Raw genomic sequence first — 215,968 nt, 5'->3', positions numbered from 1 at the left:
GGTTTTGTTCTATAGTCATTGGCATGAGGTTAAATATTATTTGGATTTTTTAATGAGACAAGTTAATTTTTTTGTCTGGCTTGCACTACTGCTGCCCTATTTCTTTAAAGATGTGAGTTTACTCGAAGGGGAAAACGTGATTTTAGTGCAGGTTTTTCAGCATTTAAAAATGACTCAGGATCCCTGGGGGGAGGGGATGGGGATTATGATGAATTTGTGCTTGAAATTAAGCCTCACTTCATTAAACTAGATTAAACCTTTTCCTGATTTCTTATTATAATGAAATACCTGTATTAATCAGGATAGACTAAGTTATGCTGCAGTAGCAAATTAATCCTAAAATCCAGTGGTTTAGGGGCGCCTGGGTGGCTCAGTTGTTAAGCATCTGCCTTCAGCTCCGGTCATGATCCCAGGGTCCTGGGATCGAGTCCGCACATCGGGCTCCCTGCTCTGCGGGAAGCCTGCTTCTCCCTCTCCCACTCCCCCTGCTTGTGTTCCTGCTCTCACTGTGTCTCTCTCTGTCAAATAAATAAACAAAATCTTTAAAATAAATAAATAAATAAATAAATAAATAAATAAATAAAATCCGGTGGTTTAACACAAGGGTCTATTTCTCACTTACCTGCGAGCAGGTAGCTCTGTTCCACATTGTTACTCAGAATCCCAGGCTGACAGATGCTCTTAACATCGCTCTACGGTGGCCATTTGGGGGGGGGCGGGGAGGAACCTAAAGAACATGCACCCGTTCTGCTTTGCTTTGCCCAGAAGTGACTCTGTTAATTCTATCCATAGCCCCTTGACTAGGACTAGTTACATGGACCATCTAATGACAAAGGGGGCAGGGAAGTGTGAAGAGCACAAGGATATTCAGTTAACGCTAAATATCTCTGCCACAACCGCCAAGCCTCCAGTCAGTAAGATGCTGTCAATCACATTCCAGTATCTTTACCTCTGTCCCCCTGCCCCAGGAGGGTGCAGTGTAGGGAAGGAGCATGGACTGTGAGGTCATGCGAGATCAGTGAACCCCAGCTCCACCCCATGCCAATTGTGGGAGTCGGAGCAAGTTATTTTGTTTCTCTAATCCTCAATTTCCTCATCTATAAAATGAGGATTCCAACACCTACCTTTTAGGGTTGCTGCAATATTAAGAAATTATCTAGGCAAACCCTTTGGCAAAGAGTAATACTTGTTGATTATGATCGTCAGAAGGACAAGCAAATATCTAGGACAGCAATTCTCAGCTCCCATACTGCAACATTGCAGGACATCTCGAATGAGATCAGGGAGTGTTGTAACATCTTCAAAGATTGTTGTAAATCTTAGAGCTACCCATGCTCTAAGTTGTTTGCTCTGGAATAACCTTGATGTTGCAGAGATAGGCTCTTGAGGTAAGATTACCTGAGTGTTAAAGAATTTGTGATTAATTATGGGTTTTGTTCTATAGTCACTGGTATGAGGTTAAATATTGTTTGGATTTTTTTAATGAGACAAGTTAATTTTTTTTTATGATCTCAAAATAAATGATCTATAGGTCACTAAAGTAGGATTGGACATCTTTCTTGGCAATATATGAGAGAAGTGAAGTTTGTCTTTATTATTCAAACTTTGCCCCTTCTGTGATATCCTCTCCCCTGCTCCAGGCCCCAGGCTTTGGATCAGGCCAATATGAATCCCAGCTTAGTCACTCTCTATAAGTGAGTGAAGCATTCTGAGCCCAAGTGTCTCCATCATCAAAGTTGGGACAGTCATGAGTACTTCATAAGGGTTGTTGACAGGATCGAATAACACAGGTAAAGTCCTCAGCACAATATAACTGCCCTCTGACTTACTTCTTCATGATCATGCCTAAGCTTTGGAGGAGAGGAGGACAGGGGTGAAAATTACAAGAGCTGTTTCATAAAAATCTCCACGAGATAATGAAAGCCCAAGGCAATGCTGGGTTGTAACTTAACTAACAGAGATTAGCAGGTATTGGGGTGAGAGGATTCATCTACTTCTAGACATCAGGATTAAAAAAAAATTTTTTTAAGATTTTATTTATTTATTTAAGAGAGAGTGAGAGAGGGAGCAAGAGTGGGGAGGGAGCTGAGGGAGAGGGACAAGCAGACTACCCGCTGAGCGCAGAGCCAGACATGAGGCTTGATCCCACAACCACAAGATCATGACCTGAGCCAAAACCAAGAATCGGATGCTTAACTGACTGAGTCACCCAGGCGCCCCCCCAAGTTTTTTTAATTAAGAAAATTACACATAAAAATTCAGAGTTCTGACTTCTCTTAAAGAATCAGAAGATCTGTCCCCAATGGCAGCTATTCACCCTCTTATAGACAAAGCTGTGTTCTCTATTTGCCTCTGTCCCCACCGCTCCCTAATGTTTAACAACTTGCCTTTTTCACTGATCTGCTTGACCCCTGTAAGAATTTGACTTTATGACCCATGGCCAGTAGGTTCAGGTGATGGTGGTGATAACAGGGGTAAAATTGGTGAGCAAAGGAGTTTGTAAGCTATTTTCAGTGATTCAAAAAACCTAACGGCAGTGATTATATTGTTAACCTATAAAAGATTGCCCAGGTTAAGTAAAGCACCAGATTTCTTTGCTCTGAAATGGAATTTCATCAACTGGGTAATTGCGCCATCATGAAAGAAGTTCAGATTGGCAAGTAGAAATCACTGATGTTTTATTTATTTATGTATTTATTTATTTATTTATTTTTGTTTAAGTAGGCTCCATACCCCATGTGGAGCCCAATGCAGGAATTGAACTCACCACCCTGAGATCAAGACCTGAGCTGAGATTAAGAGTTGAATGCTTAACTCACTGAGCCACCCAGGTGCCCCAGTATCACTGATGTTTTGAAAATTGGGAAAGCAGATTATTATTACTCAATAAATACAGGTTTCTTGATAGACGAGTTTTTTTTTTTTTTCAAAAAATGGGGCCCAAAAAGGAGAAAAATGATAATTACAAAAGGTGTTCCTATTGGTAGAAAGGTTGAGAAGATAGCAACTGGCTTTGTCTGTCACTTCTTCACTGGTATTTGCAGTCCAAAGTGTCAAAAACAGACTATTAATGTTGGAATTTCAAGTATTTCATAGTAGATAGAGAAGATATTTAGGGAAAGGCCATGGGGGCTTCTTTTAAGTTCTGGAATTTTGTCCTTTTAAGTCAGGTTCTAGGCTGAACTTCTAATTTTAAATAAAAGATACTGTTTTGGAGAGATTGGGTGGCTCAGTCGGTTAAGCACCCAGCTCTTGATTTTGGCTCAGGTCATGATCTCAGGGTTGTAAGATCCAGTCCCACCTTGGGCTCTGTGCTGGTCATGGAGCCTGCTTAAGATTCTGTCTCTTCCTCTCCCTCTCCCTCTGCCCCTCCCCCCTCAAAAAAAAAATAATAACAGACACAGTTTTTAATAAAGGCTCTGGTTTTTTTTCAAAACTAAGGCAAAATGAAATGCTGTGACCATTTGTGATATTGCTATGCTCTGTTAAAACTAATGTTCCTTGTCTGTGCTAATGTACAAGGTCACTGGAGTTTGTAAGGGTGAAGAAAGTCCCTACTGATGACCCGTAATACTCAAGGATTGCCATATGTCCTAGAACAAAGCTGATTCATAATTCTGCTAGGTAGGGCAAAGGTATTAAGTGTTCAGTATTTCTTGCCAACTCCTTCCAGCATTTAACTAAACTATTTGGGAATCTTTTGAGAATCACATGAGTTAACATGAAATTTAACATGAAAATTAGTTCTTCCTCCAATCCAACCTCCTCGTATTCCAAAGGCCCAAGAGAGCTTAAAGGACTTGCCCAAGGTAACACAGCCAAGACTGGAATTCGGGTCTCCCGATTCCAAGTCCAATTAGATAGGTAAGTTTTTCCCATTTTCCCTTCTACTTTAAACTATCCCAACCCCCCATTGCCTGAGGTGTGTGTGTTTTTTTCCATAGAGTCTCCAGGCTTCTCCTTCATTGTCTAAACTTCCAGATTTTCACAGTCCTCCTACCTTGTCCTTCACAGCGCTTCCAAATTCTACTTTGAGAAATCCTGAATGAGGAACAAGATTTGAAGACTTCCCCACACAATCCTGCTGGGGCCTCCAAGAAGACAAAGAAATCTGAAAATCACAGTCTTTAATGGTCTCTTTCTGCATTCCATGCAGAAGTTTCCAAAGAAGCAGAGAGAAGCCTCACAGGAGGATGTGTCTGGGTCCCCTTTACACACAAGACCGTTGGGATTTCTTACAATCTGCTCGTTTCTTCTCTTTGCCTCCATTATCAGTAAGAAGCTTTGAACCACCAGGCTGATAGTCGATCTCTCTTTCTTGCTGTGACACCTTCAGCTACTGCAATATTAAGCCAAAAAATTGTCGTTGTTGTTGTTTTCTAAGAGGGTGAGCAGAGCAGAGACATCAAAGGTGATTCTGGCCAGGACGACCTCTCTCCCTAACCCATCCCACCTGTGTGGGGCAGCGAAGCAGAGACTCTCAGGGGAAAAAATGAAGAAAGAATGGGAGTGGGGAAGGTCGATGATAAATCACAAGAGCCAAAATTTAAAATGAAGGTATATGAGAAGAGTACAGGCTGATTCATAATAAATGGAGAAGGGTGAAGGTCGCCTGTGAGCAGAGCCACTGGCTTGCCCGTGCCCCCTGCAGTTTTCGTCTCCAACCCCACGTAAATCTCACAAAGTCTGCAACTGTGTCACCAAACCAGGATGAGATGAGAAAAATAAGGACATATGCTGACTTTTTCACAATGCTAAATTTATTCTGTTGAAAGGAATGCCTTATATTCTGAGATTATATCCGTCCTTTTTTTAGTCCTAAAACACTTCTTTTATGAGACAACAGTGAATATGGATGATAATTGACATTATTTATGTGCTTCCTTGGCAACTTAGAAATTGATCACTCTAGGTTCAGCTCCCCTTTTCATTTTGGTATGGCACTGATTCGTGAAACCCAAATATCTGTTCATCTCCTACCTAGAAAAAGACTCAATGGTAAACGGTGACCAACCTTTTTGGAGCAAACCTCCATTAATTAACATACCCTTCAAGGAGAAGACTTAACAGAATCTTACTTTTCCTTCTTAATAGTGTTCTCCATAAAAATGTTCTGCAAGGATATCAAATTAGTCATAACAACTACTGTTCAGTGCTTAATGAAACACTTCTTCATAACCTCTGACAACTTGACAGGAGTGAATTTAATAATAGCAATAAATACAGATGGGACTACATAAATCAAGGAAGTCCTGATGCAAAACTCTTGGTGTGTGAGATGGCATCTCAGCTTGCTCATCTGAAATGAACCAAGAAATCAATTATAATGATGATCATGGCAATAAGAAAAAAAATCAAAACAAAATTCACGCTCTTGGAAAGAACACCTTTGCTCTTTTTACCCACTGCTTACTTCTCTGAGGCTGGAGCCGACAGACTAAAGGAAGTTCCACAGAGAAGGCAGTGTTCAGAATGAGGGCTGTGGCTACAGACCCCATTGTGAAGGAGAAAGGAGAAGGCAACGTGGCTCCCCACCCCCCCACCCCCCCCCCGCCCCCCCGGGGTAAGCCCTCTCAGCCATTTACGAATGTGGCAATACAATGCAGGCAATTTAGCATTTAGCCCAAAACTTCCTAAGTGGAGAGCAGGCTTAAGACCAACGATAGTGGGACGCCTGGTTGGTTCAGTCAGTTGAGCGTCTGCCTTTGGCTCAGGTCATGATCCCAGGGTCCTTGCTCCGCAGGGAGTCTGCTTCTCCCTCTGCCTGCCGCTCCCCCCTGCTTGTGCGCACTCTCTCTCTCTCTGACAAATAAGTAAATAAAACCTTAAAAAAAAAAACCCAACGGTAGTATTCTCAGTCCTAGGCAACCTTCCAACCTAGCCTCACCTGTCTTCCTCTAAAGTGGAGGCAGATTCTCCGCCACCCTCCATTCTTGTCTGAACCTCTTCACCTCCCAGCACCTCCCACCTCAGGAGGAGTTTGCCCAGTATGACACACACCACAGCTACCCATCTGCTTCTGGGAAATCACTGGCCCCAGCCCAGAGTACTTACAAAGCTGTGTCTCTTTGAGGATCTTCATCCTTTATGCACAGCTAAAAGCAAACACAAGGGCAATGAGTTTGCCTGCTTTTCTAAGGCTGTAGATAAACATTCTGAATGCACCAATGTGGCTCAAGGGATAGGAAACCCAAATGTCTGTTAATCTCCTACAGAAAAATACTCATCAATACAGAGGTGGCTGGAAATACAGATACTTCTGCGCTGGTGTCTGTCTTTGGCCATATTAATTATTTCTATTGAACCTACAGAGATGTAATTCTTAAATCAAAATGCTTCCAGGATTCTTAGGTAGTTGAATATTTCTTTTTCCTTTCCTTTTCTTTCTTTCTTCCTTTTTTTCCCCAGGCAAAAATTTGCTTTGGATTGGCACCAGGGGGTGGGTGAATTTCTTCTTGGGAGACGTTGTTGCCCTGAATCATACCCAGGTACCATATGGTTCAAGAAGACGCCTCTTGCTGCATAACTAACAAGCCTAGACCATACTGGCCTTTTCTTAGAGGCTTCCTGCCACATTTGCCTCCCTTTGGCACTGGAATAACCGGCGAAGCCAAATGCATGGCATTAACAGAGAAACACGCACTCTGCACCAAGCTAACCACCAAGGGGAGCCATTCAACAGTTCAAACTCCAGCCCACGGCCACCAGGGCCTGGGGCTGTACTCACAAGGTGAGCAGCAAGGGCCACTTTTTTTTCATGCAGATCTCTGAACCCACAGCAGATGTTTCTCTGTATATTTATTTATTGTCCCGAAGGTACCATAGCAACAATAAAGGGCAATTTAAAAGGAAGAAAAATCAGCCCCCAATCCCCTACTCCTAACACCACAGCTATTTTCACCCAGGTTTTCTCCCGATGCCTTCCCAGTCTTCGTTAAAGCTGTACTCATAGTTTTTGTACGATTTTTATTTCTTTGAGCAACTTCCATTTTAGATCTTTAGAGAGACCAGAGTGTCCAAGTGTGGTTCCCAACTCCAGAGTCACTTAGACAGCCAGTTCTCTGCCTGTATTTAGGTGACTTTTTACCTAAATAGCTTAGAATACTTAGATACCTTCATTATTCTTTTTCTTCTAGCAATCAGGCCAAAGCACACCGTCAGAAAGACCACAATACACGCAGCAATAATGGGTTCTATTGGTACAGCCACAGTTCTATCTGTTGGAAATGCAAACACAAGGAACAAGAGCTAACATTTATACGAGTCTCGTTTATATACTTCTACTAGATCATTCTCTTAATTAAAGCCTCCAAACAACCCAAGAAGGTAGGAATTATTCCCTCATTTTACGGGTGAGGAACCACTGATCCAAAGTCACAGAACTAGTAACTAGCAGAGATAGGCTTTGGATCCATTCCTTTGTGGAAGGATAATTTATTGTAATATGAATAACTCTCCCAAAGCAGGTAGTCAGACCATTTTGTGCTTTCTTCATCCAAAATTTTTGCCACACAGAAAGCAGAAATAGGCTGAAATCAATGTTTTTTTTCTGCACTTTGAAAAGCCCCAAAGATATTCGGAGGTATCTCCAAGGGAGAAAAAAGAGGAAGGACTTAAAGGCAAGAAGAGAAAAATTGAGGGGTGTCTGGCTGGCTCAGTCGGAAGAGCATGCAACTCTCGATCTCAGGGTTGTGAGTTCGAGCCCCACGTTGGGTATAGAGACTGCTTAAAAATAAAATCTTAAAAAAAAAAAAAAAGAAGAAGAGAAAAGTGGAAGAGCCTGCTGGACTAAGGGGAGAGAGGCCTCTGGGCCCGACGAGTAGCACTGTGATAGTGCCCCAAGCAGGTGACAAGACATTATACAAGGTGGCTGCGTGGTCCCCCTAGGGAAGCAGGACAAAGCACCAGCCTTCCCAACCTTGGCAAAGATGTTCATACCTTTCTAAATGACATGGAAGAACAAGGTCACTTCTAATTTGGGCTAGAAAGAGATCAGCAGGGGCGCCTGGGTGGCTCAGTCATTAAGCGTCTGCCTTCGGCTCAGGTCATGATCCCAGGGTCCTGGGATCGAGCCCCGCATCAGGCTCCCTGCTCAGTGGGAAGCCTGTTTCTCCCTCTCCCACTCCCCCTGCTTGTGTTCCCTCTCTCGCTGTGTCTCTCTCTCTCAAATAAATAAATAAAATCTTTAAAAATATATATATATAGGTTCCAAAATATGAAAATAAAGTGGCAAAATTAATAAATGTTCAAACATCTATAAAATGTAACTTTGTGTCAACTGTAACCCAACTGTTACATAATAATAATAATATTTAAACTTTAAGAACCAAATTAATAACTTATTTATAATAAAATCCAAAATGTATGCAAGTTACAAACATCCTTTCAAAATTTTTACAGCAAAAAAGTATACTTAATGTGCTTCATTTTAATGTTTGATATGATATGGGATGAAACTTTTTTTAAAAACATTTTATTTATTTATTCATGAGAGACAGAGAGAGAGAGGCAGAGGCAGAGGGAGAAGCAGACTCCCTGCTGAGCAGGGAGCCCGATGCAGGACTCGATCCCAGGACCCTGGGATCATGACCTGGGCCGAAGGCAGACACCTAACCAAATGAGCCACCCAGGGGCCCAGGATGAAACTTTCAAAGAGTGCTTAATTAAGATCAACAAAGACATTTAAATGACCCAGTCTAAGCCCCTGAATTCAGCCTAGAAAAGGGGCAGGGCTCCAATCTTGGATAAGATAATATTTAAGGAATTTATAGGAAATAAAAAGTGTGCTGCATCTCTCCTGCTGTCCTGTTTTACTCTCTTATTTGTAACCAGACTTGGTTATTTTTTCCCCTCCGTATTTATTAGGCAAGATAATCCCAACACACAGGCTACACTCTTGTGTGCTCAAGATCCATGCTTTCACTTCTAGCTTTGCGTGGCCTCATTTTGAAACTACCCCACTGAGGGGCGAAGCTGGGAGAGGCTCACGGCAAACATATTTAGCCTGAGCACCAGCAGCAGAGCACTTAATGCTGTGAAGGCAGCCCACAGCCAAGGAAATAATAGAGCAGGAAGAAATCAGAAAAACAAGTTGGTTTGGAAGAGCTCCACCCAAAACAGGATCCTGCCCACCTAAAACCCAAGTTGCCAAGCTAGCATTCTGCTTGCCACACGAGTTGTATGTTTTATTTTGTTTTGTTTTGTTTTATGGCACAGAGCACTCGTGATTCCTTCTTAACCAAGAGGGATGATATAATTCCCTAATCTCTGCGCATAATTTTCACAGCCGATTGGAATGGCGTGGCTGGAGGTCCCCACCACCCATGCTTCGGAGAGGAGGTGAACAGGCACGGCTTCAATAGGGTGCCTCCTCCATCACTTCTAGATCCCATGAGTACTTGGGTTATTTGTGGGTTTGGTTTTGAAAGCAAGCAGCCCCTGGGCATACCGTCACTGCTCCGTAGGACAAATTACTGAACACGCCAGTAATCACAGTAATGGGCATTCAACTGGGTTGGTATCCCAGACCTCTCCTCGAGGGGGAGGAAATAAGCCCTGTGGTCACATGGTCCAACACTTCTGGCAGGGGTTCCTGGCTTCCCAGGAACTAGCAAGAAAGGCAATGTGTGGGCACAGGGAAGCAAATGATGAAGTGAATAATGTTCTAACAAGAAATAGGAGCCTCAGCTTGTTTGGCTGTTCTTAGCGTATTGGCCTCGGACCAGGAAATGTGTGCATGAGCATTTTCTGCATCTGTTACCCCAGGTATCTTGCCTTTCTCTTTTTCTTTCTTTCTTTTTTTTTTTTCCAGAAAACTTAAATTTTATTTCAACGGATCCACATTATCCAATTAGAAAGAGAAGGGACTTATTAAAATGTACCCAAACTAAGGCTTTCCAACCAGAACATTAACTTAGCTTGCCCAAGTTTGCAGATGACATGATCTGATATGTCTCTCAACTTCATAAATGCAGTTTTAACATGAAAGCAAACTTCAAAGATTTTTTTAGTATGTTTTTCCTGTATACTCAGCAACTAAGATTGACAATTAAGGGTCTTAATAAATGGTTGTTTCAAATTAAAGAGATGTTATCTAAGAAAACTATGTTAACCAAACTTTCGGAATCTGTTATCAGAAAGGAAGTTATTTTTGAACTTGGATTCAGTTAATAGCAGCAAAGAATGATTGACAGGCTTGGTTGCTGCCAATTTCCATCTCATACTGTCCTGCTTCAACATCCAAAAATTTCCAGGGCTTGGGCATTGTCTACAGAAGCCCTCAAGACTCAACATCCTCTACAGGTCTTTTCTGCTGTGCTTAGACGGTGGCTTTCTTTATCCTGCTACCAAGATCATTCCTATTCCAGTTATCACAGTTGTGTTCTTAAAAATTTCTTTTTGTGCTGCTCACCTCAAGGTCAGTTTTTGCCACAATCACCCGTGGTAAGTGGAGGTGTGGAAATATTGGTCTGCATTCCATTCGTTCCCTGACCTCATTTCTTTCTACTGTCTTCCTTGCTTTCTCTGCTCAGGTCCCCATTCTCTTCTTGTATGAATGAGAAGTATGAGGGAAGAACACTTGGAACTTCATTTGTTCCCTGTTATTTACTGCAGGGATGAAAAATCTGGGTAGGTGAAGCATGAAGCCAAGAGAAAGACCTTTTTGCACCATCTACCCCCTCCCTCACTACTGCTTAGCCTATAGATTACAATTTCAGAGTTAGGAATGATTTAAGAGACTCGTTTTCTTATCTATCTTTCGTTCTCTCTGTGTTTCTGACTTCTTTTTCTGATTGTCATTAGGGCTGTAAACTCAGAAGTCCAGCTCCTATGAACCTTGTTGCCCAAGAGGATTCATGAAAGGTACTCCTCCCTAAAAGCCACCTGGAATTGTCTTCCACCCCTTGGTTCTAAAAAGGACCTTTGCCCAAAAAGCGGTGTTTTATATGGAATGGGATCCTAAATGGAAGAATTGAAATTCCTTGGATAGGGATGACTCTCCAAAGAAAATCATAGCCACTAATCATAACTGTCATCATCATTTGTTGCCACAGAAATATTTAGGAAAACCTATTCTGACCTTTTGCTTACTATTACTTAAGAAGAGAGTTACCTTTGACAATGAGATGAAAGTCCTTGGTCTCCACTTGCAGAGATGAATTTGCAACACAGCTGTAGGTTCCATTGTCAGATTTCTTGACTTTGGTGATTGACAGTTGAAGAGACTCGCTTGTCTGATGGACTTGGTAAGTTTTCTCTAAATTCAGGATGTTGCTGTTTCTGTACCACATCATTTGAGCCTGGGGGTTGGATTTCACACCGCAAACCAACTTCACATCACTGCCTTCCTCAACTGCTTGGAAGTCATCTCCAGTTAGAATAGGGGGGACTGCAAGACTCAAGCATTTAGGTTGAATTAGCTGATAAGCAGTAATTTACTGTCAACGTTCAAGATCTTCCTTCAGTCTATCTCATGTTGTCATCCATTCATTTGACAAAAATTTATTGAGTATCTACTATGCCAAGCACTGGACTAGGACTCAGGGATCCAATGGTAAATAACATATATCCAGTTCCAAACCTCATAGAACTTCTATGTGGTAGAGAAGATGAACCGTGAAACAAACGTATATAATAACGAATCTGGGGCGCCTGGGTAGATCAGTCATTTAAGCGACCGACTCTTGGTTTCGGCTCAGGTCGTGATCTCATGGGTCGTGGGATCAAACCCCACATCTGGCTCTACTCTCAGGGAGGAGCTTCTGCTTGAAGATTGTCTCCCTCTGCCCTTCCCCCACTTGCAGGTATCAGCACTCTCTCTCTCAAATAAATAAATCTTTAAAAAAAATAATGGGGGGCACCTGGGTGGCTCAGTTGGTTACATGTCTGCCTTCGGCTCAGGTCATCCTCGCAGGGTCCTGGGATTGAGTCTCACATGGGGCTCCTTATGCAGTGGGGAGTCTGCTTCTCCCTCTCCCTCTGCCTCTCCCCCTGCTTGTACTCTCTCTCTCTCTTAAATAAATAAATAAATAAATAAATAAATAAAATCTTAAAAAGAGAAATCAGAAGCAACTATATGAAAAAAGAAATAATTAAAAATAATAAATAATAATGAATCGGGGCGCCTGGGTGGCTCAGTCAGTTAAGCGTCTGCCTTCGGCTCAGGTCGTGATCCCAGGGTCTTGGGATCGAGCCCCACATCAGGTTCCCTGCTCAGCGGGGAGTCTGCTTCTCCCTCTGCCTGCCGTTCCCCCTGCTTGGGCTCTCTCTCTCTGTCAAATAAATAAAATCTTTTTAAAAAATTTTAAAAATAAATAAAATAATGAATCTGTATCAAGTAGAAGATTTATAACACTCCATAAGAGCATAAGCCTTGAGTCTTTGCTCTCTGAAACCAATCTGCACTAATATGTTGGAGAAAACAGTATAATAGGGAGAAAGCAGGAATTGCAGTTGTCCCTAATTCCATCTACACCACTTACTGTGACCTTGAGAAAGTTACTTAACTGCTAAGTAACCGCTCCATTTCCTCATCTAAAAAGTGGGATGATACCTTTCCCTGCTGTAGACATTAAATGAGATAACGCCTATACAGCATTTACCTCGGTGCTAGTTACTATTATTGTGGTGGCGGCGGCCATGGTGGTTTTGAGGTGTCCTTACATCCTCTATTTTTGCATGTTATCGAACCACATTTGCCCTGGCCACATCTACAGTGCCTACTTGCATTTCCTCAGTGATCCTCTAGAAATAATGTCCTCCTCCCAGAAGGCGTTCCAATCATGGCAACTCTGACATCTATGGAAGGTATGACCTTCTGAGTCTCCCTCATCCCTCTGTGTGAGCAAGTCCTTACTGCCTCCATGATAAGGGCAGTCGTAGAGACATAGATACTTGAACACATTTATCTTCACCAAATAATTCCAACTCTCACCCCCACCGGGGCTTTCCAACATGTAGGAGGAGAAATGGCTGAGCTGACTCTTTTTCTTCTCCATGCCCCTTGCGTTTTAAGGTCAAGGTGCAGAAGTGTAATAAAGTGCTTGAAAAGTGGGCAGTAGGAAAGAGATAGAGGTGGAGAAGAGGAAAAAAGGAGCTTGTATAATCTGCACACTGAATAATTAGACTCTGAGTAGGCTGTGCTATTAATAACTCAGAAAAATGACATTTTGTTGCTCTTTGGAATGAGCTTGAAATTCTGTATCCATATCCAACGAGGATGTTATATGGTATTCAGATATGTAGGAAGCTGCTAGAATAGATAACATAATTACCATATATACCATAGGGCCTGTGGACATGTCCTATTAGTTGTTACTTCTTATTTAACTATTTAAAGTTAATTTTGAAGCCTGTCAGCTATACGTGAGTATTCCCTTTTGCAAAAATTAGTACATTTCGGATAAAGTTAAGATCCTCTTTGACTCCATCTTGTTCAGTTCCCGGCTCCCCAAAGATGCTCACTGCTATGAGTTTGATGTAAATCCTTGCAGATCTTTTTTTTAAAAACCAGTTTTTTATATACATATAATGTACCAATAGGAAATACATTGTATTGTTTTAGGAGGCTTATATAAAAGACTTTATTCTCTCAATAGCTTGCATGTTTTCGAGAGATATATCCACATTGAACTACAGAGATCTAGCTCATTGTTTTAGAGTGATACCGTGTAATATAGGACTTTTTAATCATTTTACTTGATGGGCATTCTTTTCTTTCTTCCTTCCTTCCTTCCTTCCTTCCTTCCTTCCTTCCTTCCTTTTCTTCTTCTTCTTCTTCTTCTTCTTCTTCTTCTTCTTCTTTTAGAGAGAGAGAGTGTGTGTGGGTGCAGGGCCAGAGGGAGAGGGAGAGAGAGAATCTTAAGCAGGCTCCAGACCCATCACAGAGCTCCACATGGGGTTCCACGCAGGGCTCGTCGGGGTGGGGTTGTGGGGGTTCAATCTCACAACCCTGAGATCATGACCTGAGCCAAAATCAAGAGTCAGTCACTTAACCAACTGAGTCACCCAGGCACCCCTAGCCAAACCAATTTTAAAAAGGCAAATAACCCAATACAGAAATGGGTAAAGGACATGAGCAGGCATTTCACAGAAAAGAAACATGAACAGCCAATACATTTATGAAAGGGTGGACACCCTCATTCTTAATTTAGAAAATGAAAATAAAATTCCACATCAGGCCGGCAAATTCTTAGAGTTTGAGGATACTCAGTGCTCATGAGGGTGTAGGGAAATAGGCACCCTCGTGCATTGTTGTGGGAGCATAAATAGGGCAATGAGGCAACACCAAGCAAATGTGAAAATGCATACACTCTTTAGTCCCAGGTTTCAAGTACCACTTAATATAGTGCAGACAACACAGACTAGCAGTTTCTTCCCCCTCACTCACAAATGACATTCAGCACCACCGAGACAGACACCGACTGGTCGCTCTGCAGCTTGCAAGTAAAGGTGACTCCGTTGTCATTTTCACTGATGGAAGAGACACAGACAGAGCTGGAGTTGATTTTGTTTCCAGATTTCAAGTCCACTGTCCCCTCTCCTCGGTACCAGAGAAGTTCTTCCTCTCTGGTGTGGTTTTGAACAGCACACTTCAGAGATTCTTCGGAGCCAAGCCAAGTGTCCAGAATATAGTTCTCAGTTCTATCATTCACAGTTAAAACAGAACCTGGGAGGGCAGGAAGAAACTATTAACCTAAAGTGAATGATCTAAACGGTATAATCAGGAGATAGGTTAAACAAATCACATTACACAAGTGCAATGAAATACTCTGTAATAATTAAAAATAGTCATATTGATCTATATGATTTTACAAGGGAAAAGTTCCATAATGTAACTAAAAGAAGCAAAATGTTAAAATGATGGTTACCAGATTTTGCTACACATTGGACTCACCTGGGGATCTTTAAAAACACTGATGCTTGCTCCCACCCCCAGACATTCTGATTAATTGATATGAGTGCAATCTGGGCATTGCATTTGCAAAAAGCCTTCAGGTGATTCTAATGTGCAGTGAAGTTTGAGAACTACTATGCACAGAATTACCCCATTTACACACAAACACACACATGCACACACACATGCACGCACACATGCATTTAAGAGGAAAAGTCTTGGGAAAAATCTCAGTGTGTACACTGAATAGGGTTGATAAAAATAGAGAAAAAAATAGAGAAATGCTTTCCAGACTTAAATTGTTTACTTCAAGGGGTTGAAAGTAGCAAAGGAAGGGGGTGGAATTGGGGAAATACAAACGAAAAAGGACAATAGCAAAATTGAAAAATACTTAAGACACATTAGGTGAATAGGCAGAATGTAAATTACATCTCTAGTAATTATTGTAAGTATATAAAAATTGAATATGCAATTGAGTATGGACAAAAGCTGATTTGAAAAGATTTCTGATTAGGTGATGGGATTGTGGAAAATTTGGTCTTGCATTTCTGATGTTTGAACAATAATTGATGTTTAAACAGCTGTGGTTTGTAGCATAGATGAGTTGTTGTAGAGTAGATGATTAGAATATATAGCAGTTGGTTTTCATCTCTGATTTTCAGAAATCCATTCACTGTAACATACCTGAATTTCAGTTCTTACTTCCCTGGTTCAGAAGCAAGTAACAGAAGCTAAAATTGCCTTTAGCTGCCACAGACTTGCCCCCGACATAACATTTGTTAATATAGTCTGTAAACATATGAACTTTTCCTTTAAAATGCATAAACTAGGGGCGCCTAGGTGGCTCAGTCGTTAAGCATCTGCCTTCGGCTCAGGTCATGATCTCAGGATCCTGGGATCGAGTCCTGTGTGGGGCTCCCTGCTCAGCGGGGAGTCTGCTTCTCCCTCTCCCACTGCCCCTGCTTGTGTTCCCTCTCTCGCTGTGTCTCTCTGTCAAATAAATAAATAAAATCTTTAAAAAAATTTTTAAAAATGCATAAACTACTGGTGAAAACAATGTGATTGCTGCCTAGTATTTTTTTAGAAATCTGGAAGAATATATATCAAAATGTTGAGTGGTTATCTCTGGATGATGAAATTTAGTTTTCTTTATTCTTTTTTTTATTAAATATTTTATTTATTTTGGGGGGGGGACAGAGGGAGAGAGAGAGAGAAGACGCTCACACGTGAGCAGGGTAGGGAAGGGCAGAGAGAGAGGGAGAGAGGGAATCCCGAGCAGACTTCCCAATGAGCCTGAGCCTGACACAGGCCGATCCCACAAAATCAAGAGTCAGCCGCTCAACTGACTGAGCCACCCAGGCACGCCTTCTTTATCCTTTTATATATTTCCTAATTTTGTTTTTTTACAAGGACTATGTATTACTTTTAAAATTGGGGTTTGTGGGGGAGGGGATCTACTTCCAGGTTGGGGGAGAGAACAAATGCAGGCAAGATTTTCCTGTAACTAGTATGCTCACATAAACAGAAGAGCTTATTTTGGATGTCATTACTAATGAAATGCATTAAAATGTAGAAAAACTCCGGCTGTGGCTCTGGAGAGAATAGAATATTTTACTCTGTCTTATAATATCAGAACCATAAAAATATTTTTCCATTTCATGTCTTATCATGTTGTCTGACTCCTCTACTCTGAGCCATACCAACTGTGTATTTGGAGATTTGGATTTTGGATTTTCCCAATGCCCATGGATTGTGTTTTAATCGGAAATGTTTATTTACAAAGAGACCAAAGGAATATCAACTTACTTGTCACCTCACAGGGCGAAAACAAAATCACTAAGAGAAGAAATCTGCACATTCTCATTAGGCCACTGATGTTCCAAGCCATCTTTAACAAATTTACGTCTGATCTGCTGGGGGAGAAAGGGTGTAGTTGGTTCTGTACTTTGGTCTGTACTGAGTTTATGAACCTTCCTCTTGTCTATTAGGCATTTAAAATAAAATCCCAGATGAGTCATCCCAACTGTAACAGTACTTTTCCTAGTTTTTAATTAAACAATCTTGTTCTGATTATTGAGTTCAAAGTACTTTTAGTATTAAGGATTTTTTTTTTTAAGGCAAGAAAAAGAAAACCACAAGGAAATAGGCTATAAGATATAGGGAAGCTATAGGGCAGCCCTGGGGAAAGTGGAGCCAGTCTTCCCTGGAGAAATTGATAGAATGTCATTTTAACAGAAAGAGAGAAGAAACTTGCTTCATTCACAGACAGTCTCTACTGAGCTGTAGTAATTCTGATTTTGAAAGCCTCTCTTGGGCAATTTTTGTAAAAGTTGCTCTCTGCTAAAGAGAGTTTTTGAGACTGCTCCAAATTCCATAGACTCAAATGGTTCATACCCTAGAAAAGACTCAACTGCAACATGGTCTCTGGTCTGAAATCATGTTAATCTCTCTGCTTTCCCCCCTATCCCACCACCACCCTCCCCCTTGGAATACACATTCTGCTTAACCCAGTATAGACTAAAAATAATGGATAATAAAGTCCTCCTTTTTTTCCTTCTATGCTTTTGCTGCTGCTATCCCTCTCCCTAGATTCTTTCCATTTTATCTGGAAAAAACATGTATTACCTCCTTTCAAGAGTACCACATGAATACAGTAGGAACACATGTTGAATGCTTTCTATGCAACAGGCACTGTGCTAAACACTCTACATATTTATTCCAATCTCAGTGAAGTCCCTAACAACCCTCTTGAGGTCATTTCTAAAGGTTTGGAGAGATTATATAATTTGCCCAAGATCCTGGAGACAGGAAATGTCAGGGCTAGGATTCGAACTCTGGACTCCCAAGGCCAGACTCTTAAGCACCCTACTGCATAGACTGATACTCTCCTCCTTTAAGAAGCTGCCATTAATCCCTTCTGAGCCCTCTCCACAGACATTAGGGACTTGAAGTCTTGTCCCCTTAATACAAATATTAACCTTCAAGAGCTGGAATATAATTCAGATATTAACCTGCCTAGGACTTCTGTAGGCAGGCTCTGCTCCTCCCCATCCCAGGCTGGTCCTGACAGGAGCAAGCTTCATTCCTGCCAGACTCACCCTTTCTGACTGGCAACCCTACATCAATACTTCAATAAGATACATTTAGTACTAACATCAATTCTTCTGGGAAGCCTCGGCGGCTCAGTTGGTTAAGCATCTGCCTTCGGCTCAGGTCATGATCTCAGGGTCCTGGGACTGAGCCCCGTATCGGGCTCCCTGCTCAGTGGGGAGCCTGCTTCTCCCTCTCCTCCCTGCCTGTGCTCTCTCTCGCTATCTCTGTCTCTGTCTCTCTCTCTCTCAAATAAATAAATAAAATCTTTTTTAAAAAAATCAATTCTTTTGTAATTTTAAAACCTTGCCAAACAGATTTCTATCTTAACACTATAACAGTGATGATTTCAGAATTTGGTCATTAATAGAGTTTTCTCAAGCACTGTCCACTGTAGGTGCCTAATAAGAACTGAGAGTGTGAGCTCCTTGGCAGACCCTACCCGGCCCTATTAATTAAGGAGGAGGATTAATGTCTCCCCTTCCCTTCCACCATACCAGACAGCATCCTTTCAAAATGAATTTCCTTTACTTGACTTGTTTTTAACTTTCTATACAAGACAAAGTTTTACTGCTTACCTGCTGAGCTCTGAAAAGCTGACTTCCTTGGCCAATTGTTCCTTCATCTGGAACCCTGAATCCTTCCCTATTACCATCTTTATACTACTTGAATTTAAACACTTTATGACAGTAGAATCAAGTCAGCAAAATAAATTGGGTTCAAAGTCTATTTCTTTTTATGGATTCGTAGAGAAGACACTAACTGGGAAAGACATCTTCAGATCTAAGTTTTCATGTGTCCCTAAATTACTAGGTGGGGCACACATTGCTAACAGGGATGTAATTATTCCAGGAAAACCTGACCTTATGCAAAAATATGTAACATATTTCACTGAACATTGCCATGTTCAAGTTAGATAATGCACCGGGCTTGGGTTACCAGTGGCAAGTAATACTTTTCCAGCATTATTTAAGTTGTGGAATCTTCCAATATTTCGGCTGCTGTGAAAACCAACCCTCTCCTCAGACTTACCCCCTTACCATTCTCAGGCTGTCAGATTATCAAAGTTATCTAACTTGAATATGGCGGCCAAATATTGGAAGATTCCATAACTTAAAACATGCTGGAAAAATATTATTTGCCACTGGTAACTCATGCTTGGTACATAAGCTGTACTAAGCCAAGCATGACAGGGAAAAGTTTTTTTTGTTTTTTGGGGGTTTTTTGTGGGGTTTTTTGTACAACACCTAGAAATGATTTATTTCTGGTGACTTTAGAACATAGTTCAGAGCCCTGCAAGGACAAAAAGAACTAAAAAGACATTTTAAATTTCATTCAGTCATTTTCTTGGTAATATTATTATTGGTTTTATTATTTGAAATTATTTTCCTTATAGTGAAGGATAAACACATTTTTGAGTTAATAACATTAAGAATCAAGAATTTTAGGGGCACCTGGGTGGCTCAGTTGGTTAAGCATCTGCCTTCGGCTCAGGTCGTGATCCCAGGGTCCTGGGATCGAGCCCCGCATTGGAGTCCCTGCTCAGCGGCGGGGGGGGGGGGGGGGGGGGGAGTCTGCTTCTCCCTCTCCCTCTACCCTTCCCCCTGGTTTGTGCTCTCTCTCACTCACTCTCTCTCTCTCAAATAAATAAATAAATCTTAAAAAAAAAATCAAGAATTTTAGTATAAGAGAGAAAAAAAGACCTAATCAGAAAATCAAAGAACAAAGTAAAACACTGTAATGGTAAACAGAATTGAAAACGATTTTTAAAAATGCAGTTTTTTTCTAGGTGTACAGCTTGGAATGGCTAGAAACACTGCCAATCCGGTAGAAAAGAACTCCTAGTACCTAGAATCTGGGCTTTAATATCATTCCTCACTACAATGAACTAGGACTCCTTGAAGAAACAGCTGATATCAGGTCTGGGGCAGGAGAAGTACAAGGTGAACCAGGGAGATCTCAAGCCAGAAAGGAAGGCAATTTTTGAAGATTAATGAGATCCTATAAGGCAGGGGAAAGTTTTATCCCCTTGAGATCCTCACATGTTTAGGGAATCCTTGTGTTACACTCTCAAGAATCAGCAACTGAAGAGAACTCTTTTTTTTTTTAAAGATTTTATTTATTTATTTTGATAGAGAGAGACACAGCGAGAGGGAACACAAGCAGGGGGAGTGGGAGAGGGAGAAGCAGGCTTTCCGCTGAGCAGGGAGCCCGATGCGGGACTCGATCCCAGGACCCCGGGATCATGACCTGAGCCGAAGGCACACGCTTAACGACTGAGCCACCCAGGCGCCCCTGAAGAGAACTCTTTTATTGGTTAAAAACCATGTACATTTATGGTGCTGTTACACTGTGCTATATAGTGTTATCTGGCCGGCACTACTGTTCTTATTTATACAAGAATAGAATAAAAGAAGATTTATGGTTATCTGCACGTTTTAACACAGTGGTGAAGCATACCAGAGATCTGCCTCTTGCTAGTCGTGTGACTTCAACAAGTTATTTAACCTCCATGAGCCTCAAGTTCTTTGTCAATAATATAATAATAATGCCTTCCCTACAAAGTCACTGTGAGGAGTAGGTGAAGTAAAGTATGTGAAGCACCCACACAGTAAGCTCGTAATTAGCAGTAGCTATCATTATATTACTAATACAGCCTGGGCAGGACATAATAAACACAGCCTCAGCATATAGCATTGTTCCAGTAAGAATCGTAGCTAAGAGTGGTTTCCGTGGCTGAGTTGCAAGCACCATCTAAGCAGGTTTGGAGTTTGCTTCTCTGTGGATCTAAGAACAGTGTGTTTTACTATCATCATTTGTAAGTGAATTTTGCAATGAACCAATGTCTTGGTTCTGGGTCCCTCCAGAACAGACTCTAAGACAGAAGCTTTGGCTGCAAGTAGTTATTTAAAGGTGATCTCAGGAAGCACAGTAAGGAAGTGAGGTAGGGAAGGAAGGACAACCAACAAAGGGTGTGTTAATGAGCAGGTTAGTGCTGTGGGCGACCATCACTGTAGACACTTTGGAGCACAACTCAGAGTCAACTCATGAGAGGAAGGAAGCTCAGGTGTTTACCCACCAACTTCTTTCCATCACTGGTTAAGGAACAACTGTTGGGGTATTGACTCCCCAGCATCTCTAGCCCAGCGTATGAGTGTGGAGTGCACTGTTTTGATCCAGCCATGAAGGTTCAGGGGGAGACACTCAGGAAGTCACCTGTTTGCTATACGGGAACTGTTGGCAGGTGACCTCTAGGCAGGCCAAGGGCATGTGGGCAGGCCACCAATACCAACTTCTGTTTCTAAATGATTTTAGGAAATAATGGTTAATTATTCTTAGGTGTGATGATAGAATTGCAGTTATGTAGGAGACTGTCCTAATTCTTAGGAGATGCCTGCTGAAATATTTATGGGTTAAGTGTCATGAGGATTGCAATTAACTTTCAAATGATTCAGCAAACACACACACACACACACACACACACACACACAAAGCAAATAATAAGCTAATATTCACACCTACTGAATCTAGAATCTAGATAGGGCTAAATAGTTGCCCAGTTTCAATTTTTCTGTATATTTGACATTTTCATAACTAAAATCTGAGGGAAAGTATTTAGCAGATATTTATCCCCTATGTGCTGAGTACTCTAAACATTGGGAGGGCCAGTGTCATCCAAGCCAATATGATGTCTTTATCATGCATAAATAAAAGACTTGGCTTCTCAAGTCATCTCCTGACATCTGTGGAAAATTGCTTTACTAACTACACAAATCTATGATGTCTACAAGATGGATGGTGCTCCCCGAATTCCACAAAATTAAGTGGGTACCCCGAGAGATACAAAGATTTGCAAAACAAAGCTCCTCGTCTTGAAGGGCCTTACGTTCTAGAAGGGAAAGTTAATAATGAGTAGGAGCCAGGTAGAGTGCACTCGGTGCTGGAGAGGGAGTTGAGATTTTTCAAAAATGATATCATGGCGCCCCTTCTGGAGAGTCAAAGAAGTGATGAGTTTTGTCCAAGGTCATAAAAGTCATTCCTGGAACATTTCTCTTTCCTAAAACTGACAGAAAGGGGAAACAATTCTGCCATAAATAGTGAAGCCTAGTAGTTAACCATTAAGCCTAAGTAGTCTAGGACTTGACATCTCCCCCAAGTAGGTCAGGTCCAGAGGGAGAGGAGAGAGGCAGCCTCGAATTTGGAAATTCCTGGGAGTGGAAACCAATCTGCTCCTCATCCGGCCCCGTGCACTTCTGGACAGAGAAGGGGGTCCAAGACCTGGCAGCCAGAGCCTGCTGGTTTTGGTGAGCATAAGAAACACCTGGGGAGGGGCGCCTGGGTGGCGTAGTCAGTTAAATCTCTGCCTTCAGCTTAGGTCATGATCCCAGGGTCCTGGGATAGAGCCCCGTGTTGGGCTCCCTGCTCACAGGGAATCTGCTTCTCCCTCTCCCTTTGCCCCTCCCCCTGCTCGTGTTCTCTCTTTCTCTCTCTGTCAAATAAAAAATCTTAAAAAAAAAAAAAGAAAAGAAACACCTGGGGAGTCTCTGGGCACCTTTCCTTCACCAGTTCTGATGAGACTCAGGATTTTCATCTTTAACAACCTACCAGGTGACGGACACAGTGTTTAGGATTCTCATTTTGGGAACCACAGACTATAGACCAAGTGCTGGTGAGAGTGATGGAGATGGAAGCTCCTCAGCTAAGGGGAATGTGCATAGAGCCTACTGCATGGCAGGTGCTCCAGAAACATCAGCAAAAGGAGGGAAGGGAGGGAGGGAGGAACGGAGGGAAGAGAAAGGAAGGGAGAAAGAGATGAGGAGGATACCCACTTGGAGATAAATTAGGGGTGCAAGCTGGGTGCTCCCCTGGAAGAGAATGTGTAACAGGGCCGTCTGTGGGAGATGGACTCTGCAGGTGCACGGGCCCCACAGTACGTCCTATGGAACGGGGATGAAGAACAGGAGAGGGAACCAAGCAACCAGCATGTAGGAAAGGCCTGAGAGGCACAGGTTTTAAGCCATTTTTTAACCAGGGCCATTCCCGAAGGTCTTCAAGCCATAGCCTTCACATCTGCTGTCACCAAGCTTTATGCAACAGAGGCAGCAGCTTGGCAAATGGCTGGAGGGTTGCAAGCCAGGAGGACCATCTAGCTGGTCACTGGGAATGCATTGAGGGTTTTAAAGTGACAGAAAAGCTGGAAATCTGGCAGTCACAGCCTAGCGACAATAGAGTGGTTCTTTGAGCAATGCAGGGACCCAGTGTGGTGACTTTTCCATCCAGAATTCAACACGGTGTCCACTCAACTGCTTAAGCTCAGGGGTGCCTGGCTGGCTCAGTCAGAAGAACATGTGAATCCTGATCTCGGGGTCGTGGGTTCAAGCCCCACGTTGGGTGTAGAGATTACTAAAAAAAAAAAAAAAGAAGTAATAATCTTTTAAAAATAAAAAAAATAAACTGCTTACACTCAGTCATGGGACTTCAGAATTTCTAGCTCAAACAGTGATTAATGATCCTCTAACTTCCCAGTCTCCTTTAGGATTCTTTCATCACTGAAAATCTTAGACCTTAAATCAAGACCTCAGAGGCCACCTGTCTAGGGTTGCCAGATTTAGCAAATAAAAATACAGGACCCCTGCTAAGTTTTAAATCCAGGTAAACAATGAACACTTTTTTAGTCTAAGTATGTCCTGTGCAACTACTATCTGTTAGTTCATAACAAAGCCAATATTTGGGATATAGTTGTACTAAAAAAAAAAAAAATCTGTATTTATTTGAAATTCAGATTTAACTAAGTATCCTGTCTTTTATCTGGAAATCCTACATCTATCTACCCTTCCTCTTTTTAACGGATGAGGAAATGAAGCTCAGAGAGGTAAGGAGACTTGTCCAAAGCGACACAGGGGTTAGAATCCATTCAAGATTCCTGGATGCTCCACTGCATTCTTATCCAAATGCCGTATTTCAGAGTTTGACTTGGCTTCTTGAACCACCATGGATGTGCCTTAGAGTATCAGTGAAATTCCTGAATTTCAGGCAAAAATGTATGTGCGGACGGTTATTTTTCTGAGGAGATGCTTTCTGGCTTTTAATTAGCTTCTCAAAGGAGTCAAGATTTTTAAAAAAGAGATTAAAACCCACTCTTTCACAGTAGTATGCCCCACCTTCAAAATGCAAAACATCTATCACTCTCGGCTGAGGTCCCATTTCTGCTTCCTCTCTATCCCTTCACTCCCCGGCACAACCCTGGGCCCGCTGTCCCTCGGAGATGAGTAGATTTTGTCTGCAAACATCCCCTCCGTCATCTGCACACCACACGGAGATGTCATCCGACCCTCCACAACCTGCCTATATCAAAACCAAAAATCCTTCTGATCTAGTCTACATTTTCCTCGTTCTACGTCTTGGAACGGACAACCCAGGGTTGACAGACCGGAACACCTTTCAGAGACGAGGGAGAACGTGGCAGGGATGTGACCTTTGCGATTGACCACCAGAGGTCCCTCTCATCTGCAGTGGTTTTGAAGTTAGACTGCTAGGGGTTCGAGAAGATGCTTCCCCGGGCGCGCGGGGAAGGTCGCGGCCGGTTACAGGCCTACTGCTGTATTCCGGGCGAGCAGGGGGTGGGGGGAGCAGCCACGTGATTCAGCGAGAGTGACGCAGCATGAAATGGCTTCCTTGGACGTTGGACCATGTCTTCCGGTATCAGGCTCAAAGGCAGAGTTTTTACTTATTTTTTTATTTTTATTTTTTATTTTTTTTAAAGATTTTATTTATTTATTTGAGAGAGAGAGAGAGTGAGAGAGAGAGCGCAAGAGGGGGTAGGGTTAGAGGGAGAAGCAGACTCCCCGCTGAGCAGGGAGCCCGATGTGGGACTCGATCCCGGGACTCCGGGATCATGACCTGAGCGGAAGGCAGTGGCTTAACCAACTGAGCCACCCAGGCGCCCTCAAAGGCAGAGTTTTTAAGCAGCACGGGTTTGGAGCTTCCTTCTCCTCCACAAAGAAAAAAAAAACCACACACACACGACGTTTCCCCGCTCACCGTCACCAGGCAAACGTCCAGCTCTCTTTAGAACACAGTCTGGCTACAGAGGCGCATTTACCGGAAGCGAGTGAAGCTTCCGCTGGAGACTCTCATTTGCCGGCTCTAAAGGCCCTGACCCTAGTAGCTTTATATTTATAAGGTTGGATTCTTTTCTTTAAAGAAGGTGATCCCCCAAGTCTGTAAACACCAGGCCTCCTAGGGCCTGGATGTAGCTCCTCTGGTTCCAGGATACCGGATTTCAGAGAGGAAAGGGGCCGGGGCCAGTGTCAGAGGGAGGCCGCCCTGGAGACTAATGAGGGAGAGTTTCCTGTGGGATGAGGAAGAGGTTCATACATGTGTCAAACAACGAGGCAGCCGCTTAATTGCTAAAGAACTGTAACTGTGGGGGCACCAGAAGTGAGGGAGCTCCCTCTTGCCTGCCTGGAGCTTTCCGTGGCCATCGGGAGCTTGCCAAACCTCGAGGGGCAGGGTGGTTCACTGATCCGCCTGGAGCATCCTGTTGGCTGCTTTCTGAGTAAACAAGTGGTCTTGCCAACCATTGTGTAGATTTAGGGTGGGGGGAAATACTTCAGTCCCAGAATTCCTACGAGCTGTGACAGGCCATGAAGTTTACAAAAGAGTAAATAATTAATCAGGGTTGAATGAACAATGCTGTTTGGGAGGTATAGATGGATTCTGGAATCCAAACTAAATCAAGATCCACAACTTTAGAAGCAGGTGAGTGTAAGGAGCTGGGAGTTTTTTCTGAAAGAGAACAGTGCTGGAAACCTGCAGCCCGCAATATGTTGGAACTGACTGGTACCCGCGGGTAGGAGCTGACTCTGCGCATTTCTTCTCCATTCTGCATTCAGCTACTGCAACCCGGTAGCTTGAAATCAGCCACGCTGGGAGTATTTACACCACTGAAATTGGCAACTGCTACAACTCAGGGCTCTGCCCGCCGGGACTGGTTGTTAGATATTTCCCAGCACATCACTGCCGTTACTTTACCCTTAAAACCATCCCTCACTGCCCCCCCCCCCCCCCCCACTGACAGACCACAGAACCTGAAAGCGTGCCACCCTGTGCATGTGTATTTGTGTATGGGTAAACACACAAAGGATCACATTTGTACACTTCCCCTTTGTAGCCAGCTGGGATGTCAGCAATCTTCCTGGTTCTGTGTTGACATTTTTAGTGTTTTTCTACTACTTAGATCCTGATCCCAGACAGTGATCTCTCTCTCTCTCTCTCTCTTGAATTCACAGTTGTTCTCTCCCTTATATCGTGAAGGCTTCATTACCTCAGGGATTAAGGAGCCAATTGTGAAAGCTTCTGAGGCCATAATATAGTCAGGACAGCAAATCACCTGAGCTGTCCGCAAGTGAGAAGTACAGACCGTATCAGCAACTTGCATGGTATTGTCCAAGTGGAAATCATGTTAATATTTGGTCAGTGTTCTTTCAAGATGCAGGTTCTCACCAATGCACATCCTGTTCCCCTAGCCCTCGGAGAAATTGGAGATGAGCATCTTTGTGTCAGATGGACAGAACCCAGGAACGTTATGTCACTTCCCAGCCTGAAAGTCTTGAACTGCAAAATATTATATGGGAGACATAAGGAGGGGACTGACATCTTCGTGTCTACTTTAGGCAGATATTCCTGTAACAAATAGTCTTTGAGGAGATCATTATTATCCCCAATTTCCAGACAAAAGAATGGAGGCCCAGGGAATTTAAGTCATGTATTCAAGGATATATAGCTAATAGGTAGTATAATTTTTTAGTAGTAACTTAACATATCTAATATATACATAATATGGCAGAACTTGCAGGAAAATCAATCCCTTGTCTTATTTCTCTCCACGCACAGCCTCTCCTAAATCTGCTCCCCAAGGCAACGCTTTTTGTTTTGTTTTTTTTTTAAAGATTTTATTTATTTATTTGAGAGAGAGAGTGAGTGAATGAGAGAGAACAAAGTGGGGAGGGGCAAAGGGAGAGGGAGAAGCAGACTCCCCGCTGAGCGGGGTGCGTGACATGGGGCTCCATCCCAGGACCCCGGGATCATGACCTGAGCTGAAGGCAGACACACTTAACCAACTGACTGAGCCACCCAGGTGCCCCAAGGCAACTCTTTTTAGACTTCTACTGTTCCTTCTTAATATCTCTATCTTTAACCAATAGGCTTATAAGTAGAATGAGTGTAGTGACTTTGTTTAGTTTGTTTTATGTCTGTATCCTCATTGCTTTAGGACATCATAAAAATTTGTTGAAAAAATACCATCATTTGATGTAACAGTTGGTTTCCTGCTATGTAAGATAAGGATCTGGTGTGCTAAAAACATTTCCCTTTCACCTCCCCCACTGCTTCCCATTAAGTCTTTATCAATATGTTTACTTCCTCAGCTAGTAACCTTTGTAACTCCAAGTCATGCACATACTCCTTTATTTCTTATTCCACAACTATAAATACTACCTTTGGACTCCAGCGTGAGGGTCCTGGTTTCACGGCGGGTCTGTCTGACTTGAGGACGCACAGCTTTTCCATCCCGCTGACCACTTCTGGGCCAGTGAGTGTCCCTCTGCCTCATTTTGGAAAATATATTTAAAAAATAATAGGCACTGGGTAATGGATTTTGAGCTAGAGGTATTCTTGGGCCAGCGTCTACCAACAGAGAACGGTCTGAAGATACTGGAGTGAAGTTTATGAAGCTAAAGGTAAGTGTAGTTCAGAAGCATTAAAAAATATGCACAGTCCAGAATTCTGATAGCAGGTTTGCTGAAATTCTCCTATTGCCTAAGGTGAATTCCTGCCCTTCCTATAAAACAGGACTTGCATTTTACATTAGGGAGGTGATGGACCCAAGAAACTGGTAGATACTCTGGGGTCTATCATCAGCACAAAATACCCCAGAAATGCCCCCCCCATGTGTGCCTGGAGCCAAGTTATTTCCTTGGCATGCGGTGAGAAAGAGAGTGGGAGCTGAGCATAGCCCTGGCATAAGCCTGGGTGTGGGTTCCATTAGAGAAAGTAATTGACACCGAGAAGCAGAGGCCATGAAAGGAAAACAGACGTGGCCTTTGTTTCCCAGGGCCCTCTGGCTGACATTACACACACAACGCAAACACTGTCCACGTTGGTGCTTGATACGGACTTTTGTGCCCAGTCCCTGCCTTCTTCCAGAATACAGCTTCACTTGTCTTTTATATGTACTTCCTTGTCCCTGGTAAGTCCCACTCCTTGTTCTTAAAGGTACCTGCTGGCTCTGCATAGCTGAGTTAGACAAGGGCTTGACCTACACATCTGGAACCTGCGCTTGGGCAACACCCAGGACAGATGGCAGGAGAGCTCAGTTCTGAGCCCCACAGGCACCTGCTGGTCCTGCTATCTAAAGAGAACCCCAAGGACCAGCCCCTGCCCTAACCTAGCCTCATCCCTACAGTTCAGCAGGAACGTCCCCCTCTCTGCAGATTGTGGGGTTGCCAGGGGGAACCTGGCAATGTTTGCTTGAACTCTTTGCCCTATATTTAGAGACAATACCTACCTACTAGAAGAATATCATAGGAAGTAGTGGGGGAGCGCAGGTCATGGCAAGACTAGATTTGAGTTGTATACACTGAGGGTCTGGACTTGAACAAAGCCACATCATCAGGACTAGAATCAGTTAGGAGTAACAGAAAAATCTAGAAATGACTTAAAAATGCAAATCTATTTCTCTTTCATATTTTAAGAAGTCCAGAGATAGTCATCCCAGGATTGGTAAGGTATGCCATGGTATCCTTCTTGCATATTGCTTTAGCCTGTTTGGCTTCTAATCCCGAGGTTATCTCAACAGGGCTGCTAGAGTTCTAGTCATGGCGTCCACATTATAGCCAACACAAAGGAAGAAAGGCAAAGCGGGGCTTTGCTTTCTTAAGGCTATTGCCTGGAAATAGCTCACACCAACTACTTATATTGCTCATACCAACTACTGCTTATATGTCATTGGCCAGAGCCTGGTCACGTGACCACATCTCACTGCAAGAAGACCGATCATTGTTGTTTTCACTCCAGGCGGTCATGTGCCCAGCTAATAATCTGGGATTTTGTTACTAAGTACAAAGGAAAATGGAGATTGAAGGACAACCAGTTGTCTCTAATCCTTGATGGAGCAGATCAATAAGAGATCTGCTTATTTGGGGTTGACTGGCCTAAACAAACATTACACATGTTGGAGAGCCAACTCCCAAGGACAAAGATGAAACATCCTCTCAGGTCACACCCACTCCACTGACCTCTCAGGTCAGGTCAGACCAACTCCATTTGAGGGATTGGGATAATTAGTATCCCAATGTATCCTGGCTAAGAAGGCATGCTATCTAAAGATAACCTTTGTCCCTGCCACGGGAAAGAAGAGCAATAGGCTTAGACCTGTCCCGACACACAACTGAAGGAAGCAGGGGGAAACATCTCTAATAGATATGTACCCAAGGGCATTGGACTCCAAATTAGGGTTTGATTTAGACCTTGCACCTATCTTCAATGACTAACATGGTTGGTCAAGGTATGCCTCCTGGATCACAGAGCACTGAGAATTCAGGCCATGCCAGATGGAGGAGTAGAGAGCTTCACTGACCAAGACCTGGTCAGTCATGTCAATCATGGGGCACCCCTGATCCAGGGAAAGCCACACCCATGGAAGTATATGGATACTGTGGCAGGCAGTCTCTGAGAGGACCTCAATGATCCCTCCTTCCTGTTATCCATACCTGTGTGTAGTCGCTTCTCCTTGTGTGTGGGCAGGACTCACTGCCTCATTTCTAACAAAGAGAATATGGCAGAAGCTGTGGGATGTCACTGCTGAGAATAGGTTACAAAAAGACTCTGGCTTCTGTCTTGCTCTCTGTTTGAGCACTCACTGAGGGAATCCAGTTGCCCTTGTGCGATGCCCTTGGGGAGGTCCACATGGCAATGAACTGCTGTCTCCAGCCGACAGCCAGGGATGATCTGAGGCCTGCCAACAGCCACCTGAGTAAGCTTGGAAATGGATCCTTCTCCAGTCAAGCCTTGAGATGACTGTAGCTCCCACCAGTAGCTTGACCACAATTTTGTGAGGAACCCTGAACCAGAGTCACCCAGCTAAGCTGCACCCAGATTCTTGCCTCGCAGAAACTGTGAGAGCATGTCTATTGTTGCAAACTGTGGAGTCTTGGGGTAATTATTTAGGCAGCAGTAAATAATGAATATAGGTTGTTTAAATCTTAGAAATTCTGTGAATTTATTCCCATTCTCAACTTTTAAAACCTGTTGCTATCTCAGCCTTGAAGCGCCAGGTTCAGGCCATGCAAGAATGTGATCACAGAGCTGAGATAATCCCCTTGAAATTAGAGAAATATCTCTGCAAGCAGTGTGAGTGTCACGAAGAAATACTATAAATCACTTTCTTTATTTAAAAAAATGTGTGGGAGCGCCTTTCCGCAGCAGACGACATGCCTCTGCTTAGAGAAGCAGAGTCCCGTTTCTTCTCACAACATGCTGAAAAGGCATTCACTCACTGGTCGCATTGCATATTTGCAATCTCCTCTCCTTCCTTCATCCCTGAGTCAAGGTCAGGGCACCTGTTGTTTGCTTTGTTCTCTGTGAGTGAAGCATTGTGTGGATTGGCATTCCGGTGCAACCTTTTATTCCTAGAATAACGCTCTTCTTTGCTAAGCATATGGCCAGGTTTCCATCAGTATCGACTCCAACATCTATTTTTTCACAAAATAATTATTATAGATGAAAACTCTCTTCTCCCGTAGCATGAATCTGTAGCGATGAATAGAATAAAATGTCATGGAGCATTTTTCCCTCCTATATTTAGCACACATATGCCAAGGGCTGTTTTGTACATAGAACATCAGCCTTTTCCTTCCTACGTGAAGGGAAATATCTTTTAGGATGCGCACACATAGTAATTGCTTTTTTACATTGTATGCTGTTGAATTTTTGCAACAGCCTAGAACATCACTAGATAAACAACTTTTGTTTGCTTTCCCTTCAAGCATAAAATGTGTCATTAGCTCCTTAATTGGATTTAGACCTTTTTGGCAATAGAATGATTTATAGCCTTGTTTTACTGCGGAAGTGTAGATTTCAATAATGTTGCTATAGTTATGATATTTTCTGTCTGCCTTTAGAAACAAAATTCATCAATTTGGAAAGCATTATTTGTTCTTATTCTAGAAAAAATTTTATTTCTTTATTGAGAGGTCACCATCTTTTGTTTGAAAAAGACAATAAAAAGTCCTGGGTGGCTTTATGTTCATATCTGAACAAGTTCATAATAATCAATAAACTGAGGAATAGAGATGAATAAATTGCTAGCCCAGGAATATCTAATTTTCAGATACCCACTATCCCTTTTACTATTTGCACTATTATTTTTTGCCTACTTGTGCAAAATAATTACATTTTCAGATGTCTATCCTATAACACACAGAGTCATGCTCTATATTTTCACTAGAGTCCTATTCACTAACTTTATAATGCTATTTTGATTTGTGGTATTCACGTTACTGTATTCGTGATTTTTATTTTATTTATTTTATTTTTATTTTTAGAGAGGGAGGGGGAGGGGGAGGGGGAGAGGGAGAGAGAGAATCTTAAGCCGTCTCCACGCATGGAGCCTGACATGGGGCTCGACCTCACAATGGTGAGATCATGACCTGAGTCGAAATCAAGAGTTGGACGCTTAATCGACTGAGCCACCCAGGCACCCCTATTCGTGATTTTTTAAAAAAGCTTTAATAACAGGTTGACTGAGATATAATTCACATAAAATTTGCCCTTTGAAAGTGTGCAACTCAGTGGCTTTCAGAATATTCGTAGAGTTGTGCAACCATCACTGTTATCAAATTTTAGAACATTTTCATCACCCCAAAAATAAACCCTCTCCCCCCATTAGTAGTCACTCCCTATTCCCCCCTTCCCTCCAGACCCTGAAAACCACTAATCTGCTTTCTGTCTCCACAGGTTTGCTTATTCTGGACATTTCCAATAAAAGTAATCACACAACATGTGGTTTTTTATGTCTGACTTCTTTCACTTAGCATGTTGTTTTCAAGATTCCTCCATGCTGTGGCATCTATCATGACTTCATTCCTTTTTATGGCCAAATATTTTTCCATTATATAGATATGACACATTTTGCTTATTTCTTCATCAGTTCATGGACAATTAGATTGTTTCCTCTTTCAGCTATCACGAATAACACTGCTACGGACATGCATGTACAGGTTTTTGTGCGGACGTGTGTTTTTGTTTCTCTCGTGTATATACAGAAGAGAGGAGCTGCTGGGTCTTATGGTAACTCTATGTCTAACGTTTTGAGAAATTTCTAAACTGGCTGCACCATTTTACAATCCCCCTAGCAATGTATGAGGGTTGCAATTTTTCTGCATATTCATCATCATTTGTTATTGTCTGTCTTTTCTATTTTAGCCATCCTAATAAGCTTAAAGTGGCAGCTCATTGTGAATTTTTTGATTAACAGCTTTATTGAGATATAATTCACCTCCATACAATTCATCCACTTAAAGAGTGGGCCCAGGGGCACCGGGCTGGCTCAGCCGGTGGAGCATGTGACTCTTGATCTCAGGGTGGTAGGTTGAAGCCCCACATTGGATGTAGAGATTACTTAAAAATAAGATTTTTTTTTTAAAGCGTACCATCCAGTGGTTTTTCATACATTCACAGTTGTGCAATCATCACCACAATCTGTTTTGGAACACTTTCATCATCCTCAAAAGACACTCCATGCCCTTTAGCAATCTCATTGTGGTTTTCATTTGCATTTCCCTTGTGAGTAATAATATTGAACATCTTTTCATGTGCTTATCGGACATTCGTACATCGTCTTTGGAAAAATGTCTGCTCAAATCTTTTGCCCATTTTTGTTTTTTTTAAGATTTTTTTATTTGAGAGAGAAAGAGAGAGAGAGAGAGGACATGGGGGGGGGGCCGAGGGAGAGAATCTTCAAGCAGACTCCCTGCTCCTGCTGAGCTCAGAGCCCAACATGGGGCGTGGGGCTCGATCCCACGACTCTGTGATCATGACCTGAGCCGAAACCAAGAGTCAGACACTCAACTGACTGAATCACCCAGGCACCCCTTGCCCATTTTCAATTGAGTTATTTTTCTTCTTATTGTTGAGTTATAAGATTCTTTATATATTCTAAATACAAATCCCTTATCAGGCATCTGGTTTGCACCTAGTTTCTCCCATTCTGTGGGTTGTCCTTCTACTTCCTTGATAGTGTCCTTTGAAGCACAAATGTTTTTAATTTTGAAGAAGTATAATTTACCAATTTTTTTCTGTCACTTATGTTTCTGATGTCATATCTAAGACAACATTGTCTAATCCAAGATCACAAAAATTCACTCCTATGTTTTCCTCTAAGAGTTTTATAGTTTTAGCTCTAACATTTAGGTCGAAGATCCATTCTGAGTTAATTTTTTACATATGGTATGAGATAGGAGTCCACATTCATTCGTTTGTGTATGGATATCTAGTTGCCTGGGCAGCATTTGTTGAAAAGACTAATTTTTCTTCATTGAATGATCTTGATACCCTTGCCAAAAATCAATTGACCCAAAACAGGAAGGTTTATTTCTGAATACTCAATTCCATTCCATTGATCTATATGTGTCTATACTTATGTTATTACCACACTGTTTTGATTACTTTTTTTTTTTTAAAGATTTTATTTATTGGGACGCGTGGGTCAGTTAAGTGTCTGCCTTTGGCTCAGGTCATGATCCTGGGGTCCTGGGATAGAGTCCCGTGTCGGGCTCCTTGCTCAGCGGGGAGCCTGCTTCTCCCTCGGCCTGCCGCTCCCCCTGCTTGTACTCCCTCTGACAAATGAATAAATAAAATCTTTTTTTAAAAAGGTGGAGAGAATAAGAGAGAGTGAGCACAAGCTGGGGGAGGGGCAGAAGGAGAGGGAGAAGCAGACTTCCCACTGAGCAGAAGGCCCCATGCGGGGCTCAATGCCAGGACCCTGGGATCACGACCCCAGATCATGACCCTAGATCATGACCCCAGCCGAAGGCAGATACTCAACCGACTGAGCCACCCAGGAGCCCGTTTTGATTACTTTTTACTAGGTTTTGAAATTAGGAAGTCTGAGTCCTTCAACTTTGTTCTTCTTTTTCAAGATGGTTTTGTCTATTCCAACTCCCTTTCATTTTCATATGAACATTAGGATCAACTTATCAATTTCTGCAGAAGAGAACACTGGTATTTTGATAGGAATTTCACTGAATCTGTGTAACAATTTAGAGTGTCATCATCTTAACAAAATCAAGTCTTTTGATTCATAAGCATGGGATGTTTTTCCAGTTATTTAGATATGCTTTAATGTCTTTCAATAATGTTTTGTAGTTTTTGGTGTACAAGTCTTACAGTCATTTTGTTAAATTGATTCCTAAGTATTTTAACTTTTTTGATGCCATTGTAAGTGAAATTGTTTTTTCTTTTTTTTTAAAGATTTTATTTATTTGAGAGAGAGCATGAAAAAGAGAGAGAAAGAGAGAGAGAGACAGAGGATGAGTAGGCAGAGGGGGAGGGACAAGCAGACTCCCTGCTGAACAGGGAGCCCGATGTAGGGCTCGATCCCGGGACCCCGAGATCACGACCTGAGCTGAAGGCAGCAGCTTAACTGACCGAGCCACCCAGGTGCCCCTGAAATTGTTTTCTTAATTTCATTTTCAAGTTGTTCATTACTAGTGTATAGAAATGCAGTTGACTTTTCCATGCTGATCATGTGTCCTACAACCTTGCTGAACTTGTTTATTAGTTCTAATAGTTATTAGTCTCCATTAAGGATATTGTGTATATAAGATCAAATTAAATCACCTAAAAATATAGTTTTACTTCTTCCTTTCCTATCTGAATACCTTTTATTTGTTTTTTCTTGTCTAATTGCCCCAAATGGAACATCCAGTATAATGTTGAATAGAAGTGGTGAAAGCAGACATCCTTGGCTTATTCCTGTTTTTAAGGAAAAGTTTTCAGTCTTTTACCATTAAGCATAATAGTAGATGGGTGTTGTATTCATATTTTAATGAACTACTTTTGAGCTGCTAGTTCTTTTTTTTATATAGTTTAATATATTTTAATAGCAAACTTACAGGAATAGCACAGAAGACAGACAATGTTAAAAACATGTACTTGCACGTAGGACAAGTCAGTTAGAAAAGTATAGTGAATGGATGTAATCTACTACTTATAAAAATGCTATAAACACCAGTTAGTTGCTGTCAATAAGAAATGTACTTGTTTATTATGCTAAGCGAAATAAGTCAATCAGAGAAAGACAATTATCATATGATCTCACTGATATGTGGAATTTGAGAAACAAGGCAGAGGATCATAGGGGAAGGGAGGGAAAAATGAAACAAGGTGAAACCAGAGAGGGAGACAAACCATAAGAGACTCTTAATCTCAGGAAACAAACTGAGGGTTGTTGGAGTGGAGGGGCGTGGGAGGGATGGGGTGTCTGGGTGATAGACATTGGGGAGAGTATGTGCTATGGTGAGCGCTGTGAATTGTGTAAGACTGATGAATCACAGACCTGCACCCCTGAAACAAATAATACATTATATGTTAATAAAAATAAAAAGAAGAAATTTACTTGTTTTGGGTGCCTGGGTGGTTCAGTTGGTTAAGTGTCTGCCTTTGGCTCAGGTCATGATCTCAGGGTCCTGGGATCCAGCCCTGTGTCAGGCTTCCTGCTCAGTGGGGAGCTACTTCTTCCTATCCCTCTGCTGCTCCCCCGGCTTATACTCTCACTCTCTCCTCTCTGTCAAATAAATAAATAAAATCTTTTTAAAAAAAGAAATTTACTTGTTTTTTAAAAAAATCCAAAATCCAAATACTGGCATTGTCCAGAAAAATTTAACAGGTTTATTTGTGTGGTTTTTTTTTTTAAGATTTTATTTATTTATTTTTAGAGAGAGAGAGAGCATGAGCAAGGGGGAGGGGTGGAGAGAGAGGGAGAAGCAGGCTCCCCACTGAGCAAGGAGACTGAACCAGGGCTCAATCCCAGGACCCCGGGACCACAACCCGAGCAGAAGGCAAACATTCAACCGACTGAGCCACCCAGCCACTGCTTAACAGGTTTATTTGTAATTGTTATAAAGTTGAACTGCTGAAACATGTTCACTGAAACATTCTGACTTGCGTTAATGCTTTATGTCCCTGCCTTTCTATTAAAAATTCACACACACACACACACACACAAATGGAAAAACTGCCAATACCTGATTTCTGCTCCCTACTTTTCCACTTGCAGTCATATACTTAGGTGCCTTTTAATCCCATGGGAAAAAAATATCTAACATTCAGAATTACCAATAACAGGAAGAAGAGAATTTTTTTTTTAAAAAGAATGAAATGTTTTCCATCATAGTGGATTCTTTTTTTTTTTTTAGATTTATTTATTTATTTATTTGAGAGAGAGAGAGAGAGCATGCAGGGAGGGGCAGAGGGAGAGAAGCTTCAAGCAGACTCCCCAACAAGCAACTGGAGCCTCACACCGGGCTCTATCCCACAACGCGTGAGATCATGACCCCAGCTGAAGCCAAGAGTAGGAAGCTTAATTGACTGAGCCACCCAGGCGCCCCCATCATAGTAGATTCTTTTTTTTTTTTAAGATTTTATTTATTTGTTTGAGAGAGAGGGAGCACAAGTGGGGGGAGGAGCAGAGGGAGAGGGACAAGCGGGCTCTGTGCTGAGAGCAGAGCCCGACGTGGGGCTTGATCCCACGACCCTGAAATCATGATCTGAGCTGAAATCAAGAGTAAGACGCTTAACTGACTGAGCCACCTGGTTGCCCCCCATCAGAGTGGATTCTTAAGCACGTTCTCCACATAGGCCAGGTGCTAGCTGGATGTCTTTTGGCATAATTGTTATATGTTTGGCATGGATAGCACACAGGCTGGTGTCTCCAAAGAGGCCCATCAGATAGACCTCGCTTGCCTCCTGCAAAGCACCAATAGCTACAATCTGGAAGTGCAGATCTGTTTTGAAGTCCTGAGCAATTTCTCACACCAGACTCTGGAAAGGAAGTTTGTGGATCAGAAGTTCAGTGGACTTATTTTTTTTAATTAACATATAATGTATTATTTATTTCAGGGGTACAGGTCTGTGGTTTGATGGACTTCTAATAACGTCTAATTTCAGAGTGCCATGGGACCAGGCCTGTAACGATGAGGTTTCTTCACCCGTCCAGTAGAGGGCGCACTCTTGCGAGCGGCTTTTGTAGCCACTGGCTTCCTCTGTGCTTTACCGCAGGTCCATTTGCAGGCAGTCTGCTTTGTACCAGCCATGGTACAAAGACCTCCTTAATTACCCCCCTTCTCCTTGGGCTGGGCTTGGCAAGCTCGAGGCGGCCCTGGCGTTAGTGAGTGACGAGTGACGGTGGCGAGGAGGCCTGAGCTACTAGTTCTTTTTAAAATCTTTTGGAAATATGGTGCCCTGGGATAGTGGCAATGAAAATGCAAATTTAAGCATTGTTCAGTCAGTGTTCTTAGTTGCAAGCAGCAGAAACTAACTCTAGGTGATTTAAGCATGAAAGAAAATTTCCTAAAGCGATCTTGCTGGGACTGATGGAGAAATAGGCTCTGAGAATCGTCAGAATGAGGGGTGTTCCAGCAGTAACCAGGACCACAGCCTAAATATTACTATAAATCAGTCCGGGAAGATCCTGTGGCTACAACTGTGGAACCACTGAATGCCACAGGTTGGATCGTGCTCCCCAGAGGCCCTGGACACTGCCTCACTGCTAAAACCGTAGCCCCTGCAAGTGGATATTTCTGCCACCACGGCGCCACCAGCCACCACAACCAGTTCCTGATTCTCCGTGTCACTTGTCCACAGTCCAAAGTTGGAGAAAGGACGGTGCAAGATCACGTCTACACTTGTGTCTCAGACCCGTTGACGCTTCCCAGCCCGCCTTTGGAATAAGACTGGGGCAGCTCAAGGGTGCAGCAATCTGGTTGGAAGGAGGTCTTGTGTTGAAATTGCATTTGCAGCATTAACAAATTGTGTTTCCTTAGACTGTGTATTTATTTAGGGTGGCTTTGGGCATATAATGGAAAGTAGGGAGAGGCTGGTGATGGTAGAACTCTTCCACAAGTCACCCTTCGGCATGTAATTCAGACATACCTAGGTTTAACTCCTAGCTGAACCACTTGATTTAGTTACGGAGCTTAGGAAAATCACGTGAGTTTTCTGAGTCTTGTTTCTTTCTTTCTTTTTTTTTTTTAAATAGATATTTTGTGGGTTTTTTTTTTTTAAAGATTGTATTTATTTCAGAGAGAGAGAAAGAGGGCACAGAGGGAGAGGGAGAAGCAGGCTCCCCACTGAGCAAGGAGCCCAACGCAGGACTCGATCCCAGAACTCCGGGATCATGACCTGAGCCGAAGCAGATGCTTAACCGACTGAGCCACCCAGGCGCCCTGAGCCTCGTTTTCTTTGTCTAGAAAATGAAAACATAATAGTACCTTTTTTACAGGGTCATTGTGGGAGTCAGAGGAGCAATGAACATAAAAATGAATAAGACAGTGTTTGGACATAGAAACGTTAAGAACTGGTGGCTGTTGTTTATATTCTTGGGTCAGTCTGTTTCTTGGCTACCAGGTCTTTTTTCTTGGAGTCAGCAACAGCCCGTTTTTCACTCTAGCTTTTGAACCATCTCTGGCTCCTAGACTTTTGTGTTCCAGCTCCCAACCAAAGCCAGTGTTTCTGAACTTGCGTATCTGACCTACTCAGAAGCAGCACTGCCTCATATTGAACTTGATATTGGACGTGTAGTCCTGGCCATGTTATCGGCAGAAAGCTGTCGGGCTTAGAAATGCCTCTCCACCCCTTCCACAATTAGCCAGGCACACTGGCAAGAGACAGAGCAGAGAAATCAGGTGTTGTAAGCACAGGCTTTGGAGTCAGACTGCGTAGACTCGAACCCACCCGTCTCCACCACTTATTAGGTATTAACTTTGGAGAAGTTATATCATCTCTCTGTTTCCTCTTCTGTAAAATGGGGGTAATGGTATTATTATTTCATGGAGTTATGATGATTAAATAAATATATTTTTTAGAACAGTACTAGGCCAGGAGGAAGCTCTGTAGTACTTGCTTTTATTTTATTTTATTATTTTATTTTATTTTTTAAGTCTGAGACTCAAACCTAAGCACCAAAGAATGAGGACACAAGGCAGGAAAATTATAACTGGGAGCTAAGACGCTAAGGTCAGATTGTGCCCAGCAGAAAGCCTGGCTCAGGCCGAACGGGGAGCTGCTGGTGCTGGCCTACTGGCAGAAGAACGACAGAATCAGAGCCATGCTTTGCAACAGGGGTCTCCAGAGGGGGTATGTGTGCTCATTCCTGGGGCTGTATTAGATGCTACCTGGGATACAGAAAAAAATATTACAATTTCTATTTATTTTTCTTTAAAAAAATAAAACTTTTCTGCAATCTACTGTATGGACTGATGCTGGCAGCCACACTTATCCATGAGAGAGGTCTCCTGAAAGGAACTTGTGGGCCCTAGGGTATCGTCGTTAAGGCCATTTTTATGAAAACAAAACCAAAAAACCCAAGACTTTTAAGTAGTAGAAACTTGGTGGTTGTTGTTGTTGCTGCTTAGTAAGTTCTGTGCCCGAGGTGGGGCTCAAACTCACGACCCCGAGATCAAGAGTCACATGCTCTACAGACTGAGCCAGCCAGGGGCCCCTAAGTAGTAGAATCTTTGTAATATTGTATAATGAGTTAGGGAGAGACGTAAAAATCAGTTGTATCAAACAGGCTCATAGGTCACTTTGGGGTAGAGGACTTAAAAGAATTGCCAATTTAAAGATAAATTACAGGGGCGCCTGGGTGGCTCAGTCGGTTAAGATCTGGGGTCCTGGGGTGGAACCCCACATCGGGCTCCCTGCTCAGCAGGGAGTCTGCGTCTCCCTCTGCCTCTCCCCCTGCTCATACTCACTCTATCTCTCAAATAGATAATTAAAATCTTTTTAAAAAAGTGAACACTATGCTACCTAGCAGATATTAAAAGAATAAATACGTTTAGACAGTATCTTTAAAGAAAAGGTGGTGCAATGTAAAAGTAACTGCTTTTGCAAAGAAACTCTTTATTGAGAGACCATTTTGAAAATGGATGCCTGGAGGGGTGCCTGGGTGGCTCAGTGGTTAAGTGTCTGCCTTCGCTCAGGTCATGATCCCAGGGTCCTGGGATCAAGCCCCGCATCGGGTTCCCTGCTCAGCAGGAAGCCTGCTTCTCCCTCTCCCGCTCCCCCTGCTTGTGTTCCCTCTCTCCCTGTGTCTCTCTCTGTCAAATAAATAAATAAAATCTTAAAAAAAGAAAGAAAGAAAGAAAGAAAGGAAAGAAAGAAAAAGAAAGAAAGAAAGAGAAAGAAAATGGATGCCTGGAAATGTTTCCATTGTTATTTTATCCCTGAAATTGATATAACTATATTATCACCTAGGAAACATTTGAATCTTCATGCTTAAAAAATTTTGGAAACAAAGTCCTCTGATCTATTCATATTCCAGACATAGGTTTACAATACCTTTCAATTGGCTTGCAAGAATAACTCTTTGACAGTACATTTATTGGCTGAATTTTGATAAAACTGCATAATTGGTGGATGGAAATGAGTATTAGGGCCTAGTAATGCATTTTTGGTGCATTTTAATACTACATTACTTTGTGAGACTCTTTTTTCAGCTATGGTGATGAATAAAACCTTTTTTCAAAATAAACCGAAGTTAGAAACATGTTTGTGAATCTCTGAGTCACAAATTATTAAACCAACATTAAAACAAAAACAGTGAAATTTATGCAAGTATAGAGAGAACAAAAATGTTTTGTATCTCTGACATGTCAAATAAAAATTTAAAAATATTCATTTCCTCTCTATTTCCTTTTAATTTATATTCTTCTGCACATTTTACAATGTTCATCTATGTTTAGTCGTATGCGTACATTACTTAGAAATAAATAAATATACTAGAGATTCATGCTCAAGCATTTTTGTTGAGAGGGAAGTCTGAGCCTGTGTAGGAGATAAAGGAAGAGGGAGGCAAAAAGATGTTAGGACCCAGACCAGTCCAGCACCTCTGCCTCACAACATCCCTGGTCAGTGGTAGTAAGAGAATGAATTAGGGTGGTGACATTTTGAATGGAAAGGGACAGTTTCAGGAAAATGAGGTGATGAGAAGACAGCAGAAAGGTTTGGTTACTAATGGCACTTAGAAAGCAAGGAGAGGGGCACCTGGGTGGCTCAGTTGGTTAAGCGTCTGCCTTCAGCTCAGGTCATGATCCCGGGGTCCTGGGATCGAGCCCCACGCCGGTCTCCCTGCTCAGCGGGGAGTCCGCTTCTCCCTCTGCCCCTCCTCCTGCTCCTGCTCTCTCTCTTAAATAAATAAAGTCTTTTTTAAAAAATCCACCATTTAAAAAAAATAGAGAGCAAGGGGAAGGAGGTATCAATAACTGAACTGAGGACAAAAAGTTTGGGGCATAAAACAATGAATTTCATTTTAAGCATGTTGAACTTGAGTGCCTTTTGGGACCTTAAGAGAGAAGATCAAAGGAGCAGTTGAAAAAAAGAGAGTGGGTGACAGTGGCTAAAAACGACTTTCCAGTCCATATGTTTTACAGTTCTAACATATTGCTGTAAAGATAATACACATTCATGGGAGACAACGGATTTGACTTCTTAAAATATGAGTACCCTTTAGAGGCACACATATCTCTCTTTCTCCTTTAAGGACTTCCCACTGTAGCAGAAGATGGGTGAGAGAGGGAATCCGGAGGCTTAAGGTAGAGACACTGCTCTGGGAAACTCAAATTCCAAACCCACTCTACCACTCACTGGTAAGGCAACTCTGGAGACTTACTTAATCCTCCTAAGACTTAGTCCCGCCATTATTAAATGATGGCCTAATAATAAGTATTTTATAATGCTATTGTGCTAATTGAATGAGCCACATAAAGTACTTATATCCTCGCCTTATACCGTTTTTAAGCATTATTTAAGCATTAAATAAATATTGGTTCTAATTATCGTCTGGTCTCCGTAGTTCTTGGCAAACAAATTGGCTGCTGTGGTATCTTTCATCTCAGGCCACTATATCAGAGACTACACATTCACATACTCATAAAGCCTGGACCTTGTGTTATATCTGTCCCCAAATAAGTGTTGTTTTCTCCCCTTCAATACTTCTATAAACAGTGGCACCACGCAGCACATTTGGGTTTTTTCTAATGTTTCATATAAAAACTATATACTCACATTCACACGCGCATGCACACACACACACACACACACACACACACACACACTCACACACATACTAAAGACTATCCACAAAGTTTTGAGACCTGAGCTGAGAAAGAACATTAAAATTCCCATATTTGTGGGGTTTTTTTTTAAAGATTTTTTATTTTTTATTTGTCAGAGACAGAGTACAAGCAGGGGGAGCAGCAGGCAGAGGGAGAGGGAGAAGCGGGCTCGATCCCAGGACCCCGGGATCATGACCTGAGCCGAAGGCAGACGCTCAACCATCTGAGCCACCCAGGTGCCGCAAAATTCCCATATTTGGATCATACCTATAATAATGATGATTATCCTTATGTTATAGACTGGATGTTTGCGTCTCCCCAAAATTCATATGTTGAAATCCTAACCCTCAATGTGATGGCATTAGGAGGTGGGGCCTTTGAGAGGTGATAAGGTCATGAGGACAGAGACCTCTTTTATAAAAGAGACCCCACAGAGTTCTCTTGCCCCTTCTGTCATGTGAGGACAGTGAGAAGACATTTATGAACCAGGAAGTGGACTTTCATCAGACACCGAATCTGCTGGCACCTTGATCTTGGACTTCCTAGCTTCCAGAACTAAGAGAAATAATTTTCTATTTGTAAGCCACCCAGTCCATGGTATTTTTGCTACAGCAGCTCAAACTTAGACATTTTACATCTATGTAGAATTTTGCAGTCACAGAAATGATACACATTGAGAAAAGACAACAGAAATCCACCACGTATATACGTGGTGTCCCTGAAGTAGAGAGCTGAACAAATTGAGAATAAAAATATTCGAAGAGAGGGCGCCTGGGTGGCTCAGACGGTTAAGTGTCTGCCTTCGGCTCAGGTCATGATCCCAGGGTCCTGGGATCGAGTCCCGCATTGGGCTCCCTGCTCCTTGGGAGCCTGCTTCTCTCTCTGCTTCTCTCTCTCTCTCTCTGTCTCTCATGAATAAATAAATAAAATCTTAAAAAAATATATATTCGAAGAGAAAAGTAGTTCCCTGAAATGAAAACCGAATCTACAAATTTAAATCATACACTGTGTTGTAGGAAAAATTAATATAAGAGGCATAAAAACATGACATAGTCACATGAAATGACTAAACTTCATGAACGAGTGAATAATCCTACATACATCTAGGCAAAAAACACAAGTCACTTGTAATAGGAAGAGGTAAAGCTGGATTCAAACTTATTTACAGCGATGGTCCATGCCAGAACATGATAGAGCAATGTAAGGAGAAATTAGTGTGACCCAGGAATTTTATACCCAGCCCAGTATCTACCTGTGTATGAAGGCAACCAACAAAGAGTCTGACACGTGGTTAGGCTTAGCTCAGGTAAGGCAATATAGAAATACTTTTTGTAAAAGCTACCTAATGATGAAATCCAGGCAATTAAGACATTTCAGAAGAAAAAACTAGGGAACGGGGGAAATGTGATATAACAGGACTAGTCATCTATGTAAATATAGAAATAAAGCAACACAATTACAGATCGTTACAAAATAGGTCCTCCATGTTTGAACAAAGAAGAGCCAGCATGCTAAGTGAGGACATCGAAGTGGTGGTGGTGGTCCATCCCAGGATATCAGAGCCTGAGTGGAGCAAGGAGGGCATCCATGCAGAGGAGCAGCCCCACACAGGGTAGGTGTCAGAGTCCATGCAAAGTACTGGTGTCGGAGGGCTTCTTGAGTACACGACGTTGGAGCCTGTGAGGGTGAGAAGGGTATCCACATTGGGTGGCGATGGCGGTGGCTGAGGGCAGGGTGTGAGAGTCTGAGCCAGATGGCAGAAGTGTCCATGCATGGAGGTGACCTGGCAAGGGTGTCAGATCTCCAAGCAGGGCGAGGAGGGCCTCTCTGTGGGAGCACAAACTGGTATAGAGTACGAGAGCTTGAGCATGGTAAAAGGGAATCTCCACTGTAGGGCGTAAAAAAGTGTCTTGTCCTTATTTGTGATCTTTCTGACCGTGTGTGACTGTTTTTTAAAATGTGCTTTAACATAGACTTTTTTTCTGACATTGCAGCTACTTACACGGGAGGAAACAACACAGAAAATGGTTTTAAAGTCTTATTTGGGGCGCCTGGGTGGCTCAGTCGTTAAGCGTCTGCCTTCGGCTCAGGTCATGATCCCAGGGTCGTGGGATCGAGTCCCACATCGGGCTCCCTGCTCGGCAAGAAGCCTGCTTCTCCCTCTCCCACTCCCCCTGCTTGTGTTCCTGCTCTCGCTATCTCTCTCTCTGTCAAATAAATAAATAAAATCTTTAAAAAATAAAAATAAAAAAATAAATAAAGTCTTATTTGATATGTATGTATACAAATGCTAGGAGTATGATATTAATCACATGGCATGGATTCCTTTCAACTGTGTCTTGCTTTTCTAATACATAAATCCTTTTGTCTATATCATTAAGGAATTTTGGTATGCTAATTTAAAAAGTATTTTAATGCTACTCAAAGAATACGAAGTGGGTAGACTATAGACCCTGAGACTTCCTAGACCACCTCACTTTGCAGTGCCCATTCACTTCTTTCCTTGGCAGGTGCATGAAGCTTAGTTAGTGTTCAGGCTCCCAGGATTTTCTGAGATTCTGCTGTAGAGGCTGAACCTCGAAACCAACTATGCATTTCCTTGTGGTTTCACACTTGTTATATATTTTTTCTCACCTTACCACCACCCAGACAAGCTCAGCCTCCCTAGCTACATCAACTTTGGGTTGATTCACTTCCTGGCTTCTGGGAAACCACAGCTGCCGGAGCTTTTGCTGGCTAAGCAGTGGCCCCGTTAAAAGCACGCAAATTAGAACGTAGGTGTAGGAGAATCACCAGTGTGGTATCCGATGGCGTCAGGGGGAGGAGAGCCCAGTTTCCCCAGCTGTCTTCACTGTCATCCTCTGGTCAAGAGGTCTCTCTGGTCTTCAGTCTTTCAGTAGCTGTCTCTGGGCCATTTTTGCATTAAATTCTTCCATATGAAAGAAAGTGTGCTTTCAGGACACTAGAAATGTCATATTGGCTCAGAATAATGGTTTGGGGGGCTCAGGATTTCTGCTGCTGGTGCTGCCATCAATCCCTACTTGGTAGATCTACCGGTCTCTGGTCTCCCAATTGGTGCTAATCTGGGAAGTTTTTTTTTTTTTTTTTTTTAATTCACCAGTAATGAAATAAAAAGAGTAAGAATAATATGGGAGAACATACCCAAATGTCATTTTGGGGAAAGAACTGTTTTTTATCCTGAGGCTATGTCCTTCTTACATTTCTTAACTTCAAAAACATACCTCCTTTTATGAAATGCATAATGCATATGAGATGGCAGGTTATAGTTCTTCAGGATGCTTACTTGGCAAAGCAAAAGGTAGACAACTTCATGTCAATTTGTGGGCAGCCTTTTCTCAATACTCTTTTTTTCAATTTGTGGTAAAATACATATAATTTAAAATTTATCATCTTAACAATTTTAAGTATACAGTTCAGTGATGTTAAATACATTCACACTGTTGTGCAGCCTTCACCACCGTACATCTTCAGAGCTCCTTTTGTTTTGCAAACTGAAATTCTGTCCCCATCAAAGAATAACTCCCCATTCTCTCCTCCCCTCACCCTCGGTAACCATCATTCTACTTCCTGTCTCGATGAATTTGACTCTAGGTACCTCATCTAAGTAGAATCATATAGTGTTTGTCCTTTTGTGACTGGCTTATTCCACTCAGCATGATGTCCTCAAGGTTCGTCCATGTTGTGGCATATGTCAGAATTTCCTTCCCTTATAGGGCTAGATAATCTTCCATTTTATGTATATACCATATTTTATTTATCCATTCTTCTGTCAATGGACACTTGGATGGCTTTTACCTTTTGGCTACTGTGAATAATGCTACTGTGAACAAAGGTATACAAACATTCTTTTAAAAAATCAAGATATCATTTACATGTAACAAAATGCACAGATTTGAAGTGAACCGTTTGATGAGCTTTGAAAAATATATTGATTAATGTAACTGCCACCCTAATCAAAATATAGAATATCTCTGTTACCTCAGAAAATTTCCTTGTGCCTCCTTTCAATCTCTTCTCCCCAACAAACACTGTTCTGACTTGTATCACCATAGGTTCATTTTGTCTATTCTAGAACTTAAAATAACTGAAATTATACAGTATGTACTCCTTTGTGTCTGGCTTCTTTTGCTCAGTATAATGTTTTTGAGATTTAGCCATGTTGTAATTCATTCCCCTCTATTGCTAAGTGTTAGGTCATTGTATGAACATACGCAATTTGTTTATTCATTCTTTTTTGGGTTGTTTCCAATTTGGGGCTCTCATAAAGCTGCTATGAAAAATCTTGTATATCTTTTTTGTGGACATATATTTTCCATTTCTCTTGGATAAATGCCTAGAAGTGGATTTGCTCTCATCGGAGAAGTGTATGTGTAACTTTATTAGAAAATGCCTAACAGCTTTCCAAAGTGTTTTATTTTTACCATTTTACCTTGTACTCCCCGGCAATGTATGAGAGTCCCAGTTTTTCCACAATTTTGCCTTTGGTATTGTCAGTTTAAAAAATTTTTAACCATTCTAGTTGGGGTGTGATGGTACTTATATAACTTTATATCAATTCCCCAGGCAATCAATTTCAAGGAGTATTCCAGATTAGCTTTCCTAGGATAGGACTCTTTGGATAGAGTTAAAGAAACACAGCTGAAGCTAGTTTAATTGGAAACCAGTCTTTATTGCCTCCTCAAGCTAACCATGGAGGGCAGAGGTGGAGCTGCCCTCAGGAATGACTGAAATTAACCTCAATTCACTCCTGTTCTCTCTATTCGCATGTTGGCTTCATTCTCAGAATTCATTTGTCCCCGCTAAATTGGAACTTTGTCTTCAGGCAAGTCTAGGCTTTCATCCATACAGTCTTCTAACTGAACAGAGAAGAAATCACCTTCCCATTAGTTCCGGTTAGAAACTGATCATTCTAGCTTGGGGTACACACCATCCCTGAACCAATCACCATATTAATGGCAGAGAGCAGCCTGGGTTGTGTGCCAGTCCTGTAGCTGGAGAACGGAGAAACTATGATTGGACTACCGCACCATAACTATGTTTGGAATGGGGAAGAGCAGTTTCCAAAGAGGTAGAGTACTCTTTGAGGCAGGTAAAACAATACATATCTATATATTCATCTTGATTTTTAAGAATGTTTATGGGGGCGCCTGGGTGGTTCAGTCGTTAAGCGTCTGCCTTCGGCTCAGGTCATGATCCCGAGGTCCTGGGATCGAGCCCCGCATCGGGCTCACTGCTCTGCGGCAAGCCTGCTTCTCCCTCTCCCACTCCCCCTGCTTGTGTTCCCTCTCTCGCTGTGTCTCTCTCTGTCAAATAAATAAATAAAATTAAAAAAAAAAAAGAATGTTTATGTTTCCATGAGATCCAAAAGTCTTGGGCCCTTGTTCTTCACTTGACTAACAACCACAAGTCAGAGATATAGCCCAGACACTTCTAATCTTACTTAACTCATTGTACATCTTTTAGCTCTGAGTTTATCTAACCATCCATGACTTAAGAACTGGGAGGGGACTGCCACTTGAACAACACTCTGTTGGGCCCAGTAGCCAAAACGCCATCTGGGCCTCCTAACAAACAACCTACCCCACCTTGCTAACATGTTGACATTCTCCCTTTGGCTACTTCATCTTGCTTGAGAACACAACTCTAGTTAGTAAATCATTGGCTTTTAACTTTGGAAACTTTCTTTTTCTGCAATTTCCAGGCTCCAATCCTAATTATTTTGGCTTGTAGAAGCCATCTCAGGAACTTGTTTTTCCTTCCTGGCCTTGACCCATTCCTATACTGCTTTTTGCTGGACCTGCTATCCACCACGTCCTGCCTGGTTTAACATTGTCCCCACACTTTCGTCTCTGGGCTCCACTGGTACCCGAGTTCAGCTTCAAGAAGTGACTTGTAATTCTAGTGCTCAAGGCTATGGTAAAGAAGGCCACATTTACTGAGGCCGTATCTTTATGATTGGGGTCATATAACCTCCCAGTTTCTATATTTCTAGATGGTGGTCAAGGTACAAAATGATTTAGAAGATGGAAGCCATTCCTTCTCCCTAATATCTTGGTGTTCTCTAAAACCATCTCCACACCTTAAAGCACAACTACCAAAAGCTCATTCAGCATCCTGATTCAGCATCCCACAATGATTTTGTGGAATTTTGTTAACAAGCAGGCTGGTTCTTTTTCCAGAATACCAATTTCTTCCTTGTTGCCACCCCATCTTCCTTTCACTCATTAACAACCATGACGACTACCAGAAATTGGGAAAGAGAAGGGCAGTCATGGCGGCCAGAAAAGCAAGAGTCGTCCTCCCATGAGCCTTTAAAGGGCATGGAAAGTGTCCACAGCTGGTCACCCCTTAAGGCACCAGCAGAGCAAGAACACCAAAGTGAAAGCAAGAGAAACATTCATCTTTAATTAACGTACCCAGAATTTTGTCATCCTTAAATCTAGAAGGAAGCTATTTTAATTTGAGCATATATGTAAGGTTTTGTGGCATTTTGAAAAATAAAATCTTATTTTGAATTTTCTTTTGGGAAGGGGACACCATAATCTCTTCAGTGCTTAAGGCCTGGGAGGGTTTTCTTAATCTGGTCTTAAATGTGTTTTTTTCACTTCTGTATGTCCAGAGCCTTGTCCTGGGTCTGGCATGGAGACCGTGCTTCGTCAAGGTCAGCTGGATGAACTAATAGATGGATGGAATATCTGCAGAGCAGAATGCAGTGCTGGGAAGGAGGCAAAGATGAGAGGGGGAGGGGTGTTGGGAAGCAGCATTTGAGAACCTGATGGAAACATCTGCTCTAGTTCCCTTAGAGATTGGCTATAATTTCCACTCATTCTGTCTTAGCTTTGGTTGCATCAGTTCACTCTATTTTATCTGGCTTCATTGTCTCTCGTTTCTTTCTTTGGATGCTGTGAAAAGTGTTTCCCTTGTCTAGTGAGCATATGAGCTAATAATTGCTTCTTACAAGGGTCATTTTGCAAACTCACTATCTTGTTCTGTGTCCCCAGCACTCAGGGTCTCCTGGGAGCGTTGGCTCCTGAGTGTGGGCTTGAGGCATTTCAGTAGCTGCTTTCTCCTTATAGCTCCTTCTATCCCTTGCACCATTTCCACCCAGACCTATAACAGCAAGATGACTGCAGATTGTTCCCATAAATAGCATCAATCTCTTCACCTTCTGGAGCTTTATCATGTACTCTTGAGTTGGAGTCCAGCTGGCTGGGTGTGAATGTGCGTTGTTTGTGCCAATTCAGTCTCGGCAAGTATTTTCATCAAAATTAGAGGCTGGAATTGCTGGCTGCAAGAGCATCCCTGGTAACTGACAACTTTTCTGGTTAAGGGGTGTGCGTTGTGCTCTGAGGTCTTTATGCAAGAGTGCATAGTCTCAGTTACTTGCTCTTTTTTTGGAGGGTGTCTTTGGATCTGGGCATTCCTTACAACATCTGGGCAAGAGAGCACTTGGTCCTGTTTGAATGTGTGGTAGAATCAAGGGTCTGCCTCGGGCAAACCTGTAAAATAGGTATAAGGTATTACCCAAATAAAACTAGGCTATATTTAGCCCTGTCTCAGCACAGAATCACATCCAAAAGAAATCCAAATCCAACTCCCATAAAAGCCTTAAAAAGTAAAGTATGGTTAACTTTACATTTTGCTTTATGATTTACCTTACCATTACAGAGCACACTTTCTCTCTCCTAAAGTCTCTCTTCTTAAGAGCTTCCTCCAATTTTCCTTTTTTCTCTGAGACTCTCCACCCTCATACATGCCCTTTTTTACCCTCTCCCCTCTTAGGGGATGCAAGGCGCTAGTATCTTTTTAAAATTTTAACTGAAGCACAATTCACATAACATAAAATTAATCATTTTGTTTTATTTCTTTTTAAGTAGGCTCCAGGACCAGCATGGAGCCCACTATAGGGCCTGAACTCATGACCCTGAGCTCAAGACCTGAGCTGAGATCAAGAGTCGGAGGCTTAACTGACTGAGTCATGCAGGCGCCCCTAAAATTAATCATTCAAAGTGCAGAATTCTTCTTTTTTTAAAAAAGATTTTATTTATTCGGGAGAGAGAGAGAGACAGAGACAGAGAGAGCACAATCAGGGGGAGAGGGAGAGGAGGAAGCAGACTCCCTGCTGAGTGGGGAGTCCAACGAGGGGCATTCTGAGACCCCAAAATCATGACCTGAGCCAAAGTCTGAGGCTTTGGCTAAGCCACCCAGGCGCCCCTAAAGTGCACAATTCAATGGCATTTAGTCCATTCACAATGTTGTGCTACCACCAGTTTTATCTAGTTCCACAATATTTTCATCACCCCAAAGGAAACCCTATCTCCGTCAAGCAGCCATCCCCCCTTCCCCTTACACTCGTGCTTTGTCTAAGTTCCCTAGGTGATTCTAAAGGGTAACCAGAGTTGAGAACCATCAGCATCAATCACTCCTGTGTTTCCTGGGGCTTCCTTTGCTGACATCTCCACTCTTTACCCCGGCAGACTAAACAGCCAGCCAAGCCAAAGATCCACAATAGCAATGTGGGGGCAAAGTCTGTTTTTGGCTCCAGTCCCATGGCAACCCTATTCTTTTTTTAGTATTTCTCTCCTTCTCCTGTCCCACCCACCTATATCCCAGCTCTCAAGCAGCTGTTAGCCAAGTCCTAAGATAAGAATCCCTACCTTTCCTGCTCCCATCCCTGGTCTCAGCTAAGATCGCAAGATCCCTGACATGCATGCCTATGAATTGAGAGAAAAGCCTTTCAGACTCCGAGAAACCCCTCTCTAATGGTACATTTCAGGCACTAGACATATGGGGAAAGGGAAGGACTGTTTGGGGATCAAAGGAACCTTTCCCACTTCCTCCATTATCTATGAATGAAGCGTGGAAGATCGTGTGGTCCTCGGCACCAGCTATTTAATCTCTCAGAGCCTGTATTCTCACCTGAAAAATGAGGATGATAAAACTGACCCCAGGAGGGGCACCTGGTGGCTCAGTCGGTTAAGCGTCTGCCTTCGGTTCAGGTCATGATCCCAGGACCCTGGGATCGAATCCTGCATTGGGCCCCTTGTTCAGCGGGGAACCTGCTTCTCCCTCTACCTGCTGCTCCCCCTGTTTGTGCTCTTTCTCTCTGACAAATAAATAAATAAATAAAATCTTAAAACAAAAACAAAAACAAACCCCAGGGATGCCTGGGTGGCTCAGTGGGTTAAGTGTCTGCTTTTGGCTCAGGTCATGATCCCAGGGTCCTGGGATCCAGCCCCACGTCGTCGTCGTCCTTCTCGTCCTGGGCTCCCTGCTCAGCGGGGAGCCTGCCTCTCCCTCTCCCTCTGCCCCTCCCCCCTGCTCGTGCTCTCCCTCTGTTGCTCTCTCAAATAAATAAAATCTTAAAAAAAAAAAAAAAAAAACTGATCCCAAAGTGTTGTATTTCAATAAGTTGCAGCCACAGAAACTGATTCTGGTTGAAGATGAATTTATTAAAAGGATATTGGTTGGTTTGTGGGATTGCTAGGAGGATTGGGAAACCTGAAATTCTCCCTGGAGAGTTACGATGCTCCAAAGCAAGCAGCAGAACTTGGGGAATTGCAAGTACCAGCTGCGGCAGCTTCCCCTGCCACTAGCCCTGGCACTCAGAGTGGGGTGTCCTGTTCGCTCCGTCACCTGGAAACCTATAGGTGGCTGGCACTCTCACTCCACTACAGCCAAAATGAATTTCCCACAGTCTCTGCCTCTTTGCGTCACAATTCAAAGCTGGTCGCAAGTTAATCTGCTTGGCCAAGTCCAGGCTGTGGGCCCAGGTCCCGGGAGAGCAAGCACCTGGCACGTTCAGCCTGTAGAGTAGGAGGAGGTCCGCCTCCCACCAAGACTCGTAAGGTGGGACGATTCCCTAAAAGAAGGGAGGGGGTCTGGATCCTGGACAGCCAGAAATGAGGACAAATGTTCCTCTTCAAATTGTGGGGATGAGCAAGACAGACTGTATGGGAAGCACACTGTAAAAGCTCTAACGCCCACACGGGTATTAGTTATGAGCACTGCCTACATCCACAGTTACTTCTTCACGTATTTCTTACTTCTTCCACTGTGTTGCTTAATTCACTGCATTGCAGCACTTTCTCTTCCTTCTTCCTTTCTTCTTCCTTCTGTCTCATACACAGTTACGTGCCCCCACACACACACCCACCTTCCCCCCCACCCCGCCCCGCCCAGGACAGGGCACAGAAATATACCTCATAAATGTTGAGTGAATAGAATGTTCCGGTGTTAGTATGGTGAGGCAGGTTGGTATAGATTGGTTGTCTTCCCAGCTTCCATTCACCACCTACTTTTTGCCATAGGCTCTGATTTCCATTTGGGATTCCTGGGATCAGATTCCGTGCAATTCCTGGGATTGGATTGCATTTGGGGCCCCAGCCATGGAGTTCATATCCTAAGCCAAGTCAGTGAGTATACTCCATCTCGCCTGTAGTGATTGGTTCAGGGGTGGGCATGTGACCTAAGCCGATCCAATCTAAGTGAAACTCAGCACTATTAATAGGATAAGGGCATCCTCTGTTTCTTGCTGAGTATGAATGAGAAAGCATGTGGTTTTGGGAGCTTCGGGCAGCCCCCTTGGGACCACAAAGGGAGACAAACTTAGAATAAAGTGAACATTGTAGAAAGCAGGTGCTTGGTGACCATTTAGTCACAGGGTAAAGCTATGCCTCAATCCAGACTTCTCCTTCGGACTTCTCAGTTACATGAGCCAATAAATTCCATTTATTATTCAAGTTAGAATGAGTCAGGTTTTCTGACAGGTGTAACTGAAAGTATTTGATACTTGCTTCCCTCCCTCTCTGCCTCATGAGAATAGAACTGCTGTCCATTTGGTGCTGGCTGATAGTGAATTTTTTGGAAATAAAGATCAAAATCACTATAGTGGTGAGGGCTCCTGGGTGGCTGTCGTTAAGCGTCTGCCTTCGGCTCACGTCATGATCCCAGGGTCCTGGGATCGAGCCCCGCATCGGGCTCCCTGCTCCGTGGGAAGCCTGCTTCTCCCTCTCCCACTCCCCCTGCTTGTGTTCCCTCTCTCGCTGTGTCTCTCTCTGTCAAATAAATAAATAAAATCTTTAAAAAAAAAAGAATTTATAAAAAAAAATCACTATAGTGGCATCATGATTGGGCAACAGCATTTCTATGCCCTAGAAACAGGCCTAACTAAAATTTAACGAACAGGCTTACCTAACCAAGGTAAATTTTTTTTTTTAAGATTTTATTTATTTATTTGACAGAGAGAGACACAGCGAGAGAGGGAAGACAAGCAGGGGGAGCGGGAAAGGGAAAAGCAGGCTTCCCGCTGATCAGGGAGCCTGATGCAGGGCTCGATCCCAGGACGCTGGGGTCATGACCTGAGCCGAAGGCAGACGTCCAACGACTGAGCCACCCAGGCGCCCCTAACCAAGGTAAATTTTGAGAGATTTCGATCAACATCTTTCATTTCTCTTTGGTCTGGAAAGATGCAGACTCCAAGGAAGTAAGAGCAAACTCTATGAAAACAAAAACAAAAAAACGACAAACAACAACAAAAACATAAAGCAAAATGTATTCCATCTAACTCATAGAGAGAAGTACTATGGGGTTACACCCTATCTGGCTGTCTTAAAGCAGGATTTCTAGAAGCACAGTCTGAGACAGGGATTCTTGGATGAATGATTTATTGAGGAAGCACCCTCAGGAGAAACCTGTAAGAGATTAAAGGAAGCAACATAGGGGAAGAAGCTAAGTAAAGATGAAAGAACTCTAGCCTGATTCCACAGAAAGCTCTGGGACATAAGTTGCTCCTAAGTTTGTCCCATCCAGAGGCAAGGGACCCTGCATCTGTGAGACGGTAGGACGACCCTGGTGGGATGGTGGAGCGAGGAGCGGGGAGGCGCATACAGGCAGTGTGTGTAACTTGACAGGGATTTCTGGGCAAAGCATCTCCTGTCAGCTAAGGAAAATCTTCCAGAAAAGAGTGCAGGTGTAATAGCAGCTGGGGGATGGGTATGCTGGTTTGGTAAAGAGAATCTGGGCAGGGAACCAACAGCACCTGCAAGAACTGATACGGTCAAATCTTCCCTCGAAAATTTCCTTACTTCGCCCATCTTGAGGCTTCATTCCCTTTTTAAAAATTCCTCTTCAGAAATGAAATCATTCTTGTGCTTTGCCACTTGGAACAACATCAGCAAATTTGTGAAAATTCTAATTGGATATCACTGCATGTTTTCATCATCCTTGTCCTCCTAGAGATAGCTTTTTTGTCAGTTTCTCTAATTTTTTAAGTGAATGTGTCTCCACAGCCCTCAGTTAATTCTTCAGTTTCTTTTTCCACAAGCACTAACCATGTGTCTGGTCACCTGAAAAGTGCATTTCATTTCTCTGTTAATGATCACTAACCCCTTTAAATTATCTCCACATTCTTTAAAGAGTTTTCACCAACATACACTTCTACTTCTGTTTTAGGCTTGGTTGCTTATTTCTTTCAGTCTTTCTCATTGTAAGTTAGATGTGCACAGCATGTACATACACTGCTCAGAGTGGGCTGAGTGCACTGAGCCTCAGGGTGTGACAGCAGGAGCTCTGGAAAGATTTTGCAGATAGGGCTGGAGTTCCCAGCTCCGCCTCGTGTCTAGCTCAGGGACTTGTCTGAGCTGGTTAGCAGTGGCTTAAAACTAGAACCTTTTTAGGCTGCCCTGCTACCCTTCAGAGTTGTTGTGAGCATGCGTAAGATAACATACATGAAATCACGTGTAAGGTGGTATTGTTACACAAACTGTGCATTGACATGATATCCTTCTTTCAGATCCCAAATTTGCTTTCAGATGGTTGCTTTGGGTCAGAATGAGATGACTTAATCTCTTACTAGTGTTTCTTGGGCTGCAAGCTGCTAGGATTGGACATTCTCTTGCAGAGGTAACCAAGAGCAAGTGGTCAACACTAGGGGAACCTGGGCATGGAGCAAAATTCAAAATGAAATGGAGAATTTAACTGTGATCCAATCTTTCCCTCATCTACGTTTATCTTCTCAGCCTTCAAGCTGGCTTTTCAGAACCTAAATTTTTGGACTCTGACTACACTTTTCAGGCTCCCAGACAATCTCCTCATCAAACAAACAAACAAACAAACAAACCCTTCTGTTCCATGTCCCATTAGCTTTCAGGTATAGAGGTGAGAAAAAAACAGGTTATAAAAAAACAGCTGGTCCTTATTAAGTATCAATGACTGGAAACTATTATTACTCTCTTTTTCTCTCTCCCAGTCTTTGAGATGATTATTTCACACCTTCCTCTCTTTTCTCAAACTTCTGACACCTACTATAACATCTTTACCCTTGGCTGATGGCCTTATTTCCCATTTCATTAAGAAAAGAGAAGCAATCAGAGAATATCCACCAGCTCTCCACACCTCGCCTACCCACTTATTTGTACCTACCTCCATGTATTCTGCGTGACTACAGATCAAGTGTCTGTGCTCCTACCTAAGGCCAGCCCTTCCACTGGTGGATTAGATTCTGTGGCCCCAGCCATTCTCCGCCCTCTCTATTGCATCAACTGATTTTCCCTCTTTACTAGATCATTCCCATCAGTACACAAACAACCTATAATTTCTCCCATCTTAAAAACGAAAAAACAAACTTAAACCCAAAAAACTGTTGGCTTTGTGCCCCCCTCCAGCTTAGTCCCAATTTTCTACTCTCCTCTATAACAGGACTCCTCAAAAGAATTACTTCACCAACTCCACTTCATTGTCTTCTAGTCTCTCTTGAACCCAGTCTATTCCAGTTTTTCCTGCACCACTCTGCCAAGACTGCTCTTATAAAGGTCACCAGGAACTTCTGCACTGCTAAATCCAATGGTCAATTCAATTCAGTCCTCATCTCAAAGAGATTTCTTCTGCCTTCCTTGTCTGGGATCATGGCAAGGCCATCTATCTGGTCACCCTCACTAGCTTGTGAAGTCGTCTTTTCCTTCTTCTTCTTCCCTCTTACCCATGCGGTTGTTAAATCTTGTCAATCCAACAACCCAAACATCTTCCTAATTTAGCCTCTCCTTTCTATCCTGGCAAAGTTTGCCAGACCGCTCTTGTCCGGATGGTAACTGCTCTTTAGCCCGCCCCACACGGCCCCTGCAATTCTCTTGCTAGAACAAAGATGTAATCCACGCCACTCCTCTCATAAGTGGCTCTGTAAGTTTCCCATTTGCTGTGCAATAAAGCAAAACCCCCTCAGCCTAGTACTGAAGTCCTTTTACCACCTGGCACCATCCCTCCTGCTCCTCTCAACACATCTTCGCGGCCATTCACAACCTGCCTCTGTCCCTCTACCCCTGCTGGCCCCTCTGCCTGGAGTGCCCCTTTCCCCATGTTTCTCCCCCTATGTGAGAATCCTTATTATTATTAAAAAAAAATAATGATTTCTGAAAGCTTGCAATATGCAAAGTATGACATAAATATTATACATGTATTATTTAATTATCAGAAAACGGAAATAACTTTCCCAAGTTAAAACAGCTAGGAAATGGTTGATCTAGGATTTCAACTTGATTCACGATCTGATGGTATTGGTGAAAATTTCTCTGACTCATCACAATTAGTTGCCTTTTCCTGTGTTCCAACAGCAGGGGTTTTGTTGTTGTTTGTTTTTAGTTCACTACACAAAAGCAGATTTATTACAGAGATTAAACATACAGACTCTGAAGCCAGATTCCTTGGGTTTGAGCCCTAGATCTGTGGCTTGCCAGCTGCGAGACCTTGTACCTCAGTCTTTTTATCTTTGAAATGGGAATGATAATAGTACTTACTTCAGGATGGTTGTGAGGATTAAATGCATCAGCCAACAGAAAGGGTTTAGCATAGCGTCTTTGCATAGCTCTGGCCCTAGGGACACATCCTGTCCTATGTTCTATCTCCCTCACTAGACTCTGGCCTCCTGGGAGAGGGGAATCTCTCATTCATCTTCCAATCCTCCTGCGCCCAGCGAGGCAGACCTTTCACTAGAGTGGGTGCTCCATAAACATCTATCAAACTGAATTTGTAAGTCTATGGGTGTTCACGCCAGACCATGTGACGTTTACAAGTTCATGGTCTATGCTGTGCTTCAGTTACCTCTATGTCTTTTAAAGAAAGTGGTTACCAAAGCAACAAGGCCATCCAACAGCTCTGCCTTGTTTTGAAAAGTCCGGGTCTTTACTGCTCTGCTTCTGTGAACAGGAAGCCTTTTCACCTTCAAGCTTTTCCTAAGTTCCTTCACCTGTGAGGCCAACACTTTCTTTGTGGGGGAGGAGGAAAGGGACACCTGTCACAAGGTTCAAGACTTCTCCGGGACAGCTAGAGGTATGTAGCTGGAGATTTCCCCTCCAGTGAGCAGTGACCGGGGTCAGGTTTCACTTCTAACCCCTGGCACCGCGTACATGCTTAGACCGGAGGCTCCAGACCTGAAAGAGGTCTGAGGATTCCTGGGAGACCTCTGGCTCGAGTTACATCACAGTGTTTCACTGCCCTCCAGCTTGTTTGTTTACATTTCAAGGCTGCCTCGCTAGGTGAGGCTGCGGGAGTGAGGTGGCAGGAAGAGGTTTCAAAGGAGTGTGAAAATGGTAGAAAAGGAAATATTTGATTAGAGGTTAACATGTCCCCTGGGGCTTCTTCGATTTGGATGATTGTAAAAGTGCATCGGGTAAAGATTAAGCACTCCCCAGGGGGCAGTGGTCTCTGCTCCGAGTGGGGACTTCTGCTCCTGATGAGTTGCAGCTGCTGTGTATGCTGTGGACTAAACCAAATGGGGCGTGGAGGAGAAAGAGGCATTCACAGCACCAATCACAGTGACTGTGCTAAACTCATCATCTTCACCTACGCCTGAGTTTCTTCTGTCTTGTATCTTGGTGAACACTTGCAAGTTGCTTAGGCTGTAACTTGGAATCAGCCTACAATCCTCTCTCTCTGCCGTCAGCTCCTGTATACTTTCTCTCCTGAAGGTCTTTCAAATCCATTTCCTTCTCTCCGCTTCCACTGGCATCACCTTTGAAGGTTAAGAGTTTCATCATGTTCTTGGATTATAGCTTCCTGATGGTTTTCTCGGTCTCAAGTCTTAGGCCTTCCACTCCATTCGCTATGTTACTGTCAAGGGGATTTTTCAAAATTAAAATCCATCCAGTTTAAAATCCATCAGTGGCTCTCCATGGTCTTCTGTATTAAATGCTCCCCAAAGCTGGGCTTGTGAGGCTTTTCGGGTTCTGGTCCTGCTTCTCTGGCTTGTGTCCTATCAGGTCACCTCCATATCTGTGAGTACCTTCACATCAGTAATCTTGATCTGCATGCAGTCCTCAGAACATGCAGTATTTGCTCTCAAGCCTGGCAGCTTGCTGTGCTTGCTCCTCCCTCTGCCCAGAATTCCTCCTCTCCCCTTCAGCTTCTCTTCTCCTTTTCTCCTCCTCAGGTTGAATGAGGTTTCCCACGCCTGAATATCTCTATCACAGACTGTATCTGATCTCTATCTTACCAGCATCTGGCTCTGACATACAGTAGTTGCTCAATAAATATTTGACAGAGAAATGAATTAACCCTTTACTAGTCATATTAGGGTTCAATCATAGTTCAAAGAAGGGGCCTTGAAATGCCTGGCTCTGAAAGAAGGAAATACCACAGTCATTACAATTATGTTGTTAGATGGGTAAAATTTCACACTTGATAAAAGAATTGTGAGGTTTTGTGTTTCTTCAAGCTAAAGTGACTGAAGCTTATTTTAAAAACCAGTTTAAAAGGCTTCATCTCTAGATTATAAAGACCGTATTTGCCAGCTTTGACACAACATTGAGGAGTTCAGGAATTATACTCACCAAGCAAGTGTTTCCAGAAATGTCATACCTGCTGCTTTAAGTATGTCATTTTAAGGCCACAGTTAAACAAATAACTCTTTCGGGAGAGTTGTGAGAGGTGAGAAAGTGAACATGAAATCTGCCGACAGAGGGCTGAGACCAGCACACACAAGAATTAGTGGCCGTGAAATAACATATATACAATATACATTATTATACAGCAACACAAAGAGAGCCTACTACATAGCAGATCTCTGCTAAACATAAAGGAGGCACCTTCTTTCAACACAGAAACTAAAAGCTGGAATGGACTGCCTTGTGAGGTGAGCTTCGAGTGCCCCAGTGTCCCACGGCCTTCGGTGGCTTGCGGGGCGCTGGGCTCAAGCCAAGTCAGGGCGGCTCCAGTGGAAAAGGCGTAGGGTGGAAAGGGCTAAGGCGTCCTTTGGCTCTTTCAAGGTAGATTCTTTCGAATCTTTGGATTTTTTTTTTTAATTTTATTGGAGTTCTTTGATTCTTTGGAACCTTTGGAACCTTTCGATTCTTTTGATTCTCGATTCTAAGCGTTAAAGAGCAGCGAGGAAAAGCTGCAACAAAGATGGGAAGGGAGTTGGTAAGAGTACTCAGAGAAAAGTGGGTGAGAATTAAACGGGTAAGCCATCGAGGAGAGATTGGGCGAGTAGAGAAAAAGCAGAGCAAACGCAGAAGAGGAAACGGGGAGGAGGGAAAGAGAGGGAGAGGAACCCTAGGGAAGGAAGAGAGTGACCAAACTCGTCCGGGACAGGAGGAAGGCACGCCCAGAGGGAGCTGTTTCTTTAAGGAGAGCCCCGCCCCCTGCGTGTCGCCGCAGCAGGCCCGTCCACGATTGGCTGCGGCCGGAAGGCGGGAGGGGGGTTGCTAGGTGCGGAGGGGATCCGGCGGGCCCCCTCCTCCCGGAGCGCGGAGCCGCGGGAGCGGAGCCGGGGTTAGCGGCGCTGCTGAAAGATGGCGAGTGGCCGCGACGCGCGGCCGCCCTGGCGGCCGGGGCGCCTCCCGCTTCTGCTGTGCCTGCTGCTGCTGTTGCTGCGGAACCCGGGCCGGGCAGCGCACATCAAGAAGGCGGAGGCGACGACAACGACGACGAGCGCAGGCGCCGAGGCGGACGAGGGCCAGTTCAATCGCTACTACCACGAAGAGGAGCTGGGCTCGGCGCTGAGGGAGGCTGCGGCCGCGGGGCCCCCGGGCCTGGCCCGCCTCTTCAGCATCGGCAGCTCGGTGGAGGGTCGGCCGCTGTGGGTGCTGCGCCTCACGGCCGGCCTGGGGCCGCCGTCTCCTGACAGCGACTCGGGGCCCGACGCGGAGGGGCCGCTCCTGCCCGGCCGACCGCAGGTGAAGCTAGTGGGCAACATGCACGGCGACGAGACCGTGTCGCGCCAGGTGCTGATCTACCTAGCCCGCGAGCTGGCTGCTGGCTACCGCCGCGGGGATCCGCGCATCGTCCGCCTGCTCAACACCACCGACGTGTACGTGCTGCCTAGCCTCAACCCCGACGGCTTTGAGCGCGCCCGGGAGGGCGACTGCGGCCTCAGCGATAGTGGCCCCCCCGGGACCAGCGGTCGCGACAACAGCCGCGGCCGTGACCTCAACCGCAGCTTCCCCGACCAGTTCAGCACTGGCGAGCCACCAGCCCTGGACGACGTGCCCGAGGTGCGTGCCCTCATGGACTGGATCCGCAGGAACAAGTGAGTGTCATAACCCCCCGCCCATCCACGTGAGCCTGCAGGGGCAGAGGCTGGGTCCGGCACTCAGTAGGCATTCAAACAGTGCTTGTTTGCAGGCCTAAGGGACCGGGGTAGTGAAGGTGGAAGGCGACACCCCATAACCGGGACAGGGCCCAGGCCGCTTAGTCTCTTGTCCCGCTAATAGCCCAAGAAGCACTGCCTAGAGGCTGTCATTTGTTCAACGGATGCAAAGAGCTGTTTGGCTAGAAGCGAGACTTCTTTCCGACATTCTCGTCCCTATTGTCACAGGACCATAGAACATGAGCAATAGAAGAGAACTTAAGGATAACTTAGGTCAGCTCACTCATTTTATAGATCAGCTGTCAATACTGCCATTATTACTGTAGGCACGGTGCTAAGTAAGCTCTTTCTCTGGACTGCATGACCTGTCTCACTTTATGTTGGCCACAACCTCATGAAACAGACATCATTAATATCCCTGTTTTGCATATAGGGGAAATTAAGGGTCAGAGTGGTTAAATAATGTACACAGTAGGGAGTGTAGCTGGGACTTAGATGCAGCAATCTGACTCTTTGTCAGTGCTCTTAACAGCTACAGAGGGAGGCTGTAACCCATTAATGATAAATGACACTCCCTGGGTCTTGGTTATTTGATGGAAACTGGTTCTCTTCCAGTCTTTATTCTGACTCAGCTAGGGAGCATATGGCTATGGCTGGAGAACTTGCACAGAGCTGGTACTTTCATCCCTGCTTCATTTTAGATTCTCTAAAAGGTTTCTGTTGCCATTTGTGCACTTTATTAGTGGGCCAGGGCTGAATGGCTAATTATCGCATTTAGTACACACCTTAAGTGTTATTAAGCATTATGTGGGATGTAAAAAATTAAAAGCAATAGGACCTCAAGAAATTGATGAATAACAAGAGAATATCATAAATATCTGTGAGGTGTGTTTATGTACCCAGTTAAACTTTACAGGAGTTGTTCCTACTGGCAAAATATGTGTGGGCTGCAATAATACAGATCATCTCTGTGGAAGAGGTAGAACTTGAACGGTGTTTCGAGAGATGAGTAGGATTTTCAGCGAAAAGGAGGAGGGGAGGAATAAAAGAACAGAGAACTTACTCCGGATGGAATAGTGTCTGAAGTGAGCATGTACTAGTTCCCTTTTCAAGCATCGGCTTTATCAGCGTATCCCCATTTTTGTGTCTTTCATAAGGCTTGCGAGGCAATAGTTAATCTTTCCATCTGGATTTGAAGATTTCTAAGTGACAGATACAATAAAAGTAATAATGAACAGAAGTTTCTCTGTGGGACTTGGGATCACCTCTTCTATAAGATTTCAATACATATAGCAGACCTAGAAAATTCATAGGCATTATGACAACCCTAGATTTTTTTTTATCTTCCACCTTTCACTTTACTCTTCCTTTTGAGATCCCTTGTAGATATTTAATTTCACATATATATTCTGGGAAGATTTTTTTTTTCTTGTAAAGATAACCATGTCATGATCTCTGAACATTTGTCTAAGAAACATGACTTTAATGTATATCTTGCTGTCAGAAGCTATGATGGCCAGGGCTTTTCTGAGATGATATATCGAATGCACTGTTTGCATTGCTTAAATGAAAATGCCCTGTCATGACCCTTGCAGGGATATAAATTCCGTGACTAGATTTTTCTCTTCAGTATTAGTTCTGTGGTGACCAGAAATGAAAATGAGCTTTGCCTTGGTGCAAGTCACCTTGAGGCTGCATCGAAAGCCTTAAACTTTAAATGTGGAACCAAAAATTTGCTCTCTGGTTAACATTTTCATATCACAGTATTTAATGATTATAAGTTTTGGTTTGGGCGGGTTAGTTCAATGATAGGAGCTTGTGACAATTTTAAAAGTTAATCTGGGTTTGTTGTCATTACACAAAAAGTCATTTTGTTCCGTGGCTGTGGACTATCCCAATCTGAACCAACCACGTTTCAAACATGTAATTCTAATAAGGGAAAGTAGGTGACTATATAGGGTGAAAAGTACATCCATCCATCCTCAGTTTTCACAAATTAACTCAAAATGCATATTCTTTAATGATAAATTAATAACAAAGGACACTGATATGTGAATAAAATGAGAAGCACAAGCATACACACAATTTGAGATTGATGCCTAGAGTCAGCTCCATGAATAGGAAATTTAAGAACTGAACACATTAGTCTGTATGGGAAAATTACCTTTTTCAGTGTATTTTCTGAAATCATTTGAGTAATTTCTAGATCTGCAGTTCACCCAGCTATATTAGAAATAGATTTTTGTTGCTATTTTGGGTAGGTAAGAATTTAAGACTTATTTCCTTCTGCTTAGGAAAGTGAATTTTATTTTCTTTGTTTCACTTTATACTTCATCCAGTGGGTGCCTCTGTATTATTGATAATTGACACATACTTAGGAAAATATACAAGATTTTAACCCCATCATTAAAATAAAGATTTTGGGGCGCCTGGGTGGCTCAGTCGTTAAGCGTCTGCCTTCGGCTCAGGTCATGATCCCGGGATCCTGGGATCGAGCCCCGCATCGGGCTCCCTGCTCTGCAGAAAGCCTGCTTCTCCCTCTCCACTCTCCCTGCTTGTGTTCTCTCTCTGTCTCTCTCTCTGTCAAATAAATAAATAAAATCTTAAAAAAAAAAAAAAAATTATAAAAAAAAATAAAGATTTTATAGTTTTCTTGGCCCCCATTTTTGGCACACTAGGCTTCTTTAATTAAATGTATCTGCTTAGACTTTAATAGGAGATTAGCATATAAATGATTTTTGGTATGTTGGTGAAAAGCATTACCATATTGCTGGGGGTGGGTACAAACTACTATTGAGGGGCTTATATTATATCTTTAGTTTCCTGAATCTTTAGAATTTAGTTTATCAGACTCAAGTTCTCATAATTTTTATTTATTTTTTATTTTTATTTATTTTTAAATTTATTTTAGAGAGAGAGAGAACATGGGAGGGGAGGGGCAGAGGGAGAGGGAGAGAGAGCTGGACGCGGGGCTCGATCCCATGACCCTGAGATCATGACCTGAGCCAAAATCAAGAGTCAGACACTTAACCCACCTAACCACCCAGGCGCCCCTCAAGTTCTCATAATTTTTAAAAGTTATTTATAGGGTTATCTGGAGAGCATAATAGAGTTAACTTAGAGATTAACTTTTTTATATCTATAAATCTTGTTTATAATATTTGTAATATATTTAGCAGGTACCTTAAATCTTATGCAAGGAATAATATATGATCCTGAAGTATGAGGAACATTTAAAAGAACTGATTTGAATGAAAACAATAAGGGGCACCTGGGTGGCTCAGTCGTTAAGTGTCTCCCTTCAGCTCAGGTCATGATCCCAGGGTCCTGGGATCGAGCCCCAAATCGGGCTCCCTGCTCGGCAGGGAGCCTGCTTCTCCCTCTCCCACTCCCCCTGCTTGTGTTCCCTCTCTCGCTGTGTCTCTCTCTGTCAAATAGATAAATAAAATCTTAAATAAAAAAAAGAAAACAATAAAATACCTTTCAAATAAAATTGGATTGACATGCAAAGTTGGTTTGATAAAGACTAAAAACGATAAACTTATAGCGACTGTAATAGGTATCACTTTGTCTTGAAATCCTTGTAAGAGTGGCATTCATACTTTTAACACTACATAAGTAAAGTAAGGAAAATCTAACAGTTGAATTTTATCACTCAAGTAGATTGCAAATATTTTGTTTTTCTAAAAGTATTTCATTAGGCCATTTTAATATTTCTGAGAAGCATGGCAAGCAATGCCAGACAAAGTGAAAACAGCATTTAGTCGAGAATCTCGGACTTTAAAGTTTTAATTGAAAATATACAATTAAAAAAAAAGAAAATACACAAAGTAGCATGCTTCACTTATTTAGAATATGCAGTTATCCATTTTTTTTTACTAGAATATGAGTGCCTGTGGGCATTTTTATGCTTGTTTGTTCCCTGGCGTATTCCTTAGTGCCTAGAACATTTGGCACATGGTTGACACTTAAGAAAATTTGTTGCTGAGTGGAACTAGGCTAGCCTTCTTGTAACTTTCCCAAAATCAGAGGGGGGAGAGAAAAGTACTTCAATTACTTTAGGCATACAAATCAGAAGTAAATTGATAATACCTTAGCAGTGAGGGCCAGATGGGTAGAATGGAGTTAGAATTTCTGTATCATTCTATCACCCAAGAGCTAGCACTGGTAGTGGGGAAAAAATGAAAGTCTGAAGGCAGTGATTCCCGAAGTAGGATGCTAGATATCTCCAAAGGAGTGGACATTTGTTGAGCAGAGGATATGCAGCGGTTGTTGTGCTGGAAGGTGTCGTACGTGTATTAATTTTTATAACAACCCTGGGAAGCAGGTAGCATTAATCCCCATTTTACAGATGAGAGAGAAACTGGGGTTCAATGAATTTAGAGGCAGTAACTTCTTCCTGATCGTATTTCATTACTGGCGATATCATACTTATTACTGAGCAATATCATATTTATTACTGGTGACATCATATTTATTACTGAGTGACAGCTCTGGGAGACTGAATGTTCTTGCCCATATTTGCCTGGCTCCAAAGCCTGAGCTATTGCTGCTCCACCAAATGGCATTCTCTGGTGTCTGGAAGATTGCTAATTATAATTATATATGTTAGTTTTTAACTAGTCTCTTTTCATACTCTATTCTAGTATTTAATCACTGTTTTTATTGGCTAAGTTCTATCTTCTGATGAACAGATTCTGTGTTACAAGTAATTTTCACTTTTTGATATTCCCTGGGATGGTACTGATCACACTTAAAATAACCTTTCAAATTAGACATACTACAGGTTTAAGTTTCTTTGAAGCATATAGAAAGAAACGTTATACATAACCCCCTTTAGAATTTCTGTAGGTCATTTCATTTCAGCCACAAAAAGGCAGAAGCAAGAAAATCCAATTTAGAGTGCAAAGAGGAAAGTGTTTAATCTGTAGTCACAGTAATAGTTTGAACTGTTCCGTGAGGGAAAGATGTATAAATAGGACTTCAGCATGTTTTTGCCTTTAGCTTTCACCATAAAAGGAGTTCTTCAGTATTTCTGTATCTATAAATTTCACCAAATTATAAATTGGTTCGCTTAGAAGTAGAAACATAAAAAAAAAAAAAAATGTTTCTTTTATGGGAGCGGGCCCTGTCTCCATGTCAGTTTATTTTTTAATGGACCAATCAGAAACCTTGGGCTTAGAAAGAGAGCTGCTTCTATGGTGATGCACTGAAGGACTAATCTTCTCTGTGCTATATTGTTTTTCTCTGAAAGCAGCTCACTGTATCAGGTTCTCCCCACCCCCAGTCTTGTCAACTGCGGCTTCTCTCTTGAAAATGTGAATTTAGTATATTGTGAAACTGGAGTCAGGCAAAACACATCCTGTTTTAAATTAGACTCCCTACCTTAAATATTTTGGAATAGTAAATATAAAAAATCATCGAAGTTATTAACCTAACTCACATATTCAACACATATTTATACAGGCCATGTTTTCTGCGATGTTAACATGTTATGAAATACAAGTATTAGGTTGAACTATATGAAATTGTCGCTTTTGTAGTTGAAATGTGACTGAACACTGGCAAGTTCGTATTGTTCAACCTAACACATATATTTGAATTCCCTGAATAAGATGTCTCCTGGAATGTTAATTCGTACTGTTATTCAGCTACTTTTTCAATGATGGGAAAATTCTTTAAAGTTACTTAAGGTTAACTTAAATTGCAAAAACTGTTTGCCTGAAATTTGTTCAACTGATGATGCTTTCTTTCCTTTTCTTTTGTTGTTGTTCTGCTTCCAGTAGCTGATAGTGTTGTCTTCTAAGTCTCTAAGAGATACCTGAGTTCATTTATGAAAGATGTAGAATTTTTAAATACATGGCATTTTCTGTGCTGCTTTTTTTTTTTTTTTTTTTTTAGTGATATGTGCTTTGGTTGTTTTCAAAGGTTTGTGCTTTCCGGAAATCTGCATGGTGGCTCCGTGGTAGCAAGCTATCCTTTTGATGACTCTCCAGAACATAAGGCCACTGGAATCTATAGCAAAACCTCAGATGATGAAGTCTTTAAATACTTGGCAAAAGCCTATGCATCAAACCATCCCATAATGAGAACTGGTGCCCCTCATTGTCCAGGAGATGAAGATGAGACTTTCAAAGATGGGATCACAAATGGCGCACATTGGTATGATGTGGAAGGTATGGAAAGCCCTGAATTTGCAATATTTTCCTCTTTGTTCATTTGGCTTTTCTTTTTTCTTTTCTTTTCTTTTCTTTTCTTTTCTTTCTCCCTTCCTCCCTTCCTCCCTTTCATTAGGTAAGCTCTGTGCCCAATGTGGGGCTTGAACTCACTACCCCCCACCCCCACTGAGGTAAAGAGTCACATGCTGTACTGACTGAGCCAGCCAGGTGCCTCTCATTTAGCTTTCTTATGAATACTCTGAGTGGAAAAGAGGAAACTTTGAGAAATCTAATTTTTAAAAATCTTTTTTTTATTTTGAAATTTTCAAACCCACAGTACAATTAAGACTACACAAAGGCCTATATATCCTTCATTTAAATTCACCAACTGTTATCTTACCCTAAATGCTCCACCTCTCCCGTCCCTTCCTCCCCACACATTCTCTTTTGCCAAACCATCCAAAAGTAGGTTGCAGATTCCTTAATACTTCACCTCTAAGTACCTCAGCATGTATTTTCCAAGTACAGGAACATTTTTGTGGACAACCATATACTGTTGCCCTAACTGAGAGATCAACAGTAATTCAGTACTACCATCCTACATTCTATTACTCAAATATCCTTTATTATTCCTCAGATTTCCTTTATAGCTCCTTTTCTTTCAGATCAGATCCAATCAAAGTTCAAGCATTGCATTTGGCCCTTGTGCTTTTGTGGTTTCCCCAATGTAGAACCGTCATATCAATACTCTCTTTTCTTAAGAGAGTAAGTGAACTCGTCAAAGTGAATCCTTTGATGAGTTCAGGCCAATTGTCCTACAGAACATCCCATATTCTGGATCCTGGTCAAATTTTCCAGCAAGACTCCTATAGAACACATCACATCACATCAGGACGCACATAAAGTGCTTGTGCCATGTGGCCATGGTGGACATCTTAGTTAATGGGATGACCATCAGTTCTCTCCCTTTTATATAATGGCATGGTTTCCTTTTATATTTTAATCTGTGGGGTGATCGTGGAATTTTTTTTTTTTAATTGGTTGAACACACACACACACACATATAACATGAAATTTGTTATTTTGACCCTTTTTAAGTATAGAATTAAGTGGCATTCATTTCATTCACGGTGTTGTGCACCCATGTCCCCACTGCCTACTTAGAAAACTTTTTCAGCATCCCAAACTTGGTAACCATTAAGCCATAATTCTCCATTCCCTTCCAATCTACTCTCTATCTCTGTGGATTTGCCTATTCTAGATATTTCATAGAACTGGAATCATATAATGTTTGTCCTGCGTCTGGCTTATTTCACTTAGCCTGATGTTTTTAAGGTTCATGCAATTTGTAGCATATATCAACACTTCATTGCTTTTTATGATGGAGAAATATTCCATTGTATGTATATACTGCATTTTGTTTATTCATTCACCTATTGATGGGCACTGGATTGTTTTCACTTTTTGGCTGTTGCAAGTAATGCTGCTATGAACATTGGTGTACAAATATCTGTTTAAGTCCTTGTTTTTGGGGCGCCTGGGTGGTGCAGTCGGTTGAACGGCTGACTCTTGGTTTGGGCTCAGATCATGATTTCAGGCTTGTCAGATTGACTCTGTGCTCAGTACAGTGGGCTTAGGACTCTCTCTCCCTTCCCCACTTCTCCTCCCCCCTCCATTCATGCTCTCTCTTTCTCTCTAAAATAAAGAAATCTTAAAAAAATAAAATCCTTGTTTTCATATCTTTTGGATATGTACTCAGGAGTGGCATTGTTGGATCATATGGTAATTTTCTATTTAGCTTTAAAGAACCACCAAATTGTTTACCCCAGTGGCTGTACCATTTTACATTCCCACCAGTAATACATAAGGGTTCTCATTTTCCACAGAATATTATTTTTAAAAGAGTCATTAAGTAGGTTTGTTTACCTTTTCTTTTTAAATGTTATATAAACAGCTGTTGTGCTTTTTAAACTTTTGATGTCCTTTTAATAATAACTTTTTTGATTTTATGCAGCCTTAGACTATTTAATTAAGACTAAGCAGAAGGAAGAAGTTAATTCATGGAAATGTCATCTGTATAAACTTGTTCTCCTGTTAGAATCTGCCGATGGTGAAATGCCTTAGCTCTTCCTTACTTTTTTACTGGCAGTTAATTACATTATAAAGTGTCTTATGACATTTCTTTTAATGTGCCTTTATTTACATCTTTGAATTATTCTTTGACTTTATGTGTCAAGCACTGTTTACCCAAAATGAGTCCTAAGTTTGAGGACTTGATACTTTTGAGAATTTTTTGATTCCCCTATAGCTTCTACCAATATTTCTTGTATGTAACAAACATCCACAAGAGGTTTAAAATAATTAGAAGCCATTTCTGCCCATAACAACTAGAGGTGATTTGAAAATCATTTATTTTCTTTTGTAGATAAGGGACATACTTTGATGTTTAATCCCATTTCAGTCTTCAGCAAACATATTTAATAAAACCTGACTTCATGAACTAATGGTTTTGTGATGTAGTCAAGTTGCTTCATTAATTGGAGATATTATTTAAGATAATGAGTTAAAAATAATTTACTTTTTTTGGAGAAAATTGTAAACAGAAAGTAATTTTTTGACGATTAAAGAAGGTAAATCTATGTTATACTATTAAAAAAATAGGGTGCTGCCTTCACAGTAAGTAAGATTATTTGGTTAAACCAGATACCAGATTTTTTGATTCTTCAAACATCTGAAGAAGCTACATTTTGCTGCTGCCATTATTATTGTTTTTATGAACATCAACTTTTCTCCTTTTCTAGCTGGATGGTCAGACATTTTCTGTTATTTCTACAACTAGCTTATATCTCTTCCTGCCCCAGCAATATTGAGCAGTTTTAAGAGTTTCAACAGGGCAGATTCACTTTGTTTATCTTATGTAGGACTGCAGTGAGTAACATATTGTGAAACCTTGTGACTAGGCATGTACTCAGACCCGGATGTCCTGGAGTAATTTGATGCTTTGTGTGATGTATTTACAAATTCTAGCTCAAAGTAGTATATACTTTTAGAGCTAAAAGTGAATATATTGATCTATTCCAACCCTTTTGCTTTATAGGAAATCAGGACCCCAGAGAGGAAATAACTTGTACAATATCATTTATTCCTTTAGCAAATATTTACTGAGCCTCTGCCACATCCCGTATACTGGGTTAGGTGATGGGAGCAAAAACGGTGGGAGCAAAATAGGAACGATTCCTGCTCTCAAGGATCAGACAGTGTATTAGAAGTATGGGATATGGAGTGATCTGGCCCCACCATGTTCATGTTGGTTACCAGGGTTGACTCAGCATATCTAGCTGCCTATGTGGGTGGGCCTTGCTTCTCTCAACATGTTTCTCAAACCTGCAGGATCCCTCTCGGGAATGACTCTCCTAATAAGGCCTCTGAATGAATAGTCATGCTCTGCTACTAAAGCCTCCTTATTGTGAGAGCCTAAGCTGAACTTATTCATGGAGCAGGCCTTCTTCTTTTTTAACCACAATGTACTGATTTGTATGCCTTTTGTCTACCATTCTTTTTTTCTTTCTTCACAGTTAAGGAGACATAATAATCATCTGATGGTTTAATATGTTTACTCCAAAGCAAATTTAATGAAACTGAGTGGTAGTTTTAGGTCAACTTTTAAGAATTGCCTTCTTTTAACTTACAAAATACTAAAAAGGGCAAGTAACCCCACGCCACCTATAATTGAAATTATATGATCAAAAGTCACAATTTGATATAATTTTTAGAAGCTTACTTAGGCAGAATGCTGTTATATTTTTTTCTTGCAGATAGAAGAACTCTGGAAGGCAGTGTAGTAGAGTGCCTAAGGGCAGAGCTTTGGAATCCTGCTGCCTTGAGTTTGAATCCCCGCTCTGCTGTTGACTAGACGCATGTGTGTGGGTGTGTGTGTGAGAGAGAGAGAGACAGAGACAGAGACAGAGAGGGAGAAAGAGAAGCTTGGGCAAGTGAAGTAATTTCTCTGGAACTCATTTCCCACATATAGAAAAGGAAGACAAATACTATCTACCTCATAGGATTGTGAGGCCCAGGTGAGAATGGATGTCAAGCACTTAGCCTAGCAGCTGACACCATGGCCACTTATCTGGTGGAATTTAAACTTGAGGAGGGGTGTGCCCGGGTGTCTCAGTTGTTAGTTGTCTGCCTTCTGCTCAGGTCATGATCCTGGGGTCCTGGGATCGAGCCCCACATTGGGCTCCCTGCTTAGCGGGAAGCCTGCTTCTCCCTCTCCCACTCCCCCTGCTTGTGTTCCTTCTCTTGCTGTGTCTCTCTCTGTCAAATAAATAAATAAAATCTTAAAAAAAAAAAAAAACTTCGGGAGGGCAAGAACTTGATTTATTCATTTTTCAGTTTTCTGTTTCTAGCATATAGAACTGTGCCTGGTCTATAGAAGGTAAACAATAAGCCTTTTTTGAATTTTGAATAAATGAATTGTTGCCATCTGAGAAATGAGTACATAGTTATTTAAAATCTTAGATGATCTTTAGACAAGATAATCTTACAAAAATTTATAAAAATATTCCTCCTAATTTTATTCACACTCTGAGAAAATAAGTTGTCTTACTGATAGATCTAAGATCAGTATTTTTCAAACTTTTTTTTTTTAAAGATTTATTTATTTATTTGAGAGAGAGAGAGAGCATGAGTGGGAGGGGCAAAGGGGGAGAGAGAGAGAGAGAATCCGAAGCAGACTTCACGCTTGGAGCATGGAGCCCCACAAGGGGATTGATCTCACCACCCCGAGATTACCACTTTAGCGGAAACCAAGAGTTGGACGCTTAACCAACTGTGCCATCCAGGCGTCCTGAAACTTCTTTTTTTTTATTGTAATCTACAATGTAAAATACCTTTCAGTCATTTAAATACATTTCGTATTTGTGTGTACATAAAACCGAAACAATTTCATGAAATAGTACTTTGTGATGTATTCTGGTATTTTTTTTTCTAGGCTCTACTAGTTCATTAAACAAAAAATGCTTATCTGAACCTACTTATATATCTCACAGTCCACTAATGGGTCATGACCTACAGTTTATTTATTTATTTTTTTAGATTTTATTTATTTGACAAAGAGAGACACAGCGAGAGAGGAAACACAAGCAGGGGGAGAGGGAGAAGCAGGCTTCCGGCAGAGCAGGGAGCCCCATGTGGGGCTCGATCCCAGGACCCCGAGATCATGAACTGAGCTGAAGGCAGATGCTTAACGACTGAGCCACCCAGGTGCCCCATGACCCACAGTTTAAAAGTACAGTTTTTGTTCACTATTGGTAAAATTGATTTATTTTCAAATTCTAAGTAAGAACAAAACACCTTATAAATTGTGTGTAGTAACTTACTATTTAGGCTTTTTATTTTGTCCTGTCTTGTTACGTCAGCCATTTCCAGTGAGGACTGAGCCATATGTATGTATCTGAGATGACCTACTTTTAGATTGTTTTCCTTGTATGAATGAGTACTGAGATAAGAAACTGGTCAGAAATATTGTCAGGCCTGTGTGTTGTTCATGTGAGTCTATGTGTCTCTAATTAGTTAGGTCAGCTGCCATAGGCTTAAACTTATATCTTTTTAAACCACTGCTAACTTGGGGCTGAGTCTTTTCAAACTGGTAATTATGAATTTTTTTTCTCCTCTGGAAGAAGAAAATTTTCTGTGAATTTATCAAACTTTCTTCCTTCTCCTTTTATACTTTATTTGAACCTTTTTCCCCTTCTCCTTTTATGGGCAAAGAGTTATGAAATGTGACCAGATAGCATATAATGTAACTAATTCAGTTTTTTTGTGAGAATAAACTTCTTTGATCACGTGGGCAGATATTCTCTGCATAAAGTGGAGGTCAGACTGAGCAGCACTAATGTGCTCTAAATATATTGAGGTGTATTTGGCTTGAGGTAGATTGTTGCCAGAAAGGGAAAAGCATGGGGAAAATAATTACCAAATTGTTTTGAACAGCATGAAAGGTTATATTTGGTCCAAGAATGAACTGAAAAGCTTATTCTTGAGGGGCATATTCTGTGTCATTGAATAGGGCATTATGGTGAGGACATGGAGAAAAAGGAGCCCTGGTACAGAGTTGGTGGGAATACAAGCTGGTGCAGCCATTGTTGACAACAGTATGGAGGTTCCTCAGAATATTAAAAATAGAAATACCATATGATCCAATAATTCCACTATTGGGTATTTACCCAAAGAAAATAAAAACACTAATTTGGAAAGATACATGATATGCATCCCTATGTTTATTGCAGTATTATTTACAAAAGCCAAGAGATGGAAGTAACCTAAGTATCCATCAATAGACAAATGGATAAGGAAGATGTGATGTGTATACACACACACACACGTATATACACATATATACGTATACACACACACAAATATGTGTGTATATGTATGCACACAATGGAATATTACACAGCGTTAAAAGGGATGCAGTTGTGTCATTTGAGACAACATGGATGGAGGGTATTGTACTCAGTGAAATAAGTCAGACTGAGAAAGACAAATAGCATATGATTTCACCCATAAGTAGAATCTAAGCAAACGAATGAATGAATAAAAAAATAAATAGCTGAATCAAACCTATAAGTACAGAGAACAAACTGATGTTTGCCAGAGGGGAGGGGGTGGAGGCTTGGGCAAAGTCGGTGAAGGGGAGTGGGCGATACAGGCTTCCAGTTATGGAATGAGGAAGTCAAGGGAGTAAAATACGCAGCATGAGGACTGCAGTCAATGATATCATAATAGTGATGTGTTGGGATAGGTGGCAGCTACACTTGCAGTGAACATGGCATAGTGTATGAACTTGATGAATCACTGTGTTGTACACCTGAAGCTAAGGTAACATTGTGTATTAACTATACTCAAATAAATAAAAAGCAAACAAATGCAGGGTATTATGGATTAATCATATGATGCCAGAAAATTGTAATCTATTTAAAACAAACAATCAAATGGACAGTGCAGAACTGAAAAAAATGCAATATCTGAAATTAAGAATAGACAAATCCATAAATACAGTAGGAGATTTTAAACACATCTCAGTATTTGGTAGATCACAAAGACAAAAATATCAGTAAGGACACAGTAGATTTAAATAACATAAATAAACCAACCTGACTAATGAACATATACAGAATATTGTCCTCGTATCTAATTTTCCTGCAGTCTTTAGTAATTTGAAGTAGAGAGGAAAGTATACTTATGGAAGATGTGTCTGGTTTTATTAGTGTTTGTATTACTTTGTTTTTAAAATTATATATTACAAGCAAAGTAGCAAACCTACAGAAACCTAAAGCATTCTTATACCTTTGCTTGTTTCACATTTTAATGGGATCAAGTCTAAACTTAATAGCATGACACTAAAGGTCGCAGAGTCTGACTCAACCCTACATTTCTGGTCTTCTCTCCTACTTCTCCCCTGTCATTAAACTACTTGTCCTTTCCCCAAAACGTGAACCTTGGGCTATTTTCTGGGATGCTTTTCTCCAGTTCCACGTAGTGGAAGCTCTAGGGTCACTGTCACTGTCTTACCTTCCTAGAGCTTTTTTTTTTTTTAAAGATTTTATTTATTTATTTGACCGAGAGAGACACAGCAAGAGAGGGAACACAAGCAGGGGGAGTGGGAGAGGGAGAAGCAGGCTTCCCACGGAGCAGGGAGCCCGATGCGGGGCTCGATCCCAGGACCCTGGGATCATGATGAGCCGAAGGCAGATGCTTAACGACTGAGCCACCCAGGCGCCCTCCTAGAGCTTTTTTTGATACCATCAATATGATGCTTGTCCAGTTAAGTTGTTCATAGTTTTTTGTGTTTCCTGCTAGAGTGTGAATTATTTGATCATAAGGACAGTGTGGTACTATTCATTTGGAGTTATCTTTATACAAAATGTATTGGCAGGGAAAGAGTGCTAGAGGAAGAGAGACTAGGGAGGTGTTTACAGTTCTTTGGAGCAAGGTTTTTTTTTTTTTTTTTGGAGATAAGGGCTTTATCTAGAGGGATGCTGTGGGAATAAAGAGGGAGTATGAGATATAAGAAATTGTGCAAAAAGAACTGCAGGATTGATCATCCATTAGATGGTAGAACAGAGTATCAAAAAGAGGACCCAAAGGTATAACTTGGAGATTTTGAGCCTGGAAAAGTGATTGAACCTGGGAAAACTAATTGGAGGAGTATGTGTGTGTGTTCGTGTTCTCTTCAGGTGATAGAGGAGTGAAGATCGGGGATGGTACTTGATGCACTAGTTACAAGTACCCAGTGGGCAGTTGGGAAATAGGCTCTGAAAATTGGGAGAGAAGTCAGGATGATAAAGAGATTTAGCAGTTTTGAGATGTGGAAAGCGTATGGCAGCGTATATGATTTTGAAAATTGAATTGATACTGTGTCCTGGCATAATTTAATTGCTTAGAGCTGGAGCCAGAAATTCAATTAGAATATATATGTATAATAGAATGCATAGGGTGCCTGGGTGACTCAGTCGGTTAAGCGTCCACCTTCGTCTCGGGTCGTGATCCCAGGGTCCTGGGATCGAGCCCCGCATCGGGCTCCCTGCTCAGCGGGGAGCCTGCTTCTCGTTCTCCTGCTCCCTCTGCTTGTGCGCGCACGTGCTCTCTCTCTCTCCCTCTGATAAATAAATAAATAAATAAATAAATAAATAAATAAATAAATAAAATCTTTTAAAAAAATAGAGTACATATATAAATGAACAGATGGGTGGGGTTTGGGTTTTTTTTTTTTTAACCTCTAAAGTGAATGTACTCCTGGCATTTTGCACCGGGATGTTTTCTTTAAGGAATGCTGGAAGTTCAGATATTAATTCTCGGTCCATAGTTCATGTTTAAGAATACTATTGATAATCAAATGTGCATTAGTAAAGTGCTTTGGTCTTATGTGATCTTGTATATTAAGGAGGTGCTTGGACCTCTTCCTTTTTTTCTCTCTGTTTTAATCTGAGTGCTGCCTAATTTGAAAGGAAAGCAAAAGGTAAAACGGTTCTCAAACAGAGTATTTGCTTCTACTCGAGTCATGAGTTTGCTTTAGTAAACTAAAATATAGCCTTTAGGAGCAGCGAAGTTGTATATTTTGTAATGTGATAGACTTACATGAAGGTTGAGAACCAACCATTAATCACTACTTTAGGCTTTGGTACCTTAAATCTTCAGATCTGAGGTCTAGATATTAGATGTGCTTTTTTTTCTTTTCTTTTTTCTTTTTTCTGTTTAACTCAGGTGGTAGAGAATGGGAAAGTACTTTAAAAAAAGGAAAATGCAGTTCAAAGAGCTGTGTGAGAGATCATGTTGACCAACTTAAACAAAACTGAAAATAGATGCAGGACTGTGTAATTTAGTTTAACTTTGTAGAACCATATCATTAGCAAATATATATTCAGTGGGAGTGGTAAAGGAAATAGATAAAGTTGCTGAGAATACAAAGACCAAGTTCAGTTAAGATTTGCTCAAAGTAAACTTGAATTTAAAGACCTGGAATATGGGGAATTTTTTTCAAGGGCAACCTCGGTTTTTTTCTATTCATTTGACCCAGATGTCCCACTTAAAATTTTTTATGAGCACTATGCTCATTAGCTTTTAAAAATATCTCAGGGAGGGCGCCTGGGTGGCTCAGTTGGTTAAGCGACTGCCTTCGGCTCAGGTCATGATCCTGGAGTCCCTGGATCGAGTCCCGCATCGGGCTCCCTGCTCGGCAGGGAGTCTGCTTCTGCCTCTGACCCTCCCCCCTCTCATGTGTTCTCTCTCATTCTCTCTCTCTCAAATAAATAAATAAAATCTTTAAAAAAAATAAAAATATCTCAGGGAGTACAAAATTATCACTTAAAACTCACTTATTATCTATAAATAAATTGTTCACAAATGTCAAAATTGTGAGAACTTCTCACTATTCCCTGTAGTTTTTTTTTTTTTTAAGATTTTATTTATTTATTTGTCAGAGGGAGAGAGAAAGAGCACAAGCAGGGGGAGTGGCAGACAGAGGGAGAAGCAGGCTCCCTGCTGAGCGAGGAGCCCCATGTGGGACTCAGTCCCAGGACTCTGGGATCATGACCTGAGCCGAAGGCAGACACTTAACCAACTGAGCCACCCAGATGTCCCTGAAGTAGTTTTGTTTTTGTTTTTGTTTTTTAAAGATTTACTTATCTGTCAGACAGAGAGAGCACACACAAGCAGGGGGAGTGGCAGGCAGAGGGAGAAGCGGGCTCCCTACTGAGCAAGGTGGGGACTCGATCCCAGAACCCTGGGATCATGACCTGAGCTGAAGGCAGACACTTAACAGACTGAACCACCCAGGAGTCCCTCCTTTGAAGTAGTTTTATTAAAGAAATAGCAGTAAGCTCCAAATTTGAATCTACAGTGGAAATTGCCTATCTATATTCCTATACTCCAAAATGTTTTTCCTATAAAATTTCCTAATATGTTGCGATTTTTTTCTGTAAAAAATTTATAGGGTTCTTATATAATATAGTTTGATACTTTATAGTTTGGCCTACTAAGGCAAGTTAAAATAAACTTGGTATGTTTAATTCTTAATACTGAAACATTGATTTTTTTTTTTTCTATTGAGTTTCTGCTTGAGACGTAAGAGTGAGTCATTCATTAGTTCTCTGTTTTTGAATGAAGGGTTCCTCTCCTCCCCTGACAAAGCTAGATCTCTATAGTGAAAACAGTAATAGGGACTGGTTCCATGATAAGGATGAATTGAGTGTCCTGAAGCATATGAAAATTTGTTGTTAGACAAGTGAAGGAGTTTAATGGGTATGAGTAGATCCTTTTATCAGAAGATTTAGCCACCCGTAACAATTACTGTTGATCACAATTTGTTGTACTACTGGACAGATTCCTAATGGTTACATTTTTAGTCTTGTTTTTTGATGCTGCTAAAGGAATGAAAGCATTATAGGTTTCATAGTACATTGCATTCAGTTTTTTCTGAACAAAGAAAACTTTGGATTGGTAGGTAGCATTTTTTTTTTAAGTTTTTTTTAGTTTAATCTCTACAACATGGGGCTCGAACTTACGACCCGAGATCAAGAGTTGTACACTTTTCTGACTGAGCCAGCCAGACACCCAGGTAGGTAGGTTTAAAAGCAAAATTTATACCATTTTTCTTTCTTTGTCAATTCTCCTTGTGAGTAGAGGAAATAATCTAAATCAGTGGTTTTCAAACTGAGGTATGTGTGCGGAGAAGGAAGAGACCTGTTTCGATAACTTTAAGGAAATAAATTTCCAGATCTTCCATACCTACTCTTTCCTAAAATTGGTTGGCCTGAGAGAGATGCTTACTGCGGGGGTTCGATCACATGTCCTCTTTGCCCACTTGACTGAAGATAGGCATAGTTTTCTACCCACCCGAAGCTCACTATGGTATGTTGACTCAGTTTTACAAAATTCCAGGGCACCAAAACAAAAGGGACAATTTTACTTTAACAGTATCATAAAATCATCACACCAAACTTCTCATTAAAAGGTATTTTTGGGGCACCTGGGTGGCTCAGTCAGTTGAGCTACGGACTCTTGATTTCGGCTCAGGTCATGATCTCAGGGTCATGAGATTAAGCCCCACATTGGCTCTGCATTCAGCGGGGTGTCTGCTTGGGATTCTCTCTCCTTCTCTCTCTGCCCCTCCCCCCCATAATAAATAAATAAATCTTTTTTAAAAAACATATTTTCAGGGGCGCCTGGTGGCTCAGTCTTTAAGCGTCTGGCTTCAGCTCAGGTCATGATCCCAGGGTCCTGGGATCAAGTCCCGCGTCAGGTTCACTGCTCACTGGGGAGTCTGCTTCTCCCTCTGCTTCTGCCCTCCCCCCCTGCTTGTGCTCTCTCTCTTATGCTCTCTCTCTCAAATAAATAAATAAAATCTTTAAAATAAATAAATATATTTTCAGTAACTATTACCTGTTTATTAAAATTTATAATTTTGCCTTTCTGATAAATTTTATGCCAGTAGTTATTGTAATAATTCAATCTAAAAGACAAAAATTAGTACTTAGGGCATTAGAAATTGAAAATTAAGGAAAATTTAAGTATGTATACATACATATTATAGTTTGAAGTGTTACAGGATGATCAGTGTAAGACTTTGGACCATATAAGTATATCACGTTCAAGTAACAATCTGTGGATGAAGCGGAATAGAAATATTAAGTTCAAGTAGAAAAAGGGAAGATATAAAATTCCTATTGTTAAAGAAGAGTATATGTTCACACAAGTTTTAAATAGATGATTCCAGGAATTAAATCTATATTTTTATTTATTTGGGTACATCTAAAATAATAATGTAAGAGTTTTATTTAAAAGTATAAAAATTATACCATCCAGGAAATTACACTGTTTGCAACTATTTAAACTTAAATGAAAACTTTTAGATACCAACTTAAAAATATGTAAAGCACTGCATAATTTTTCAAAAATTATTTTAGTATGAATAAACAAGTTTGAAGGTCATTGGCTTAGATAGCCCCCTGAGAGACTAATGGATAATAGAGGCTTGCTTATTTATGATTGTTAATAAGTCAGATAAATAACAGATCCTTTTATACTATTAATAAAGTGCTTTATTGCTTTGAGGCATGCCTGTAATGAATGTTCCACTCCCCAAATTTAAATTTTCTTTAATTGGATAAAGATACTGTTCTGAGGTCTGATATTTAATCCTTTAGTCTGTTTTGAGCCACATGACATCACCTTAAAAAAAGCAAACATATTAACTGAATCTGGAAGTAGCTCAGCTGCCAGTAACATCAGGCTTATCTACAGATTAATGGCTGTTCTGTTACAGGGAACTGTAGCTTTGTATAGGTAGGTTTTTTTGTTACTGAGGAAAAGTTCAAGACAACAAGATCTAAACCAGCTGCCTAGTTAAGATTACTCATTGACGGGCACCTGGGTGGCTCAGTCGGTTAAACGGCTGCCTTCGGCTCAGGTCATGATCCCGGGGTCCTGGGATCGAGTCCCGCATCGGGCTCCTTGCTCAGCGGAGAGCCTGCTTCTCCCCTGCCTGCCGTTCCCCCTGCCCCCTGCTTGTGCTTGCTCTCTGTCTCTCTCTCTTGCTCTCTCTGTGTCAAATAAATAAATAAATAAATAAAATCTTTAAAAAAAAAAAGATTACTCATTGACATTTAGTATTGGTAAAATAAATGTTAAGTTTAATACAGATAACAAATAATGCCTATTTGTAGCACCTCGCAAAAGAAAATTCTTAAGTTATTCATAACTCAGTTAATATCTTCATTTGCTTCTAGGTTTTTTTAGATGATTTAAAAAAAATAATTTCTTTTTTTTTTTTTTAAGATTTTATTTATTTGCGAGAGAGAGAATGAGAGACAGAGAGCATGAGAGGGAGGAGGGTCAGAGGGAGAAGCAGACTCCCTGCCGAGCAGGGAGCCCGATGTGGGACTCGATCCCAGGACTCCAGGATCATGACCTGAGCCGAAGGCAGTCGCTTAACCAACTGAGCCACCCAGGCGCCCGTAAAAAAAATAATTTCTAAAGTGAAACTTGAAGCTGGTGAATAAAAACTTTCTGATATTCTAGAGTTAGGATAGCTTTTTTATATTTTTTTTGTATTGCAATTAAAAGTTTAGTTTGCTACTATTCACATTGGTGGGTTCCTATGAGTTTAGAAATGTAGATTAGGTAGATACCACAACTCATAAGTTGCTTTCTGAGAATAGTTTATTATTATAGACTCAGAGGAAATTTGCTTTACTTTTTTGAGATTTCATTAAGAAAAGGATATTCTGTATATAGCTTTCTATTACTGATTTCTGTGTAATTCCATCATGTCAAAGAATATACCTTATATGATTTCAGTTCTTGTACATTTGTTCAGTTTGTTTTACAACCCAGCATATTGTCTGTCTTGATGAGTGTTCCATTTGTACTTGGAAAGAGTTGTGTATGCTGCTCTTGTTGGGTGGGATGTGCTATAAATGTCATTTAGATCTAGTTGATGGTAGACTTGAATTGTAATGTTTTCTTGGTCAATTGACCCTTTTATCATTATGTAATATCCCTCTTTAACCCTGGTACTTCCTTGTTCTCGAGTCTACTTTAGCTGATACTACTATAGCCCCTCCAATTTTGTTTTGTGTTCGCATAGTATATCTTTTTCTCTTCTTTTACTGTTAACTTACCTATACCATCATATTTAAAGGGAGTTTCTTGGGGCGCCTGGGTGGCTCAGTCGGTTAAGCATCTGCCTTCCGCTCGGGTCATGATCCCGGGGTCCTGGGATCAAGCCCCTCATTAGGCTCCCTGCTCAATGGAGAGCCTGCTTCTCCCTCTCCCTCTGCCTGCTGCTCTGCCTACTTGTGCTCTCTCTTTCTCTCTAAATAAAATCTTAAAAAAATTAAAGTGAGTTTCTTATAGACAGCATGTAATATGCAATAGTATGAATGAATCTCAGAAGCATTGTGCTGAGTGAAAGTAGCCTCATACAAAAGGCTTTACATTACATGATTTCATTTATATGACATTCTGGGAAAGCAAAAATATAGGCAATGGAATTAGATTAGTGGTTGCCCAGAGCCTGGGAGCTGGGGGAAAGGAACTTCCTGGGATGACACAAATGTTCTGTATCTTGATTGTGGTGGGGCTTATATGAATGTACACATTATACTATATACTTAAAAGGGGTGACTTTTACAGTATATAAACTATGACTCAATAAAACCGCATGTTGGTTAGAGAGATTGTCAGAATTGTTTTGAATCAGTTAACTCATACTTGAGTATAGGGGAACTGAGAAACTCTGTATGTTTCAAAGAAGAATAAAGTTTAAAGTATCATGCAAAAAGATATATCTTTATATGCTGTTTTATAACCTTTTTTGTTATTATATGGTAAATATCATGCCCATAAATGTGTGTCCACAATACCTTAAATAGTTGCACAGTAGCCCATTTTATATAATTATAAACTGATCCCCCATTTTTGGATAGTCAGGTTGTTTCCAGTTTTATTCTCCTTCAATTTAAACACTATAGTCCTTATCTTTGTAGCTATTATCTTGGAATAAATTCCTGGAAAAGAAATTTCTCTGTTAAGGTCATGCCAAAGATTTTATACCCATAATTATTAAATTATTACCCAGGAGTGTTCTATACTCCCTTATTTTATGTTTTTTTCCTTAGTCCCTTTTTAAAATTTTTAAGGTAGTTTTTTGATCAACAAATATTTTACAGTTGTTACTAGTTAAATCTATCATTTTTTTCCTTTTATGCTTTCATACTACTTTGCTGTCAAACTTAGAAAGGTTCTCCTCAAAAAAAAAAAAAAAAAAGAAAAAGAAAAAGAAAGAAAAAGAAAGATTCTCCTCATCCTGAGAGTACAAAAATATTTATGTTGGCTTCCAGTTTTGCTTACGGTTTCATTTTTACATCAAATTCCATATGGATTTAAGAGTTTATTTGGTATGAATGAGGTAAAGCTCACCTGTATTTTTTGTCGCATAGTTAACCAGTTGTTCATGTAACAATTACTGACTAATTCATTCCCCCTTGGTCTTAAATGTGTCTTTAATCATATTGCAAATGCTTTTATTTCTGTGCTTTCTACTTTGTTCTATTGGTCTGTTTATTTTGATATTAATTGCTCTGCTTTAGTAAGTAGAGTTTTAAGACATTTTAATATGTGGCAATGCAAGTCCCTGTTGTCATTCTTATTTTTTAATGTTTTCTTGGGTATTCTCACCCATTTGTTTTTCCAAATTCTAGATCATTCTGTCCAGTTCCAATAAAAATCTGTTTTTCTGAGTAGTATTTGTAAATTAATTTCAGGGAAATTTAATATTTTTATAAGCCTCCTATCTAGAGGCATGAAATCTATATCCCTCAGTAAAATTTAATAATGTTAATTTATATTAGGCATTTTATTACATTTAATCCTATATGTGTTATAGGTTTTGTTGCTGAGATCTTTTTTTCTGTTATGTTTTCTGATTATTGCTGAAATATGGGGAAGGAATTAGTTTTTGTATTTTTTTTTTTTTTTAATTTCATTTATTTATTTGACAGAGAGAGACACAGCTAGAGAGGGAACACAAGCAGGGGGAGTGGGAGAGGGAGAAGCAGGCTTCCTGCGGAGCAGGGAGCCCGATACGGGGCTCGATCCCAGGACCCTGAGATCATGATCCAGGCCAAAGGCAGCCGCCTAACAACTGAGCCACCCAGGCGCCCCGTATTGTTTTTCTGTAGTGTAGTCATCCTTTTATTTCCAATATTTACATGGTTTTCTGTTAAATAGGGTCTTATCAAAGGAAAATTTGGGGACTGTATGTCAAGATTTAATGAATATTTTGTATTTCCACTAGATTCTATGCTGTGAAGCTATAATTAACTCCACAAAGATGTGTTACAGTTAGGTACACTATTCACTGTAATATTTCCTCAAATCTATAGGACCTACAAAAAGAGTTTTGTCTCCATGAATCTGACTTTCAGTTTTAGATTGTTTCTAAAGTTATATGATAAAAAAAAAGTCGCTACAGTGAGTGATCTGTGGGACTAGAGGCCACTGAATGTGATTTCTTCTCTTAAAGTCTTATTTTCAAAGACTTCTTCCTCTCTACCCCCATCCTGGGAATATATTTCTATGTGTCATTGATTGGCACTGGCTAGTTACAGTACTATTAAAGTTAAGTCTAAAAAGTGAATTAGATAATATTCCAAAATATTACTGTAAACTTGGTCTTCTTGTTGCTCTTAGCTAGTGTTTCTTAAATTGCTACTGAAGTAAGACAATTAAGGGACAGACAAAAGAATGCCAGGACTCAAGCCTGGTGATTATAGTGTTGTAAGTAGTCTCCTTCACTGCCTTCTGGCATAATTAAAGTATGAGTTGGCCATGTTTGCAATTTAACACAGCTATTAAGTTTTACATATGCAAAAAAACATATTAGCTCATACTTGCATTGCTCTGAAATTATTATTTTTATGTGTTCTGTATTTTGCTTCCTAACCAAGACTCTAGACTATGAATGAAGGTATGTCTCTTATTTATAAATCCCTATAATCTTAGTATAATGTCTTAAACACAATGACCATTATACTATGACTAATACAGTAGTAAAAATTGGAAAAGACTAATAAATATTATATATGATGAACAGTATGTGTGTGTCCACATGTGTACATACAAGTGAGAGTTAACCAAAGATGATCATAGATGCCAGACCCAAAGTGAGTACCAAGATGCTGGACAATAAGAGAAAGCCAAAAGATGGATACCTTGCCTTCTAAGAAGAATGTTAAGACCAAGTTACTGGGCTTGTGGTGGTTATAAACATGCATGTATTCTGGGAAGACAAAGTCTTTGACATCTCTATATAGATGTTCAGTGGGCATCTCAAATTTAATACATTCAAAACAGAAATCTTAATTACCTACTTAGTTTCATTCTTTCAACAGATATTTACTGAAGGACTACTGTGTGCCAGATACTGTTCTGGTGCTTGGACTATCCATCAGTGGGTATAACAAATATCTCTGCCCCTGTGTTGCTTATAATCTAGCAGAGAGAAATAGGCAGTAAATAATAAACTTAGTAGGTAAATTGTTAAGTACTGTAGAAAAAAGAAAAAGTACAAAAGGGTGAGTGGAATTGTGAGTGTTGGTGGGATGGGCTTGAGGATAATGGTGGGGAGAAGCAAGTAGCAACTTTAAGTGGGGAAGTCAAGTTGAAATTGGAGCAAAGAGCTGGAGGTGAGGGAATTAGTCAAGCAGGGATATCTGGGAGAAGGGCATATGAGGCAAAGGAGTAGCTAGAGCAAAGATCCAAAGTCAGGAGGTACCCAGTGTATCCAGTGAACTGCAGGGAGGTCATGTGGCAGATGCAGAGCCAGTGATGGAGAGAGTATGAAAGAAGGTTAAAGGGGGGAGGGAAATGGTAGAAGACAAATCACGTAGGGCCTTAGGCCACTCTAAAGACTTTGGCTTTTAGTCTGAGTGAAAAAGAGAGTCATCATACAGAAGAGTAACATCTGACTTACATTTTAACAGAATTAATCTGGCATCTCTGTTGAGAAAAGAATATAGAAGGGCAAGGGCAGGTACAGGGAGAACTGTTAAGAGTGATTGAAGAGGGGCGCCTGGGTGGCTCAGTTGGTTAAGCAACTGCCTTCGGCTCAGGTCATGATCCTGGAGTCCCGGGATCGAGTCCCGCATCGGGCTCCCTGCTCGGCAGGGAGTCTGCTTCTCCCTCTGACCCTCCTCCCTCTCATGCTTTCTGTCTCTCATTCTCTCTCTCTCAAATAAATAAATAAAATCTTAAAAAAAAAAAAAAAAAAAAGAGTGATTGAAGAAATCCAGGCAGAGAAAGATGGTGGCTTGTACGAGGGCAGCGGCCATGGAGGTGAGGAGAAATCTTTGGATTCTGGATTTTGCAGTTAGAGCTACCATGATTTTCTGATGCTTTAGATTGGGATGTGACTCCAAAGGCTTTTGGCCTGAGCAGCTGTAAGGATGGAAGTGCCATCAGCCATGATAGGAGAGACTGCAGGTGGAGCAGGTTCAGAGAAGATGAAGATATGTTAAGTTTGTGATATTCAAGTAGAGATGTTGAATAGACAATTGGATGTACAAGTCTGGAGTCTGGGAAAGAGGTCTAGGCTAGAGATAGAAATTTGAGAGTTGTCAGCCTGTAGGTAATATTTAAACCACGAGACATCAAGGGAATAAGTAAGAGAAGAGGACCAAAGACAGAGCTTAGGCATGTCATAGCTTCTTCCTTTGTTCTCCTTTCAGATAGTTAATGGCACTATCTCCCTAGTTTCTCTAGCCAAAAATCTGGAAGTCATCCTTGGTTCTGTATAAACAAACCCTTTCTAAATCCAAATCTGCCTGCTTCATGTCCAATACTAACCTAGTCCAAGCCATCATTTTCTTCTAATTCTTCACTCTGCTTCACTTTTACCCCCCACCCCCAGTCATTCTCCACCCAGCAGTTAGAATGATCTTTTAAAAAGGCAATTCATGGGGCACCTGGGTGGCTCAGTTGGTTAAGTGTCCAACTTTTGATATCAGCTCAGGTCTTGATCTCAGGGTCATGAGTTCAAGCCCTGCATTGGGCTCCATGTTGGGCGTGGAGCCTACTTTTTTTTTTTTTTAAAGGCAATTCAGATCATATCACACTTTTGTTCAAAACCCTCCAATGTCCTGGGTAGCAAGGGAAGCAATCAACAGAGTAAAAAAGCAGTCTATGGAAAATATTTGTGAACCATATATCTGATAAAGGGTTAATATTTAGAATATATAAAAAACTCCTACAACTCAAAAAAAAAAAAAAAAAACCCACAAGTAATCTGATTAAAAATGGGCAAAGGACTTGACTAGACATTTCTTCAAAGAAAATATACAAATGGCCAACAAGTATATGAAAAGATACTCAATATCACTAATCACCAGTGAAAAGCAAATCATAACCTCAATGACTTATCACCTTGTACTCCTTTGGGATGGTCATTATCAAAAAACAAAACAAAACAAAATAGCAAGTGTTGGTAAGGATGTGGAGAATTTGCAACCCCTTGCCTGGTTGGTGGGAATATAAAAATAGTGCAGCTGCTATAGGAAACAGTATGGAGCTTCCTCATTAGAAATAGAATTACCATATGATTCAGCAATCCTGCTTCTAACTACATATACAAAAGAATTGAAGCAGGATCTTAAAAAGATATTTGCACACCCATGTTCACTGCAGCATTATTTACAGTTGCCAAGAGACAACCTAAATGTCCACTGACATCTGGATAAAGAAAATGTGGTACACATGTACAGTGGAATATTATTCTGCCCAAAAAAGGAAGAAACCACATCTGATAAAGGACTGTTATCTTAAATACATGAAGAACTCTTAATTAAAACTCCACAATAAAAAAAATAACCTGATTAAAAAGTGGGCCAGAGACCTTAACAGACACCTTACCAAGGAAGTTATACAGGTGGCAGGGGCGCCTGGGTGGCTCAGTCAGTTAAGCATCTGACTCCTGATTTTGGCTCAGGTCATGACCTCAGGGTTATGGGATTGAGCCCCACGTTGGGCTCTGTGCTCAGTGCAGAGTCTGCTTGTCCCTAGCCCTCTGCTCCTCCATCCACTTGATCTCTCTCTCTCTCAAATTAATAAATAAAATCTTTAAATAAAAAGAGTTATACAAGTGGCAAATAAACATGAAAAGATATGGGGAGCCTGGATGGCTCAGTCAGTTAAGCATCTGCCTTCCGTTTAGGTTGTGATCCAGGGTCCTGAATGGAGCCCTGCATTGCATCGGGCTCCCTGCTCAGCAGGGAGTCTGCTTCTCCCTGTGCCCCTCCCCCCAGTCGTGCGGGCTCTCTCTCTGTCTCAAGTAAATCAATAAAGTTTTCAAAAAAGAAAGAAAAGATGCTCCACATTGCATGTCATCAGGGAAATGCAAATTAAAGCAACAAGTTACCACTTCCCACCTACCAGAAGGGCCAAAATCCAGAACACTGACAACAAATGCTGACGAAGACATGAAGCAACAAGAACTCTCTTTCATTGGTGATAGGGGAAGGCAAAATGCTACAACCACTTCGGAAAACAGTTTGGTGGTTTCTTAAAAAACCGAACATACTCTTACTATATGATCCAGCAACTATGCTCCTTGGTATTTAGCCAAAGGAGTTGAAAACTTATGTCCACGCAAAAATCTGTATACAGATGTTTATAGTGGCTTAATTCATAATTGTCAAAACTTGGAAGCAACCAACGCATCCTTCAGTAGGTAAACAGGTAAAATAAACTGTGGTACATCCAGACAATGGCATATCATTCAGCACTAAAAAGAAAACTATCGTCATAAAAAGACATGGAGGAGCTTTAAATACCTATTACTAAATGAAAGAAACCAATCTGAAAAGGCTATATACTGTGAGATTCCAACTATCTGACATTCTGGAAAAGGCCAAGCCATATGGAAATAGTAAAAAGATTAGTGGTTGCCAAAGGTTAGGGAGGGGGAGGGGTTAATAGGTGGGGCACAATGGATTTTTAGGGCAGTGAAACTACTCTATATGATACTGTAATGGTAGAAACATGTCACTATACATTTGTCAAAACCCAGAGGATATACAATACCAAGAGTGAACCCTAATGTAATTTGTGGACTTTGGGTGGTAAGAACATGTCAATAATGTAGGTTCATCAGTTATAACAAATGCACCACTCTGGTGCAGATGTTGATAACGAGGGAGCCCATGCTTGTATAGGGACAGGGGGTAAATGTACCTTCTCAATTTTGCTATGAACCTAAAATTGCCTTAAAAAATAAAGTCTATTAAAAAAATCAAGTGACAGGAATGATAAGGTAATAAGCTTTCTACAGAATGAGTACGTGGGCTTATATGGGTGTAGAAGTGGTGAAGGTAGTCGGCTGTGGATGCTTACTCCCCTTTTTACTTCCCTCTTCCATTGAACACATTTTGAAAGGATTTGTTGTGTCTCACCTTCTCTCCCTCCCCCATTTGTGTAACTGCACCACCCTATGTTTGGCCTTTCTTTTTTCTCTTGCCACCTTCTTGAAAAGGGAAATACAGTTAGAATAGTAGGCACTTAATAATGCTTTGGCATGAACATCCTTCACAACTTTAAGATCATGTGTACCTTTCATGCTCATGCTGTCAAAAATCTTAACCTCTCTCTCTGTATCCTACTTCTCACATAAAATGGGTGAAATAATACCTACCTTATACACTTGTTGTAAAAATTAAATGTTAATACTCTCAAAGCTCGTAGGACAGGTCTGGCATATGGCAAACACCCAAATGTAGAGCTGTTATCATTATTACTGTTGTTATTAACTGATGTGTTTGTGCTCTTCATAATTGTTCATCCTATCAGTCAAATACATTTCCTTTATGTATATTCCTTTTCAGTGTATATTCCTTTAATCTTCCTTCTTAGTCTGCTCTGTAATCCAAGAGCCTTCCCCAGTTTCAAACAATGTTATGAGAAGAAAATTTATAGATGCAGAGATGGCTGATTTAATTTTTTTGGTCTTTCTGAGAGTAAACTTACTTTTTCCTTTATGTTACAGGTGGTATGCAAGATTACAATTATGTATGGGCCAACTGTTTTGAGATCACATTAGAGCTCTCTTGTTGCAAGTACCCACCTGCTTCGCAGCTTCGACAAGAATGGGAGAACAATCGTGAGTCTTTGATCACATTGATTGAAAAGGTAAAAGTAGCTGACTGGAAGGTTGGGGAATAGAAATAGCGGATGATATAAGGGAGAAATTCAGTTGCATTGGAATAACAATCCTTAACAGTTCTCTTCCTCTGGAGGGCTTTCTCTGATTGTCTTAGAACATTATAGACTGAAATAATCAGCCAAACTTGTACTGTCAGGTTCTTACAATGTCATGTGATCATATTTGCTAGAGAGCCTTTGACCACTATATGAACCATGGACATCAGTTTAATTTAAATATCAGACAGGATAATATACGATTGAATATATCAGAAATTATTACTTAATGAGAAATTATTACTTGTTGAGAAAATTAGAAGTCTGGTTTGGAGGAGAGGGAATTTCAAAAGCATATTACTAGTCTACATGTCAGACACATATGACTTAAGTTTAAGAGTCAGTATTTTTTGTCTATATTTTATTTTCGCTTGGAGCATAGGAAAATAGAGAAGCAACCTTTTTTTTTTCTTTAGCAGTTCTAGCATCAATGAAGAGAGGTTATGCAGTCTACTTTGATTCATGTTTTTTTAGGTTCACATTGGAGTTAAAGGATTTGTTAAAGATTCAGTAACGGGATCTGGTTTAGAGAACGCAACCATCTCAGTGGCTGGTATTAATCATAATATCATAACAGGCAGATTTGGTGATTTCCACAGATTACTTGTTCCTGGAACTTACAACATTACAGCTGTTTCAACTGGGTAAGAATTTAGAATCTAAAAATATCAAGCCTCTATTTATAGCTAAGACAGAAATACAGTCTAGGAAATGTTATTTACTGTATCTGGCTTTTATTTTTCCTTGTATTCTGATTTTTCCCTTTTATAGTGAAAAAATAGTATTGTGGAGTCTTTTGTGACATAGTCTAACAGTATAACTGGATATGAAGCATAATTGTAAAATTGTGAGGAAGGACAGTTTCAAACGCTTAAAAAGATGGTCAGCTGTGTAAAGCATTGCCTCAAAGCTAATTGAGTACAGAGTAGAAGAAACTCGGAGCTCTGGGAAAGACATTTTAAACTGATAAGAACAGATACTACACTTGATCTTAGCCAAAAGGCCGAGAAGCGATCTGGGAAAGACATTTTAAAAAGTTGTCTTAACATCAGCTTTCTAATATATGAAATGAGTGGTTTCTCACCTCCCCGGACTCCTTTCTGGAAGCTCAGTTTGCTAAGGATTTAATTGAAAATGTTTCATTTAATTTTGAACTTTCCTATTTACGAAAGTAGTTGGAATGTAAGTTTGAAAAGGCACAGCAAAGAATTGGACGGTTTATCCCTTCTTTGAGTATTGTAGCAATGGTTACAGTGGGTTAATGACCTCCATCTTTCATATTACTCTTTCCTTTGCATGTAATTTTTGGTAAGCATTCTAATGTGTGGAACTGAGATGAGGGTGAGAGAAATAGTTCTTTAAAGACTTAATCTGGGATTCTCTGAGATCATATCCTAAAAGTCTTGAATTTACCCATTTATCTTTATTTAGTTTGAGTTTTGATAGACCACTAAGTGTAAGAGTATGAAAAGGCTATTGTGCTTTTATAATGTTAAAGCATTGTGTGTGTGAATCTAACTCCAAGCCACCTACTTTTTCAAAAAAATTTTTTTCAGGTATATGCCACTGACAATTAATAATATAATAGTGAAAGAAGGACCAGCCACAAAGGTGAATTTTTCCCTTCGGCCAACCGTGGCTTCCGTAATCCCTGACACAACTGAGGTGGTAGTAACTGTTAGCACAGTTGCTCTGCTTAATAATCTTCCTGGAACACAATCCTTCCACCAGCCAATTCAGCCCAAGGACTTTCACCACCACCATTTCCCGGATATGGAAATCTTCTTGAGAAGGTTTGCCAATGAATATCCTAACATCACCCGGCTTTATTCATTAGGAAAATCAGTAGAGTCAAGAGAACTTTATGTAATGGAGATATCTGATAATCCAGGTGTCCATGAACCAGGTAATTAGCATGGTCTTATACAGAATTTCAGTAGTGCCTTTCAGAGCTATGTACCATATTTCTGTGTTTCATCTAGAAAAGTCACCTTAAGTATGTATAACTGAAACAAAGAAAATGTAACCAGGGGCACCTGGGTGGCTCAGTTAAGCGTCTGCCTTCGGCTCAGGTCATGATTCCAGGGTCCTGGGATCGAGCCCTGCATCTGGCTCCCTGCTCGGCGGGAAGCCTGCTTCTCCCTCTCCCACTCCCCCTGCTTGTGTTCCTGCTCTCGCTATCTCCCTCTCTGTCAAATAAATAAATAAAATCTTTAAAAGAAAAAAAGAAATGTAACCAATCTTTTGCGAGAAAAAAAGGAAATCCATTTAATAATCCATATTAGGCACAGTATTTAATATACTGCATAGATTAGATTTTTTTCTGCTAATAGTATTTTTATTTTCATATTATATGGCATGTGCATATCTGTGTGTGTGTGTGTGTGTGTGTGTGTGTGTGTGTGTATGCTTTGAGCCTCCTCATACGTATATATTGTAAGGAAGCTGCTTTATAAGATACTTTTTCCCGCTTCTTTTGCCAAAATATATCTTTTCTTAAATTTTTGGTTCAGGGTCTTACATATGTTGGGGAAAAAATAGAGTCCATGCTAAAATAAAAAGGAAAAATACTCTTCCAAGTAATTATTTTGTTTACAGGTGAACCAGAATTTAAGTACATTGGAAATATGCATGGAAATGAAGTAGTTGGACGAGAACTGCTATTGAACCTCATTGAATACCTTTGTAAGAACTTTGGAACAGACCCTGAAGTGACAGATTTAGTTCGCAGCACTAGAATTCACCTTATGCCATCCATGAATCCTGACGGGTATGAAAAGGCCCAGGAAGGTAAAGAATAGCTGTCTATTAATGCTTAACCTTTTTGATTATCATATAGCGTGATTATTTGGGAGTAGAAGAGAATTTGAACTGGTTGTTTCCTTGGAATTTATTATTTTGTTCTTATATAATTGTTCTGGCTTTCATATTCTTATAAGATTGGCTAGTTCATTCAACAGTTATGATATCAAGTTTATATTTAATGGAGTTCTCCACTTTGGTAATGGCTCTTATTTCCTAAAAAAATAATATAAGATTTTAATAAATTTTTCCATTCTAACAATAATTTTAAAGAACTTAATTATTTGATTAATAATAAATTAACAAATAACTTAATAAAATACGTTTAATTATTTTTTTTAAATTACTGTTACATAGTAATTTTGTTAAATTATTGTATTGGGAACACTATCTCATACGTGAAAACTCAAACCAAATTTCTTTTGAAGCCAGTAACTCTAAATTGACTCCCAGTTGTGCTCCCCATGCATGCATATTATAAACCTGCTGAGTTATTGAGTACCATTCCTCTGCCTCCTCTGGGCCAGCCCATCTCTCCTGGGGCAATATAGTCAGCAGGGTCCGGGGCAACTTGCTTACAGGGGCCACTTTATGCAGAACGCTAGGAATGTGAGAATCTGTTTTTTCCCAAACTGTGGTTCCTTCCAGGCAATCATACCAGTGTGTAGAGTAGGTACCACCATATGAATATGCAACCACATGACTCTCACTGACTGAACACTGAGAGAATTACCTAATGAATGACCAGGTTAATCCATTTTTTATTATTCAGTTTACTTCGCTAAGGACCTTATTCTTTGTCATCCTCACAAATCCCTCCACCTTCCTCTTTTGAGACCTTTCTGAGAGATAAAACTATTTACTACTAGTGAACCCTCCAGTAGGTTTTTCTCATTCACTTGCAAATTTTTCTCATCACTATGATTATAATAGGATTCCCACTCCTTATTAAAAAGGAGTAAATTTAAATTCAACCCTTTCTTCATCAGGTTAAACTTCCAACTATGTTCTTGACTGACTACCTTTTTGTGATTACTTTAATGTAAGCATATCACAATTTTCTTCTTTTCATTTGGTCTATTTCTTTACGATGTTTTAGTGATGTGTATATCAATACAATAGAACCTCCCTCTGATTAGTCATGTCCACTCAACATTGTGATCATGTCATTGTGTATGGATTATTGACAATTGAGCAGTACTTTTTTTTGAGCCAATACTCTAATATAATTTATACAGTTGGATTTTTTTCCCCTCAAAGTATGAACAGAGGGCAGAAATGAAAGGATAATGGTTTTACCTTTCTGTTCAAAAGATCTGGAAGAGATATACTTTTTTAATGTACAATACCAGAAAATGTGTGTTTTAATCATAATGTGATTAATCATAGTGAAGCCTGATGTGTTCACATTTACCTTTGAGTTAAGATAGCTGAAGTAGTATGTGTTGGATTAAAATGTAAATGAAACATGGCTAAAATTTAAATACTTTATCATACAGGAGATTCAGTAAGTGTAATTGGCAGAAACAACAGCAACAACTTTGACCTGAACCGAAATTTCCCAGACCAGTTCTTTCAGATCACAGATCCTACCCAACCAGAAACTATTGCTGTAATGAGCTGGATGAAGTCCTATCCGTTTGTACTGTCAGCAAACCTGCATGGAGGTAATAGCAACTTGATATTCCAGTAATTATTTCTTGTTGAGAGCATTTGAAAATCCTGGGGGAATGTTATCTGTTTATAGTCTTAGGCTATCTTAAAACGGGTATCCTATTATCGCTTTTACAGCAGACAGTTATAAAGATCTTTTCTCATTGCTTTTTAAGCCAATTTCCTGGCTATTTTCCCCCCTTCCTCTCCCACTCTTCCCCTCCCCTATACTCCCTCCCCACTTTCTTCTCCCTCCCTCCCTCCTCCCTATCTCTCTCTCCCCTTGTCCCTCTCTCCCTCCTCTCCCACCCCCCACACTTAGTTCTTCAAGTGTTTTATATTTATCCTTCACATGTGTTTTATATTTATCCCTCTCACTGGGAATTTGGTAACATACTCTTTGTCATTCAGAAAAATTAAACACTAACAAACTGGAAATCTTTAGTCCTATTCTTCCCTAAGATTTAATACTCTTTTATGTAGGTTTATAAGACATTCTCTTATTTTTTTCCTTACTATGAATTTAACTGCAGCACAATGGCCTCATTCTCTTGTGGTGTTTGGGTTTATATACCTTCATATAATTCAGCAGGAGGTCAAGATTAAAAATCATCACAATGTCCAACTAAGGCTATATGACTAAGAGTGAAGTGTAAATACCAAAGAGAACTGAAAAGATATGTCTACATTGTAAACTTGTACATGAATATTCGTAGTAGCATTATTCATAATAACCTAAAAGTATAAACCCAAATATCCATCAACTGATGATTGGATAAATAAAATGTAGCATACTCATACAATTGACTATTATTCGACCGTGAAAAGCAATGAAGTCCTGATGCATTTTACAACATAAATGAACCTTGAAAATCTGCTAAGTGGTAGAAGCCAGTCACCAAAAACCATATATGATTACATTTTATGAAATGTTCAGAATAGGTAAATGCATAGAGATAGATAATAGATTCGTGGTTGCCTCAGGCTATGGTGAATAGTGGTGGGAGGAAATGGGAGTGACTGCTAATGGGTATAGGGTTTTCTTTTGGCATGATGAAATGATCTATAATTAGATAGTAATGATGGTTGTACAACCCTGTGAATGTACTAAACAACGTTGAATGATATACTTTAAATGGATGGATATATGTTACGTGAATTACAGTTGACCCCTGAACAACATGAGGGTTAAGGGGGCTAGCCCCTGTGCAGTTGAAAATCCATGTATAACTTTTGACTTCCCCCAAACTTAACTACTAAGAGCCCACTGTTGGCCAGAAGCCTTACCGATAACTCAACAGTTGATTAACACATAATATTTGTATGTTGTATATATTATATACTGTATTCTTAGAATAAAGCAAGCTTGACAAAAGAAAATTTTATGTTACTAAGAAAATCATTTATAGAAATACATTTCTACATTTCTACAAAATCATTAAGAAATACATTTATAGTACTGTAGTGATAAAAATCTGCATGTAAGTGGATCCATGCAATTCAAGCCCCTGTTGTTCAGGGGTCAACTGTTCATCCCAGTAAAGCTGTTTTTTGAAAGAAAGAGCACAAGGTATTAGCACCAGGGGTAAGGGAAGTAATTTAGTGTCAACATATGTTGGAATATCTAATAAAGTATCACAGTTGAGATTTGATGGCATTTAGATTAACCTGCCATTTATTTTATTTTATTTTATTTATTTTTTATTTATTCTTTTTACCTGCCCTGCCACTTTAGAATGACAGTACACACTTATGATGTTTATAATACTAGTTACATTCCAATGAAAATAATTTACAGATTTACACATGTGGTATCAAGACCTTGGCATGGTGGGGGATACATCTTAGTCATGTGCACTTGTTTCTTTGCAGGACATATTTTGCTGTAAACTTCCCTTTTATAACCACTTTTGCTGCATCCCAAAGGTTTTGAACCATTGTGTTTTCATTTTCATTTGTTTCCATGCACTTTTTTATTTCTTCTTTTATTTTCTGATTGACCTATCCATTGTTTAGTAACATGCTATTTAACCTCCATGTATTTGTGGTCTTTCCAGATTTTTTCTTGTGGTTAACTTCTAGTTTTATAGCATTGTGGTCAGAAAAGATGCATGGTATGACTTCGATCTTTTTAAATTTCTTGAGGCTTGCTTTGTGGCCCAATATGTGATCTATTCTGGAGAGTGTAAACGTGCACTTGGAAAGAATGTATATTCTGCTGTTTTAGGATGAATATATCTGTTAAATCCATCTGGTCCAGTGTGTCATTCAAAGCCATTGTTCCCTCGTTGATTTTCTGTTTAGATGATCTGTTCATTGATGTAAATGGGGTGTTAAAGTCCCCAATTATTGTATTATTATCAATTATTTCCTTTATGTTTATTATTAACTGTTTTATGTATTTGAGTGCCCCCATATTGCGTACATAAATTTTTTTTAAAGATTTTATTTATTTGTCAGAGAGAGAGCATGCACAAGCAGGGGGAGCAGCAAGCAGAGGGAGAGGGAGAAGCAGGCTCCCTGCTGAGCAAGGAGCCCAACACGGGACTCAGTCCCAGGACCCTGGGATCCTGACCTGAGCCAAAGGCAGATGCTTAACTGACTGAGCCACCCAGGCATCCCTGGGTGCATAAATATTTACAATTGTTATATCTTCTTGTTGGATCATCCCCTTTATTACTGTATAGTGTCCTTCTTTGTCTCTTGTTACAGTCTTTGTTTTAAAGTCTATTTTGTCTGATACAAGTATTGCTACTCTGGCTTTCTTTTGACTTCCATTTGCATGATAGATGTTTCTCCATTTCCCTCACTTTCAATCTGCAGCTGTCTTTAGGTCTAAAATGAGTCCCTTGTAGGCAGCATATAGATGGATCTTGTTTTTTTTCCATTCTGTCACTCTGTGTCTTTTGATTGGAGTGTTTAGTCCATTTATAGTCAGAGTAATTATTGATAGGTATGTATTTATTGCCATTTGATTACTTGTTTTATGGTTGTTTCTGAAGATTTTCTCTTATCCTTTCTTGTCTCTCTTCCATGGTTTGCTGGTTTTCTTTAGTGATATATTCGGATTTCTTTCTCTTTATTCTTTGCAAATTTATTAGTGGTTTTTGATTTGTGGTTACCATTAGATTTGTATATAACATCTTCTGCATATAGCAGTCTATATTAAGTTGATGGTTGTTTAAATTTGAACCCATTCTTTACTCCTCTCCTCCCTATGTTTTAGGTATATGGTGTCATATTTTACATTCTTTTATTTCATTAGTTCCTTGACTGATTTTTTTACAGGAATATTCATTTTTACTGCTTTTGTGTTAACTGCCTTCATACTGTCACTTTTTATCTCTCCTTTTTACTCAAAGAGTCCCCTTTCGTATTTCTTGTAGGGCTGCTTTACTGGTCATGAACTCCTTTCATTTTTTTGTTCGTGTGGGAAACTCTTTATCTCTCCTTCCATTCTGGATGATAGCCTTGCCGGATAGAGTATTCTTGGTCCCATTTAGCACTTTGAGTGTATCATGCCACTCCTCTCTGACTTAGAAGGTTTCTGCTGATGGCTTTATGGGGTTTCCTTTGTATGTAACTGTCTTTTGTCTTGCAGCTTTTAGCATTTTTTCTTTATCAGTATATTTTGCCATTTTAATTACAATATGTCTTGGTGTGGATCTACTTTTGTTGATTTTGTTGGAGGATCTCTGTGCCTCCTGGATCTGCATATTTGTTTCCTTCCCCAGATTAGGGCAGTTTTTAGCTATTATTTCTTCAAATAAATTCTCTGCCCCCCTTTCTCACTTTTCTTCCTCTGGGACTCCTATAATATAAATGTTATTATGTTTGATGGAATCACTGAGTTCCCTAAGTCTAGACTCATTTTGCATAATTCTTTTCTTCTCTCTTTTGTTCAGACTTACTACTTTCTATTACTCTGTCTTCTAGGTCTGTTCATTCCATCAAACATTTCATTTATTGACCCCTTTAACTCTTCTGTTATTCTTTATGTCTGTGTTAATGGTCCCATTGATGTCCTCCACTCTTTTCTCAAGTCCAGTGAGTATCCTTATGATCATTGCTTTAAATTCTCTATTAGGCATGTTATTTATATCTGTTTTGCTTAGATCTCCAGCCATGGCCTTGTCCTGTTCTTTCATTTGGGACAAATTTCTCTGTCTTCTCATTTTATCTAAGTTTCTGTGCCTGTTTCTCTGTGTTAGGAAAATCAGCTATATCTCCTATCTTGAGGATAATGGCCTTATGAAGAGGTCCTGTATTACCCTGCTCTGTGTAGCGTCCCCTCTTCCCCTAAAAGCCTGGTGCTTCTAGTAGTGTCTTCAGTGTGTTCTGTGTGTGCTCTTCTGTTTTGTCCTGGCTACTTTATCCTTCAGGCCAGTTGCCTGCAGAGGCTCTCTTTGCCTGTTATGGGCAGTGTTTGGTCCCTGGCCTGAATGTGGTGAGTTTTAACTAAATATGCTCTGGTTTGCTTGTGAAATGAGATCTGTTGCCACCACCACTGGAACTGAAGCCCTACAGAACTCCCAGTTTAGGAGACGCACTGTGGGCAGGGGTTGGGCCAGTCTTCTGGGGGAGGGGGCCCACCAGGTTGGGACTCAAGCAAGCGAGACTGGGAAGGGTGGTTCTTCCAGAGTATGGAGGTGGGAAGTTGGGGGTATGGGGTATAGGGCTTGGTGTAAACAAGTTGGGTATTGCATGTCAGCACTGCACTTGTTCCCACAGGTGGCCCTGTGCTTATGCTGAGGGATGGGGGAGGGAGATAGCTCTGGCCAGTTTCCTTGTTCCTGAAGGAGTATCTCCATGAATGCTGCCTCTCTGGGACACAGTCTGAGATGAGCAAGTAACCTCCCCATTGTGTGCCCCAGGTGCTCTTCAGATTGCTGCTTCCATGCTGTATGTCCATGGGCTGTTTCTCTTGCCTTCTCTTCAAGAGCAGCCCCAATGTCCTCTAAGCTCTCTCAGAGCCAAGCATGCTGACCTTTAAAACTACAGGCTTTTTTTTTTTTTTTTAAGATTTTATTTATTTAGGGGCGCCTGGGTGGCTCAGTTGGTTAAGCGACTGCCTTCGGCTCAGGTCATGATCCTGGAGTCCCGGGATCGAGTTCTGCATCGGGCTCCCTGCTCAGCAGGGAGTCTGCTTCTCCCTCTGACCCTCCCCCCTCTCATGCTCTCTCTCTCTATCTCATTCTCTCTCTCAAATAAAAAAATAAAATCTTTAAAAAAAAAAAAGATTTTATTTATTTATTTGACAGAGAGATAGCGAGAGCAAGAACACAAGCAGGGGGAGTGGGAGAGGGAGAAGCAGGCTTCCTGCCGGGCAGGGAGCCAGATGTGGGGCTTGATCCCAGGACCCTGGGATCATGACCTGAGCTGAAGGCAGATGCCCAATGAATGAGCTACCCAGGAGCCCCTAAACCTCCAGGCTTTAAGCCTCACTGGTTGCAAGGACTCGTGGAAGTCAGGCCTTTTTGCTTTCCAAACCAGTTGCTGTGGGGATTTGCTTTCCCCTGTGCATCCCTCTGTCTCTCGCCCTTCTCTGCAACCATGGTTCTCTTTCCACCCCAGTGGCCATGATCCATTTCTCTCCTAAACCGTGTCTCCACACTTCCTACCTTCTTCCATGTGGCCTCTTCTCTATGTTTAGTGGCCTCTTCTCTATGTTTAGTTGTGGAATTTGTTCTGCCAGTCTTCAGATCAATTTCTGGGGTATTTAGGATGATTTGATAGTTATCTAGCTGTATTCATGGGATGAGGTGAGCCTAGGGTCCTCCTATTCTACCGCCATCTACCTCTCCCTCTCCATGACATATTTTGTTTTCTCGTCATAAAATCTTTAAATGGGTTTTGAAATCTTAGCAAAGAAATTTAAAAGAGGATTTCTTTGGTGTCAACAATTTAGAAGGATTTTGAAAGACTATAGAGAAAAGTAAAATTCCTCCTTGTAAATTTTGATACTAATTTTTTTATTGAGGTGAAATTCATATAACATAAAATTAATCATGTTGAAGTGAACAATTCAGTGACATTTAGTACATTCACAATGTTGTGCAACCACCATCTCTATTTAGCTCCAAAACATTTTCATCTCCCCAAAAGGAAATTTCTTACCCATTAAACAGTTGCTCCCTATTTTCCCCTCCCCTTAAGCCCTGGTAACAACCAGTCTGTGTTCTGTCTCTGTGGACTTGCCTGTTTTGGATATTTCATAGAAATGGAATCATGCAATATGTGATCTTTTGTGTCTGTCTTCTTTCGCTTAGCATAATGTTTTCAAGTTCATTCATATTGTAGCATTTATTAATACTTCTTTTCTTTTTATGGCCAAATAATATTTCGTTGTATGTATATACCACAATTTATTTATCCATTTTTCCATTGAGGGACATTTGGGTTGTTTCCATTTGTTCACTATTATGAATAATATTGCTGTGAACAATGGTATACAATATCTGAGTCTGTGCTTTCAGTTCTTTTGGGTAATTCCATGTTTAGTGCTTTCTAAAAAAATTTAATTCCAGTGTAGTTAACATACAGTGTTATATTAGTTTCAGATGTACAATATAGTGATTCAACAATTCTGTACGTTACTCAGCGCTCATCATGATAAATGCACTCTTAATCCCCTTCACCTATTTCCCCCTTCCCCCCACCCACCTCCCCTCTGGTAATCCTTAGTTTATTCTCTATAGTTAAGAGTCTGTTTTCTGTCTGTCTCTTTTTTTCTTTGTTCATTTGTTTTGTTTCTTCATTTCCACATATGAGTGAAATCATATGTCATTTGTCTGTCTGTGACTGACTTATTTCATTTAGCCATATTTAGTTTTTGATGGAAATACCACCATATGATAATTGCATGTTTAGCTTTTTAAGGAACTGCCAAACTGGTTTCCACAGTTGCCATCCCATTTTACATCCCCAGCAATGTATGAAGGTTCCAGTTTTTCTTTATTTTTTAATTTTATTTTATTATGTTATGTTAATCACATACATTACATCATTACTTTTTTTTTACTTTTTTAATTGTTATGTTAATCCCCATACATTACATCATTAGTTTTAGATGTAGTGTTCCATGATTCATTGTTTGTGCATAACACCCAGTGCTCCGTGCAGAACGTGCCCTCCTCAATACCCATCACCAGGCTAACCCATCCTCCCACCCCCCTCCCCTCTAGAACCCTCAGTTTGTTTTTCAGAGTCCATCATCTCTCATGGTTCGTCTACCCCTCCGATTTCCCCCCCTTCATTCTTCCCCTCCTGCTATCTTCTTCTTTTTTTTTTTTCTTAACATATATTGCATTATTTGTTTCAGAGGTACAGATCTGAGATTCAACAGTCTTGCACAATTCACAGAGCTTACCAGAGCACATACCCTCCCCAGTGTCTATCACCCAGTCACCCCATCCCGCCCACCCCACCCCCCACTCCAGCAACCCTCAGTTTGTTTCCTGAGATTAAGAATTCCTCATATCGGTGAGGTCATATGATACATGTCTTTCTCTGTTTGGCTTATTTCGCTCAGCATAATACCCTCCAGTTCCATCCACGTCGTTGCAAATGGCAAGATCTCATTCCTTTTGATGGCTGCATAATATTCCATTGTATATATATACCACATCTTCTTTATCCATTCATCTGTTGATGGACATCTTGGCTCTTTCCACAGTTTGGCTATTGTGGACATTGCTGCTATAAACATCGGGGTGCACGTACCCTTTCGGATCCCTACTTTTGTATCTTTGGGGTAAATACCCAGTAGGGCAATTGCTGGATCATATGGTAGCTCTATTTTCAACTTTTTGAGGAACCTCCATACTGTTTTCCAGAGTGGCTGCACCAGCTTGCATTCCCACCAACAGTGTAGGAGGGTTCCCCTTTCTCCGCATCCCCGCCAACATCTGTCATTTACTGACTTGTTAATTTTAGCCATTCTGACTGGTGTGAGGTGGTATCTCATTGAGGTTTTGATTTGGATTTCCCTGATGCCAAGTGATATTGAGCTCTTTTTCATGTGTCTGTTGGCCATTTGGATGTCTTCTTTGGAAAAATGTCTGTTCATGTCTTCTGCCCATTTCTTGATTGGATTCTTTGTTCTTTGGGTGTTGAGTTTGATAAGTTCTTTATAGATTTTGGATACTAGCCCTTTATCTGATATGTCATTTGCAAATATCTTCTCCCATTCTGTTGGTTGTCTTTTGGTTTTGTTGACTGTTTCCTTTGCTTTGCAAAAGCTTTTTATCTTGATGAAGTCCCAATAGTTCATTTTTGCCCTTGCTTCCCTTGCCTTTGGCGATGTTTCTAGGAAGAAGTTGCTGCAGCTGAGGTCGAAGAGGTTGCTGCCTGTGTTCTCCTTTAGGATTTTGATGGACTCCTGTCTCACATTGAGGTCTTTCAACCATTTGGAGTCTATTTTTGTGTGTGGTGTAAGGAAATGGTCCAGTTTCATTCTTCTGCATGTGGCTATCCAATTTTCCCAACACCATTTGTTGAAGAGACTGTCTTTTTTCCATTGGACATTCTTTCCTGCTTTGTCAAAGATTAGTTGACCATAGAGTGGAGGGTCCATTTCTGGGCTCTCTATTCTGTTCCATTGATCTATGTGTCTGTTTTTCTGCCAGTACCATACTGTCTTGATGCTGACAGCTTTCTAATAGAGCTGGAAGTCCAGAATTGTGATGCCACCAGCTTTGCTTTTCTTTTTCAACATTCCTCTGGCTATTCGGGGTCTTTTCTGGTTCCATACAAATTTTAGGATTATTTGTTCCATTTCTTTGAAAAAAGTGGATGGTATTTTGATGGGGATTGCATTGAATGTGTAGATTGCTCTAGGTAGCATTGACATCTTCACAATATTTGTTCTTCCAATCCATGAGCATGGAACGTTTTTCCATTTCTTTGTGTCTTCTTCAATTTCTTTCATGAGTATTTTATAGTTTTCTGAGTACAGATCCTTTGCCTCTTTGGTTAGATTTATGCCTAGGTATCTTATGGTTTTGGGTGCAATTGTAAATGGGATCGACTCCTTAATTTCTCTTTCTTCTGTCTTGTTGTTGGTGTATAGGAATGCCACTGACTTCTGTGCATTGATTTTATATCCTGCCACTTTACTGAATTCCTGTATGAGTTCTAGCAGTTTTGGGGTGGAGTCTTTGGGGTTTTCCACATAAAGTATCATATCATCTGCAAAGAGTGAGAGTTTGACTTCTTCTTTGCCAATTTGGATGCCTTTTATTTCTTTTTGTTGTCTGATTGCTGTGGCTAGGACTTCTAATACTATGTTAAATAGCAGTGGTGATAGTGGACATCCCTGCCGCGTTCCTGACCTTAGGGGGAAAGCTCTCAGTTTTTCCCCATTGAGAATGATATTCGCTGTAGGTTTTTCATAGATGGCTTTTATGATATTGAGGTATGTACCCTCTATGCCTATACTCTGAAGAGTTTTGATCAAGAAAGGATGCTGTACTTTGTCAAATGCTTTTTCTGCATCTATTGAGAGGATCATATGGTTCTTGTTCTTTCTTTTGTTAATGTATTGTATCACGTTGATTGATTTGCAGATGTTGAACCAACCTTGCAGCCCAGGGATAAATCCCACTTGGTCGTGGTGAATAATCCTTTTAATGTACTGTTGGATCCTATTGGCTAGTATTTTGGTGAGAATTTTTGCATCCATGTTCATCAGGGATATTGGTCTGTAGTTCTCCTTTTTGATGGGGTCTTTGTCTGGTTTTGGGATCAAGGTAATGGTGGCCTCATAAAATGAGTTTGGAAGTTTTCCTTCCATTTCTGTTTTTGGAACAGTTTCAGAAGAATAGGTATTAATTCTTCTTTAAATGTTTGGTAGAATTCCCCTGGGAAGCCATCTGGCCCTGGGCTTTTGTTTTTTGGGAGATTCTTGATGACTGCTTCAATTTCCTTAGTGGTTATAGGTCTGTTCAGGTTTTCTATTTCTTCCTGGTTCAGTTTTGGTAGTTGATACATCTCTAGATGCATCCATTTCTTCCAGGTTATCTAATTTGCTGGCATAGAGTTGCTCATAATATGTTCTTATAATTGTTTGTATTTCTTTGGTGTTGGTTGTGATCTCTCCTCTTTCATTCATGATTTTGTTGATTTGGGTCGTTTCTCTTTTCTTTTTGATAAGTCTGGCCAGGGGTTTATCAATCTTGTTAATTGTTTCAAAGAACCAGCTCCTAGTTTCGTTGATCTGTTCTACTGTTCTTTTAGTTTCTATTTCATTGATTTCTGCTCTGATCTTTCTTATTTCTCTTCTCCTGCTGGGTTTAGGCTTTATTTGCTGTTCTTTCTCCAGCTCCTTTAGGTGTAGGGTTAGGTTGTGTACTTGAGACCTTTCTTGTTTCTTGAGAAAGGCTTGTATTGCTATATACTTTCCTCTTAGGACTGCCTTTGCTGCATCCCAAAGATTTTGAATAGTTGTGTTTTCATTTTCATTGGTTTCCATGAATTATTTTAATTCTTCTTTAATTTCCTGGTTGACCCATTCATTCTTTAGTAGGATGCTCTTTAGCCTCCATGTATTTGAGTTCTTTCCGACTTTCCTCTTGTGATTGAGTTCTAGTTTCAAAGCATTGTGGTCTGAAAATAGGCAGGGAATGATCCCAATCTTTTCGTACCGGTTGAGACCTGATTTATGACCTAGGATGTGATCGATTCTGGAGAATGTTCCATGGGCACTAGAGAAGAATGTGTATTCTGTTGCTTTGGGATGGAATGTTCTGAATATGTCTGTGAAGTCCATTTGGTCCAGTGTGTCATTTAAAGTCTTTCTTTCCTTGTTGATCTTTTGCTTAGATGATCTGTCTATTTCAGTGAGGGGGGTGTTAAAGTCCCCCACTATTATTGTATTGTTGTCGATGTGTTTCTTTGCTTTTGTTATTAATTGCCTTATATAATTGGCTGCTCCCATGTTAGGGGCATAGATATTTACAATTGTTAGATCTTCTTGTTGGATAGACCCTTTAAGTAGGATATAGTGTCCTTCCTCATCTCTTATTACAGTCTTTGGTTTAAAATCTAATTTGTCTGATCTAAGGATTGCCACCCCAGCTTTCTTTTGGTGTCCATTAGCATGGTAAATGGTTTTCCACCCCCTTACTTTCAATCTGGGGGTGTCTTTGGGTCTAAAATGAGTCTCTTGCAGACAGCATATCGATGGGTCTTGTTTTTTAATCCAATCTGATAGCCTGTGTCTTTTGATTGGGGCATTTAGCCCATTTACATTCAGGGTAACTATTGAAAGATAGGAATTTAGTGCCATTGTATTGCCTGTAAGGTGACTGTTACTGTATATTGTCTGTGTTCCTTTCTGGTCTATGTTGCTTTTAGGCTCTCTGTTTGCTTAGAGGACCCCTTTCAAGATTTCTTGTAGGGCTGGTTTCGTGTTTGCAAATTCCTTTAGTTTTTGTTTGTCCTGGAAGCTTTTTATCTCTCCTTCTATTTTCAGTGACAGCCTAGCTGGATATAGTATTCTTGGCTGCATATTTTTCTCATTTAGTGCTCTGAATATATCCTGCCAGTCCTTTCTGGCCTGCCAGGTCTCTGTGGATAGGTCTGTTGCCAGTCTAATGTTTCTACCATTGTAGGTTACATATCTCTTCTCCAGAGCTGCTTTCAGGATTTTCTCTTTGTCTCTGAGACTCGTAAGTTTTACTATTAGATGTCGGGGTGTTGACCTATTTTTATTGATTTTGAGAGGGGTTCCCTGTGCCTCCTGGATTTTGATGCCTGTTTCCTTCCCCAAATTAGGGAAGTTCTCTGCTATAATTTGCTCCATTATACCTTTTGCCCCTCTCTCTCTTTCTTCTTCTTCTGGGATCCCAATTATTCTAATGTTGTTTCATCTTATGGTATCGCTTATCTCTCGAATTCTGCCCTCATGATCCAGTAGTTGTTTATCTCTCTTTTTCTCAGCTTCTTTATTTTCCATCATTTGGTCTTCTATATCACTGATTCTCTCTTCTGCCTCATTTATCCTAGCAGTTAGTGCCCCCATATTTGATTGCACCTCATTAATAGCCTTTTTGATTTCGACTTGGTTAGATTTTAGTTCTTTTACTTCTTCAGAAAGGGGTTCTCTAATAACTTCCATGCTTTTTTCAAGCCCAGCTAGTATCTTTAAAGTGATGATTCTGAACTCTAGATCTGACATCATACTAATGTCCGTATTGAGTAGGTCCCTGGCAGTCGGTACTACCTCTTGTTCTTTTTGTTGAGGTGATTTTTTCCGTCTTGTCATTTTGTCCAGAGGAGAATAGATTAATGAGAGAACAAAATGCTAACAGGGTAACAATGTTCCCAGAAAATATACTCTAAACAAATCAGAAAAGACCTGAAGCAGTGGGAAAAGAAAGGGAAAGAGAGAAAAAAGAAAAAGAAAAAAAAAAGGAAAAGAAAAAGATAAAGATAAAAACAAACAAAAACAGAACAAAACAAAAAAAACCAGAATGTGATCAAATATGATCAGGCTGGTATATAGATCAGTGCCACACACTAGATTTTGGGTGTATTTGGTCTGTTAGAAGAAAGTGCCTCCCAAAATTTTAAAGAAAGAAAAACTTATATATGTACAAAAATAAGGGTTGATATGATGAAGGGATGGAATATGACTGTAAAGTGGAAATTATAAAAAATTTTATAAAAGGAATTGATAAGAAGTTGTTTGAAAAAACAAAGAAGAGGATTTTAAAAAAAAGAGAAAAAAAGGAGAGAATGTGATCAGGCAGGGGAGTAGAAAAAAACCATACAATAGAGATTTAGGGTATATTTTGATCTGTTAGAAGAAACTATCTCAAAATTTTAAAGAGAGAACAACTTATATATATATGCCAAAAATACAGGTAACTACTATGAAGGGATAGAATATGACTCTAAAAATGAAAAATAAAAATGAAAAATAAAAGTTTTTTTTTAAAAAAGGGATTGATAAGATGTTGGTTGAAAAAGGGAAAAAGAAAAATTCAAAAAAAAAAAAGTTAAAAAAAAAATTAACTTTGAAAGACTAAAGAATCATGGTAAAAAAGCCATGAATTCTATGTGCATTATTCCCCTAGCGCTGGAGTTCTGCCGTCCTCATTGATCGGTAAACTTGGTCTTGGCTGGTGGTTCTCGCTGATCTTCTGGGGGAGGGACCTGTTGCCATGGTTCCCAAATGTCTTTGCCGGAGGCGGAATTGCCCCGCCCTTGCCTGGTCCGGACTAAGTAATCTGCTCGGGTTTGCTCTTGGGAGCTTTTGTTCCCTGCAAGCTTTCCGTACAGCTTTGGAGGCGGAGAGTGAAAATGGCGGCCTCCCAGTCTCCGCCGCGGAGGAGCCGAGAACTCAGGCCCTACTCCTCAGTGAGCCCCCAGAGTAAAGCAGTCAGTCACTCCCATCTCCCGGGTCTCCGGCCGCACTCTGTGCTCACCCGGCCTGTGACCACGCGTTTCTATCTCTGGCAACCGCCCCCGTGTGGAGTCTCCAAACCCCACAGATCCCTGCAGTGCACTCCCGCACCTCTCCTCCCGGGGGAAGAAGGTGAGTCTCCCCGGATCTGCTGCTTGTTGGGTCCCTGCTGGAGGAGCAGTGGTCCGACTGTGCCGCGGATCACAGTTTATGGCAACCCGGAGCTGAGAGCCCGCGCCTGGGCTCCGTCTCTGCAGCCGGCTTCCCTGCTCCGATACCTGGGAGCTCTGCCGCACTCAGGCACCCCCGGTCTTTCTGTGACCCCGAGGGTCCTGAGACCACACTGTCCCACAAGGGTTCCACCCCCCGCTTAGCACCGGAGTGACGTCCCTCAGCGAGCAGACTTCTAAAAGTTCCAATTTTGTGCTCCCTGGTTCTATCACTTGCCAGAAGCGGCCGACGGAGGCCCCTGCCCCCACCGTCTATCCTCCCGAATATCGCCTCGGATTCACTTCTCCGCACGTCCTACCTTCCAGAAAGTGGTCGCTTTTCTGTTCAGAGAGTTGTTGCTCTTCTTTTCTTCGATCTCCTGTTGAGTTCGTAGGTGTTCAGATTGGTTTGATCCCTATCCAGGTGAATTCCTGAGAGGAGACGAAATCCAGGTCTCCTGCTCCTCCGCCATCTTGCTCCACCCCCACATCATTACTTTTTGATGTGGTGTTCCATTATTCATTGTTTACATATAACACCCAGTGCTCCATTCAGTACGTGCCCTCTTTAATACCCATCACCAGGCTAACCCATCCCCCCACCCCCCTCTCCTTTAGAACTCTCAGTTTGTTTCTCAGAGTCCATAGTCTTTCATGGTTCCTCTTCCCCTCCGATTTACCTCCCTTCATTTTTCCCTTCCTGCTATCTTCTTTTTTTTTTTAGCATATAATATATTATTTGTTTCAGAGGTACAGGTCTGTGATTCAACAGTCTTACACAATTCACAGCGCTCACCATAGGACAGATTTTATTTATTTATATATTTGTCAGAGAGAGAGAGCACAAGCAGGGGGAGTGGCAGGCAGAGGGAGAAGCAGGCTCCCTGCTGAGCCAGGAGCCCAATGCGGGACTTGATCCCAGGACCCTGGGATCATGACCTGAGCCTAAGGCAGATGCTTAACTGACTGAGCCACCCAGGTGTCCCTGGTTCCAGTTTTTATACATCCTCATCAACACTTGTTAGTTTCTATTTTTATATTATAGTCATTTTAGTGGGTAAAGAATGGTATTTCATTGTAGTTTTGATTTGCATTTCTCTGATGACTAATAATGAGCATCTTTTCTTGTACTTGGCCATTTGTGTTATCTGCTTGGGAGAAATATCCGTTCAAGTCTTTCACCAATTAAAAATTTTTTTTGTCTTTTCGTTGAGCTGTAAGAGTTCTTTATATAGTCTGGATTCTAGACCCTTATCAGATTGCTGATTTTGAAATATTTTCTCCTGTTCTCTGTTCTATAGGTTGTATTTTAACTTTTTTTTAATTTTAACTTTCTTAATAATGTCCTTGACACACAGAAGTTTTTCATTTTGATGAAGTCAAATTTATCTGTTTTTTTCCTTTATGGTTCCTGCTTTTTAGGTTGATACTAATTATTTTTTTAAAATAGACTGTTTCATAGAAATGTCTCTTTTTTTTTTAAAGGTTTTATTTATTTGACAGAGAGAGGCACAGCGAGAGGGAACACAAGCAGGGGGAGAGGGAGAGGGAAAAGCAGGCTTCCCACTGAGCAGGGAGCCCGATGTGGGGCTCGATCCCAGGACCCTGGGATCATGACCTGAGACGAAGGCAGACACTTAATGACTGAGCCACCCAGGCGCCCCAGAAATGTCTCTTATGACCTTTTTTTCCTGTCCTTAGAAAATTAGCTGTTTGAAAAACAGTATTGAATAGACGTTGATGTTGACTTTTTTCTGTTCGAATTTTTAGATATGGGTCATAGTTCTGGGGTGAAATTAAATTTTTTTGAGACATTAAATTTGTCTAAGAAGAGGTATTGAAGTATACTTGTTCTTGTTAGAACTATTTTGGGGAATAGAATGAACATAGTTCTTCATACTTGCTTCTTAATGTTTTTCTCTGTATAAATGTTGGCTGGTATTTGTTACCACAGGATTACTTCATCTGAATTCAAATTGAATATGTTCTTTCACTTCCATTCCCATGAAGTGGAATGATAAAAAGTGCAAAGATGTGTAGCTTAGTAGTGGTAGGTAGGATACGTGGACAGATGAACAAATGAAAACAATGTGACTAATAGGAAAATAAGGGATTTCATCTTGTGGTGGGAGAGTAGGCATGTGTAGCTCAGGGCTCTTACCTGAGAAACACCCTAACTTCTTTATGCCCTATGGGGAGCATGAAGGGACTTGATATCATTTACATATGTTTTAAAGCATCACTTCCTTTATCTTAAGTCATGAAAAATCATACAATGCAACTCCAGTTGACTAATTTCTAATGTGAGCATAAGGGAAATTTTTAGCATTTTTTACTGAGTGTAGGTCAGGGCCGGCTCTGCTCTCCATACATTAGTCATTTAACCTCTCTGTTTTAGACTCCACATCTGCAAAATGAAGAGGATGGATTAATTGAACTTCAAGGATCCTTTCTTTTTTTTTTAATTTTATTTATTTTTTTTTTTTAAGATTTTATTTATTTATTTGTAAGAGAGTGAGAGGGAGAGAGAGCACAAGCAGCAGGGCGGGGCAGAGGGAGAGGGAAAAGCAGGCTCCTTGCTGAGCAAGGAGCCCGACGCAGTGCTTGATCCCAGGACCCTGGGATCATGACCTGAGCCGAAGGCAGCTGCTTAACCGACTGAGCCACCCAGGTGCCCCTCAAAGATCCTTTCTTATTTTAAAATTCCATGATATTATAAATGTCTGAATTTTACTAGAAAAGTATCAAATTTTGCTCATTTTTTCTGATCCTATGTATTATAAGACTGAAACTGTTTAAGTTAAGCCTGTGTACTTCTGGTTTTGGCTCTGACATAAATTATACCTAGAAGTTCAGGTAAATTCCTAAGACCTTTCTAGTTAAGGCAACCTTTAAGTGTCATCATAGCTATTTAATATTTCACTTATCCAATTGATTTTCCATTGAGGAAATTAGCAACTTCTTCATTTCTAATGAGGAAATTAGCCTTGGAAAATTGTATTGGTTTCCAGTCTCTGGCAGTATTGTGAAAGTGTACTTTATGTTGATGATCCGTCTTGATGGAGATAACATGATACATTTTCCTCTTTTCCCTTTGCAGGTTCTTTGGTAGTGAACTACCCTTTTGATGATGATGAACAAGGGCTTGCCACATATAGTAAATCACCAGATGATGCTGTGTTTCAACAAATAGCACTTTCTTATTCCAAGGTAGGCTTGTGTTTAAACATAAAATGCTATAAAATTCTTTAATTAAAAAAATGAATTGAAATGAAGTCCAGTAAGACTCTGGTCAAGTGCTTTCTCCTTGATTAAGCCTTCCATAATTCCTTTCCATGATTCCTTTCAGTCAGTCTTAACTGCTTTTTCTCTTGTTTCCTACCTCACTTTGAACATACCATGTATTTCCGCATTACCTTTAACCTCAAGTAATGTCTTTTTGTCTACAGTTTTTAGCACAGTACCTGAATCATAATAAACTAAACATAATAAATATAAATTAGCATGCTGGTTTATTTCACTTGACTAGTATTTAAGTTATAAGCCTACTCGTAGTCTAAGGTGGAGGTTGACAAGCTACAGCGGTAGCGCCAAATCCAGCCCAGTACCTGCTTTTATAAGTAAAATGTTATTGATACACAGCCACATCCATTTTTTTACGTATTGTCTATGGCTGCTTCCTCTTTCAGCATTTGAAAAGAAATGAGTGTAATTAACCAGTATTAGCAGAGTAAAGAAGAAAAACACAGCATTCATCTCAATAGGTGCAGAGGGTAAAGTTGAGTAGTTGCAACAGACACGTTCAAGCCTGTAAAGCCTAGAACTTTTACCGTCTGATCCTTTACAGAAAAAACCACTAGTCTAGGGCACCTGGGTGGCTCAGTTGGTTAAGCGACTGCCTTCAGCTCAGGTCGTGATCCTGGAGTCCCGGGATCGAGTCCCACATCGGGCTCCCTGCTCAGCAGGGGGTCTGCTTCTCCCTCTGACCCTCTTCCCTCTCGTGCTCTCTGTCTCTCATTCTCTCTCTCTCAAATAAATAAATAAAAAATCTTTAAAAAAAAAAAAAAAAACCACTAGTCTAAGCTATTGAAGAGCCCATTGTAACATATGGCGAGGGAAAGCAGGTAGATATTTATGTATTTTCTAAATTTTTTATAGCGAACACACGTTACTTTTATAGTCAGAAATGGTATATGTATGTGTGCATGCTTGTGTGAAATTTTAATTGAAAAATTATTCTAGATAACGTGTTAAAAGTTGGGGCTTGGAAACTAGGCCTGTTAGTTTCAATTTTTGGTCTTACTACGGACTCAGTCTGTGACTTCATTGGTTATAGATAACACTGCAACTCTATGGTCTCTAATCACAGCCTTCTGTTATTTCACATTGCCCATGCCTTCATCCTGCACAAGTGGACCCTGTGAGATTGTTAAGAGTTTCTAACAGGGGAATACGTCTATTATTACACTTTAAGGAATAGCTGTCTTCTGTTTGGGCACACCATTGTTAGAGGGATGTTCATGACATAGAATATTCTACCCTCTGAATAATCAAAATAAAAATTAAGTGATCAGATTTTGTTCATATCCCCATCACATTTGGTGCCCAGTCTTATAGTTCTGCTTTTTATCCTCATTGTGACTTCAAGTTCCTTAGCCTCTTTTTGTATTTGAGAGAGAGAGAGAACACGAGCGCAGTTGAGCAGGGGGGAGGGGCGGAGGGAGGGGGAGAAGCAGACTCCCTGCTGAGCAGGGAGCCCGATGTGGGGCTCCATCCCAGGACCCTGAGATCATGACCTGAGCTGAAGGCAGATGCTTAACCGATTGAGTCACCCAGGCGCCCTTTTTGTTTTCTTTGACCTTTAATTCTTTTGATTTTACTTTCTATCCAGCTTAGACCTATGGATGTCCCTTTCAGTGATGCTCTCACTCACACCTTGGGATACCCTTTTGACATACCTGCCTCGCCAGTGTCCATTCCGCAGTAGTTGCCACCACCATCTCCCTTCTACATCCCAGAAAAGTCACAGAGTCATGGAAATTGACCACACTCTATCTATGCTCTCTAACCTCAGGAGAGGTTTATTATATTTTAAGTAAAATGAAATTCAATGAATTCAATTTAGTGAAAGTGAAGAAACAGCTTTCTGCTGTACAATGTGACAGATATCAAGTGACAAGGAAATTTTAAGGAGGCATTAGTGGAATAACTAGTAAGTTATGAATAAAAATTAATTTATTTTAGTTAACAGTATTACACCAGTGTTAATTTCCTTGTTTTGATAATTACTTTGATTACATAAGATGCTAACATTAGGGAAAGCTGGATCAAGGGTATATAAAACTCTGTACTATTTTTTTTTTTTTTAAAGATTTTATTTATTTATTTGACAGAGGGAGACACAGTGAGAGCAGGATCACAAGCAGGGGGAGAGGGAGAGGGAGAAGCAGGCTTCCCGCGGAGCAGGGAGCCCGATGCGGGGCTCGATCCCAGGACCCTGAGATCATGACCTGAGACGAAGGCAGACGCCTAACGACTGAGCCACCCAGGCGCCCCTCTCTGTACTATTTTTGCAACTTCTCTGCAAGTCTAAAATTAGTTCAGGATGGGGCGCCTGGGTGGCTCAATCATTAAGCATCTGCCTTCGTCTCAGGTCATGATCTCAGGGTCCTGGGATCGAGCCCCGCATCGGGCTCCCTGCTCCGCGGGAAGCCTGCTTCTCCCTCTCCCACTCCCCCTGCTTGTGTTCCCTCTCTTGCTGTCTCTCTGTCAAATAAATAAAAAATAAATAAAATCTTTATAAAAAAATAAAATTAGTTCAGGAGAGAGCAAAAGAAAAGAAGAAAACTGAGTAGTCTCTTGTCTCCGCTTCCTTATTGTTCTCTCCTCTCAAGTTTCCTGTCATCTGCCTTCTGCCTACATTGTTTTACCTGGACGTGCCCCCTCAAAGGTTACCAGAAATCTGTTGTTGTTTTTTTAACTTTCTTGACCTCTGAAGTCTGACATGTTTGTCTTCTCCCCTTGATCTCTGCCCCATTGCATAGTAGAAAGCTCGGCTTTTTTTCTCTTTTGTTGGCTGGACATTGTCTCTTTTACTTTTTTTTCCCTCCTTCTTCCATCCTCAGCCATTTTTACCATCTTAGCAATTAATCCAATTGGTTTACCTGTCAATACTAAGTAAATGCCTCTTTAAAAAACTGTTTCATAGAATGGGAGTTATTGTAAACAGATGAAAAGATACAGGCAAACAACAAGAAGAAAATAAACCTAGAGAGCACCCATCATTTAATATCTTGGTATATGACTTTTAGACTGTGTGTGGACTGAGACTGGACATCCTCACCCTCAGGCTTCTTGTCAAACCGTTTGCTTGAAAAATTTAATTAGGTTTTAAAAAAATGATCAGAGTAGCGAGAATTAAAGGAGATGGCAAATGCACATGGTAAAATCAAAGTCCACAACCTTCTGGGGGCTCGTGATCTCACACTTGGATTATTTCAGTAGTACTCTGATGGGTCTCCCTGGCTTTGGTTTCTTTTTCACATTATTATTTGGATAAACTTCCTAGAGCCATGAATATTTCGCATATCACTCTTTCTTCAGAGATTTTTAGTGGCTCTTTGTTACTCTGAGAATCAAATCAAAATGTTAATAGCTACTTCCTACAACTATGGTGTCTAAAGTGAGGTTTATACTAGATGATCCATTGAGATGTAGGAAGAATATATTAGAAATTCTATTTATACTTTTATATTTATCCCTTAAATATTTTTTATTTTTATGCAGATTTATATTATATGTATTGTATTAGTATAGTAGTACATCTATGTAATTTATAACTGAATGGATAGATAGATACTGATGGAAATGAAGAGAGAGACATAGAAGGTGCATGCACATCTTCAGTGAAAAAACCAGAAAGCAAAAGAGCATGTACCCAGTTATTACAGTAATCCAAAATAATAATTTTTATTTGATAAGAAAGCAGTGGGATCATAAGCTTGAAATTCATATGTTAAGTTTATGAAAGCATATTGTTTATATATATTTTTTATTTTAAATCCAGGGGGCTTGTTTATATACACATACATACATATACATATACATATGTGTGTGTATACACAAACACACACACACACACACATATATTTTTAAGTAAGCTCTACGTCTAACATGGGCCTTGAACTCACGACCCTGAGATCAGGAGTCGCATGCTCTACTGACTGAGCCACCCAGGCGCCCCTCTTAATATATTTTAAAGTTAAATGGTTAATTCTCAATAGTGGGAAAACAGGAAATTGTTATTTTTCTTTTCATGCTTTCTATACATTTTTTTTTCTATTTCCACAAGAAAGCCGCTCTGGCCAGCAATCTTTCTCTTCTCTAGATTCCAGTAGCACTTCCTTGTGTCTTCATGGCAGTTTGTCTTACTCTTCCTCGGGCAAGCTATTGCACGTGTGCTATGCTAGACACTGCTAGATGCTGAGGACACGAAGACATACACTGTTTCAGGGAGTAGTGTCTTGTTTTTAGGGAAGAAAAAGGTGCAACCAGTTGTAACAGAGTACAGAATGCAGTCAAAGCACAGGGGGACCATCTGGGAGTGAGAGAAAGCTGCTTACTCCACATCATGTGTGAATTATCTTCGGGACTTTCAAGCTTCTTGAAAACATGAGTATGAACACTTTTTTGTGGGATTTATTTTTTGGAGAGGGATTGAGTTGGGTTTTATATTACTTGTAACTGCAAGTCATAAAGTTTTACTTTTTTACAGAACACGTTTAATTTTGATTTTTAAAAGTAGGTAACAAGTTCATATAGTAAACAATGAAAATGGCATAGAAAGTTATACATTAAAAAGTCTCAGTGCGGGGTGCCTGGGTGGCTCAGTCCTTAAGCATCTGCCTTCGTCTCAGGTCATGATCCCAGGGTCCTGGGATCGAGCCCTGCATCGGGCTCCCTGCTCAGCGGGAAGCCTGCTTCTCCCTCTCCCACTCCCCCTGCTTGTGTTCCCTCTCTCGCTGTGTGTCTCTCTCTCTGTCAAATAAATAAATAAAATCTTTAAAAAAAAACAAGTTTCAGTACTTCTCATGGCTCCGCTCACCCCATTCCCACCTCCACATACTCCCTATTGGTAACCACTTTTATTATTTTTCCTTATCCTTCTTGTGATGCAAACAAATATAAGTAAAGATTCTTAATTTTTTTTTCAGGAAAATTCCCAGATGTTTCAAGGTAGACCTTGCAAGAATATGTACCCAAATGAATATTTTCCTCATGGAATAACAAATGGAGCTAGTTGGTATAATGTCCCAGGTAAACATTCTTTAATATCCAGGCCATATAACTTGATGGATTTTCTGTCCCCCTGGATGGTGCTGCTTCTTATTGATTTTTTAATTTTGAGAAAATATCACTCTTTTAAAAATATTGTTTAAATAATTTAAAACTTCAAATAACCTTTTCAGCTATTTTTCAATTTGGTACACTCAGAGTTTTGAGTAAAGAGATTGTACTAAAACTTTATGAAAGTGTTATATTTTACCTCTGGCTGTTACAAAAAACCTTAGGTGTGCTAATAAGTGGGTAAGCTATACTTGAATTCTTCCTGAACATGAAAGTACAGGTGTCTTACCTGTACCATAAACATCAAGGAGCTCTCAAATGAACATATTATTGTTTTTCAACCAATGCTGAGAAAAGATGGATTTGGCTTTTTTACTAGGAATTTTGCTTACTTTTTGGGATCTGATCTAGTTCTACTTCTTCAGAGTTACTGATTTTAATTTTTTATCTGTTAGGTGGTATGCAGGACTGGAACTATTTACAAACAAATTGCTTTGAAGTGACTATTGAGCTAGGTTGTGTGAAATACCCATTTGAGAAAGATCTGCCAAAATTTTGGGAACAGAATCGAAGATCTCTAATCCAGTTTATGAAGCAGGTAACTATTCAGGAGTGAAGTATGAAATTTCTCCCAAGAGCAAGAATACTTTTGTGTGTACATTTGGTTTTCACACAGTGATTTTCAAATACATCCTTCTGAATTCAGCCTGTTCATGTTTTAGTGTGTTTATCTAGAAAATTTATGGATGAAAATGAGTTTATTTGTATGTGTGGGGAGGAATTGAAAATGATTAAACATTTAATCATTTGTTTAATGTTGATTAAACATTAACAATTGTTAATTGTTAATTGTTGAACAGGGTGGTGGTGATTTGCTTTAAAAAAAAAAATTTCATTTATTTATTTGAGAGAGTGTGCACAAGTTGGGAGAGGGGCAGAGGGACAAGCCAACTCCCTGCTGAGCGCAGAGCCTGATGCAGGGCTCCATGCGGGGCTCAATCCCAAGACCCTGGGATGATAATCGGACGCAAGTCAGATGCTTAACTGAGCCACTCAGACACCCCTGGAGTGGATCTTTTAGAATAAGGATATTCTCCTATACGACATCTTCAGGTGCCATTATCTCACCAAAGAAAATTAATAGTAATTCTCTAATATTACCGAGTACCTAGTCCACATTCAAATTTCCCTCTCTTTTACCCCAAAATGTCTTTTTCTTCCCCCATCTTCTGCCCATTTTTTAAAAATTTTTATTGTTATGTTAATCACCGTACATTACATCATTAGTTTTTGATGTAGTGTTCCATGATTCGTTGTTTGCACTGGGTGTTATATCCAAAATGTCTTTTCATAGCTATATTTTAGAACCAGGATCTAGTCAAGGTTTATGCATTGCATATGATTATTACATCTCTTTACTCACTTTAATCTGGAACAGGCCTTCCATTTTTTAAAAAATGACATTTCCCTTTTATTTTTTTTTAAGATTATTTATTTGAGAGAAAGAGAGTGCGAGCAAGCGGAGGGGGGCAGAGGAAAAGAATCTCAAGCAGACTCCCTGCTGAGTGTGGAGCCCCAACATGGGGCTTGAAATGGGGCTGGATGCAGGGTTCAATCTCTTGATCCTGAGATCTTGATCTGAGCCGAAATCAAGAGTCAGACACTCACCTGACTGAGCCACCCAGGCGCCCCTGACATTTCCCATTTAAAGAGGGCAGGACAGGGGGCGTGTAGGTGGTTGAGTCAGTTAAGTGTCTGCCTACGCCTCAGGTCATGATCCCAGGGTCCTGTGATTGAGCCCTGTATCAGGGGCTGAGCAGGGAGCATCTCCCTCTCCTGCTCCCCCTACTTGTGCTATCTCTCTCTCTCTGTCATATAAATAAATAAAATCTTTGAAAAAAAAAAAAAATAAAGAGGACAGGACAGTTTTCTTGTAGAATGTCCTATATACTGAAATTGTCAGATGTGCTAAAGTTTAAACAGTGTTATTTATATTCCTCATGATAAAGACAAACCTAGGCTATGAAAAATTAGCCTTTCAGAAACTAAAATATTTTGCTTAGTGGGTGTTTACTTAGCTTTACTCTCAACTTCTAAATTCCTGTTTGTTCCACATGTTTATTATCAATCTGTTATTTTGGATATGAGAGCTCCCGAAGTAATTAAATGATGATCTTTACCTTTGACATCTGGGTGTCCTTGTACTTTATCCAGGTTCATCAGGGTGTCAAAGGATTTGTCCTAGATGCCACGGATGGCAGGGGTATATTAAATGCCACGATTAGTGTTGCTGAAATTAATCATCCAGTGACTACCTACAAAACTGGAGATTACTGGCGTCTCTTGGTTCCAGGAACTTACAAAATCACAGCATCTGCTCGAGGGTGAGTGACTGAATACTTTGATATTAAGTGCTTGAGGAAAGACAAACATGGTTCTATTCTAAACAATTATTGTCATAAAGCCCTAGAAAAGTCAAGCAACCTTGAGTTTAATGCTGGGAAGTTTAGAGCTGGTTACACATTTGATTCTCCTCCAGTGATAAAGTGAGTACATAAACTGTCAGATTTAAGAAATCTATGAAATTCTGCCCTTTGAACAGTGGCCTCCTCCTCTCAGGTCCTCTGCCCCCTGTCCAGATGTAAAGCTGTAGTGAGTGATTCCTTCACTAGCTGGTAACAATTCTGGGAAGTACCTGTTAGTTGGGAAAAAAGGACTCCTGTTGTGCTGCATACTTCTAGTTATGTTGTCCAATAAATACCACCACTTTACATTTGTTCCTTTTTAAAGTTTTCTCACACTTTTTTTTTCCTATCCTCACCTAAACCATTCTTTTTTTATTTAAAAAATGTTTTTAATATGTGTATAGTTGACACCCAATGTTATGTTAGTTTCAGGTGTACAGCATAGTGATTCAACAAGTGTATACGTTATGCTCTGTTCACAAATGCAGCTAGTATCGGTCACCATACAATGCTATTACAGTATCATTGACTGTATTTCCTGTTCTGTAACTTTCATCCCTGTGACTTATTCATTCCGTAAATGGAAGCCCATACCTCCCACTCCCCTTCACCCATTCTGCCCACCCACGCTCCTTGCAACCATGTGGCTGTTTCTGCTTTTTGTTTGTTCATTCGTTTTCTGAGATTCCGTATCTGAGTGAAATCATATGGTATTTGCCTTTCTCAGTCTGACTTATTTCACTGAGTATAATACCCTCTAAGTCCATCATGTTGTTGCAAGTGGCATGATCTCATCTTTTTATGGCTGCATAGTATTCCATTGTGTATGTACACCACACCTTCCTTATCCATTAGTCTATCGATGGACACTTAGGTTGTTTCCATATCTTGGCCATTGTAAATAATGCTGCAATAAACATAGGGGTACATGTATCTTTTCGATTTACTGTTTTTGTTTCCTTTGGGTAAATGCCCAATAATGGAATTATTGGATCATAGGATATTTGTATTTTTAATTTTTCAAGGAACCTTTATACATTTTTCCACAGTGGCTGCACCAATTTACTTTCCCACCAGCAGTGTAAAAGGGTTCCTTTTTCTCCACCTCCTCAACGCTTGTTTTTTCTGGTCTTCTTGATTTTATCCATTCTGACTGGTGTGAGGTGCTATCTCATTGTGGTTTTGATTTGCATTTCCCTTATGATTAGTGATGTTGAGCATCTTTTCATGTGCCTGTTGGCCATCTATGTCTTCTCTGGAAAAATGTCTATTCAGGTCCTATGGCAATTTTTAATCAGATTGTTTGGGTTCTTTTGGTGTTAAGTTGTAAGAGTTCTTTATATATTTGGGATATTAACCCCTTATTGGGTATATCATTTGCAAATATCTTCTCTCATTCAGTAGGTAGTCTTTTTGTTTTGTTGATGATTTCCTTCACTGTGCAAAAGCATTTTACTTTGATGTAGTCCCAATAGTTTATTTTTGCTTTTGTTTCCTTTGCCTTAGGAGACATATCTAGAAAAATGCTTCTATGGCCAATATAAGAAAAATTACTACCTCTGTTCTCTTCTAGGATTTCTTTTATGGCTTCAGGTCTCACATTTAGGTATTTCATCCATTTTGAGTTTATTTATGTGTATGCTGTAAGGAAATGGTCCAGTTTCATTCTTATGCATTGTAGCTGTCCAGTTTTCCCAGCACCATTTATTGACGAGACTACCTTTTCCCTATTGTATATTCTTGCCTTTTTTTTGTCATAGATTAATTGACTATGTATGGATTTATTTCTGGGCTCTCTATTCTGTTCCATTTTTGTGCCACTGCCATACTGTTTTGATTACAACAGCTTTGCAGTATACCTTGAAATCTAGAATTGTGATGCCTCCAGCTTTGTTTTTCTTTTTCAAGATTGCTTTGGCTATTCGGGGTCTTTTGTGGTCCATACAAATTTTAATACTCTTTGTTCTAGTTCTATGAAATATGCTATTGGTATTTTTTTTTTTAAGATTTTTATTTATTCATTTGAGACAGAGAGATACAGAGAGAGAGAACATAAACAGGAGGAGAGGCAGAGGGAGAGGGAGAAACAGACTCCCCACTGAGCGGGGAGCCCAACATGGGGCTCGATCCCAGGACCCTGAGATCATGACCTGAGCCGAAGGCAGATGCTTAACCATCTGAGCCACCCAGGCGCCCCTGCTGTTGGTATTTTGATAGGGACTGCATTGAATTTAAAAAATGTTTTTAATTTGTAGAGTGCTTTAGGTAGAATGGATATTTTAACAATATTCTTCCAATCCATGAGCATGGAATATCTTTCAATTTGTGTCATCTTCAGTATCTTTCATCAGTGTTTTATAGTTTTCAGAGTAAAGGTCTTTTACCTCTTTGGTTAAGTTTTATTCTTTTTGGTGCAATTGTAAATGGACTTATTTTCTTAATTTCTCTTTCTGCTATTTTGTTATTAATGTATAGAAATGCTACTGATTTCTGGGTATTTTGTATCCTGCAACTTTCTGAATTCATTCATTACTTCTAGTAGATTTTGGGATAGCCTTTAGGAATATCTACATACAATATCATGTTATCTACAAGTAGTGACAGTTTAACTTCTTTACCAATATGGATGCCTCTTATTTCTTTTGTTTGTTTGATTGATTGATTGCTGTGGCTAGGACTTCTAGTAGTATGTTGAATAAAAGTGGCAAGAGTGGACATCCTTGTCTTGTTCCTGATCTTAGAGGAAAAGTTCGCTGCTTTTCACCATTGAGTATGATGTTAGTTGTGGGTTTTTCATATATGGCCTTTATTATGTTGAGGTATTGTTGTGGTGGAATTTTCTTTCTTATTTCTAATTCTCTAAGAAAGGCAATTTTCATCTTTTTTATAAGTTTATTTCTACAAAGACATATTTAGTCAAAAAGAGAAAATGAACTTACGACTTTTTCTTTGGAAAAAACTTAATTTTCTTTATCTTCCCCATCCTTTACAAAACACCTTTTTAATTTGAAACTTATCATTTTTACCTTCTTGTAGTTTTCTTTTTTGTGTTTTAATAAGTGTAGATGTTAACAGTGGATATTTTCCCCTCCCCTTACTGGCTATCTTATTTCTGAAGATATTAAATTGAAGTAAGGGTAAGTACATGAAAACACTTATAGTTACTGCTACCTTTTTTTAAAAAAAATGATTTCAAATATCTAATGGTCTGTAAAATGGATGGATTAGAACTTAAACTAATGAGAAATGAGATCTTTTCTGTTTTTCTTCCATTTTGGCATAATATTAGAAAAACAAGGGGCACCCGGGTAACTTAGTCGTTAAGCATCTGCTTTCCGCTCAGGTCATGGTCCTGGGGTCCTGGGATCGAGCCCCGTGTCGGGCTCCCTGCTCGGTGGGAGGCCTGCTTCTCCCTCTCCCATTCCCCCTGCTTGTGTTCCCTCTCTTGCTATCTTTCTCTGTCTGTCAAATAAATTAATAAAATCGTTAAAAAAAAACAAACAGCAAGATATCTGAAAAATAGGCTAGGAATCATGCATTTGGTAGATCATGTCCTAAGTTAGTACCTCTCAAATTTTTCCAGCCATACACTCTGATCACAGACAAGTGAACTCAGATTCCAGGAGACATGGGGTATTTACTGCAAGTATGAACTTTCTTTTGTAGTCATATACTTAGTCTTAAAAATGCATTCACATTTTACAGTCTACCCATGTCTGTTCTTTGTTAATTAATGTTTAAAACAAATGATAAATTATCACAAAGTTACATATTTGACTCTCAGAGGATTTATCTCAAGGATTCACGTATCCTCTGCAGACTTCTATTTCCCCAAGGCCTGGGTATTCCCACTGCAGAAGCCTGGCTCTGATCTCTCCTTTATTACAGGTATAATCCAGTTACCAAGAATGTGACTGTGAAGAGTGAGGGTGCTATTCAGGTCAACTTCACCCTTGTTCGATCTTCAGCGGATTCAAGCAATGAATCAAAGAAAGGAAAGGGGGATAGCACCAACACTGATGATGTCAGTGATCCAACTACTAAAGAGTTTGAAACTTTAATTAAAGACCTTTCGGCTGAGAACGGTTTGGAAGGCCTCATGTTACGGTCCTCCTCAAATCTGGCTCTTTATCGATACCATTCGTACAAAGACTTATCAGAGTTTCTGAGAGGACTTGTGATGAACTACCCACACATCACAAATCTCACCAAGTAAGTGCCACCCTCTCGCTGCTTTTCTTTCTTTCCTTTTTTTTTTTTAAGAAGTTACATTCAACATAAGCCATGTTGAATGGTTCTTGTAATTTATTTGGGAGCTGCATATAGAGAGAATTGGAGTTTACTTATTTTGAAACAGATATTGCTTAGAGATCTTTCTAACACTGACTCTGGAGAATTTTATGAGGAACATTGGAGGAGAATTACTTGTTAGATTAGCAATGGATGGTCTGTGCCTCCTGGAAATGTAAAATTACTCTCCCTGATGATTATTTTGACTGAATTAAAAACGCTCTCCACTTCTCAGCTGCATATTCATGTCCTGACTGTTACTTAGTTTGTTTTATTTTGCTGAGGGCAAGGGACAGATTTGGAACTGTGAGCTCACCTGTCAGGGATCATTCTTTTTTTTCAAAATGAAAAGGAAGCCTGGTTTCTGTCATTTTCTGTACTCTAGTCTCTATTGACAGTTGCTATTCCCCGAAGACTTAGGGACAGTATGGGATTTAGGGTCCTGGAAAAATATGCAGTACTGGCTTAAGTAAAACTGATGCTGAGCCAGCCTGTCTTCACTTTCTGTGGCTGCTCTGCCTCACTTTCCCTGATTGTAAATCTTCTTTAGGTCTTGTTGCAGTTACTTGAAAATAATTTTCTTAATTTGTTGATTCCTATTGTCTGCCTATTGTGGGCTTTACTCTGCATTTTTCCCTGAGCTTTGTATTTTAGTTCTCTACCACATACCTAATGAACATTTTCTAGCCTTTGACATTTTTACTTCATTTTTCTTCATTGGTCCTTCTAATATTACCAGTACATTTAGCTTCTCAAATACTGGTTTATAATGTTCCTAGATGCAAAGAGTGATATCTCCTTTGGCAATACCAATTACCTCTCTTCCTCAACTGATTCTTGAATATTTCTGCCCAATTCAGGTTTTAATATTGTCCATCTTAGTGCCGTATAGAGCTTATAGACTTTCTTATTTTAAAGTAAACGAAAAATTGGACATTATTTTTGCTATCCATTACTTAGTTCATTTAAGTTTTTTTAACCTTCCAACTCAAGATGCACTTTTTAGTTAAGTATTTTCCCCCAAAATGCAACACCTGCCAGTGGTGAGACACAAGACAGTTTTAGGTGGTCCACCAATGGGCACTAAGTATCATTGAATAGAACCATGGGAAAACAATAATTTTTCTATTCTATTAACCCTTCTCAATTTAATGCTAATATTTTTTTCTATATAACTCTTGGAAATATCCTTTTGTATCAAAGAAAGCAGGCGTTAAGCTCAGAGCTCTTGGGCAAGCACAACACTTTAAATGATTTTTGCTGCAATACTATTATTACATTTATAGTAAAGTATAAAGTATCTTATTTATGTAAATTAATTTACATTTAGAAAGTAAGGTTCTGTACATTTGTGTATATATAAATTCTTCCATAATAAAAAATTTAAGTGAATTAATTTAAAAAACATATGTTAGCTAAATAGTAGTATTAAGATTATAGAAGGTAGGGCAAATATTGTGAAGATGGTATGAGAATGACTGAATTTGGAGGAACGGTGAACCACATCATACTCTTTCCTAAATCTGATAATATCTCACTTGTATTTGATTTTCTTTGGCCAAGGAAAACTAATTTTTGGACACAATGATTCATTCTTTAAAGACTTTTAAAGGCTTTTCATGTTTGTTTTCATGTCTTTTTTAAAAATCTGTATGTCAACATTAACATAATGCTTGATTACTTCCGACTTTTTGTTTCTGATTTTTGAAAGTTTGGGACAGAGCTCTGAATATCGTCACATTTGGTCCCTTGAAATCTCCAATAAGCCCAACATATCTGAGCCCGAAGAACCAAAGATCCGTTTTGTTGCTGGTATCCATGGAAATGCTCCAGTTGGAACTGAACTACTTTTGGCTCTGGCAGAATTTCTCTGCCTAAACTACAAAAAGAACCCAGCTGTTACTCAAGTAAGAGAAGAGCCTGTTTTGACATGCTTTAGAAGGAAGAAGCTCAGTCACACACTGAGATGAATGCACCATTAAAAATTTTTTAGGGGCGCCTGGCTGGCTTAGTCGGTAGAACCTATAACTCTTGATCTCGGGGTTGTGAGTTCAAGCCCCACGTTGGGCCTAGAGCTTACTGTTTCCTGTTGGATTTTACACAGAGGCACTTTTAATGCATTACCACTTTAAAAACGGACCGTCTTTGTCTATACTCATTGTTAATAGTGTCTTTCTGTTATATTTCTTTGTGTGTAATTAAGAGGCATAGAAGAAAAAGTACTAAAGATTTGCATTCAATCCTTTACTCCTTTATTTAATAGTCAAATTACTCTTCCAGTCTTTACTAACCATTCTGTACATTATAACTTGAGGGACTTCCATTGCTAGTTACTTATAATTAGGATACTATATTGAAAATGAGGTGGAAGACAAATAGTTTTTCTTTTCGTTTAAGGAGTTCAGAATTATTGGACATCTTGGCTGCTAAGAGATTTTAGGAAAAGCAATATGGCATTGTCTACTTTAGCCACCCATGACTACAGAAAAGAACTTTGATCCAGAGGATTGGTCACTTATGATTGAGTAACCTAGTTCTGTGTTGTCTTAGAGAAAGGAAGGAGAGAGTGTGCATCCTTCTAGAGTACTCACTAATTGGCACTGTCTATATAGACTTTAGGAAAGGGGAAAGGAACTAATATTTGTTTAATACCTACTGTGTGTCAAGTGCTTACACCAAGTACTTTACATGTATCATAATTTAATCCTCAATTTATGTTATCTTCATTTTATAGATGTAAAAACTGAGGCAGAGATATTTGATAACTTACAGGAGGTCACACAGCTAGTATGTGGTAAAACTGAGATTTAAACCCAAGCGTGTCTCACTCTAAAGTCTATGCTGTTTTGTTTTACCATACTGCCTCCCCTAAAAGAAATTTGGGAAGAATTTATGTCATGATTAGGATCAGAAAGCACCTATGGGATTAGGTGAGATGAACTTAAATCAGACTTGGCCAAAAATATTTTACCATTTTCAGCAAAGCAAATTGTATTGATTACTTAATGTGAGTTGTAAGGAGTATCCCAAGGACATTTTTTTGTTCTTTTCTTAAAAAATGAGAGAGTATCTAGGATACTGGTTCTCAAGCCTGGCTACACATTAAAAACATTTGGGAAGTTTTTAAAAATACCAATGCCTGGGCCCCATCCCCAAAGACATCAGTATTCCTTTAAAAGCTCCTTAGGGGGCATCTGGGTGGCTCAGTTGGTTAAGTGCCTGCCTTTGGCTTAGGTCGTGATCCCAGGGTCCTGGGATCGAGTCCCACATCGTGCTCCCTGCTCAGCCGGGAACCTGCTTCTCCCTTTCTGCCCCGCTCATGCTCTTTCTCTTGCTATCTCTCTCTCTCAGACAAACAAACAAATAAATAAATAAAATCTTTAAATAAATAAATAAATAAATAAAAGCTCCTCAGGTTATTCTACTATTTGGCCATATTGCTACCTACTGATACTATGGTTGTAAGAGACTATATGTCCTAGGTAAAATACCTACCAGGAATTTCAAAACTTCTAGTTTATGAGAATTTGCCTCACTGGTCTAATTAGGCTTGAGCTAGTAATCTTACTCTAGATTGCCATTTGTTTCGAGATAAGTAAGGGTCAGAATTATCTGGCAAGTTCAAGAAAATATACACATACCCAGAGACCTGTAGCAAAGCCCAAGCATGTACATTTTAGAAAAAAATCTCTCTCCCAGGGGAGAAAGTTAAGAACCAATGAATTTAGGGTCTCCAATATTTTCAATCTATAGACTATTTTAACAGAATAAATAAGCCAGGCATCATTTATTCTGATTTACTATCAGAAATATATAGGATGAAGTATATCAGAATTTAGTTAATGCTGCATATGTAGGTATTGATGCCTATGGATTATCCAGAGGAGAAATTATTATGAGGAAGACAAATATCTACTTCATTTTTCTTGCTGATTTCAACTTTTCTGTCTCATTGTTTCCAGACATACACTGAGGTTTGTTAGACTACGAATTTCAGTTTCTAATCTGGAAAATATAGTCTATTATTATTGGTTTTAGCCAGTGGTCAGCAAACGTTTTCTATAAAGGGACAAATAGTATATATTTTAGGCTTTGTGGGACAGCTGTTCTGTGTTGCAACTATTCAAGTCTGCCATTGCAGCACAAAAACAGTCATATGAATGGGCGTGGTGGTGTGCCAATAAAACTTTATTTACAATAGCAAGCAGCTGGCTGGACTTAGCCTGCAGGCAGTGGTTTCTGACCCCTTTGTAAGTCATCAGGAGGTCTCTAGGAATATTAGTTGTGCAGTAATTTTTCATTTCTTTTTAAATTTATTTGGAGCAAGAGAGAATTTTCTATCTATAATTTTCTATCTATCTATCTGTCTGTCTATTTTTAGTCCTACCTTTTAAGTCTGTTTAAAACAAGAAAGACTTTCTGTTTGAGGCATGGGAGGGTATCTTAGGATTCCACATAGAGCTAACTGATTTCTCTTTCTGTTTTAGCTGGTTGACAGGACTAGAATTGTGATTGTCCCTTCTCTAAATCCAGATGGGCGAGAGAGGGCACAAGAGAAAGACTGTACTTCAAAGAGAGGACAAACAAATGCTCATGGCAAAGACTTGGATACAGACTTCACAAGTAAGCCTAATTTTTAGGCCATTAAAGTACTTTGCAGATAATTTTATTTTTCTTTACTAGGAGATTGATAGATTGTGTAGATGAGTAATGGGGTTACTTTCGTTCTAGGTTGTACACATAAAGTATAAATGACAAGCTAGAAACTTGTCAAATTTTTCTCCTTTATCATTTGTAAAAGTAATTCAAGTTTTTTCTTAGAAATTCAATCAATAATATTGGAGGGGTTCCATCACTAGCCATACAGATAGGTATATTTTCTCTCTCTATCCCCCATATACATGTATACACACGTACACACGTGCACACACATGGTGTATGTGTATATTGATTTGATGGAGTCTTTCTTATTGACTTAAATAGGATCATCAACTATACATATTGTTCTGCAACTTTTTTCACTGAGTATATCACTGATATCTTTCCATTTCAGTACTTATAGATCTCTAACATATTCTTATTAATGACATCTTAGTATGCTGTTAACAGTCTAGTTTATTCAACAATTTTCCTACTAATGGACATTTAGTTTCTTTCTAATTTTTTGCTCTTGCAAACAGCACTATGGAAAACATCCTGATTTCTGAAAACTTTATTTTCTTTCAAAGATAGGTTATATATTCTCGATATTATTTTTTAAAAGAGGGTATATCCATCCCTTTTTGTTTCCAATAAGAATTTTCTTAAATTTCCTTAGATCGTTAACCTTTGAAGTATATAAAACTCAAGATAATCTGCCTTCTAGAGTGTATCTTTTATGCTGTTGAGATAGTGGCTTGTGGAGTAATAAAGTATTTATATACAGATTTTTTAAATTAGCTGCTGATTGTGTTCATGTACAGAATATTTTATTGGCTATTCATACTAAAATTTTAATACTTGATATTTTATATTCGACTTTTATGTTTTTTAGATAATGCCTCCCAGCCTGAGACTAAAGCCATCATTGAAAATTTGATTCAAAAACAGGACTTCAGCCTTTCTGTTGCTTTAGATGGTGGTTCAGTGCTGGTCACATACCCATATGACAAACCAGTACAAACAGGTATGTAGAATGTCAGTTTATTATATAGTATTCAAGCTTAGGTAGGAAATTCCAATTAGGTAATGTCCCTTCTAAATTTTTTAAAAATCGTGAGCATTTGCGCACACTCCATGAGCAAATAACCAATGTAGGAAGGTTGTACATATATCAACAGCTTAGTTACTTGGAGGAGAGAGATCAGATCTAAAGATGAGCTAGCTTTATTGCGTGTAACCATCTTGTCACATTTGTTCAGTTTAGTTCACAAGCATTTATTGAACAATTATTATGTCTGTAAACATTGGGAATGCAAAAGTGAATAAGACACAATGCCTACCTCAAGAAACTCATTATTATATGTAACCAAATATTAACAATACAGAATTGCCCTCCCCTGCTTTAAACCTTGACTGACTGGTTGCACTTAAGATGAGATTAACAATTGCTTGTTGAATCTCTCTGGGACCATTGTATATGGAGTTTGTATTGTTTTCAGTGCAGCCTAAAAGAAATATTGTCATTAGGCCACAATTGCCCTAAAATGTAGTAAAACCAAAACAAGTTTGTATTTTAGTGTGGTAGGCTCTTGTGTAAACTAACCATTTTTTTTTACCTTTTAATATAAGGAAGATGTAGATCTTCTTTGTCTGATTATCCTGGACTAAAAAGAACCATGTAGTTAATTATAATAACTCCTCGATAAACTTCAGTGGGGTATAAGATTTACTAGAAGGAGAAAAAGATGACTTTTGTATCCATGAAGTTGAACTTGGAGTAAAATATTTTAGATTTCTCCAACTTCTGAATTTTTCTTTTTATAGTGGAAAACAAAGAGACTCTGAAGCATTTGGCATCTCTTTATGCAAATAACCATCCATCCATGCATATGGGACAGCCCAGTTGCCCAAATAAATCAGGTAGGTATTTTCCATATCCCTTGTTATTGTTGCTGCTTTTGGGGATAGAGGGTGTCTTACCTTAAGATCTTGTTGATCCTGTATCTCTCGATGCTTTTATAGATGAGAATATCCCAGGAGGTGTAATGCGTGGAGCAGAATGGCATAGTCACCTGGGCAGCATGAAGGTATGCTCTATAGAATACAGTGAGAATAGAATTATAATTATTGGCCATTGAGCAACAGAATAGGTGACTTTTCTGATATAATCAAAGTGAATGGCATCTGCTTCATGGCTTTCTTCAAGACAGCCTTCAACCTCTGACAGCATTTTTTTTGTTTTGCCGTTGTCATCATTTTTGTACAATTCAGTGACATTAATTACATTTAACTGTTGTGCAATCATCATCATTCTAAGCCATCTATTTCCAAAGCTTTTTTATCACCCCGAACAGAAACTGCAATCCGCTAAGCAATAACTCCTGATTCTGCTGGTAAGCCCCAACTCCTGGTAACCTCTTTACTTTCTGGGTCTATGTTTTTGCCTAGTCTAGATATTTCTTGTAAGTTGAATCATACAATATTTGTCCTTTTGTGCCTGGCTTCTTTCACTTAGCGTAACATTTTCAGGGTTCATCTGTTTTGTTAGCCTATATCAGTACTCCAGTCCTTTTTATGGCTGCATAGTGTTCTATTGTATGTATTTCACATTTTGTTTATCAGTTCATCTGTTGATGGACACTTAAGATGTGTCTGCCTTTTGGCTATTGAGAATAACAGGCAATGAACATTTGTGTACAATTGTTAAGTTTGAACCGTTGTTTTCAATTCTTTGGGGCTGCATACCTAGCTGTGGAATTGCTGGTCATGTCCGAATTCTATGTTTAGCTTTTTGAGGAACCAACAAACTGTTTTTCACAGCAGCTGAACTGTTTTACATTCCCACCAACAGTCTATGAGGGTTCCGATTTTTCCACATCCTCACCAACGCTTGTTATTTTCCTTTTTATATAGCAGGTGTGAAGTGCTAATTCATTGTAGTTTTGTTTTTGTTTTTGTTTTTGTTTTTTTTAATATTTTATTTATTTATTTGACAAAGAGAGACACAGCGAGAGAAGGAACACAAGCAGGGGGAGTGGGAGAGGGAGAAGCAGGCTTCCCGCTGAGCAGGGAGCCCAGTGCGGGGCTCGATCCCAGGACCCTGGGATCATGACCTGAGCTGAAGGCAGACGCTTAACAACTGAGCCACCCAGGCGCCCCAGTCATTGTAGTTTTGATTTGCATTTCCCTGAAGACTAATAATGTTGAGCATCTTTTCGTGTGCTTATTGACCATTTGTATATTTTCTTTGGAGAGATGTCTGTTTCTCCATTGCCTGTTTTATTTATGTATTTATTTTTATTCCATTGCCTATTGGCCTATTTTTAAATTGGGTTGCTTGTCTTTTTGTTGTTGGGTTATAAGAATTCTGTATTTATTTTGGATGTTAAACACTTACCATTTGTTTGATTTGCCAGTAGTTTCTCCCATTATGTAGGTTGTCATTTCACTTTCTTAATAATGCCCTTTGATGCACAGAAGTTTTTAATTTTGATGAAGTCAAATTTATCTGTTTTTTTCTTTCGCTGCTCATGCTCTTGTTGTCATATCTAAGAATTCATAGCCAAATCCAAGGTCATGAAGATTTACCTCCATGTTTTCTTCTATGAGTTTTATGTATTTAGCTCTTGTATTTAGATCATTGATACATCTTAAGCTGATTTTTGTATATGATGGGAAGTAGGAGTTCAACTTCGTTTTTTTGCATGTGAAAATCTAATTAATTGTCCAAGCACCATTTGTTGAAAAGACTACTTTTTCCCCCCATTGAGTGGTCTTGGCACCCTTGTCAAAAATCAATTGACCATAGATGTATGGGTTTTTTTCTGGACTCTCAATTCTATTTCATTGGTATTTATATCTGTTCTTCTCCCAATATCCCTGTTTGATTGCTGTAGCTTTGTGGTAAGTTTTGAAATTAGTAAGTATAAGTACTCCAACCTTTTTATTTTTCAAGGTTGTTTTTGGCTTTTCAAGGCTCCTTGCAATTCCATTTGAATTGAGGATTGGTCTTTCTTTCTTTCTTTCTTTCTTTCTTTCTTTCTTTCTTTTTCTTTTCTTTTCTTTTCTTTTTTCTTTTCTTTTTTCTTTTCTTTTCTTTCTTTCTTCCCGTCTGTCTCTTTCTTTCTTCCCATCTGTCTCTTTCTGTCTTCCTGTCTGTCTCTTTCTTTCTTCCCGTCCGTCTCTTTCTTTCTGTCTTCCTGTCTTTCTGTCTTTCTTTTCAAAAAATGCTGTTGGAATTTTGTTAAGGGTTTTGTTGAATCTGTAGATCACTTTGGGTTATATTGACATCTCAATAATATTGTCTTCCTCTTCATGAACTCAGTTACGTCTTTCCATTTACTTAGGTCTTCTTTAATTTCTTTCGGATAATATTTTAATTGGTTGTCCATCCACTTCAAATTAGTAAGGAGTTGTTAGCAGGTGGGTGGTTAGCTCATCATTTCATTAACATGTGCAACTAGAAATTTGACCTCATTCTCATCTCTGCCTGCCTTCCCTCCTTTATTTACTAAGAACTTACTACGTATGAGGCACTTTGCTCTACTAGTGATAAATAAAATATATTTCCTATCCCACTGTACAAATAACTATGTTACAGAATTAATTGATTTAACCTCAGGAAGAGCAACTCTCAGTGTGCCATGAGAAATTAAAGACAGAAAAGATTACACCTAGTCAGAGATACAGTGTTCTCTTCATAGAGGAAATGGCATTTGGGATGTAGAGATGGTGAGGCAGAACATTCCAGAAAGAAAAAGCAGTATGGGCAGAGGTCAATAAGCATTCTAGTTTAGTTAGAACAGGAGGTGTAATGGAGAGCAGCAGAAGACAAGAATGGAAAGAGAGTTTGGGGCTCTGAATACTTTGTTTTAGTAAGGAATGGGAAGCCACTGAAGGTTTTGAGCAGATATATAGTAACATGATCAGAACTGTGCTGTGGAAAAATTAATCTCTCAGCAGTGGGTTAAGATAGGTTGGAGGAAAGAGAGACTGTGGCACAGGGAGACCGGTGTAGAATAGCCTAGTCAAGAAATAATGAGGGCCTGGATTAGGGTGGCGACAATGGGAATGGAGTCAGGGATGAAGTTACAGCGATATTGCAGAGGTAGAAATGACAGGATTTGGCAAATTATGGATGATGGTGAGAAACTGAAGTCAAAAACAAGAGATTTCATGTCTGCGTGAGAACATGAGTTAATACCATTGACTGAATAAGGAAAAAGGACAGGTTTGGGGTGGGTAGGGGGAGCTGGTAAGTTAGGTTTTGGAACCCGTCCACACAAGCAGTTCCGGTGCCTGGAGAATTGCCCTCCGGGAGGCATTGGCTGCTGTCCCCGGCAGGGTGAAGGTATCAGAGGGCAGGTGCTTGAGCTTCTGCCTCCAGGCTCCAGGAACGGCTGTGAAGTTCCGGAGTCGCGAAGGAAGCTGCCCGTCTGCTTGCACTTATTTATTCACTCACTTATTCAACAAACCCTAATAAGCCCCCTCTACCTGCCAGCCACCGTGGCAAGCCCTGGAGATACAGCAATGGATTAGACCTAGTCCCTGGTCCCAGGGACTCTCTTAGCAAGAGCCGTGTTTGTGACTGATGATAATACTGAGTGGTTCATTTGTATTGGCTATAAAATGCTCTACTGATTCTTGGTTTATATCCCCCAGGTTTTCTTTCTGTTCCATTCGTTGGATGACATAGCCTCCTCCTCCTTACTTTTGTTTATTACTTTTTCTGCATCTGTCTTTGAATTTTATATTGCAGGATTACAGTGTCACCTATGGCCACTGCCCGGAAATCACAGTATACACAAGCTGCTGCTACTTCCCCAGCGCAGCACAGCTGCCTTCCCTGTGGGCGGAAAATAAGAGGTCTCTTCTTAGCATGTTGGTGGAGGTGAGCCTTTCCCTTCCAACTAGCAGCGCATCCCAGCAGTATGTTCAACGAAAACCTTTATCAAAACATTTCCTTAATCTTTTACCAATAATTTATACTCTTGTTTTTAAAAATATATATAGAAAGAGTCTTGTTGAATTTCTACCACCTTAAATAGGTGCCGCGATTTCACATATTTGGAATCTGCCGTACTTGAGGTGATTTAATCCTGTGAGGTGTTGCACATTTTCTCGTTGAATATCATGCAGAGAGAGTGTACTGTGGTGGAAAGTCAGTCCTCAAGACATCAGAAGGTTTGGGTCCTAACCCTTCAGGCTTTGACCGTATCAGAGTTCTCTTTTTCACTTATGTCAGCTCTGTGCTCCGAAGCAAGGAATGCGTAGCAAACGAGGCCAGAGTCAGTGGGGAAGGACCAACAAGCTAGTTTTATGGGGGGTTTTGTTGTGGCTTCGTTTGTTCATTGTTTTTGTCATGGCTCAAGCTATTGCCCTGAGAATATTGAAACAAATTTATATTTTGAATATTTTTTACAGGTTCACAAGGGAGTCCATGGTTTTGTTAAAGATAAAACTGGAAAACCAATTTCTAAAGCAGTCATTGTACTCAATGAAGGAATAAAGGTGCACACAAAAGAAGGAGGCTATTTCCATGTGCTGTTAGCCCCAGGCGTCCATAACATCAATGCCATCGCTGATGGGTACCAGCAACAACATTCCCAGGTAAGAAAGTCAAGTTTAGTAGTATCATGTAAATCCTTAATCTTAATAGCATTTCCATTTTATTTTGAAACTCTCATGAGGAAGAAATAAGATGTGTAACCAGCTCTTGATTATGATATCTTTCCTTCAGCAACAAAAGGGAAATTTTTATACCATTTTGTATACCTCTGAGGACAATGACTCCTCTCCTTGGTTTAGTATAAAGGCCTTAGGAGTATTTCTGGGATACAATATACCTTAAGTATATTGTGTGAAAAGTTGTATCAAAAGTAAACTTTTTCATAATTTTTGCACTTTATATTGTATGAAAAGTTGTATACTGCATGAAATTCTTGCACTTTATACTGTATGAAAAGTTGTATATTGTATGAAAAGTAAACTTTTTCATGATTCTTGCACTTTATCCCTCTAGGTCTTTGTGCATCATGATGCAGCTAGTTCTGTGGTAATAGTCTTTGACACAGATAACCGGATATTTGGTTTGCCCAGGGAGCTTGTGGTAACTGTATCAGGTAAAGAAATTTAAATTTTCGGTAGTTGAAGTGAAAACCAGTTCTGTTCCTGAAACCAATATTGTACTATATGTTAACTAAGTAGAATTTAAATTAAAATTTGAAAAAAATAAAAAATAAATAAAGCCAGTTCTGACGTTTTAGTTTGAGAGTAGATCACCTCCCCATCACCTGAAGCTAATCACTTTTCTTCTCATACTGGTCACCCATATATTCTCACGGCTTGCTCCCTCACATTGTCAGGTCTGTACCCAAATGTCACCTCGCCAGAGCGGTCTTCCCTGATCACCCTAGCTAAAATAGCACCCCTGTCACTCTCTCCACCCCACTTTTTTTTTTATTATAGAACTTACTACCACTTAACATTGTATTATATATTTAGTCACTTACTTGTCTATATTTGATCTTTCCCACTAAAACATAAATACTCTGAGAGGACAGGGAGTTTATCTACATCTCCAGCACCTAGGACCATGGCTGGCATGTGGTGGGTCTTAGTGAAGAGTTGTTGACTGAATGAATCATTTGCTTTATATTAAGATCTTAAGTCCCTTGGACTTTGACTTATAGTTATTTTTTTAAGATCATGGAAAGAGGAAATACTTGTTTTCTCCAGGATTAATTTGTGCCATAGCTTGAATTACTGAAAGTTTAGAAAGGAAAAAAAATGTAGTAAAATAATAAGTGCTCTGCTATACTATATCTTTTTGACACAGAGAACCTTGGTTCATTTCTTTTCTTCTTTTTATTGTATTATGTTATGTTAATCACCATACATTACATCATTAGTTTTTGATGTAGTGTTCCATGATTCACTGTTTGCGTATAACACCCAGTGCTCCATTCAATACGTGCCCTCTTTAATACCCATCACCAGGCTAACCCATCCCCCCACCTCCTTCCCCTCTAGAACCCTCAGTTTGTTTCTCAGAGTCCATCGTCTCTCATGGTTCATCTCCCCCTCCGATTACCCCCCTTGGTTCATTTCTAAAGTGCAATTTGGACTTGACCAAAATAACCAAGTTTAAGTATAGGGTGTGTGGGGGAGAGATTCTTAGTTAATAGAGAATAGTATATTGGAAACATGGTCAAATCATTTCAACTTTTAAAAATCCCACAGGTGCTGCTGCTTTTTATCTGTGAAGCACTAGTTTATTCTAGGAATGCCTAATTCTCTCATATTTCCTAAATTTGAACCTTTTTCTGTTGTGGAGTGTTTAAAGTAAAGAGTATTAGCTTGAACCAGATAAAGGGTGAATAACTTAGTGGTTAGAAACATAGGAGCTAGGAGTCAGCAATGGTTTAAATCTGGCTTTCCCACCCATTTGCTGTCATGAACTTAATTTTTATTATGGGTTTATTATTTTCTGATACTGAGACTCTTATTTTGATAACCTATGTATAAATATTTTGAATAAATGAGGTTGGGATGAGGTAAAATTTACTGGAAAGGATCCATAGAAGTCACTGATACAGAGCCAGTTGTAGAACAGTAGACCGTTTGGTTTCATTGTGGTAAAAGAAAAATATGCATATACATACATATGCATGAAGAAAGCTCTGAAAAATATTCACGAGAGTTGTTAAAAATGATCTCTGGTTAATGGAGATGTGATGTGGAGTTTTGGTTTGGGTTTTTGGTGTTTTTGCTTATCTGTATTTTTCTAATTTTGCATAGTAAACATGTACTGCCTGTGTAATAATAAAAGTTGTTTCTAAGTGCATGAAATAAAAATAAAATAAATAAAGGGCATGTCATAGAAAGTGTCACTGTAAGCAGCTTATTTATATTCTTAAAGTGGAACACCACTCACATGGTGATTTTGTTTGGCAGGCGCCACCATGTCAGCATTGATCCTAACAGCTTGCATTATTTGGTGCATCTGCTCAATCAAGTCTAACAGACACAAGGATGGCTTTCATCGGCTCAGGCAGCATCATGATGAGTATGAAGATGAAATTCGCATGATGTCAACAGGCTCCAAGAAGTCCCTCTTAAGCCATGAGTTCCAGGATGAAACGGACACTGAAGAGGAAACGTTATATTCTAGCAAACATTGAAACACAGACTTCGCACATCTCCCAGCATAAGTACCAAGCAAAATTACAGTTCCTTTTGGGAGACACTGCATTAAGAAGAGAGACTCTCTTGCTTCTTCAAAGAGCTTTGGGGAGTTAACTTGCTAAATTTGTATTCTCTGTGAATTTGGCTGGCAGTTTTGAACTTCCCCTCCTTTAAGTACTCTTACCTTAAAAAAAAAAAAAAAAAAAAAGATCTGCTTTCTATTTATGCAGCAGAAATGGGACAGCCACTTTGTTTTTCTTTTTAATTTAAGATGAGCTGTTTGGAGCTTGTGTTATAACTGCATAAAGCCAACTAGTGGATGTTATATTTTGCACATCAGGTGTTTACTAGTGGCTTTAGCTTTTTCTCTTTATTTTAGATGGCCAAAAGAATCCAGAAACATTTAGGCACGGACGGCAGTCAGAATCTGACATAAAGCTTTAAAAACTCAAGGTTTTCTCAACCTACTGAGAAGTACTTTCCTCTAGTTATTAAATAGCTGGAGTTTTCTCTTATCATTCAGGTTTAATGGAGGCTGGATTGATTTTTAAATATATATAATATTAGGAAATGAATAAATGGGCTTCCGCATTTGGCTTTCTACTTGTTCCAAGGTTAGATCAGAACTGGTGGGCTATGCTTTAAGCAGGATTTCACTACCTCTCTTATAAGGTTTAGCAAAGTTCTAAATACCCCCATTTTAAGGGAGAACTTGTTGACTTTGTTGTAAAAGATCTAAATGTCCATTTGAATAGAACTGAGAGGGAGATCTACCAAAAGCTAAAACTTGTGTCGCATATCTTTCAACTTTTAAAAATCCCACAGGTGCTGCTGCTTTTTATCTGTGAAGCACTAGTTTATTCTAGGAATGCCTAATTCTCTCATATTTCCTAAATTTGAACCTTTTTCTGTGTTGTACACTTATGGCTTTCAGATGACCCGGCAATGTACAAGATCTGAATTCTACTGAAAATATCTGGAAGTCTGGAAGAGACCTACTTGCACATTCTTTAACCGACATTTGAACACAAAATATCTACAGTTCATGCTCCAGTTCAAGCCTACGGATATCCTACTGTTATTGAAATAGCTTGGCCAGTCTTATTCATAGAGGCCTCCGCAAGTGATTGGGTTCTTTGTCCTAATGTTTCATTTGACAGTCTCTTTTTGATCAACCAGTTTTGTTAAAAGTTCAATTGAAAGCATTTAAATATGGCTCCCTCCATTAAAAAAAAAAATGTAAACTATGGACTACCGTGTTCTGTAACACTGGTGAGAAAGTGTCATCTTCGCTGCCACTCAGGTTATTGCAAAGACCTGAAAGATTTTCTTTTACTGTGTCTGTCATATCATGCTTTTCAATGGAATTGATGCTTTTTGTAAGTATGAGTCTTACCAATGATCTAATGGTTTAATACCTTTGAATGTTTTTAATGGCCAAGTTGCTGCTGAATTTGTACTAAATCAGGGGATCAAAAAACTTGCTCTCATCTTTTCAAATTGTATTCTATATCCATTAATGTATCAGTCATCCCAAAGCCTTCATATGGAGTGGTTTACCACCGTGTAGGTCATTCCAAGTTTTTTGAGGAATGCGCCCAAAGTGGCTTTATATAAAGAGATTTGGTTTAGCAGGAATAATGAGATCATGACATTTGTTAGTGAGTATCTGTGATAAATTTGGGTGGTTCAAGGTTAAGCCATTTTGATATTAATCCTATTATTAACAACTCTAAATTTTGAGCCCTTGCCACCCACTCTCACCCCACCACACACACAGCTAATACTTAATGAAATAGACATGATTTAATGTCTTCTAATAATACTTTACATTTTCTTTAAGGGGGTGATGTGGTGGCATTGCTCTTTTTAGCTTTACTTTTAAGAGTGCAAAGTCAAAACCAACAAAGGGCTGAGTGGCTGGCCCTGCTTGGGACATTGCAGCTAGAAATGAAACAAAGTTGACGTGACAGTCTTTACTTTATTAGCATTGGTCTTCACTAGAGGGTGCCTTTTAAATTCATTTCTCTTTTGAATTAACCATGTCTTTAACTGTTCATCACAGTGGCTGGAGTCCATGTCTTTAAGCATGTATACAATTTTTTTTAGAAATGAACATACAGATAGTTCTTTTAGTAATTTTTCCTGAAAGTAAAACCAAATTCTGCTATAAATCTTGAATCTTTAATGAGTTTCTAAATCATGCATTGCTCTGGAAAATAAGACCTTCTCAGCCTGTGTTAGCTATGAACATGAATGTATAGGATCATGACTACTAAGATTGTGTTCTCAGCCCTGCTTTGTCTTTTATTTGTGGATCTAATCTTAGACCACATTAACCGCTTAAGGCATTGAAGCCATATGGAACGGGGAATGCATTTCTTCAGTGTTTCTCCTAGAGACTTTCCATTTCCTTGGAGTCATGGAGGCAAGTAAGTATCACAGTATTAAGAAATTTGCCCAAATCTGAGTTGTGCCTTTCTTTACTCACAAGGCATGTTTTTTGTCCTGGTGATCAGTTTGTAAGCCTTCTTCCTTCCCAGCTCCTTAATAAAAGCAAAGTGATTGAGTAGGTAATTTTCAAAGTGTCTGCCTGTGTAAATGTACTTGTACTGGTTATGCAGTCCGATAAGATGAACTCTAGTTAATTTCAGATGGAGAGACCTTTTGGTTTTGATGTATTTTGCTGAACACTTGCTTAGTGTTTGGGATCCTGTCCAGTTGAGGAATGCTTGCAATTCTCACTGGAGGGAATTTGCTTGGGGACTTTGTCATCCTCCAGAAAGGAAACATAATGTATATTTGGCCCAGTGTGATTGATTGGTTAATCTTTGGTAATTTTCACCTGGATGGATTTGCTGAATTAACGAATATTGAACTTAAAAATAATTATGATTTGACAAATAAATAAAAGGTAGTCCTTAATGCCTGAGCTTATTGTGTTTCTGAGCTAATACCAGGTTACTCAGTAACCATGACCTGCTCCTCCATTTCCATTTATTCTCAATAGTAAATAGTTTTCTCTTCTTGTTGCCAGAAATGCACTTGTTGCCAGGTTTTGTCCCTGCTGTATTAAAAGCTTCTTGGCTATGAATGCTGTGATGGTGCCCCGCCTGTGGTTCTCTGGTAGAATTGTTTTTAAAAATAGCAACTTTATTGTTACTACAAAAAATTCCGCTGTGGTTGATGTTCAGTGACTTTCTACCTAGCAGCTTTTTGGTAATTCTTTGAGTTTCTGATTTGTTTTAACTATAGCAGATTCTTTGGGGTAATTAGGGCCTTTGATTAATGTCAACTAAACATGGATTTCCAGTTCATAAAGAAACATCTCCCAACACCCATTTCTCCAATCTTTAGCAATAATTAATATTCCACCTGATTTTCAGAATATTGTCCTAGTTGATTTTGATTAGACAGAACATATTATGAAATTTGAAAATAGGCTATCATTTTAAGGCAATTGGATATAAATTATGTAAATATGTATGATTATGACTTTTATAAATGGCATAACATGAATGTACTAGCTACATTCTATGCTGGCCATGCTGCAGATTTTCTGGAGGTATGACATAATGGTATTTTTTTATGCTCAGAGTAAAAATAAACTTTTCACCTCTCCATCTTTTCAGAGTGACATTCCCAGGCTCCAGAACAATTCTATAGCTATTTATATGAGGTGCCCAACACTTGTTCATCTCAAGTGCTTCAGTCTTTGGTTTATTTCATGCACTGTGCCTTCAAAATGAAATTTTTAAAAGGGACTTTAAATGAAGTTGAATAGTAGTTTTAAAAAGTCAATCTGTGTAATTTATGTGAAATCTAATTGTAACGAGGTCCTTTCTGTTTTTTATATGTAAACAGATCTACTAATCCTGTATAAAAGTTATTTTATGATGTTTGTCTTTCTTTGTGTTTTGTCTCATAATCTTTTTTCAAAAGCAATAGACAAGAAAAAACTATTGTCTCGATTTGAAAGTTATGTATTTCGTTTTCCTACCTATACTAGGGGAAAAATAGTACCAGGCTAGGAATACAGAGTGTCACCTGTAGAGTGTTTTTGTCTTCATGAATTGACTCGAAAGAAAGCTGTTTCTGAAATAATCACATCATATAGTAGCCAGAGTTCTTTCTGTTTGTGGCTCAGCTAGATTGATACATGTCCAATCACTCCACAACAAACACCACAAAACTGGCCATTGAAAAGTTTATGTGCACATTTCAAACTTGTTTGTTAAAAATTTTTTCCTTTTTCCAAATAAGACACATTCTATAATGTGTCCTACAGCGTTAGGCACAGTGGTGATGAATTGACCATCCCCTTTGAGTTTTTGTTGATACCGCTGGGTCCAATAGGAACAGGGAAAGTGAAGTTCCTAAAAAGATGGGCTCTGCTGACAAGGAACTCATAGTCCAGACCAGAGAAATAGAAATGAGAATAAAGCTGTACTTCCATAGTGGTTGGTTCCTCTAAAAAGAACATCTCTGCTGGAGGGGAACTATAACATGGAGATTCAAACACGGACATTGGAGTTGGCCCCATCTGTGATTGATTCTCGGCTCTCCTACTTGCTTCCTATGTGAGCTTGCATTGTATAGGTTTCTTCACGTTCTCTAAGTCTTACTTTCTCTACCAGTTAAGGAATAATACCCAATAGGATTGTATTGATATAATACTTGACTCAGAATTGAATGCCCGTGATAACCAGGATCATTTTCCTTCATTTGCTGTTTTCTGATCTTTTGAAAGCAGAAAGAAAGGTATTGTATCAAATATATGAACAAACGAAGATCTGTTTACAGGTGGTCATTTTAATTTAGAAGAAATCCCTACACATGAATACTAAAAAAAAAAAAAAAAAAAGAGCTATGAAATTTTCCATTATGTAGTCCCATAGATTGTCTATAGCATGGCAGTAAAGTTTTTAGAATTGTGCCAAATGCTTCATATTTGTTTTTAAATGAAATTAGATTGTATTTATGCCTATTCAGTGAAAAGAGCCTTACTTACCTGTGGCAAGAAGTCTGAATAGTAATAATGGTTCTTTTCCCCTCAATGTTTGAAATATTTTCCTGAATTTTTGTCAGGAGTTTTCTCATAACTGATCAAGAACCTTTTGGTTTGTATCATAAGTGGTGATCTATCAATTATGTTTCATTTTTCAGGTTTCTAGAAGCTGATTGTTCTCAGCAATTACGCATGATGCTCAGTGCTAACACTACTCAGTTATGAATAAATGCCATTGTGTTAGGGCTTCATCTCTTATTTTTACCTGCAGCTAGAATGCCAACTGATCGTATGCTGTTTATTGCAGACCTCAGATAAATACCTCAGTTATTACCCACAATTTAAAAGCAGTGAAATCAGTATATAAAGCCCAACTTTATTTTTTTAAGATTTTATTTATTTATTTGACACAGAGAGAGAGTCAGCAAGAGAGGGAACACAAGCAGGGGGAGTGGGAAAGGGAAAAGCAGGCTTCCCGCCCGAGCAGGAAGCCCGATGCGGGGCTCCATCCCAGGACCCCGGGATCATGACCTGAGCCAAAGGCAGATGCTTAACAACTGAGCCACCCAGGCGGCTCCCAACTTTAACTTTAATATCACAATTTCCACCTACATTAATCAGTAGAATGTTAAAAACAAGCATGTTACTTCTGCATTTTGTCTGAAGTCAGATGGAATCCTATTCCCTATTAACTGTATAAACAAATGTAGACAAGGCAAGCAAGAATTGGAGCAGAAAGTTGTCCAAGTTTAGAGGCCAGCATGGACAAGATCGAAGACAGAAGGCTGAGAAGATTGAAAGTGTGGTAATTGGAAGGGGGAGTATATTGAGATAGACACCTCAAATTCAGCAAAGACAATTTATGGATTCAATTACAAGCAATATAAAGGGGCTGTGATGCAATCGAAGCTGTAGGTGGAAAATAGTAGCAGTAGAAATTTAAGATGGAACATGTAGAAAGAGATTGTAGATCAAATAGAAATTGTAACATGGATTACATTCTGTGATTGTCATGGAGATTGAGCCAAAGCAAAGGGGTCATGGGGAGAGATCTAGATTGCTAGATCTGAACCACTACTGTTTTTGAGTATTTGAAGTTATTCTAATGTTTATAATTATTATTGTCACTTACTAGGTTTTGTATGATTCCAGTAGAGTTCAAGATCAAACAGGCTTTTGATTTAGCATTTGAAAGATGTGAGGTGCCCATAAGAACTGATCCTACAAATAAGGAATGGGATAGGTGGCGAGTGGGCTGCTTATGATAATGGCTGAATTGGACAACTGGATTTTTTTAGAAAATAATTTTAGAATAGTTTTAGATTTACAGAAAAGTTGCAAAGATAATATAGAGTTGGCACTGGGTTTTTATTTGGAGGATGTGGGTGTTGGGAGGGCAACAGGGGAAGGATTGTATATATAGTTTTCTATTCAGCAGGACTTGAATGGAACACATTTGAAAGGGACTGGGCACAGCAAATATTGTGTCTAGAATCTAGCCATGCACGCATAGCCTAGGTGATCCAGGTATCAAGCCATGTAGTGATACCTCTAGGTAACTGAGTTAAACTCATTTCTTCTCTAGTGGAAGGTATTTCCATCCTAGATTTGATGGAGACCTCATGATTTTGCAATGACCAAACACAGGCAAAGATAACCAAGCATGTAGAGAAACCACCAATAAGAAAGCAGAAAAAGTCCTATACTGGTTTCAGGTGTTGACATTATCAGACACTGTAAAACAAATATACTTATGTTTTCAAAGAATAAAAGATAAGCCTGAGACTATCACAGGAAACTATAAAATAATAGAACTTCCAGAAATGAAAGTACAGAAGTTAGAATGCACAGTCACAATGGCAGATTGGACACAGAGAAGCAGTGAACCTCAAAACAGACCCAAAGAAACTCTCTTATGCAGCACAGAGACAAAAAGGTAGAAAATAGGAAGGTGAGGGTAAAAGTGTGGACTTAACATAAGACTAATACATGTTTGATCATCAGAGTTATAGAAGAGAAAGAATGGAGCATAAGAAACTATTTTGAGACAATGATGCAGAATTTTCCCAAATTGGTAAATGGTATCTATAGATTAAAGAAACTCAATTCTAAGTAAGAAAAAGTAAACACCCACACCTAGACTCGTCAGTGAAACTGCTGAGCACCAAAGACAAAGAGAAAAAAAAAAAGTAAAGCGGTCAGAAAGAAAATAAATTAACTTCAAAAAATTAGCAGTTAGACTAAAAGATTAGACTCACTCCCAACCATGGAAACCAGAATACAGCAAAAATTATACTTTGAAAGTGCTGGGTAAAACATTAAATAGCTTCCAACATAGAATTCTATATTGAACATACTGTTCAAGAATATGAACTTCCAGGTAACTGAAGTCATTGGTGGCAACCTAAGCTACCTGTTTCCCAATATTTCATTGCAAAATAATGCAAAGAACAAGAAGGAAAAAGTAAACCTACACAAAAGCCACACTCTCAGTGTAACTTGAAGTCAGAGAATTTTGAAACGTCAAACTACCTGAATAAAATGAGAAAAATCACCAAATCTTAGCATGTACTCTCATATGCTTGCCCCAGCACCACCCCAGTGCAAGGTTTTGTGCAGCAAAGGCAGACAGAGATCAACTGCAAGAAAGACAGAAGGAGGATGCCTGTGCAAGGGCATTGCAGACGTTAGTCCTGTAACTACTGCCAGAAAGACCAAGTCCATCTTCAGTCTGAGTCTAAAAACATGTCCAAGTAGATCAGAGCACAAACTATAGGCAAGGGGCTTCAAAGTGAGCACAATTCACAGGGGGCAGGCATGATTTGAAAGGACAGCACTGAAACATAGCTTCTGGTGGAGGAAAAAAGTGAAAAAGGAGAAGCACCCTTTGACAATTAGGTGATGAGAAAGAAAAGCAGCAAAGAGGAAAATTTAAGAGTCTTGCAAGAAATGAGTATTGCAAAATTGGAGCACTTACAGCCCCTCCCTATCACCAAAACAAACCCACAAAAAAACCCACTAAAGTGCCTGAATTTCACTAGCTTGATGGAAAAGACCTCAGACATGAAGCATGAAAATATAAATAACATATGGATATTGACAAGGAAAAAGCAAATTTGTCATCACTTGCAGATTTGATTGTGCACGTGAAAAATACAAAATAACCAACAGGTAAATTAGAAATAATAAGATAATTCAGTTCTACTTCCAGCTGTGGGTGAATTGGCTTGAAACAAAAAGACCTACCCATCAAGAACAATTAGAAAAGCTGGATTTAAAAACAAAACAAAACACTTGTTTGAAGGATTGAAGAAGTACTAAGGTACCAAGGACTTATGGGGTCGAGATCCTAGAGCAAAGAGAATTCAAGGGTGAACATGATACTAAAGTTTCACCTTGAGGCATTTGTTGATTCATAACCAGTGACTGAGAGAGATACCTAGTAGCAGGGAGGTCAGTCAAGAGGCAGAGACCTCAAGCAGAAGCTGTAGGCAGTATCATTGGGTTGGGGAAAATACAAATTTGGCACCTATCAAGGAAGGGGGCACTGTTCAACAGGCTTTCAGTTAGGACACTTGAGTGGCTACATATTAGAAGCAAGGGCTAATCAGAAACAGACAAATTTGTACAAACCCAGAGTCCTACGTGGTCTTAGTCCCACCCCGGACTGGAGTAAGCTGATGTGCCACTACTCGAACTGCCTGCGCGAAGCAGCAGTAAACTGTCTCTGGAGGAAGATATCATCTGAAGCCTCGAATGATTACCACAAATTTTAATTTATAATATACAGCATCCAGCTGAAAGTTACTTCACTTTGACAATATCAAAAGATGAAAGATCAAGGGAGAAAAATAGAAACAGTCCCATGGGAGTTACAGACTTTTCATGTATCAATCAGAAACTTTAAAATAATGGCAATGAATAAACTCAAAATGAAAAGATGAAGAATTTTAGCAAAGAATTAAAATCTATTTAAAAGTAAGTTGAGGCTTTTGATTCCAGACAAAATGGAGTGGATGTATTTCTCTGCTATTCCTCCCAGTAAGCAGAGCAAAAAACCTCATATGTATTGTATACAAAACAAGTAAGACTCAGGACAGTGGAGAGAAGAATGCAGACCAGTTAGGGACCTCAGGATCCAAGGAATGGTATGTGGTGAAGTCCTTGGGTTTTCTTTCTGCCTCATATATCCTACAGTGGGTGTTGCATTATATATCCCATAATGGAGGAGCTGCAATCCAGAGACGCCAAATGTGCACACAAAAAGCCCAGGAGAAAATACTTCTGTAGCCAAAGGACACAGAAAGGGGCAGCCTACCAAGATGGACTAGTTTTAGACAATAATTGCACTACTCCAACCAAATGCTACCAAGAAAACTGAGGCCCATCTCTACCCCTTACAGCAATGGCTGAGCTGGGGGCGTAGACTCCACCCTCACCTGGCTGTAAAGAAGCCAGTGTGGTGGGTGGTGTCAAAGGAGGCTCAAGTCGGGGCGCTTGGGAGTCTCAGTTGTCTGAACATCAGACTCTCTGGGTTTCCGTTCAGGTCATGATCTCCACGTCTGGAGATGGAGCCCACTTCAGATTCCGCACTCAGCGGGGAGTCTGCTTCCTCTCCTAATTTTCCTTTCTCTCTGCCCCTCACCCCCCCCACACACACTCTGAAATAAATATTTAAAAAAAAAAAGGCCCAAGTAGAGAGCTAGGACCTCCATCACAGCACAGTGGTTATAAGGCCCCCTGTTATAATGTCAGTGGAGGCCATCTGGGGAAGAGTAACAGGGCACCTCCAACATACCACCTGGGTTATCTACAGAGGCCAGGGGAGAACCTGAACTTCTCTACTTCAACCTTGTGGCAACAGGCAGTTCCCCAGCACCCCCACCAGCACAATGTCAGAGGAGTTCTGCTTAAACAGAATATATGAATATCCAGGGTCTTATAATACCTTAAAATATCCAGGACTACAACTTAAAAATCATTCATTATACCAAGGACCTAAGAAATTTCAACTTGAAGGAAAAAAATATAATTAACAGGTGTCAATATCAAGATGACACAGATGTTGGAATTACCTGACAAGGACATAATGACAATATTTTAATGAGCAATTACAAATAAACTTAGAACAAATGATAAACAGAGTCTCAGCAAAGAAATAGAAGATATGAGGAACCAAACGGAAATTTTAGATCTGAAAAACACAATAATTGAAATAAAAAAACTCAGTGAATGGGCTCAATAGCAGAATGGAGGGGAGAGAGGAAAGATATGCCTGTCAGTGAACTTGAAGACAGAACATAGAAATTACCCAATCTGAACAACAGAAAACAGACTGAAAAAAATTAGTAGAGCCTCAGGGATATGTAGGCCTCTAGCAAAAGATCTAGCATTTGTGTCATCAGAGTCCCAGAGGGAGAGGAAAAAGAGTATGGGGCAGAAAAAAATATTAGAAGAAACAATGGCTGAAAATTCCCCAAATTTGGCAAATGACATAAACCTAAGATTCTAGAAGCTTGAGCAAATCCAAAACAGGATAAAACCAAAGAAATCCACACTAAGACACATCTTAATCAACTTTCTGTAAAGTAAAGAAAAAAGTTTTGAAAGCAGTGAGAGAAGGGATACCTTAGCTATAGTGGAAAAACAATTCAAAGAACAGCCTATTTCTCATCAGAACCCTAGAGGACAGAGGAATTGCACATTTTTTCCAGTGCTGAAGAAAAAAAAAATTGTGAACCTCAGATTCTATATCTGGCAACAATATCTTTCAGGAATGAAGGGGAAATCAAGACGTTATCAAATGAAGGAAAACTAGTAGAATTTGTCTCCAGCTGACCTACTCTTTAAAAAATGGCTAAACGAAGTTCTTGAAACAGAAGGGAAATGATAAACGAAGGAAGCCTGGAACATCAGGAATGAAGAAAGAAAAATGGAAAGAGTAAAATATGGGTAAATACAGTCGGCTTTCCTTCTGCTTTTGAATTCTAGAAATTATCCTTGACAGTCAAAGCAAAAACGATAACATTACCTGGTGTGGTTCTCAATGAATGTAGAGGAAATCTTCAAGACCGTTATAAATGGGAGTGGGTAAAGGGACAGGTATGATTTAAACACCTTTACAGGAGGTAACTTTTCCACATTTCACTAGAACTGGTAAAATGTGGACACAAACCGACTGCGATAATTTATGTATCTATTTGGGTGGCTTTGGACAGCTGATTCCAACAGGTTGAAAGGGGGCAGGATGAGGTACGCGGAAGCAGTCAGCACACACTCAGGATGAAAGGTTGGTCTTGGGAAGAAAAGAGCCTGAGGTTGGCTGAAGACACACATTGAGAAAAGGCGAGGGAAACAGGGACTTGCTTCTGACGATGATTCTCTTCTCAGCCAAGCAGCCAAGAGGGGATTAGCCGAATTGAGGGCGATGATGCGGGTTTGGGGCGCCGAGTGAGGATATGAGCACCAGAGGGACAGACAACTCAGGTAGCGTCTGGAGTTGACTGGTCTTCAGCCCCACTGCTCAAAAGCTGGAAAATGATTAATTGACCGCCAGGTGGCGGTGTCTGTGGAAGCCCACGTATCCCATCGGCCCTGGCGCCGGGGCGGAAGAAGGTGCGGAGGTAATTCTCTGGCTCGCTTCGCCTCTACTCTCCTTTCCCGACTGACGTTGGACAACAAAGATGGCTGCAGGAACCAGCAATTATTGGGAAGGTGAGGGCGAGGCTTCCGTGTTGGTCTCGCCAAGAGGCAGAAGGGCTGGGTGGGGACGGGTCTTGCGGGAGGCGGCAGAGGAAAGAGCCTGGCCTCCGGAGCGGCCGAGCCGGCGGGTGGGGCTTGTCTAATGGGAGCCCCGGCCCTGGGGGCTGAAGAGACGGAACGGTCTGGGGCAGGGGGCTGACCCGAGAGGCAGCGAGACCTGGAGCAGAGGTTGGGCGGAGAGAGCGGAGCGGCGATGGAGTGGAAGAGGGTCCTGAGTCACTGGAGGAGAACTGGGTTGAGGGGCTAAGCGAACTTGGACGAAGGGGTTTGGGGCACGAACTCTCGAGAGGAGACGAATTTTGAACGAGAATATCCCGAGCCCAGGAGGCTGGAAGAGTCAGCGTTTTAAGAGTTGAGGTCACTCACTGTTGGACGGTTGAGTAGGATAAGGGAAAGAAGGAACTTGTCAGTCCGGTCCATCGAGGGAAGTTATATGAACGAAATGTCTCCTACTGGGTCCCCCTGGGAGCTTCAGGCTAGGACTTCGAGGATTGGGTGTCGAGTCCCGTTTGAAGGCAGAGGAAATAACTTTACCCTCTGCTGTGGATATGAGTTTTGTTAAAAAGAGAAAGTTGAGAGAACCAGTGTGAATTGCAATGATTGCATTTGCTATACCTCTTCTGCAAAAAAACCCAAAAAACAGACAGACAAAAAACCGTCTTGTGATTTGACAAGTACGTTTATTTAATTACTGAAAATATGTTCCGATAAAGTGGGCTCATGTAAAACTCACTCCTGGACCATGATGACGACCAGGGATCAGAGAAGGCTCATCTTTTTCTTTCAATTGTCTCTGCTTTATTACAATAGAAACTACTCTCCGAAGCCACTTGGAAACCACAAGTAACAGTATTGTCACTATCAGCCCCTTGGTCTAAGAACTTAGAATAGTTCATCCATACTTGCTTCTTACACTTTTACTTGGTTTTTGTATTAGGGAAGACAGTTTTTACTTTTACTTGATGTTTTGTATTAGGGAAGACAGTTACTAGTTACAGAGAACCATGATTATAGTTTAAAACATGCATTTAAATGCCTATTTGATATGTGTACTAGATAGAAAATATTTTTAAATTATGTACAAGTGGCTATTGGTATCTTTAATGCTAGTCATTAGGCCATAGTTTTTTGAAGCGCCGTGCTATAATAATTATAGCAGCTTATTATTAACAACCTACTCTGTGCTTTAAGCATATGGTTACTAATGCATAGAAAAACCCTGAAGGTAGGGTCCTGGGATCCAGCCCTATGTCCCACTCCGAGCTCAGCGGGGAGTCAGCTTGAGGATTTCTGTCCCTCTCCCTCTGCCCCTCCCCCTGCTCCTGCTCACACTTGTGCAGGCGCTCTCTCTCTCAAATAAATAAATAAATCTTAAAAAAAAAAGTGGAGGTTCACAGGTTAAGTAGATTTTCAATAAATCTCAGAGTCAGTTCTCGGAATCTCAGAACATTAGGGTGAGCTAAGATTCTGAGACTTGGTCGTCTCTGGCAAAATATGCTCCAGTGTATTATACTGCTTCCTACTTCTGGTTGCTGATAAATATATTGAAATAATGTTTTGTAATCCTTATTCCTGAAAGATGAGGTCCTTACAATATTCCTTTCTAAATTTCAGCCCTTTTATTTTGAGGTCCACTTCACCATGAATGAGAGTACTCACATCTAGATGTAGGTTTCCCGCCTGGGGCTTCTCTTATACCAATGTTTCTGTTTGCTTCTATTCTTTTAAAACTTAGGCCCTTATTTTGCCATACTTATATTTGACCTTGTTAGTCACATAGTTTATTATTAAGAGTCTCTAAATGTCTTTCAGTAAACTTACTGAAAGACCAATTTTTAATCCTTTGTTAATGATTATTTTTCTTTAAGCTTCAGTTACTAAGTCATTCTGCTAAGAATTTCATAAGCTTTGGAATATAAAGAGATAGGAAAATCTCTGTCAAAAACAGTGATGGTTTCTTTTTAATGAAGTTAGTTTATAAGTTGATATACTGCTGGTCATAACCCATACTCAGTTTCTTTATGATTTGTATTCTCTTCTGTTTTCCCCCCAAATTACAGAATTTTAGGCATTGTTACAGAAATAATTTCAGAGATGTTAGAATGTTTGTTGTCTAGCTATCTTTGGAATACAGGTGAAATTTTCCACCTCCCACTGTTTCTCCCCTTCTTGACCCATCTGAAGTTTAAATAAGAGACAGTTTGCTTTTCTGGGTAAGTCTTTGGCTCTCTCCTTTTAACACTTTTCTTTATGGGGAATCTAGATCAATATATGATTATTTTCATAGTTTGTTTTCTTCAGAATAGTTTTGTAATTTTTATGTCTGCTGATGGATTCTTTGTGTTTAATTATTTACTTCTGAAATTTTGTTAAAGATCTCAGGAAACAAGCTCGACAGCTGGAAAATGAACTTGACCTGAAACTAGTTTCCTTCAGTAAACTATGTACAAGTTACAGTCATAGCAGTGCCCGAGATGGAAGACGCGACAGGTATAGGTACTACCAGATTCTGTCTCTTATGCCTTAAACCATAGAATGTTTTAAAAGCATTAAAAAATAAACTAAAATATATAACTCTGTAACTTGACCAATTGGTGAATTTTTGGTATTTTATTTTTTTGTTACTGTTTATTTTAGTGATTTATAAAAATTCTTCTTAATTCTTGAAACTAGCATTCATTTGGGATCCTTAGGCAAAGGTTGTGATGGTGTTAGGAGGAAAATGCTAAGGCTTAAGAATGAGTTTCTCATTCTTTTTCTAGTTCAGCCAGTGTATGGTATATGGTTGATTTGCCCACATTGTATTTCTTTTTTTTTTTTTTTTTTTTTTTTTTTTTATTATAGTTTTTTTTTTTTTTTTAAAGATTTTATTTATTTATTCATGAGAGAGAGAGAGAGAGAGAGAGACAGAGGCAGAGGGAGAAGCAGGCTCCCCGCGGAGCAGGGAGCCCGACGCGGGACTCGATCCCAGGACCCTGGGATCACGACCTGAGCCGAAGGCAGACGCTTAACTGACTGAGCCACCCAGGCGTCCCACACATTGTATTTCTTATATCTCCTGGTTGCTAACTGGATCTGAGAAACTACCCAAATGTAAAGTATACATACTGCTATTCTGGTGTTTTAGAAGGAATCTAATGCAGTGTGTATCCTCACTATTAATCATCCAAGCTATTTTTAATTTTGGTTCTTTTTTGAGAAACCGGAATACTACTGTATTGAACATACGGAAAATGTAATCTTATCTTTGAAACTTAGGCTCACTTTAGGCCATCTACTTGTTTAAAAAAAAATTAGGAAATATTTAGGACACTTAGAGAGGTATAAAGAATAATGGATCCTTATGTGCCTCTCTCCCTCTTTAAGAAATAATCATTATCAGTTCGGTTGGTATCAGTTATCAGTATCCCATTTTCTGCTTCCCCATAATCTCCTTTTTTTTTTTAAGAAAGATTTTATTTATTTATTTGACAGAGAGAAGGACAGTGAGAGAGGGAACACAAGCAGGGGGAGTGGGAGAGGGAGAAGCAGCTTCCCGCTGAGCAGGGAGCCCAATGCGGGACTCGATCCCAGGGCCCTGGGATCATGACCTGAGCCGAAGGCAGACGCTTAACGACTGAGCCACCCAGGCGCCCCCCCATCTTCTTATGTTTTTACTACATATGTTTGGTTCCTAAACAATTTATGGTATCTTACTATAGTCATTTTGCAACTTGGTTTTGTTTAACATTATCTTTGTGATTAAGCTTTGGATACATTTAACTGTGGTATATTCGTTTGCTACATATAGTATCATACTGTGACTGTGTAGTTGTATATTGTAATCTGTAGATGGACATTGTTTCTAATTTTTCCTAATAATAGTAATAATTTTAATAGCTGACAGTGTTCATCATGTATCAGGTACTGTTTTTTGGGTTTTTTTTTTTTAAGATTTTATTTATTCATTTGACAGAGATATAGCAAGAGAAGGAACACAAGCAGGGGGGAGAGGGAGAAGCAGGCTTCCCACAGACGGAGCAGGGAGCCCGATGTGGGGCTTGATCCCAGGACACTGGGATCATGACCTGAGCCGAAGGCAGACTCTTTCTTAACAACTGAGCCACCGAGGTGCCCCCCCCCCTTTTTTTTAAGATTTTATCAGGTACTGTTTTAAGCATTTTATATGAAGACTGCTAGGAACATTTTTACCTATAAAAATATTGTATATCTAGCAGTGGAATTGCTGGTTGCAGAGTCGTTAGTTGTTACCCTTTTTTTTATTTAACATACTTTTTTGAAGATTGGCAGTGGGTGGGATTTTTTTTCACCTAATAATAATAAAACAATAAAAATTGAGCATGGGTTTGAACCCAGGTCTTTCTGTCTCCAGAGCCTGTACTCTAAACATGTCTATGAACATTCCAACAAAAGACTAATTTGAACACCATAGCCAAAGTATTGATTCTTTTTAATAAGGGCACACGGGAAGTCTGCTTCTCCCTCTCCCACTCCCCCTGCTTGTGTTCCCTCTCTTGCTGTGTCTCTCTCTGTCAAATAAATAAACAAAATCTTAAAAAAAAAAAAAAAGAATTTTAAAGAATTAAAGATAGCGAGGCCAACATATTGACTATAGGACCTAAAAATAAGCCGTTGGCATGTCACATAGCTTTGACTGCAGTACATTGTTTTGGACTTACCTTTATTTAGCAAGTAAAGAAAATGAGGAAGGTTCTTTTGTATGTGTAAACTTAATTTTATCACTAGAAAGCATTTTTCCGAAATTTAAGTCTTCCACTTGACTATGCCAGTGAGTATGCAATTTTAAAACTCTGAATTGTCAGGAGACACAATTACATGATGCTTTTTCTATATTTTCTGTGCTTCATGAACTTAATACTTTTACAACTCCTTTAAAGGGAAAACTATCTTGAAGACATTTCCTAAGAAATTCTACAACAAATTGGGACTGACTTTGTAGATTCCTACAGCCCAACTCTCCCTTCAGTAAGAAGCCTCAGGCCATGAGGATCAAGATCCAATGTTTATTTTAAAGTGTTTTGTTATTGCCCAAATTGCCCAGATTGTCATAATGAATAATCTTAGTGATGACCAGAATTTTTCATCTAGGAGTAACTTTTTTTTTACTTTCTGTATTTTGAGAACTTTATGGTCTATGAATCATCACATATCTATAAAATGAATTCAATTTAACAGAATCATAGTATTACGGAGAAGGAGTTTTTGACCATTTCCCTGGACTCATATACTCTGAGAATGGTGAATATAGAGATTGTTTCCTCATTCATTCAAGTATTTAATGAGTATCTACCATGTGCCAGGCACTATTCTAGGTGCTTGCCATATATCTGTGAACAGGCAGTTTACCTCTTCATGGAGCTCACATTCGTTGGCCCATTGTTCTTTTTCATATATCTGGTAGGGGAGGATCTGTATTAGTAGTATTTAGAGCATTTTTGCCTGGGCACATTCTAAGAGATAACCACAGAACTTTGGGTTGGCTTTGAAATATAAAGAACTCGATATTTGGATATATTTTAAGGCAAGTAAATTGAAATGTTTTAAGAAATACAAATTTGGGCCTAATTAAACATCTTAAAGTAAAAATCCTTTTTATTAGCTACTTTTTGGTTATTTCATTGCCCATTACTATTGCTGTGGAATTGTATGTGGAGAAGGGAAATAGTAGCTAAAGTGTTTTTTTGATGTTAAACTGATGATTTAATCAGTTTTCATTCACCACACCCGAGCACTGTCACTGAGCAGGACAAAGTCTTCAGTAAGATTAAAGACCATTGTCATTGCCTGTCTACTTATCTGTGTTCAGTATAACAGATCTCTATTGAGCTGCTCACATGATAATGCATACCATTTGGGGACCAAATGAAGGTTAGTGGTTTTTCAGAAGAGGCAGGACAAATTTCCTGCACATCTGGTTTTGGAATTTGAATTTGTCAAACATAAGTTTCACTTGTAAAAAGTTAGATTTTTGACTGACTATTCAGGTTAGAAGACAGTTGACATTTTTGTAAAAAAAACCCTGAAACAATTGCATAATACAAGTGGAAATGTAGAGAATTGGTACTGAAACTTCCCTGCTGGACATGGCTATCTATATTAGACTTAAAGCCAGTTCCTGATTACTTAATAACTAGGTATCCAGTCTGTGGATTATGTAAATCTCAATTTTATTTCTTTTTGGTTAAGAGTCGAGGAAAGAAGAGAGAACTTAATTTGAGGAACCATTATTGCTTTGGAGTAAAAATTTAAAAGATTGTTCCTCACAGATCCCATAACATAATCCATAATACCTTTTATGCCTCCTTTTATATGTAGTACTACTTAGTTCTACAGTTTTGTTTCACATACTTTTAGATTCAGCATTTAATTGGGCACTGACATTGCTTAAGTTACTTTCATTTGGGAAATAATAAACAAGCATTTGGAATTTCTTTACATTATTAAGGTTAGATGTATGTATTAAAGTTCAGGAAAATCTTATATACAATTATATTTTATACCGGGGGTACTTGGGTGGCTCAGTCAGTTAAGCGTCCGACTCTTGATTTCAGCTCAGGTCATGATCTCAGAGTCATGAGATCGAGCCCTGCATCAGGCTCTGTACTGGGCGTAGAGCCTGCTTAAGATTCTCCCTCCCTTTGCCCCTTGCTGCCTGCCCCCCCCACATGTATGCATGGGCTCTCTCTCAAAAAAAAATTATATTTTATACTGAATTTAATATTTAGAATGTGTGTGATCTTTATAGGAAAACTTCTGTAAAAGTTACAGTTTCTTAAACAGAGAATGTCTGTGGGGTTCCACTTGACTTCTTTAAGAATAATTACCTTATTATTTTAAGTATGTTTATAAAGGATTAGGTTTAAGTAATGGATTCTCTTTAATGGAACTTCTCTTTAGCTCTGACACAACACCCCTTTTAAATGGATCAAGCCAAGACAGAATGTTTGAAACAATGGCAATTGAGATTGAACAGCTTTTGGCAAGGGTAAGTACTTTCTGTTAAATGGCTATTTTACTAGTTAACTGTGTTAATCAGTTGTTAGATATGGTACTAGATTATATTAATGCAGACATGTTTATTGAAATCACCCTTTCATCCAAGATATGTGCCTGCCCAGGCCCCTTGAATTTAGATTATAGCCATTCTCAGGTCTAATGGTTATTATTTTAGGCTTTCTGGACTATTGGGAGAAAATACTGAATCCTTGTCTGTCATTTTGGCTTTGGTTTTGGGGTGGTTTTTTGTTTGCTTTGCCATTAGCTGAAAGAGCATACAGGCAAAAATTTACTTTTATCTCTTTATAGTGCTTTTTAAAATATTTTGATTGGTTTTCTTTTTCTTCCTCTTCTTTTTAGCTTACAGGAGTAAATGATAAAATGGCAGAATATACCAACAGTGCAGGTGTCCCGTCTTTGAATGCAGCACTGATGCATACGTTACAGAGACATAGAGATATATTGCAGGTAATATATTGGGCTTGAGATTTTTAAGTTATTGTAGTGTTTTTTTTAAATCTCTGAATAGAATGTGTATACATGTATTTAAGAGAATAAAGAGAAGAATCTTCTGAGATAATAATATTATGCTGTAGAAATTTGTCTTGTTTTACTTTTTTTTCCCTTGGTATAATAAAATTCTGAAAATATCTGATAGCTCTTGCTTTGCCTGGTAAAAATGAATAATATTCATCACTAGGTAAATATACTTCTACTCTGGGAGACCTTGCTAGCTAGCAATAACAGTGAAATAGCCAATGGTCATGCATAGGCCATAATATGTTGGTTTAGAGTATACTTTCATCAGGCTTTGAAGATAATGTGTGGAAGGGAAGTAATTTACTACATTCAGTATGTTGTTTGAGAAAATATTAAAAGTGTACCAACAAAATGAAATAATTACATACAGATGTGTTAAAAATAGAGTAGTACAAATAGGAAGGCAAATTTTTTTTTTTTAAAGATTTTATTTATTTATTTGACAGAGACACAGCGAGAGAGAGGGAACACAAGCGGGAGGGGTGGGAGAGGGAGAAGCAGGCTTCCCACTGAGCAGGGACCCCGATGCAGGGCTCGATCCCAGGACCCTGGGATCCTGACCTGAGCTGAAGGCAGACGCTTAACGACTGAACCACCCAGGTGCCCCGGAAAATGTTTTTAATATTGAAAAAATTCAGCCATCATTTCTAATTTTAAAAACTCTTGTAAAAATAGGAATAGGAGGATACTTTATTTACCTAAGGCAAAAATGTGTATATCAAATTAAAGCTAGCATGATGCTTAATGATAAAGCACTGAAAGCATTCCCCTTGAAGAAAGAAACAAGATAAAGAGATCTCCAATCACCACAGATGTTTATTATTGTTTTGGAAGTTCTTGGTGTACAATTAGACAGAGATATAAATAAACAAGATCTAAATAGTGACAAGGAAGAGGCAAAACTTATATTATGTAGCAGTGAAAAGATCTAACACAACCAAGAAAAACAACTAAAAAAAAAAAGAGAAATTAAGATGGTAGATTACAGAATTAATGTATTAAAGCAGGTAGTTTTCCTACATAAAACCAATAATCTTTTAGAAAATATAATGGAAGAAACTAAAATCCTTGTGTATAAATTTAATAAGAATGACTAGGAGTTGCATGTATAAAACTTTATTGAGGAAAATAAAAGAAGATTTAAGTAAAGGAAAAAATTACTCTGCCTTTGGATAGGAAGATTTCTCTCTAAATCAACCTGTAAATTGAGTGCCTTCCAAATGGAGAAAGAGGTTTATGTTCTTTTTTTTTTTTTTTCTAATTGGCAAAATGACTATCAAAGTTCATTTGGAATCACAGACATATGAGTGTAACCAAGAAAAAAAATGTGAAAATGAAGATAAGTAGTAAAGGATGCCTAGTTCTGCCAGATATTAAAACCTATTAAGAAGGTAGAAGAATTAGGGGCACCTGGGTGGCTCAGTCCTTGGGCGTCTGCCTTCGGCTCAGGTCATGATCCCAGGGTCCTGGGAGCGAGCCCCACATCGGGCTCCCTGGTTGGTCAGGAGCCTGCTTCTCCCTCTCCCACTCCCCCTGCTTGTGTTCCCTCTCTCGCTGTCTCTCTCTCTGTCAAATAAATAAATTAAGGAAAAAAAAAAAGAAGCTAGAAGAATTAAGACAGTTTGATTCTGGAGAAAAAAAATATACCAATAGAAGAGAACAGAGTTGGGGCGCCTGGGTGGCTCAGTTGGTTAAGCGACTGCCTTCGGCTCAGGTCATGATCCTGGAGTCCCGGGATCGAGTCCCACATCGGGCTCCCTGCTCAGCAGGGAGTCTGCTTCTCCCTCTGACCCTCCCCCCTCTCATGCTCTCTTTCTCTATCTCATTCTCTCTCTCAAATAAATAAATTAAAAAAAAAAAAAAAACAGTTCACATGGAAATTAAGTTTCTGATAAAGGTGGTATTTTATTTATTTTATTTATTTATTTATTTATTTATTTTAAGATTTTTTAAAAGATTTTATTTATTTATCTGAGACAGAGAGTACAAGCAGGGGGAGCAGTAGAGAGGGAGAAGCAGGCTTCCTCCTGAGCAGGGAGCCCGACACGGGGCTCAATCCTAGAACTCTGGGATCATGACCTGAGCTGAAGGCAGATGTTTAACCGACTGAGCCACCCAGGTGCACCTAAAGGTGGTATTTTAAATCATTGGGAAAAAGAGGTATCGCTAAATTAAATAGACCTGTAACAATTGGCTAATTATGTAGGGGGGAAAGAACAAACTTGAATATCTATTTCAATCCTCACATCCAGAATAAATTCCAAATGGATCAAAGATTTATATGTAGAAAAAGAAACTAAAAGTTCAGAATAAAGCATGGGTGAAATTATACATTTTAGAAATTATACATTTCCAGGGGTGCCTGCGTGGCTCAGTCAGTTAAGCATCTGCCTTCAGCTCAGGTAATGATCCCAGGGTCCTGGGATTGAGCCCCACGTCAGGCTCTCTGCTCAATAGGGAGCCTGCTTCTTCCTCTACCCCTGCTTGTGCTCTCTCTCTCTTTGTCAAATAAACAAAGAAAGAAAGAAAATCTTAAAAAAAAAAAAAGAAATTCTACATTTCTAAACAATACCTAGTAACAGAAACTAAGAAATGTCTGATTTGCTTAATGTACAGAGAACTAATAGAAATAAAAAGATAACCTAATAGGAAAATGGGCAAAGTATACGAACTGGCTGTTTACAGAAAATGTCCCAAACCATAAAAAGATGTTTCCACATGCCAAAAGGAAAATATACAAATTAAAATGAGATAGGACTTTTCACCTGTCAGAACAGCAAATATTGAAACATCTGTAGCACATTACAAGAATATAGAAAAATGGACCTCATCCAGTGTTGCTGGGAACATAAATTGGTGGTCTTTCTAGAAGGCAGTTTAGCACTATCAAAATTTAAATGTAACATTCTTTGATCCACTTCTGTTAGGCATTTACTCTTTAAATACACTTTAAAAAGAGTAAGAGTACAGTAAAATATATATACAGGACTGTTTATTTTTCAAACAGCATTTTTTAAACAAAAACAGTAACTAAAATGTTTACTGGTAGGGAATTGACTAAACTATGGCAGTCATAAGATAGAATTCGGTACAGCTATTAAAAAGAATGTAGATTTCTATTTGTTAATATGAAAAGATTACTTGATACCTTATGAACTACTGAAAAGAAGGTATATAGCAGAATACAGCTGACCCTTGAACAATGCAAGGATTAAGGGTGCTGACACCCCGCCTCTGCACTCCTGTGCAGTCGAAAATTTGCATGTAACTTTTGACTCTCTAAAAACTTAAGTACTGGTAGTCTCCTGGTGACTAGAAGCCTAACATAAACAGTTGGTTAGCGCATACTTTGTATGTTATACGTATTATATACTGTATTCTTAAATAAAATGAGTTAGAGAAATGTTATTTAAAAGTGATAAGGAGGGGCGCCTGGGTGGCTCAGTTGGTTAAGTGACTGCCTTCGGCTCAGGTCATGATCCTGGAGTCCTGGGATCGAGTCCCATGTCGGGCTCCCTGCTCAGCGGGGAGTCTGCTTCTCCCTCTGACCCTCCTCCCTCTCATGCTCTCTGTCTCTCATTCTCTCTCTCAAAGAAATAAAATCTTAAAAAAAAATAAAAATGATAAGGAAAGGGGCGCCTGGGTGGCTCAGTCAGTTAAGTGTCTGCCTTTGGCTCAGGTCATGATCCCAGGGTGCTGGGATCAAGCCCCGCATCGGGCTCCCTGCTCAGCGGGGAACCTGCTTCTCCCTCTCTCTCTGCCTGCTGCTCTGCTTACTTGCGTTCTCTCTCTCTGTCAAATAAATAAATAAAAATTTTTAAAAATGATAAGGAAAATGTATTTACAGAACTGCACTGTAAGAAAAATCCACATATAATGGACCTACACATTTTCAAATCTGTGTTGTTCAAGGATCAACTGTAGTTTGATTTCTTTAGCATAAGTGAAAGAAATAATAGGAAGCTTGTATACACAGAAACATAATTCCTGAAAGAAAATACAAGAAAGTGATCAGAGTTATGAGCTGTAGAGCAGGATGGTTTTTATTTTTGTTCCTTTTGGTGCTCTTTTGGTATTCTCTCCATGTTCATTTATATTTTTGTGTTTAAAGGGGAAGTAGGGGCTTTCTGGGAGATGGGATTATGATTTTCATCTTCTCTATACACATTTCTGAATTTTAAAAAGTAATGAATATTCCTTAATCTCTTAAAAGTATGGTAGTAGAAAAAGAAAGGAAAATATTTGAAGATTATTTTGTTCTTTACTTTTGGTTCTCTTCTTCCTTTGACTGGTTTAGGAATTAAATTTCTGTGGAAATTCCAAAAAGATGAAATATGAAAATAAGCCCCATTGGGTGTACACTAATAAGTAGAAAGAGCCCCTCAAGTTTTATCCTACGCTATTTGGAATCATTTATCTTAAAGTTGTTTTTTTCTTTATAATTCTGTCCCATAAGACAAAGTACTAGAAGATACAAAGGATAGTGATTTAGTGGTACTGTTACCCTAACATGGAATTGTTTTCATTTGAAAGAAATTGGTCACTCTTCAGGAAAGGGATTATAATGTTATTTTTACTTCTTAACTATTTGATTCTTAAAGAGCAGTTTTCTTGACAGAAATTTATAATATGATGACAATACATAATTGGTTCAATAAGAGGAAAATATATAATGAGCTTATGTTGAGATTGGATATTGATTTATTGCAGGATTATACACATGAATTCCATAAAACCAAAGCAAACTTCGTGGCAATACGGGAAAGGGAGAATCTCATGGGATCAGTACGAAAGGATATTGAGTAAGTTACCTTTTATGTTATTTTGTAGGATGTTTATTCGGATTTAGATTTAGAGCATATCAGTGATTAACAGTAAATTAAGTAGCACAACCATGATTTCGATTTCAAGGTTTCTAATTCTCATTTTATAGAGAATTCTCTGAATCTCATTTCACTGTTCTTTAAACATTGCCGAATCTAATCTACTTTCCTGGTCTTCTTCTCTCCAGCTTCCCCTAGTTTTATCATTGGCTCCTGCCAACCTTGACTTCACTGTGTTAATTCAGAGTCCTTAGATGCTATATTCATGAGTTTTTCTCTGATCTCCTAACATCCACCTTTTTTTTTTTTTTTTCTAACATCCACCTTAATAATGATATTGCCAATAACTGAAGCTCTCTGTGTTTCCCTTTCTGATTACCACCTATCCCCCTACCCTCTTTCTTGCCCTAACACTTACATATATATGTATCTCAGAGTAATTTCAGTAACCTTTATTTCTCTGGAATTTGAAGTATCTGTGCTTTCCAGGTTTTATTCAGGCTTCATAGCCACATGTCAAATTATTTAAGAACTTCCAATGTTTTTATGTTAATCTCAATCCCTAATTTTAAAGATTTGTTCATCCATCCCTTTACCTCACTGAACTTCAGTAATGCATCCTAATGTTTCATATGGACATTTAAAATTTTTTTTCATGGGGTGCCTGAGCGGCTCAGTCGGGTGAGCGTCTAACCCTCGATATCAGGTTGTGGGATCCAGCCCCCGCTTTGGGCTCCGCACTCAGCACAGAGTCTGCTTGTCCCTCTCCCTCTGCTTCTTCCCCCACTCCCTCCCTCTCTCTCTCTCTCTCAAATAAATAAATAAAATCTTTAAAAAATAAAATGTTTTTCATAACTGAACACAACTGGTAAGGTAAATCCATTGGGCATCTAATTAAAACTGAAGACTTTCCATTTTTGGACCATCTATTGATGCCTATCATTGTCTCACTTGTGATAAATTTATGATACATTTCATAAGTAATTATTATCTTGTGTTTCATAAACATATCTATGATATACATTACCATATCATAAGCTAATATGTATCATGTGTACTCTAAGAAACATTTTCTTAGAGATCCTTTATTTTGTTACAACAGTAAGACAGTTTTGCAACAGAAATAATTTCATATTCATTGCATTCATACGTTTTGCTCAAAACTAATCGAGGATTATCCAACCATCAGAGTTATGTTCCTATCCCCAGAAATTATCTTGGAAAATTAATTTTTGTTTGTCTCTGTTCTGTTTTTTTAATGTTTAGTCTTACATACTTTGTGAAACATGTAGGAGTAAAAAAACATTTTTGCCATAATTAGATATTTTGTAATATTTTTAGTTCTCAGGAACATGTAAGTCTTTTGTTTAATATCTGTACAGACTATTTATCTATGTATTTTCAGGTATACATTGAAAACCAGTGTAGGGGACAGCCTTTAATGTTTAGGCATTTTCCTCCCTCAAAATTTGTGGGAATTGTTAGAATATAGCCCACTGTAGTAACTTGCTTTCTGAAAAACAATCATAAAAGGGACATGTTCATCCATTCATTAAACTGTTCCTGATTACCAGCCATGAGTTAAGACTAGATCAGTCACAGTAGAAGCTAGAAATGAAAAGACCAACTTGGCCCTCCTGGAGTTTATAATCTAGGTGCTAGAAGGGAGTAAGACATGTATTCAAATTAATATAATATGAAGCAGAATATGATTAGTGAGATGAGATATAGTAGTAATAACTGACATTTTAAAGTTTTTTGCAGTTGTACACTACTTTTCCATATATTACCTCTTTTCTGGCTTCATATAGTCTTTTGGTATAGATAGAAATTATTAGTACCATTTTATAAAACTAGATATTAAGAGACTTGTCTAAGGTTAACTGGCTAATAAATAATGCAAGTATAGATTTAAATCTAGATCACCTGTCTTCAGGGCGCCTGCCTGGCTCTGTTAGAGGAGTGCGCGACTCCTGATCTCGGGCTTAAAAATAAAAAATCTTAAAAAAAAAGTAAATCATCTGTCTTGCAAGTCCTGTGTGTTCTTGGTTATCTCATGCTGCTTTTCCTGGGGTTTTCTTTCCTTCTGTGCTTTGCAAATCAGCACTGCCTCTCAGCCAGTAGTTTAGTTTTATCAGCATGACCCTCTTTTGTCTTACTATACATGTGTGCGGTTTCTTGAATTTTTTATTTTGTTCTTGTTACTTTAATGTGAGTAAAGAGCAGAAACATGAAAGTGGTGATAGTAACGATAAAAAGCATTTTCTTGTAAATTTTAGTGCACTTAAGGCCGAGACAGAAATCCTTAAGTATGCCAAAATTGGCAGATCTTAAGCTTCATTTTAGCTCTACAGGCTCTGGTTAATAGACTGCACATACCAATGTGAAGGAAAACATTCCATGGCAGTAGCTTCCTGTCCCATGGGCTATGTAGTAATAAGTTTAAACTTTTACGTCCACTTGGAGAAAGAAAATAAAGATACAATAATAGACAAAAATAATAATAATAGACAAAGGCAAGTAAGGTTTTTGTTTGTTTAAAATGTTGGGTTATTTTGGTGAAAAATAATAAACAGCCCTAAATTAGAGAGGCAATTATATTTATTTATTCTGAATGTCATTTTTAGAAGATGAAAATGATCAAACATTTTAACTTCATTCAAAACTATGGAGAGGTTCAATTTGCCTACTTTGGATATTACTAGAGTCAGTCACTTCTGTTTTGCAGTATCTGCCAAAGATGTTCTTAAATTTTCTCTATTTTATTCTAGGTCATATAAAAGTGGGTCTGGAGTAAACAACAGAAGAACTGAACTATTTTTGAAAGAACATGACCACCTTCGAAAGTAGGTATTATTGTATACATACATACCATGTAGCTTCCTATACTTACTAATTCCTTTATTGACATAACAAACATTTTTTGTTTTTTATAGCAAGTGTTTTATCAGTGCTAACTCATTTAATTCTCCTAACGACCCTATTTGGTAAAAGTGGAATTGTAACTGTTCCCGCTATTAATTAGGAAAGATATTATGCTATCGAATATCCAAAATCTGCATTCACATCACTTGTTACATTTAATATATCTTTTATTGCCTTAATGTTTCTTTTCTTTAGCAAGTCTATCCCTCTAATAAATTTGTTCACTACTGTAGATTATATAGTAATGATGCTGATAATGACTTATGTTTGAATGGCCTGTTACCACTTACATATGCCAAGAAGCTTTATAAAGAGTAATAGGCTATACATCAAATCCAAAGAAATTATCTGATTATCCAGGAATTCAGAAGAAAATGCCTAAAAACTTGGATGAACTATGTATATGTTGTAAAACAAGTCACCATATTCTATCCCTTTTCGTGTATGTTTTTCTCTTCAAGCTACTGGTTTCTGTAGTATTTTCTCTGTTTTGTTGTAGAACTTAAGGGTCAGAAAGTTACTTATCTCTCTTCAGCCTCTAAGCCCTTGAGCATCTAGTATCCATTATAATTAAATGTTACAAATTATGTTGATATTTGCTGCTGAATGTCATAAATTAATCATGTCTGTATGAGCTTAATGTACTATTCAATTTATTTTTCTTTAAAGATCACTACTTTAGATATAAGGTGTTATAATCAGAACACGGAAAAATCAAAACCTTTGTAGAAGCCTGGGTTCTAAAAAAAAATTTTTTTTTTTTTTTAATTTAAAAAATTAAAAAATAGAAGCCTGGATTCCTCTGATGTTGGATATAGTTTAGTGTTCTTTCTTAATCTGTTGAATGTTATTGATTGGCACAAGGGGGCAGTCTTTCCTAGAGTGTATTTAGTTTATACTTAATTCCTAGCTTTGGTAGTTCTTTTTGTATTTGATAAAACCATCATAAAAGGAAGAAAGAAGGGGGGGCAATCGGAGGAGGAGACGAACCATGAGAGACTATGGACTCTGAGAAACAAACTGAGGGTTCTAGAGGGGAGGGGGGTGGGAGGATGGGTTAACCTGGAGATGGGTATTAGAGGGCACATTCTGCATGGAGCACTGGGTGTTATACGCAAACAATGAATCATGGAACACTACATCAAAAACTAATGATGTAATGTATGGTGATTAACATAAAAAAAATATAGTCACCCCCCCCCAAAAAAAAAAAACCATCATAAAAAAAGAATTTTGCATTACATCCAAAGCTATATTAATACATTCTCTAGTTACAGAGTAAATTTAAAGGATAAGATACTCAGGTAGCACAAAATAAAGGTTAGATTGCATCAGTGTTTCTGTATTTATTGCCTCAAAAAGATGTTAAAAAGTTAGAAAAGTTGAATTACTTTAAGAATAATTTGTTGCTGAAGAGTATACCAGAGTGATTATATAAATTAATATCCTTTATTTCATAATTTCAGAACATACTGCTTATTGTAATTGTATATGAAAATTTGGAGTTTGCGTTTGTTTTAATAATTCAAAGAAAAGCCACCAGGAGTTTTATATTGTCCATTTTACAGGAAAAAATCCATCAGTTCAGGGACATATAACAATTTAGGTTATAAAAATGATGAGAAGATTGGAAATCAAAAGGTGTTTTCCATTTTCCTCAGTTTTACATATGATATACTTTATATATATTCCTTTTAATATTCTTATGAGAAAGTTTGTATGTGCTCATTCTATACAGAGAGAAACTGAGGCAGGATGAATTGAATGGAATATGAACTTCTGATGAATTAGGGAAGTTGAGACTGAAAACAGGGCTCAGTCATTGCTCTCAATATTAGAACATAGCTTCCAAATGCTATGTTTGGAAAAATCAATCTTTTGTGTGTAAATTATGAATATTTGTTAGGTGATAACGTAAAATCATGGATGATATGTGTACAAATAATATGGAAAACTTTTTCTGTTTTTTTCAATGTCATCTCTATGTCTTTGGCTAACTAAGTGCTTTAAGGAAGAATTGGCAAGATCTTTTCAGAACTTTTTCCATACAAAAGCTGTAAGTGCTCATTATAATAAAGTACTCAACTTAGAAAGTATGGATAACACAAAAGAGACAGTTCAAATCACTCGTTAGTACAGATTCTGTAACCATTTTCACTCATCAGTAGATTGGGAGTCTTTTGCATGTTATTTGATTATTTGTTTGGTTTTGCATCTGTTTCATAATACAGATAAACCATGATGTAACCATTTCCCTAATGTTGGCCTTTTGGATTATATTCAGTTTTTATTACTATACATATTGAAGTCTTTACAAGTATCCATAATTATTTCCTTATGATAAATTCCTAGAATTGGAATATATTCATTTGTAAAGCTTTTGATATATTATTGGCAAATTTCCCTCTAAAGGTTAGCTGGAGTCCCATTAGTACCATATATATAAACATTCCCCAGTGCCCTCAGTAACACTGATATTTTGATTTTTTTTAATTTATGCCAAGATAGGCAAAAATACTCCAGTAATAGATTTTTTTTAAATATAAGGGATACATTTTCATTAGAGAAAAACATACGTTAAACAGCCAAGCAAAAGAAGCATAAAGTAGTAGTAGTAGTTAAATTAACCTAAAAGTGATTATAGAAACCTATAGTGATTATAGATTATATACTCCTTCTATAATTAATAGGCCAGATTTGCTGCTAGGGTAGTTTTTATTTTGATCTTTCATGGATAAAGGTTTTTAATACCCAATAACTGAGATAATTAGTTTGATTTTGTACAGTAGCATTGGACTTTTTATGGCTAGAAGCATATGTAGATTTTTATTTGATTCTTCATAACATTTTTTATGGTAATTAAATTTCTTGTTTCAAAAGTACATATTTTTGCCTTGAAAAAGAATAAAACAATTTTTATAAATGAATGCCAGACTTTAAAAAAAAAAAAAAAACCTAACTTTGTAACTGTTTTTACCAGTTCCAGTTAACACTTTTTGTCTTAAAAGTTAATGTTGTTGGCTTGTGACAATTTATCTTATAAAAGACAATAATTTCTCTTCCTGTGGATAAAGTAGCTTTCATTTTTGAGTCGTCTTTCTCTGAGTCTGTTTTTAGTACATCAGTCAGAAGAAAATGGCTGACTTTGAATTAGTGTCAAGCTTGTAGTTATTTGTTTTTTACTGGGCTATGGTATAGATGCATTTCTATGAACTCTTTGCTTCCTATTTAGATTAATTTCTCTTCCTTTATTTAACCATTCTCTTTCATTGCTCTTTTATATTTTCCTTTTTGAAAGAAGTGTCTGAATTAGTTTTGTATTTTAAAGTTCTTTTTTTTCTTAAAGAACTTTTACCTTTATGACATCTTTCATCCTTTACTTTTAAAGGATGTAGTTTTAACAAACATGTATATATATGTATACACACACACACACACACACACACACACACTAGTTGCCCATTATAGTCAAGATACAGAACATTTCTGTCACCCCAAGTAAGTTTTATGCCCTTTTATAGTCAATTCCTGTCCCCTAGTCTCAGGCAACTGCTTACCTGCTTTCTGTCGTTAAAGATTATTTTACCTTTTTAGAATTTCATATAAATGAATTCATACAATGTATACTTTTCACTTAGCATAGTGTTGCTAAGATTCATCTATTTGTTTTTGTTTTTTGTATCCGTAGTCAGTTCCTTTCTGTCACTGAATAATTTCCATTGTTGATATACCTCAGTTAGTTTATATATTCACCCATTGTGGATATTTAGGTTAATGTTTTGGTTAAAGCTAGAATGACCATTCATAGACAAAATGTCATGTGGCTGTATGTTTTCATTTCTCTTGAGTAACTACCTAGGAGTTGTATTGTTGGGTTCTAATGGCAAGTGTAAGTTTATGTTTCATTTTATAGGAAACTGTCAGGTGTCTTTAAATGGTTTTATCATTTCTGCATTCCTCACAGTCCCGTATTGAGAGTCCAGTTGCTTCAAATTCTCGCCCGCATTTGATACTGTCAGTCCTTCTATTTTAGCTCTTCTAATAGATGTGTAATTGCATCTCATTGCACTTCTCTGGTGACTAATGATAAGCATCCTTTCAAGGCTTATCAGCCATTTGTTTATCTTTAGTGAAATGTCTGTTCATATATTTTGCCCATTTTTCAATTGGGCTATTTGTCTTTTTACTATTGAGTTTTGTTTAGTTTTGTTTTTCTTACTATTGAGTTTTAAAAGTTCTTTCTGTACCCTGGATACAAGGTCTTTGTCAGAGGTTTTGCAAATATTTTCTTTAAGGCTGTGACTTACCTTTTCGTTTTCATTATGGTGACTTCCAAAAGAGCAGAGGTTTTATATTTTGATGAAGTCTAGTTGATCAGTTTTTCTTTTATGGTTCATTTATTTTCAGTCTAAAAAATCTTGACCTAAGTTTGCAAATATTTTGCCCTTTGTTTTCTAACAGAAGTTTTACAGTCTTAGAATTTTTACTTCATTTTTGTGTCTAGTGTGAGTAAGGTCGATTCATTTATTTGTCACATGGATGTCGTGTTGTTTCAGCACTATTTGTTGAAAAGACTCTACTTTCCCCCACTGAATTATGTTGGCACCTTTTGTTGAGAATTAATTAACCATATGTTACTTGGTTTATTTCTGAACCCTGTTCTGTTCCATTGACCTTTTTATAGGTCCATCCTTATGCCAATACCTTAACTTTTGATTACTGTAGCTTTAAGTCTTGAAATGAGGTAATGCAGGTCTTCTAACTTTGTTCTGTATTTTCAGAATTGTTTGGCTCTTCCAAGTCCTTTGCATTACCATATAAATTTTACAACCAGCTTGTAAAAAAAAAAAAAGCCTGCTGGCATTTTAAATAGGATTACATTGAATCTATAGTAGAACCATTTGGGGAGAATTGCCATGTTAACAACAGCAAATCTTCCAACTCAGGAACATGGTATGTTCTTCTATTTATTTAGGTCTCCCTTTATTTCTTGTAGCATTTTATGGTTTTCACCGTGCAGGCCTTACACAAATTATGTCAAATTTATCTTTAAATATTTCCTCTTTGGGGATGTGATTATAAATGGAATTTAAAAATTTTAATTTTCTAATTATTTTGTCTAGTATGGAAAGTAATTGATTATTGTATATAACTTTATCCTGTGACCTTACTGAATTTACTTATTTTTTTTTTTAAGATTTTTTTTTTTTTTTTTTTTTTTTTATTTGCGAGAGAGAGAATGAGAGACAAAGAGCATGAGAGGGAGGAGGGTCAGAGGGAGAAGCAGACTCCCTGCTGAGCAGGGAGCCCGATGCGGGACTCGATCCCAGGACTCCAGGATCATGACCTGAGCCGAAGGCAGTCGCTTAACCAACTGAGCCACCCAGGCGCCCTGAATTTACTTATTATAGTAGTTTCTTGGTAAATCTTTTGGGATTTTCTATGTATGCAGTCCTGTTATCCAAGAATGTAGTTTTATTTCTCCCTTTCTAATCTGTGTTCCTTCTATCCCTTTCCTCATTGCACTGGTAAAACCACCAACACAATGCTGGATAGAGGCGGTTAGTGCAAATATTCTTGCCCTGTTTTGTATTTAGGGAGAAACATTTATCCTTTGATATTAACAGGTTTTGTACATGCCCTTAATCAGGTTGAGGAAGAACCTTTCTCTTCCTGTTTTACCAAGAGTTGCTTTTTTTGGTGGTTAGGCTTTTTAGCTTTTTATTTTGAAATAATTTTAGACTATAGAGTAATTGCACAAATAGTACAGAGAATTTTTGTATACCCTTCACCTAGCTTTCCTAATGTTAATGTCTTATAATACCTTAATACAATTATCAAATTCAGCAAATTATCATACAACAATATTAACCAAACTACAGACTTCATTCACCAGTTCTTCCAGTAATGTTCTTTTTATGTTCCAAGGTCCAGTTTAGGCTCCTATGTTGCATTTAGGTGTCATGTCTCCTTAGTTTCCTCAGATCGGTGACAAAATTGTCTTACTTTAATTTGTCAAGAGAAAATGTCAGACAAACCCAAGTTAAGGGACATTCTACAAAAATAACTTCTACTCTAAAATGTTACGGTCCTGATTTTACACAGTTTTGGCAAGAATACCATATGGTGATGTTGGGCCCTTCTTGGAGCATCGTGTCAGGGTGTATATCATGTAATGTGCCTTGTAATGTTAATCTAGATTGCTTCAAGTGGTGTCGGTCATGTTTCTCCACCGTAAAATTGTTTCCCATTGTAATTAATAAATATAGGGGAAGATGCTTTGAAACTGCAAATACCCTATTTCTCTGCAAGACTTTTCCACTAATTTTAGCATCGCCTAGTGAATCTTGCTTCCCCAGTTATTCCTGGGTTGTTTGCCTACTGGTGATTTTCTATTTCCATCAGTCCTTGTACATTTAATAGTTGAGATTCTCTAAGGCCCCTTCTCCATTATTTATTTTATTTATTTATTTATCAATGTATACTCATGAATATTTGTTTTATACTTCGGGTTATAATCCAGCACTATCATTATTTTGTTGTTCACATTGTTCCAGCTTTGGCCATTGGGAGCTCCTTCCCTTAGCTTCTGTCATTTGACATGTCCCATCTTTTTTTGATCACTTTCTTTACAATTTGTTACCACACAGTTTTCATGGCTCTTGTATTTTCCCTGCCTCAGCCCTGGAATTAACCACTTCTCCAAGCAGCATTAGTTCCTATTTTTGGAGAATGGTTCAGAAACTAAGAACTGGGTGCTAATTGTGCTTATTGCCATTGAAGTGTTACTGCTTCTAGCCTCTCTCTTGCTTAAAGTTTTTGTCATGGATAGGGTTGAACTTTTTCATATCTTTTTTGCATCTATTAAGGTAATCAATTTTTTTCCTTTATTGCTGTAATATGGTGAATTACATTGATTATTTTCAGACATTAGAGCAGTCTTGATTCCTAGAATAAACCCCTTTGTCATGATATACTTATTATCCTTTTGATATATTTTTGTATTATGCTTGTGAAGAATATCTTTAGTTTTCTTTTCTTGAGATGTCTTTGGCCCCATTAAATGAGTTGGGAAATGTCCCCTGTACTGTTTGCTGAAAGAGTTTGTACAGACTTGGTGTTACTCCTTCCTTAAATGTTTGATGAAATTTACTAGTGAATCTGTCTCAGCCTGGAGTTTTCTTTGTGGCAAGATTTTTAAATTACAAATGCAGTTCTTTTGGAGATACAAGACTATGGCTCTGGATTTATCCCTGGGGTGGAGGTGTGGGAGGCTGGGAGGGTTACTCTGATTGGCCCAACTGGTCACAAATCCATCCCTGTGACTTAGGAAGTCTGTTATGAGAAGATAATGTTGTATATACAGGGCTCCAGAGAAGTTACCAGCCAACTTGGTCACTTCAGTTGGGTTTACTGTACTCTCTTCTGTATTCCAAGCCATAAACATAGAAATAGTTGGTTAAACAAACTCTTTTTTCCTAGTGATATTTATTGAGGTAGACTTTTACTTTTACCATTCTCCGCCCCCCCCCCCCACCACCACTAATGAATTAAAAAGTTTTTATGGGCCTGTGGGGCCCTTCATGATCAACCTACTGCCTAAATCTCCAACTTCATCTCCATCCCTTCATCTATATTACTCTTTCCCTTTACTTATCAGGTACCAGCTATACTGGCCTTTATTCATTTCCTTCCCCAGAGTTATTAAGCCATTTCCCTTCTCAGCCTCTTTGTACTTACATTTCGTTCTATCTGCTTAAAGTACTCTTTTCTTAGCTTTTCATATGGCTTATTCATTGACATCTTTATAGCCTAAGCTCACTTGTCAGCTCTTCAAAAAGGACTTTTTAAACTATCTTATCTAAAATAGACCTTCCTGGGGCGCCTGGGTGGCTCAGTCGGTTAAGCATCTGCCTTCGGCTCAGGTCGTGATCCTGGGATCGAGCCCCTCATCTGGCGCCCTGCTTAGCGGGGAGCCTGCTTCTCCCTCTCCCTCTGTGTCCTGCTCCCCTTGCTTGTGCTCTCTGTCTCTGTCAAAAAAATAATAAAATAAAATAAAATAGACCTTCCTTTTTTATTACATAAAAAAGTGGTTTTTTGGCTTCTTTCATAGCATTTATGAGAATCTGTAATAATTTGTTGTAGTTTTTTGTTTATTTTTTTTATTATTATGTGACTCCTTGAATGTAAGTTTCATAAGAATAGGGGACCTGGTTAATCTAAGTCTAGTTCTTAACAGTGTTGTGTCGCTAGTTCCCGTTATATCATAGACACTTAATATTTATTTCTTGTATAAATGGATGTAAATAGAAGGTATTAATTTTTGTTTCATATATATGTATATGTACGACACCTGTTTCATTCATTTACTTATTCCCCAAATACTCATTGAATACATACTATGTATACAATATTGGTCTAGATGCTTTATATACATATGAAATCTGATTTTGAGAACTAAAGGGGATATTATTAATGTGATGAATTATTAAAAATCAAATTCTTCTATGGTATATACTAACAGTCTTTGGCAAGCATCTCTCTTATTTATGGATAGGAAACAAGATTCAGAAAGACATAGGCCAAGGTTTCGTAACTATTCAGTAATATACTAAACCCGCATTTCCTAACCTATTTCCATATTTGTCCCACATCATACTGCCTTCCCTGTGACTTGCTGCTTTAAAATTTTATTTTTCTTATATTAGGGATTCAGCATGCATAATGCTTTTGAGGTTTGAAAGATCAGCTGCTTTACATTTCTCTGAAAAGCATGTGACCTGGCCTCTCTGTGTCTGTTTTTGGTTTTTTTTGTTTGGTTTTTGGTTTTTTGTAATGGGATCGTAGCTGTCCCTTTGTATTACATGATTTTCAGGAAGAACGGCTTAAGAGTTAAGGCATTTTACAAAATTAAAAACACTTAAAAAATTTGAAGAATTTGTTTCACATAACTTTTCAAAAACAGGACTGTTGTATAAAGCAAGTTACACTTAAATAAACAGGATCAGTTACAGTATTGAGAATTTGTTTTGTTTTCATTCCATTGACTTCAGCAGGATACGATTGTTATCCTCTGAGATGGCACACGTATCTGTATTGTAGTTGTACACTTAGGTATAAATATGTCATGAGCAAGTAAAGAATTATTATATTGTCAGAGGCTTACCTTTTCTCTGCTAACAATTTTTCTTATGACCTTTCTTTCTTAGCCTATGTTTAGACTATTAGTATTTTGAATTTTTTTAATTCACCAGCCTGGTCATTTAGGTTAGGTGATCCAAAGTTGTGGTAGGGGAAATATTTTACATAGGCACTTTATTTTATTTATTTGTTTATTTTAAAGATTTTATTTATTTATTTGACAGAGAGAGACACAGCCAGAGAGGGAACACAAGCAGGGGGATTGAGAGAGGGAGAAGCGGGCTTCCCGCGGGGCAGGGACCCCGATGGGGGGCTCGATCCCAGGACCCTGGGATCATGACCTGAGCTGAAGGCAGGCACTTAACAACTGAGCCACCCAGGCACCCTACATAGGCATTTTAAAAACGATGATAATGGTTTCACTTTTTGTTTGTTTCATGATTTTAGCCAGATTTCTCTGAGGTCCCACAGCTAGTAAAAGCTGAGATGCAAACCCAGGTGCTCTGCTTGTGTTGCTTCTGCAATAGTGCACAGCCTCTCTGAACCAGTTCTTACAGTATCCGCATCACAGAGTTGCTAAGATAATGCACGTAAAAAGCTGTAAACTGTGAGACACGTCTGTATAAAGCAGAACATAATGAGGGTTTTCGGAGTCAGAAAAGCAAATACTAAAGAAGAAAACCTTTTATATACACTGTCAGTTTACATGTCTTAAATATAATTTGAAATACTTTTGATGCTAGGATAGTCTTTGTGAAATTAAATTCTAATTTTATTAACGAACCATGACTGTATTTGAAAAGTATGAGACATATGATCACCATAATTTTTTTTTTAAGATTTTATTTATTTATTTGACAGAGAGAGACACACAGAGAGAGGGAGCACAAGCAGGGGGAGTGGGAGAGGGAGAAGCAGGCTTCCCGCTGAGCAGGGATCCCGAAGTGGGACTCAATCCCAGGACCCTGGGATCATGACCTGAGCTGAAGGCAGACGCTTAACGAATGAGCCACCCAGGCGCCCCATGATCACCATAATTTAGTGACTTTTACAAGTAGTGGCTTTATCCCAAAAGTTTTTGTAATCATATATACATTTATTGTTTAATAAATAGCATATGACTCCAATTAAATGGATGGTCAGATTATAACATCTGTGAATGGGATAATATAATAGACTCCTGGTATTTAGGATTTGACATTAGCTTTCTCAACTATTTATGAAACCTAAAGGTTCATGATGTATAGTTTTGTTGAGATACAAACTTGAATGTTACAAGCTAATGAGCTGGTGTTGAAGAAGTCACTTGGCTAACAAGTATGTATAACCTACATTTACACTTCATCTTCACTTCTGTGTTCATATTTGCTGCTGCTTGTTATTTACTTGGTACCTACCTGAAATGATTTATACATACACATACGTATACTTTTGTTTCTTTGTGAAACATCACTCCATGGAGAAGACACCATTAATAGGTAATGCCAGTATTTTATATATTTTTTATATTTATATTTTTTTTATATAAAGGTAATGCCAGTGAAGTGAGCCTACAAAAAGTGGTGCTCCTAAGTAGAAAAATGGGAAGCTTATGGAAGAAGCTACATGTATTAGTAGTAGCCATAAGTATGGGAATATGCAAAGATCTGGAGCTATATCCCTTACCTATCTTAGGGGTCTTTTGTATAATAGTTAAATTTTTAACATATGAGGACTGGTAGCATTTGATTATTTCACTGTGTTATCTATCATTTCATTCGTGGGATATTTTAAAATTACATGTCAAAGCCCCATTTGTCTCAGGTGGTGCAGCTGTCTGCCATATTGAAATAGATGACAAAGCAAATTAATAGAACCCTGAATAATACTTTTCTTATTTTTATATTCATGTGGTAGTAGAGTTTTACAAGGCAAAATAATCTAGTTTGGAGCTTTTTTTTTTAAAGATTTTATTTATTTATTAGAGAGAGAGAGAGAGCACAAGCAGGGGGAGCAGCAGGCAGAGGGAGAAGCAGGCTCCACCCTGAGCAGGGAGTCCGATGTGGGGCTCGATCCCAGGACCCCGGGATCATGACCTGAGCTGAAGGCAGACGTGCAACTGACTAAGCCACCCAGGCGCCCCTCTATTTTGGAGCTTTTATACAGAACTCATTTTTCTTCCCCTGGAGCACACTGAAATCAAATCTATCTTCAGTTGGTATGTGGCTTTGTTATACAATAAAACTTGAATTGGAGATGCTCTGCTATAGTGAGGAACTTTCTCTCTCCAGATATATGTTTGCACAATTTGACATATATATCCTCTTTCTGCCCCCCTCCTGTGGAAATTTATAAATTAACTCTGTTAACTCTGATCGATATTTTATTAATCTAACAAGTATCTGCTACTCATTTACTCATTCATTTATCAAGCATTTAATGAGTGTCTCCTGTGTGCTAGGACTCTAGACACTAGACTCCAGGGAGTCAGAGATGAATTAGACTCAGCCTCTGCTCCCTGGGAATTCATTCTGGTTGGAGAAATAATAAACATAATTATGGTATCTTGTGAAATACTGTATTTTTAAAGTATTAAATGAGATAACATATATGAAAAAAACTTGGTAAGCTTTACAAATTTAAGATATTTTTCTTCCACTGCATAGTACAATGTCTGATATATCTTAAATGCTTGTTTATTCTTGAATGAATTGATAAAGAACAAAGAACAAGGAGAGCATAATATTATAGTATAAAGAAGAATTAGTTCTGCCCAGGTGTATAGATGATGGGAAAGGCTTCACAAAGGATGTGACTCTTGAGCTGAACTTTAAAAATATAAGCAATTTATGTTGAGAATCAGGTAAAGGGATTCCAGGCAAGAGAAAGACTAAGGCCTGAAAGTGCCTTGATCTATATCAACCATATATGTGAAGGCTTATACAGTTGACAAGATACTTTTGTTTACATTATCCCTTTTGAGCCTTATGAAAATTTTGTGTAGTGAGTTCATACAGCCAAGCGCTTGAAGCCTTGACAAGAACCCAGGTCCTAGGGTGTAAGAGAGAACAACTAGCCATTTTCTTTATAGTTTCATGAATGTCATGATTGCTAGTATTACTGAATTTCTGTGGTTATATTTATGAAAGAACTGTTTTCTCAGTTATAAGTAAGTGGGAGAGAAACATACATAAAATGAAAAGTGTAGTACCATTTTTATGTAAGCAGATTAGCATATATTGATACATGAGGGGGTTTTTTTAGAGGTTTCAGAAACATTGGAAAATGCTTTTTTTTTTGGAAATTGCTTCTTTAATATTTCATAGATTCTTTGTGACTCAGGTAGTATTTTGGGATCTTCAATCTTCTTAAACCATTTATCTAAAGAACAGACAATGGAAACTGCCATCCCCACATTCTCTCTTAAGCTTTCTGTTTCTGCTATAGTTGAACAAATTTGTTGACATTAAAAAAATATTTTTTGCACCAAAATGTTTGGTTAAAATACTTTGAATAGAGAAAAAGAAACAAAACTCCTCCATTTATTCTTGATTTTCTCTTGTATGTATATTGTATGTTGTATGTAATCAAGACATTGTGGTATTGGTGAAAGAATAAATCCATCAATGGAACAGAATAGAAAGTTCAAAAATTGACCTACACAAACACAATCAACTGATCTTTGACAGAGGAACAAAAGCAATTCAATGGAGAAAAGAGTTTTTCAAAAAGGTGCTAGAACAACTGGATATCCACATGCAAAATATATATATTTATATTTATATATATATATATATATATATATATATATTAATATAGACACTGACCTTTCACATTTCCCCAGAATAACTCAACAGATCCTAGACCTAAATGTAAAATACAGAACTATAAAAAACTAGGTGATGTTGGGTTTGGCAATGAGTTTTTAGATGCAACACCAAAAACACCATCTATGAAAGAAAAAACTGATAAGATGGATTTCATTAAAATTAAACACCTCTGCTTTGCCCTGCCAGAGATAGTCAAGAAAATGAAAAGACAAGCCACAGACTCAAAATATTTGCAAAACACATATCTGATTGTCTGTTACCCAAAATACACAAAGGACTCTTAAAACTCAACAATTAAAAAAAAAAAATAGGCAAAAGATCGACAGTTCATCTGAGAAGATTAAGCAGATGGCAAATAAGCATATAAAAAAATGTTCAGCATCATGTCATTAAGGAATTGCAAATTAAAACAACTAGATACCACTATATACCTATTAGAATGGCTAAAATCCAAAACACAGCACCAAATGTTGACAAAGATGTGGAGCAGTTCCTACTGTAGGAACTCTCACCAGTGCTGGTGGGAATACCAAATGGTACGGCCACTTTGGAAGCCAGTTTGGCAGCTTCCTTAAAACACTAAATACAGTCTTACCATATGATCCAGCAGTCACGCTCCTAGGTATTTATCTAAATGAATTGAAAACTTATGTCCAAACAAAAACATGCGCACAAATGTTAATAGCACTTTTACTCATAATTGCCAGAACTTGGAAGCAACCAAGGTGTCCTTCAGTAAATGAACAGATAAACTAACAGTGGAATATTATTCAGTGATACAGGAAGTAAGCTAGCAAGCCCCAAAAGACATGGAGGAGCCTTAAATACTCTAAAGAAGCCAGTCTAGAAAGGCTACATACTGTATAATTCCAACTATATGACAAAAGGCAAAACTATAGACAGTAGAAAGATCAGCCGTTGCCAGGTCTTCAGGGTGGGAAGAGGAGGAAGAGTAAGTAGGTGGAGTACACAGGACATTAGGGCAGTGAAGCTCTTCTGTTTGACACTGTAATGATGGATACATGACATTATGCATTGATAAAACCCGTAGAACTGTACAACACAAGAGAGTGAACCCTAATGTAAACGATGGAGTTTATTTAATAATTACCAATATTGGTTCATCAGTTGTAATAAATGTACCACACTAAAAGATGTTAATAATAGGCGGGGGAGAATGGGTACGTGGGAACTCGGTACTTTCTGCTGAATATTTCTGTAAACCTAAAACTCGTCTAAAAAATAAGTCTACTAATTTTTAAAAAATGGAAAAAGTGACTTTCCAAGAACTCACTGCTAATAATTTAGCTTTTACTGTTCTTTTTTTTTTTCCTCCCTCAATTAGAATTTTGAGTCTGTCAGATGCTTTACTTTTTGTCCTTAGGTAACTTCACGTAATTATGAAACAAAATTCCTGTGCCAAATAAACCATAAAAAAAACAAGTAAAGATATTCTTGGTCTACCCAGACTGGAAGGAAATAAACCACCATATTAATGAAATAGGGATTACAAATAATTTATACTTTCATCTTTGTTTTTCTGTATTTCCCAGATGTTATCTGTAAAATAAATATTTGTTAGCACTAAAACAGTTTTTTGTAGCAGCTTAATTGTATTCACTTAACATGTTTTAAGAGATATATATACAGGGGCACCGGGGTGACTTAGTCGATTGAATGTCCGACTCTTGGTTTCAGCTCCGGTCATGATCTCAGGGTCCTGAGATTGAGCCCCACGTAGGGCTCTGCGCTAAGCTCAGAGTCTGCTTGAGATTCTTTCTCCCTTTCTCTCCCTCTCCTTCTGCTTCTCCCCCTGCTTGTACTGTCTCTCTCTCTCTTTCTCAAATAAATAAAATCTTTTAAAAAAGAGAAATATATACAGAAATAAATAAGACATAGATCTTAGGGGTCTGTCTAAGTAAAAGATTGCATCACCACAGTGTTTGATGTAAATGATACGATTGGTTGGTGACAGCCTCACCAATTGCAGTTTACAAAGGGATCAATTTTAAAATTGTTATTTATTATGTACTTGGTTATTTTATTTTCTTATTTATTTATTTGTTTATTATTTACTTATTTACTAGAATAAAAGAGGATTCTAATTAGGTGTTATCTAAGTGATTTTGCCAAATTCTTATATTTTGTTGGTTTAAATTGCTTTAAAATATGTGCTTGAAATCCCATTTTTATTCCCGAAATTTGTGCCATTTGCAGTACGTGTGTTGGGGGAAATGAATTATTATTAAAAAGAGGATTATTTTAATGTGGCTTTAGTGATTCCTCCGTACAATCATTGTTGATGAAATTTGGCTCATTGTTTTCAGCTAGTTTAAATTGGTCTTGAGAGAAACAGAAACTTGTTGCTTAATTACAGACTCCAAATGACTTTATGGAATGCCTCTGAGCTATTATGAAGTACTGGTTTAAGAAGGATAATTCCACTTGATTGTATATGTTATGCCCCAAAGGAAAGCAATTTTAAATTCGACTTTTACTAGATTATGCCATCTTTATGGAGCCACTCTGTTGTTGAATTGGTATCCACACTATCCAGGATGCTTTTAATGAATGGTGTTTATTCAGTGGAGGGCTTAGCTTAAATGAGTAAGGTCTTGGAGACTTTGGGCAATCTGAGAAGAAACTTAAAAATCACTGGACTTCCTCCGTCTATGCCACTATATAAACTAAGGATACCACAGGGAGGGAAGACCTCCTTCCTTCATAGGGTAGAATATTTGGGATTATAATTTTAGTTTTCTATGTACGTAAAGCCTATTAGTTTGGTTTCCTTTTCAAGGGAATCCAGCAAACTCTTTTCTTTGACTGCAGTTCAGATGATGCTATAAAATTACCATTATATGAAGATAAATTGTGAATTTCAAATATATAAAATGACCTATCTCACTGAAAATGTATCCTTTTAAGACTTATTATTGAAAATCCAGTTCTGGGGCGCCTGGGTGGCTCAGTCATTAAGCGTCTGCCTTCGGCTCAGGTCATGATCCCAGGGTCCTGGGATCGAGCCCCGCATCGGGCTCTCTGCTAGGCGGGAAGCCTGCTTCTCCCTCTCCCACTCCCCCTGCTTGTGTTCCTGCTCTCGCTTTCTCTCTCTCTGTCAAATAAATAAATAAAATCTTTAAAAAAAAAATCTAGTTTTATACAAAAAAAAATGGAGAATGAAGGCATGAGTATTTGCCTCGTAAGATTTTTAATTTAATTTATGTAAATAGAATGGTCTTATTACATTTAAAATATGACTTAAATTGGCCAAAATGTTACTTTCAGAAAGGATACCTTTTAAGGAACATACTCATTACATTAAACAAGGATTATATCTGTGTGCTACAAACAAACAACATCAAAGAATTTTCTTGCTATGAAATGACCCAGATAGTTGTTCCTTAGTGGCCATTTCAACCTCACTTCTTTTTTTTTTTCTTTAAGATTTTATTTATTTATTTGACAGAGAGACATAGCGAGAGAGGGAACACAAGCAGGGGGAGTGGGAGAGGGAGAAGCAGGCTTCCCACGGAGCAGGAGCCCAATGCGGGGCTCCATCCCAGGACCCTGGGATCATGACCTGAGCTGAAGGCAGACGCTTAACGACTGAGCCACCCAGGCGCCCCTCAACCTCACTTCTTCAAGGACATTATCTTTGAATAGAAAACATAATCACTTTGTTTTCCAATCAAAGTCTAGTAGTTAGGCTGATTTATTAGCTAGTGTAGTGAACTTCAGCTCTGACATCTATGGTTGAGAACAGATACAAAAGAAATGCTATTATATTTTCAATCTTACAGAAATCAGATAATTGTAATAATGAAGTATATCTGGCTGATTTTCTGAAGATTTGTGTGAAATGCTTAGCTTTCTATTTTTTCATTGCTGTCTAGGCAGATTCACTTGAGTTTAGTTAGATAGAAATGTATTGTCCACACAGTAGTGTCTGTTGGTTTTTTTTTTTTTAACACTGATTCACCATTGTATACTACTTAAGGTATGTACCTATTCAGTCTAACTTGGAATTGGGTTTGTGTTATTACCGTATGATTTCACTCATGTTTGGAATTTAAGAAACAGAACAGAAGATTATAGGGGAAGGGAGGGAAAAATAAAATAAGATGAAATCAGAAAGGGAGACAAACCATAAGAGACTCTTAACTATAGGGAACAAACAGGGTTGCTGGAGGGGAGGTGGGTGGGGGGATGGGGTAACTCTTGATGGGCATTAAGGAGGGCACTGGATGTAATGAGCACTGGGTGTTATATACAACTGATGAATCACTACACTGTGTGTTTAAATAAAATAAAATTTAAAAAAAGAACAAGAATCTAAATGTAAAAAATACCTAGTTTTAAAACTATTTTCCAGAGCACATTTAAATAAAAACTAAAATTTTACATTTTACATTCCTGCTAATAATGTGTGAATGATCTAGTTTCTTAATATCCTCACCTGCATTTGATGTCACTTATTTTAGCCATTGTGATAGCTGTGTAGAGATCTCTCATTGTGACTTCAATTTCTATCTCCCTAATGGCTAATGATCCTGAACATCTTTCCATGTGCTTATTTGTGGTCTTTCCTCTGGTGAAATGTCTCTTCATGTCTTTTGCCCATTTTCTAATGGGATTTTTTTTTTTTTTTTACTGTGGAGTTTTGAGAATTCTTTATATTTTCTAAATACTAATCCTCCATCAGATATGTGGTTTGCAAATATTTTTTTTCTCAGCCTGTAATTTGTCTTTTCATCTTCTTAACAGGGTCTTTCCCAGAGCAAAAGCTTTTAATTGTGTTGAAGTCCAAAGACTTTCTTTTTTGTTGTTGTTCCCTTAAAAGTTTTGTGATTTTATGTTTTACATTTAAATCTATGATCCATTTTCAGTTAATGTTTGTGTAAGATGTGAGACTTAGGTCAAGGTTCACTTTTTTGCCTATGCATGTCTAATCGTCCCGACACGATTTGTTGAAAAGGCTCTCTTTCCGACATTGAATTGCTTTTGCGTTTCTGTCAAAAATTAGTTTGAATTGTTTACTGGGTACAGTTTTCTGTTAGGGCGATAAAAATGTTTTAGAACTAGATAGAGGTGGTGATTTTGCAACAATGTGAATGTACTCTAAATGTCACTAAATTATATACTTTATAATGGTTAATTTTATATTACATGATTTCACTTCAGTTTTTAAAAATCAGCTCTTAGATATCCACCTCAAGTGTTCATTATGAGATCCAAATGAGAAAAAAATCGATTGGACTTATTTGTGTGGGACTGTTTCTGTTCCATTGATCTCTGTGTCTGTCCCTCTGCCAGTATCACACACAGTCTTGATTACCATAGCTATGTAATAAATACTGAAATTGGGTACACTGATTCCTCTCATTTATTCTTTTTTCAGAGTTGCTTTAGCTATTTTAATTCTTTTGGCTTTCTTAAATTTTTACAGTAATCTTGTCTATATCTAGGAATTGAATTAAATTTGTGAATCAGTTTGGGGGGAATTGACATCTCTACTATGTTGAGTTTTCCAATCCATGAATGTGGTGTGTGTTTCCATTTATTTAGGTCTTTGATTTCTTCATCAGTGTTGTATAGTTGTCCTATACAAGTTCTATACAGGTTTTGTTAGATTTACACCTATGTTTTTCTCCTTTGAACAGTTATAAATGGCATTGTCTTTTTAAGTTTGGTGTCCACATGTTTTTTGCTAGTACATAGAAATACAATTGATTTTTGCATGTTTATATTGTATAATGCAACCTTGCTGAACTCACTTATTCTAGGAATTTTTATATAGATTATTTGGGATTTTCTATGTAGACAATCTTATCATCTGCAAATAAAGTTGGTTTTATTTCTTCCTTTCCAATCTGTATGCCTTTTATTTCCATTTGTTACTTTATTGCATGGCTAGAACTTCCAGTACTATGTTGAATAAGAGTGGTGAGAATGGAGTTCCTTGCCCTGTGCCAGATCTTACAGAGAAGTGTTCAGTCTTTCACTGTTAAGTATAATGCTACCTGTAAGTTTTTGTAAATACCCTATCAAGTTGAGGAAGTATCCCTCTATTCTTATTTTTCTGAGAATTTTTCTCATGAATGGCTGTTATGTTTTGTCAAAAGCTTTTTAGCCTGTTCATATATGGTGGGTTACATTGATTGATTTTTTAATAATTTTTTTAAAGTTTTTATTTAAGTTCCAGTTAGTTAACATACTGTGTAGTATTAGTTTCAGATGTACAATATAGTGATTGAACAGTTCCATACAACACCTGGTGCTCATCACAGCAAGTGCAATCCTTAATCCCCATCACCTATTTAACCCATCCCCCCTTACCCACCTCCCCTCTGGTAACCATCAGTTTGTTCTCTATAGTTAAAGAGTCTGTTTCTTGGTTTGGCCCCTCTCTCCCTCTTTTCTTCCCCTTTGTTTATCTGTTTTGTTTCTTAAATTACACATATAAATGAAATCATACAATGTCTTTCTCTGCCTGACTTATTTCACTTAGCATAATATTCTCCATCCATGTCATTGCAAATGGCAAGATTTCATTCTTTTTTATGGCTGAGTAATATATATATAAATATTCATACACACACACACACACACATCCAAGACTGGATACCATTCTCATCATTTACAGATAAACTGAGACTGAGAGAAGTAACTTGATCATCAGTCACACAATTAATAGCAGAAGTGGGATTCAAATTCAAGCAGTCTGACTTCAGAAATTCGGCTCTCACTATCTCAATAAATGATAGCTCTCTTCCCCTCTTTCTCCACAGTCAGTTTTAGTTTCCCTTACTACTACTAGATTATGACTTATCTCTACTTTAATAAAAATCTGTACTCTTAAGGTTCATTCCATCTCTCTATCCTTCCCCTTTCCTCTCATCTAGCAACCTCCATGTCAGTGGAGGATCTCTCCATTCTAAATTTTATCATTCTAGGAAGCAATTTAAATAGCTACAGAGGACAGACTATCCATATTCTAGACTCAACAGTTCTTTGACCCTTCACTCCAAAGAATGAACATATGAATGCTCTTATAATTTCGTTAGTCTTTCTCAGATTTGGTAACTTTTTCCTTGTTCATAGTCATCATTCAATTTTTGTCTTTTTTTTTAAGATTTTATTTATTTGAGAGAGAGTGAGCAAGAGAGAGAGGGAGAGAGCACACAAGTGGGGGGAGGAGCAAAGAGAGAGGGAGAAAAAAATATATATATATATACATTCCACATATAAGAGAGATCATGTATTTATCTTGCTCTGTCTTGACTTATTTCACTTAGCATAATGCTGTCATGGTCCATCCATGTTGTTGCAAAAGGCAGTGTTTCATTTTTATTACCACTGAGTAATATTTCATTGTATATATCACAATTTATCCATTCACTTGTTGATGAACTTAGGTTGTTTCCGTATCTTGGCTTTTGTAAATAATGCTGCGTTGAACATGGGGATGCATATATTTTTTTGAGTTAGTATTTTTGCTTTCTATTTTTTGCTTTTTATTTCAGTTCCTAGAAATGAAATTGCTGGATCATGTGTTCTATTTTTAGTTTTTTGAGGAAATTCTATACTGTTTTCCATAGTGGCTGCACCAGTTTACATTCTACCAGCAGTGCACAAGGTTTCCCTTTTTTCCACATCCTTCCAACACTTGTTATTTCTAGTCTTTTTGAAAATAGCCATTATAACAGGTATGAGGTGATATCTTACTGTGATTTTGATTTGCATTTCCCTGATGATTATGATGTAGAGCATCTTTTCATCTATCTTTTGGCCATTGGTATGTCTTTTTGGAAAAATATTTATTCAGGTCTTATGCCATTTTTTATTCAGATTGGGTTTTTTGGTTTTGTTTTGGTACTGAGTTGTAGGAGTTCCTTACATATGTTGGATACCTCCTAGCAGATACATGATTCGCAGATATTTTCTCCCATTCAGTAAGTTGCCTTTTCATGTTGTTGATTGTTTCCTTTGCTGTGCAGAAATTTTTTAGTTTGGAAAAAAAAATTTTTTTTAGTTTGATGTAGTTCCAGTTGTTAATTTTTGCTTTTGTTGTTTTTGGTGTCAGATACAAAAAAATCATCACCAAGATCTATGTCAAGGAGCTTACTGCCTGCATTTTCTTTTAGAAGTTTTATGGTTTCAGATTTTATGTTCAAGTCGCCAATCCATTTTGAGTTAATTTTGTGTAGGGTGTATGATAGTGGTCCAGTTTCATTCTTTTGCATGTGGCTGTCCAGTTTCCCCAACACCATTTATTGAAGAAACGGTCCTTTCCCCATTGTGTATTCTTAGCTCCTTTGTCATAAATTAACTGACTATATATGTGTGGGTTTATTTCTGGGCTTTCTGTTCTGTTCTATTGATCTATATCTGTTTTAATGCTAGTACCATACTATTTTAATTACTATAGCTTTGTAATATATAGTTTGAAATCAGGGAGCATGATGCTGCCAGCTTAGTTTTTCTTTTTCAAGATTGTTGTGGCTATTCAGGGTCTTTTATGATTCCTTACAAATCTTAGGATTATTTGTTTCATTTCTGTAAAAAAAATGCCATTGGAATTGTGATAGGAATTGCATTGAATCTACATATTGCTCTCGGTGGTATGGACATTTTAACAATATTAATTCTTCCAGTCCATGAGCATGGAATATCTTCCCATTTATTTATGTCTTCTTCAGTGTCTTTTATTAATGTCTTGTTTCCAATATATAAGCCTTTCACCTCCTTGGTTAAATATATTCCTAGGTATTTTGTTCCTTTTGATGCAGTTGTAAATGGGATTTTCTTAATTTCTCTTTCTGATAGTTCATTATTAGTGTATAGAAACAACAGATTTTTGAGTCATGGGTTTTGTATTCTGCAACTTTGCTGAATTCATTTATTCTTTTTTTTTTTTAAAGATTTTATTTATTTATTTGAGAGAGAATGAGAGAGAGCACATGAGAGGGGGGAGGGTCAGAGGGAGAAGCAGACTCCCTGCTGAGCAGGGAGCCTGATGCGGGGCTAGATCCAGGGACTCCAGGATCATGACCTGAGCCGAAGGCAGTCACTTAACCAACTGAGCCACCCAGGCGCCCTGAATTCATTTATTCTAACAGTTTTTTGATTGAGTCTTTAGGGTTTTCTCTATATATAAATAAATGGCTATATGTAATATGTCACCTGCACATGGTGACAGTTGCTTCTTTCATTCCAATTTGGAAGCTTTTTATTTCTTTTTCTTGCCTAATTGCTCTGGTTAGGACTTCTAAAGCTGTATTGAATAAAAGTGGCAAGAGTGGGCATCCTTGTTTCTGATCTTGGCTTTTAGCTTTTTATCGTAGATGATATTAGTTGTGGGCTTGTCCTGTATGGCCCTTATGTTGAGATACATTTCCTCTGTACCTGCTTTGTTGAGAGTTTTTATCATAAATGGATGTTGAGTTTTGTCAGATGCTTTTTCTGCATCTGTTAAGATGATCGTGATTTTTATCTCTCATTTTGTTAGTGTGATGTATCCCATTGACTGACTGTAGATGTTGAACCATCTTTGCATCTCTGGAATAAATCCCACTTAATCACGGTGTATGACCCTTTTTTAATGTATTAAATTTGGTTTGCTGACATTTTGTTGAGGATTTTTACATCTGTGTTCATCAGGAATATTGGCCTATACAGTAGTCCCCTCTTATCTGTGGTTTCACTTTTCATGGTTTCAGTTACCTATGGTCATCTGTGGTCCAGAGGCAGGTGACCTTCCTTCTGACATATTGTCAGAAGGTCAGTAGTAGCCTAACGCTACTATTCATTCCCCTCACGTCATCTCATCACATATGCATTTTATCACCTCATATTATCACGAAAAGAAGGGTGAGTACAGTACAGTAAGATATTTTGTGAATGAAAGATGACATTCACATTACTCTTATTGTAGTATATTGTTACAATTTTTCTATTTTATTCTTAGTTATTGTACTCTCTTACTGTGCATAATTTATAAGTTAAACTTTATCATAGGTATGTATGTATAGGAAAAAAACATCGTACACATAGGGTTCACTGCTCTCCATGGTTTGAGGCATTCTTTGGGGGTCTTGAAATGTATCCCTCATGGATAAGGGGAGACTAGCAGGGAGCCTGCTTCTCCCTCTGCCCCTCCCCCTGCTTGTGCGCTCGCTCTCACACTGTCTCTCTCTCTCAAATAAATAAAATCTTAAAAAAAAAAAATGGTTTGGGGGCGCCTGGGTGGCTCAGTCGGTTAAGCGGCTTCCTTCAGCTTGGGTCATGATCCCAGGGTCCCAGGATCCTGGGATTGAGTCCCATGTCGGTCTCCCTGCTCAGTGGGGAGTCTGCTTCCCCCTCTTCCTCTGCCTGCCACTCCCCCTAGCCTGCCACTCCCCCTCATGAGTGCGCGCTCTCTTGCTCTCTCTCTCAGATAAATAAAATAAAATAAAAAATGGTTTGCTGAGATTGGCAATTTAATTATTTACTTTCATTTATACTTCCTGCATCCTAAAATGTCTTTTTTTTTTTTTTTGCCCTTCAATACACTAAAAGGCTCTAATGGGGACAGTCAATCAAAAACAGTTGTGTTGAACAAGGAGATATTAACCCAATTCTAGTTAACCACCCCCTCTTTTGTGAGTTTATGACGACCTTACGAAGACACCTGTAGGTGTATGTATTGTCTGTCTCCATAGTAAGGTCTGTAGAAGTTAGTACCTTATCTTTGTAGCCCCTGTCTGATGCAGTTCTCTTCCAGGGCACTTCCATATACATTTGTTACCAAAATAAATGCATACTTATCAATAGAATTCACCAGAACAGTGAGTTTATATGGAAATTTATATCAACTTTATGCTTAGATTTAGAATTAGTCCATAGTTACTGAGAAACTACTGTAATAATAGCAAAAAATACTTAGTGTTTACCATGTACCAGCTTCTGTTCTAGTCACTATATATAAACTTCTCTAATCCTCTTAACAGATAGGGCTTTTTTTTTTTTTTTGCTTGTCTGTCATTCCCATTTTACAGGTGAGAAAATTTAGCCATAAAGTAATTTACCTAATGTCAGATAGCTAGTAAGTAGTAGAGACAGCATTCAAAAGCCACATAGTCTGGCTCTTAATTCCTCCACTATCTTTGTAATTTTTGAAAAAAAAAATTTTTTTTTTTAAGAGGGGGAGAGGGGTGAGAAGGAGCAGAGGAAGAGGGAGAGAGAGAATCTTAAGCAGGCTCCATGTCCAGCATAGAGCCCAACTCGGGGCTCCATCTCATGTCCCTGAGATCATGACCTGAGCCAAAACCAAGAATCAGATGCTTAACTGGCTGAGCCACCCACGCTCCCCATGTTATTTTTGAAATTCTAATCACAGGGCTTATATAAGGTATTTATGACATTTTTTAAAGTTCATCTTTGTCCCCTAATTCCTACAGTAACTTAAGATGAAAATTATATATGGTAGATGAGTTTAATTTATTTCAGAGCCTAGAATATTCTCCAGATGCTTTCAAAAGTCTTGAGTATTCTGTTTATATAAGTGGCTGAGAAGTTAATCTCTAAAATGTAGAAAAATTGGGGTGCCTGGGTGGCTCAGTCGTTAAGCATCTGCCTTCGGCTCAGGTCATGATCCCAGGGTTCTGAGATCGAGCCCCACATAGGGCTCCGTGCTCTGCAGGAAGCCTGCTTTTCTCTCTCCCACTCCCCCTGCTTGTGTTCCCTGTCTCGCTGTGTCTCTCTCTGTCAAATAAACAAAATCTTTAAAAAAAAATAAATAAAATTAGAAAAATTAAGTACAAGTTTTAAATGTGCCTTAATAATTTCAGAATTTTAATTTCCATTTTATTTGCAGCTCAGATCGTCTGATAGAAGAGACAATAAGGTAGGAAAAAATTTTTGTTTTACTTTAGTGTGTTTTTTGTTCACTTGCAACATAAATGAACAGATTAGGTTAACCCTGTAACTAGAGTTAAAGTTAATTTATCATTCTTAAAGATGGGAATTTCACTGGATTGTGATGTATTTTTACTGCATCCTTTTATCAGAGACATTTGAAGCCCAAAATATTTGTTTCTAGAATTAGGCTGATTTACCTAGGTTAATTTTTCTGATTAATTCATACTCAGTACTTTCAGCTTCAATTTTTTCATTCTCACTTTTTAATGGAAAACCATCTTAGACGTGTGATTTGGTAAGTGTCTTATTTATACCATTTATGTAGATTTGGTTTCTGTCGCAGCAGCTACAGAAAATCTTCTGCAGTAAGATTTAGTATTATCTGTAATAACACTGAAGTAGTTTATTGTTTAAGGTAAGGGACATTCATTTGTTGGTTTGAACTGCTTAATTCTCTAGGTTTGGTGAATTTTTAGATACTATCTTATGACAGTAAAAAAGTAAATGAACTAGATCTGATCTCTACAGTTTAGAATTCAGCAATGTCTAAAGCATTTTTCAGGAAAGGTATAATAAAGTACATGGAAACATCAACAAACATATGTACCTTTACCGGAGGCCATGGTATTGTGCTCAAGTGCTTTACGTGCTTTATTTTATTTAATTTCTTCAATAACCCGTGAAATAAACACTGTGTTCAAAACAAAAAAGAAATTAAGGTAAGTAATTTGCCTATGATCACATGACTGATACATTGTGTTGAGGATTCAGATCCTCAGATCTGAATCTCTATAATTCTAGAACCAGAGCTCTATCTAAATGACTATTATATTTACCACCTGTAGAAAGAGTATAAGCTTTGGAGTGTGATTTGGTTTGTGCCACTTATCAGATCTCTGTTCTTGGATAAGTTACTCTGGGCCTTCATTTGTTATGTGTTTAAAAACAGGGATTGATGATAATACCTACCCTAAAAGATTATTTTGAAGATTAAAGATAGTATGAGGTAAAATGCCTAATACAGTGCCTGGCTGATAGTAGGTAATCTGTAAGTAGTAGCTGTATTATTAATGCAGACTTTTTTTAAACTTTTTATTTTGATATTTCAGATTTCAGAATAATTCCAATAGTACAAAGAATTCCCATATACCCTTTACTTAGATTCCCCACCTTAACATTTTGCCACATTTGCTTTTTCACTTTTTTTTCTGAACTACTTAAATTGCAGACATGATGCCACTCTACCACTAAATATTTCATCGTTCATATTTTAAATATGTATTTATATTGATAATGGACTCATGGATTCTTATTTTATTCAGTAGGTTATAATGTTTCTATCATTATTTAATAAAGTATAATCTCTTACAATAATACACAGTTACCATATCTGGAGATTTTGTTTAAATTACATGCACTGGGTTGTCCATCTGAACAAAGTTTTTGCACCATTGCCTAATTGTCAACTGAAATATCTTCCTTGTGACTCGTTCCCTTTCATCAGCACATAAAGTGAAACACATTTGCCAAGGTTTGTTTGTTTTTAAAGATTTTATTTATTTATTTGACAGAGACACTGAGAGGGAACACAAGCAGGGGGAGTGGGAGAGGGAGAAGCAGGCTTCCCGCCAAGCAGGGAGCCCGATGCGGGGCTTGATCCCAGGACCCCGGGATCATGACCTGAGCCGAAGGCAGACGCTTAATGACTGAGCCACCCAGGCACCCCTTGCCAAGGAATTTTTACTTAAAGTTTCCCTATTATCCTTTTCCCTTTTTTCTTCCTTTTATTTCCTCCTCTTTCTACCTGATCTTCTTTGGACCAGGCTGCCTTAATTAAGCTTTTCAACTCAAAGCTGGACTACTTAAGGGCTGGTAATTATGAGTATAAAAATTTGGAATACTTCCTAGCATAAGAACATTTGAGAACCGTTGAATCACTGCTACTGCTATTTTGCTAATTAAAAAGCAAAAAAATGTAATTATAAGGTTTTTTTTATTTTACTATTTCCCTTTATTTCAAAATCTGGTAGGTATCACAGGTGAAATTTTATTGACTCTTTTTTTTTTTTTTACATGGTCAGTGGTCCTTTTAATAGAAAAGGCAATAATATACAGTTGTTTGCACCAACTAAAACTCGCCAGAAAGTATCAGTTTAGGGTAACAATTCAACAGCCATTAACAAGTGCAAATGTCTAATTGCCTTTTAGTGACATGGGGTCCTTTCAAAGCTGTTTTTAAATTATTTATATGGTTTAGCATATTTGAAAATACTTTTATAAATAAAGTTTACAAAGAATATAATTTTCAAAGGCAAACTTTTTCAGTAATCACCATTTTTTTTTTACTAGCATAACATTAGAATTGACTTTTTGTCTTGCTGAGAGAGCAACTAAGAAAGTACAGTTGCATTGACCATATTGATTGTGAACAAAGCAACCATCAGTGGGACTCTGCACCATATATTTTCAATATTGACCTCCTACTTCCTTTTCCATGGCTTTCTGGGTTGGCTATTGGATTTGGACTGCAGTGTAATAAACAGCTAAAGTTTAATTAATGGTAAATGAATACAAGACATAGGTTATGACTTTAATTAGGGAATTGTTGAATTAAGTCTGCGTTGGAATGCAAGGCAGTACAATCAATATCCAATAAAAGGACTATGTATGTAATTTACCTGCAAATGTGTTTCCAATACCATCAAAGTGACTTTAAATAAATAAGATATATGAAAGGCGACTAGGAGAGATTTCCACAAGTTAACACTTTATAGTTTCAGAAAAGATTTCCTTATTGTTGAGAGATGGTATCTTCTAAAACTCTGATAAGGGCCTGGTGAAAAACAGGAATAATTCTTCCCATATGCACCTTTACCAAATCTACTCCCTAGTGGGCATCCACGCTGGTAAACTCTATTGTCCCATTATGGCCTTTTCTAAGATTTCCTGATACTCTTTGTGGTTCACATTGGGACATTATCTGTAGCAAAGTCCGTAATCTGCAAGATAAACCCGCTCAGGATTTCTGTAACCTAACAGTAGATTCGCTGCTTTTATATCACCATGAACATATTCAATTTCGGATACCTAGCTGCAGGACATTGACTTTTTAAAAGTACCATTCTGGTCTGAGATCTTCTGTAAATCTATTCCTAGTCTTTCCGTTACCATAAATCTGTAACTTCTGCCCCTGAATTTAGTAATACCGGATCCATAAAACAGAGGAATTCCTAAATAATCAAGTTGTTTGAATTCTATCCAGTTTTTGATATAGTCTTTTTTTGCAGCTCTTTGATAAAATTTAAGTTCTGAAAATAAAGGGCCATTTTCTTGATATTCCACTTTTACTACATGTCTTGCATCTTTATCTGGTTTATTTGTGGGGAAAGCTAAATATATCAGTCCAAATCCTCCAGAGCCAATCATTTTGCCCAGCATCCATTGCTTTCCTTCCATATCATCCAGAACCTTGCCTTCTGGAAGTGGAACAGGAAGTTTGTATTTCTCATTTTTTCTTGGTGGCATCACTTCCCGACGGCAGCTCCTCCCGCGGCGCGGCGGGGCAGGCGGAGAGCGGGCCGCAGAAGTGCCGCTCCACCCGATGCCCAGACTGGGAAGGAGAGAGGGCTGGCCCGGCCCTGGGTTTCCCTCACCCGAAATTTTATTGACTCTTAAGCTAGTTATGATTACTTATAGATAATATAAAATTTAAGTGTCAGACAATATTTTTGCATATTCTGTATGTAACAATTTACTTTTTCCTTTTGGAGATTTTAAGAATATGTGCACAACTGAATATAGACTCTGGCATCAATTAATTGAAAAGAACTAATATTTTTAATATTTATTCTTAAGCTTTAAATGTATAACTAGTATTGTCTGTTGTTGAAAAAATAAATGTCTGAGTTTAGTTTACAGAGCAGGTAAGAAAATTCCAGTAAGCACATCAATGATTTATCATTTTAAAAGCATTATATATTATTTGGAGCTTCTGTTTTGCCTCTGAGTATTTGACCCTTGAAATAACAACAACCTAGATTTCACTCAGTGACTCCAAATGATGCAATGAGATGAGAAAGTACGTCTAGATATACTGTGTGTGGTACTGGCAATCATGCATATTCAACAAGATAATAACATAATGTATGATGATAATATCCATTCTCTAAGGAATACAAAGTGCTTTGTGGAAATTATTTTTTAATCTTCTTTATCTACTTCTGAGTCAAAGTGCATGGGAGATGGTGATAGTCCCAGTGTAAAAAACAGAGGCATATATGATTCAAAGATTGCCTTCAGAAGCTCAGCCTCTCTTTAAATGAAATTGTGTTACTTTATACAAGACCATAATACCCGTTTTAAAGTACATTATAAATTTATGTTAAAACAACCACATTTTAAATGTATCGTATTCTATCACAGACATAATTATGAATAAGAATGATGCAAAGGATGTTGTTAGTTTGGACTCTTGTGTTCTTTTTGTTTTTTTTTTTTTTTTTTTTTTTTTTAAGATTTTATTTATTTGCAAGAGAGACAATGAGAGACAGAGAGCATGAGAGGGAGGAGGGTCAGAGGGAGAAGCAGACTCCCTGCTGAGCAGGGAGCCTGATGTGGGACTCGATCCCGGGACTCCAGGATCATGACCTGAGCCGAAGGCAGTCGCTTAACCAACTGAGCCACCCAGGCGCCCTCTTGTGTTCTTTTTGGTTTTTGGATCTGAAATTCGGTGTAAAATTAACATTGCCGGCTTCCTTCTGTTTTACTCTTATCTGGTTGTTCTCCAGGCCTGCTCCACTGCACTGGTCCTGGGGTGCCCTTTTCCTGTTGCCTTCAAATAACCTCCTTTATTGGATCACCTATTTCTTGAATTTAGTGTCTTCCATATTCTTAGTTTATTCCCTCATTATGCTGGACCACGTTCTTTAGTAGTTTCCTGAGAAAGAACAGGAGGTACAATTTTGAACTTTTCACATCTATTCTTGATTCATTGTTTAGCTAAGTTAGAGTTCTAGGTTAGAAGTAATTTTGAAATTTGTGAAGGTGCTATTTTCAGTACTTTTTTTTAAAGATTTTATTTATTTATTTGACAGAGAGAGAAAGAGCACAAGCAGGGGGAGTGGCAGACAGAAGGAAAGGGGAAGCAGACTCCCCACTGAGCAGGGAGCCCAACACGGGGCTCCATCCCAGGACCCCGGGATCATGACCTGAGCCGAAGGCAGACACTTAACTGACTGAGCCACCTGGGTGCCCCTTAAGTATTATTTTTTAAGTCCAGTGCCAATTAAGATATCTGGTCCTTAGTATGTGATGAGCTTTTTTCTTCTGGAAGCTTTTAGGGCCTTTTTCCCCCATGTTTTGGGTGTTTTTTAACCTCCCCATAGTGAGCTTAGCATGCATCTTTTCCAGTTCATTGCACTGGGCGTTGGGTGGGCTCCTACCATCTGGAAACTCATCTTCAGTTCTGGGAAATTTTCTTAAACTATCATTTTCCCACCTCCTTTTTCACTGTTTTGTTTTCTGGTTTTTGTTTTTAATTTTAAAAGGTAATAAATGTGTTGGACCTTCTGTTTTTCCTGTCTTGTCTTCATTTTCCATTTACCTTTTTTTCTACTTTCTGAGGGGTTTACTCAGTTTGTCCTTTCAGCGCTTCTATTACGTTTTAATTTCCATTCTTTTTTTAAATTTACACCTGCTCTTTTCTAAGGGGTGAGTACACTCTTACACACACATATACACATGCATATATACATGTATTTATATGTTTATATGTTTCATGGATGTGATGCCTTCTTTTCTCTCTCTGAAGACATTAAATATAATTTAATTTTAGACTTTCTTGAGCTTCTATTATTGCCTCTGTTTCCTCAGATTCACTTTTCTGTTTGCTGGTTGGTTTGTTTGGATCTCTGTCTTTCATTAGAGGCTCTTCTCAAATTTGTAGTGATTCTTCGTTCTTTGTTCATATTTATTTTTTTTTTAAGATTTTATTTATTTGACAGAGAGAGAGAGTACAAGCAGGGGGAGCAGCAGGGAGAGGGAGAAACAGGCTCCCACTGAGCAGAGAGCCCGACGTGGGGCTCGATCCCAGAACCCTGGGATCGTGACCTGAGCTGAAGGCAGACGCTTAACCAACTAGCCACCCAGGCACCCCTCTTTGTTCATATTTAAGGGTAAGGCTCCAAAATCCAGTACTTGGAAGCCCATTCTGTGTCCATGGGTGGTGGGACACTTGCCAAGTAGTAGGCCTCACAATGGATGATCAGAAGGGGGCCTGGCTGTTTCATTGGGAGCTTCAAAGTGTCATTATCTCTGAGGTCTCTTCTAGGTTAGATCTTCTACTGAACTGGGGGCAGTCACCTGACTTCATGGTTCAGGGAGGGTAATATAGGGGTCTGGCAGTTCCTTGTACAAATTTCTAAGAATTTCCATCTCTAGCTGTATTCCACAGTTTTACCTTCAGAGATACCTGATCCCCCTCAATTCTTGATCTTTTCTAGGATCTGCGAAAAACTTTATAATCATTGCTTGACTCATAGTGGTACTAAGGTGAATAACTGCGGCAGATTTGGTGCTGATAATGTTATTCACATTTCTTAGTCTTGTCAAGTGGAATTCCTGCAATTTTCTTTTCAATTTCCTTTATTAGATATGTATGTTTCAGAAAAGTACAATGTTCTTATTGGAACAGTTTAAAAGTAAAATGTATAAAAAGTTCATCTCCTGGTAGTGTCCCTCCATTCCTATCCCCTGAGTAACATGTATTAACTGACAGTTGTTAATGTCTTTCTAATAAGCTCTCACTGTCATACAAACATATACAAAGATGTTTTATTGCTTTAAATGAAAAAGGATTCATACTTCACACATTCTGTGGCTTGCTTTAATCATTCAGTATATCATAAACATTCCTCCAGGTTAATAGAAATAATGCCATATTATTCTTTTTAATAACCAAATATTATTTCATAGTGTGGTTATATCATAATCTGTTAAACCATTCCAAAGTTGTTTCCATGGGAGGGGGGGTGTTTTTGTGTGTTTGTCTTTTACTATATCAAACAATGTTCTAATATATATCCTTTTATCTATCTCCTCATACATTTTTGTTTCTTCGCCTCCTTCTCAAATCTTGAAATTTCAGTTTTGATTTGCCATTTGCTTAGAGTACTCCCTCTAGCATTTTCCTCCAATAGGATACCTGGTGTTGCCTGTTCAAAAGTACTTTCAGTCAGCTCCCAGATAGGTCAGGCTATTAGAGACCCCTAAGCAGAGGCATATCAGGTGGTAGTGGATGGCCCAGCAGTTTTTTTCTTCTTCAGGGCTTGGCATCACACCAGCTGGTGGACTGTCAGCTCTCAGCTTATAGGTTCCTCTGGTTGTGCGTAGCAGCCCTTTATCAGCTGCAGGTAGTGGGAGCAGCTCCGTCCATCACTGCAGCTCCCATGCATGCAGGTCCATCTCTTCCACTCTCTGGGCTCCTCACTATGCAGTGAAACCTAGGTCTTTGCCCCAGGCTTGAAGGAAAATCTAGTCTTCCCCGCCATCAGTTCCTTGGTTCTTCCCTTGCTTGAGAGAGTATAGCCTACCTGGCTTTCTTCCCTGGAGATTTCAAAAGAACTTGGGATCTCAGATGGACCCCTCCCCTTCATATCTGCCTTGTTCTTGTGTTCCTCCATGGAGGAAATTAGACCAGAGATGAGGTCAGGAATATGTGCTCTGATCATCATCTTCCCAGAATCTCTTCATCTCTGTTGCTATTTTTTTTTTAATGTTTCATATATTTTCAGAATTATTCAAGAACATTCTGTTTCCTGCTGTTTTTATAACATCAGTATCTATAGCACTCCCCTGTGTGTTACATATCAAAATGGATACTGACCCTGCCCTCTAGGTTTCTAATGTCCAGGGAGATAAGGCTGTTGAAAGTTAATCCTGGCAGTGATAGCAAAAAATATTAACTGAGATTCTTTTAAACAGTACATCAGAGTAGTCACGTGGAAGAGACTGTTCTCTTTGTAAGAGAAGGGACTTTACCCCATCTCTCTCAGTCATTTAGTGAATGTGTAACCTTTGTCAACTGGCTTGGAAACCCAGCAAAATGTTGAATGTGTCTCCTAAAATCTGCCTAGTTGGGGCGCCTGGGTGGCTCAGGTTGGTTAAGCGTCTGCCTTCAGCTCAGGTCATGATCCCGGGGTCCTGGGATCCAGCCCCTCATCAGGCTCCCTGCCCCACTGGGAACCTGCTTCTCCCTCTGCCTCTCTGTCTGCCTCCCGCTCCCCCTGCTTGTGCTCTCGCTGGTGCCTTTGGCTCAGGTCATGACCCCAGGGTCCTGTATTGAGCCCCATGTTGGGATCCCTGCTAGAAGCCTGCTTCTCCCTCTCCCTCTCCCACTCCCCCTGCTTATATTCCCTCTCTCACTGTCTCTCTCTCTGTCAAATAAACAAATAAATAAAAAAATAAAATCTGCCTAGGTGGTTCCCAAGTAGAATTCTGGAACATAATCTTTTCATAAATTAAGGACTGGTTATATATGAATATTTTGTGATGTGTTACACTTTTGGTTCTATTTTTATGATCATAATTTCCTACTTTCCTCTCAACAGTTCCTGATTAAGGATATTTTAGTAGCTGGCCCCTTTGAAAACCATTTTTTTTTTAAAGATTTTATTTATTTCAGAGAGAGTGAGAGAGAGAGTACAGAGGGAGAGGGAGAAGCAGGACTCAATCCCAGGACCCTGGGGTCATGACCTGAGCTGAAGGCAGATGCTTAACTGACTGGGAAAAATCACAGGAAATGGCCTACTGCCTTGTCCAAAAAGACATCAGAGGATAGCAGCGGGGCTGGAGTGGTCATTTGGGAAAAGGACAGTGTGAAGGTGACTTGGGAAATGATTTTTATTTTTTGCCTGTGCTTTTCAAGATGATGTTGCTTATCTTAGTTTTCTGTTCACTTTTTAAGAGTATGGTGGATCCATGCAGGGTAATTTTAAATGCCAATGTAATTAATTATCTTCTCTCTTACCCCTTCAGCATTGCTATGGCAACAAAAGAAAATATGACTTCCCAGAGAGGAATGTTGAAGTCAATTCAGAGCAAAATGAATACTTTGGCCAGTATCCTTTTGAAAGTTTGAAGTCTCTAGTTTTTCGCAAGGGGGAGGTGTCTATGCTTGCTTTTTTTTTTTTTTTTTTGGTCAGGTTGCCATCATCAGTTGAGGCCATTAGTAATTACATAATATGAATATGCCTTGAATTCCTACTTTATAAAAGTTGATACTGTTTAGTGCCATTTGTAAAAGCTTGTACACCAGAAGTCTGATATTAGTAGATTTAGAAAAAAATTATAAATGTGAATTTTCAAATTACTCATAAAATTATTTTACATTTTAAAAGCTCTTGAATCCATGTTAGAACACTACAGTATATATTATTCTTACCTCAACATTGTAAATGACGTGCTTTTTCTTCTTTTTCCAGTTTGGAGAATTAAGTCAGTGGCAGATGCTTAGAAGAAGGAAGGAGACAGACAGCCATACATGTAGATGAGTTGTAACTGCCAGTAGAGTATTTTCATGTGACTCTTCATGCACAAGCTGAATGCTAGGATAGTTTATTGTGACCTCTACCTTTTTAATTCTTGAGTTTCCTGATTTGAATTAGGATTACTAATATTTCCATGAAACCCAGTGGAGAAACTGGTAAGCCTGCTACTCTGAAACATTTTGTTTACTCTCTGAAAAGTCAAGCCTTTTGGAGAAAAAAAGCTTTCTTTCCCAATTACTAAGGGAGGAAGGATCTATAATTTTCAAAAGTTGAGTACCTTCTGGTCCAAGATAATTTAAGGTCACTTTTAGTTTGATACTTACTTGCCTAAGGAGTATCCTGAAGTGTATTGGTATTTTCCAGTTTTTTGTGAATTTTGTTCCTGTTTCATTACCCTAAGTATGAAACCACACATCCACAATCATTTGTATTTTATATAGGGCTATACAGTTTACAGAGTACTGCTATATACATTGTATCATCAAATTATAATACTTCCAGAACAATGTGTGTTCAAAAAAATCAAGTAAAATGGGTATTAGTCAGGACTCCATAGAGAGGTAGTAACAGAAACCCAATTCAGACTGACTGAAGGAGGGAAAGGAGGGAATTAATTTGTTTATATTTATCTAAAATTCTCCGGTAAAATTTGGCCTAAGGCATGGATCGATTCAAGAGCTCAGATTTTATTGTCAGATTTTATTATTAATCTGCCTTTCCTCTCTCTTTTCCCCCTACCTACTCCATCTCTTCTTTCCTATGGTTGGCCTCATTCTCAGATTTTCTCCTCATGGTGACAGAGATAGCTATACGAGTCGCCTTCTATTAGTTCAGAAATCCCCATGGAAAGGGGGGTCTTTTCTAATAGCTGTGATAAAAGTCTCAAGAGGACTGTAGTTTCCCCAGCTAGAGTCACTAATAATATTCTTCCTAGCCAATCCTGAGTTTGTACATATACCTGATGGCAGAGCACAAGGTCAGCCCACACTATTACATGGACTGAACTAGATTACTATGTAGGAGAAGGAGGGGGCTCCCTAAAGGTAAACTGGACAGAAAGGTGCCCATTAGAGACAGGGTTTCCTAATGCCAGAAGTTTTGCGTACTCCTTATAAGGGGATTGTTGATCCTTTTACTAAGCAAAAAAAGATTAAGCATTTGCTCTATTTGAGATTCGTACCTTGTAAAAGTTTTTTTTTTTTTTTAAGATTTTATTTATTTGACAGAGAGAGACACAGAGAGAGAGGGAACACAAGCAGGGGGAGTGGGAGAGGGAGAAGCAGGCTTCCCGCTGAGCAGGGAGCCTGATGCAGGGCTCAATCCCAGGACCCTGGGATCCTGACCTGAGCCGAAGGCAGACGCTTAACGACTGAGCCACCCAGGCTCCCCATACCTTGTAAAAGTTTTTGCCTATTATTTCATGCTTCCTGTTCTTGTATATTTTAAAAATTATTTCTGCAAATTTTTTTTTCGTTATTTCAAAAAGCACATTAATGCTTACAGTATGTGAAGCTCTATTCTGGGTAGACAGGGAAATTCAAGATTAGTAGAAGACATGGTCCTAATCATATAGTATGTAGAATATATAAGTGCACGAATATAGTCCCTGCTGAGTAGTTTAGTTACAGGAAAATGCAATCAGGATTCACAGGGTGGAGGTATTATTCCAGCTGTCCAGTATTGTAGGTGGTTTTTGTTGTGGTTTTTTGACTTTGATAGGATATCTCTCTGTTAAAGAGGATGCACTGCAGGTATATTGTTGGACATGCAAAACAATACAGGATGCGCAGGCATTTGCTTTGGTCTACAACATACAAACTAGAGTATGAAGATACTTTGAAATACTAAGTAAAATATAGTTGTGACTGTTTCTAAACCTCTAAAATTGGAAATTTCCTTTTTTTATGTTTCCCAAGTAGGACAGCTAGAACAGTGTAACCCACTTTCCTACCATATCCTACCTACTGCTGCAAAGTAAATTAAAAAATTTAAATAATTCACCAGCAACTGATTTATTCAGACCCTAGAGTTGGTTCCCACCAACTGTCCAGTTCTAAGGGGGTTATCACCCTGTAAAGAGAAGATCAGTTACTTCTTCAAAACTCTTCTGGCAAAACTTCCTACTCTCCTGAGAGAAGGGGGTTTAAAGAGAGATGGAGAGGTGGGGAAGGGGGAGGGAGCGGGAAGGAGGGAGTAGGGGGGCGGAACAGGGTGGCGGTGGCAGTGGTAGGTGGCTGTTACCTATGCCTCCCTGCCCTGCATTGTTCCTCCGTTCACACAGTGGCTCCCAACCTGACCTGAAGCTTGGTAGTAATTCCTCGATTTGTTTGGGTCCTTGTTTAGTAGGACACCCCCAGCTGGGGCATATGTTTTTTAAAGACTCCCTCAGTGTAATTTTCTTCCCTTGTATTTCTTCTTATTATTTATTGTTTCTGGACTACACTGATCTCTATTTTTGTGACTCCTGTGACTTTTCACTAAAGAGGCTTCTTTAAATATGACCTTAATAAAGATTTCCCAAAGATCATTTTCCTGCTGTGAACAGCCTGATCCAGCGGATCAATCTTAGGAAGCGGCGAGACTCCCTCATCCTGGGCAGTGTCATTGGTGTCTGTACCATCCTGTTGCTGCTGTATGCTTTCCATTGATGGAACATCTCCGGGGACTCTGGACAGCCACCACTTTCACACCCTGATCTGGAATAAGGAAAAGTAGGAAGGAGAAGTTGATTGTCCTGATGATTAGCCTGACCAGCAGGATTAATTCACGACTGATAGCTCTGGACTCTGTCACGTGGTCAGGTTGAGCTGAAGCCACAGTTTTTCTGTGCTCTCTTTTCTAACACACATTTCCTTCTGTTTTTAGTTTAAAAAAAAAAAGTTTTCAGTTGCTTTTGTCCTCCCAGGAGGTAAGTAAACCAATCAGAAACAGAGTTTCTGTGCTTCAGTAATTGTGTTGAAGGCTGATGACAAGCCAGGTCTTAGAGCTGGACTCCTCAGAAGACCAGCTTTCTCTGTATCCAAAGACTGCTTTCCTTTTAGCCCCCAGATTGGGTTGTGAATAAAAATAGTTCTTGTCCTTTTATTTTACACTCATGATGAGAAATCACAAGTCATTTCTTGATAAGCTGTGCTATAAATTTCTACTCTGCGTCCCTGTTTTGGTATTCAAGGAAAATTACATTTTTCACAGATTCTTTGAGATGCCAACAGGTGAACTTCAACACAATTGAGGTTGTCTGAAACAGAAGACAAACACTGCAAAAAAGCTTTTTTTTCCTTCTTCTTTTTGTAAATTGTATGCACACTAGGGTTGACTGTATTACTGGAAAAGCATCAAGAATAACAGGCTTTTTTTGTCAGTCATTGTTTTGATTTTTTGTTTATTTCTTCCATTGGATTAATATTTCCTACTACAAGTAAATGAAATTTCGGTTCTACCATGATAAAAGTAACTAATAGCCAGTGTCTGTCATTGCCCCCACCAATTCCTCATTATGTCAGGATTAACCCTGAATGAGGGGACTGCTCAGTTTTCAGTGAGATCTATTCAACAAGCCACATTGTAAAAAGACATTGATTTGCGGGGTCACCATCCAGATAATTCCATTTATAAATGCTCCATGATCTAGGAGCAAAAGTTTGAGAACTACTGCCTGATGTATTAGGAATTCTGAGTTTTACGAAGACCTATTTACTCCAAATCTGTTTTTTCCAAACATCCAGAGAATGGTTTTACTGTTGAAGGTCCATGTGACAGAATCTCTCTCTGCACCTGTCTTCTATCATCTGGACAGTGACAAAATTTTAAACCACCCACCAGAATTCTTTTCAGGTTTAACCATTTCTCCGTTTCTGTAAATGTATGACTTGTCTAACTGAACTACCACAAATAGCTTGAAGACTTCAACATCTGCACTCCTCACCAAGAAAGAAGGTTGCTCTTCACCATTGGAATTGACTCTGGTACTTACAGTATTGGCTTCAGACTGTGCCACAGGGAATAAAAGGGTATTAGCATGTCGTTCTTACCTGCATTACAGTGCGTAGGTGATGACATTCAGATGAGCTTAATACACAGGCTGATGGCTGTGCTGACCGCTGGTCTGGTACAGAAACTGAGAGGTTTTTCCTTCTGGTGTCTAAGTTTTATTACGTCCTGGGTATGAAAGGCATTTGATACATTTTTTTTTTTTAAACTATGGGGTTTATTTTTCTAAATATGGGTTGATCGATCAGTTACTTGATTGGGGATGCCCTTAAAAGAAAGTAAGTTTTCCCAACGTGACCCTTAAAGGATTAGAGAAGTTCATTTATTAAATTCTCTGTTGGGAGAACAAAACTTCTCTCCCCTGACACTTTATTATTATCTTTGATTTTTCAAAGGGCCTTGATTGGTGGTTGTGCCTCAGCTAGAATTTATGGGACTTTCGTTGCTATATGGTTGGCATTTATAAAATCTGAAGTATCATAAATAAAGTTATTTATTTAATTATACTACCAGTGTTTTTTACTGGTCTGATTATTTGGTACATTCATTAAAGCTGATTGTGTGAGAGTAAACCGAGGACCTGAGCTAATTTAGCTTGCTGCACTAAGCAAACACATACTTTTGATGGGTGATGAGCCTTTCAGTTAGGGTTATGCTTAAATGAAGTAATAGAATTATGTTGGTTATTTTCTTTATGAAAAGAAACTAGTTCTTCCAAGGAAGTTGAAAAAGCTTGGTGTAGATGTTGGTGTCAGGTAGGTCTGTCTGACTAACCGCCCAGGGCTGCAGCCCATAGTGAGGTGACCCAGGGCAAATGTAGATAGCTAGGACAGGGCTCATCCTCTCCTCTTACAGTTCCTGCATTCGCAGAAACAAGCCCTGGAATAAGGAAATAGAAGTATGCCATTTACAAGAAGAGGATTTGAATCCCATGATAGCTGATTTGAACTCTTTCAGTTTCGTGCCATTCAATTTGTTTTTTTTTTTTTTTAAACCATCCTGGTTTCCTCCCCTTTCCTTCTGCCCTTACAGACCTGCTGCTAGGCTCAGGGGCCAACTGTAAGTTGCTTGTTAAAGCTGGGAGGTCAGAAGGAAGTTGCCTCTTAGGGGAAATTATTCTCCCTCAGCCATTTTCTTATATAATAATGGATCTTTCCTTTGGGATCATTTTAGTAACTATTCAGAACTATCTTTTTCACTAAGAAGTATGAAAAACCGTGGCAACACAAAGGACAAAATTCCCAAAAATATACTTCTGAGATTTTGTTTTAATGTGTGCTGATAACTTTAGTTAAAAATATTTAATTGACTAAGTTCAAACCCAGATCTCCCAAGTTCTTCAGTTGATCTGTCCTGGCTCTCTCTCTGTTCTTCTTAGTGTTTTTAAGGATGCTGAAGGATTTCCTGTAACCTGCATTGCTCACGCTTTATTTTTCTAGTGTTAGAAAAGGGCTTTCCTTCTTCACTATTCCTCTCTCCTTTGTACCAAAATTCACTTGTATAGAGAATGCCTTTTTCCCTACTGCAAATCAGGCATGGAAGTAAAATGCTAAGAATTGAGACAAGTGAAGAGAGGAGACATCACGCGGGCACTTTTTATACCTGAAACCAAATAATATTTACTTTAATTCTTTCCTACTGGATGCTGAATACATCTGACTAGGAAAATGTACTTACTGAGCCTTTTGATGTCATGACATTTGGCCTCTATGGAACTGAGGCACCTTGGACTTGCATTCCCACCATTGATTTCCTATTTCACTGTTAATGATCTCAACCTGATGAAAAGGACTTTAAAGAACTGGACTAACCTTTCTGGTTTTCTAATACCTCATGTTTGATCATTAGCCAGATATGATTTCTTAGAAATTGACCCAGTTCTCTAACTTGCCGTGGAGGATAAATGGCCATGTCTAGGATGACACCAAAGTCTGTGGCAAATGTAACTAACGCACAAATGGATTCCACTCAGAAAAGTAAAATGATTGCGCTCCATTCTCCTTTTGGGTCAGAGGTTGTTTAGCCTGGTCTCTACTCAGATGCAGGGCTTTTCATCATGGTCTTTATAAACCAAGCTTGTCGTTCTTTTATAAACCTGCATATCCTTAAGCTTCTCTGGGAAAAGAAAATAAGGAAGGACTAAGTGACTCTGAAGGATGTTTATTGGATAAAAAGCTGAGACAAAGCTGAGCCATGTCTTGAGGGATCTTAATCAATTCCAGTCACACTTTACCATGATGAAAGATGTTTCCTCATGAAAAATGCCAATACAGATTTTTAAAAATCTATTCCAAATGCACTTTCTTATGTTTTTGCTTTTAAAATAGCTTCTTGGAACCAGATTTATTGTATTTGTACTTAATTTTTGTTCTCATCTAAATGTGCATTTTCTGACTGTATAGGAGAAGCTTTGTTATGTAATTTAATAATAAATTAGAAATCTAAATGGTTGTGCCTGTGGTTGTTTATATTGAAACGGTACCATCGAGGCAGTGTGCAGTAGTAATTATGAAATCTTTGGTATCTGTAAGTATTTCTTAAGATGTCCTAAAACCCAGGGTGAAACACCACAGGTACTGAAAAGCTGCCCATCACCTATTGTTCGAAAACATCATAGGAATATTCCACTGATAACCCAAGAAATGAAGGAGAATCTCTTCTCAAAATGAAACTTCAGAAGGTATGGTGGAATGTAAAATTGTAGAATTTAGCCAGAGAAATGGGTTTTTACCCTCCCTAAATAATGACTTTTTATACTACAGACCAGAACTTGATTCTCTACCCCACCAGAGAATTTGAAAATCCCTCATGTTCCATTACCTCTCCAAAATGTCCTTATTCATGTTTTCTGCATCCTTTTTTAAAATAACAGTATAATTGAAATAAAATGCATGTACTATAAAATCCGCCCTTTTAAAGTGTACTGAAGGGTTTTAGTTACTATTAGTTGTGCAACCAGCACCACTAACTTCAAAACATTTCATCATCCCAAAAAGCAGCACTGTCCCCATTAGCAGTGACTCCCCACCCCCATCTCTGGCCTTTTTATCCAACCAGACTGTTCTTACTGTTTTGGCCACCCCAGTTTTTCGCTCTCATCCATTCACATGGTTTCCAGAGTACCCCCTTCTTTCTTGAGATCCTAACGTTTTGGCTATGAACCTGTGCCCAGCCCTGTATGTGTGCATCCCCACGTAGACCTACATAAAATCCAACACCACTCTTAGTGAGGTTAGCCCTCCCTTTTACAGATAAGGGGACAAGCCCAGAAGGATTCAGTGATTTGCTCAAAATCAGAGTGAACAGTAAGTAAAGCAAGGATTTGAATCTTGAGGGCTTTTTGATGCCAAATACTGTGCTAGTTCCGCAAAATACCATTTAATCTGTACTGCATGATTATGAGAGAAGATAGGAAAGAACCACCAATTTTGCCTGGTTTTAAAAGTGATACATTAAAATCTCATTTAAAGTCCTACAGCTTGATTATTTTCAAGGAATACTAACTAGTGGCTGAGTGCTTAGTAAAGAGGATTTGTTTGTAAATCACTTCCTTTACGAGAACTAATGTAATGCATTGAAGTTGTTTTAAAAAAAAAAATGGTTTTTAGTGGCTTTAATTGGACCAAACTTCCTGTTCAGCTCTTCCTACTTTCTAGTGTAGAACCTCACAGTTCTTCCTAGAGATGGCCGACTGGCCGTGGTATGCTCCATTTTCCTTTCTGGTTGGAATGGCTTTGATGGGCTGCCACTCCTATGGAACCTGCCCTTTCCTTGGGAAAGGATCTGAAGCCCTGCCCCAACATGCCTTGTCTGATGGCAGAGATGCCTAGAATTTAAATTTTAAAAAAGGTGGGGGGGTGGCTGGAGAATCTCACTGAAGATATTATCAGGACATTTTCTCTTGTTTCTCTACAGCAAAAGCCAGGAGAAAAGTATAGTCATCCTGAATATATTTGCTGGCTGAATTGGAACAAAGAGGAATGCACTTTAGCCTGATGCCTTCCGCTCCGCCCAGCTAAGATTCCTCAGCTTGCAGAGCTCTTTATTACTAAGTCTCTGAAAACACTTAAAAGCTAAGAAGATTGGGTGCTGAAAATCTGCAACTGCTTAGAGGAATCCCAGAGATCACTTGACGATGTTCTGCTGCCCTCGTCAAATTATCATCTAATTTGTTATCCTGATCTGTGGTATTCAGTTTCCCTCTTTGGGATACAAAGCTCTTAGGAAACCGACACTTTCTCTTAATTAGTGCATTTCTTCTAGATAGTCTCAAGCATCCAATTAGTTCATGCTTTTACTGGTGAAATTGCTTACAGCTTGAGGGAGAGCAGGCAAATATGATTGGTAACTACTTTTAAATCACTGCTGAAAAAGTATGGTTTAAACATAATCATTTCCCCCAAAGTGACTAGTTATCTCTATGAGTGTGGCACATAATTCATAATTCTCCTGGATGTATGTGCACTCATGGATAATGTGCTAAGAATATGGCATTGTGTTTTTCACTCTGGAATAAGTCCTCAGTCCCCACCTTGTCCTGTCCTGTCCCCCATTGCATGTCCCACAAGCTAGGGCCCTATTGTTCATTACTAACCGCATGTGACCGTCCTGAGCTGGGTGTCCTACCTCTCATGTACCACCTTTCAACGTGCTCTGCACACACCTGCCTGGTTTATCTTCCTGAACAACTTCCAACCTCTCATCGCTCTGTTCAAGAATATCTGGCAGCTCCCTATTATGTTTGCCAGTGTGTTATAGTGAGTTAACACTCGGAATATACACCCAGCACTTTGCTACATTCATACATCACACAAAATCCTGTTCACTTCATGAGGTAGTAGTCTTTTACAGATAAGGAGACAAGCCCAAGAGACCAGAGTACTCTTTTTTTTTTGAACACCACGTGAGCTTTATTTGCACAATCTGTGTAAGATTTCTGACTCTATCCCAATGAGGGAAGAAGGGGCCTTCTCACACCTGTTATTAAACTGCAAATTAATTGCTGATCAAACTTACCGTTGACAATTTTTAGCCCGCTTTAATTACTGTGATCATCAAGGGGGAAAAACCTTTTCGTAAGACACTCAGCTGCAAAGGGCAGGCAGCGTGGGACTCGCCCTCAGTGATCCTGCACCGCCCTGGAAAATGCGCCTTCGGGCTCTTTCCCGCCCCCCAGGGCGGCCGCAAATCCTGCCTGTCGCCTCCTTTTGGCCAAAGCCGCCACAGATGTAAAAGTCTTCGCTCCATAGACGGCTCCGTCCGCAAGTACTGTTGCGCTCCGCCTGGCGCTTAACTAAACGGACAGTGAACGCTGGGTCCTGGGAGGCAGCTGTCATGGGACTCATCCAGAGTGTCCCCGCGTCCCTCTTCAGTCTCCCTGCTTTGGGGCATTCCACAAACGCTCTGGTCACAGCTCTGAGCGCCGGCCTGAAGCACCGAACCTTCCTTGGCCGGAAGTGCCACGCGCCCTGCAGCCCCTGGACCCGCGCGTGGCGGCCAGTGAGGCGGCTCCGCAGCCAGAATTACCCCCCCACCCCCACCCCCACCCCAGCCCAGCCCAGCCCCCGCCATCAGCCGCCCTTTGCCTACGGAGCGCTTCCTCATCCCTTGCGAGCTGCACGCTGCGGGGCTGCCCAATGCACTAGCAAGAGCAGCCGTCCTGTATTGTGCCGCCGGCTCGGTCACTTCTAGACCATGGGCCAGGGCACTGAACCGCTCTCAGTTCAGCTTTCTTATCTGCAAAATGGACTCTAGCAACTTTGCGCAGTTGTAAAGATTGAATCAAGTAAAAGATAGCAATGGTACAGAATTCCTCAGAATGTTCTCAAGAAATAATGGGGGGTGGGGAGAGGGAGTTCTCCAGACGACCGCAAGTCCCTGGGGAGCCAGGGCAGCGTCTGTTCCTTAATACCGTGTGCATGAACTTTATGCAGAAACTGTCACGCAACTCTTCTAAATTCAGTGACATCTGACTCAGAGCCCCATCCTCCGGGGCTTAGCAAAAAAACAAGAAGAAAAAAAATAATAATCTTGGTCATAATTGAATCTCCTTCCCTTTGCCTCTGGGTTGTGCAAAGCGTCCAAGAGTCTCAATGTCCAGAAGGTGCGGAGCAGGCACTCTGATCCACACTGAACCCCACTGATTTGTGTTCACTATCTGAGCCCACAGAGTCCTCCTTGAAGCCACCAGCCGCTTTGCCTCCATGTCACCTTTGGGCACACAGATCTTTGCCAAAGAGCTCCTGGGCCTGGGGCTCAGCCTCCCTGGCGCACCCCAAACCATAGCCATTCCCCTGAGCTGGGGTCACTGTGAGGGAAGGGGACACTGGCAGAGGGCGAGGCCCAGCTGATACCAGTGACCACCCCCCCACCTCCCAGTCTGCCAGCGTGCTCCCAAGGTTCCCTCGCTCTTCCCACCTTCCTCTTGCCCCTCCCACCCCCCCACCCCCACCCCATGAGATGCCACTCTCCCAGACACAGACTGTTGAGGTCTCCTCTGTGGACTGGTGAGGTGAAAGAATGAGAGGCTAACTCCCTCAGGAGCTCCTCCCCCGCGGTGGTAACCTCAATACCTGGCACAAGGTAGGCATTAAGTGCTTGTTGAGTAAATGGAGGAAGGAATTAAAACAAAAAACGCCACAGTTTTAACCCTAATTTGCTGTGTCTGGAAGCTCAGGACCCACACCCCAGCGCTCAGGGGTAGTCCTGCCCGTGTCTTCTTGTCTCCACACGGCTCAGAGGGAGGGCCTCCCAGAGCACCCTGTGAGCTGCCCACTCCTTAGGATTGGGCAGTACAGAATCTGAGTCCTTCCAGGCCCCTCCCTCAGGGGACATTTAGCAGTGTCTGGAGACATCTTTGCTTGTCACAACTGTGGCCGTTTGTGGGTAGAGGCCAGAGATGCTGCCAAATATCCTACAGCGCACAGGACAGCCACCCCCACCTGTGGCAAAGAATCATCCAGCCCCAAGTGCCAGGAGCGCCAATGTTGAGAAACCCTGGCTCAAACTGAATTCATGTTAAAGTTGACAGTATCCCTCCAGGGATGAAGATTACTCAAAGAGGTTCCCTAACCACCGATTCCTCCTCACTGCCCTTGACTGGCTCCAACTGCTTGTAGGACAGAGCGGGCCCTGTGATCTTCACTGCCCCTTGTTCTACCTTTCCCTCCTTCACCCCATTCCTTCCTCAGCCCCACAGCATACACACTGTCACCATCCCGAGTGACTTGATGTGCCAAGGGCTTTGTAAAGTTCCTCCTTTGGAATGGCTTCCTTTCCAAGCCTGCCTGTGAAGCACGTCCTCCTTGTTTGAAAACCCTACCTGTGGGAAGTAACTGCTTAATGGGTACGGGGTTTCTTTTTGGGGTGATGCACTGTTTCAGAACTACATAGAGGTAGTGGGAGCACAATGATGTGAATACACTAAATGCCATTGAACTGTACACTTTAAAATGATCTGCGTTGGGGCGCCTGGGTGGCTCAGTTGGTTAATCATCTGCCTTCGGCTCAGGTCATGATCCCAGGGTCCCGGGATTGAGTCCCACAGTCAGCAAGGAGCCTGCTTCTCCCTCTGCCCCACCCCCGGCTCGTGCTCGCTCTCTCTCTCTCATAAATAAATAAATAAATAAATAAATAAATAAATAAATAAATATTTTAAAAAGTGAACCATTTGATCACCATAATCAAGATAGTAGACATATCTATCATCCTCCAAAGTCTCCTTGTGCCCCTTTGTAAATCCCTCCCTCTAATCCTTCTTCACCCTCTCATCCTCAAGCAACCGATGCTCTGCTCTCTGTCTCTATAGATTAGGTGACATCTTCTAAAGGTTTATATCAATGGTGTCATACAATATGTACTCTTTTGGAGTGGGTCTGGCTTCTTTCATCTAGCATAATTATTTTGAGATGTATCCATGTTGTGTGTACCAATAGATCATTTCTTTTCTTCTTGCTGAATAGTATTCCATTGTATGAATGCAGGACAATGTGCTCATCAACTTCTCTGTTGTTGGACATTTGGGTTGTTCCCCGTTTGGGACCATTACAAATAAACCTGCTGTGAACATTCACACACCTGTCTATGTATGGGCATGTATTTCCCTTTCTCTTAGGTAAATACCTAGGAGTGGAATGACTGGATCCATTGGCCAGTGTGTATTTAACTTTTTAAGAAATTGCCAGGTTGGGGCGCCTGGGTGGCTCGGTAGTTAAGCGTCTGCCTTCGGCTCAGGTCATGGTCCCAGGGTCCTGGGATCGAGCCCCGCATCGGGCTCCCTGCTCAGCCGGAAGCCTGCTTCTCCCACTCCCACTCCCCCTGCTTGTGTTCCCTCTCTCGCTGTGTCTCTCTCTCTGTCAAATAAATAAATAAATAAAATCTTTAAAAAAAAAAGAAATTGCCAAATTGTTTTCCAAAATGTACAATTTTATTTTTTTTTAAGATTTTATTTATTTATTTGTCAGAGAGAGAGGGAGTACAAGCAGGGGGACGGAGCAGAGGGAGAAGCAGGCTCCCCACTGAGCAGGTAGCCCGATGTGGGGCTCCATCCCTGAGCCAAAGGCAGACGCTTAATCGACTGAGCCACCCAGGTGCCTCCAAAGTGTACCATTTTATAATCTAGTCTATGAGAGTTCCAGTTCATTCACATCCGCACTGACATTTGGTATAAGTCTGTTAAGTTTTAGCCATTCTCATGGGTGTGTAGTAATGTCTCGTGGTTTTAGTCTACATTTCCTTAATAACTAATGATGTCGAGCTCTTTCATGTGTTTATTTGTCACCTATATATCTTTTTTGGTGAAATGTCTGTCTAAATCTTTTGCTCACTTTTATGGGTTATTTTGTGTGTGGAATATCGGGAAAGGTATTGGAGACGGTAGGAGCTGCCGCCTCTGGGAAACAGAACGAGCAAACTGGAGGCCACAGTTGAGAAGGACTCTTCATTTCTCACCCTGCATATGCTGCATCTTATAATTGTTTATATTTTTTAAAAGGGAAATAGGCTGCTTAGAAAAATGTCACTATTGAAACCACGTTTTATAACGGATGGATGGAGACTGTTCTGTTTAGCCAAGAGCAGTTCAGAAACTCCACACTGATAGGAAATCGGAGCGCTGAAGCCTTAATGGAACCCTGAGCTTTTTACATCGCATCATATTTAATCATTCATGGTGGTACACCAGTAGCGATGCTGCTGTCTGGGCCAGGACTCCTCTAAGACCCCATCAAGCAGGGCTTGGTATTCATGCTTTTGGGGTTTTTTTTTAATTATAAAGATTTTATTTATTTATTTGTCAGAGAAAGAGCACAAGCTGGGGAGAGAGGTGAAGGGGGAGGGAGAAGCAGACTCCCAGCTGAGCAGGGAGCGTGACGTGGGACTCAATCCCAGGACCCTGGGACCGTGACCCGAGCCGAAGGCAGACGCTTAACAGACTGAGCCACCCAGGCGCCCTGCTTTGTATTTACGTTTGAGTGAATATTGTTCCAGCTTGTTAATTTCCTCCCTCTTCCCTGCTGAAGCTGGCCTATGGAAAGAAAACCCAAGACTGGCTCTCTCCCCCCTTGTCTGTGATAGAAGATTTGGTAAAGTCTCCTTCCCATAGCCTGCTTTCCACTTCCAGCCCTGCTTCCCACCTGGGACATGACTTGGATTTGTAGGTGTTCTGATCCAGGAGAGGAGATTTCCTCGTCCAAGTTCATGTCCTTTTAAGAAAGCAATGGTGAATTAATAAGAAATGCTTTATCTTCTAAGACCTCTTTGTGACTCTATTCTGGTCCTGCTCTTTGATCCAACCCACTAATCAGTTCATAAAAATTTCACATAAACTAAAATTCATCTCCTAGGCTGGGCTGGGCTCTATCAGATTAATATTTAACTCCAAGGAAGCATGGACATTTGCCTTAAAGAAGTTCTTTATTGTAGGGAAGGATCTACATTGTTGTCATTATTTGAATGTCATTGACATTTTATTTCAGCCTACAACTCCCTGTATTCCTCTGTTGAAAATGGGAAATTCTTATGGAATTTGAATTGTCACTGGTTCAGCATCTAAGGGTTTTTGTATTAGTTTTTTCCTGACAAAAGAAATGTGCGTTTATTATGGAAATAAGGATCATTAGAAAAATTCAAAGAAAATAAAAATTCCCTGTTTCATCAACATTCTATGATAATGACTAACACTTGAAATGGTTTTCATTTTTGAAAATATCTGAACACTTATGTGCATATTTTTTTAAATTTGGGATCATGAGGTACATATTGTCAGATTTTTTTCACGGACTAGAGCATACACAGCTTCTATATAATTACATTTGCATATGCAACATATTTTCAGTGGCCACACTGAATTTCATTATGCAGACACCCAACTCCTGATTGTTTAATTATACAAATACAACCAACACCCTATTTTTTAAATTTTTTATTTTATTTATTTATTTTTGAGAGAGAGAGCACAAATGGGAGAGAGGGGCAGAGAGAGAGGAAGAGAGAATTCCAAACAGACTCCACACCCAGCGCGGAGCCCAACACGGGGCTTGATCTCATGACCCTGAGATCATGACCTGAGCTGAAATCAAGAGTCAGACACTCAACTGACTGAGCCACCTAGCGACCCCACCAACACTCTGTTTTTTAACTCTAACATGGTTTCCAGTTTTTACCCCATTATAGATAACTGAGCACACTTGATTTTTCTTTTTAAAAATCTTGAAAGAAGGAAACATTCTGCCAATTCTCAAGACATCTGTAGCTTCTTGGCTTCTTTCTCTGTGTGTGTGTGTGTGTGTGTGTGTTTTTAGTATATGTGCTGCCGAAGCGAGCACTGTGTGTGTGTGTTTTTAATTGGACCTAGTTGAGCTCTCCAATTTGCCATGAAGAATGTCTAGGCTATTTCTTGTGGATATAAACAAAAGGGATCCCAAGGAGGATGACACCAGATTAGAGAGAGTAGCACTTGCCCATTTAGAGTTGGCCAAGAATAGTTTTCATGGAAGAAGGGCTGCAGAGGACTAAATGACCTCCCCCAGAAGGTTCCATTTAAACTCTAAGTCTTGGGGAGCTTAGGTGGCTCAGTCAGTTGAACATCCAACTCTTGATTTGGGCTCAGGTCATGACCTCAGGGTGGTGGGATCAAGCCCTGCTTTGGACAAGGAGCTCAGCAAGGAGTTTGTTGGAGATTCTTTCTCTCCCTCTCTCTCTGCCCCTCCCCCCACTCGCTCGCTTGCTCTCAAATGAATAAGTAAATCTTTTAAAAATAAATAAAATAGGGGCACCTGGGTGGCTCAGTCAGTTAAGCATCTGCCTTCGGCTCAGGTCATGATCCCAGGGTGCTGGGATCGAGCCCCACATCAGGCTCCCTGCTCAGCGGGGAGCCTTCCTCTCCCTCTCTCTCCCTCCATCTGCCCCTCCCCACCGCTCGCTCTCTCTTGGACAAATAAACAAAATCTTTAAAAATAATAATAAAATAAATAAAAATAAAAACAAATAAATAAAACTCTAAGTCTCATGGTCACTGCCTGTTCTTTGGAACACTCCCCCTCCTATTTGTTGGTTCGTTACTATGACCGTGCTCCAATCCTTGTTGCATACTGGAATCACTTGGGAAAGAGGGGTTTTAAATATACATATTTGCCAGATCTACCCCAATTGGACTTGGGGTGGAGCCCAGACATTGGAATTTTGTTTTCATCTCTCTAGATGATTCCAACTTGCAGCCAGGACTGAGAGCCTCTGCTTTTATGGCGTTTTACTCCTCCAGTGGGGCTGGAGGTGCTGCCCTTGGTGCTGAATCTCTTTAGGCCACAGGCTACTCTCAGGGAGTCGCCACCTCCCACTTTGCTCTGCCAAAGTCATAAGCAGCTGTTTCAGAAATGCTGATGCACAGAGGTAACAGTATCCCAGCTCACTCCTAGTGATTAGGGTGGAAAGATCAGCATTTCACTGCAGCTGCATCCACCTCCCTAGACAGCCAATTAGCCACAGAAACAGCAGACACTGCCTAAAGGAGCTCTTTCAGGGCTGAGCTTCTAATGCCGAGCACATTAGGTAGCTAAACAATACTATATTCACATCAGGCAAGACCATCTTGCTTTGGGTTGTAGTATTTGCTTCCGGGAGAAAGGGGGCCTCACCTTAGAGGTGGAACTTGGTAGCACCTAGATAGATGGGGAAGAGGGAGGGGCGTGCCTTGCATTGTGGGGACATGGCCGGCTGTGGAGGAGGGAACGTTAGACCCAGAGTCGGAAGACGTGGGTTTGAATCTCCTCTCTACTTTTGTCTAGCAGCAGGACCTTGCAATGAATCCAGCTAATGGTCAATTCCTTCTCTACAAAACAACGATAAAGATGGGCGCCATAATTGTGCGCTAATTATGTTGTCAGAGTTATGGGAGGTAACGTTCATAAGCATATCAACAAATCCAGGGGTGCAGGACTGACCTGACAGAAGAGAGATTTTCGAGTTTGTACTAATGGTCAGAAACCAGGCCTCTTATGCTTCTTCAGTCCCCGCTCGTGCTGATGTGGGGGAGGAGAGAATACGCAGGGGGTGGCGGCAGCGATCTTCAACAATAGTAAGAGCAGCTAAGGGGGAGAAATGTGAGATCTATTCTGTGTGGTGGCAGGGGACAGACAGCTGGAGGCCAGCAATCAGTAGTTTAACAAGCCCTCCAGGTGAGTCTAACACACACAAATAGCTGAGAACCATTGCCCTGGAGCATTTCTTTGTATGGATACCCACATTCTGTTTAACCATCCTACTGTAGATGGATAATTGTTAGTTTGGAACTATTACAAAATGGGCTGGTCTGAACATCGTTGAACATAGGTTTTGGGACACATATGTACACTTTTCTGCTGGTTATATATACCTAGGAATAAGGTTGTTGGATTATAAGTTTATAAGTATATTTAGAATACTTAGCCTTAGGATATACTGTCACAGTTTTCCAAAGTGATCATACCGGGTTTCCATCCCCACCAACGATGTATGAATATTCCAGTTTCCACATCCTCACCAACACTTGGCTTTGTCAGTCTGAATTTGCATATGATCCAGCAACTCCATTTCTTGGTATATGTCCCCAAAGAATTGAAATCAGGGTCTCTAAGAGTTATGTATACATTGATGTTCATAGCATTATTCACAAGAAGCAAAAGGTGGAAGAAACCCAAGTATCTATTGATGGATGAATGGATCAACAAAATGCATTATGTATGTCCAGTGGAATATTATTTAGCCCTAAAAAGGAAGCAAATCCTAACACATTCCACAACATGGATGAACCTTGAGAACATTAGGCTGAGAGAAGCCAGTGACAAAAAGACAAATACTGTATGATTCCACATATTATATGAGGCACCTAGAGCAGTCAAATTCTTAGAGACAGAAAATAGAATAGAAAATAAGTGGTTGCCAGGGGACTCGGGGAGGCGGAGGCGGCAACGTGGAGTTAGTGTTTAATGGGTGCAGAGTTTTAGTTTTGCAAGATGAAAGGAGTGCTGGAGATGGGGGGTGGTGGTGGTTGCCAAGAGGTGAATGTATTTAACACTACTTACTGAACCGTACACGTAAAAATGAGTAAGATGGGTGCTTGCTTTGGCAGCGCGTAGACTAAAATTGGAATAAGGGAAGATTGGCATGTCGCTGGTGCAAGGATGACATGAAAATTCATGAAGCGTTTCATTTTTTCAAATGAGTAAGATGGTAAATTTGATGTTACATGTATTTTACCACAATTTAAAATGAAGAATAAACACTGTGGGCTTAAAACTGAAGAGAGATTCTCTGCTGTCAGGGTCAAAGCCAAAGATGTCATTTTCATTCTGCAGTGCTCCTGGCTGTGTGTAATCACAGTAACTTGGACTTATAAACCTTTGTGTTCTCATCTGTAAAATGGGAAAACGAATTCCCCTTTAAAAGAGGTTGTCATGGGGATCAAATGAGTATATAGGAAAGTAAGTGATACATAGTAGATGTTCAGTAAATGTTAGTTGAATGTGATTTGTTCATCTAAAATAGAGCTTCTGGGAGTGGAATTGAGGATCTTATGATTTGGTAATTG

At 39.3% G+C, this 215,968-nt stretch overlaps 3 protein-coding genes, 1 non-coding gene and 4 pseudogenes across 5 annotated transcripts; 3 read left to right on the top strand and 5 right to left on the bottom strand.

The window, feature by feature from the left end:
- Positions 1 to 6,050: 6,050 nt before the first annotated feature.
- Positions 6,051 to 16,784, bottom strand: TMIGD1 (transmembrane and immunoglobulin domain containing 1). The gene is made up of 5 exons (XM_078066443.1): positions 16,703 to 16,784; positions 14,390 to 14,668; positions 11,114 to 11,389; positions 7,114 to 7,217; positions 6,051 to 6,095 (listed from the first exon to the last, which is right to left on the bottom strand). Exons 1-5 carry the CDS (start codon positions 16,782 to 16,784, stop codon positions 6,051 to 6,053), a joined length of 786 nt encoding a protein of 261 aa, XP_077922569.1.
- Positions 16,785 to 36,883: 20,099 nt separating this feature from the next.
- Positions 36,884 to 37,396, bottom strand: LOC118523486 (histone H3.3A-like; annotated as a pseudogene).
- Positions 37,397 to 60,125: 22,729 nt separating this feature from the next.
- CPD (carboxypeptidase D) lies at positions 60,126 to 140,342 on the top strand. Its single transcript, XM_078068101.1, has 21 exons — positions 60,126 to 60,916; positions 66,905 to 67,152; positions 89,234 to 89,376; positions 89,920 to 90,089; positions 91,002 to 91,351; positions 92,044 to 92,235; positions 93,747 to 93,914; positions 110,618 to 110,727; positions 115,731 to 115,833; positions 116,319 to 116,461; positions 118,078 to 118,247; positions 122,217 to 122,540; positions 124,330 to 124,525; positions 127,106 to 127,241; positions 128,152 to 128,283; positions 129,084 to 129,179; positions 129,282 to 129,346; positions 133,018 to 133,149; positions 133,683 to 133,868; positions 134,281 to 134,380; positions 136,215 to 140,342. The coding sequence occupies exons 1-21, from the start codon at positions 60,180 to 60,182 to the stop codon at positions 136,439 to 136,441; spliced, it is 4,128 nt and encodes a 1,375-aa protein (XP_077924227.1). The 5' UTR covers positions 60,126 to 60,179; the 3' UTR covers positions 136,442 to 140,342.
- LOC118523487 (U2 spliceosomal RNA) lies at positions 90,320 to 90,460 on the bottom strand (annotated as a pseudogene).
- A 7,688-nt stretch (positions 140,343 to 148,030) lies between the features above and the next one.
- On the top strand, positions 148,031 to 204,352 carry GOSR1 (golgi SNAP receptor complex member 1). 2 transcript variants are annotated; one of them, XM_036113542.2, is made up of 9 exons: positions 148,031 to 148,167; positions 150,591 to 150,705; positions 155,134 to 155,221; positions 155,593 to 155,700; positions 160,483 to 160,574; positions 163,367 to 163,441; positions 188,328 to 188,357; positions 197,405 to 197,487; positions 200,440 to 204,352. In XM_036113542.2, exons 1-9 carry the CDS (start codon positions 148,137 to 148,139, stop codon positions 200,562 to 200,564), a joined length of 747 nt encoding a protein of 248 aa, XP_035969435.1. In that variant the 5' UTR covers positions 148,031 to 148,136; the 3' UTR covers positions 200,565 to 204,352. The 2 variants fall into 2 exon arrangements, with proteins under 2 accessions (XP_035969435.1, XP_035969434.1); XM_036113541.2 differs by having other exon boundaries at positions 148,032 to 148,167; positions 150,591 to 150,711.
- On the bottom strand, positions 191,163 to 191,920 carry LOC118549265 (serine/threonine-protein kinase VRK2 pseudogene; annotated as a pseudogene).
- A 2,438-nt stretch (positions 204,353 to 206,790) lies between the features above and the next one.
- Positions 206,791 to 207,428, bottom strand: LOC118549271 (large ribosomal subunit protein bL20m pseudogene; annotated as a pseudogene).
- Positions 207,429 to 215,493: 8,065 nt separating this feature from the next.
- On the top strand, positions 215,494 to 215,596 carry LOC118549272 (U6 spliceosomal RNA). Its single transcript, XR_004924014.1, has one exon. It is a non-coding gene; the product is annotated as a U6 spliceosomal RNA (small nuclear RNA).
- The last annotated feature ends 372 nt before the right edge of the window (positions 215,597 to 215,968 follow it).

Source organism: Halichoerus grypus, chromosome 2 (genome assembly GCF_964656455.1).
Source record: "Halichoerus grypus chromosome 2, mHalGry1.hap1.1, whole genome shotgun sequence".
Classification (NCBI taxonomy): Eukaryota; Metazoa; Chordata; class Mammalia; order Carnivora; family Phocidae; genus Halichoerus; species Halichoerus grypus.
The sequence above is the reverse complement of the archived record's forward strand: the minus strand, read 5'-3'. Positions and strand labels throughout refer to the sequence as shown.

Bases quoted from the DNA above. Each gene is read 5' to 3' on its own strand.
- CPD (XM_078068101.1), top strand. From the start codon at position 60,180: ATGGCGAGTGGCCGCGACGCGCGGCCGCCCTGGCGGCCGGGGCGCCTC. The intron at 110,728-115,730 runs GTAGGCTTGTGT...TTTTTTTTTCAG, and splicing joins TAGCACTTTCTTATTCCAAG to GAAAATTCCCAGATGTTTCA. The intron at 118,248-122,216 runs GTGAGTGACTGA...CCTTTATTACAG, and splicing joins ATCACAGCATCTGCTCGAGG to GTATAATCCAGTTACCAAGA.
- TMIGD1 (XM_078066443.1), bottom strand. From the start codon at position 16,784: ATGGCTTGGAACATCAGTGGCCTAATGAGAATGTGCAGATTTCTTCTC. The intron at 14,669-16,702 runs GTAAGTTGATAT...CTGCCCTCCCAG, and splicing joins TTCGCCCTGTGAGGTGACAA to GTTCTGTTTTAACTGTGAAT. The intron at 11,390-14,389 runs GTGAGTGAGGGG...TGAGTCTTGCAG, and splicing joins GGTGGTGCTGAATGTCATTT to TCCCCCCTATTCTAACTGGA.
- GOSR1 (XM_036113541.2), top strand. From the start codon at position 148,137: ATGGCTGCAGGAACCAGCAATTATTGGGAAG. The intron at 163,442-188,327 runs GTAGGTATTATT...TTTTATTTGCAG, and splicing joins GAACATGACCACCTTCGAAA to CTCAGATCGTCTGATAGAAG. The intron at 188,358-197,404 runs GTAGGAAAAAAT...TTACCCCTTCAG, and splicing joins CTGATAGAAGAGACAATAAG to CATTGCTATGGCAACAAAAG.